The sequence below is a fragment of the Chiroxiphia lanceolata genome, chromosome 7 (genome assembly GCF_009829145.1).
Source record: "Chiroxiphia lanceolata isolate bChiLan1 chromosome 7, bChiLan1.pri, whole genome shotgun sequence".
NCBI lineage: Eukaryota > Metazoa > Chordata > Aves > Passeriformes > Pipridae > Chiroxiphia > Chiroxiphia lanceolata.
In genome coordinates, this window is record NC_045643.1 from 4,597,771 (window position 1) to 4,876,058 (window position 278,288).

The 278,288-nt window shown below is 48.2% G+C and overlaps 5 protein-coding genes and 1 long non-coding RNA gene across 25 annotated transcripts; 3 read left to right on the forward strand and 3 right to left on the reverse strand.

Annotated features, from left to right (window-relative positions):
* Positions 1–2,953: 2,953 nt before the first annotated feature.
* PCBP3 (poly(rC) binding protein 3) lies at positions 2,954–55,463 on the reverse strand. Of its 12 annotated transcripts, none has more exons than XM_032692813.1 (17): positions 55,356–55,463; positions 48,472–48,546; positions 47,272–47,385; positions 42,737–42,827; positions 30,995–31,140; positions 30,690–30,713; positions 29,860–29,892; positions 29,175–29,291; positions 28,300–28,431; positions 27,902–28,030; positions 25,483–25,557; positions 22,858–22,899; positions 18,474–18,549; positions 17,734–17,793; positions 14,482–14,534; positions 11,876–12,045; positions 2,954–3,357 (listed from the first exon to the last, which is right to left on the reverse strand). In XM_032692813.1, exons 5-17 carry the CDS (start codon positions 31,061–31,063, stop codon positions 3,312–3,314), a joined length of 1,026 nt encoding a protein of 341 aa, XP_032548704.1. In that variant the 5' UTR covers positions 31,064–31,140; positions 42,737–42,827; positions 47,272–47,385; positions 48,472–48,546; positions 55,356–55,463; the 3' UTR covers positions 2,954–3,311. The 12 variants fall into 12 exon arrangements, with proteins under 12 accessions (XP_032548704.1, XP_032548703.1, XP_032548701.1 ...); XM_032692812.1 differs by having other exon boundaries at positions 18,474–18,552; XM_032692815.1 differs by lacking the exon at positions 2,954–3,357 and adding an exon at positions 9,225–10,169.
* Positions 55,464–60,587: 5,124 nt separating this feature from the next.
* On the forward strand, positions 60,588–66,275 carry SLC19A1 (solute carrier family 19 member 1). Of its 3 annotated transcripts, none has more exons than XM_032692798.1 (6): positions 60,588–60,710; positions 63,127–63,428; positions 64,121–64,868; positions 65,103–65,295; positions 65,379–65,520; positions 65,620–66,275. In XM_032692798.1, the coding sequence occupies exons 2-6, from the start codon at positions 63,213–63,215 to the stop codon at positions 65,800–65,802; spliced, it is 1,482 nt and encodes a 493-aa protein (XP_032548689.1). In that variant the 5' UTR covers positions 60,588–60,710; positions 63,127–63,212; the 3' UTR covers positions 65,803–66,275. The 3 variants fall into 3 exon arrangements, with proteins under 3 accessions (XP_032548689.1, XP_032548688.1, XP_032548687.1); XM_032692797.1 differs by lacking the exon at positions 60,588–60,710 and adding an exon at positions 62,730–63,055; XM_032692796.1 differs by lacking the exon at positions 60,588–60,710 and having other exon boundaries at positions 62,730–63,428.
* On the reverse strand, positions 66,071–104,139 carry COL18A1 (collagen type XVIII alpha 1 chain). 4 transcript variants are annotated; one of them, XM_032692778.1, is made up of 43 exons: positions 104,107–104,139; positions 103,540–103,607; positions 79,550–80,094; positions 76,819–76,899; positions 76,673–76,732; positions 76,361–76,499; positions 76,158–76,261; positions 76,043–76,069; positions 75,785–75,955; positions 75,669–75,695; positions 75,517–75,579; positions 75,317–75,403; positions 75,140–75,193; positions 74,912–75,061; positions 74,718–74,780; positions 74,493–74,537; positions 73,470–73,610; positions 73,324–73,386; positions 73,194–73,220; positions 73,049–73,093; positions 72,874–72,936; positions 72,488–72,523; positions 72,327–72,416; positions 72,128–72,157; positions 71,991–72,017; positions 71,767–71,829; positions 71,541–71,615; positions 71,412–71,447; positions 71,236–71,289; positions 70,930–70,995; positions 70,638–70,709; positions 70,441–70,483; positions 70,245–70,307; positions 70,115–70,158; positions 69,897–70,019; positions 69,657–69,801; positions 69,322–69,395; positions 69,113–69,241; positions 68,897–68,932; positions 68,211–68,471; positions 67,930–68,127; positions 67,532–67,647; positions 66,071–67,448 (listed from the first exon to the last, which is right to left on the reverse strand). In XM_032692778.1, the coding sequence occupies exons 1-43, from the start codon at positions 104,115–104,117 to the stop codon at positions 67,235–67,237; spliced, it is 4,029 nt and encodes a 1,342-aa protein (XP_032548669.1). In that variant the 5' UTR covers positions 104,118–104,139; the 3' UTR covers positions 66,071–67,234. The 4 variants fall into 4 exon arrangements, with proteins under 4 accessions (XP_032548669.1, XP_032548668.1, XP_032548667.1 ...); XM_032692777.1 differs by lacking the exons at positions 103,540–103,607; positions 104,107–104,139 and adding an exon at positions 84,363–85,716; XM_032692776.1 differs by lacking the exons at positions 103,540–103,607; positions 104,107–104,139 and adding an exon at positions 83,673–85,703 and having other exon boundaries at positions 76,679–76,732.
* A 14,628-nt stretch (positions 104,140–118,767) lies between these two features.
* On the reverse strand, positions 118,768–125,530 carry LOC116789224. Its single transcript, XM_032692786.1, has 18 exons — positions 125,012–125,530; positions 124,707–124,771; positions 124,137–124,592; positions 123,738–123,876; positions 123,433–123,497; positions 123,193–123,339; positions 122,875–123,023; positions 122,468–122,615; positions 122,042–122,229; positions 121,816–121,953; positions 121,422–121,536; positions 121,114–121,251; positions 120,683–120,859; positions 120,405–120,560; positions 120,144–120,245; positions 119,666–119,768; positions 119,343–119,399; positions 118,768–119,054 (listed from the first exon to the last, which is right to left on the reverse strand). The coding sequence occupies exons 1-18, from the start codon at positions 125,139–125,141 to the stop codon at positions 118,849–118,851; spliced, it is 2,679 nt and encodes an 892-aa protein (XP_032548677.1). The 5' UTR covers positions 125,142–125,530; the 3' UTR covers positions 118,768–118,848.
* Positions 125,531–136,069: 10,539 nt separating this feature from the next.
* Positions 136,070–156,329, forward strand: LOC116789669. Its single transcript, XR_004358121.1, has 3 exons — positions 136,070–136,080; positions 137,154–137,161; positions 156,261–156,329. It is a non-coding gene; the product is annotated as an uncharacterized LOC116789669 (long non-coding RNA).
* Positions 156,330–207,665: 51,336 nt separating this feature from the next.
* On the forward strand, positions 207,666–268,537 carry NCKAP1 (NCK associated protein 1). Of its 4 annotated transcripts, none has more exons than XM_032693817.1 (32): positions 207,666–207,808; positions 218,855–218,872; positions 220,022–220,132; positions 229,354–229,440; positions 229,640–229,696; positions 230,724–230,866; positions 230,951–231,041; positions 235,008–235,145; positions 235,834–235,882; positions 236,363–236,519; positions 237,219–237,275; positions 237,801–237,897; positions 238,117–238,223; positions 239,284–239,416; positions 240,688–240,769; positions 241,214–241,272; positions 241,853–241,998; positions 242,520–242,652; positions 244,342–244,461; positions 244,729–244,868; positions 246,638–246,769; positions 249,046–249,264; positions 249,621–249,751; positions 250,165–250,262; positions 254,404–254,497; positions 255,050–255,132; positions 255,599–255,679; positions 259,305–259,398; positions 261,004–261,120; positions 264,439–264,548; positions 266,730–266,819; positions 267,370–268,537. In XM_032693817.1, the coding sequence occupies exons 1-32, from the start codon at positions 207,701–207,703 to the stop codon at positions 267,484–267,486; spliced, it is 3,399 nt and encodes a 1,132-aa protein (XP_032549708.1). In that variant the 5' UTR covers positions 207,666–207,700; the 3' UTR covers positions 267,487–268,537. The 4 variants fall into 4 exon arrangements, with proteins under 4 accessions (XP_032549708.1, XP_032549707.1, XP_032549710.1 ...); XM_032693816.1 differs by having other exon boundaries at positions 207,701–207,808; positions 229,348–229,440; XM_032693819.1 differs by lacking the exon at positions 218,855–218,872 and having other exon boundaries at positions 207,701–207,808.
* The last annotated feature ends 9,751 nt before the right edge of the window (positions 268,538–278,288 follow it).

The following is a 278,288-nucleotide window of genomic DNA, read 5'->3' on the forward strand; positions in this document are numbered from 1 at the left end:
CCCAGCCCTGGGGACACTGCTGTTGGGACAGGGGACAGAGCACCCTGCTCTCATGGAGCATATCCAGGAAAAATGGGTGGAAAAACATGCACTCAGCTCTCTGTCAGTTGAGCAGGGAAAATTTTCCGTTTCTCTGCAATAAAAGTTGTTGCTTGGGCAATTCCCAGGAAGCAGAGCATGCTTGCCAGGCTGGGCATATCTTCCTTGGGGAAGGGAGGCATCAGGCACTCGAGGAACAGCCGAGTGGCTGCCAGACAAAGCCCTGCCTCCAGCTGGGGGGACTGGAAGTGCTGCTCGTTGGTCCCACGCTGCCTCACGCTCCCAGAACCCAGCCTGCATCACCAAATTGCAAAGAGATGAGCTATGCAGGTCAAAAACCTGCTTTTCCTCTGCCATAGGTTACTGCCCTTGTCTCTGCATCCATATGGAAGTAGGCATGAAACCCCACAGCCTTAGGAAGCACAAAGAAGCATCTTCCTTGGGGGCTGCCCTCTGGATAAAGCGCCTCAACTGGCTTCATGGCATAGTGCAGCACAGAGCCAGCTCAACCCCTTTCCCCGTTTTTCTGTGGGCATGATCCACCCCCTCCTGGGAGCTTGCATGTGTCTGGCAAACTCCCAGAGGTACCCGTTAGCCCCTTCCCAGGCTGTTTCTGCTCACATTTTTTTCTGTATGCATGTTTATACTCGTTATGTTTACCACTCCAGCAGCCATTGCGGCTCTAGGAGCGGCTGTGCCCTTTCAGAGCAGTCCTGGGATGTAGCAAGGCATGCAGCTGGGCTCTCCACACCAGAGCCAGATCCAGCCTGCAGCCTGTTCCTAGAAAGCTAAAGCAAGCCAGCCACCCTTCCTGGCAAGGATGCCTCCCTAGCCCACTCCTCAGATCTTTCACAGACAGTGAGGACCAAATGTGAAGCATTCAGCCATGGAGAAGGAGGAATGGCTTTAAGCTGAAAGAGAGTAGGTTTAGATTGGATACTAGGAAGAAATTCTTCCTCGGGAGAGTGGTGAGGCACTAGCAAATACTGCCCAGAGAAGCTGTGACTGCTGCATCCCTTGAAGTGTTCAAGGACAGCCTGGATGGGGCTTGGAGCAACCTGCTCTAGTAGGAGGTGTCCCTGCCCGTGGCAGGGGTGTGGAACCAGATTAGCTTTAATGTCCCTCCAAACCCAAACCATTCTGTGATTCTGTGATTGCTGTCCTCAAGCTTATTTCCCCTCCTCCATGCAGCAGCTCCCAGCACAAACTGCAGCGAGGGGAATCCCAGAAGGCCATAAAGATAAGCATCTCCCTGTTGCTACTTTATTATTTTTTAGAGGGATGGCCAAAAGCAAACAGGCTGTTTCTCATCTCCAAACACTCACCCTCTCAGCAGGAAGCCATGGAGCTGCAGTCAGATGCCCTCCAGCAAAGGGCTGGTGGCGACAGACAGGGGTGTAAGGTGTCTGCACCATTAAATGCTTTCGGTGGGGCACAGATGCTTTGTCTTGAAGCTGATGAGCAGAGGATAAATTAGTGCAGGCAGGTAGTTAACATCCCCCTGCATCCCACGTCTCCAGCCTGGGCAGGGATTCCAGCCCTGTGTGGTGGTAGGTGGGGGGGGGCAACAACATTTGGGAGTGTTTGCACCCACAGCTTCACTGAGTCCTTTCCCTGGGACTGCTACTGTCTCTGGGAAAGCCTTCTAGCTCAGCAAAGGGGTGTGTGGCCAGGCAAGGTGCTTTGTGGGCAGCTTGCAGGGAGGTGGGAAAAGAGCCCTAAGCCACGTTTCCCAGAGCATCCGTCTTAGTGACACCCTGCTTTGGGAGGGTTTCCAATGGTGCCGCTGCTCTTGGAATGGGATGGGAACAGGAACATGGGCTTTTCTCCAAGCAAAAGCATGCTACCAGTTTCTGGGCAGGAGAAACCCAGAAAATCTGTTTTTTATCCAGAAGTGGGTGGTGTTGTGGCTTGTCAGGGACCTGGGCTGGGCACCCTAACAAAAGGAGTTTCAGGGATAGCACAAACAAGGGGAGGATGACTTCCAGCTTCCATAGAAATTTGGGGATGGTGTTCCCCGGGGAGCAGGTTGCGGACGGGTGAAAATAGGGGTAAAACCCAGAGGGCTGCCTACCTGCCTGCAGCCCTTTCATAGGGCCAAACAGGAGCAGGGATGATGTACATTTGGAAAAGATAGCTCCAAATGGAGAAAAATGTCAACATGGGCATTTTTGCCTTTGTTTCCCCATGGGACAGAGGTCCAGGCAGGCACCGCTGGCCTCTCCTGAGTGACTGGATGTGTGTTAAACCCAGGTCTGGACCAGCTGGAGATGGAGGCCCTCGCTGCATCAGGGCAACATGCAGAGCTGGGGCAGTGCTCTGGCTTCTCTTCTCGAGTGAGAAATGAAGCATCCCAGAGAAAAAAACCATACCCCAATGTGTCCAAAAATAGCACTGGGTCTGCTCCAAGGGCCAGGGCTGGTGCATGGCGGCCTGGTGGGGCCGGTTTGAGAGCTGCCATTGTGTGGGGCTAGATGGGCAGCCCAGACCCATCCCAAATGGTGGCGGCCCCTGACATGGGCTGCTCCCATCCAGGGGCCCAACAGTGACTCACGCTGGCTATAAACACGTCTCCCGATGGATAATGAATCCTGATCATCACCACCTTTTGGGAAAGCTCTGGATTCTCTTTGCAGTGCTCCCTCCCGTCCTGCTCCCCCTCCCCTCCTGGCAGCTTCACTCCCATGTGGGATCATTTCCGGATGCCGAGTGGAGCCAGGGCTCTGAGGCCCATTTTCCAAACCATGGTTTGCTTCATGGTCTGTGTGGGCTGAGTTTCTCCGTTAACCATTCTGGGGGGACCGAGGCTTTTGTGCTACTGGGGCACCGCCTAGCATCCCACCACCCTCTCCATGGATGCCCCACTGCCCAAACCACGGCTCCCCAGCCTCGCCCCACTCACCATGGAGGGCACTTCAAACAACAATAGCTTTATTGCAATGACACAAATAAGCCACGAGATACATTGCAAAGCGGCAGGGGTGCGAAGGGTGATAACGAAGCACAGAGAGGGGCGATGGGAAGCGCTGGCTCGCAGAAGTGGGTCCTGCTGCACACTGGCTGCAAGCTGCTGTCCGCCTGAGACCTGCTGCTCGAGCCCCCCAGTCCCATCGCTGCCCCAGCAGGGTCTGGGCAGCCATGGGCAGGGGGGTTCAGGTAGCTGGCCTGAAGGGTGCCACGGAGGAGTTGGAGAAGCTCACGGGAAGCTGGCAGCATCTTCAGAGGGGGCTCAAGCATCAGCCACTGGCACCACGTCAGCTGTGGTGCTCCGGTCAGGCGGTGAAGGTGTTCCTCCCGTGGGGATCAGGGTCTGCAGAGCTGGAGGGCGAGTAAGGGAGATGGTCAGGGCTCAGCCAAGGCTCCAACACTGGTGCCTCCCGGCCCCTTATGAACATGGAGCAACTCTTCAGCGTGACGCTGAAATCACCCACACCCCAAAAGTCAAGCTGGAGGAGCTGTGCCCACACTGAGCTCTGCTACACCACAATAAACCTCCCTTTTTTCCCATGGGCGCTTGCACCCAAACACATTCAACATGAGCTGGGCTGCCACATGAGCCCAGATGGTTGCCTGGTGTGCTGTGTGTTTGCCTTGTGGGCTGTCACTGGGTGCTGAGAGTGACTTTTTGGGAATTTCAGAGGAGCCTAAACATCCTGAGGCTGTTCCTCGGCTGAGGATAGCCCCTGCCTGCTTCTCTGTGCCCTACAAACCCATGACTGTGGGGATGGTGATCGAGAGAGCTGGTGCTACTGGCCTCCATCAGCAAGATTTGGGGTGATGAGCAAGGGCATCACAGGGCATCCAAGGATGATGGGCAGCTGAGGGAGGAACACTGGGAAAGGGCACACACCCCTGCACATCTGCCTGGTGCTGCACTGCACCATCCTGTGCCTCTGGAAATCACCATGTTTCAGCCCAAAATATGCAGATGGGAGATCTACTCATGGCAAGAAAATAAATTTTAGCTATGCAACTGAAAATTTGTTTTAAACATGGAGATGGTGATTTCCCTGGGTGTTAGGTATGCATCCCTAACTGAATTTTTATGGACAGTTCCTCTGCAGCTCTCCTGTAAGACATTCAGGAGCATGGCTGCGTGCTTAGCAGAATGCAGCAGCATCCCTTGGGAAAACCATATCACCAGCTGCAGCAGAGGCCTCAGGCTACATCATTGCTACATCCATGTCTTCCCACCAAAAAAAGCACCCCACACCACTAATTGAGTGCTTTTGGGTGAGCACATCATGTCTTGCTCCCCTTTGAACTGGGAAATCCTGTTGGATATCCGTTGTGGTTTGATCCCAAGCTATGCATGCAACCATGAATTCCAGAGTGACGCTGCTCTATCCCTCCATCCTGCTCTCCCCATGCTGCCAGCTGGCTGTGGTGGCCCATCATCACCATGCCCACACTTCCACAGCACATCTCACTCCTCCGCTGTGCCCCTGCTTCCATGGAGCATCCTGCACCACCAAGTCTCATCTGATGCATCAAAATCTGGAGAAGCTCCAGAGCCAAGCGTCACTCATCCCCTTTTAGATCCAGATGCAAATGCTCTTAGACACAGGCTTTCTCTAGGAATAAATAGTGACAGTGCCTACAGGGAACCAGGACACTGTGCTCCAAGCGTGCTTCAAATATTCAAGTCCTCATGCACATCACAGACTTCTCTTTTGGGATCAAAGCAGTTCCTTCTAGAAATAGCACACGTGTTTTGAATCAGCCACAGGCTGCGGTTCAGTGAGGCGCTCAGACGTGAAGCCTCTTCCTGCTGCTCCATCATGTTCTCCATCTTCCAGCTGGTTTTATTCCCCACGTGTGGAGCGGGCATGAGCGTCATTTCTGGGAAGAGACATCCCTGCGGTTAAACTGCCTAAACACGAGTGTGGGAATACAGAGCCAGTCTGGCTTTGCACTTGGCTGGATTTAGTCTGTGGGATGCTTTCTGAGTGATCTGGAGTCTCATCTTCCTCTTTGCAGGACAACTGCACTGAGGCAGAGTGGGAGGGGGATTGCACATCTGGAGTAGAAGGAGTTGCACATCTGGTACATTCAGTACTTCCTAAAAGTCACTGCCACGTTACTCTTTGGACAGGGGCCTGAGGCTCGCTGCCCAGTACAGCAGATTAAGATCTGCAGCTGCATTCTTTTTGAAGGGAAAGCAAAAATATCCCCGTCAGCAGAGTCCCAGCTCCTTGTGATATCCAACATGGGAGCAGGGGAATTGCACTGAGACCTTGACCTTTCTGCAAGTCATTCCGCCAGCTGCAGCCGCTCCTGCTGCCAGCCAAGACACAGAGCATCCCGCCTGCGAGTGCTGGCCTCCCCGGAAACCACAAGGGGTGGAAACCCTCAGGACCTCTCCAGCAAAACCTCTGCCAGACTGAATGGCCTTGGGCCAGCGTAAGGTGGTGGCTTGTGCCACCGACCTTGTCCCTTGGCACAGCCAGTATATCCCGAGAGTGTGGGGACACCCATGGCCAAGGAGATGCCTGTCATGTGTCCTTGCCCATATGGGCTGAGGCGGCTCAAGGAAGGTCCCAGCAAGCGGTGCCAGCCACACGCTTGGTGGATGTCACTGCTCGTCACCAGTGTGGGGGGAGGATACACACAAAACCCCACTCCCTTTCCAGCAGCGTGGGATGTCTTCTGCACGCAGATGGATCAGCAACTGGAAGCAGTGGACATCCCAGTGCTTCCCACATCCCGGCTGGAGCAGGAGGCGTGCAAAAGCTGGTCAATGGGGACACCTAGCGACCAGCCGGGGGGACACCAGAGCTGGGAACAGGGATACCTCCCAGGGGCTGGGGGCTGCAGCCAGGCAGGGCTAGGAGAGATGCCTTCCATCCCTGTGGCCAAGGAGAAAATGAGACTAAGCATTCATCCCTGCCACAGCACACAGTGATCCCCCAGGAACCCTACCTCTGGCGGCACGGGAGGGGGGAAATTACCCTTACTAATGGACCATAAGCTTGGAATTAGCATAATTAAAAGTGACTAGCATGGATACATAACAAACCCCTGAAAAGCAGCTCAAGGAGAGTTTGAAATTTAAAGAGTCTCCCTGGTGAAAGTCACTTTCCCTTAGGGGAAACAGTCTATTTTTTTCAACCTTATTATGTACTAGATTTGCAAATACAGTCTAGGGGAAAAAAAATAGCATGTAACAATACTCCAGACAATTTTGGGAGCACAACAAGGATATGTGGGGGCAGTGGAGACCTTCAGCTGAGGGCAAGGGGCTGAGCACAGACCTCAGCTGGCCCCTCTCTGATGGAGACCCCCGCACTCTGGGGGCATTGGACCAATACTTTCCAGTCAAAGTCACAATTTCCCACAAAATAACTCATTCCCAACGAGTTTGACTGAGCTGGTTGCTTCCAGAAATGTTGAATTATTCTGGCTGGATAAAATGCATTGTTTTGGGAGAGAAAAACAATGTATTAAAGTTAATTAACTGGGATGTTCACCTTGTATGGAATATTCAGTACAATATTAGAAAATTTTCCCAGTGGCACGGCTGTGTATGCATCACTGGAGCATTTTTAAGTTCATCCAAAATGGAAACCCAGGACCTATCGCAAATCAAAGCAAAACATTGAAGTTCCCTCCAAAGAAAGCAGCAAATCTCCTTTTGAGCCATCCTGAAGAAATCAAAGCCGAGCTTGATACTTTCCTTGTGATTTTGTCGTTATCCTCCTTATCATCAACATGATCCCAGGAGATATTGCAGTGGTTCCAACACCTCTTTGTCCAAACCATGATCAAGCCCAGATGATGATGGAAAAGCTGATTAAAGAGAAATTGCAAAGTCAAAGGGCATGCCAGCAGGAGGGATGCTTTGGATTGTCCTGTGCAGGGCCAGGATGATCCTTGTGGATCCTTTCCAACTCAGGATATTCCATGATTCTATGACTGTGCAGTTCTCCTGAGGTGACTGCTACTGCTTGGTCCGTCCTTTGTCCCCCGTGGCCATATCTACCATTCCCTGGAGCACTTCCCTGAACACAGGTCCTTGCTGCAGCACAAGCCTTGACACGACGTCTTGGATACTGGCCTGATACCAGAGCAATGCTTATATCCAACCTCTCTCCTTCACCATTGATTCCTGTGGTGGCTTTTCCACAGTCTTGCTGGGTGATGGATGCATGGCAGTGGGCTGGAATGGGGATGGCACCTGGAGGTGGATGTTATCCGTGGGTTTCCTGGCATGGGAATGGATGTAAAGGAATTGCTACTGACTGCTCCCCCTCTCCAGTAGCCTCTGAGCTCGGCTGCATCTGGCAGATCCAATCTGGCATTTGCTATTTTGGGCAGCGCTGTCTCAGTGGAGGTGGGGAATAGCACGGGGAGCACAGCGCACACAGAGCAAAGGAATTCAGGGCAGATGTGATCTGTAGAAACCGCCAATTCCCGGGCAAAGCCATTTCCACATTCATTGTCATCAGGATGCGGTTGCGCTCCCAGATGCACAAACCCCACAACCATGTTGGCTTGTGATGAATTTCTCGGCCTTGGTCAACATGCTGCTGCTGCTGCTGTTCCTCCATCACCTGGAAGGTCTCCTTGCGCTCTGGCTTGTCCTGCAGCCCCATGGAGGAGCTGCCAATGGCAGGTTGGGCTGGCTCTCTCCATGCACCGTCCCCCAAGGAGGAGGCATCACCCCACGCCACTGGCTGCCATGCAGGGTGGTGGCAGTGGGGATGTGCAGCTTTTGCCATGGCTCAGCCGCCAGGCCACCGGGGTGGCTCTGGCACGCTGCTGGGTGGTTATTTTCATGTTGGGTCTCACACATGGATATCTCATTCCTTCAGTGGGAAAAATATTTGGTCTAAAGGAGAGTGACGAACGGGAGAAGATGAGGAGTGCCAGTTGCCCACAACTGACTCACCACCTTGGCAGATGGTTCTGTGCTTGTGCTGGCCAGTCAGCAACTTGGGGGAGGAACCATTTGGTGCCTGACTCCCTCCATCTTCAGCATCAACACAAATACAAGGGGGAGATGATGTCAGCAGAGGCTACTGGCTCCACCTGAGCCCACAGCAGCACTGCCCAAACCATCTGCACTTCTTCAGATGGGGAATCAGGGGATGGTCTTTAGCATGTCTGCTGCTGGACCACCCAAAAGGCACAGCTGAACCCAAAGTGCCAAGAAGAGCAGAGCAAGGGGTTGGGGATGGGCAGTAAAGCATCTTATGGAGGATCTGGGAGCACCTGTAACCACAGAGGCTTGGAATGCTCCGGAGAGCTGAGCATGCATGGGTTTTAGGACACCTGGGCTGAACAAATGGCTGATGCTCAGCAGCAGGGGCTGGCAGCCACCTTCACCTTCCAGGGCTGTGCTCTCATCCCTGCTAGCTCCCTGCTGGAGCCCATAACCTCCTGCCCATCTTTGGCTCCACTGATGAGGTGGCATCACCCGCAGTCCCTGACGTAGCCCTGTGTGAGTGCTGAGCAGTCAGCACTGAAGACAGGAGGAGAAATGATCCAGCATCCCAGCAGGAGAAAGGTGGGAAGCTGCCAGCGGTTCCTGCCGGCACTGAGGGTGGAAGAGAGGGAAAGGCCATGAAGTCTTGGGGCTCACCTGGAAAAACAATATATTTCCCATGTGGTACAGTGCAAAAATGTGCAGTGCGGCTGCTTCAGCTGTCTGGGGACATGGTGTATCATGATCCCCTCATTTGCAGTCTGAGAAAAGGGACAGTCAGGAACTGACAGGCAGAAAACATATTTGTTTTCCTATTTGAGAGGTAGGAGAGAGAATTAAAGCCTGGAAGCAGAAGGCAGGACTGGGCATAGAGGGTCTTGGGGAAGGGTGTGGGGCACAGACATGGCAGATCCGTCCAGACAAGGGGGCAGTGAGAGATGTTGGTTGTTGTACCATAACTTTTAAATTAATCTTAAGGAAAACCAAAAGATTATGCAAGCCAAATACTCTCCCTTTAGAAAAAGACAGAAAGCATGGAATCACTCAGGAAGTGCATCACTCCTGGGGACCTTCTCTAAACAAAATAAAATAAAAAATTACGATAGTGATGGTAATAATAATAATAGTAATGAAGAACTATTGTATACAACCCCCACCTTCCCTCCAAGCAGCTAAAAAGGTGTGGGAGGATGCAGAGGGAAGGATGGGGCTGGAGTTGGTGGGGCGACCCAGGAGAAGAACAGTCGGAGCCCATTGGTACCAGAGCTGCACAGACATTTATTGAACACAAACAACAACAAACACAGCCAGCTCACAGAGCTTCCTGAGCTATTGTCCAAAGGTTTTGCCCATGGGGATTGCCAAAAGAGCACTTTCAAAGGCCCCTGGGGGTGTGAATCCCACACAGCTGAGTTCTTCCCACTTCCAGTTGCTCGTTAGTTAAAAAAAAAGGAGCATTTGTGTATATGTGTGTGTGTGTGTGTGTGTGTGATTCCCTTAATTTAATATGAAAAAGGGCTTGTCTGGACCATGCCATGTTCAAAGAGAGAAGCCTGGGGGTGAACCTGTGGTTCCCGTGCGCATTCTGCTTCCCAAATAACACAGGGTGAAAATTACACTCGTACCCTGAGGGCAGGGATGTGAGGTGGCAAAGGTGAGCCAGGACAAGCAAGAGGGAGCACCAAAGGAAGAAGGGTGAGAAAAGTAACTCATCTGAAGCACGCACAACTCTGGTTGGCATCACATATGTCCATAGGCTACAGAAAGTACCTCCAATGTCAACTCAAACGTGTAAGTAGCTATGCTAGACTGACAATAGAGACCCTGTCATCTCCAGAAGTCTCACCAGTGAGAAAAAAAACACCCCTCTCCCCCCTCCCTCATCCCCAAAAAGCAGATGAAGTATTAACACCGTACGCTGAAAACAAGGACCATAACCAAAGAGTTTGGGAGCAGCCTTGGGAGCACAGCAAGGAGCTTGTAAAGAACCGTTCCAGTGTGTGCATATGCGCATGTGTGTTTATATATATATATATTCGTTAGTAAAGAAAAGAGTATCTGTGGAGGCAAAGGGAAGATGGTAAATGTACAGGCAGTACAGGCTGGGTGGAGTGCCGGTGGCTGGAGAGGGTCAGGTGGTGCGGAGTGGAGGATGGTGGGTGGAAATTAGAGTGCGCCCATTCCAGTGACCTCAGACGTCAGCCTAGAATAGACAGGGGCAGAGAGAGGGGTGGGGGGGAGACAAAAAACAAGCGCTTAATCACCAGAGCAGAAAAGAAAACAAAGACCCTGTGGGGCAGTGCTCCTCCTCTTGCCTACGCCCTGCTTAGACGGGGTGGGCAGAGCATCTCTGGGTGGCTTGGGGTCCCCCATGGAGGGCACGGGGGGCTGGAGCATAGAGTCAGCATAATGGCTGGCTGCTACTCCTCACAGCTGCCAGGTAGCGCCCGTTACCATCACCGTGTTGTAGCAGAGATGTCACCCACCAGAGGCAGGAGACAACTCAGCACACGGCTTCTCTGCTAGAAGCATCTCTCCCACGGGGGACAGGCAGCTGTGCCATCTTCCCCTGCTGCTTCATTTTGCTCTGGTTTTGGAAACTGTGGGAGAGGCTGAGCCCCATCCTGCCCCCCATCAGGTCATCTCTGCACAGGTGGCAGCTCGGCCAGCCTTTCCCAGCAACGAAGAGCTGCTTGGTTTTCTTTTCTTTCTCTCACTTGTCTCAAGGAGGTGGAGGGGGGATTGGCAAGGAGCTGGGATTGGAAAGCCACTCAGCCATGCCCACGGGGGGTTGGCCCCATCCCTCACCTAAGGAGGTGGAGAGGTGCCACGGGCATGGGCAGCGGGACAGCAGGGCGGGATGGGATGATGGGGGTCTATTGCGGGTCGGGGCTGAGGTGGGTTGGGTGCAAGGAGGAGAAAGCACATATAGACCTCACCGGTACTCCCAGCCCACACCCCAACAAATGTCAGAGTCGCCGCCAACAGCCCCCCGTCCTCGGAGCCCTGCCAGCAGCCTCCTGCAGCTGCACACATCCAATGCGTTGGCACAGCATCAATCCTGCCCGTAGCGGAGGACACAGAGAGGTGGACAGGCTTGCTTGTGTGGCTGTGCCAGGTGGGTGCAAAGCCAGTAAAAGGTCCTGTATCCCTTTAAACTCTCTATCCATGAGTCCATACACACAGGCAAACAGGTCTGGAGACAGTTCACTGCCAGCACAGAGCTAGTCCCCAGTTTGTCTTTCCAGCTACACCTCCCCTGCATGCTCCCCTCTCAGTCCCTTGCCGGACCCCTGGTCCCCCTCGGCATGGGCTGCATCCCCCTAGCCTGCGGCAGTTTTGGGAACCCTTGGCCACTGTGAAGTCCTGCTGCCCAAGCTTTTCATGATGAAAAGGAAGCAATCAGGCCGTTCCCATGTCTTGCGCTTATTGGACTGATTACTTTCACTGGATGGAGGAAAGCCTTTGGGAGGTCTGGAAGAACGTGGAAGAGGCAGTAAGCGATGCTGGGATCCCAGCAAGCAGGTCTCAAGTGATGCCTCCCTGCCACTGGCTCAGCTCCATCCCTGTCCTCGTCCCCTGCCTCATCCACAGAGAAAGACAGCGGTGATTTTGCCCTACCCATGAGCAAAATCCAGGAGTAAGGGTGGCGGGCGGGCAGGTGACCGGCACAACCCTCCAGCGGTGAAGCAGCTCCCAGTCCCCAGCCAAAGTGCCAGCTGGAGGAAGATGTCCCGCTGGTGACGTCTGGTCTCCGCTCAGAGCTCTCAGCAAGACACCAACTGTCCCAGCTGGCCTTGGGAAGCCCCTCCTGGCCCATGGTGCCGGGAGCGAGGGCTGCTCCCACCAGGCTAGCAGGATGGGATTGGCCCGTGGCAGGAGGTGGCGGAGGTCTGCGGGGGGTCTCACCTGGCGTTGATGAGGTACTGCGCAAGGCTGATGTTTGCAGGGGTTCCTGTGATGGTAATTTGGCGCTCCGATGACCCTTCCGTGGCATTGGCGATTTTAATCTGCGCTCCTGACATCTGCCGAATTTCATTGATTTTGGTCCCTTGGCGTCCGATTATGCAGCCTATTAGCTAGGAAAAAAAGCACGGAGGGAACATCTGAGAAGCGGCAGCTCTGACCGTCACCAGCGGGACACGAGCGCAACTGCATGGCCCTGGGACGCGTGTGACCTTAGTGCTCATGAAAACAGGAGAGGGACAGCCCAGGGGTGAATCCCACATGCACACGAGCATGGTCCTCCCAGGACTCATCCAGCAGCCTGCCCTGATCTGCTCCTTGTGGGGGCAAAACCTCCAGTATCCACACACCGTGCCCAGCATCTCAGAGGGCTTCAAGGAGAGCTCATTTCAGTAATAATAATTTTTGTGGTCTAATAAATGGTCAGTGTTTTGCAAGTTACTTATCCTTTTGCCAGTTACAGCAAACCCAAAGGTGGTTTGGACATGTTACTAGAAGGAAACAAGCCCTCTGCCTTCTCTGGGGACAGCCCAACCTCAGCTGAGCCCCTCCCACATTCCTTCTGCCCCACTGGGATGCCCTCAGTGCCTCTGTTACCCCCTCTAGCTCTTTCAGTGCAATCCAATGGCTCACTGGCATGCTCAGGAGAGCACCATGTGGCTGTGGCACTCACAGAAGAGGTGACTGCTACTTAAAAACACATCTTTCACGCTCTTGTGAAAAAATCAGAGCCAACTGGAGGTTTGAATATCCGCAAATGTCCATCCCTTGAATTTCCTCAATGGACCTCGATGGCTTGAATTTCCTCAATGGTCTTTGTTTTCGCTCATTTGTGTACCACATGGTGGTTCCCTCAAACTTGATCTCTGAAGCTTGGTGACACATAGCAAGATATCCATATTGGCCAACACAGGCATGAGGTGTTTCTGCATCCCCTTTTGGACATCTGAGCTCTTTTCTAAGGTTGTGCCTGGGCATTTTATAAGTGGGATGTTCATCTTGGCAGCTGCTTGATTTCTGCCATGGCAGAAGTGGAGACGACTACTCCTCCAAATGCTCACTGCAGCCCAACTTAAACTGCAGCACAACTCCAAGCTATACCACTAAAACACACCAGGAGACCCTTAAAGAAAATCAAACCTGACCTCTGCTTCCTAAGAAGGTGGTAGTGTTTAAAAGCCTTCAAAACAACAGGAGGAAGAGGTAGGGAGGAATTTTTCAAGATGCAGGTGATGACATTTAATGCTGCCCAGGTCTGCTGAGAGCCGAGTCTCTGGCGAGTGAATGCTCTGAGTGCTCCTGGGTTCTGGGAGGTCCCCTGGCATCCTTTCCTCCCCTTTTGCAAGGGGTCTCTTGATATTTGTGAAGATTGCTGTGGTCCTCCATTCTCCACAGACATGGCTGTTGGAACCTCTGGAGCGCCTGCAGAGCTCCCTGCAGTCTCCTGGAGAGGGGTCCTTGCTGGACAGACAGATGCAGACTGGTGATTAATCTCCCACAGACTCCTCTGGAGATTCGCTCCATGGTGGTTGGCCCTGGGGTGAAGCATCTCCAAGGGTTTCAGCTGGCAGATGCTCAGAAGCTGTTGCACTGCCACGTCTCTTGGGCGGAAGGAGGTCCTGGCAGAGGTGCCAGGCAGCTGCAGCCGGGCTTGCTGCCTTTCCCTCATGCTGCTGGGTGTTGGTGAACAGCAGGAAGAGGTAGCAACAGCTGCCAGAGCCCATCCAGAGACTCCTGATGAGGACGGGCTGAAGGTGCTTGCTGGTGATGGAAATGGGGACAGAGGCTGGCTGTCATCCCCCTGCTTGCCCTTCTCCTGATTTGAGCGCAGATTGGTTCTTAATCCATAGAAACCGGTGGGCCAGTCCAGAAGCAAGTGAGACACATGAATCCAGGGGCTGGCTGTGTTGTGCTCTCCATCCCACCTCCTTCCACCGGAGCATCCCCAAGCACCCTGCCCAGCATGACTCCAGCCTTGTCCCAGCAAATATCCCAGTCCAACACCCACAACGCCTCCATCTGTTAAGACTCCAAAGCTGCCTGTCACCAGCACTAAGATGACACACACCGTCCTTCACACACTTGTGTGGCACTTTGTGGCATGAGAAATGTTATTTACTTACCTCCTCTTCACCACCACCCCCAGCCCACTCACTACCCTTGAGCTGAAACATCATCTCAGACGTGCCAGTGCCTGATAAGGCAATTAAGAGTTTAATCAGGGCTGGCATGGGAGCTCTCTCCCTTTCCCAGTGCTGTCAACTGGGCATGTTTCATGAGCACTGAGTTCACTTGGAAAGGGAAATAGAGCATTAAGGATTGTAACTAGGGAAACTACCGATGGGGTAAAGTCAAGTGGGCACTTTATGCTGCAGGTTGATCCCCAACGGACTGCACATGGATGAGGGAACATGGTGAAGGGGCACCTCTAAATATATTTAACAAAGCCATATGGCTGCAGCTTATATATATATACACACACATATACATATATGTGTCTACACACACGCACACACAGACATGCCAAGGAAGCACTTGGATCTACTTACATCATTGGGAATGGTGAGTTCATGAGTACTGGCCGGGGGACTGGCATCCAAACCTGGGTATATGCAAGGAGACATGGTTATTATAGCTTGCAGAGGCAGCACGATGGAGCTCCACTGCTTTCCCGCAACAGTCAACACTGCAAAGGCTGCGTCCTGCTCCGGGGTGGGAGGGGAAGGGGATCACACACTCTGGGACAAGGAGGGGGAAGATGGTTGCTACCTGACTCTGCTGGAGCTGGGCGTCACCTTCCCTGCATCCCTTGAGCTGCCCCATGAATGCCTCGCTTCCCACCCTTCATCCTCCCACTGGGAATGGCTTCAGAGGAGGGTGCAAGGTTCCAGCATCACCAAAGAGAGGTGGGAAAAACATCTTTCCACACAGCAGCAGAAAGCATGCTGGCTAGGACACCCACCAGCCCAGCAGGAATGCTGTCCATGCACCCTCCAGCCCTCTCTGGATGTAGCAGCACTGAGCTGCTTTGGTATGACAGCAGCTTGGTGTCCCAAAACTGGTTTCCCCAGGGGATCCGGCAGCACTAGCACAAGTCCTTTGCAAGTTAAAGCCCCACAGACTCACCCTAAATTTAAGCCAGACTGCTAAGACATGCAACCTAGCTGGACCTAGGACCAGCTGTCCCTCTTATTCCCAAGGGAAAGCAAGATAAACAGTATGGAGATTCAGATCCTGCTTCCCTACAAAATTACGCATCGAAGAGCAAAGGCAGAGGTGTGCTTCCTCCCAGCCTCTCCTGGATCAGGGAGAGCTCTCTCCTCCATGGTGGGAATGGCTGGAGCCAGCAGGATACCCTGTGTGTGCAGCTCCAGAGGTAAGAGGACACCATGCCATAGCGCTCCTAGGCCAGGTCAAAGCCTGCCTCTCCCATGATTTTCCATATTAAATCACCTCAGTGCCGAAGTAGGGATGTCCTATGCCAAATCTGCAAGAAAGCAGCTGTCTGGTGGCTGACGGGAATTCGCACTAACTGGAAAAAAAAAACCCTTATCCTCATGATATAGACCACTGATAAAGGATTTTTAGAGCACAGGAGACTGCCAGGTCTGTATCTGTGGAAAGGGGAGTAAGTAGGTGCAGAATAAAGAGAATAAGGAGATTGGAAATGCAGGGCTGCTGCAAAAGAAGACAGTAGCAGCTCCAAATTCCTCACATATTTCCATTGAGGGCCACAGCACTGAGGAAGAGGAGCTCCAGGTATCTTGGATGTGCTCGTGCATGATGTTAGGCTGTTAGGAAGTGAGGGTTGGGAGGCCCTGGCACAGGTTGTCCACAGAAGCTGTGCCTGCCCCATCCCTGGAAATGTTCAAGGCCAGGCTGGACTGGGCTTGGAGCAACCTGGGCTAGTGAGGGTTAGCAGGGGGTTGGAATGAGATGGGCTTTAAGGTTCCTTCCAACCCAAACAATTCCATGATTCTACGAGTCTGAGTCCTGCGCTCTCCTGAATGCAGCTTCCCAGATGCACTTCCCTTGCAGGAGGTCTCCTCACCACATTTTTCACTTGGGAGCACAGAGAGGGGAAGAGATGTTAGAACTGGGGATGTAAATCCTCCGCTAGGCAGCCCTCTGCTGTCCTTCACCCCTGCCAGGGGTACTAATGCCAAACCCTGCACAAAACAGATCCTGCCCAGGTCTTACACCACAGGCAATGCTCAACGCTGACTTTACAGCACACATTTCACCAGCCCTGGACTGTCTTGCACACTGAGCTTCCTCACAGTTCAGGCAAGGTGGACTGCACCTAACACAGACATGTCCCTCAGAGGAGGGTGTCCCAGCCTCTCAGTCATGCATTACAAGGCTCAGCTCAGTAGCAGCCTGGGTATGGCAGAAAATGTCTTCTGAAGGGAGCAGAGCACTGGGGATGGGCTCAGAGCAGCACTGAGGCATCCAGGGTTCTTTGGGAATATGAGCTAAGCTCCTCAGACTCACAGGTGGCATCTCCTGTCCCATGCTCAGATGCCATGGGTGCTGCTGAAAGCCCTTGGGACACAAGGTGCCACGGTATTGCACCATCCCTGCATCACAGGGCCATCAAGGAATGGCTTCCCCATTACCTGGAGACTGGTTTATTTTAGCACTCCAGATTCTCCCTCTCTGATATGCACAAGCAGTCCCTGAGGCTTTAATGAAGGTGTCAGGGCAGGATTAGTGCCTTGGGTGACTGCAAAGGGCAAAGAGGACATGCAGAAAACATGGCTGCGCAGGTCAGCGTCATGAAATCTCTACTTCTGCAGTCTTGTGGGGTCTATCTACTTGGGCTACGTTTGCTTTCATAGTTAGGTGACATCCCCAAACTTCTGAGGCATGCATGGGATGGCTGTGTGCCCCAGGCATGCCCAGGGAGGTCTGGCTCATACTGCCTGGGAACCTCCAGATCTCAGGATAACTCCTCTAAGCAATGGCAGGTAAGAAAAGACAAATCCATTCCACACATACGGATGAATGTGGGACATCTGCCGTCAAAATTTCTCCAAGGCTGCAGCCATGCTCTGGCTCCTCAGGGTCCTGTCCCACTAAAATTGCAACTCACCCTGAATGACTTGGAGATGGCTAAAGCTACATGTCATTGCTGTTCCCACCAGCATTTTTCTGCTGTTTCTGAGCAAAGTTTAGGCAAAATTAAATGAAGGAATAAGGGTGATGACTCTGATATCCTCCTGTTACGCAGATGGCATTGAGGGAGAACTTGTCGTGGATGAGGGGTAGTGGAGGGGCCGCACTGACCTCTGCTCTCTGATGACCAGTGACAGGACCTGAGGGAACGGCTGGAGCTGTGTCAGAGGAGGTTTAGGCTGGATATTGGGAAAAGGTTCTTCCCCCAGAGAGTGGTCAGGCACTGGAACAGGCTCCCCAGGGCCCCAAACCTGACAGAGCTCAAGAAGTGTTTAGACAACACTTTCAGGCACATAGTGGGATTCTTGGGGCTGTCCTGCGCAGGGCCAGGAGTTGGACTCGATGATCCTTGTGGGTCCCTCCAACTCCGGATGTTCTGTGATTCTATGGCAGTTATACACAAATATCACAAAACCAGGCAATAAAGTCCAGGCACTTTTCTTTTGACATGCTGTACAAAGAAGAACAGCGCTGCCTGACCTCTCCCTGCCCACCAAGAAAACCTGCTGTCTTCTCCACAAATACCATGATTCCTCTCAGAGCACAGCAATGGCATGGTCCTATAATGGAATATATATATTTCAACCAAAGCCTGCTTATTTCCCTCTAGCTTTGTGTTTTACCTGATGACTGGCCCATCAGATTTTGAGCTTCTTCGGAGGAATGTAAGGGCAGCTTTTCTCCTGAAGAGCAAAGAAGAAACAGGTTTAATGCTTTTGCCTTCAAGGAGATAAGCAATGTCACTTCATCTAGGAAGCTCAAAATATGATGAACATATTGTCAGAAAAGGCATTTCCAACTGGTACTTTAAGTATCTCCATCCCCTGTGCTCTATCTGCTTCCCAGGTCACTGTGAACATGCCAGCCTTGAGGACAAGGCTCTGAGCCACGCCGGGGCTGGCTGTGCTCCTGTCAATGTGGCCTCCTACAGCCATAACTCCTTCCTGTTGCGGGAGTGCGATCCTGCCTGGCTCGGCACCGCTCCCCACACACACCGAGGCAGCATCCCCAGCAGGCACCGAGCCACTCCCCCCGGGAAAGCAGGGATGTCCCACCGGGGTCTGGATCAGCGTGTGGCAGGGGATGCTGCCTCCTCCTCCATGAGGGGAAGGACCCTAATGGTGGTCATCACTTCTGCTGGGAAAGCCAGCAAAGCTGGGAGTGAGTCCAGGCATGCACGGCAAAGGGCTGAGAGCTCGCCCTTGAGGACCCCCAAAATATCCATCTCTAGTTCGCCTTTCCCCATGGACATTGCAACTTTTTACTTGCCCTGCTCATTTCCATTAAATAGCATGAGTTTAGAAAGAGAGAGAAACTCTACAGGTAAGAGAAGGATATCTTGAAAGGGCGTGTGGGTACGTACCAGGGAAAGCGGGGGTGGTCTGTCCAAGGGGAGTAAAGGGGGTTTGCTGCATAGCCAACTGGTGGAGCTTGGTCAACTGCTGAGGGGTAGGAGGGACATTAGAGCTAAGAAGGTTATTGTCATAGAGTACAAGAAGTCACACCGAAAAGCAAAAACAAAATTATAACGGAAGGGGGGAAAAAAAAAGGAAAACAAACAAAAATTAATGAAAAAAAAACCCAACCAAAAACAAACCAAAAATCAAAGCAGGAAGCCATGGTGAGACATGGCAAAAACATTAGCAGAAGGACTTGGCCTGGGTATAGTGCAATAAAGTCCAAATCTCTGGCAGAAGTGCTTGGTCAGGGTCTGAAGTACGATACCAGAAAGAAGCCCATTCTTAGTTTCAGCTCCTCTGCCTTGGCACAGGGCCAGCTGGTGGGCATCACAACCAGCACCCAGAGACCCTCTTTGTGTCATCAGAGGCGCACTGTCACTGCTTGTCCCCATAGCACATGTTCTTGTGCTGTGCCTCCGATGGTAAGTGCCTCTGGGAGATGGATAAACTGCGTTTCTAAATGTCAGCTCATTAGGAACACGGGGAATTATGGGCTTCAGCCACGACCAGTAGGTATTTCAGATCCTTGTATCCCTTGTGCTGGGTAGGTTTTGGTGCCTGGTCGGGAAGTGGTTGCATAGAGAGGTGTTTGTTTGGAATACATTTTGTGCTCGGTTTTACTGCTCCAAATAAAAAAAAACCCAACAAAAAAACCCAACAAACCAACCAAAAAAAGAATAAAAGAAAAAAAAAAACCAAACCAAACTGGGCTGAAGTCTGGCAGGGAGCAGGAGGGAGGCTCTTTATCACCTCCCACTTTTCACAGGTGCTAGGGGGTTGCCAGCATCGCATCATTCCCCCAACTCAAACCACTTGTTGTGCCTGTTATCGCTGGCAATGGAGAGGCAGGAGTTATAATTTCAAGGCTTTGGGGGGTCAACAAGGCTCAAACTCCTCCTTGCTCCTGCAGCATGGCTAGAGACAGAGGGTGGGGAGGTCTGGCTGGCAGCAGTGAGGGGGAAATGCTGGGAAGAGCTGACCCGAGAGACTGCACACACTGGGGGGAGGCTGGAGGGAGGCAGTGGGAAGGGGTGAAACACCTGCAAATGCTCAGAGAGGTACCCATGGGATCCCTGTTCTCTCTGCAGAGGCATGAAGACTTCCAACCTCCACCGGCTCAAGTGAGAGGTCTCACCACTCCACGAAAAGACGTGCCTGCACATCCCTCCCCGTGCTTCTTTTGGCTTTACTTGGCTTATTTTAGCCAAAAGTGTGATATGGTGGGTTCCTGCCAAAACACAGCTGTCTCCAGATAGGACTGAGCCCACCACTGCTCCTGCAGTGAGCGGGGACATCAGCATCCACTGCTTTTTAACTTTAGAACTATCCTGTTTCCTTTCTGCTGCGCCTTTTGCAATCGGATATGTCTGTCACGTATTGGCCTCATAAGCCACCAGCGTGCCTGCAGCAAATGTGGATAGTGCCTTCCCAAATCTTCGTTCGCGAAGCCTAGCCATGATCCTGTTTCCTAGAGGTGCACCCTGATTCTGGAATTCCTCATGACACCTGGTCCCTGGACACTGGCGGGACTCTGAATGAAACCTCTTTGCCCTTTGGGCTTCAACCATGCCCTGGTGCAGGGGTCCTGCTTTGCCCAATGGGGGAAACATCAAAATCCTTTCTAGTACTGATCTAGTAGACTTTTCAGACATAGTTTGGATAGTGGTATTTAGCCAGCTTCCATAATCAGAACAATAAATAAGCCTCTGAGAGGAGAACATGGCTGCACCCAGGTGTCACAGTGAAAGCTGCTATGTCCATCTCTTCCAGCTCATCTTCCATGATCAAGGGAGGGGATTCTTCTCCTCTATTCTGGTGAGACTGTACCTGGGGTGCTGGATCCAGCTCTGGGGTCCCCAGCACAGCAAGGACATGGATCTGTTGGAGTGAGTCCGCAGGAGGCCACGGATTTGCTCTGAGGGCTGGAGCCTCTCTGCTCTGGAGACAGGCTGGGAGAGCTGGGGGTGTTCAGCCTGGAGAAGAAAAGGCTTCAGGGAGAACTTAGAGCCTCTTCCAGTGCCTAAAGGGGCTCCAGGAGAGCTGGAGAGGGACTTGGGACAAGGGCCTGGAGTGACAGGACAAGGCAGAATGGCTTCCCACTGACAGAGGGCAGGGTTAGACAGGATATTATTTCAGAAGGAATTCTTCCCTGTGATGGTGGTGAGGCCCTGGCACAGGTTGCCCAGAGAAGCTGTGGCTGCCTCATCACTGTAAGTCTTCAAGGCCACGTTGGACAGGACCTGCAGCAATCTGGTCTAGTGAAAGGTGTCCCTGCCCATGGCAGGGGGTTGGAATGAGATGAGTTTTAAGGGCCCTTCCAACCCAAACCCTTCTGTGACTCTAGGATCCCACAACTTTTGGGAAGGCAGGCAGCTACACTTCACATCCCAAACTGCCTACAAGTACTCAGGCAATGCTGAAGCTCTTCATGAGCCAAAGCTGCCCCTGTCCTGAGGGTTTTTTTCCAGGGGAGAAAATCAAGGCAGGAACATGCATTTGGCATTCAAAATTCTTCCTGCTTTGCCAGGGGCACCCACTAAACACAGACACCTAGAATGTATTTAAAATGCCCTAAAATCCCATTCAAGACTGGATTCTGCACTGAGCATTGTTTAAAATGACCAATCACTGCAAGAGCACTATAAGAATAAGGAGGGAGTGCATGGCCCCTGTACCAACAATTCTTCCCAGGTCTCAGTAAATCTGCTGGGAGTGGGGCAGAGCTCAACCAGCAAATATATTAAATGTATTTTAATCCTGACAATCAGAGGAATATAGTAAGAAGGAAAAGACTAAGTTGTCAGCACTACTTGCAAAGAAAAACTGGGATAAAGACTATATTGAGCTACCCTAAATACACAGGTTATTTCTTGCTTCTGGAGCAAAAGCAAACAGTACATAACTAAGAATATTTCTTATCAACCATCACAGCAGGCTATTCAGAGTACACACATACTGGTGTCACATGGAAAGCCAAAGCCTGGATTCCACTAATTCCAGTGAAATCACTTATCCTAAGACGAAAACCCAACCTACAGCTCCTAAAGGTTCCCATGTGGAGAGGGCATTTGTGATATCAACCAGCCTTGCCACCTTCTCAGGTATGGAAAAAGCAATTCTGTGATTTAATACCCAATGCACCCATTGGAAAGAGGAACACCGAGCTACATCATACCCCTCCCATGGCTGGGATGGCTGGAGAAGGCTTTCCACCCATCACCACATCCTCAGCCCCACTGCAGACCCCTGCCTCACAGCAAGAAGAACCCCTGCAATGGAACTCGACAGGTATTTTATCCCCTCAAAAGCACATTTAGAAAGTTCCAGCATTTTCCAAGAGCTGTGACCACCCCAGAAGCCAAGCAGCAGCAAGGAGCTGCTGGCATCACAGTGCTTCACTGCTTTCCATATAGAAATCCTTTAAACAGACTAATTTTCTAATTCTGTTGGTGATTTTAGCCGCAGACAGTACAGCTGACGATCCCTACGTGTCCCCCCGCAAACATGTTGCATCCCCCTGACCTGCCACAGGACTGGGAGCCCAAGGGATCTGAGTATCACCAAACCCCAAGTCAGAGTGGTGCCTGCCCCTGCACCAAGGAGCCTGAGATAGAGGGGGGACTGTCCCCACAATGTCCCTGCCCTGGCTGACAGCCACCGAAACCCACTGAGACAGCCATCAAACCCAGAGTGACCACATCAGTCTGGGGTCCTGCTCCTGTGGGGAGGCACAGAGCCCTCAGCAAGGTGAGATGCAGCACCCTCTCCATCCCTCTGGGAGATGCAGAGGCTCCCAATTTCTGGGAGGCCCCCCACCCTTCCCCTCCCTGAAAGGCATGTCCCCCTGCCCTGGCCTCAAGCATGAACCTCCTGGAGCTCTGGCTTTCCCCACTCCACCAAGGTACTCAACAACTAAATACACCCTTGGCTTACCAACATTTTAACGACAAGGGGGAAATAGAGGGGAAATTATTATTTTTTCCTCTTTTTTTTTTTTTGCTTGTTTTGATCATTTTGAGGCACAAAATGCATAGAGTATGGTTTTTCTCAAAATGAAGGGATAACACTGAACAATGGAAACAATTTAGCATCAGGCCAAGTCCTCGGAAGTAATAAAGTTTAGTGCTAAGAGGTTAAAAGGCTACTCGAGGTATTACAGATACTACAAACGGCCAATTACTTTGAAAATACGTTATTAATATTATTGGCTAATATTAATATTATGTGAATTAACAGTAGCATGCAGGTGACAGAAAAGGGTATAAGAAAAATTAGGGTAAAACTCACATCCGGGTGTGGAATAGCGTATTGTCCCTGAATTGTATAGGCCTGCAAAGGAAAAAAAAGATGTTACTAGGGCTGGTAGGACATGGTAAGAGAACTCCATCCCTCTGTCAGGACCCCCTCTGCCACATTAGATTCCCCAGGGCAGCAAATCCTTGGGTCAGGGGGGAGATGTACACCTCTGATGCCACCCGGCACAATTCTGAGCTACCTGACTTCAAGGGCTTGGGCTCCCTTTGGCTTTTTCAAAAGGAAATAAGCAGCTCTTTAAAGGTGCCAGTATTGCATGGAGCAGGAATCTCAGGTTGTGACTGGTCTTTGCTGTACAAAAAATAAGGATTAGTGGCAGTGGGGTTGGAACTGGACGATCTTTAATGTCCCTTCCAACCCAAACCATTCTGTGATTCAATGATAACCAGAATTAACTGCGTGGCAGGTGCACAGTGACATCACCGCTGCCCTTCACACCTTAGTGTGATCCTAGAAAGCAAGCCAGTGACGTGAGCCTCTCCATATTTTCAGGTGCACAACACCCAGTGGATGCCTAACATCCACCCAGTATGTTCCAGTGCTCTGCTGGGGCATTGGAAAGGCATTGAGATGAGGGGTTAGGGCTAGGCCAACTGAACTGCGATGCCTTTCACCAGCCATAATTGATAAATCCATGCAGATATCTGCCAGGCAAGTGGCTTTGTGTGTTTTTCCCATCCTTTGTAGCAATCCTTTCTCCACTTTTTTTTCGGAAATAACCCAAAAATAAGCACGGATCTGGGTGAAGAGCCAGATACTAGAGAGCCCAATATTTAGGACTTAACCAGCTAGCAAAACATATCTCACTGGTTGACACATTATTCAGATAGTTCTCAAAGAAATGACAAAAGAGATGGACAACATTTTGAAAAGGGAGAGTAAAGACTGCCAAGAAAAAAAGAAAAAAAAACAACCCTTGGAACCTCCTGCAAATTTGCCACATTCTTTGCAAATAGCAAAGTGCCTTGTGTGAGGAAAACCCCCAAAATCATGAAGGAGGAAAACAGAAATGGCTGTCCCAGTGCCCACTGACATCTTGGCATGATGGGGATATGGCAGAGGCTTCACTGAAGAGTTGCCTGTCCTGGTGGTGCAATTTGGTCATTGTTTTTTGAATAGAAAAATTGAGTGAAAAAAGGTAATTAAGGGCAGGAAGATGTCTTGGACAGATGCAACTCAACTCTGATGTTGCCTATGGACGATGGGGCTGGTCCCTTTGGCAGCTGCCATGAGCTGCTGCATCCCTCAGCCTGCTGAGCTCCTGAAGGCTTATCCCACCCCAAGCACCTGTCACCACTGTCACTGGCTGTCCTCTGCCCACCCACCCCGTGCCACCCTTGGGCAGAGCCAAAGGGCTCCCAGCCTTGGGAAGAGCTCTCATTTCAGAGATGGTTGCTTCTTCCTGTGACATCACTTCTGTCCAAGACACCAACCATTCACCAGCAGGAAAAATGCTACCTCCATCTTACTCTCCCTTTTGAGAAGATAGTTCACCAAGCAGCTGGACTCAAAGCTCTTTTCCAGGATGGCTGCTCAGACTGAGTGACACACTCCTGATCCTGGCAATGACTAATTCAGCCTGAAATAGCCTGTGCTTTGGGCTTTGCTCCCATCCTTAGTTTGTCTTTCTATTTATTATGGTTGGGGAGAAATGAAGCAACTCGTTTGGAGCTCCTCTGGGTGGCATCAGCTGTGGTTTCATGGTGCTGGCTCTACCTGGCTGCTGGAGCTCTTGGGAAGGTACATCTCCTGCTAGATCTGAGGCACCACAGCATGGTGGCATCTACAGGCAGGTCCTCAGTCACCAGGTGAGATGACGAGACGAGGTGGAAAAAGCAATGGTTCAAGTTCCCTGTTTAGAAACAGCTGTCTGCTCAAAACTGCTCTTGTTTCTGCTGATTTTTGTTTGCAGAATAACCTCCAGCTCCCATGGCACATCCGTGCCACAGTTATCCTGCAAAGGCAAAATGTCCCCAAGGGTGGCTACAAATAGCATGTCGCGTCTGCAAGGCTGCAATGTCACCGAGGGCAATGCAATGCAAGCTCTCCTGTAGGGGGAAGCAGGACCTCATACGGGCTGAGCATCCTGAGGAATGGGGACATGACTCTTCCACAGAGGCTGCCTGGAGCAGAGGTTCAGCACAGCCCTGCAGGAGCTGGTATAAACCCTTCCTATCTTGGATCCATTACAGCTACACAAAGATATTTTTAATTGGGCTGAAGATGCCAGAAAACAGTCACGGCCTCTTGTTCAATGATGCTTTTCTAATTTTCTCCTTCTCAACCACTGAGAAATACGGAATTTGGGTCTAGTGAAGCAAATTCCAGGCTTTTCTTTGTGTGTGAGCACCCAGCAGAGCTAACACCCTGTCTCTCTGGACTGGCCCCTTCCTTCTTCTCAGCCTCCAGCATCTATTAGAGGAGGTAAGCCATCGGCTCTACCAAGAGCTTTCAGTCCAGCTACCATGGCACACAACGGATGGGATGACACCATGCAAGTCAGAAGGCAAGAAACCTGAGTGCACTAACGGGCAGCGGCTGGTGCTGCAGTAAAAGGCTGAGGTTGGCAGTGGAGGCTGCAAGCGGGTCGGCTCTTACCTGACCACCTGCAAAAATGACAGGGGTGGAGGCGGGCTTTGGGCGGTAGGGAATGGTGGCACCTTTTGGTGGGGACTAGGAAAAGGGATAAGGAGAGGGAGAGAGAACATTAGAACAGCTTTCCTGAAACGGCGGCAAAAAGAGCGTTAGAAAGCACCTAATGGAGCACGGCCCCCGGGGCCGCCGGCAGCAACACCCGCACCAGTAACACCGCGTTTCTGGACAGGAGGACACAAGGGAAAGCAGCATTTCATGGACAACGAGAACAACCTGGGGTACGGGAGATCCCCTGCCACGGCACGGGCTCCTAAATTGCTTCCTGGACCTCTGCTGCCTCCCTCACCTTTGCTCTGCTCTGCGCAAAGCCCGTCACCTGGTCTAGACTCCTGGAACCCTCCTCAAAGCCCTGAGGAGGCCCTCAAGCAGCAGAATGGAGAGGTTCAGCCCATCTGAGCGACCCAGCACACTGCTCAAGCTCTTTGACCGCCCTCATCTTCCTCACCAGAGGGTCAGGGTCACCTTCAGGAGCTGGTTTGGTCCACGGCCATCCCAGCTGGGATGTGGATGGGTGTGCAGTGGATGCTGCAAGGCACTGTCATTGTGGTCACATGAGAAGTGTCACTGCCATGGCAAGGGGTTGGAACTAGGAGGTCTTTAAGGTCCCTTCCAACCCAAACCATTCCATGATTCCATGATTCTCTGATCTTGCTTCTGGCTGCTGTGGCCTGTCTGGTCCCTGCATAGGTCGGAGCAGAGCTGTAGTGAGTCATCCCATGACGCGGTGCATGGGAGCTGCTCACCCAAGTTCTCTGTGTTGGTTTTCACTTGAACATAACTAACAGGCTGCAGAAAACAGGGGGGTTTTTGGGAATCAGGAGAGATTTCAGCTCCTCTGCTTCTACCCAAAACGAAATGACCCACTGACTGCTTATATAAGGAAAAGCAATATAAATTACATGATCTCATGGAAAATTCTGCTTTTTTTCTGTACATTCTTCTAGACATCTACTTGAAGGCAAACAGCATATCTAAATCCTCCTGCTAAGAACCTGCCTGTGGGAAAGCTATATGATCAAAGCACATCTCTATCATTCCAAGCCTCTTTGTTCTTCTATTGCGTTACAAATCTTGGAGAGGATGAGTCAGGATTATCTATGTAAGACTGAAAAGTGATAAGGAGCATCTCTCTGAACTGTTAAAGTCAGGGAATTCCCAGATTTCAGACTGCAAGAAGACTCCGTGGGTTTTTCCCCTTCTAATTGCTGAGCCATACAGAGGAGCAGCACCTCTTGCTTTGTGAGAAGAGCATCCAGGAAACACTTTATAACACACCTGCAAGCATCACCTCAGGCTCATCTCTGCTGCAGTCCATGACTCAGAGTGATCATGTGCCTAAACTTCCTCTAGCAGCAGTGTAGCTGCCTGAGCATCACAGCCAGCCATGATGGGTAATGTGGCTCCTGGCTATTCCTCCTGAGCTGTGCTGCTGCCAAGCTGAAGGTGCTTTAATTTGGATTTGTTTTGCCTCCACCAAGCCTTGCCATCCCCATCTGAAGCTTTTCCATTGGGAAACGTGCTCCTCTCTACCACAAAAGGGCTGTGCAGCCAGGCAGAGGGGCCTGACATTGGTCCCTGCTTTGTCTGTCTTTGGGAGGCACCAAGAGCAGAGGGTGTCAACATCCTGTGTCCCGAGGGCTTTCCTCCTGGAGCTTCTCTCATCTGAGATGGCAGGTGTGGACGTGGGACCTGTGGCTGTGGTAATCTCCAGCAATAAGCCAATGATATAGCAGCATCTTTCCCTGGCAGAGATCTCCAAGCTCTGCTTGTCAGCATTTATCCCTGAAAATGGCACCTTGGACATACATCCATGTGCCCTACAGTTCCTGCTCTCCACCAGCCTTCCTCACTATGTTCCCACTGTGCCTCACTGGAGCTCAGCTTTGTGTTCCCAGCTCCCCCAGCACAAGGGATGCACTGGCCTACTCCTCCTCCTCCTCCTCCTGACTATTGTCCTTGTGGGGCACTGTGACCCCTGTGCAGAGGAGAGACCAGGTGCTTGGAGGAGGGGCTGCAGCCCCCATCTCCTTCCCATGGCACCCTGGATGCTGCTGGGACACCAGGCTAGGCTGTCCCAGCCCACCTGGCACCCCTCTCTCCTCAAGCTACCCTCTGCTGCAGCACAAACCATCTTCTTTGGGGCACCCGACCAGGCAGGCTTCCAGTGTGAGACTCTAGAAACAACAGACAATGGTGGGAAAAAAACACTGGGTGGGTTTCCAGCGGAGGTACCAGGAAATGAGAGTGGTCCAACAACGCGTGGTGAAGGGGACGAGACACACTCCACAGCTCCCAGTGCTGTTGTGGTGCCAGCTGGGATTTTTTTCCTTATGTACTTTACCCCCTTTGTTACAGACTGTACCTCCAGCATCACCACACAGATCTGTTTGACACACTGGATAATTGCGTCAGGTGTCCCCGAGATTGTCACCGCTCGCTCCGTAGAGTTGGGCAGCATGTCCCCCGCCACTTGAACCTGAGCACCTGTTGACTGGAGACAGAAAGAGAGAAAGGAACACCTTCCCTTGCAGCCAGCTCCAGCTCTGACGCCACGTGCCTCCCGAGAGCTACACTGCCCTGCACATGGCATCCCATGGGATCCTGCTCCTACATCAGCAAGACTACCCTGGGAAGCAACGTGATGCACGATGCAGCATAAGGATCCCCTTTTCCAAGGCAGCTCCCCCTTGGTCGCGGATCAGCTCCGAGGAGCTGCAGTGACGTGCAATAACGAAGTGGCTTCGTTCAAGTCTGACTTACCTCTCTGATCTCCTTGATCTTGGAGCCTCCCTTGCCAATCAGCGAGCCACACTGACTCGCTGGCACGACCAGTCTCAGTGTCACTGGAGGTTTGCTAGTAGCGGTGCTGTTGCTCATGGAGTTGGTTATGTCCTTGGGAAGGAAGAGTGCAGCACATGAGCCCTTGGTACCCGACCAGACTCCAACCCAAGTGCCCTGGGCTAGAGAGGAGGGGTCATGTCCCCCAGACGTGGCTGGTCTCTGTCTGCAGCTGCATCACTGCACCTCCCTGCAGTTAATTAACTGTGGGACCTCCAGGACAGTTCACTGAATCACAGAATCATGGAATCATTAAGGTTGGAAAAACCCTCTAAGATCATCAAGTCCAACCATTAACCCAGCACTGCCAAGTCCACCAGTCATCCGTGCCCCCAGGTGCCACATCCACACACCTTTTGAACACTTTCAGGGATGGTGACTCCACCACTGCCCTGGGCAGCCTGTTCCGATGCCTGACCACCCTTCCAGTGAAGAATTTCCCAAATATCCAATCTAAACCTTGCCTGGTGCAACTTGAGGCCATTTCCTCTGGTCCCATCACTTCTTACATGGGAAAAGAGACCAACCCCTCCCTGGTTACACCCTCCTGTGAGGAAGTTGTAGAGAACAAGAAGGTCCCCCTGAGCCTCCTTTTCTGCAGGATGAGCCCTCCCCAGCTCCCCCAGCTGCTCCTCGTCAGACTTGTGCTCAGTTCTTGCCTAGTCAGAGATGTCTGGAAGGTTCTGTGCTGAAGCCAGGTCCCAGTTAAGCAAGTCCAACCAGGCACATATGGGCTGGAGGTCCCCAGGCCCATCTGCACTGCTGTCCCCAGCTGTGGGATGGCTCACATTTCTCACCTCCTCGAATTTGTAGGCGATCATGGCAAAAGCCTTGAATATGGCATCGGTGGGGCCAGTGATGGTCACAATCCGCTCAGGACAGTTTCCCTCCGAGATGTTGATCCTTGCCCCACTCTGGAGAGAGAAGAGCAGTCCTGGAATAGCCACAGCCAAGCACTCGAGTCGGGTCCTCTCTCAGCCTGATTGTCCTGGTTGTCACCTGTCCCAGCCTATGCCATCTAAGCTTCCAAACTCCCACCCATCTGCAATGATTCCAGCACTGTCTTATTCCAACCCTCAGAAAGAGTTTCCAATGTTTTACTGTAATGGAAACCCATGGGACTGAAGCAAGACCAGCTCATGGAGTCATTGCTTGTGAAAAGAAGAGTGCTGCTCACTGCCCTGATAACTTCCTAGGAGCTGCAGACACAAAGACTTTGGACAAACTCAAAGCATCTTAAGAGTGACTTAATTTCAATGTTTCATTAAGAGCAAATTCTTGGCTCTGGAAAATTCCCTTTTAATTGTGATAGAAGTTTATTTGAGTGTGGAGGGAGGAAGCTGGTCCAAAGAGCTCTAGGGACAGCTGGCTTGCTTGTCCTAACCCTGGGAATTACTGCACAAATTGCACAGGGCAATGTACAGCTCTGACCACTCTGCTCTTCCTTCCTCCTACACACCAGTCACAGAACAGGTCACTCACCTCCTCACGCATCTTCTTCACGGTCTCTCCTTTCTGGAATAAGAGTGAAAAACAGGCGATTACTGAAAATCCAAGACTTTCCACCTTCAAAACAACCCTTCCAAACATGCATCTCCCTAAAACACGGCAACACGTAGCCAAAAGCATGGGCAGCTCAGTGATGCCTGGCCCTGCATCCCCACATGATGGACAGCTGAAGAGATTAGTGTGTAAGTCATCAAAGATATATATAAGATATATATATATATACAGATTCACAACTGTGAATATTCCCAGAGTTGGACAGGCTGATGGAAAAATAAGGCACAAGCATATAGGGAAAATATGTTTATGCTGCAAATCTTTGCCACCATAAACCTGCCTTTTAAAACCATCCCAAAAAAACCCCTAATCCTATATAGCCAGGACTTTCCAAACCACCATGACAAGCACCAGAGAGCAGAGCACCTCGTGAAGCTTTTCTGCACAAGGTAAATGGAGTCCTGTGGCCTCCATTTAAATTATATTTTAAATGGGTCTATGTGACGTTTGTATTACCTGTTAATAAAGCTGTTTGATTAAAACATCAGAGCAACATGACTACAAACTCCCAGTCATCACCCCTGGGAAACAGCTGGGAACAGCGCTGGGGAAGTCTGGTGGTTGGTGGGGTTTTTAGGGGAATAGTCTTTGATCCCTGTGTGAGTGTCTCCTAAATTCTGGCTCAGAAATGCAGCAACCAGCTCATGCACCCCAGACTTTTCAGGACATCACAGGGAAGAGGTGACTGGCATCTACCACACCACAGGTACAGGCAACAGCATTAATGCTGCATTAAAAGACGTCCTTACCTTCCCAATAATGCTTCCGACTTCCTACACAAAAAAAGCACCAGAAACAAAGGAATTGACATTAGAAAATGTGATGACAGTCTGGCCCACCCTCATAATGAAGTAAAGACCTGGTGGACACCATCCCCAGCAGAAGAACGGGGTGGGGGGCAGGTATGAGAGGGACCAGGAGCACCATGCCACCCTCCCCATCAGCAGGAGGACAGCTATTCCCAGGGCTGGGACACTCTGCAGGGCTGGACTCGGGCACAGGCGGAGGTGGGAGAGGGATCTGTGAGGAAACCCCGTCTCTGGGAGCCCCTTACCTTGCCGTGCATCAGCAGTCGGATGGTGAGGGTGACGTTCAGGCCGCCTTCGGAGACCTTGGACTCCATTTCCTACCGGGGGATGGGAGATGTGCAATAGCTGGGAGGGCAGCCCTGGCACAGAGACAGCACCACGACCGTATCACCTGGGCACAGAGAGGGGAAAGGTTTGCTCTTAAAACAGGCAGGTTCCTCAGCTTGGGATGGACACTGCAGAAGCAGCAGAGCATGGGAGCAAAGACTCCGGTGTCCCAGGTGGCACGGCCAAAAAGCAACTGCGGATGAAGGACCAGAGCATTGGATGAGCAGCCTGGCCAAACACCAGTGGCTGAACTGGGACTTTAAAAGACACACAGCACCTACCTAGCAAACCAAAATTCACCATTTCCAGCATGAATGGCTGCTCAGAAAACCAAAAGCCAGTTTTTAAGTAGCCAGGAACTATCCATCTGACTCCAGGAGCACAGAACGGGGAGGAATGGAACTGGCATCCCGATTGCCACACATCCTGACCTGTGAGCTCCCCAGCTGAGCACTGTGTGGACCACGCCACTTCCAGCCATTCATATTACATGCATCTAATGAAACCATGTTCCTTTCTTTTTCTATTGTCTCCCTCTTTCCTCCTCTGCCCTCTAGGGGGGCCACCTATATTTTGAAGGCAAAGGGGAAAAAAAAATCACTGAATGGTAACAAATCCTTCATCTTTCATTCCTGATGGCTCTTTAGGAGTATCTCTGCACAAGGACGTGGCATATGAAATGTCCCTGCAGCCCAGTGCATGGGGAGAGTAGTCCCATCCCAGAGGGAGGTGCCAGCATCCTTCTATGTGCAACACTGAGAGATACAGAGCAATTCTCCCTCGTGGTATTTAATCTCTCTGTATCAGATGGGAGATTTTTCATCCTTCTGACAAGCATCTGGCATTCCCCTTTGCTCAGACAGGGACTTACATGACCAAAAAAATGGGAGATAAACCAGTTCTCAAGTATTGCTTTAATGCAAGTCGGGATGAATAAACAACAGCAATGCACGACCCATGGCTGGGAGACGGGTTTGATGTAAAACCTCTTTCTAGAGGTTATTATGAAACCTAAAATGGATAAAACCATGTGGTTTGCAGGGAGATGGCATTCCCTAAAGCTAAAGGACACCAGCTCACTGGGAATTAGGTTGCTTGTGACCTATGTGTAAACACAGGTCTTGAGGCTGCTGGATGTTACAAATGAAAAAAGAGATGAAATCCTCACAAGAAGGATAAGAAATGAAATGAGTTGAACACTGGAACAGGATCACTGAACAGATTGCCCAGGGAAGTTGTGCATTCCTCATCCCTGGAAGTGTTCAAGGCCAGGTTGGACAAAGCTTGGAGCAACCTGGGCTAGTGGAAGGTGCCCCTGCCCATGTGTTATAGTTTCTCAGCCCATTCCCATCACTCTGGTCTCCAATGGCATCACCTTCTGCCTCAGAAATATTCTCCTTCCCGCCCTTATCAGTACCTTTTGGCTTGACATAGAATGATAGAATGATGGAATGGTTTAGGTTGGAAGGAACCTTAAAGATCACCTCATTCCAGCCCCCTGCCATGGGCAGGGACACCTTCCATTATCCCAGGTTGCTCCAAGCCCCATCCAAGCTGGCCTTGGACACTTCCAGGGATGGGGCAGCCACAGCTTCTCTAGGCAACATGTGCCAGGGCCTCCCCACCCTCACAGGGAAGAATCCCTTCCTAAAATCTTATCTAATCCTCCCCTCTTTCAGTAAAAAGCCTTTCCCCCTTGTCCTTCCATAGGGAATGTGTCTGCCATCCCTGGCTCCACATCCCTCGCAGGAGGAACCCTGCATCAGGCTGTTATGTAAATGCTTCCAATTGATTGAAAAAGTAGGTCATGTGTTAGCCAAATGCTCCTGGCTTTAAGATTTATCAGCATTATTAAATTAAACACGCTTCATGCTCCAGTGAGCGGGAAAGCTACATTGGCCTTTTCTTAATCATACTAGTGAAAGGTAAGTGTTTCATAGGGGGATTCATGAGCTCAAAGGAAATAATGGGAACAATAGAGCTGAAGCATTTACTCTGGGAGCCTGCCTCCCTCCACAGACCTCATTCTTCATAGACAAAGGGCTGGGAAAAAAATTACCCCCCAAAACACCATTTTGAGCATTTCAGAGTGTTCTTTGCCTGGAGAGAGACCCATCTCGGACTCTTCCTCTTCACCATCATATTCCGCCTTGTTCACAGCAGCTTCGAAATGGCTCCTTTGTCCACCCACTTGAAAGCCCTAAGGACACCATTACATCCAGCCCAATGGATAGAGTAGATCCAGGGCCCAACTCCAACCCACTGAGAAGCAGGTGCAGCCCCGCAGAGGTCATAGATGTGGAATTAGGAAACAGAAGCATCAAGTTTGACCCCAAAAGGGAAGCTGCACACTGAACTAAGACAGGCTCTGCCAAGCATCACACCTGGGCAACCGCAGGCGAAGGACTGGAGCACCCTCCTTCCCTGCACAGAGAGCAGCCAACAGTCTTTGCACCTCAGCAAGGGGAGATCTGCCCCAAAACAACTGGACAATGCCCGTCCAAAAGGTGATCCCATCCCACAATAAATAAACCTTTTAATTGCACCTGCCTTTGTGAGAGCGCTTGGAGAAGATATCATCAGTTCTCAGAGCCAGTCTGGGCTCTTCCTCGGTTTTGAGGTTAAATATATTGAATTCTCGGAAATTTCCTTAATCTATCAGGAATTCCCTATGTCTGAAAAAGCAGCTCAGGCACCAAGGAAGAGGAAGGAAAATGGAAACCCAGAACAGAAGGTAGACTCCTTTTCCCCACATGTGAACATACACACTCCAATTTTTCTCCTTTCCCATTTTTTAGAGGCTGGAGCAATTGCCTAAGCTGGCACTCTTGTATTTATGGTTGCTGATACCTCACAAATACTGACACTTTCCTAAAATTTGAGCAAAAGCTTCTGACTAGGGGAAATCTGAATTCTGTGTATTAAATTAATTTAATAACACGATCATCTCTTAGACAGGAGATGGCACACGAAGCAGAATAGGAGGAGGGAAATGGAGCTCTGGGCTGGACTTTGTTCTCCAGCCTGGTTTCCACACAGGAGCTGGAAAAATGGATGCTGGAATCATACCCCTGATATCATATCAGGAATGCTATCCCCCTTAGCATGGGGCTCAGCTGAGCTCCAGCAGGGGCTGGGAGACATTGCTGGCTCCACGCCTGCTGAAGCCAGTCCTCAACTTTCTCCTCTTCCTCCTCCCGTGCACTGCTAGGGCTCCCTGGGTGCATGAGCCATGTGTGAGAGGATCTTTGCTTCATACAGGTATTCATTTGGGGGGAGTGCAATGTTTTGTTCAAGATGAGGAGAGAATGTTCAAGAGGACAACTCGGTCCAAAGATGTCCCACCAGCATAACCCACCCCCCTCCCTGAAAGGTTTGGATGGAAAGTTCACAGGCTCTGCCAAGCAAACTCAGAGGAGAAAGTCTCCATCACTCCCCCTCACCATCACACGGCCTCCAGAAAAATCACACTTTCTTCACAGGTGCATCATAGAACCACAGAATGGTTTAGTCTGGAAGGAACCTTAAAGATCACCTCATTCCACCCCCTGCCATGGGTAGGGACAACTTCCATTATCGCAGGTTGCTCCAAGCCCCATCCAACCTGGCCTTGAACACTTTCAGGGATGGAGCAGCCACAACTTCTCTTGGTCAATGTAGGCTGATAAACTCCAACACCTCGGAGCCTTGTTGACCAAGAGCCCTGGATGACCTAAAGAGCAGGGTGGCCACAGGACTGGTCAGTACAGGGATACTGTGCCACCTGCCCAGAGGACAACACCTGAGACCCTCCTCTGGAGCATCCCACTGCTCAATGGCAAAGCCACCCTGGAAAATATCTAACACACTTCCCAGGCTCTTTGTGTTCCAGGAGCATCACCAGCACAGGTGGAACAGACAACCACAGACCCCCAGCATGCTCCAGCACACCGTGATACGGCACAGCCCAGATTTCTGGTGGGGGTCACAGAATTTAGTGTTGGGAATTAACATCTTGGACAGAACGTCCACCACTCAAGACATTTTCCTCTGAAAGGGAGGAAATGTTTAGACACCTCTGACCCCTCGATATTGCCTTCACAAAACTCAGACCAGAGTTTTCTGACCCTTGGAAAATGAAAGCTGTATTAAATGCAGAGAAAAGCAAGAGAGACCAGGAAAGAAGATGTTTTTCTGACATTTTAGGCTTTTCAGCTTGTTTTCTCTAGGAGTGCTGCTGGTCCACCTGCGTAAGCAGGAGCTTTCTCCACACTCATCTCCTGCTGACTTGATCCTGCCATTAAGACTTAATCCGGTGGTTTTCAGCGCTGTGTTTTAGTGGCTGGGAAGCACAGAGAGGCAGCCAGCTCGGGATTATGACAACGACGCAGTCTGGCCAGGTCAGGATGGGGGTGGAAGGAGAAAAAAACAGGCAGAAGACCCAGTTCAAGCATTCCCTTAAACCAAACGGAAACACATCAGCTACCAGCAGCCTTTGGCTGCTGGAAGACAAAACTGTGAGAGGGCAGTAGAATCATCTACATGAGTGACACCAAATGCCGTTTTGGAATAAAGCCACAATTCCAGCTGCTGCCATTTTCTACAACTGTGGTCACTTTGGTTGACTTTTTCTTCTCTTTACTCTCCAGCTTCAGTGGAAATATTTTAGATATCTCTAACCAAAAAAGACAAAAAGACGCCCCATGTTTTCTTGGTACATCATCCAGCAGGATATTCCTGCCTCTCACCTGTCCATGATCTTTTCAAGAATCAAAGGAGACAAATGACCCTGCTCTGACCCTCAGAGCAGGCATCTCTGGAGGTTTCTTTCTCAGTCCTGCTCCCATTTCCCTGCTCTCCTCCAGCTGAGATCACAGAGTCACAGAATCCTTTAGGTTGGAAAAGACCTCTAAGGTCATCAAGTCTGACCATTCCCCCAGCACTGTCAATTCCACTGCAAAACCATGTCCCCAAGTGCCACATCTACACATTTTCTGAATACTTCCATGGATGGTGATTCCACCACTGCCCTGGGCAGCCTGTGCCAGCACTTGGCCACCCTTTCCATGGGGAAATTTTTCCTAATATCAAATCTAAACCTCATGTGGTACAACTTGAGGCCATTTCCTCTTGTTCTGAATGTCTCCACTAGTGATGCAGAGATCCAGGACTGTCACACTGAAGTGGGCTCAGCCACACCCCAGCCAAATGCCCTAAAAGCTGTGCTCCCTGCTCTCCCTCTAGGATATTCCCAGCTGCTTTTCTGGTTTTCTGCTTTATCTGGTGCACCCCACAAGCTGGTCTCAGGCTTTAGTCTCCACCAAGGCAAGGCCAGTCAGAGGAGAAAGACTTGTTTTGTCATGCTGGCAGTGCCATTATCACCATATTTGTGTGAAGGTCACAAAAAAAGCTGCAGCTTTTCCCTACAAATCTCCCCAGGATGATGGGGACAGGACAGTAGGATTGCAGCACCTACCTCTGTGCCCTGATACATCTGCGGGAGATAAAACTTTGAGGTTTATGTTAATTACCAGGTTTAGAGGAAATTTAGGTACACGGGAGATGTATCTGCAGAGATCAATAGGATGCAGAGTTCCCATTCCCTCACATGAGCTGCTGCAGTGTTGCAAGCAGAGGTTGGACACAGATCAGTGAGGAAAATGTGATGTAGTGGCAGCAGGCTATTAGATGCCCTTGTGAAAGCCAGAAAACCTTGTTTGGGCTAGTGTCAGGGCTTATTGATTGTGGGACCCTGAGCAAAACCTGCGCCTTGAACCTGTTAAACCATCGCCTCAACAAGGTTATTCCAACCCTGCTTGGAAGAATAACAGGTTGTCATTTAATTTGTTTAATTTAAGCTGATTTTGGAAGGCTGGGGTGAGCGGGGAGGGGGTGGGAACAACATACTTTAATTCAGCCACTTCCAAATCATCCTGTTAGTTACTTTTGGAACAATTTGCCAATGAAAATAGTATTTTCAGGGAACGTCAAACTGCGTAAGTGCATCAGAAATTTCCCCCTACGAGGTGATGAGAGCCAACGCTCTTTGCAGCTGGATCCATCACGACTCAGCAACCAAGAGCATCCTCAGATGCCTGTGAGCCTTTAGCAAGACCATGAATGCCAAGAAAATAACATTTCCAGGGATAAGGAGCATTACTCTTTCTCCTCTGGTCTGCCAGCAGATTAGTAGATGGATAAAAACAATCCATTACAGTTTTTTCCCAAAGTACTGCCTGTTCCTCCTTGCCCAAGTCATTATTTTGGAGAGGTTGGGAGCTAGGGCATCCATCAGAGCTGCTGATGGTCAAGCAAGGACCAAGCACTGGGTTGGTCTTTGCCCACCCCAGGTGTCCTAGTCAACTCAGGAAGGCAGAGCCATCAGCACTGCATTGCATCTCAGCCTGGATCTGCCGCGAGGCTCAGCTTTGCAGAGTGGGGCGGGTTCTGCTGCAGCATCCGAGCAATAGGAAAAATTCCCAAACCTGAAACGTCATCGCCTTGTACTGCAGAGACTAGGATGATGACTGCTTCAGTGCCACACTCCATGACTGCATCCCTGAACTGCATCCCATGACAATGGGAAGCCGCAGAGGGTGGCTGGACCAAGCCAGTGGAGAACGGAGAACCTGTGTGATGTGAAGGGAGCTGTGGTGCATGAAACCATTTGAAAATGGCTGGGAAATGCTCTAAACCCTCCCAAAACATTGACCAGGGACACTCCTGTTAAACTGCCAGGTGACAACCCATGTGGGGGAAGCTTTTGGAGAGCAGAGCAAGAAGCCGAAATGAGCTTAGCAAGGTGAAAAAAAATTAGATGGAGCTCTGCAAGGCAAAGTATTGAACACAGCTCTGTGCAGTTAAGTGCACAGACACAGGAAATGCTCCCCATCCACCTGAAAGTGGCTGGGAGTGACAGGTTGACTTGTAGGATCTGCGAAGGAAACCAGGAATGGCAAAGTGGGTCTTCATAGGAGATCCAGCCAGCAGAGAGCAACCCCAGATCCTTGGGGCCAGCAAACATGGTCCCACAGAAAAGAGGGAGGAATCAAGGCTCTGCAGGATGGAGGAATTGGCGGGAGACAGGGTCTTGAGTGAGGGGCTTAAGTCGCACTGAAGATTCAGGAAAGGAGCTTGCCCACAACCATGCCATCCTGCCAGTTATCCTTGTTTTAATCTTCTAAACGTCTATGTATTTGCAAATAAAGCTCACTTCTCTTGGACAACTGCACTTAGAACCTTGACACTGAGCCATGCCTATGGTCAGTCATGCTTCAGGGATGCACCAAATTTAGGGTTTTTCCCCCTCAGCCAAAGGCCAAGGAATGGGAACCAGGAGATACCACCTCACAGCAGGAGATGCCTCAATAGATGCCCCAGGGATGCTCTGCCAGGGTTGTGCATCAGCTCCAAAGGACCCATATCATGCCCAAAAGATGCCAGTACAGTTGGAAACATGCCCCAAGGAGTGAGACAATCAAATATCCGTCCCCTAAGTGTCAGCTTTTAGATGCCTTTTTTTTAGGAGAACCCAAAGGACTCCCCAGAAAAGATGCTCACAGCCACAGATCCATGCTGGATGTTCATAAAGAAGGAGAGACAACAGGGAGATGTGTGGACCTCCAGGGACAAGCGTCTTGTCCTCCAGCAGTCTGAAAATGAGAGACGCAGCACTGCAAAAAGCTCCAGGCACATTCCCAACATCCTTGTCACTTGGGGGATAGCTGAGAGGAGAGCCCCTCCAGGGTCCCAGGAAAGCAGAAAGCACCCACTTTCCAGCACATCCTCTGAAACAGATGAGGATGCAACCAGGAGCATCTCCCCACAGTGCACAACAGCAGGCATCCTGTGGCCCCCCTTGATCCACGACCCGCCTCATTCCCCTCCTCCTCCAGACCCTGTTGGCTGCCCTGGTTTTAATCCCACAGGCAGCATCATCCCAATAATTTCCCTCCATTTTCAATCTACTTCCCTCCATTTTCAATCTACTGAGCTGGGAGCAGTCCACAAATCCCTTCATCCTGAGAGCAAAGCAATCTACTGCTTCATCTCATCCCATCTCCATCTCTCTAATCCCTGGAAACAGGGATGAGACTTGGAGCACATGGCTGCCCCAGAGGGGTCTGTTCAGGAGTTGGTGGACAGAAAGATGGGGGTCTGGGGTTGCTCTCATGAGTGCCACCCAACTTCTCAAAGCACCTGGGGCACCCAGGCTGATCCAGGAATGGGGGAACAGGTCTTCCCATTCCCCACAGCTGCCATGCCAGGGCTATAAGGGACAGATTGGGTACAGCATCACTCTGCTGGTCCCCTCCATGTAAAACGCATGGCGACCAAGCAAAGGTGACAGGGGAGCCACAACCAACCCGGTCCCACAAATCCCAGTTGGATCCAGTGCTCTGCTTGTGCCATTCCTCCACAAGCCCAAACCCACGACTTTCATCCCAGCCATAGATGCCCTTTTGGAATGGGCGACTGATGGGAGATGTGGGAAGGGAGACCCTTGTCTCTCCCTGCCCTGAAGAAGCAATCTGGCATCCCAAGTGGATCAGTGAGGGTGCAGACTAACACCATCCTTCCTTTTTCAAGCATCCATTGGCACGGGGCTGGAGGAGGTGGGGGGTGATGCCACGCCGATGGCCACATCCTGCCTGACATTGTCCCCAGCCAAAAGCACCATGAGGAAGGAGGATGCAGGGGTGGTGTGTGACAAGGCTGTCTGGTGGCCGTGCCAGCGGAGGAGCCGCGCTGCACGGTCCCCATCCCGCACTCTGTGGTGGTGCCTCTCCCCAGGTTCGGCTTGTGAGGAGGATGGGGGCCCTTGGCATCCGGGGGTGGATCGCTGCTGTGCTGTGCTCAGACTCTGACAGCAGGCTCCAAAACTGTCACTCCAGATCTGTTTTCACTTCAGCTAAACCTCAACCCCGATTAAAATCAAGGAGAGCTGCCTTCTCCTCTCTCCTTCTTCCTATGGTAGGTCCTCTGTAACCTCGGGTCTCAATGCAGAGCCAAACCCTGGCGAGGGAATGGGTGAACTGGCTCTGCTGGGAATTGGGGCTACTCCAGAAAGGGTCACAGCTGTCCCTGTCCCCAGACCTGGCCCTGGCAGTGAGGGCACAGCCACTGCAATGTGAGGCCGTGGGTCTCTGCCAAAATCCACAGGGGATATGCCACCGATGCCACGACCTGCCTCTGCCATGGGTGGTATCCAGGCAGCTCTGACACTGCATCTGTTGGGTAGAGGGGGTCTGGTGCCAGCAGGGTGCACCCACTGCCGACTGCCAGCTCATTCAGCAAACCCCAAATTAAATAAAGAAATTAAACCAGATACATGTGTGTGTGCGTGATCGCAGCACCAGGATGGACGCATTCAGCAGGAAGCCGGAAAAAAGCTCAGTGCAGCCCTCACCAATTGTGGAAGCCTTTCAATTTGCTTTCCAACTCAGCTGGCCAAAAAGCAGCTGTAGAGAACTGGCAGACTCATGTCATGTGGGCTGTCACCTACCCTCATGCTGCAGGATCGGGGTGGGGGGGGGTGTGTGTTTAATGGCAGATGTGTCACCCTGCAGGTTTAGAAACCACCCTCTGCTTCTCCAAAGGCAGACACAGACTGGAGCCACGGCTACAAGTGCTCTGCTGCCAGTGGGATCAAGCTTATCCCAGTGTGCTGGGCATGTGTCCCCCATGCCACAGGGAGCCACACCACCGGCAAGGTTCCCTCTCTGCTTGCTCCATGGCAAACACCCATTTTCCAAGAGGGTGCCTGGGGAAAAAGAAATCATCCTCTGAGAAAAGCAATTCTGGGACCACCAAGGCAGGGAGGGAACCAGCATTGTTGGCTGGTACCCAGAGGAGAATCCCACAAGGTGGAGGGTGGGCATCTCCCTGTGCCTGCCCCTCCGTCCCCTCCACTGCCACCCCAAACGGCTGCTGGCTTGGTCCTCCACCGATCCCGACAACATTCCTCTTTCCTCATCCTACGCGCTAAATTCCTGCAGCTTCCTTTTGAGATTTTGAAGTAATCAAAATAATGTTGAAAGCATTTAAAGAGGGATTTTTCCTCCCAGTCTTTTTTCCCCCACTCCAAATGACCATTTTTTCTTCAGAAATAAACGTCCTCTTAATTCAGTAAGATTAAAAGAACATTTTTTTATGGTTATTTCCCAAGAAGAAAAATTTGCTGTTGTATCTGAGAACACCAAAAATATTTATATAAATGAATCTACAAAAGAGGGAAGGGAAGTCTGAGATTAAGAGCTTCGAAAATATTACCGAATTATTTTGGAATTTTGTATTAAGAGCAAAACCCCAGCCATTAGGAAAAAATGTCTTTTCTTTTTAATTCAGAGTTGGGTTTCTGTATCAAAATGTAGCCCAGCATCTGTCCTTGCATCTGTCAAAACAAAGGTCAATCATTTTATGGAAACTTAAACACAACGTCCTTGATCCACTGTTTCTCGTTTATTTTTAAGCAGGACGTGACTTCCAACTAAAAAAAATCAGCTTTTCTAAGACGGTTCACATTCAAAATACATTATTCCAGAAAACTCAGGTTATGAGAAAAATATATCCAAGACTATTTTCCCTTTATAAGAATGAGATGATACTTTGGGATTGATTTCAACAGCTTTTAAGTCCTCTATGACTTTTGCAACTAATATTTAATTTTTCTACTTATGAAGTAAAGATGTAACCAAAGAAAATGCAACAGAAATGTGATGATATCAGGAATTTAGGTTTCCTGAGGAAAATGGGTATCTGAGGGGTATCAGAAAACAAAGTGAGCATCACACTGAAGGATATTCCTCTCTACAAATCAAATTTCCCCGGCAAAAGGAAAAAAAAAAGAATGGAAATAGGATGGGATTAAGAAATAAAACTATTTTTAAAATTAAAAATTAATGGAAGTGGAATGGAATTAAAAATCAAAATATTTTTTAAAATACTGGAAATAGAATGGAATTAAAAAATAAAGATACTTTAAAAATAATGGAAATGAAAGCAGAAGGTAAAAATCAAATTAATCAGAATTGGGGGTTTTATTACATTCCCAGACTAAGACATGATTAACATCTCTGTTATGTCAGTATCTGTTTCTTGAAGGCAATTCCATTTGTGCCATTCCCACCCAAGCGCATACACAAATGACACTGTCCAAAGCCTGAGCTGTAAATCACAGAATTTAGGAATAGTTGGATATTCTGGTTAGGGCAGAGATGGACTCTTCCCTATACAGGGAGACAATCTTTGACGTTAGCTGCCAGACACAGGTAAAAGGGAATTTAATTAAAAATAAAGCACATACTATGAGAACAAAAATTTTGCAAAACAAATTCACAACAATATTTGTCAAAATTTGCAAACAATATTCAGCAAAGTAATTTTCCAATGATATTTTGCAAATATCTCTTAAGACAGACTTGGGGAGCAGTCGCTAACTTAAGGGAACCTCGTTACTCGTGCTCCGATGTCTCCCATAATCCCACCTGCCTCTGCCGCAGACTTAAATTTCCTCTACATGAGATTCACTTAAAACTGCTTTTAAGCATTCAAAGCTCTTCCGACCCGCACCAGAGCCCTAGACCCAACTCGTTCCATGGTTCTTCCCTGATTTCCACTGGTAGGAAAAGTTGCCCGCAGCGGGTGGTCTTCCACCAAGACAATCTTTTAAATCTCCTTACCTTCCCCAAAGAGCGGCTTTCGTGCAGATTTGGCGGGAGGAGGGTCCAGACAGATGGCCAGTCTTTTCACGTTTGGAAAGGATGAAAAATGCTACAGGGGGAAAAAAATCCCAGTGATTTTTTTTTTTTTTTTTTTTCACTCTGCTGTTCAGCGCAGAAGGGCTCCCAACCTCATTGGTCCTGGGAGATCCACCACGTGGCTCGGAATGAAGAGCATGTGACCTATTTTCTCCCAGATCCCTGGGTTTGCAGGAAAGGGGGATGCACCCACTCCTGATGTTTTTGTCATTTCATGGGCTTTGATTTATTTATTTATTTTTATTAGTTTTTTAAAGGCCACTGAGCAAATCTGGATGCCTCAAGGCGATGAGGGTGAACTCGCCAACGCTTCCAACATGAAGGAGGAAGGAGCTCGGCACAAGATGAGCACCAGTGCACTGCCTGTGTGCAGGGGGAAATTTGGACATGCTTTATAGGGTGCCTGCCCACCCACTCCAGAGACGGAGCCTCTGGGAGGGAGAGGAGGCTCTGCTAAACCCTCCATCTCAGAGGCAGCACCACAGTGGGAAGGACCAGGCTGAAGCCCTGCATGCACATCCCAGAGTTCAGCTGGCTCCCTAGAGAAAGGACCAAACGCAGTGGAGGAAGTGTGACACACGCCAGGTGGGCATCTCCCACTGCCCCATGGCCATGCCAGCCTCAAAGAGCGTTTCAATATGTACCCCCATAAACACTCCCCAAGACCAAAACACAGCACAATTCTGGGGATGTTCTGCCCCATAAAGGTCCCTGAGACCTTGCAGAGCAAGGAAGACCAAGCCACAGCTCCCAGCCCCTGATTTTGACTGGTGCTTCAGGTTTCTCCTTGTCCCAGTTCTGAGCCACCATATCACAGTTTTGGTCCACAGGCCAAGCATGTCCTTTACTCAGTGACCAGGGCAGGTACCAGCCCACTGGTGCCCAGACATTCAGTTTGGGGAAGGGAAAAGGAACTTTTGAGCCCCAGACATTCTTGTGTTTTTTTCCATCAAATTTCAAACCCATAGGTTCAAAGCAGTTAGAAGCTGCATTTTTCTGGCAACCCGAGTCTCCACCTGGCTGTGCCTACCCCTGGCTGTGCCACCGTGCCATGACAGTGATACACCTGTTTATCTCCTCTGCCAATGGAAAGCTCCAAGGGAATCTACCTCTGGCATCAGCCCTTGGATGTCAGTGATGTCACTTCTGCAGAGCAGCCACCCCAGGGCTCAAGCCCTTCTTATCCAGGCATAACACCTAAGGCTTGGGCTTTGGTGAAACAGCCATGGCCACCTCCATCCCTTCTTAGCGCTACCACCATCGCAGATGTTGGTTCTTCCTTGTAGATGTCCCCCCTCCACAGCTCTGCACAGGGATGGGAAGGCATCAGGAGCACAGCCCCTAATTCCAGGTTCTTCCCAAGGACGGACTGCCTCACCATGCTGTTCCCAAAACCGCAAGTAAACCAAAAAATGCCCCAAAAAGTGTGAAGAATGCAGAGTTTCACCCAAATCCTCTCTGGCTTGGAAGGTCGTGCTTCTCCAGCTACCAGCCAGACCATGGGACATTTAATTCCAACAAATATAGATTGAGGGAGAAACTTTCCATACTCAGATGCAAAGTACAGACCCAGTGCAAAGCATTCAGCTTGCTGCTTCCCTCTCCCATGTTTTCCAATCACCAAGGTGCAAAGGGAGAGAAGAAACCTTAGCAACCCAGTCTAGTGAAGGGTGTCCCTGCCCACGGCAGGGGATTGGAACCAGATGATCTTTAAGGCTCCTTGCAACCCAAAACATTACATGATTCTGTGATTCCATGAACCCCCTACACACCTTCCAGCCCCATCCTCCTTCCCCAGCGATGGATGCCCAGCTAAATCTGGCTCCCCAGTAATCTTCCCAATAATTATATAATAGAGAGGCAGGCGGATAAATCATTTCAGGCCGCTGTGCCGATAGAAAGCAAGCTGGATTAAAAGATCAGAACAAGCAATACTTAGATTAAAATGGTTTGTTATTTTCAGCTGCGGGAAAAAAAAATCTGTGGCTAAAGTACGGAAGATGTGAAGGGAAGGTGCATCATCTTCCTTTCCCCAAAACCCAAGCTTTTTACATATTAAGCAAGATGAATTTTAAGTTTCCGACCTAAAATGAAGTTTTGCTTCCTAACAGGTCAAAAAAATACAGTTTGGCAGTTTATATGGCATTTTAGCTAAAGATTAAGAGCAGTGCAGAGATGCTTCAAGTTTTATTTTGCCCACATTAAGACATCAGACCCCTTAAAACAGGAGAGTCAGTGCACAGCTTGGCAGATAACGTCACTACCAGCTAAAAACATGACTCCTGGCATTATGGGCAGCAACACATTTGCCTTGTTCTGTGCCTCCCCGCACCCCCAAGCTGATGGCAGGCAGATGCCAGGCTTACCGGCAGCAGAGAGGTGGTGGTGGCAGCTGGGAGAAGCCCTTCAGACAGCAGGGCAGCTCTCTGCAGGGACCTATATGTTGTCCCCCTGGCCTCCAGCAAGGTCGGTGGCCTGGGGTGCCACACTCTGACTGATGGCTTTGGAAAGGCGTGAAGGGGAGGCAGGAAAAACAGGGTGAGAGCGGGAGCTGGCGCTGGGGCTGAGCTCTCCGCAGGGCATGGCGCTCATCAGCCACGTCCCGGATCGATGAGTGAGCTCTGCTCGTTCACCTTCAAGTTCAGATTAAGCAGAAGGGTCAAACTGGGAAATGGTTTGCCACTGGAGAGCACAGCCCCATCACCACGCTGCAGCCTCGTGTCACAGCCTTTTCCCTTGCCAGAATAGGCAATTCCCACCCCAGCACCCCACAGCATCTCCAGCTTCCAGCATCAGCAGTGACTGCTCACTCCATCACATGGAGGGGAGATGGAGCAGCAGCAGTTTTCCCAGTGTGAAGTGGTCTCCAAAAACAGACTCATAGAATATACTTGAGTTGGAAGGGATCCACAGGGATCGAGTCCAGCTCCTGGCCTGGCACAGGACAACTCCAAGAATCCCATCATGTGTTCTCCCAGCTGTCCCTCCCACCTGGAGTTTTTCTATAAAATAGTCATGGTACCACACACACAGTCTCAGTCTTGAGTTCCGAGGATGAAATCCCAAGGGGCAAGAAGTCCAAGACACAGCACTGAGGGAGGCTTGGACAGAGCCAGGCACCAGGCTTCTCTCCCACCTGTGGATATGGGAGAGGGGCCCGGACACAGGTCTGGGAGAAGAGATGGGATGTTGGACAGGAATCATGAGAAGGTAGAAAAATTATGTCAGAGAACTTCCTGGAGGGAGGTGAGAGCTGCAGGATGTTGTGATGTTCACCCAAATGAACAATAACTTTAATAACTACTTATTGCAAAAAAGTGTCTTCACTAAAGCCAGAGAATAAAATGCATTTGCTGGACAGTTTGGAGACTTGGTCCCAGACTGGATGCTGAGCTGCCCCGGAAAAGACATGTCCCGGTTTTCCTGGGGTTGGTAGTGGGGGATCCCTACCCCAAGACTTGCTATGCCAGCAAGCAGGGAAGAGACAGGGACCTCCAGGGATGCACTCCCAAGTGCATCCTTCCTTCAGCTCATGGCTTTCAGGCCACCCTCCAGCCCAAAAATCCCTCTGCGGATGGATGCGTTTGTAAGAGGATGCCCATAGCAAGCCAGAGCTGCAGACAGAGACCTCATGACCGGACATAACCAGTATCCCCCACATCACCAGACCATGGATAAACCTCCTCACAGTTTTTTTGGCAAGTTCTACTCTTGCTGCACCTTACTGGGTCACCTGCAGCTCCTCTGAGAAACCTCCATCCCCTTTTCTAAAACACACCATCCTGTCGCAGGTGTAGGGTGTTGCTCTGGCCAGTCTCTCCCAGGGTTTTATGTGCAGAAAACAGGAATAAGTGACACTTTTAAAAGGAAAAAGGGAGAAAAGAGAGGTGGATTTCTCTGTTGCTACAACATTTCTGCTTTATGGAGCTGTCTTCTCCCCTGAAGACGCGTGTCCTCTTCTTCGCTAATGGAAAATGTTGCCCCACCATCCATTCGTGCCAGTCAATGCCTGGGACAACACGATGGCCCCAGGCCAACACGGATCTATTTTAGTCACAAAAGCAGACTGGCTGATGAAAATCACTCTGCCTATACATTTCCCAGCTTAGCTCTTTAGCTGGTTTTAATGGAATGACCAACATGGTGGAAAGCAGGCAGCAAGGGCAGAGACAGCAGGATGGGAGACCTGCAGAGACGCACGAGAGAGGCCCAGCATCCTCCCTGTTTTATAGCCTAAGAGTTGCAAAGACCCTTTCCACGATTTTCCAAGAGAAGCTGCGGCTCTCCCATCCCTGGAAGTGTTCAAGGCTAGGTTGGATGGGGCTTGGAGCAACCTGGTCTAGTGGAAGGTGTCCCTGCCCATGGCAGGGAAGTAGAACAAGACGGTCTTTAAGGTCCCTTCCAAACCGAACCATTTTGGGATGCTCTGATTTTGAAAGAGACTGAACTGACCTTACCTTATCCTGCAGGATGGCCTTGAGCTCCAGAGTGATTCCTGGGAGGGTCTGGCTGCACCAGAAAAGGGCATGCTGAGTGCTGGGGTGGGGAACCCAGCAGTCCACGGCCTGGGCCTGCAGACCAGGACATGGCGGAGGTTAGCACGGCACAGAGGAAGGACACCCAACAGCTGCTTAATGTGAATTTCAGAGAGAAGTAAAACATAGATTGGGTTTAGGAATGGGGGTAAAATGACCAGGAGCATCACCTCCAGGTTGTGTTTGAGGTAGGTAAGCCCCACCTAATATTTTTCTCTACATTCCAAACAGGTTTGGGCAGATCCTCAGAGTCCATCAAGTGAAATCACCCAAAGCACTGCTCTGTGGAGGAGGGGATGCCTGGGACTCCCCAGGTGAACACAGCCCAGTGGTCCACCCAGAAATCCAACCGTGATGAAAATCATCCAGCGTGTTTCAGTGACATGGGGTGCCGGGTTATTTTTATTGCTGTATCTGTGCTGCTGCTCCCAATAAGTTAACTGGGGCATGCACTACCCGTCAATACAATCAGTGGAGCAGCCTGAGCTGCTAATAAATCGAGTGCCAGAGGGCAGGAAAGTCTCTCCATTGCCTAAAATATTCCCTGGGCAGTAGGGTGGGTGAGCAGCAGACCCCACTCCTTGCTTGGACTTGGTGCTGCTCTTAATGTGCCAAGGCAGCTTCCTCTTCCTGGTGACTCAGCAACCTCTGTGCTCATCCCCAGTGACCTGGGCACTTCCCTGCTATGGGAAGAAGCCTGGCAGTGGGAAGGGAGCCCATGGGACCTCCCGAGGTCAGTCTTCAGTCCTGCTGATGCTCATAGCAGTGTCAGCACTAAGATCAGAGCAGGTTGCCCAGGGCTTTATCCCTTTGGGGGTTGAAAACCTCCAAGGATGGAGACTACCCTTTCAGAGACCAGCTGTCCTCAGAATTCCATGTTTTTTCCCTAAAACATCCTATAGGTCTCTTCATGTCCTCCAAGGTAGCGGCTGCATCCCCAGCTGGTGTCACATCCCAAGACGGACCCTGAGATTCTTCAGGGTTCACTCCTCTCCACTGAACCTACACAAGCCAAATAAATTTTGAATCCCCCTAACTGTCACAATTGTAACATCCTTCCCCATGGACTCTGGTCAAAAAAAAAAAAATTGGAAGGGATGGAAAACCCAAAGTGTGACTCACCGTTGGAGGAGCTGCAGGGACAGGCCAGGGATCCCGTGGGGCTGGGGGTCAGCAGTGGAGGTGGCAGGGAAGGATCTGGAAGACAGCACATCTCAACAGCCTGAGGTGCCCAGCCAGTCCCACCCTCCAGAATGAACAAAAGCATCCTGCCAGCACTGCTGCCGTGGCCGAGGGCAACATGAGGAACAGGGAAGCACAAAGGCAAATCAGCCGAGAACAGAGGAAACCTTGGTAATTGCTTTATTCCAATCAGTACAAATTGCTGGTCACTGATTTCAGGATTGAGAAAAAGAAGGAAGAATCCTGACCATTGTACTAGCTTCATCAATATTACCCATGCACAAGGGGGCTCAGACAAGGATCCAGGATGCTGGAAGGACAAGGCGTTGCAAGGAAACCCCAAGCCTTCTCCTCACTGCCAGTGTGGGCATAGAGCAACAACCCACAGCCCACAAATTCACAAGGGAAGAGACTGTATTTGTCTTCCAGGTCATAGGTTTGAGTTTATCCCAAGTCAAGGCTTAAGCAACCAGGGAATGCAGTATTAAGGAATTTGTCAGCAGTTTTCTTAATCAAATCTTGGTCCATCTCCCAGCAGCTCTGCTCCTTCTTATGTTACACTCCTTCCTCTCTTCCACCACAGGCTGCAGGGTGAGATCCCAGCCATAAGCCCATGGTCCTGAACCCACAGTCCTGAACCCACGTGGTGTTCCCTGTGATTAAGGTGCAGGTCACCTGCAAGTACACCTGTACCTGTGTCTCCCAGAGGACTGGTGCCATGCTGGGACAACCTCACTTCCAGCACAGGTAAGAGTGATCCTCAGGTAACCCACAAGCAGACTCCAAGCAGAAACCTCAGCACTGCAAAGCACATCTTGGCCATGGCTGCTTCAAGCATCCTCTGACATCTCCAGTGGGGCTGTTTCCAGAAGCTTCTGCTGGGCACAGCCACCCCGCAGACGTGGATATGGATCTGTGTCAACTGCCTGTGTCTCCACATCACACAACAGTGGCTCCTTGCTCATCAGTGACCAGTGCAAAACACTCAGGAATTGTCTTAAAAGGCATCATGAGATGGACAAGAAACATTTGGGCTGCTGGTGGACCAACATCCTCACCACCAACTCCCAAATCCTCTCTCCAGCATGGCCAAAGCCCCCACAGCTCGTATCTGCCCTGAGACTACAAGTGAAAGGGTAAATTATATTTTTTTTCCTGATTGTTCACTTCAGTGAAGCACGCATTGGTGCTGGGAGAGGCACCAGCAAGCTTATCCCACCAAAAGCTTTTCATCTCCTGATCCATGGTGGTGGAGAGCATGGCTCCATCCCTGCACGGCCAGTTTGCCTGCTAGCTTTCATGGACTATGTCCCATCAGGAAATTTGGTCAGCAATGTTCACGAGTCACTTGGGATGCTGAAAGAGTAATTTCTGAACAGCAGAACATCCAGATCCCAGCAAATCCCACCTGTTGCTCCCAGGTAAAAGCACCTGAGGATATAAGGAATTTAGTCTTGGATGGGAAAGGAGGAAACACAGAGACACGGACAAACCTTCTACAAAGAGGGTTTGACCACATGGCATCAACAGGATGCCAAGTTGAAGGAAGTGTGTGTGCTTCCTGCTCATTGCCCAGCCTCCAAGGTGAGCTGACAGGTACTTCCATGGGAGAGCAGGTCCCACGCCTGGTCCTACGGCACTGTGAAAAATCCCTGCTTTTGCTCAGGCACGGTAGGATGCCCTATTCTACCATCCCAAATACCAGCAGGTTTTCCCATATGCCCTTCTCCATACCACTCCCACTTCCCAAAAATACCAAAGCCTGTTCCAACACCCACCCTGCCTCTCCTTCAAACTCAAGACTTCAGCTTACCCTCACCAGTGAGTTCTGGGCTGTCTATGCCCATTGGAAACCTTCCTTGGGATGTCTGGGACCATTGGGCACCTGTGTGAGGTCCAAGCTCCACAGAAACCACAGAGAGCTAGGAGCTGTCCTCTGGCTTTGCTGTGACCCTTCAGGGAAAATTCTAGGTCTTTGAGAAGAAATGCTGTGCAGTGGTGAGGGATGGTTGGAATGGGATGGGGATGGGAATGGCTGGGATGAGATGAGATGAGATGAGATGAGATGAGATGAGATGAGATGAGATGAGATGAGATGAGATGAGATGAGATGAGATGAGATGAGATGAGATGGGACAGGGATGGGATTAGGTGAGATGGGAATGAGAATGGGATGGCAATGCTGGGATGGGATGAGATGTGATGGAATAGGGATGGGATGGGGACAGGGCTGGGACAGGATAGGATGGGATGGGATGAGATGGGGTGGGGATAGGATGGAATAGGATGGAATGAGAGAGAATGGGATGGAATGGGGATGGGGCTGGGACAAGATAGGATGGGATGGGGATGTTCTCCCACCATATCACCAAACCCTGAGCTATAGCACACCCTATAGATGGGAACATTAGTGAGATGGCTCCATCTGCATTGTCCCCCCCGCAGGCTGCCAGCCCCCTTCATGTTGGAGAGGACCCTGTTTCCATCCATTTGGGATGCAGCAGCCCTCGCATCGCCAGGATCTGCTTTGTTCTGCCGCTTGGGGTTTTCAGCACTGCTGCTCGTGGTGCAGGGGAGAAAACGATCCTCCCCTGACCTGTGTTCCCATCATCCACCTTCCCGGGTGTTTTACGCAGACAGAGGCAATGATTTTAATGTCCTAGTGAACAAGCTGTCGGGATGCATCAGCCTCAAAGGGCAGACCTGATTCAGAGCTGGTTTCTCCTCCCAGGCACTGCCTGGGCAAGGAAAACCAATTCCAGCTCTGCGCGCACGCGCACGCGCACACACACACACGTGCCACTGGTGCCTGTGATTTTCTGGTCTTTTAACTAAAAATCCTTGAAAACCCCACTGCTGAAGAGGGGGAGGCAGCGAGGCCGGGGCGGGGGGTCAGAGATGAGGTGCCGCTGGGCAGGCAGAGCGGGCGGCCCCGCAGGCAGAGCCGCAGTGACGTGATGGGACCTGAGCGCTCCGAAGCCGTCAAGAGCCTGGGCAGAGATGAGCTGAGAAAAGCCATGAGTGGAGCTGACATCTCCCCCCTGGGCGGGTACCTAATGAGCAGAGACATTGTCCATTTGGGGAGATGAGGTAAAGGTAAAGTTAAAAGATTTCCAAGCTGATACCTGGCAGCCTCCATTGGTATTCCGGGCAAAACAGCAAGGGAAGGAAAACAGAGATGGAGGGCTGAAACCAGTCACCCCCGGGTTCCACAGGGGTGGGTGAGCTGGATGGGGACGGTGTTGGCATTTCAGCATCTCATCTACGCTGCCCAAATCTCCCCTATTTGTGATTTTCTGCCAGGTTAGAAGAGAAACTGGTGCTTTCTGGGAGGTGGGAGGGGTCTGGCAGGGTCCCATGTGGCCCCATGCCTGATGAAAAGGCAGCAGCATGGCAGGGAGCACATTCCTGGGTCCAGCAGCATATCGGAGTTGCTCTTGGCTGGGATCTGGGCATGGGCTGCTGTGTCCCAGAGGTCTCCACATCCTGGGAGTCGGATGGCACTGAGCAATGCCCCAGCCCCCAGCATCACCCAGCAGCTCCCTCCCGCCACTTCCACAAACCTAGTTCAGTCAGTCCCTATAAATCCAGCCTCCCTAAGTCCACTTGTCACCAGCTCTTTCCTAACTCACCTCCAGCCTCTTTGCTACCCATCACCTTCAACTGGTGCCTGGTGACAAGACAGGAGCGATGGAGCAGGAGAAGGGAGAGCCCTGTATTGCCCCTATTGCCTCCCAGTTTTCCCTCCTGGGAAAACCTGGCTCTGAAAGTACTTGTGAGCCAGCAAACACCTCCATTTCCCCCAGATCCCCAGTAGTGTGGGAAAATCCACACTGAGACGCTCTCCTCCCCACCCACCTGCCTGCTTTCCCAAAGGCCAAATGGATTTAGAGGGAAATCATCTCTCTGGGACTCTCCTGGATGAAAGGGGAGATCCTGAAGCATCCTCAAGGCTTTCTACCAGCCTAAAAAGCAGCTTAAAAAACCTGCCATTGCTCCGCATGGTTTTCATCAGCTCCATCAACACTCTTGGGTTTAAACCCCATTCCAAGCAGGACCTTCAACCTGTTCCAGGGATTTTTGCTCCTTTCCAACAGATATAGCCAGAAATGCCCAAAACAGGGTGCAACCCTTTCCCTGGGATGCCTGGGAGAGGAAACAGCAGCTAGGCTCTGGCTGCTCCTCCCTGGCACGCGCTGACCCGCTGGGTTCGAGCAGATGGAGCAGCTGCAAATCCCCCCATAAGCCAGGGAAGGGACTAATCTCCTAGAGGACAAATTGGTTGGCGAGGGGGGGAAGCTTGACATTCAACCTTTTCCTCCCTCCTCAGGCAAAGGCAAACCCAGCAGGGGTCCTAGAGGGCTCCCAGCATCCCTGAGGGCAGAGGAGGCAGCGCTGGGGCTTTGGGTACTTGTTGGAGGCCTGGTTTGGGGACAAGCAGACACAAGCTAAGCCTTAGGTGCCCTATGCAGGGAGACACGGCAACTGGTGTATCCTTGAGGAAAACCACATCTGGTGAGCTCTTAAAACTTCCAAAGTGCTCCCCAGACACAAAAGGCTGACGCTTCTTCAGGACTGAGAGGTCCTTGGTGGGCACAGGAAGCTGGAGGAGTAGCCAGTTGCAGGAGACAAACCATGCACAGAGGGAATCCCTGGTACTTCCTCACTGTTGGAGAAGGATTAGGTCCATTGGAGTGGGTTAGTGCAGATCCTCAGGATGGGACCTGGAGAACCGAACATGCTCCCTCTAAAAGGATTAGGAGTGATGTAACGTGCTGATATCACAGCACTTGTGTCAGCGCCGAGCCCCACAGCAGATCCCACCAGGGACATCACCCACAGCCACGCTGACCCTGCATCCTTCAGAAGAGTGTTTCTGCCCAGAAGACCCCAAAACAGAGGTCAGCCCAAGGACACACAGCCTGGGCCTGCTCCTGCTCCTGGGGCCATCCACAAGCAGCCAACTCTCTCCACCTCATTTTCCTTCTGCACCAGAGGCCACGGAGAGTGAGGAGATCAGCAAATTTGGTGCCACCCCCTGTTCTTCTGGGTTGTGTTGTTTTATCCTTTCATCCTTTTTCCCTTGCTTAAGGGCTGGAAAACTCCTCCTGCATGCTCTCAAGGGATAAATGTCTCACCAGATATCATCAGCTCTACTCAGAAAACTCTGAGGTGGGAGACTGGATGAGGAGGGGCACGATAGCTCTCAGAAATGCTTGGAAGGAGAATGCTGCAACCCAGGGAAAGGATGGAGAACGTACAGGCTGGGATGTGTGGCATCTGGGTATGGACTGCACCCTGATTCTTGGATGGAGGAGCACAGATGGCCAGCAGCACCTGGTGAAACCCTGGATGAGGTGTAACACCCATCAGCATGGCACAGCATCACTCTGCCCCTTCCCTGGGGAACCACACCACCCTGGCACATGCAAGGGAATGTCCTGGGAGAGAGAGGGTGAGCCATCAGTGTGTCCCTGGGGACCACAGCCACTCAAGCTGTGCGGTCAAAAACAGGCAACTTCAAGTCCCTCACTCATCCATCCCCATGTCCTTGAGGGGGAATTTTGAGAAAATCCCAAAATTTTCTTTGGGGATCCCCAGAAAAACACATTTTCCAGGTGGGGAAACTGAGTCAAAGAGGAAACCCCCATGGAGAGGCTTGCCTGCCCCATGGAGACACACCATTACAGGGAGGGGCTTTGTTTCCCAGATATTCTGGGGTCCCAAAACCATTGCCTTCATGTTATCAATCCAGTAAAAGCCTTTAAATAGGGAATAATTTCCTTATTTCAAGGAAATACAGAGGCACAGTGAGTGAGTATCTCTGAAGGTCTCTGGTCCAGCTCCTGCCCCGAGCAGGGTCACTCCAGAGATGGATTAGGCTACCTAGCATGAAATAATTCCACCCTGAAACCTCAAAACTTCTTCCAAGCCCTCAGTTTTCTGCCTGCACAAAAGGGAGGAGATGTTCCCTGGATGCCCTCACCCACTGTCATCACCAAAAATCCTCATTTTTATCCTTTTAGGAGCACAACAGGTAGCAGGGACCTCATCATAGATCATCCAGCTTCCCAACATCACCTGGAGAAAAGGGGACTACCTCATGGTGGTGCCCACAGTGATTATGTCCCCATGCCCATGGTGGTGTCCCCATGTCCCCTGTGCCCACAGTGTCAATGTCCCCATGCCCATGATTGTGCCCCTGTGCCCATAGCAGTGTTCCCATGCCCTTTGTGCCCATGGTGGTGGTTTCCCCATGCCCACATTGATGGTATCCTCATGCCCTGTGCACCCTGTACCCATGGTGGTGATGTACCCCTGCCCAGGGTGGTAATAGCTCCACGCCATGGCTGTATCTTCATGCCCACAGCAGTATCCCTGTGCCTCACAGGCCATGGTAGCGACGTAGCCATGCCCACAGCAGTGTCCCCATGCCCACAGTGATGGTGTCCTCATGTCCCCATGTCTATGGAAATGCCCACGGTGACAATGTCCCCCTGTTCCCATGCCCACAGAGAAATCCCCATGCCCACAGTGATGATGTCCCCGCGGTCATGTGGTATCCCCATGCCCACAGCAGTGTCCCCATGCCTCCCCTGTACATGGTGGTGATGTCCCCATGCCTACATTGATGTTCCTGCACCATGGTGGTGGTGTCCCCGTGCCTGCTGAGGTCACACACCACCCCTTGGCAGCACGGAGCCGGTCTGGAATGGCCTTGCCACCAGCCTGTGTGACCTGTGCCAGGGAGGAACATGCCACCATCACACAGGAGTCCCCTGGACAGCCGTGGAACCGTGGTGGGGCCATTCCTGTCTTCTTACCCCCAGAGTCGGTTCCTTGCGCAGCACAACGTGGAGGCACATCTGGCGGTGTTGGGAAGGTGGAGGGAGGTGTTGGGAGGTGCAGCTGTGCAGGTGGCTCTTTCCTTGGGGAATAAAGGGATGAGAGTCAGGCTTTATGGGGCAAAAGCAGCCTCCAAACAACGTGTCCTGATGCCCCAACAGCAGGCCCTTATCCTGGGGACACCCATACATCTCCATGCTGGAGATGTCATCACCCCAGTTCCCTAAGATTCCCTAAGGACAAGCAGGTCCTAGATGAAGCTTTTCCCCACCCAGCTGACCAGAGCCCGCTGGGGCACTTGGATTTTCAGGAAATCATCACCTTGTGCTGGGAAAGTGGGGACAAGAGAGTTTGCTCCTTGGTAGCAGGGATTCATGAGTCATCCTCCAGCCACTGCCCTTGAAACAGAGCCAGAAAAGCTTTTACCCAAAGCAGCCAGCAATAGGATACCAGAGCTGGAGCTCCACGATTAACCCTTTCCTGGGAGAAGCTGGTTGGCTGCCCTCCCTTGCAGATCCTTTCTCCTCCTCTGGTCAGTGATGAGTTTCCCCACTGTGTGCACTCATCAGGTTGGTGGATGTGATGCCAACACTCCCCTGGCAAGGTCGGGGAGAGGGGCATGCCATGAGACCCCAGTGCTACTGCTGGACTAAATGGGATTGGAAACACATGCCCCCCACCTGGGGAATGGCATTTCTCTTCCACATGTCCCATCATAAAGCCTGCCCAGCAAACAGGACAATGTTTGGGGTTCACCAAAGGGAAAAAGCAACTAAAAAAAAAAAATATAAGGTGAAAAATTTAAAGCAGTTTGTTTCGCTGCTTTGGGGGGAAAGCTTTTGATTCCTGCACTCCTGAGTCCTTGCTTCATTTAGGAACCTGCCAACTATCCATAGTTCTGATGGGATCCCCACTGATCAGTGTGCCAAGTCTTGATAGGTTTTCCCCAAAATAGGGGGAACCAACCTGCTGGAAAATCTCATATTCCCTCCTTGACAGAAAACAGGTGTCTGTGGAGGACAGGTGGGAATTTCTGTGTTACAAGGAGCATTTCTCCCTTGTAGTCAGACAGGGAGGTGCCAGCACCCACCTTTCCTGCCAGCCTGATGAAAACGGACCTATTTCTACAACGTGGAAAGGTGGGAGCCTCAACCCATGGCTGCGCCCATGGGCACGAGCATCACTGAGCTGGGACAGGGTAGGAGGATGAAGGATGCTCCTTGCCCTGAGCTGGGAGTGAAGGTCCATCCAGGGACACCATGCATGCAGGGTTGGCTGCAGCAGCCCAACCTCCCTGTGCAGGGCCCCAAACAAGCCCAGGCTCTCCTGGGGCCATTGTAAGGAAAAGGGAAAGGTGCTGGGAGTTACACTGGTACCCACTAACCTGGGCTGGAGCCTCCTGCCACAGCCCCATGGATCCAGGGTTCTCCACAGAGAGCCAAGCATCATTTGACCCACCCCAGTAGCCTGGCAGCAGTTTTGGCACCTGCATGGACCTACCCTGAACGTTTAAATCAAGCTCAGACAGGGATTTCTGCCTCGCATCTTCCCACAGGCCACTGCGGAAATGCTCCTAGAAAGCACGGATTAGGTCACAGAGATTTTGGGTGCTTTCTTCACCTCCCATGGGGTTCTCCATCCCCACTCTGCTTCCTTACAGTCTGCACTGGGGGCTGCTATCCATCCCCTCCACCCGCAGGGATCCCTGTCCACCTCCCAGCCCACCCAAGACCCTGAGTGCAGTGCCTGGTGTATGTCCCACCAGGACAACTCACTCCCTTGCTACTGCATCCCTCAGGATGCAGAGATGCTCTCTCACAAGGATGAAGAGCATGAATCGTCTGCAGCTGGAGGCCTGGAAATCCTGGGACACCTGCCCCGTGCCACCTTCACCCCACACCCTGAGCACCATGGGAGCCCCTGGGGCATCACGGTCCCGAGCTGCCCCACCTGTCCTGGGTTCTCTGGGCACAAGGCTGGGGGGATGCCCTGCAGCACAAGGCTCTGCAGCATTCCCAGGGGGCCATGCAGCATCCACACAGGGTGGGACTCTGCAGCGCAGCCGATGCTGGAGGATGCTGCACAGGGCTGGGCTGCTGCAAGGGTGGGGCAGCAAGGTCTCACCCAGACCCTGGGAGGGCTCGCTGGGAGGAGATGGGCAATAAATGCTGCCCCAGGATCAAGATCTGAATAAACTGACCCCTCGAGCCTGCTCTGTGTGGAATAGGGATGATGAGAGATGATGGGTCCAGTAGGGAGGGGCAGCAACCCCAGTGCAGGGCATCGTGTGCTCCCTTGAGGCACATGCTGATGAACCAGCTCAGTGATCTAGTGGGTGGCATCCATGCCCATAGCAGGCGGGTTAGAATCAGATGGTCTCTAAGGTCCCTTCCAACCCAAACCATTTTGTGATTCCATGACTCTATGATGATTCTAATTTTGGAGGAAGGACACAAAGTCCTGGCTGGGGAACTGGGCTCCCAGGAGATGATTTGCCCAGCCACAGGGGAAGCTGGGAGGCCTGGGACCCCTTCCTCCCCCTGGCACTGGTGGTGCTCGGTGACCAGCATGCCTGGAGCCTGGGCTCATAAATGACCACAGCCTGACCTAGTGGGACCCTGTGGATGCTCACAACCCGAAAACCAGTAGCCAGGGGTCAGAAACACCCACTAGACTGACACTGATGGGACCTCACGAGATGTTCCCTCCCAAAAGCCATGCAGGCATCCCCATCGTCACCCTCCCCATGCATATTTCTCCTGCAGTAGCGAGTGGGGGTGTTTGGAAAGATGCTCCCCTTGGAGACCCCCACTTGTCCCGGGTGGAGACAGCACTTTGGGCTTGTTTCGGCAGAGCCAGGGAGCATCTCAAAGCTGGGAGCCAGGGACCGAAAACTCCAAGCAGCCTCGAAGAGCCGCCCAGCCGGGGCGGTGTCAGCGCACGGGGGGAACACCTGGGGACGGGGGGACACGGGGCCTGGGTCGGTGGTGCACGCCCTCCCGCTTCCCGAGTGATGCCGCACCGGAGCCGCCTTGTCCCGCTGCTCCCACTACCACACTCATCCGCTTCTCCGCGTGGGGGACCCTCCACCCCCGCTCCAGGTACCGGGGTGCCGGGGCAGCCCCTCTGGTATCGGCGGCTCCGTCCCGGGGAAGGAGAAGCCCTACCTGTGTCCGGACGGACCCACGGACGGCGGACAGACGGAGGGAGGCTGGGGCAGGGAGTAGGGTGAGCGGCAGGGGGCGGCGGCAGCCGGAGCCCGGCGGGTGCTCCCAGCCCGCCCCAGCCGTGCCAGCCCCCCCGGCTCTGCCCGGCCCCCCGACTTCCTGCCCCTTTCCCCGTCCCTTCCCTTCCCAGTCCTAGTCCCTGCCCAGTCCTCCCTTTGCCTGCTCCTGGTCCAACCCGTGCCCTATCCCGTGACTTTCCTTTCCATCCCTCGCCTCAGACATTCCCTTCCCTGCATCAACCCTTCCCTTCGCCAGCCCCTGCCCCAGTCTCTACTTCCTTCCCGCCTCAGCTCCGGCCGCAGCCCTTCTCTGATTCTGCCCTAGCCCAGCCTTTTCCTTCCCTGGCTCTACCCCAGCTACTCTCCTACCCCAGCTGTTGCCCCTGCCAGGTCCCAGCTCCTGCTCGTGCCGCATCCCACACCCCTGTCCCTATCCAAAGCCCTGCTCCCGTCCCTTACCCAGTCCCTGACCTCCCCCTGTCCCTGCCCTTCTCTGGCCCAGCCCTGCCCCTGCTCCAGCCCCTGCCCATATCACAGACCCTGCTCAAGCCCCAGCCCCTTCTCCAGCACCAACACCAGCGCCCTGTCCCAGCCCCTGCCACAAGCCGTTTGTGCCCCTAAACCTGCTCCTCCCAGCCCCTGCTCCTGCCTAGCCCTTCACTGCCCTCCCCCTGCTACAGCCCCTGCTCTTGCCCCTAAACGTGCTCTGCTCTGTCCCTACCCAGCCCCTGCCCTGGAATGGCTGTGTGGGGGTCCCAGGTGACACTGCTTAGGGTGACTGCCCCAGGGCGGTGACAGTAGCATTGCCCGGATGCACAGCATCACTCTGGACCCCCACCCTGAGGTGTTCTTGCGCCCAGATCCTGCTGCATATAAGTAAGGGACCTTACCCTGCCACCATCCTGGCGATCAGGGATAGAGACACAGATCCCACTTGCCCCGGAGAGGTACAGGGTGGGGACAGAGAGCTGTCGGACACGTGGTCTGGCCGTGGTCTGGCCACCCTCCCTGGGACCAGCTGGGGGGCTCAATGGGACTGGAAGCCTCTGGGCGGGAATGTCGCAGGCTGGGGTGCGGCTGCCTGGACCCCTCACAGCCTGGGCGGGGGGGGGGGGTGCGCACGTTACGGTCTCCGGACATCTGGGATCCTGCTGCCGCACTTCCAGGCAGGAACATATAAATATTTCAGCGGTATAGCCGAGCCCTGTCAGGTTGCATTTGCTTCTGGTAGGGTGAGTGCTGGAGAGGGGAGGAAAGGCGGGGAGAGAAGATGCCCTTGGACTATGCTCTCTGAAGATGCGTCATCTCCCGGGAGATGGGACACCAGTTCTGGGGCCCGATTCTCGAGGGGCGCCACCTCCACTTGGCTCCCCCTCTACGGATGAGGGGATTCTCTTCTCTTCGGGAGAATTGCAGGGCCGTAGTTCCTGATGGCCGGACTCACCCCATAAGCAAATGTTGGGGGCTGCTGCCAGGCTGGGCGGGGGGAGGGATGATGAGAAGACTGGAGAATTTTGCTTGGAGCACAGCAGGCAGCAGCGCGTTCAGGACTCTCTGGGATGTGGCACACCCCAGACTGCCCCCCGCCCCAAAAAAAGAAAAAAAAGAGGAGACAGAGATAAATCCAAGCAGCTCAGGGGAGTTAAATCAGTGGAGGGAGCCAAGGCGGGGTGGAGGGGGGGGGAAGGGGCGGCAGCGTCCTCCCGGGCCCCGCAGCCCAGAGGCCACAATAGATGGGTGGGGAGCTGACCCCGGCTGAGCGGAGCTGGAGAAGAGGGTGTCCTCCTCCGCCCCGTTACCTTCGGAAGCTGATTTGCCCCTATATCGGGCACGGAACGGCCGGCGGGGCTCGGACGCGGGGGTGGGCAAACTCCTCCTTCTCTGCCAACTCCTCCCCTTCCTCCCGCACGCTGCCCTCTGGAACTTGTAGTCCCTGCGCTGCCCCGCACATGCGGCATGACTACATTTCCCGAGGGCCCCCCACATCCTCCTCCTCCTTTCCCGGGCTCGCTGTGAGTCCGGCGAGGGCAGGAGCGGGGAGCCCCGGGATCCCCGCGCCGCGGCTGGGCGGGTTCGGCCCGCAACCCCCATGCCCGCCGCCCACCAGGTACGGGGGGTGCCGGGGGTGGGGGGTGCCCCCGGGGTACCCGCGGCTTCGGGAACGTGAATGCCTCCGGAATGCTGGGCATGTGGGGTGCCCCCAGGGTAGCGCTCTGTTTCAGGGAGAGCCGGTGCCGCGCACCTCTCACCCCCCCAACACCCTCCTCTACCACGTGCCCCCCAAACCACCCCGCAGCGCCCATCCCTCGGGTGCTGGGGCCGGGGGGGGGAGAGGCATATAGGTGCCCACACGGTTGGAGAGGGTGCGTTTTGGGGAGCTTCCCACCCTTTGCTTTAGGGAAGGTGCTCCAGGGACTCGCGCTCCCCAGTTCTGCTTGGCAGCTCCCCACAAAACACATCGTGCTTTGGCAGCTTCACTTCTGTGTCACCGACGCGCGGCTGGGGGGATAGCATCCCTCGGCCCACCCAGGGCTGTCCCCTCTGGACTGTGGTGGCCGTGGCTCCACAGGAAGCTGAGCCAGAGCTCGGCGACCCACGTCGCCCGTGGCCCACGTTGACAACGGCATAGCGTGACAGTGATCTGTGACAGTGATCCGTGCCAAGGTCACACCAGGATAACCCGGCAATAAGCAGGTTCACACAGTGATAGCGGCCCCTGCTCTGCTCGTCTCTCTCCCCTTCCTTCCCCTTCTCCCCCCTGCTCCCTCTCCCACTTCCACTCCCTCTTCTCTCCTCTCCCTGGCTTGCACCAGGGATGAAGGATGGAGCATTCCCTGGGACTCAAACCCACTCACTTTGAGCAGGGCAGTTCCATGGATATTCTCTAGAGGTGGAATTGAGTCCAGCCAGATGGATTCTGGACTGGAGTCCCTCCATGTGTGGGGACACACCTGCTGGGAGCTAGGAGCCAGTCCCCTTGGCACTGGAGCAGCTTCATGGGTCTGCATGCTGGGTTTAGTGCAGTTGGTTTCCTTTGGGCCAGCGATGAATGTGTGTATCCATCCTGGATGGACATGACAGGAAATGGGGTGCAGAGGGTAGCAAACATCCCATTGGGGTCCAGGCACATGTGGCAGGGGCCGACCCACAGCAAGTGGCTGCTGCAGGTAACATCCACAGCCCAGCTGGGGACAAGCAGGTGATGGGGCAGAGTCCAGGCATGAACTGGCAGTGACCTCGCATGGCATGGTACTGGGGTGGGTGCTTGAGGGGGGTTGAGCCCCTGATCGTTGCCCCTTGCCCTTCCTGCCGCAGCAGGGGAGCCAGTGCTCCAGCCAGTGCCTGAGCCAGTGCTGGCTCACTGGCTGGCAGTGAGTGAGCGCTGAATCCCTGCCCTGGTCCCCAGGGATCTATTTAAGAGGTGGGGGCTGTTTGCCCAGCTGCGAGCTCTGGGACATGTGTGTTTTGGTGATGCTCAGCCTCCAGCACTGATATCCCATGGGAATGCCTCTGGAGCGGTGAGTCCTCACTGGGGCACATGGGCACTTTGCCTCCTGCTGCTGCTTTTGGTGTCAGTCACAACCAGCTTTCCCCAGCTCATGTTCCCATTAGTCATGTTTGTTATGCAGTGGCATGGGGAGGCTCCAGAGGTGAGCTCCCCAGTCTCATCATGCAGGATCCACGGGGAACACAGACTTGGACCATGGACTTGTTTTTTAATGACCATTAGTTGTTCTGCAATTAGCAGGGTAATCAGGTTTTTAGACCTTGCTCCCGTGGCGTGGATTGGCACACATGGAATTTTATGACATGAAAAGTACTGTCAGTGATCTGTTGTGGGAGTGGGGAGCACCCAGTCCAGGCCTTCTCCAGTCACTTCCCTCATCCCGTGACTGCTAATCAGGTCTCCTGGCACTGCCAGATTTCCTGCAGCCAAACCTCAGGATTTGAGCATTTAATCCTTCTCTGGACCGTGAATCTCGTGGCATTTTGCATTCTCCCCAGGCTGGGCATCATGTACCGCCGGGAAGAGCCAAGGGGCAGCCGCTTGCCTGTGGCTCAGCTAAAGTCCTGCCAACTACCCAGCTACTGTATAACACAGCGGCCCCGTGCCTAGTGTACACATTAACTCGCTTCCAAAACTGGCACAGTCCCGGTGGTTGCTGCCATTCCCCTCCGGAGCATTCCCGAGACAGAGCATCTGCATGCCCCTGGGTCTGCAGCTCAGAGGGAAGCATTGCTTAAGGAAGCTCTAAAACCCCCCTGACTCTTAAAAGGGAGGAAAAGGAGGTGCTAGGATCTGAGGATGCCCCACTGTGGATCCAGGTGCTTCGTGCTTCCAGGCTCTGGATGCACATGATTTACAAATGCCATTGAAATGACCCCCCCTGCTTTTGCACAGCGAGACGCATGGCTGCTTTTCTTCTTCCCAGAACACCTCCTGCGGAGAAGGTAGTGGTATTTATTTGCCTTGCGATTCTGGAGGAATTTTGAGCCCCCGCCAAATGCTGCTTTTTCCCCAGAAACTGCAGTGCCGTGGTTTTCCATGCATTCAAGAGCGCCTGCAGACAGAGAGGGGCCGCCTGGTCCGGCAAAGCCCGTGTAGCTGATGGCTCCCAGGATAACGCTGCTGTCCTGCTGCAGAGCCATGCCCAAGAAGGATGATGGTGCCAAAAAGCCGGCATCAGAGACGGTGCCGGACCAGCGCTGGAAGCTACAAGTCTTCTACCTCTGCTTCTATGGCTTCATGACACAGATCCGGCCCGGGGAGAGCTTCATCACCCCTTATCTCCTGGGGCCTGACCAGAACTTCACCAAGGCAGAGGTGAGACATGGGCACTCTGTCCCCCACCCTGGGGTCCCCCTTTCCAGCCACTGTCACCACCCTGGGGCTGCCCAGAGCATCCCTCTGTGGTTCTGGGGTGCGTGGGGGGTGTCATATGCCAGGCACAGTGGTGTGTGGTGACTCGTGGTGCTTTCTGGGGGGAGAAGGTGGTGAGAAGTGGGTCCCTGTCTCACTTGGCTGTGAGGTCACCCTGTCTCCTAAGTCCCAGGCTCAACCTGCCATGGCATAAGACCTCGTGCCCAGGCTAGCAGCTGGTCGGGGTGAGGCTTGATCCCTGCCCACCTGGGCAGCCTGTTAGATGGCAGGGGGTTGCCAGGCTGGGAGAAGCCCCACCCCATCCCACTGGGGAGACCTTTCCATGCTGGCACTGTGCACCGCTGGGCTGCTGGCAATGATGGAGTTAGACAAGGAGGGGCCACATCCCTCGACCAAGGGATGCTGGCCTCAATCCCAGCCAGCTGCTGTGTCTGTGGGAACGCTGCGTCCTGGCGTGGGAGGGGGCTGAGGCTCAGCCAGACCCCCAGCCAAGCACGCTGCTGGTGACATTCGTCCCTGAGGAGGTGCTGCGATGGAGGTCAGCAGCTGGTGCCCACACAAACCACATTCCTCCAGCCTGGGGGGTAACCCCAGGGATGTATCCAGTGCTGAGCCCCTCCTTGCCCACATGGCAGGTGACCAATGTGATCACGCCGGTGCTGTCCTACTCATACATGGCTGTTCTGGTGCCCATCTTCCTGCTGACGGACTACCTGCGCTACAAGCCAGTGCTGGTGCTGCAGAGCCTGAGCCACATCTCCATCTGGCTGCTGCTGGTGTTGGGCACCTCTGTCCTGGCCATGCAGCTGATGGAGTTCTTCTACGGCATCACCATGGCTGCCCGCATCGCTTACTCCTCCTACATCTTCTCCCTTGTTGCCCCGTCCCGCTACCAGCGGATGGCCAGTTATTCCCGCTCCTCTGTCCTCATGGGTGTCTTCACCAGCTCGGTGTTGGGCCAGCTCTGTGTCACCTTGGGCGGCGTCTCCTTCCTCACGCTCAACTACGTCTCCTTGGGCTTTGTCAGCTTCAGCCTCATCCTCACCCTCTTCCTTGAGCGACCCCGGCGCAGCCTCTTCTTCAACCGGCCTGGGGGGGCTGGTGATGGGGCTGCATCCACGGAGCTGGACAGGATGGCTGAGGGGGATGGCAGGAGGGGGGCACGGGGCTGGAGGGACGCGGTGCTGTGCCGAATGCTGCGGGAGGTGGGAGCATTGGCCAGGCAGCCCCAGCTCCGGCTCTGGTCCTTGTGGTGGATCTTCAACTCAGCTGGGTACTACCTGATGCTGTACTACGCACACATCCTCTGGAATGAGATCTCTCCCACCACGGACAACCGCCGGGTGTACAACGGAGGGGTGGATGCTGCCTCCACGCTGCTGGGTAAGCTCGTGTGGGATGGGGACACTGGGGATGGGGGGGTGGACACCCTCATCCTGCTGCATCCCCTGGGAATAGCTGGGGACAGCAGAGATGTGGAGGGACACTGCGTCCCTTAGGAATGGTGGTCCTTATGGAATGTTTGGGAATGTAGGGGGTGGTCTGATCACTGGGCTGGGTCCCAGCCTAGGCCACGTGGCCCCTGAGGTGCTCACAGCATCCTTCATCCCTCCTCAGGGGCCGTTGCCTCCTTCGCTGCTGGCTACGTGAAGATCCGCTGGACACTGTGGTCAGAGCTGGTGATCGGAGTGGTGACGGCATTCCAGGCGGGGTTGCTCCTGCTCATGAACTCCAACAACAACATTTGGTTGTGCTATGTTGCCTACGTCCTCTTCCGTGGCTCCTACCAGTTCCTGGTTCCAATTGCCATGTGCGTGGAGCCCCTGGGGATCTGCTCCCACCCCGGCGGCTGGGTGCATTTCAGGGGTTCACTAGTGCTCCCATTTTTCCCAGCTTCCAGATTGCTACCTCCCTCTCCAAAGAGCTCTGTGCTCTGGTCTTCGGGGTCAACACCTTCTTTGGCACCGTGCTGAAGACCATTATCACCGTCATCGTGGCCGACGAGAGGGGCTTGGGCTTATCTGTGCATCCCCAGGTAGGGATAGGGGGGCATCTAAGATGGAGGAGGTCCCTGAATGGTGTGGGATGAGGGCAGGGCTTCAAATGTTGTTCTTTCCCCCCTCCTCTCCTCCAGTTCTACATGTATTTTGGTTACTTCACGCTGCTGGCTGTGGTCTACCTGCTGGCGGCCGTTGGTGTGGGCATCCGGCACAGCCGCTGCAGGCAGCCGGCGGAGCTGGCCTTGGCCAAGGAGCCATGCCAGCACCCCGTGGAGATTCCAGCACAGGAGAAAAGCCCAGAGGCAGGCACCGTGTGAGCCTGAGCGCTGGCACCATGACGCCATGGCTGGCTCCTGGCTCCGGAAGTGAGCATCGTCATCATCACCGTGTGCTTGGTCTCCTGTCCCGCTGCTGGTCCTCGGTGCTGGTCTGTTGAGGGTATAACCCTCGGGACATGTTTTCTGCTCCATGGAGACAGAGCTGTGCCCCTTCCCACCCCCAAACACAGAGCACCATGGGATACCACACAGGGATATGGATGGGGACCCCATCCCGCTACATCCCCATCATGGCACAGAGCCAGGCTACAAGAGGATGTTTCTTTATTCAGTGCCTTTAGAAAATGGTTTATAGGACACAACCAACAACAAAAAAATAATATAAAGATCCACAGGCTTTAAATTGCATTAATTACACAAAATACAGTAGACTGTAAGAAATAAAGACCGTGTGACTCGCACAGCTTTTATGGTAATAATTTCCATACAATAACAAAAAAAAGCTAGTTACAGATTTCTCTTTTTTCTTTCCTTTTTTTTTTGGTTTTTTTTAGCACCTTGGATTTGCCCACACCAATTCTAACCAGTTTTGCTGCACCTTCACCATTCAAGCCCAGCAAAGGTGGCATGGGGAGGGGGGATGGCAGTGCCTGCCCTTGATACCACACGTGCTCAACGCGCACACACACATAAACACACGCGAAGGGCACATCTGGCCACACATCAGGGCCACCCCTACAGCCCAGTACCTGTTCTGGGCTGACTGTGGCTGTACCTGGGCTGCAGGGGCACGGACAGAGGTCCCGAGGGTGTGTGGAGGGGATGGGGAAGACCAGACCCCCACCAGAGCTCTGCTGGCTGGGAGGTGGAGGTGATGATGATGATGGGATAGTCTTTACCTGGGGAGGAGAGAGACCATCTGAGGGAGCCCAAGCACTGCCACGGGACAGTCCCTTGGGTGGGATGCGGGGATTTTGGCTGGTGAAGACCGCATGGCCCCAGCAGCAGAGATTTGGGTCCAACGCCAAGCTCCTGGTGAGGACAGTGTGGGGCTGGGGTGCTGGTCAGGGAGCCCCCACAGGCTCTTGGGGAGGGCACCTGACATGGCAGCTCTGAAATCTCCCTGTCAAGCATCCTCCCAGCCAGCCATGCCAAAAAGAGCATCCAAGCAAGTGGGGGAACAAGCTGAAGTGGTTAAATATTAGGAGTTAGAAGAGGAGTGAGGGGACAAGGAGGAGGAGGAGGAAAGCAGCCAGCTCATGGCTGCTCTGCCCCGGGTGGCACCCAAGCCCCTGCCGATCCAGGGCAGGGGCCATGGCAATACTCTTTGGCTTCAGGTCTGTGGGAGAAGAAAACCCTGCGGGGCGAGAGCAGGCACATGGAGGGAGCTGAGGACCCCAGGGGTGCCGGGGTGCAGGATCCCGCCCCTCCCTGGGGAGATGGGGGTACCCAGGGGATGGGAGGGTGGGTGTCACTTTTTGGCGGCGGTCATGAAGCTGTTCTCGATGCAGAGGACGATGAAGGCGTGCTGGCAGCTGCTGGCCGCCTGCTCCAGCAGTTTTCCGGAGGTCAGTGAGGAAGCCTGGCCGGTGACGGTGCGCTCCTCCGTCCGCCATGTCTCGCAGTAGCTGTCGGGCAAGCGCCGGCCCTTGGCATCTGAGCCGTGCCACACACTCTTCTGTGGCCTGGAAGGATGAAAGGTGGGGGGCTGCTGCTGCACCCCCCATGCTTCAATCCCCATTTCCCCATCGCTCAATCCCGAACTCACCATCCCACATCCCGCAGGACATCCCGGCCGTCAAAGGAGAGGATACGGGCACCGGCTCGCAGCGGAGCCCCGCTGCCTGTGAAAAGGGCTTCCCAGTTATTGAAGAGCACTTCATCCTGGTGGGAAGAGTTGGAAAATGGGGGAGGGGGAGGGTTAGCCCTGCCTTCACCCCAGGAGCATCCCAGGAGCTACAAGCCCCAGCAGCCTCCAGGAAGAGGATGCTTCATGGATGAATGGGGGCTTCCTTGGCAGTGGTGGGTTGCTTCCTTGGCAGTGGTGGGTTAATGGTTGGACTAAATAATCTTAGAGGTCTTCTCCAACCATAATGATTCTATGATGCTATTCTGTGATCCCTTGGAGCTCATGGAGTGTCGGGAAGGGGATGGGGACACACCTACCCGGAGGTTGACGATGGGGACAGCGGCACGGTCAGCCCTGCGCACGATGCTGTAGAGATCCTGCAAGCGTGAGGAGAGGAAGGCGCGGAAGGTGCCGGCCAGCCCGACCTGCCGGGCTTGCTGGAAGCACTGGAAATCAGCGCCCCGGATGCCACGCATGCCGCCACTGAGGGGGGTGTTCAGGGCCACCAGATGAAGCTGTCAAGAGGGGACAACAGGGCTTGAGGGGCATGGCTTTGGCCACCATCATCACCTGCCCTTGGCCAGCAAATGGCACTCACAGCGGGCTGGAAGTCCTGGTGCACGTGGGCAGCCACAGGAGCCGGATCTGGCCGGCGGTGGATGTAGTAGCTGTTGAGGAGCTCGTGCTGGTGGTGGAGCAGGGGTTGCTCAGGCAGGCGGTGTTGGTTGGCCACCACCTCATCCCCACGCCAGGGTCGGGCAGTGGGGGGGGGGACATGGTTACGGAGGGGGTGCAGGGGCCTGTGGGGCTGGGTGCCGGTGTAGTGGAGGGTGGGCGGCTTGTCGTACACCTCGTTGTCCTGAGGAGGGGGAGACAGGCTGAGGGGTGGTGGTGGTGACCCAAGTGGGGATGGGGATGGAGATGGTTGGGGATAGAGATAGATGTGGTTGGGGATGAATGGAGACGGGGTGGAGATGGAGGTGGTTGGGGTGGATGGAGATGGTTAGGGATGCAGGTGGAGAATGGTGGGGATGCATGGAGACAGGGACAGACATGGAGAATGCTGGGGATGGATGGGGATGAAAGTGGACCTGGTTGGGGATGGGGACTGAGATGGTTGGGGACAGATGGAGAAGAGGATGAAGATGATTTCGGATGGAGATGGTTGAGGATGGGATGAGCATGTATGAGGATGGAGAATGGGGATGGGATGAGGATGTATGAGGATGAAGGATAGGGATGGAAATGGGGGATAAGGGTGGGCATGGGGAACACAGGACTCACCAGAGCTGAACTGGGGATCAGGTTGTGCTCCTCCAGCTGTAAGGGCATGACATATCAGATCCCAGGGGCCCCCTTCTTCTCTTCCTCACACACAGGTGGGGGGACCCCCGAGCATCACCAAGCACCACCAAACCCCCAGGGTGGTGCTGTCTGCACTCCCCAAGAGCCGGGTACTGCAACCCAGGATGGGGTTCCCCTCTGGCCCCCCCTACTCACCAGCACCCGTCGGAAGCCCCCGTGCAGGCGGACGTAGAGCTCTTGCCGGTCAGTCAGGAAGATGAGGCTGCCCTCGGGCAGCTCGTGTGCGGCGCTCAGCATCGCCTGGTATGTTGGCATGGCACGGAGCTGCGGGCACAGCACGGCGGGGGGCTCAGGGACCAGCTGTCTGGCCCACTGACAACACCCTGCTCAGAGCCCTAACTCACCCCCAAGGATATCCCGCTAATGCCTGGTGGTCCAGGGGGTCCTGGTGGTCCTGGTGGTCCAGGGATGCTGATAGCTGTGAGGGGAGAAGGGTGAGATGTAGAGGGATGCAGCACGGGGCGGGATGCAGAGGTGCAGGAAAGGGTGAATCAGATGCAGCAGGGAAGGATGCAGCGGGGTGCAGGGAGGGATGCTGGGGTACAGGGAGGGATGCAGGGGATGCAGGGAGAGATACAGGGATGCAGAGACAGATGCCAAGGTGCAGGAGGGATGCGGGGGGGTGAATGGAGGGATGTGGAGGTGGCACATGGAGGGATGCAACAGGGCAGGTACTCACCTTGCCTGTGGGGACCTGGGAAGGAGGGTGGACCAGGGGGGCCGGGAGGGCCAGGGGGGCCCTGCCGCCCCTCGTATCCAATACCAGGGGGACCCTGAGGTCCAGGAGGCCCCGGTGGCCCGACAATACTGTCCCCCTTGGGACCCTAGGTGGAATGAGAGAACATCCCTTGTAGCAAAGCCCCCAGGGATGCCGCCCCCTGCCATGCCCCCCTTGCTCCCTGCCCCGTGAGGTACTCACTGGCAGCCCAGGGTATCCCTGGGGCCCTGGAGGCCCTGGCAGCCCAGAAACACTGGGACTGTAGAGTGGGGTGCTGCCCGGCTCACCCTTCTCACCCTTGGGACCTGCATCTCCCTTGTCACCCTGTGGGATGGCACAACCTTAGGGTGAGTGGCCAGGGCACACTCCAGTACCCCAAATCGTGCTGGGTTCCAGCCACCAGTGTGCAAAGGCCTTACCCGCAGGTTGGTGCCAAAGTGAGTCGGGTCATAGGGAAAGCGCCCTGTGAAAAGAGGGAAAGGAGAGGAGAGCAGGGATGGGCACAAGCCACCCCTTGCCCGCCTCTATGTGTGGTGATCGATCACCTACCTGGGGATCCTGGGGGTCCGGCATCACCTTTCTCTCCCTTCTGTCCTGGGAACTGGTGGAAACCTGTGGGCAGCAGCAGGGATGCCATCTCAGAGCTGCAGCATCCCAGCTCGAAGGGACTGGGTTTGCCCCCAGTCCTGTCTTGCTGAGGTTCCCCAAACTGCCCAGATGGGGCTGGGAGAAGATACTCCCTTACCAGGAAACACTGGCAGTGCAGGAGGGCTGGAGTCACTAAAGGTCTGTGGAGATGCAAAGGAAGTGGCTGCAGAGACAGCAGCATCCCTGGGGACCCCCCTCAAAGCTGGTGACAGTCCAATGTGCTAGCCCCAGACAGGAGGCACTGGGGGACCCAGTCACCAGCACCTCCATCGTGCTGACCATGTTGTTACTCACATTGCCACTGTTGTAGGCTATGCTGCCAGGTGGCCCAGGGGGCCCAGGAGGTCCTGGGGGTCCTGGGGGACCCTGTAGAGGGCAAGAAGATATGTCAGGGTCCTGCAAAGTGGACAGTCCCCACCATGGGGGGGACACCAGGGCCATGCCCTGCTCCAGAGGGCCAACCAGCCCCTGAGAGAGGGAGACATGGGCCCTTCGCCTAAGAGATTGGGGTCCTCAGGGAGGAGACCCTTGTTGTGTTTCCCCCACTCTGCAGGGCCAGCAGCCGGAGGGCTGCAGCAGTGCTCACCCGCAAGCCCAGCACATCTGCGGGGTCACCCTTCTCACCCTTCAGCCCATTCATGCCAGGACGTCCCTGTGGATAAGCAGCACAGATGAGCCTCATCCCCGTCCCCCTGCCAACCCCTGATGTCACATCTGATGCTCCAGAGTCACCTATGACACCCTGGCATTGCCTCCGATGCTCCGGCATCACCCCATCCCTCAGGGACACAGCAGGGTTTGGGGTTCAGTGGATGAAAGACATGCAAACAGGGAGCGGGGATGGGGTGGAGGCGATGGCCGAGGAGACAAACAAACCGGGAGCAGGTCTTACGGGTCTGCCCGGAAAGCCGATCTCTCCCTTCATCCCTGCTTGTCCCTGGGGACCCTGGAAGGGAGGGAAGATGAGGATGAGGATGCTCAATATGGGAGCACCCACTGTCCCCCTTTGCCCAGGATCATCCTTGTCCCTCCCCATGGGATACAAGGAGGATGGTGACGGTGACTTACCGATGGTCCCATTGGTCCCTGCAGCCCCGGCTCCCCCTGCAGACAATGGAGAGCGAAAGGGCATCACCACCAGGACTACCTGGCAGCTGTCACATAAGGATGTGACCCCCATTCCCACCATGCCCCCACCTTTTCTCCTTTCACCTTTGTGGTGACCACAGTCCCATCAGGGCTGATGATGACACCGGGTTCCCCCTTCTCCCCCTGCAAGAGAGGAGAAGGTGAAAGGAGACATGGAGGGGCCAGGCTCCCTCCTGTGCCAGGGCTGGTGTCACCAGCAGGACCCGGTGGCCAGTTGGGATTGTGGCCAGAAGTGTGACCACCCCATGGGGCAGAGGTGGCCTGGAGCAGTTACCTTCAACCCTGGGGAGCCCTGAGGACCAGTTGACCCCTGGTCTCCTTTTGGTCCCACTGGACCCTGCAGGGAGGACACAGAGCCCATGTCATTTCCACTCCACCAAAGGCAGACCCCAAACCCCTCCTCCATCACCATCACCCTGCGGCAAAGCGTGGCAGGACCAGCAATCAGAGCTGTCACCGAGGCCACCCCTGTGGTCCCCAGACGTGTCACTGACTCACCGGGAAGCCGGCGTGGCCTGGTCTGCCCTGCAGAGAGAAACAGAGATGCCTCTAAGAGCAAACCCCCTCTTTCCAAAAAACAGGGTGCCCTCCTGGTATTGCTGAGGGGTGGGCATGGGTGTCAGGAGGGCACCTACCTCTGGACCAGGAAAAGCCACCAAAGACTTCTGCAGAAAGAGACAAAATGATGTTTTTCACCCTGATCTTTGCTCTGCAAGTGAGAGCTCCTAGAGAGGTCTCCCTCAGTCCCCCCACATGATGGCTGCTGGGAACACCCCTTCCTCCCCCGAGGTTTAACTTCCCCCAGCTGTGCTGAAGCCAGGTGCCACCACTTACATCTTCACTTGAGACGGCGATGACCTGTCCAGGGGGACCAGGTGGCCCTGGGGGGCCGGGCAGCCCCACACCATCTTGTCCTCGCTCTCCCTGGAAGACACAAGCCATCAGCCCTAGGGCCACCACCAGCCGATCCCCATCCCCAGCATGGTGGCACCTACCTTCTCACCAGGGCTACCTTGGTCACCTTTGGGTCCCTGGAAGGAGAAGCAGGCAGGGGTGAGCTTCCTGCTTGGCACCACACAGAACCAGACTCTGGCTCACAAGAGGAGACGCCCTCCCACCTCCAGCTCAGCCACCACTCTGGCCACCCCACTCTGCCTCTACGGTCCAGGCAGCGAGCCAGGCTGAGACAGTTTTGCATGGTGAGTGGGGTGGCAAGGTGATGAGGACAGGTCCTAAGGTGTAAGGGCACCCCTGGCACGCAGTGAGCCAGGTCCCAAAGCAGGGAGGGGGAATTTTGGCTGCTGGAGATGGAGCTGCTGCAATCAAGGGTGTCCTGCCAGCAGTGAGGGGGCTTTTGGAACTGGGAGGCTGATGCTCCTACCTGTGGTCCAGGGAAGCCCTCCAGGCCAGGACGTCCATCCACACCAGGCATGCCAGCATCTCCCTGCAATGAGGAGTGGGAAAGAGAAGGATGCAGTAGGGAGCATCCAGCCCCAGGCAGGGAAGCAAACCCAGGTACTGGCACACAGCCCATCCCAATCTCCCCACGCTCCTACCTTGGGGCCTGGCAAGCCGGGCTGTCCAGGGCTGCCGACCTCTCCCTGCAAGGAAAGAGGTGTCAGAGCAGCATTCCTACAGGCTGCCTGTAGGTATGCTGCAAGGATGGAGCCAGGGTGAGAAAATGTTGCAAGGCTTCCTCACCTTCACCCCTGGCAGTCCTGGCAGCCCCTGCAAGCAACAAGGAGACCATGAGCATTGCATGATGACAGGGGGCATGATGGCAGGGAATACCCCAGGATGCCCAGGTTGGAGAGGGCAAGAACACAGCTACCTGTGGCCCTTCAGGTCCAGGTGGTCCAGGGGTGAATGACAGCCCTGAGCCCTCCATGTCACCCTAAATGGGGGGAGAAGGGGTTGAGCCGCGTCTGTCCCCAGCTCCAGCTCATCCCCCCCGCCATCATCGCAGTGACCACTTACAAATCCAGCCTCGTAGCCTGGCCCTGGCAGTCCCGGGGGCCCGGGAGGCCCTGGCTGCCCTCGGGGTCCGATGGGCCCAGGAAGGCCAGCTAAACCCATTTCTCCCGGCGGTCCTGCTGGTCCCGTTTCTCCTTTGTTGCCCTGCAAAGGGGACAACAAGGGGACAGATGGAAGGGGACAACGGTCCCTGCCTGGAGCCTGCAAGTACATCCCTTCCCAAGTCTTCTTTGGGACAGGACACAGATGCTCTCCACGATGCTCTCCTGTCTTGGGGCTTTGTGAGAAGGGGCATTGCCCAGCTCAGATATCTTTCATCCCACCAGCTCCCCCTGTAATGTCCACAGTGGCCACCAGAGGCTTGTCTAAAGTCACAAATGTGAATAATTTTGCACATGTGGCTGGAGCCAATGCTGCAGCAGAGCTCGGTGCTGGGCAGGGATGCTTGCAGGCATCCCTGGGCTTCCTGATGGTTCTTGGAGTACCAGGATCGGTCCTTATACTCACTGCCACCCCATCTGCCCCCTGGGTGCTGGCAGAAAGTTAGAATTAAGGGTAAGAAACTTTAATTTTTGAGATTCTTGCTCCCAACTCAGGCTGCAGTGGATGGGCCATCCCAAGGGGCAGCCTGGCTCCCAGCAAGCCTTTACTTTCACCTTTGGGGAAGCGTGGTGGAGAGAAGCTGAAGCAGGCAGACAGGAGAGAGTGATGCACAGATGGGGTGTGGGCACCCAAAACCCTCCTGGCAAACTCTCTTCTGTGCCTTGAAACACGCTGCTCAGCTTCCCTGCCTGCCTCTAGCTGCAGCAGTGCCTGGAGCAAAGCCAAGGCAGGGTGGCAAGAGCCTGGTAAGCATCCTTTGGGGGGTCACCAGGTCTGTGCACCCTTGAGCTGTGGCACTGACCTGGGAGAAACGCAAATACCAGCATCCCCCTCCCCATTCCTGTGCAAGATGCCCCCCAAGCAGCATCCCTGCTTCCAGTATGCAATGGGACTCCCCCAGAAAACTCAGCCCAGGCACAGTACCTTGGGTCCCGGTACACCAGGGAGGCCAAGGTCACCCACGTCACCCTGGGGAGGAGGAGAAGGAAGGAGAAGAGGATGTGAAGAAGCTGTACAGCTCCAGGCAGGAGCACAATGGTGCTCTCTAGCTCAGGAACTGGGACCTGCCAGGGATGTGCCAGGAGCGTCAGCTGCCCTGTGGGAAAGCCATCACATGCTCCCAGGGCACGTGGGACAGGGGACACTCACCCGCTCTCCTTTGGGCCCTGGCTGCCCAGCCTCCCCATCTCTTCCTGGAGGACCCTGAGGACCCTGAAAGAACCCAGGAGCTTATTCTGGCACAGGGAAACCCCATGGGGCTGGCGGGCACTGAGCCCCCTACCGCTCAGGCTGGCCACAAGGTGGCCCTGGGATGGGTCCCCGTGCCCACTCCATACACCTACCGCTGGCCCCGGGGGTCCAGGGATCCCATCCCTGCCTGGCAGCCCCGGTGGTCCTGGCAGGTCTGTGCGGTTCATCCCGAATCGTCCTGGCTCCCCTGGTAAACCAGGCACGCCAGGTGGCCCTGGGGGACCGGGTGGCCCGCGCGGACCCTGGAAGAGAAAGGGGGGCCATGGCTGAGGGTGTCCCCCCACTCCCGGCCGGCAGGGCAGGCACTCACCCCCACTCACCCGCAGGCTCTCCAGGTCACCGCCGAAGCCAGAGCCCTCCATGTCAATGAAGGTCTGAAGGAGAAGCAGGAGGGTGATGTCAGGCACAGGGGGCTGCCCAGGGGCTGGCAGCAGTATCCCTCACCTCTGGGGCTTGATGGATCCCCCTCAGACCCCTGTGTCCCAAGGGGCACTCACCAGCTTGTCGTTCTTGGAGGAGGGTCCTGGTGGTCCTGGGGGGCCAGGTGGTCCAGGGGGTCCCCTTGGCCCCATGCCTGGGTCACCCTGGCACAGACAAGAGAGCACAGTTTGTGGGTGCAGCCAAGCTGACAGTGAGAGGAACAGGAGGCAGCAGTGTGTGTCGTGTGCTGCCTCCCAACCCTGGCACTGGCACTCACCTTCTCACCCTTCAGACCCGGCTCTCCCGGCATCCCGGGGAACCCCTGGGGCCCCATATCACCCTGTGAAGGGGAGCAGGGTGGGGTCAGCAGGTGGCAAGGCAAGGGGGTGGCTGTCCCCCATCACCCTACCACCCCCCTCCACCACTTACAGGTTTGCCGTCCTCGCCAGGATCTCCCTAGGAATGACAGAGAGAAGACAGGTCAGTGTGCAGGTGGGTAGGGTGGGGGAACAGGGGACACCCCAGGGATGGGGGACTCAACTCACAGGCTCGCCATCCCTGCCGGGGGCTCCATCTTTCCCTGGTGGCCCTGGGGGACCAGTGACCTGCTCCACCACTGAACCACTGGTGTGCCGAGAGAGAGTTCCGGGTGGGCCGGGGTCACCTGGTTCCCCTTTTTGGCCCTTAGAGCCAGGGTAGCCAAATCCAGCACTGCCCTGGGGAGGAGAGGCAGATGGGGATGGGTGGCACATCCCTGAGGTGGTAGCCTCAGGCTTTGACCCAGCTCACCCAGCAATGCTCACCTTGATGCCCAGGTCTCCCTTCTCCCCCTGAGGATCAGAAACAGAGCGGAGCAGGTGTCAAACATGGACATGTCACTGACACCCTCGAGCCCCCAGGAACCATGCTCTCACCCACCTTTTGGCCCTTGACACTGCTTGTCCCCATGATACCACCAGTCCCTGAGTCCCCTTTCAAGCCACGTTCGCCCTTCTCCCCCTTTTCACCTTTGGGGCCGGTGCCTGTCAGAAAGGAAAAGGGAGCCGTTTGTGCTTGGGGATGGCCACACCACGACCTCCCCACTTGTGTGCCCCTGGGAAGGGGAAAGCTGCTGGAATTACCTCCCGTGGAGACCCGCAGGGTCTCCTCTGCTCTGGTCCTCTCAGCTTGCTGCGGGGACCCCCCACTGCTCCTTGGCCCGCTGCCCCCTGCCATGGGGGGAGAGGTGACAGGGACAGCATCCACCAGCCCTGGGACAGCCTGTGCCAACAACAAGGGGACACCGTGGTGCCATTCACCTCCCAGTGCCTTCCCATAAGAAACAGGTGCCGGGACACCATGAAGCATCCCATGACCTTGACCACGGAGGGCCCTCATCCCACTGAAATTTTGAGGTGCCGCCCTGAGTGCAACACCTGTGGGCAACAACTCACCCCGACCTTCCCCGAGGGTTGGTGTCCACCTTCTGCCCCACTGCCGAAATCACCGGAGAGCTGTGTGGAGCAGGGATGAGAGGTGAGCTGGGGGCATGGTGGGGGGCACTCCCTGAGACTGCCCCACCCAGGCTGCCAGCGCTCACCTCCGTGTCATCCTCCTCTTCCTCGCACTGGCGCTCAGCCGCCCGCGGGTCCCCTAGCAGCTTCAAATCAGCAATGACCCCCTGGAAGGAAACCATGGATGGATGGGTGACACAGAGAGACACGTCATGAAGCCACTCTGCCATGATGTGACCTGTTGTGCCACTTGGCCACCGTGTCCTCAAGTGGGAGGAGAGGGAGGGATGAGATCCGCTGTCAACAGTGCGAGCAGCTGGATGAGGTCACCACCCAACTGGGGGCATTTGCTTGCAAGAGGAATTTATATAACTTTTATTATGTATAAAAATATATTTGTAATACATTATATTTATTATATATCTTTAACTTAATCTACTTATAATGTATTCACATTATAATGTCACAGCCAGCCTGGCTGAACTGCAACTGCCCCTGATCCTTGTTTTCTTAAGCCCATTATGTATCCTTGCCCGGACACAGCACGCTGTGCTTTCAAGCCAGCCCAAATATTATTTTAGGTGAATTGCCCAGAGAAGAGACACCAAGGAGGAATTATCTCCCCTTTCCAAGCTTGCTTCCCACCATGGTCCCTTGGTCCTCCCCACCAGGATCAGAGGGATGGGTGGCATCCCATCCTGGCAACATCCCCAGCAGCACTCCTGTGTCCCACCTCAGCAGCAAGGACCTAAGCTGGGTTCTGGGATGTGCTGGCTGACCCCACTTGCATTGGGAGCTGTGGGGTTTAGGCTGGTACACACACACCCTCCCCAGCTGAGACCAGGATGCTGCGGGGGTTTGTATCCTTAGGAAGGGATTTGTGGTGATTTCTTGGATGCACATAGTGCTTGCAAAATCCAAATAAACAGTAAGGAAGTGCAGATTATCCTAGGAAATAAAAAATGTGGGCTGCAGGCCTACCAGTGGTCCTTGCATGGGGCAGGGAGCCCTTGGAAGAAGAGAAACAAGGAGCACAGCCAAAAAGGTCCCTGTAAAAGCACTGCTGGGTGGCTAGCCGGGTCCTGGCCCCTCCCTCTTCTCAGCCCACCTCGTGCCAGCTCTGGCACGTGGCTTGTCAAGCCATGCTGGTGGTGCTGGGCAGGAGCTGCGAGGTTGAAACCTTGGGCTTGCCAGAGGCATTGGAAGTAATCCAGTTCCAAGCCCTGAACTGAGGCATTCCCATGAGGGATGGTTATAGGGGCCCTTTTCCAGATTGTTTGCTCCAATAAAGGGGGTAGCAGCACTGTAGATCTTACAGTGAATCCACAGAATCACAGAATCATTCAGGCTGGAAAAGCCCTGCAGGAGCAAGTCCAACCATTCCCCCAGCAACGCCAGGTCCCCCACTAAATCATGTCCCCAAGTGCCACATCCAGCTGCAAACAAACGCTCCTGCCAGACCCCATCTAGGACCCCATTACCCTCTGGGTAAGTGCTGTCCCATGGGCTTCTGCATCACCCGCAGGCTTTGCCCCCCAGGTTCCATGCCACTGACACAAAGGTGACTCTGGAAGGAGCAGAGATGCCAGGACACCCCTCCAGCTGCCTGCCAGCAGCTCATCCTGAGGCTTGACCCAGGGCCAGCTTTTAATCTGCTTGATGCCCTGTTAGTTCCAGATAACGTGAGTCAGGGCTGGACAGCGATGGAAACACCACAAGGCAGTCAGATGCTGCTCACTTCTCATCCAGCCAAAGCAGTCAGCCTCCTTCCTTCGATGGCCAGCTATTCTCCATGGGAAAACTGGGAGTGGGCGGTGGGATAAGGAGTTTGGCAAGCTTGGGAGCATCACCTGCTAAAAGGTCTGCTCTGCTCCAAGCTGTTGCTTTGCCTTCCATATGGTGCCAAACTGCCTCCAGCTGGGGAGAGGAGCTCCTCCAGGGCCATGACCTGGCCCTCCCAGTATGTTCAAGAGCAAAAAAATTGCTTTTCAAGGGCAAAAAGTGGCTCTTCAAGGGATCTGCCTGAATCCCAGTGCACACCAGTCTGTAGCCCTTCAATGATTAACCCGCTCCTGGGGGAGCTTTCCCTGACCAAAGCCATTCAACTGGGAATGTGGCAGCACAGACAAGAAGATGTTTAAGCTCAGAAACGTACTTTGCAAAACTTCAAGACTATTGCCCCCCTCAGCAGAGCCTCTGTTGCTGGGCAAATCCTGCTCAACCCAGGAGAAACCTGAACATTCCTCTCTTCAAGCACTGCAGGGGATTTCCATGTCAGTTGAGTATTTTCCCCACACTTTCCATAAACCTTATCTAGAACACGAGTCCTGCTCAAAGCATGGGCTGAGCTATCATATCCCTCCTCACTCTCCAAAGCCTTCCTGGAGATACCGCTCAGCATCAGCCAACAAAGATATACTCCAGCCCAAGCATTTTTTCCAGCTAAGAGAGATATTTTCCCAGCCAAGGCAGTTCCTCTACCAAAGGAGTTGGGTATTTTTAGCAATAGTGAGATCTGAAGAGGCTCTGTGAGTTTGCTGGGAAAAGGGATGGGCAACGGTGGCTGCTGTAGGGCAACCTCATGTCCTTCTGCCAGCCCACCTTGAGAGCTTTGCCTTGGTGAGCCCCAAGACAATAAAATTAGAGGCATCTCAAGACACCTTTTCCCCCATTTCAGGTGTTCCCTTCCCCAGGGACACACACCGAGTGTGGCCTCTGGTTGTCTTCCAGGCAAAAAGGTCAGTTCAACAGGCACAGCCGGTGTCATGTCTCTCGAGGCTTCTTGGAGATGCACCTTGGGGTGACCCAAGGCCTTACCTGGTATTTATCCAGGTCAGCCCCTCCAGCCTGAGCAACAAAGAGCCCAGAGCCATCTTCCAGCTCCATCTCGTCTGGGGAGCGCTCAAACCGGATCCGCTCATGCTCCTCGCAGTCCAAGTAGAGGATGACTTCATCCTCCTCCACGCTGATGGCAAAGCGCGTCCACTGGTTGAGCAAGATGGGCACGGTGAAGGTGGCTGCCGGATACGAGCTGGGTGAGCCCGGTTCTGTGTAATAGAAGATGATCTGCTGCTTGCCTGCCCGCAGCTCTGAGAGCTTGACGCCCACGTAGATGATGCTCTGCGAGGAGTCCGTGACAGCAAAGAGCACACCGGCCCGGGGGGTGGTGGGCTGGATGTGGAACAGGAGGGAGAAGTCCCGATAGAAAGGGCTTGGCAGGTGGTACCGGGCCACCTGGCCCGTGTTGGCATTGGGACCGAAGACATAGCCAGGGTTGTTGTCAGGGCCATAAATTTTGAGGATCTCCTCCGGTGGTGGGTCTCCGATGAGCTCCAGGAGGCTGACCTCGGAACTCAGGTTCTCTGCAGGAAGAAAGGAAGGGGATGGTCACAACCAGCCACGCAAGGATGGTCACTCAACAAGGTGCCTTGGGAGGACACCCCTGGCCACACCTCTCCCAAATGCAGTTCTTCAGTGGCTCCCTCCGCTCTCCCTCCCCAGGGACCGAGATTTTCCTTCAGGCTGTGGGCTGGCCAATGCAGCAACCTTGAGCTGCTCCCATCAGACCATTCAGATGTGACTCCCAAAACCCCACCCAATCCCTGCAGCTGGCCCTCCAACTGCAGTTGGGACACCATAGCATGGTTTGGGTTGGAAGGGACCTTAAAAATCATCTAATTCCAATTCCCCTGCCATAGGCAGGGACACCTTCCACTAGACCAGGTTGCTCAGAGTTCCCTGAGATGGGATAAAACCAAAGGGATCTTGTCCACGTTAGGGGAATGTTGCTGGAGCACCAGGATGCTGAACAACCATGGAGCCCTGAGGAAGTGTGTTGCACCCACTCTGGGGTCACAGTGACCCCTCACATCATCTCGGAACAGGATCCTAGGGTCACCCCCACTGGGAATAAATCAGAACCATCCCCTTGCAACACCCTGGGAATGCGGCTCAAGCCAGTGTGCCCCGTCAGCTTCCCAGATGCTCTCAATTGGCGGTCGCCTCCTTTCCCAACTCCTACTGAGAATTAGAGAATTAGGGAAGTTTTGCTGGAGACCATCTCTCCTCCCCGATGCAGCTGAACATCTGTCCCTCTGTCCGCCAGCTCCCGTTGTTTTGGCAGCAAGCACATCCTCATCGCCCACACACTGGGTGCTGGATTCCTCCTCTCCTATGTCAACTGCTCGGGGTCAGTGCCAGCTCCATGGGAGTGAACATGCCGGGTGCTTTTTAACCTCTCATTTCCTGGGAGTGAGGAAACCCAACCACCCTGGCTCTGAAACAGCTGAGGGATCTGCACTGGAAATGAAACAAATGCTCAGTGCTGATTTTTGGCCCAATCCTGAGCCAGGAGCAGGAGCTGAGGCAACTCAATGTCCCCAACTCCTTTCCTAGTTTTCATGTGAGCGATGGGGGAATTAGACGTGTATCCTGGAGTATCCTGGGCTGAACCTAGGAGGATCAGCCAGGAACCTCCACCCAGCTTTAGAACCAGGCATTGTCCTCCAGAGCTCTTAAAAAAAAAAACATTAAAAAAAAACCCTAAAAAAAATAGAAAGAAGGAATCAGTCCAGCCTTGCCCAGCCTGGAAGGAAAACACATCTCTTGGGATGGTGATGAAAACCTGGGTGCCCCTTCCAAAGTCTGAGGGACATGGAGCATTCCCAGTCTGCCCCTGCTGCCAAGCCCCAATGCCAGTGCCACCTCCGTGACAGGGACCTAGCAGTGGGGACATTAGAAATGCCATCAATTAAAGGTGGGGGCAAATTTTTACTCTGCCAGACCCCAGACCCACTGATCCTCTTCTGAACTCTGAAACTGTTCAGTATCCACCCTGCTCCCCCAAGACCCCAGTTCCTCCCAAGCCTGGCATCCCAAAACTGACCTGACTGGGAGAAAACCTCACTCCCGGTCTTCCACCAGTTCTAGCCCCCTCATCTGCCCTACACTGGGATCAGGCTTCCACACAGGGCATCCCCAGTCTGCTTGGAGGTGAACCTCTGGATCCTGAAGCTCGGTATCCTTTCACTCTCAGATGTGTACAGCCCTATACCAAAAATGATGGGGCGAGCAAGTAGGGCTCCCCCAGACTCAGACTGGCACCCACCCACAAGTCGCCCCCTGCTCAGGCCCCCCACAAGCTCGGTCTAATTGCAAATGCCAGGATGCAGGGATAGAGCTTATCTGGTGTTGGAGGAAGCCAAATTCCCAGCAGCTTTAGGGGAAAAGGAAACCAGAGCTTCCTCTCGGGGATCCACACGGGTGTAAGAGCCAGCGCTGCAATTCCTGCAGCCAGACAAGTCATTGTGTCCCCCCACCAGGGCTCAGGATGACGGGGGACACGCTGAAAGAGGCTTTTGTTAGCAGTGCAATTTTCAACCACGCTCCCCTTGGAGCTCTGGGAGCCTTCCTCCTCTCCAAACACGCCACTTGTCCCCGAGTCTGGAGTGGGAGCTGGGTGCCAGCACTTCCCAAAGCAAAAGGAGACACACCTTTTCCCTGAGTGGCAGCAGGCAGAGGCTGGATGGGGACTGGGGAGCAGAGGAGTAAGTGGAGACCCCTTCAAATGTCTGCTCCCCTCCAAAAGCCAAGTGTCCCTTCTCATCCACCAAACCTTTCAGGCCATGCCTCCTTTTTCCAAAAGAGATCCAGAGCCCAAATATTGCAGTCCATGATCCCTGTGACAAACCGGCAGCATCTGCCATTGAGCACGGAGAGATGGCAGAGGCTGCGGTTTGGTACTGGCAAAGGATGGTTGTGGGGGTGTCTCTTGCTGTAGTGATTCTGCCATTGGAAAAGTCCCCAGGATGCTCCAAGCCACCATCCCGCTCCACCATAACTTTCCTGGCTAGCTTGAGCCAAGGCTGCCAGCGTGGCCCTGCACATCCCATCTCAGCTGAGATGCAGGGGACCTCCTGCATCTCAAGTCATTCCATGGGGTGCACCACAGCCCCCACTCATTGCTGATGCTGCCCATCTGAGACGCCATGGTGCAGTCTTGGATGGGCATGCACCTCCCCTCTGAGCATCCCCATGGTCCCACTGCATCCCCCCAGTGAACAGAGACTCTTTGACACTGAGAGGACCATGTGTGGGACACTTGTCTGCCACTACCCCCTCCTCTCTCCCCTCTACCCTCCCAACGCCCCTCTGGCTCCTCGTTGGCATCTCCCGGCTATCACCCGAGGGCACAGGGCCGGCATGGGAACACAGCCTCTTTCAGAGAATTTGCAGGGGGGGCAGAGGGGGGGAAGCTCCTGCTTTCATCCCAATGTACATTTCTCCAGGCACCAGCCACCTCCCTCGCACCCCACCTCCCTCTTGTCCCTTCACCCCCTTGCCCCAGAGGCATGTCTGGGTCCCCCCATTTGACACACAGAAAGGTCACAACCACCAAATGACTAAGCCGGAGGTGAAGTAACCTCTCCTACTTTTCTGAGCAGGCGAGGATCAAACATTAGCCGTTAGGTGAATCATTAACCCCAAAGTAAAGGGCTGCTCCAGGAGGGGGGAGCGTGCCTGAACGGCCACAGGGTCACCTTGAAACCTCCTCACCACCATGGTGCTGCGGTTAGGTGGCCACAGGACCCAGGTCCTTCCCCTGCTCCCGCAGGGAGATGCCTGGTCTCCAAGTGTCCCAATCCCAGGATGGACACCCCAAAGCACTATGGCACTGGGAAACCAGCCCTGAATGCCAGCATGATGTTCTTGGGGAGCATCTCCTGTCCTGACCACCAGGACACTGTGTTTCACCGGGGGTAATGCTCAGCCTTGTGGAGGGAGTCAAAACCTGCTGGTTCTCCAAAAAAGCCGAGGCTGCATGGAAAGCGGTTTTGGACTCAGCAGCATCCCATGGGGACAAGGCAGCAGCATCCCTCAGCGCCTGGGGGCAGTTTTGGGAGGGGAGACACAACACAAGGATGTCACCCAGCCACGTTACCTGCAGAAGCATTAATAAAGACACAAGAATACCCTTCATCCTCCTCAGGGAGAGCATCGCAAGGCAGAGGCAGGCGCCCGCCAGCCAAGTGAATCCAACACAGGTCTCTGACGGCCTCGCAGAAGCCCTGGCACGGTGGGGGGGTTACGGGGACCGAAGCACTACACCCGGGGAGCAGTAGCAAGCAGAGGAACCACTCCAGGTAGCGATGGCACTGCGATTCAAGCAGCCCCTCCCACTCATGCAAAGCCGCCCGAATTTCCTCCTCGCTGCTGTGGCGGAGATAATTTGGCAATCGGACATGGCTGGTGCCCAATACGCTGCAGAAGGGCAGGTGGGTTGGGATGGGCAGGCAGTGGCTGGCCGCTGGCATCAGTCCAGGAAAGAAGGATGGGAGCCCCATGCCATTACTACTGTAGAGCCGCGTAGTGGCAGTTAGTAAATTGAACTCAAGAGGACTGGAGTTATCAGCAAGAGGAGGATTCACACCATTATCCACCCTCTGGTTAGGCAAGGGGGAGCTCTGGCTCCTGTTCATGCTGGTCAGGGCCAGCCCCTGGTGGCCAGTGCTGTGCCATAGGTTCGGTGATGCTTCACGGTGGTGAGGGGGAGGTTGTGCCATGGGGTCCTGGAATGGCACTGCCTGCTTATGGGTACTGTCACCTGGTGAGAAAGGAAAAGGGGCACTACCTGGCTGGGGACCTCCTGGTCTCTGCAAGGACATCCATGTCTCCGTTGCTGTGGGGGTCCCTCTCCCCAGGAGCTCCGAGTTCTCGATGGTCCCTGTTCTCAGGAGCTGTGGGTCGTCAGTGGTCACTCTCCCCAGGAGCTGTGGGTCCTCAGTGGTCACTGTCCTCAGGAGCTGTGGGTCCTCAGTGGTCACTGTCCTCAGGAGCTGTGGGTCCTCAGTGTTCCCCAGGACCTGTCGGTCATCAGTGGTCACTGTCCTCAGGAGCTGTGGGTCCTCGGTGTTCCTCATCCCCAAGAGCTCTAAGTCCTCAGTGGTCCCTATCCCCAGGAGCTGCAGATTCTCGGTGGTCCCTGTCCCCAGGAGCTGTGGGTCTTCAGTGGTCCTCATCCCCAGGAACTGTGAGTCCTTGGTGGTCCATGTCCCCAGAAGCTGTGGGTCCTTGGTATTCCTAATCCCCAGGACCTGTGGGTGCTCGGTGGTCCCTGCCCTCAAAAGCTGCAGATCCTTGTTGCTCCCTGCCCCGAGGACCTGCAGCTCCTCAGTGGCCCCTGTTCCCAGGAGTTGCGGGTCCTTTGTATTTCCCATCTCCAAGAGCTGTGGGGACTCAGTGGTACCTAACTCCAAAAGCTGCTGGTCCTTGGTGGTCCCCATCCTCAGGAATTGCAGGTCCTCAGTCGTCCCTGACCCCAGGAGCTGTGGGGACTTGGTGGTACCCAACCCCAGGAGCTGTGGGTCTTCAGTGGTCCCTGACCCCAGGAGCTGCATGTCCTCGGTCGTCCCTATTCCAGGCAGCTGTGGGTCCTCAGTGGAGCTGCCAACCACATCCTGCCCAGGGGCAGGTGAGGTGCTGTGAGGAGGAGAGATGCTGGGCCGGGCTGTGCTCTCCATTAGCCCTGTGACATTCCTGTCCCACTGCTCTGTGGTTTTGGCTGCAGTCCCCTCACCCGTAGGCGCTGCTGTACCAGGATCTGGCTCCTGCTGCTGTGGGGTGGTGACATTCCTCACCATCTCATCACCCCATGTCCCTGGGGACAGGCTGGGAGCAGGAGCTGCCGCTGAGGATAGTGGCTCTGAGGCTGGGATTCCCTTGCTGGGTGCTGCTGGGCTTCCAGTGATCTTCGTGCTGTCCCAAATCCAGTCCAGGAATTGCGTTTCGGAGGAAGAGAAGCAGCTAGCCAGGAGGAGCAGAAACCCCAAGGAAGGTTGGGCCATTGGAAAGGAAAAAGGAGATCTGTTGCCTCCAAGAGCAAAATAGAGGAAGGAAAGGAGGGAAGAGGCAGGAGTTTTGCCCCAGTCAGACTCCCGGAGCACTCACATCGCTCTCTCCTCCCAAGCTCCAGCACTCGACCTTTCAAACCGGAGCTGAGCAGCGGGAGGAGTGGCCACGCCGCCGGCCTCGCCAAACCCTCCTCTCCCCAGCGCCAACCTCCCACTCCCGGCACAGCCCCTCCGGGACTCCGCCGCCTAGCTGGGGACCCACCTGAGTCCCCCAAAACCTCTGGGAGCCAAGCCAGCCTTCAGACGCACCCTACTAGCTGTTCCAGCAGCTGCTGCCAGCTGTTTAACTCCTTCCTGCCCAGAAAATCCTAAATCCTCTCTCTCTGCTCGGGTGGCTCTGGTTAAATCGAGAGCTGTACCTGGTGGGGTCATGCATGGATGTGGCCCCCAAGGATGCCACCAGCTTCGGTGGGACACCCTGCTCCAAGGCTTGGGAAAAGGTTATAACTTCAGAGCAAAACAGAATGAGGAAGGAAACAAAAAGCCAGAAAACATTTCCAATATTTCCACTGGCCAGAAACACAACAAGTCCCAAAAGTCAAGTGTTTAAAGCCTCTTTCCCGTCTCAGTTACAGGGCCAGGACCCCCCAGGTGCCGTCGCAGGATGGCAAAGGGGGGCACTTGCAGCCCCCCCACAACAAGCATCACACACCAGACACGTCTCAAAGCCAGGTCTGAGCAATCACAAGTTTTCAAATCACAAGTTTTCTTGGAGCCCGGGACACAAATCCCTCCAGGCAGCACTGGGACTCTCCCACACCCCCAAAAATTTAATGGTTCTTCACCTTAGCTGAAAAAAATTCCCCCCAAATACACTCATCCAGCCTGTTTTCCCATATCAGCATTGTCCTGCTCTAGTGACAATGCCCCCTGTTCCTGGGGATCACTGAGCCCCTGGTCCCCTGCAGGGATGGAGCACACCCACGGCCCACACTGCCGTGGTGACACCAGGCAAGTCACCTTCAAGGCTCAAAAAGTGTCCCTGAGAAGGGATGTTGATGGGGAGGTGACAAATTTGGCTCCCCTTGGCCCCGTGACCAGGAAAGTCAGTCTGCCACAACATGGTCCTAGAGTGTAGAGCTCTCCTGATGCTCTCGTTTAAAAACATCCAGGAAAATCACCGAAACCAATGTTCAGATGTCCATTTTGCTTTACACAACATTTCCCACACTGCCTTTTAAGCAAAACGGGTGAGATTTCCCCTTAAAATGGGAGCTGGATGCTGTTGCCAACAGCCTGCCCCATGACTGATGCTGTTAGGGGTGCCTGTTGCGGAACAGCCCACCGCTAATCCACACAGAACACAGTTTTGTCTGTATGTCAGTTTCCACATGGTCCCCCCCCCCCCCCCGAAGCTCCTGTGCTCCCATCAACCTGAAGAGAGGAGCCAGGCATCTGCCAACCCTCCCTGGCGTGTTTGGATAGGACCCTGCTATGCCCAGCTCTGCCACCCTGGGGCCAGGGTGCGGTGGCACAGCATGGTGTGGGACCCTCCCTCACCCTTGTGTCCTTGGCACACCCGAGAGGGGTATGAATGGCTACTGCTCCTCTCCCACTTGGTGGGATGGAAAAGCTTAGTGTTCCCACAGGCTCTTCCCAAAACTGGGGGGGGGGGGAGGGGGGGAGGATAAGTAGGGTGACAGCCAGCAGCAGGGATGTGATCCAAGCCCCCCAGAGCTGCCTCCTGGAGCCAGTGGGGAGCATCACACGCCCTGATGAGCTGCCTCATCTCAGCTGGGAGGATTTTGGCAGCAGCACCATGCTGGGGTACCTCAAGCGTGTGCAGACATGATGGCCAGCCAGAAAAATTCCCATTTCTCCCTTTTATTGGGATTAGGCAGCTCATGATAGTGGAGTGGAACAGCAATCTCATGAGGTGCCCTCGTTAAGTCAATGATCTTCATTTCACTGCACACCTCCATGCTGGCAGGTCCCAGGGGAGGAGCCAGGGCTGGGGCATCCCAAAATAAGGTATTTCCAAAATGGGCACTTAAGAAGGTGGGCTGGTGCCACAGGTGGCACTAGAGCGTCTGGACCCAGCGCACCAGCTCCACCACTGAGCAAGCAGCCAGGCACTCGGAATGTGCCAGCTGGTGAAATATTTTGGAGAAGTATTTCCCCAAGGAGAAGTCATGGCAGCTGGTTTGCAGGGAAAAGAGCAGGGAAAAGCCCTTGTTTTAGCCTCCTCCAGGCTAAAGGCTCCTAAAAAGCACTTTGCATACTCCACAGGATGCTGCTGCCAGCACGTCATAACCTTGAACTTCTTTAAAAGCAACTTTGGATCCTCATTCTGGTCCCAGTTCCCTCCCAAATAAGCTGGCTGCATCTTCCCAAGGCTGTGCAGCATCTGGTGGTGCAGCAGTCCATCTGGAAAAGGAGGATTAGGCTGCCCTGAGGCACTGAGGGCTTGGTCCTATCCCAGGAGAATAGAGAGGGAGAAAAAGAGGGGGGAAAATGGGAAAAGAAAGGAAAATGGTGGGGGGAAAGCGTGGAGAGGGGAGGAAAAAAGAGATTGGGGAAGTGTGGAAAAAGAGAGTTGGAAGAAGAGAAGGGAAAAATTAGGTGGAGGAGAGAGTTGGGAGAAAGGAGAAAAGAGGAAAAAAAGAGATTGGAGAAGGAAAAAATGAGAGGGGGAAAGGAGAGAGAAAAGAGGGGAGAAAGGAGAAAATAGGAAAAACAACAGGAGGGGGAAGGGAGGGGAAGAGAGGGGAAAAGAGAGGGAGACAAGGAGAGAGAGGAGAAAAGGGGAAGGGGAAGAGAAATGAAAAAAGAGAGGGAAACAAAAAGATAAAGAGAGGAAAAAAGTAGGGAAAGAGAAAAATGAGAGGAGAAAAAAAAAGGAAAAAAGAGCCTGTCATGCAGATTTCAGACCTGCAGCATCCCATCCATGGTTAAAGAACACAGATGATATTCTCTAGGGGCCAAAGTGGGGCCAAGCGAGCAGGTTTCAAGCGACCCCGGCAGCTTGGGGTGGCTCCCTGCAGGATTTTGGGAGTGGACAGGGACCCTGCCCCAGCCCAGCTCAAAAATTCCCCCTCCACAGCCCGAGGACTCCCCAGCAAGAGCTGGGTGGGCAGAGATGGACAGATGGATAGACAGGCAGATGAACTAGTGGATGGACAGACAGACGGACAGCAGAGGGAGCCTCAGGCCGAGCAGTGCGCAGGAGCGTCCTCGGGACATCCCACTTTGCTGGACCCATCCCGGTGATGCCCCATCCCGGTGGCCATCTCGGCCACCAGCCCAGAGCTCACTGAGATCTGGGCAGAGAGTGCAGGTGAGGGGTTGTCACCTGCAGCCTCCTTCCTCCCGCTGCTCAAACCTCTGGGGAGGGCCTCACAAACCACGGGGGGACCCCAGGTTCAGATCCTGAGCCCCAAAAGATGAAGTGCAGCTGCAGAAAGAGTTTTAATGCCAAGAGATTGAGCCACAGAGGGAAAGACACGCCCCCAGGGAAGGAAACCTTGACACCAGCACAACCTTGACAGCAGTACAGCTAGAAGGAAGGAAGGAAAAACAGAAGGGGAAGGAAAGGGGAAGAAAAGAGGAAAGAAAGGGAAAGGAAGGGAAGAAAACTGACAGCAGCACAGCCAGGATGCTGAAGGTGGGAGCGCTCATGCACTGAGCAGAAAAATTCAGGGACTGTCAGCAGCAGATGGTATCTATAAATCCTAATGACATTTGGGATTTTAATCCATTCTCCATCTAAAAACCCAGACAGCAGTTAAAAGGCCCTCATCAAGACGCACGCTGAGGATGTTGCCACATCCCAAGCCACTGACCTCCCAGCCCTCGGAGAGAGGCAGCAGGACCCAGCCCATGGATGGGCGCTCAGCCAGGGAAACGGGAAGGCAGGGGATAAGGATGCACAGGACCAAGTAGGCAGGAGTGACAGCACCATCATAGTCCCAGAATTGACACAGGTACTGGTTTGCCAGGACTTGCCCTCGGGCCAGCATTTCCCCCCCACAGCCTCTAGCTGTGCAACACCAGGGAGCCCCCGGGACAGCAGCGTTCCTAAACATTTACTCACAGAGAGCCAGAAACATCCTCCCGGCAAATTCCTTGATAAGATAAACCATGAAAATGTCACAACTGCCTGGGGGAGCCATCAAATAACCCCAGGGGGGAAGCACGGTGGCCGTGCCCAGACCTTACCAGGTCCTCCTCCTGCTCCCAAACTGAGCAGAGCTAGATGAGGTACAGCCAGGAGATGCTGCTGTCCCCCTCTGCCCCATCAGCATGAACAGGACAAGGCAGCAGAGAACTGGAGCTGGGGTGCCTTTGACCCATGAGATGCCCTGGGGAGAATGGATGGTGGAGAGGGGCCATCAATGTCCGGGCACAGCAGAATCCAAGGGAGGTCTTTAAAGGTGCAAGGAGGTCTTTAAAACACAAGGTGAACTTGGGGTGACCTGTATCCACCAGTCCCACTGGTGTCCTGGTGTCCCTCCCATCCCCCCTCCACAGGGGTCAAGGTCTCTGCTTCCCATCCCTTGCCTCCCTCCAGGGGGCCAACCGACAGCCCGGAGATGGAGATAAGGTTCTAAGGTTTGGGAGGTGAGGGTAGGAATGCGACCCCCCCATCATCATCCTCCTCCACGTTAATAAATCACCTTGCAGACTAATTGCTCCTCGGAGGGGGGAAGACTCACCTCCTCACCCCCCACCAAGGTCCTAGCTCAGCCTGGGAGATACTCCTGAGAAGCCCCAAATTTCAATTGCATTCCTGGCATTCTTGCCTCAGCATGAAGCCGAAGGGGCTCCAGTAGTGACCACCCTTGGGGCAGGCATGGGAGTCTACACCAGTTAATGGAGGGGAGATCAGCTGCTGTCTCCATGAGGGACATGCAGGACATCTCCATCCCCAGGCCTCCTGGGAATACAGGGAGACCAGTGCACCCAGCATCCTGGCTCGCAGATAGATGCTGTACGGCAGGACGAGGGGAGATGAGGGATAGGACAGAGGATTTATGATCCAAGTCAATGTCATCCCTACCTGAAAATCAGAGAAGGACAAGGCACCCAGGTAGCATACATGTCCCTAGAGCTCAAACAAAGCCTTCCAAGCCAACGAGGCCCCTCAGCCTTGCTGATTCTCTTAATTGGATATTAAGCCTCCAATGTCACAGAGCAATAGACACTGTCAGCAAGTAATCCCACGCCAACTTTGAAGCCTGCACGACAAAAACTGGGAGTTGCCCATTCCCAGCTGTTTTCCAGGAGTTCAGAACTGAAGAAAATACCAACACAGTTTAAAAAAACGAATTCACCAAAGTACAGAAGAGCTACCAAATGACAGAGTACCTGAAGCTACAACAGAGCAGTACAGCATCCATCCCGTGGAACAGCATCCGTCCTGCATCTGCCACCAGCCAGGGGTGCTGGGTGCCAGCTGGTCCATGCTGCTGCAGGAGGCAACTGCCACAGCTTGTGGATGCTTCACAGAGCGTCAACTTGGATTTACAGCAAGGGAAACCACTCAGCAGGTCATTAACCTCACCCTCAGCACAGCGTGCAGCAAACAAAATCCAAGCTAACGTGGTTGCTGAGGGGCCAGGTGGTGAGAAAGGCTATTTTGTTAGAGAATGGACAGGAAAAGGGGGATCCGGGAGGGGGTTTTGGTTTTGGATTTCAGTTCGTCCAACCAGCCTGGGTCTTGTCAGTGCTGCCCTCCTGCAGTGCAGGCGACTTTGTTTAGCTTGGAGCCTCTGGAAGCCCCCGGCTGTGCTCGTAATAAGACTCCGTGTCCGCTCCATGGTCCTTCCACATCTTTGCACTCCTCAGACAATAGTTTGCCTGTGCTGCTGACTTTGGCAGCATTTCCAAAGTTCTGGCTCCTTCCAAAGTTTCCCCTGCACCAGGCAGACGAGTTTGGCCATCCTGCTTTGTCGTCACATCCTACTGCATCCCATGCCAGGGCTGTCTGTGGGGCACTGCGTTTCACACCAGACCTTTTGATCCCCCAAACTGCAGATTCAAGGGGGTGAGATGCCCAGCAGGCCCTTTAGGGGTGGATGCTGGGGTCATTAGTAGCCTGGATGAGGGGCCACTTAAACAGAGAAAGCCTCACCCAGCCCTTGAACTCCCCAGCATGTCCCAACATTAAAGGGAAAAATAAATCAGTTGAACACCTGGGAATTAAGATGAGTGATGACAACCTAATGTCAGCCAAGGCTGTAATCCCCCTCTCCCTACCATGTCTCCATGGATAGAGCAAGTATTTAAGCAGGAAAATTTAGATCTTTTGAGGAATTCCATGCACCACTGGAGATGGATACTAAACGGGTCAAACAGGTTGGTGATACTTTGCTGCTCCATGCAAGTGCTGGGGAAAGCCAACAGGACCTGGATGATGCCAGAAAACACATCATCCCTTTCCAACCAACAACCAGAGCCATCATTTGACCAAATTTTTCCCTTTTTTTACAAGTCACTTGGTCTTAAAGCAAAATACAACATCAGTAAATAGCTCTAATGCACTGGAGTTCACCATCTATAACACGACAGATGTCAAGAACAAGGAGGAGTGTAAATTGGGCTCCTGCTTGCATGAAGAAGGAGATTCCAGAACAGGTTTGCCCCCTCCTGAGAGAAGGGATGATGCCACAGCCAGGCACCATCCCAGGCATCAGCATCCCAAAGCAAAGCTGGCCAGCCCACAGGCACAATGCCACAGGCCAAGGACATGCATGCAACAGCACCACAGAGATGGATCCCCATAAGCTGTTTTCTGGGATGATAAGGGTTAAAAAAAAAAACCCAAACCACACAGAAAAGCCCAGCAGGAATGCCTGAAGGGGAGGATTAGAGAGAATAGGGCCATTTCTCAGCAAAGACTATGGCAACATAAATAGAAAAGTAACATTACGCTCAAGACAGGGGCCCTTTCCCTTTGCTCCTGCCCTACAATGCCACTATTGTTTTGCTGACAACTGGTAATTATCCCAAGCTGCACACACTGGTATTCCCACCCTTTAACCGGGAGGGATTTTGCTGCTGCCGACCCTCTGACACCAGCAAAAATTCACATACCAGAGGGTTCAAAGGGGGGGCGGGCTGGAAAGGCTGGGTGAGCCTCACCCGGCATCATTCACAGGATCCCAGAGTGGTTGGGGTAGGAAGAGACCTCTGGGGATCATCAAATACAACACCCCCCCACACTAAAGCAGGTTCACCTAGAGCAAGTTGCACAGGATCATGTCCAGGTGGGTTTTGAGTCTCTTCAGAGAGGGAGACCTTAGAGGCCCTTCCAGTGCCCAAAGCGGCTCCAAGAGAGCTGCAGAGGGACTTTGGACAAGGGCCTGCAGTGCTTGGACAAGGTGGAATGGCTTCCCACTGCCAGAGGGCAGGGTTAGACAGGATACTGGGAAGACGTTCTTCCCTGTGAGGGTGGTGAGGCCCTGGTACCGGTTGCTCAGAGAAGCTGTGGCTGCCCCATCCCTGGAAGTGTCCAAGGCCAGGTTGGACAGGGCTTGGAGCAACCTGGGCTAGTGGAAAGTGTCCCTGCCCATGGCAGAGGGTGGAACGAGACAGGCTTTAAGGTCCCTTCCAACCCAAATCATTCTGTGATTCAACGATCTTGTGTGATTTGGGATGGTTTTGTTCCTGATGACCACAACTAGAGTTCAAGATGCCCCAAAAAGCAGGGGGATCTTTCCCCGCATCCCCAGTGAGGTGACACCCATCACCATCCCAGATGAAAAAATATTCACCTCTCAAATATCCAAGTCCAAGCAGTGAATCCTTTCTGGAAAAAGAAAATAAAAAATCCTAGAGAGACAGGGTTTTCTTTCCTTCCTTAAAAGCTCTGGGGACCCTGAACCCCCAGGATGAAACCCTGCAGGCAGCTGCTGCCCTAATGCAAGAAGATGGGGAAGAGTCAAATCCATCATTTCTCATTTATGGGACGGAGAAGTCACAATCCCAACATTCCCTGCCTAACAGGAGGCCAGCCTGATGCCAACCCCAGCTCAGATAACGTGATAAAAAACCCTGGAAATGCCTCAAGATGGATTAAAACATTCCAATGGTCAAAATGTAAATGCTTTTTTGCTTTTGCAGGCTGGTGCATGACCCAGAAAGCCCAGAGAAATGGAAAAAAGTGCCATTTTTTTCCTGCCACAGGCTGCAGCAGCACAGCCAAGGTTAGAGCAAGGCAGAGGACACACAAAGCTGACAAAGGACCCGGCTATGAGCACCAGAAGTAGCTGCCCTGGGTTGGGTTTTTTTTTGTATTTTATTTTCTTCTGCATTTTAATTACATGATAGCAGAAGCTTCTTCCTAACAGGAAAGCTGGAAACCAGTTTTTCCTGCAGCGAAGCCAATTCCACAAATGCTAGCAGTGACCTGTGAAGATGAAAAAAAAAAAAGCCCCATAAATCAGCAGAGCAACATCTTCCCTTCCTCGCAGTGTCACCCACCTATTTCACTGGGCTGGGATGTTATTTATTGTTGTTTTAAGCACCCAAGAGAAAACCCCACTCAACCCATCCCAGCTGCAGGGAAAAAAAATCCCACATAGGCAGGAGCTACGCTACAGGCAAGCTTCAGCCTGTCTCTACAGCTCCCAGCTGGGATTTGAGGGAATGAAACCCCCCATTCTCCCAACCCCGGAGCCTCGCCAGCTCCTCACCTAATTAAAGCATGTGGCCGCTTGCAGGGTGGAAAGCTGGAGCACTGAGGCTCCAGCGCCTCCAGAGTGAACCCTACCACTGGACCAGCACCATGCCTTGAAGGATGCTGGAGCCTGGATGAGCTTCTGGGGTTGTATTGGGAACCAGCCGGTTCCAGCTCCTCTCCATCAGAGAGGCAAAGTTTAAACCCAGATTTTGTTCTTCAAACCACTTTTGGTTTCTTTGCACCTCACATTTGGGGATATCAGAGCTCAGCGGGATGGGGGGAATAACAAGGATGGGATGAAAGTTTGCACAAATCGTGGGAGAAACGCTGGCTGACCACTACGCAAGGAAAAGAGGGCAGGAGAAAGCCCGGAAAGGGGCCACTGGGAAAGCAGAGGAAAGGCTTAAAAAGATTAAAACAGGACAATGTTATCAGGCAGCTACCCCATGGCCCCATGCCATGGATGCAGGGGGCTCCGACTGCCGGCTCCAGATGCACGGCACCCACTGAGGAAACACCCATCAGATGTCTGGGTGCTGAACTCTGGCACCAGCTGTACCTCTGAACCCAGACATGGGCGGTGAAGCACCACCAGTAACACCTGGGAGCAAACTGGGGTCAATCAAGAGATTGAGCAGCAACTGTCAGACACAAAGATTAAATAGCAAAACAAAGGAAATGGGAAATATTTTTGCTCCCGACCAAAGCAGACAGGTTTTCACTGGTGTTCCTGCCACTGCAGTTCGCCCTGAGGCCAGAGGGATGCCAGGGGTTAATAGCTATTCCTGCACAGTGATTGTGCCAGCCAGAGTGGTGGGATGTCCTGGGAGACTTGAGCATTGGGATGCAGGGGATGTTCTGGGAGACCCATTTCCACCATGAGAGTCAGATTTACAGTGACATGGGCTGTCCCAAGGTCCTGGTGTGGTCGCGGTGAAGCTGGTGCATCCAGGTGGGCTGGGCCTGGCCGTGGAGCACCCCACCCCAGTGTGATCCCCACACCACACGTCCATCTTGGGGCAGAGATGCTTCACCACCAGCCCACCCATCCCTGGGATGGATGTAGACCAGGTAAAACATCCATCAGCCTGTTTTATCACCCGTATCCTAAATTTTCCTGCCGCTGGACTGACGTTAACCACTAGGAGTTGCTGGCACAGCCCGGGGCAGGCGCAGGGAGCAGGACCAGGAGCCCGGCCCACTTCACCCTGATGCCTGGCCATGCGGAGCAACACACATCCGGACCACCGGCCTGGGATGAAGCGGGGTCCAGCCAATGTCCGCTTTACACCACAGCTTTAATCCTGTTGCTAGGACACCCATGGGCGAAGAAACACAACACTTGTCGGATTAGCGTCTAGACAAGCTGACCTTTCCCTCCGCTGGTGAAGTGGAACCGTGCAAAAATCAGGCCCTCGTTGGCTAAAAGGAGGGGTTCTGTTTTCTGTTGTTGTTTTGGTGGTTTGTTTTTTTTTCCCAAGATGGGAGCCAAGGAGGGAGGGACATCACTGTCACTGAAAGAGTCATTTCACTACCTGCTGCCGGAGAGGGACGTGCAGGAGACCAACCTGGGGCTTGCAATCTGCTGCCAAGCCTGGGCTTTGCCCAGCAACTCGGCTGACAAAAGAGCCTTTCATGAGAGGGGGCGATGTCAACTCTGCAATTAGCAGGGGAAAAGAGAAAAGAGACGAAAGAAGATTATTACCTCCAGCAGTTGCCTCTGGGGGCCCCTCTCCAATGGTTCCCTTAACTCTTTCGGCTGAGCCCAGGGAGAAGGTGGGAAAGGAGCCACCAACATCAGCAGTGGCTGGATGGATCCCGGGTGGCACCTCAGCCTCGCAGGATGCCATGAGGAGGCCCATTCCCTTGGGTGTCCTGGGACCCAGAGGGAAGCAGGACCACCACCCTGTTGCATCCCAGCTGGGAGGGAACCATGATATCTCCATCCAGCCCAGCGCCGTGAGAGTCCCGGCAGGATCATACGCTGACCTCAGCAACCACATCCTCGCTCAAGCCATCGTGACAGAGAGCCCAGCCCAGCTCAGCCCAGCCCCCTGGGTCTCACACAGGATGGGGAATGCCAGGACTCCCCCACACCCTCCACCTTCCCGGCCTGACATCTCCACCTCCCCACCAAAAAGATGCAATCACTTGTTAAAATAAAAACCCACATGCTTTTATCAGATGGTGTCCTGGTTACCCTTCCAGGCATCTTCTCCCCCAAGGAAATTCAGGAAAACGTCACCTGAGTGAGAGCGGTTCACCCTGATGGTGCCACTATCCCCTATCCCAAGTCATCCCTGCAAAAAGCAATCTGGAGAGCAAATCCCTGACCTGGCCTCCAGCCTCCAGAGCCTTTGATAGGCAAGAGACCAGCCTGAGCACAGGGTGGAAACACATAGGGACAGCTCACCTGTCTGCCAGGAGATGCTCCGTGAGCACTGCTTTCCACACTTCCAGGTGAAGTGGCACTGAGGTACCTGTTCCTGAGGAGCCAGACAAGGCTTCCCCACATCCCAAAGATGCCCCTGAGGGCTGGAGCACTGTGCTTCTCTCCGTGCAGAGATTTAACAGCAAGCTCCAGGTACAGAGGTCCCCCAAGCAGCTGCAGAAGTAACAACTGGTTAATCAAATCCTGCATGAAGTCTGAGCTATCTGGTCCAGTGGAAGTGTCCTTCCCATGATAGGGGGTTGGAATGAGATGAGCTTTGATGTCCCTTCCAACTCAAACAATTTTATGAATCCACAGTAAAAGCCAAAAATCACATGCGTGTTGCTGCCACACGCCTCTCTCCATCCACAATGCCAGTGGCTTGGACTTTCTCCCACTCCCCGATATTCACGGGGATTTAACTGAAATCATTGCCGTTTTCTTCTCCACCACCTCCCACCCATCAGAGCGCCCCTGAGTCTCAGGTCTCAGCAGGACAGGGCACATCAAACCCTTCTGCTGTCTGGGGAGATGCCAGCACCAGCAGGAGGGTACCACAAGGAGTTCTAGAACTCCATGTCCCCCACAGGTCCTGGGTCTGGGCAAGCCCATTCCCTTGAAGGGACAGTAACTATTGCCACCCTATCCTGGGAATGGTTTTAGGAGTGGGGCAGAGGTCCAAGGGTGTTTCCCCAGGAGGGAGCAGGGAGATGACCACATGCTGGGGTTTGGCGAAGACCCTCGGGAGTGATGGCCCCCCCAGACCAGGCTGACCGAGAGTGTTCACCACCAAGTGAGTCCAGGATCTCTATCCACACCCAGCAGGAGCTGAGAGTTCCCCAGGATAGGGGTCCTGGCCCCTCTGGAAAGCATTTTGGGACCACAGGGGAAGGACTAAGCTGCAAAGGTGCCTTCCTACCATGCCACAAGGGAGCACCGCCAGCTTATCTGGGGTTATCAAAAAGGTGCTGTTTATCCAAAAGTCAACAATCTCCAACTCAATTAAGTTACAGACTAACAAAGTGGGTGGGAAAGAATAAATTTGTTTGATTATAGTGTTTTCCAGAGGGAAGGCAGGTGGCTAACTTAGGAATTATAAACTCAGAGATAGTTCAAGAGCCATTGGGCTGTCGGAGATTTATGCCAGTGGGAAGAGCATGGATGATGATGCTGGATTCCAGTGCCCTGGCTCCTATTCCCACCCCAGGCTGTTCAATAAGCCTCCCACAACCTGGGGACAAGGTCAGAGGAACAGTCAGATCTTCCAATCCCTGGGGAGGAGGAATTGAGTTTGGGAATAAAATAAAAGTACAATAAAATCCATTAATGACCAATTTCCATCTTAGAAAAGGCGATGCCAAAAAAAAGCAATAAAAATTCCAAAAAGCAACCTTTTTAAGTGGAAACTAGCAGAAATGGGACGTCCCGGACCAGATGTTGCTTGCTGAGAAAGCCCCCAGCGCAGGGAATGCTCCTGCCAAACAGCATTGCTGGCCAAAGCCAGGAGCACAGCAAGTCTCTGGAGCCTTGTCCTTGGAGCAGGCCCATCCAACAGCCCTGTGGGGTGCTGGTATCCTGCTCCTCTCCCAGCACTTCTTTAGGATGTTCCCACTTTTGAGTTGATGGGAACCACTCCTTCACCCCCAACGGGTTTATTAACCACACTCACACTTCAAGGACTCCAAATCCATATTAAGGCAATGCTGGAGCCCTCATTAGCTGTACACATTTCCAAACCATTTTCTAACCCCGTTCACCTCCTTGTGTTTCAATTATATATTTGGCAACAAGCTCTCCAGATTAATCAAGTTTGATACTAAAAGCCAAAAAGCCACACACATGCTGCTACCACATTCCTTTCTCCATCCACAAAGTTGGGGATTTGCTCCCACTCCCCAATATTTAAGCAGATTTAGTACCAGCTGAAATAACTGCAAGTTTCTTCTGCACCACCTTCCTCCCATGAGTGTCTCCCCTGAGCCCCAGCTCTCAGCAGGTCAGGGCAGATCCTCCCGAGGGTGGCAGTAGCAGTGCTTCTCCACACACATCAGTACCCAAGGGATGAGGAATGTGGCTGGAGGACAGGAAAGTCAGTGAGGGCATCCCACAGCTAGCAGAGAAGAGTCCAACCGATGGATGGGGTGAGGTGGAGCCCATCTGTTGCAGAAGATCACAGACTGGTTTGGGTTGAAAAGGGACCTTAAAACCCACCTTCATTCCACCCCCTGCCATGGTAGGGACACCTTCCACTAGCCCAGGTTGCTCTGAGTCCCATCCAACCTGGCTTTGGACACTTCCAGGGATGAGGCAGTCACAGCTTCTCTGGGCAACCTGTGCCAGTGTCACATCACATCACCCCCACAGAGAAGAATTTCTTCCTCATATATGCTGCCTCCAGGCTGCACACGCAGTCAGAGAAATGAGCAGGACACTCTTGGAAAGGATTCCTCTCCAATGCTTTCCAAGAGTGTCATCAGATACACCAGAAGATCATTAAAATGTTATATTAATCCCATACCTCTGGGCTGCTGATATACATCGATACTTAATCCCAGATGTCTCCCTCAGTGCTTTGAACTCTCCACTGAAACGCCAGAATTCTTTTCCTGGTAAACTATCACACTTTGGAAGAGACACAGCGCACTTGCTGGGATTGTTATTCCAGGGCTTAGAGCATCATCTCTAACAGTCACCATGGCCCAGAGTAGTGCAGGAGAGAAGCTGGTGTCTCTGTCACAGAATGGTTCAAGTTGGAAGGAACCTTAAACCTCATTGTGTTCCACTCCCCTGCCACGGTCAGGGACACCTTCCACTATCCCAGGTTGCTCCAAACCCCATCCAACCTGGCCTTGCACGCTTCTAGGGATGGGGCAGCCACAGCTTCTCTGGGCAACCTATGCCAGGGCCTCACCACACTCACAGGGAAGAATTCCTTCCTAATATCCCATCTAACCCTCCTCCCTTCAGTGTGAAGCTATTCTCCCTTGTCCTGTCACTCCAGGCCCATGTAAAATGTTCCTCTCCCTCCTTTTCATAAGAGGATGCAGCCTTGGCTCAGTCCTCATCCCCCGCTCCACATGCTCCTGCCTCCTTAAAAAGAAGCAGTGACATCCCCCCACTAGAGCAGAGCCTGTTTCCCAGCAGCACATTTATCTGGTCAGGGATTTTTTAAGCCACGCGATGACGTCCAAAGAAGGATTGCAAAATGTTTTCTCCAAGGGCTTGGATTTGCTATTTGACAGCACCCAAATTGTGTCGCCATAAACACTGGAAAAAGAGGTTAGTCCAGCTGCAGGCCAAAATAAATAGGGAGCAATGTCATCAAGAGTCTGCTATTCAGAGCCAAAAAACCCCACTTCTCCAGAATCTGGGATTGTATGGGCAGGATTTTCCACTGGCCACAGGGAAAAGCAGCTCAGCTCTCCATCCCTTTAGGGACATGCACCTGTGAGGAGGGAGGTCCCAGGCACTCACAGGCACACAGGGCCAGAAGACACGACATGGAAATCTAAAATCAAGTCAGAGCTCTGGGAGAATGGAGGTTGTGGATGGACCAAGTCCAGGTACAGAGCTGGAAAAATACTGGGAAAATTAGGATTAGGGCATAAAAAGGTTGCATGCACCAAGGCAAGCAAACTCCTGTCTGGGAAGGCAGCCACTCTGCAGGAATACTTAGTCTCTTTTTAAACCCAGTTTCCAGCCCAAAAGTGCCATCCAAGCAGGGCCACTTCATTTCTGTTGCCACCTCCTCAGGACAGGCAGGAGGGATGGGAGCCACCTGCCAGAAAATGATGGACTGGGAGCCCAGAGGAGCTGCAGGACCATGTCCACAGCCTTGGCTCCTTCCAGCTGCTGGAAGCCTGGGCCAGCTCCCCCTCTCCAGCAGCTCCCACAGCACAGAGCTTTGGCACAGATAAGGTTTTGCAAACATAAATCCTGCCAGCTGATAAGGAGATGAAGAGCCTGCAGAGCTTCTGGAGCACAGCATCCTCCTTGGAGCACGGCACCCTCCCCAGTTCCTCCAGCCCATTCCGGGAGCCTTGGCAACCAAACGATGCTGTCAGACCTGAGAGGTGCCAACCATTCCCAAACCAAACCTGTGATGCCAGGTGCTGCCTGTAGCCATTTTCCACACCCCTTCCCCTAGTCTTTCAAAGGGATTCCTAAAATAACCAGTTAAGAAAGCTCTGATCCACCTGTCAAAACACCCCAGGGACCAATGGCAGAGCCCTTGTGTCCCAGGTTGTAAATCGCTGAAGGCACATGTTTGTGAGGAATCCCAGCCATCAGGACCCAGGACCCACGACCCATTGGGGATGAAAATAAAATCAGAAATTAGTCTCTCCACTGACAGCAAGTGGCTTCGGCACCTGCTGTCTATAACAGAGGGAGGAGGCACTTTGAATTCCCAGGTGCTGCCTTGCTCCTTCAGCAGCAGCAGCAGAGCTGGATGTACTCGCTCATTCCAGCCCCAAACTGGTGCACAGAAAGCCGGTGCAAGAGAAGATCATAGAATCATTACTCTTGGAAAAGACCCACAAGATCACTGAATCCAACCATTAACCCAGCACAGCCAGTTGCACCACTAAACCACATCAACAAGAGCCACATCTACACATTTTCTGAACGCTTCCAGGAATTGTTATTCCATCACTTCCCTGGGTAGCCTGTTCCAATGCTTGGCTGCCTCCATCACCAGACGGGGGAGGCCTGGCCAGTTTTGTAAACTCCCACTGTTGGGGATCCCCCATCTCCAGGGCCCTGGCATTGGATTGCCCCGCTTGGGAATGGGGTTTCCCCCAGTGTCTGACCCAGCCTATGCACGAGGGACACCCACAGCAGACAGACTCTGTGATTTCTCCCACCTTCTCCAGACTGGACCCATGGCAGCATCCCTGCAGCATCCTTATGGTTACATGCCCTTCCTGAGGAATCCCAGAGATCCACTGATAAGAGGCAAGCCCAGCCTGGGGCAGCTAAGCCCCCAAATTTGAAAGGCAGGGAGATAAACAGAAAGCTTATCTCCACGCCAGGAAGGCCTTAGGGGCAAACATTCCCCAGGAGCCATCACAAAGGCAGGCTGGAAGAACAGGCCCTGCAGTCCTTGGACATTGAACCAAGGGAAGGGGAAAAAAAAAAAAGAAAAGAAAGGAAAAAAGCCACACCAACCCACTGAATTCCTCTAAAACTCGATCCACAGCCTGCCTTTGGAAGACAGCCAAGTCAGCTGGGTGAAACGGGCACCTCTCTGCCAGCGGTGACTGGCGCCGGCCACACTCCCCCTCACTCTCCCCGTGCTCAAATGCCATGTGAAACCTCCTGAGGTCCCCCAGCGTGGCTGCTCAAAGGTGGGGGGATGCACCTTCAGCTCAGCAAAGGGTCCTGACCAGCCCTGAGTGTCCAAGGGAGCAAGGATGCTGATGGAGAAGGGGTGGGAAGGGCAAGGATAACTCTGGGTAACCACTATTAAAAACCAGCTCCCGGCCCTCCAGCTCAGCTCAGCCGCACTGGACAGTCTCCAGGGACCTAAAATAGCCAATTCAGAATTTCACATGGGAACAATGTTCCCATCTCTGCAGATCTCCAAGGGAAGCTTTGTTCCCGTGGTTCCCGGGGAGGCAATCCATGCCACCAAAAGCAGCATCATAAATCTAGCCTGGGGCACTTGGAGAGCTTCCCCCAGTATTCCCGGACATGCTCTGGCAGTGCTGGGCATCCCCGTTGCCCCAGACGGCCTCTTTCCCTCCACAACATGACCCAGCTGCCCACGGAGCAGTGCCAGAGCTGTTCTTAGAAGACACAAACCCTTGATCCAGTAAATAATCCACTGACTTCATGGCCGACTTCCAGCTTGCCTCCACCTGGGGACACCACTAACCAACACACTGTGCCAGCCTGTGGTGACACAAAGGGACACAAGTGATGCCTCTTAAACCAACGGCACAAGCCAAAGACAACCAGACCATTACCCTGGAGAAAACCCACTCTCTCCTGCTTTTTGGATTGCTTGCAGCTCAGCTGCTTTGGCAAATGGGGTTCCTGGGATACAAGCGGGGCAGTTCCCTGTTTCAGCCATGGTTGCTCCCGTCTCCGGGCATTGGGCACTCATCCAGACACCGGCTGCGAGTGGAGGAGGGCTTTCATCCCGCCTGGCAGCCGGGAGGAAGCTTCCCTGGCAGGGAGGTAAAGTTCACCAGAAAAACAGGCAGTGGGACAACCGGCTCGTGTGCTTTGTGGGGAAAGAAGGGCTGGAAAGCTGAGTCAGCACTGAATTCCCCTCTCCCGGGGCACCAGCAGCTTGCGAGGTGGGATGTTTCATGGTTTCAGGGAGCCCCGAAGGGAGGGAGAGCCTGGAATGGTATAAGAGGTGTTGCATCCCCAGGGCACACACTCGCGGCTTCCGGCCACTCACAGCACTTTCAAGGACAGGCAGCCACAAGGAGGACTTGTGGAGAAACCGCTAACACATGGAGCACGGTCACTTTGGGGCAACGCCATCTCCTCTATCTCACAGCCAGCATGGACCAGATAAATCACTCTCATTCCAGGGAACTGCAGCCAGGGATTTCCCCCAGCATCCTTTGCCGCTGATGGGATGGGGCACACGGAATCCCCACGTTCAGCAACCACGAGGCCGTTGAAGGGGTGCGTGCGGGATCATTCCCAGCGTTGGGAACCAGGACTGAGTGCAGCATTTGGCCCGAGGGGAGACTCCACTCCCCATTCCTGCTGAGGAGCGCATCCCAGGGGATGGGGGCTTCAGGACAGCGAGGGGCCGTGGGACCCCGGGCATAGCGACAGGGACCCCCCTCCCCAGCATCCCGCAGCATCCCGCGCACGTTACCCGGCTCCTGGGAAGTGGCGGGGACCAGCAGGACAAAGAGCCCGAGCAGCAGCCGCGGCGGGGGGCACCTGCGGGGAGGGAAGGGGAAAGAGAGGTTATCCACGCTCCCGCCGACTCGCAGCACCACCCCGGGGTCCCCCCACGGTTACACCGGGGACCCCAAGGCCCGGAGGCTGCAGGGTCCTGCCCCCCTCCTCTCCTGGGGCACCGGGGTTCCCGCGCTGCCGGCGCCCCCCACCCCGGCGGCTCCAGGGTCCTGGTTCCCACCTTCCCAGGTGTCCCGACGGTACCGGCCCCTCTGGCGTCTCCTCACGGTTACACCGAGGACCCCCCGCCCCGGCGGCTCCAGGGTCCTGGTGCCCCCCCTCCACGGCACCTCCGGGGCTCCCGCACTACCTGCGCCTCGCCCCGCGGCTCCAGGATTCCAGTGTCTCCCAGACCCGGCGCGTCCAGGGTCCCAGTGTCCCCCTGCCCCCGTGCCTCCAGGGTCCTGGTGCCCCCCCTGCCTATCCCCGACGGCTGCGGGGTCCCGGTGCCCCTCGCGCAGTCCCTGGCCCCGCGGCTCACCCTGGGTGCATGGTGCCCGCTCGGTGCCGGCAGCGCGGCTCGGCTCTGCTCCTCTCGGCGCGCCGGGACTCGGCACGGCCTGGGGGGCGGGGAGGGAGGGGAGGGGCGGGAGGGGCGGCCCGCCCCGGGCGAGTGAGCCGAGGCCGGGGCTCAGCCCGCCCCCAGCCCCCGATCGCGAAGTTTGAACGGTCTCCGGTCTCCTGCAGCAGGGAGGGGGTCGGGGACACCCCCCGGGGATGGGTGTGCTGGAGGGGCACAGCTCGGCTCCCCGAGGAGCATCCCTCCCCAGGAGCATCCCTCCCTGAGGAGCATCCCGCCCCTCCCCAGGGCGCCGGGGAGCACCCTCACCCCCAAAGGGCACCAGCCGCCCGCAGGACCTGCCCTGGCACCTCCCGCTTCAGCAAGCCCCTGGGTTTCGGCTCGCAGGCCAGGTCTGGTCTTGAAAGAGGGAGTGAATCAGCGAGCTGAGCTCACTCCCTCGCCAAGCACCTATGCGAGCCCTTGGGGCACAGAGCAGGGCTGGGTGATCCCAGCATGGCATCCCGTGTCCTCCCTTCCCTGCTCTTCACTCCCCCCCGACTGTGAATGAGGGGCTTGGGAGCTACACGATCCTCTATCCTTCATCATGCGGTGAACCAAGCCCAGCCTGGCAGGTTGAGGAGTCTAGGGAGCCCTGGGCACTCTCCCGGGTCAGCCCTTGCTGGGGGCTGCAATGCCAGACCCAGGGTGGCAATGCACCTCACCTTACCTTTCTTGTGCTGGGAAAGGAGTTAAAGCTCGGGCTGCTGCCCACTTTAATTTCCTCCCCTTACCCCAGCTTTCATCTCCTTCCAGCCCCAGCCCCAGGATTATCCCAGCAGGATAATCCCCACAAAACCTGTTGCCACACCTTCCTTTGTCTTCCGCAGCATTTTAGTGCCCCGCGGCAGCAAAAACCTTCTGAAATCCAAGCCCTAGAAACTTCCAGGGGATCTAGAAGTGATTCACTAATGATGGTAGAGGCATGTTTAGTCTAAGCTAGGGTTTGGATCTAGCAGGATAAACCATGACATCCAGCTGCTCAGCTCTGCGCTCACGAGAGGTGCACGCTATCCGACTTTTGGCTATAAATCTTTTAACAGCGCTTTGCACCACAGCGCCAAAGGCGCCCTCTCGGCACGACCCCAGGCTGGGGACAATGAATAGACACCGAAGCTGCCTCTTTGGCTGCAGAATGATTTCACGTGGTTGAGACTGTTAAATTTATGCTTTCCCAGCTGGACGCTGAGTGATTTATCATCCCCTTTCTTCTCCCGCAGCTGGATTCCTTCCCTCCAGGTAGATGTTGGAGTACCTGAGCTGCACAAAAGGCAACACGTGGCAGCCGTTCTGCGCAGGGTTTTTGGAGGGGTGAATGTGCTGCAGGGCCTGGAGAGCATGGAGCAAGGGGGAGGAGGATCCTGGTGCAAGGATGGTACTTGGAAAAAAAATCTCCTTGAAAATGGAAAATGATCCTGCCTGATAGCAGAGGTCTTGTCTTTTAATGGGCTGGATAAATGCTCCACTGGGGTGGGAGAGCCTGTGGGCAGCTCTGGGAAGGCTGCTGTAGGCATTGCTTTAACTCCCTGCTTTAACAGGGAGATTCTGGTCCTTCCTAAAGTTATCAGCACTGCCAGGGCCAGGAGGTGCCAACCTGCTCAGGGCTACACTGACCGCCTGCCCAGACCTTCCCACACACCGAGTACAGCGATGTTATCGCTGGGTGCAGGTGAATGTGGAGCTGTATTACATCCCAAACTTCCTCCTTGCTGCACCTCTGGACTCTCCCCAGCCTGCCCGAGCTCTCCTGGCTCCTAGTGTGCTCGTTCACTGGGACAGGTTCAAGCATATCACCTTTTGCCACCTTCCTGTCTGCCCTGTGCCTGTGCACAGGTCTCAGCCCCGGTGCTGTCCCCACTGCTGTGGGCTGTGGAATCCCCAGCAGACCTCCATGCAAAGCCTGGATGACACCAGGGCAGTTTCCCATCATAAAATTTCCTCCTGCTGCGCTTTAAAGTCCGAGAGCCACGAACGACAGATAATGAGGCTCATCTTTTCCCAAGCAAACAAACACTGCCCGCTGTGAGGGGGGGACACATGCTGCCAGGGAGGCAGCTCTTTCGAAAGCCAACCAAATGGAAACCAGCAGTGCTCTGATGGTGGCTCAGCAGCTCACAGCCCAGAATTCCCAAGCCCCAGCCAAAAAGGCCCTCCTACCTCGCAGGCTTCCAGTAAACCTTTGGCATTTTTCATCTCTGCAGGGCTCCTCCAATGTCCTGCTGTCCCCCCACCCCTGTGCCTGGCTCCCACCTGCATCCCGTGGCCGGTGGTCCCAATGCTGCTGGGTGGCCCTGGGCAGGGACACCCTGGTGTGGGGACAGAGGGGCTGCCCCAGCTCCCAGCACAGCCCCTGCCAGTTCAGCGGCTGGGACAGCACGGCCACCAAAAAATGTCACCCTGGCAACCCTGTGGGACACTGGCCTGTTTTTCCCTCCTTTGGGAAGAGGGGAGGGTTCGGAAACTGTCTGCTGTGGTCCAAGTGCATCCCTGGCAGTGGCTCTGGGGCTGGCACTCATGGCCAGTGTCCATGTCCCTCTCCTGAAATGGCTTTGGCACAGTGACTGACTCTACACTGGGAAGGGCAGTGTGTCCCCAGGCTGCTGGGTGGCCCAAGGAGCTGTGACCCGTGTGCCATGGGAGCTGTGGGAGTGCCAGCGAGTACCATGAGCTGTCCCCATTGCCAAAAAACATGGCTTATGCATGGTTGCCTTGAGATGCTCCAGCGACCTGCTCAGCCCCGCTGCCAGCGTGCAGAGTGAGGAGGCTGGGGAGCAGTGGGAGACGTAGGAATTGGGTCAGGGGGGCAACGAAGGACAAGAAGGCAGAGGACAATATTTGGCAAGTGTCCCTACAGAGCAACAAAGGCTGAAGCACGCAGACAGAGCAGAAAACCACTGACAGGCAGGGCTGTCCCATCTGTGCCAGTCCCCAGGCGGAGGCCTGTGGCTGGTCCTGCCACTTCGATGTGCCATTTGTCCCTGTGAAAGCCACTTATTCCCAGCTGCAGCCACCGGGTGTGAGCAGTCGGGAACATTGGGACCAGCTGCTTTTGCATCTCCCTGCCACATCTGTTGCTCTGGCTCAGAAGTCTGTGTCTGCTGATGACCCAGTATTGCAGTGAAGGAGCTGGTCCCAGAGAGATGTCTGCTGGAAAGGGCAGCATTGTGCCCTTCCTTCAGCTGCAAGGATCTGGCAAGGGATGACATGAAAACCATCCCTCCTGTCCAGAGGTGAAGCATGCGCAGCCACTAAGGTGGGCGTTTGGGAAGGACCGAAGGAGCATAGGCAGGGAGTGGGAATAATTGGAATTACAGATATTTCCCTAGTGAGGAAAGCTGGCAAGCACAAGAGCTTGGCCGAGTGAGGAGCATGTTACCTGCCTGTGTAGGCGGGGGATGAGCTAAGCCAGGTTGGGGGGTTGGAGGCTGGGAACAGGACAGCACTGTGCCTGGCCCCGGCAGCCAGATCTGGTGGACACATTAGTGAGGGGCTGCAGAGAGCAGGAGGTGTTAGGGGGGCAGCTGAGGCCTGGCCAGCAGTAGAAATGCTCTGGGATCTGGAGCCTACCTACATCCCTCCTGTGGATGTGAGGAGGATGGGACAGCACTGAGGCTCAGCAGAGAAGTGAGCTGGGGCCAGGGAACCACCACACCATCACCACACCACCACCTCCTGTCTCAGCAGGGGCAGGACAGGCTGCCGGTGGCACAGTCCATGGCCCAGAACTCTGCACAGAGAGCTGGGTGGGCAGGGGACCCCAGCTCTGGCCACATCCCAGAGTTGCTGCCCCTCTCCTTGGGTCACAAGCTCTCATGTGGAGGAGTTGTGACATGACAGAGATGGCCTGGCCTGTTCCCAAGGTGGACATTGGCAATAAAACAGCTGACAGAGAAGGTCAAGAGGGAGCTTTGGCTGTGGAGCCAGCAGACACACAACCATGAATTCAGCAAAGGCAGAGCCAGGAGCTCACCCCTATGCACCGTAACCTCCTCCCTGGGGAAGGATGAGGGGGAGCAACGGAGAGAGCCCCCTTCCTTTCCCAGGGCTGAGGAGCTCCGTGCAGAGTCAACAGGGAGAGAGCCAACTCCAGCTCTGCCCGCACAGCCGGGCAGTGCCTGCTCTCTCCCACACAGTCTTCCCATCAGACCCGGGCACTGGGGATATCCCAGCAGTTCCCACTCCCTCCCGGCTTTCTAGGTGACTCATCCACTCCAGGGGAAAATCAATACTTCAGCGCACATCAGAGGAAGAACCGAGAGAAGCATTCCATGGGAAAGAGGACGCGGCGGATGCTTCTTGCATGCCTCATTCCCGCGGCTCACCCTTGGGTCTCTGCCTCTTGGCTGGCTGTGGGAAATGGCACTTGTTTCCCTTCCCTGCTTCAGAGTCACGCTCCGGCACCGTGAGTGGAAGAGAAGGAGGGCAGAGCTCTGCAGCCACCTGAAACCTCAGTGCATCCACATCCCAGCTGCGAGGTGCAGGTCAGGTCCCCCAAAGCTTCATAGCTATCCCTTGGAGCTGGGGTGGGGAACATCTGCAGCAATGGAGAGGATGGAGAGACCGTCTGGGAGGGGAGAGATCCCCCTCTGCCTCATCCCACTGCACACCCTACCCAAAACCCCCATCTCTCTGCAGGGCTGGGGCTTGCTGAGAACATCAGCTGTCCCCATCTCTGCCAAACCCAGGAAGGTTGGGAGAGCTCCCAAAACCTTCTGTGATGCCTGAGTTGCTCATGCAAGGGAGGAGTCCTCCTCCTCCCACACTAGAACACTCTGGCTTCCAGCTTCAGCCCCTCCTCATCCCTCCTACGGCTAGTGGGGGCTATCCAGAGCGTCCAGGTCCTGGCTGGGATGGGTTTTCCAGAATCTCCCTCCCCTCCATGGACTGTGCCCCTGCCACCTCCCTGTTTTCCTCAAAAAGTGCAGCTCAGTTCAATTCCAATCATCACTGATGGCCTGCCCTGCTGGGTGTGACCCAGGGCCGGCAGCCACAGAGCAAGGAAACTCATCTAGATTCCTGCTTCTCTTTGCCAGCCCTTGCAGAAGGACTACTTGAAAAGCAGTTCATTTTTAGCAAAAGAAAAAGAGCACGTTCCTCCTCCTTCCTGAACCGACAGACAGGTGTTTGCTCAAGGGAGAGCCTTGAGATCCAGCCAGGCAAGACAAGGGCTCCAGAAGGGAGTAATGGGGCCGAGCCCAGGCTATCATCTGGGAGACAACCCTGTCAGCATCTCTGTCACCTTGATGGGCTGTAAGTCATAGCTGTCTCTGGCTCAGGCACAAGGAATGGGATGTGGGTGAGAGGACACAGGTTGCAGCGCAGAGTGGTGTCTGGATGAGGGACCAGCAGTGCCCTGGTAATGCTGTGGCAGGTGTGGAGCATACCTGTGTGTTCCCTGTGTGGAGCTAACACAGAGAAAATAGCCTCAAAACTGGAGGTTCCTGCTGCTTCCTTGAAGATTGTCCCAGCAGCCTTAAGGTTGCCATCTCTTCTCTCCTGGGCTGAACTCAACATCTCCCCTGGAAAAGAACGGTTAACTTTGACTCATCTGGAAAAAAAGAAAAGCAAAAAAGGAAATCAATGTCCTTTGCTCCAGTAAAACTCAAAAAAAAAAGAGCTGTTTCCTCCCTGGGAAGAGGAAATTCCCAGCTCCCCACTGAGCACTGGTCTGCTCCAGCCTGCTCAGCAGCTGGATACCCCAAGGGTCTGCCCCGGTTCCCTGTGGCAGGATGTACAGGCTCCCTTCCAGGGAAGAGGAATGGTAATCAGGAAGGATTGCTTCCGTGACGATCCCCACACTTGAGGATTCTCGTACCCACCTATGGTAAGGACCTGCTGACAGTCAGTGTCCCTATCTCAGTGCTGGACACTTCCAAGCTGTCCGAAGCATTTAGCTTGTCTCTCCGGGATAACCCCACCAGGATTTCTATTCTAATTTAAGAGCTTTTCCCACCTTTCTGGGGAAAAAAAAATGAGTGGGGATGGGTGGGGGTAGGAATGCCCCCAGAGCAAAGAACTGTCACTGTGCCCATCCCATCCCTGTGCACCCTTCCCACTTCCCAGTCCCTGCAGTAGACTGGCTGAGCTGGTCACCACTGGTTTGAGCACATTTGGCAGGACAAGCCTCCAGCTTCCTCCTAGTCCTCTCACTTCCCTATTTATATCCAACGTGATGCGTTTTTTTCAGCTTTCCTGTTCGTTTGGGAGACCTTCTGCTCTTCAGCATCTACCTTATCCCTGTGCTCTCCCTTCTTTCCCACCAGCTATGGGAAAGCCCTATTGGCTCTTTGCTCCATGTTTTACCAGACTTTTAATAAAGCTTTTTTTTTTCTTTCTTTCTTTTTCTGGAATTGGGCCTGTTTTTTTCTTTTTTTGACCACTTCCTCATTTTTAAAGCAGATTCAGAAAAAGCATCTGGTGGTTCTCAGTCTCTTTCTGAGGGAATGGCACCATGCACTGCATTCATATATCTTATCCCTTGACACTTCAGTCTGCAAGTGGATAGTTGAAATGTCCCCTTATTACAGCATCCCCTAATATTCCTAATAGCTGGCATTGCTGTGGGAGCACATGTAGGTTTGCCCTTACTCTGTTGCCCTGGCAGAGAATCATAGAATTCCAGAATGGTTTGGGTTGGAAGGGACCTTTAAACACCATCTTGTTCCAACCCCCTGCCACGGGGAGGGACACCTTCCACCTGACCTAGCTACTCACAGCCCCATCCATCCCAACCTTGAGCGTTTCCAGGGATGGAGCATCCATCACCTCTCTGGGTAACTTATGGCAGTATTCTATCACCTCATCATGAAAAAATGCTTCCTTACATCTAATCTGAATCAATACTGTTTTAGTCACGCACTGGCTGCTCTCCTGGCACTGCAGGAGGTCGGATTTGCCTTCCATATTTATGGCAGTTGCACTGTTTGTTTTCCTGCTGGCATTTTCAGAAGTGAACATGACCTGTTTCCCACCTCAGTCCCAGAGCAGGTGCTCGCTCCCCCTGCCGCCTGCTTCTGTCCAAGCAGTCTGGACACAGCTTGCAGGTCACCCTCTGATGCTCACCTACCACATGGGGTGGAACCATCAGCTTCTCTGCTGTAGCTGGATCATTTCTCTGGAGATGTGTGAGCCAGTGAACATCAGGACATCCTCGTGGACTTGCTTATGGCACACAAAGTCACTGTCACCAGACACTGCTTCCTCCAAAGAGCCTGACCTGCTACCTAACCCCGGTGATGAGGGAACCGGCCATTTTCTCCCAGCATTTACAAGCTGCCTTTGGCTCGTCTTCACTTGCTCAGCGAACACCCCGGAACGGGGAACAGGTCAGCACTTTCTTCACAGCAAAGCTATGCGAGGAATTTCTCCTGAGGCAGTTGGACCCTTTCCAAAGAGGGAGAGCTGCCAACTTCCCACTCCCCCCTCAGCCCCCAGCAGCGAAACAAGGTGTGAACTTGGTCTCTGAAGGCTTTCTGTCCCTTCCACTTCTGACCCTGCTGTCTGCTGGAGGTGGGGACGAAGGGGCCCTCTCTGCTCCCCTCCCACACCTGGGTTGACTGTGCCCCAGGGAAAGGGCCAGTTCTGTTCCAGACAGAACCTTAGGTGTCACAGTTCTCCCCAGATGCAGCAGGTAGAAGACACAGGTGTGGGTTTGTAGTTCTGTGTGCTCCCCTTGTGGTGCCTGGTGGGGAGAGAGCTCCTCTCTGCTCCCAGCATGCAGAGGCTCCACGGGGCTGGGGGCTCCCCGGGCACTCGCTGAGATCACTACCTCCTAGGATTTATTTATTTTTTAATCTCAGATTGCTTCTCCAAACTTCCTGCTATTTACTAGCATGGCCACTGGCTGCAGAAAGAAGGCTGCTGATCTGGATTGTGCTGTGGGCTCACGACTTCTCTGCCTTCTACCCCTTCCCTACTCCCCTGCCTCCCCAGGGCCCCTGGAGAAGGTGCAACCCCTCACCCCTGCCTGGCCCCCAGCCCCTGAAATTGGCTTTTTGGCACATCGCCTTGGCAGCACAGCTGGACACTCATCTGCTGCATTTCTCTGTATTTCGTGGTAGGAAAGTTGGGGTTTTGTTCTGCCCATCTGCTGGGAAGGGGAAAGAGCATCTCCAGGGGATGAGACCCGTCTGTGCAATCACATTCCAAGTGCCAAGGACTCCTGAAAACCAAGCACCCAGGAGAGCAAATGAGCAGTCAACCTTGGTCACCCAGTGACCCTTTCCAAAGCTCAGTGACCCAGGTGCCCCTTAGATTTCACAAAGATACCAAGTTTTGGAGCTACTCTGGTCTCTGATGGAACCTCTCTACAAAAGTACGGTACTTGGCTCTTCCTCCTTCCCTGAACCAGCAGATCACCCCCCAAAACCACCCACAAACTCCTTTCTACACAGAAGAAACAGGTTACAGGGAGTTGGCCACAACTACACGTGGGGATGGGCAGCTCTCTGAGCCCCATTTGGAGGAGCAGCCCCAAAAAGAGCTGTACCCTTGAGGCCCTGGTTGCTCCACTCATGCTCAAACTTTGGGATGTCCCAAGTGTCAAACCTTAGGCTGCCCCAAGTGTCAGGGCCCTGAGGGCACTCAGGGGCCCTACTGGCTTCACCTCCACCCACCCATCCTTCAGTCCTGGGCCTTGTGCTCCCTCCACTTCAGTCCTGAGCACCTGGCCTGGGCTCTGAGAGGGTGTGTTTATTGATGCCTCTGTCTCCAGGTGGACCTTGCACCTGTATAATCTCAGGAGCTGCTTCCTATATGGACCTCATACTGACCTGGTAGAGAGCTTGCTCCCTGTCTCCCAGCAGATGCTGAGAGTAGAAACTCTGGCATTTCCAAGAGCAATTCTACTGGCACCCTGTCTATTTCTGGCAAAGACCCTGCCTGGCTGGCTGCACCCTCCCTTGGGAGGAGGTTGGCTGGGCACCCTGGCCTCCTCTTCATCAATATCTGCCATCTATGGCACTGCGGTGGGATACCTAGCTCCTGGGAATTGCCCTCAGTCATCCTTTGGTGGGATTGCCCTGCCCTCTGCTGATCTTCCAACGCATGAGCAGGACACAGATGGCTGGGAGAGTGTTTGTGGCCATCTCCAAGGAGGAGTTTCTCGGGGATCCTCACAGAGGCAACCACATTTGCACAAACTGGAGCCAGTACTGGATATAGAGGATGGCCTGCTTCTTTGAAAGCACACCTAGGCTGTAAAATAGGTGTTCTCCCCAGTGTAATACAGTGTGAGATTAATAGCATGCTGTCCATGTACTGAGAACAGGCTGCACCTGCAGTGTCGTCGGTGCTCACCTGGGGCCAGCACTGAGGTAAATTGAGAAGTGCCTATTCATAATTTAAAGGGAGTGAAAAAAATAATATTCATAACAAAGGTTACTGTGAACTTCAGTAAGACATAAAAGCTGGAGTCTGTTCCTGGAGAGATGATGGCCATGAACATGTGTCTATTGATGGAGAGATAATGTTCATCCAGAAGAATCTGAAATATGGGCATGCACTGTTTTGAGGATGGCCCCAACCAAGCTCTTCACCCAGATTCTCTGTGTGTTCATTTCTCAAGGCCCCATTTCTTCATAAAATCATAGAATATCCTGAGATGGAAGAGACCCACTGATTATCAAGTCCAACTCCTAGGCCTGCACAGGACACCCCAACAATCCCACCATGTCTCTGAGAGTGTCGTCCAAATGCTGCTTGAGCTCTGGCAGCCTTGGGGCTGTGACCACTTCCCAGTGGAACCAGTTCAAGTGTCCAGCATCCCCCTGGAGAGAGAACCTTTTCCTATTATCAAACCTAAACCTCCCCTGACTCAGCTCCAGCCATTCCCTCGGGGCCTGTCACTGATCACAGAGAACAGAGATCGATGCTGCCCCTCCACTGCCCCTCATGAGGAAGCTGCAGACCATGGTGAAGTCTGTTCTCAGTCTTGTCTTCTCCAGGTTGAACAAGCCAAGTGCCCTCAACCACTCCTCCTGTGGCTTCCCCTCTAGACACTTCACCGTCTTAGTAGCTTCTACTGAGCAATCTCTAATAGCTTTAGATCTCTGAGAGGTGATGGAATTTGGAGTGGAAGGGGGAAAAAAGCACCTGAAGAGATATGTGAGCCAGAGCCTGCTCCCACTCTTCATCCACTGGCATAATGAGAACCAGCATGTGGAAGAGGTGAGGACTTTCTAGGCTCTGGTGTCCCCGTGGGAGGGGGATGGGCTGCCTCCTGCCCTGGCACCTTGAAGGCTCCAGTCTCCTCCTGGCCTTGGTCCAGGGACAGGGGTCCTGTGCCCTGGGCTGTGGTGCCATCTCCTGGACTCTGTTGCTCTGCAGGCCTCTGGGGAAGTGCTGATTCGTGCACTCAGGTTCCTGAAGAGAAGGGATCTCAAGAACCTGCTGGAGGCGGACAAGCCGTAGTGGTTCTGCAACTGCTTGGTAAAGATGGCCATGAAGCCCCAGCCTCAGGCTGGACCAGTCCCTGATGCCCAGAGTGTGCCCCTGCCCACTGCTGCAGCCACCTGTGGGACAGCAGCCTGCGCCCCACCCGCTGCTGCCTTGCCTGGGTTGTGTGGGCTCCTCTGCAGGTTCCTCTGCCCCCAAGCCAGGGTGCCGCTGGAGACCCGGCCCAGCTGGGCTGTGGGGCAGGGCGGCTCCACAGCTGCCAGGGAGCAGCCAGCCCTCTGCTCCCTCCAAAGCTGGCCCCAGCGGCTGCTACCTGGGCCTCAGGGCTGTGTGGGCAGGGGAGGCCAGTGCTGGGCGCAGGCAGTGCCTGGCCAAGGGGCAGAGCCCCAGTCAACCGTCTCCTCTGTGCCCTGCTGCTCTCTCCAGCTGGAAAAGGACAAGAGAAGAGCGGCCAAGTATGTGCACCAAGCCCTTCCATACCTGGAGAGCCCACAGGAGCCCCTTCCAGCTGATCCTATTGGGCCCTGCTCCCTGCTGGCCATGGCAAGAGCTGGGTGGGAGGGTCTTGACAGGAGGGGCTCTTTGGGTTCCCTCAGGCGCTGGCTCTGACCTTGGTTCCTTTCTGTTCCAGCCCTTCTGTTCCCACTCCTGACAGCGCTGCTATCTCAAGCCTAGCAGTTCTAACTGTTAAATTCCTAAGAGCTGCAAAGAGACCTCAGTCTTCTGCATGTTCCAGCAAGCCCAAGCCTAGCTCCAGAATGTGGGGAGTAGGATGCCACCTCTGTGGGGCAGCTGCCAGAAGTCTGCGGAGAACTGATCCTGGGAACTCTGTCTGACAGGGCCACCTGAGCCTGCGGGAAAGACCTCTCCACTGCAAACACTTCCTTTCAGACCAGCATGAGAATACGAAATCTGTGTTATAGACAGAGACCCAGGAGGCTTTTTTTTGCCAGTTGTCCACAGGGCACCGGGGAAGAGGGGAAAAAGAGTTTTTGTTCTCAGCAACATTTGCCCAAATATGCAGTGGGGAAGGGAAAGTGGGCAGAACCCCAGAGCCCTTGGTGGTTCTGCTGGAGCCTCAACACTTCCAGCAGAGCAGATGGGAAGAGCCTGGAGCTGTGGGGATCCCTGAGAACCTCCACCTGGTTCAGAGGTGGCCACAAGCCCTGTGCCAGCCAGGAAGCAGCATCTGTGGCCTGCCTGTGTGTTGCTGTCTGGATTGCTTAGGGCTAGGAGATGCCTCCTGAGCTGCACCACTGCCGGGCAGGTTGTCGGGGCTGGGGGAGAGCCTGAAGGGACGGGGCACTGGGAGGCCCTGCCATGACAAGGGAGTGGGAAGCCCTGAGGGGAATGTGTGAGGGGGTGGGTGGCAGGAGGCTGCAAGGGGACAGGCTGGGCAGAGAAGGCCCTGAGGGGACAAGGTGTGGGAGGCCCTGAGCAATTGGGGGGCAGAGGCCATAAGCAGCCCCCAGGCAGCCCCCTGGTTCCCTGCCAGCTGGCTGCTCTGGCGCTTGCCCAGGGCGTCTCCCATCCCTGTGGCAGAAGTCCGACGGGGCATGAACCTCGTGGTTCATCTGCTGTCCATCTCCTCCATGCAGGCACCTTACAAACGTGCATGGCCTTCTAAACTCTAAATCCAGGATATCTGTTGAATAGATGGCCAGGGTCACAAGCTCATGCCTTGGTGCCAGAGGATCTGTATTGGGTCTGTCTTAGAATGTGTTAGGTCTGGCTTCATTTCCCCATAGCAGCCATCACAGTGCTATGCTTTGCATTAATAGCTAGAAAGGTGTTGAGAACACCCAAGTGGTTTGGCTACTGCTGAGCTGTGCTGGCACAGCATCAACACTGTCTCTCAACATTCCCCCCCTCTCCAATTGAGGGCAAGTTCCTTGGAGGGGACACAACCAGGCCAGCTGACCCGAGCTAACCAAAGGGCTATTCCAGACCATATGATGTCAGCTCAGATATAAAAGGTAAGGAAAGGTGGAGGAGAGAGGGGCATTTATTGTTTACAGTGTTTGCCTTCTGAACAACCAGTGCATGTACTGAAGCCCTGCTTCCCAGGAAGTGGCCGGACTTTGCTCGCTAATGGGAAGTAGAGAGAAAGTCTTGTTATTTTCCTCTTTGCTTGTGCATACACAAACTTTGGTTTTTGCTTTAGGAAACTGTCTTGTCTCTACAAGTCATTTTCCATTTTACTCTCCCATGTCTGGCTGGGAAAGAGAGGGATAGAGCGGCTTGATGGGCATCCGGCATCCAGTCAAAGTCAACCCACTACAAGGATCCTGCTTTGGTCTTGCTGGAGGCTATTCCTTACCAATGCATGGCCCTCTATTATTCCTGGATCAAGTGTTCTGGACTCCTGAGTGTGCCCTGTGAACATGTGTGCCCTGTGTCCATCTGAGAGCAGCAACTGGCAGAACACCTCTGCTTCTAGCACTTGGCTGCTCCTTCGGGGGGTGGCACCTTAATCGGAGACATAGAACATGTTTGGATCCCAGAGTTCTTTCTATCCTCTTCACTTCTGCAGCACACTGGATTTAAGCTGCTGGCCACAGCCAACTAGTTCCTTGCTGACCTGGAGCTTTATCAAGGCTTCTGTCTCTTGCAGGTGCCCTCGAGACACAGATGTAGAATGGTGGGGAGATACTTCAGCCTGCTCAGGCTGTTTAGGATGATGAAGAAGGAAGGCAGTGGGGCTGCCCCAGCACACTCCACGACATCTCAGTTCTGGCTTGTATGTCTGCATTACATGATTATTCACTTTTGTTCCCCGCATTCCTGTTACATATTCCTGACATTTCCAAACACTTACTAGCATGTATACAACATATCCTTATAGGGTCTCTGAGGGGCTTCACCGAGGGTCTCTGGTGGTCATCTCTGTATGGAGGCCCCAAAGTTCTGAGTGACCACCTTATGATAACTACTGGTTATACATCAACTGGGCATTGCCTGCTCAGCTCCTTCAGCTCCCTTCTTCATTGTTTCCTCACCTTAGTTGGCTGATTTCTATAGACAAGCTGCACCTGAAGTTGCCAAGTGTTGCTGTGAGGCTGGGCAGTCAATAGAAAGCTGTTGTGGCCACTTTTCCTGAAGCCTTTTCCAAACCACGTGAAGTTGTGCCCACAGTATCCCGCTTTTGGCATGCTGGCCGGTGTGGGAGCCTGGCTAAGGAGGCCCAGGCATTGTGGCTGCTGCTCCTCCTGTGCACAGCCTGCGGCTGTTGTCTGTGCCTTGGGCAGCAGTGACTGCGCGGCCTTGCCCAAGGTGCCCCGCGCCCTCCCCATGCTGGCAGCAGCTCTGTGGGCCCAGAGCTCTGGCTCAGTGGGCTCTGGGCCACAGCCCATGGGCTGGGCAGCCACAGGGACCCGGGCTGGCCCCCAGCCCTGCCTGTGCCCCTGCCCCTGGCTGGCAGCACCCAGTGGATGTGCCCTGCCAGGGCCCCCTTGCCCTCCTTGTCCCCAGCCAGGCCAGCCTGGCCCCCTCGGGGGTGTCCCCACCCTCCTGCCCAGGCCTCCAGACCTTTTGCCGCAGGGATGGGAGATGTCCTGGGCAAGCGTCAGAGCAGCCGGCTGGCGTGGAAACAGGGGGCAGCTTATGGCCTCTGCACCCCAGTTGCTCAGGGCTTCCCACACCCCGTCCCCTCAGGGTATCCTCTGCCCAGCCTGTCCTCCTGAAGCCTCCTGCCACCCACCCCCTCACACATTCCCCTCAGGGCTTCCCACTCCCTTGTCATGGCAGGGCCTCCGCAGCACCTCAGCCCTTCATGGCCTCCCAGTGCCCCGTCCCCTCAGGCTCTCCCCCAGCCCCAACAACCTGCCCGGCAGTGGTGCAGCCCTGAAGGAGCTCCACAGGAGCTGGCTCAGGAGGCACCTCCCAGCCCTCAGCAATCCCAACAGCAACACACAGGCAGGCCACAGATGCTGCTTCCTGGCTGGCACAGGGCCTGTGGCCACCTCTGAGGACCAGGTTCTCAGGGATCCCCACAGCTCCAGGCTCTTCCCATCTGCTCTGCTGGAAGTGTTGAGGCTCCAGCAGAAGCCCCCAAGGCTAAGGGCCTTTTGGGCACTTTCCCTTCCTCTCTGCACACCTGGCCAAGTATTGCTGAACACAAAGGCCCTTTTTTCCCTCTTCCCAGATGCCCTGTGGACACTGGGCACCAAAAAACCTCTGGAGCCTCTGTGTATGCTAAGAGGAATTTCATATTCTCAAGCCGGGGTAACAGGATGAGAAGGGTCTTTCCTGCGGGCTCAGGTGGTCCCATCAGACAGGGTTCCCAGGATCAGTTCTCTGCTGACCTCCGGCAGCTGCCCCACAGAGGAGCCTTCCTATTCCGCACATTCTGGAGCTGATTTTCAAGCTGCTGGAATGTAGAGAAGAAGGAGGTCTCTCTGCAGTGCGTAGCATTTTCAGGGTTTTGATTGCCAAGCTTTTGACAGCAGCACTGTCATGAGTCATGCGCTGAAGGGCTGGAACAGAAAAGAACAGAGCCAAGGTCAGAGCCAGCATCTGTGGGGGCCCGAGGAGCCCCTCTTGCCAGGGCCATCCCACCCAACTCTTGCCATGGCCAGGAGGAAGCAGGGCGCAACGGGATCAGCCGGAAGGCACTGGCCACCAAAACACCTCATGCCCCTGAAATCTCTCCCTGTTCTGCCCAAGCCATTCCTCATCCATGCAGGGAGCAGAGCCCTCCAGAGCCAGGGCAGGATTGCAGCTCCTCCACCAGCCTCTGCTGACACCGCACTGCCCTCACTCACCGTTCATGACAAGCTGCAACTCTTCCTTCTGTCCCCTCAGGTACCCCCCGGCAATCCCTGGGAACACAGATACTGTCAGGACCCCAACGGCACAGCTCCCCCCCAGTGGCGCTGCTGGCCCGACCACACGCCCTCCTGCCCTGGCAGGGCTAAGCCCAGGGCCTTCCTGCCTCAGGACGCCCCAGGCCTGTGCTGGCACAGGGTAGCAGCTACCAGGGCACTCGGGGCTCCCCAGCACATCCCTGGGCCGCATCCTGCTGCTGCTGCAGCAGCCGGGGCTGGGGCCGAGCTGCAGCGGGGTGGGGAGGGACCTTGTGGCTCACCAATGAACTTGATGGCTGCCTCTCGCACGGGCTCCTGTGGGCTCTCCAGGTATGGCAGGGCCTGGCACAGGTACTCGGTCATTCTTCTCTTGTCCTTTTCCAGCTGGAGAGAGCAGCAGGACACAGTGGGAAGGGTTGGCTGGGGCTCTACCCCTTGGCCGGGTGCTGCCTGCACCCAGCACTGGCCTTCCCTGACCACACAGCCCTGAGGCCTGGGCAGCAGCCGCTGGGACCGGCTTTGGAGGGAGTAGAGGGCTGGCTGCTCCCCAGCAGCCGCGGGGCCACCCTGCCCCACAGCCCAGCTGGGCTGAGGCTCCATGGTAGCCTGGCTCAGGGGCAGAGGAGCCTGCAGATGGAGCCCACACACCTCAGCGAAGGCAGCAGCAGTGGGCAGGAGCACAGTGCCAGCCCCACACTCTGGACATTGGGGACTGGGGGCTGCTCAAGCCTGGGGCAGGGATGTTGAGGCCATCCTTACCAGGCACTCGCCGAACCTCCACGGTCGCTTCTTCTTGACCAGCTGCTCTAGATCCCTTCTCTTCAGGAACCTGAGTGCATGAATCAGCACTTCCCCAGAGGCCTGCAGAGCAACAGGGAGCAGGACATGGCACTGCAGCCCAGGGCACAGGACCCGTGTCCCTGGACCAAGGCCAGGAGGAGACTGGAGCCTTCAAGGTGCCAGGGCAGGAGGCAGACCAGCCCCCTCCCATTGGGACATCAGAACCTAGAAAGTCCTCACCTCTGCCACACGCTGGTTCTCATCATGCCAGTAGAAGAAGAGTGGGAGCAGGCTCTGGATCACATGTGTCTTCAGGGGTTGTTTTCCCTCATCCACTCCCAACTCCATCACCTTTCGGAAGAGGTGAATGGAGAGCAGCTGCACGTGGATTTTGTCCTGACGGAAATTAAGAGGAAAAGACCTCAGCTCCAGGCCTGCTGGGGCACAAGCCTGCAAGTCCACAGGCCACAGTTTCCTGGCAGCACCCAGCACCTGTGTTCGGGGGCACAGAGCCTTACGTGGCCAAAGAGTGGCTGGAGCACCTCAGCCAGTTGCAGGGCAGTGGGGGTGGAGATTCGGATGTCTCTGTCCTGGATTTCATTGATGAATACAGAGAGGGCCATCCCGACCAGCTCTCCATCTGCATCTCCCAGTACGTCCAAGAGGCTTTGTGTCAGGCTCTGCATGGCGTCAGCCTGTGTGGAACACAATGCTGTGCTGTGAAGCCATGAAGGGCTGCACCACCAACCCCGCTCCGGTGGGGCAGCCCCACGTGCTGCTGCGGGGCCCAGAGGCCAAAGGCCTGTCCCAAGGGACTCGGGCAGCTGAGCAGGGAGGCAGCAGAGCTGGGAGCAGCTGCCACAGCTCTCGAAGCCCAGCCAAGTCCAAGCGACTGCACTCCCCAGCCCCAGGATTCCAGCACGGCTTCAGCCAACTGCCCCCTCCTCACCATCACAGGATCCTTGCTCAGCACCACGAGGCCTCTGAGTGCCAGGCGACATCTCTCTTTGCATTCGCTCCGTAGGTGCCTTGAAAAGAGCTGCAGGATGCTTTCACCATATTCAGTCACGTCCAGGTAGACCAGGACCTGAAAGACATGGAGCAGTGACAAGGTGCCCAGCCAGCAGGAGCTCAGACCCGCACAGGGCTGGGCCCAGGCAGCAGCACAGGGTGCAGCACCGTCCTGGGCAACTGCGGCTGCGAGAGGGCAGAGAGATGGAGGCAGGTCAGCAAGGCAGCGCTTGCCATCAGGCTCACCTCCACAAGGAATGCCATGGCAGGAAGCTCCCAGCATGGCTTCTCCCTGGTGAGCAGCCCCAGCAGGCAGAGGGCAACCGGGGAACACAAGGGGCTCGAGGCACGGCGCATCTCCCTGGCAGGGGGAAATAGGCAACATCAACCATGAGCTGGCTGGGCAAACCTCTCCTGGGACTCACTGACCCAGTCCTGGTCTTTCCCAGCACCCTGGCAGGGGACAAGGGCACTCTGGGAGATGGCTCCTCCTGTGCACCCGCCTCTCCCAGCCTTTGCCACTCTGCTCGGCCATCCCTCAGTGACAAGGCCCTCTGACCCTCAACCACAGGCACTGTGTGGGATGCCCCGTGCAGAGGGCAGAAATGACAGGGGTAGCGGGGACAAGGGGGTCTCTCACCTGGCCAGCAAACCCATTGCATAGTGGTGGGTGTCAGAGTTGAGGAGCGTGTCCCAGCCACGCTTCCGTTCCATTGCCATCACAATATTTTCAAACTGCAGACGGCAGAGCAGGGTCTTCATAGTCAGCACTGCAAACCTGTGTGCAGAGCAAAGCCCAGGTCATGCTGGGAGCCCTGACCCAGCCCTGAGGGCATGGGAGGGAGGGGAGGACTGGGATGGAGCACCTGTTGGGGTTCCTGGCAAGGCGGTGTTCCTCCCAGCATCTCCTCCAGAAGGTGTCAACCTCTTCTGGCATCTGCTCTGTGCTGATGAAGACTTGGAAGAGCAGATCCACAAGGAGACGGGGGGAATATTCCATCAGTGCCTCTGGGCACTGGATCATCTGGAGAATTTCCCAAACCACTCTGGTTGCCTACAAAAGACAAACCATCCGGCCACAGCGCTCAGTGCCCAGACATCCATGTGGCAGGGCCTGAGCGTGGGAGGCAGAGGCCAGGGGAGACTCAGGGGGAGCCCCTGGCCTGGTGCCCCTGAACCTACCCCTAGTCTAGGTTTCCAGCCTGGTGTATGAGGCAGGGAGATGCCGTGGTGGGGGAGGATAGAGGGCTATCAGAGAGGCAACCTGGGGTTGAGCAAAGGCAGAAACTCACAGCCAGGGCAAAGATGTCCTTTTTGTTGTCATCGGAGGTGGACACGCTGTGCTGTGGCCAGTCCTCCATCACACACAGCAGCGTTGGCAGCACCCTCACCACTGTTGTTTCAGACAAGGCTATGGTCCTCCACATGATTGCAGCAGCTCTGTGGGGCCAGATCTCTGTGTCAGGGGAGTCTGAGCCACTGTGCTGTGACCTGGGCAGCTGCAGGAGCCCAGGTGACAGAGCCATAGTGCCTTGAGGAGCAGGGAGGGAGCATGGCAGAAAGACTGGGGGCTGAGGTGCCAGGGCTGGGAAACACAAGGGCCAGAGCATCCTGGAACTCTCTGTCTGTCTGGCAGAGCATGTGGGACAGGTCTAAAGGCTGGTGAGCCCTGAGCCCTGAAGGCACATGGGCCCCATACCTGTCACACGATGGGGCACAGCGCAGGAGGGTCAATGCGACATCAGCAGGGTATGTATCAGTCAGCCTCAGTATGTCCATGAACAGTCTGTTCTCTGGGAACATGTTGGCTGTGAGTCTCTGATGCATGTTCTTCATGAAGGCCTGCACCTGGAGGTGGCACGGGGGGACAGTTGGAGAGCTGCCAGAGTGAGCAACTTGCCCAACTTCTCCCGAGAAGTGCTTCCCTTCCCACCACACTGTGCTGGCCTCAAAGGCTGAGGGGGCCCAGCAGACCCAGCTTTAGTGTCCACATGATCCTTTGCCTCAGGCTGCTTACTTTTGCAGAGACAACTCTCTCCCCAGAAGAGTCCAGACCAGGAGCATCAGCCAGGCTCTGATTGGGTGTGGTGTCAGTGTTTGCCATGAGCTCATTTGACCTGATGCTGACATCAGCCTTCGCCGTGCCTCTGAAGTCCCTAAACATCTGCGGGAGAAAGCAAGGCAGGGAAGAGAGGGATGTTCGATTGAGTGCTCCAATGGTGGTGCCCGCTGAGCAGGTGGGGATGGCTGATGGTACCTGGCCTATAAAGCGCCAGCAGCCACGGGTAGGGTCCTGCTCTTCTGTCCTATCTCGGCCTCGATCTGGCAAAGAACGAGCATGGTCAGAGCTGAGGGGCTGTGGGACAGGCCAAAGAACACAGGCCAACCCTGTGCTCCACAGACAGGGCCAACCCCGGGATGCCCAGTGCATGGAGCATGGCCACTGGTGGATCAGCCCTGGCCCCTCTTCCCCCCTCTCTTTCTCTGACCATGTCCACAGGGGATGGGAAGAGGCCCATCTGGCTGCAGCTACCAGCCCTGCGGCCCAGCTCTGCCACTCACCCTCCTGCAGGGGCTGGGACTGCTCCACCTCTTTAGGCTGCTGTGCTAGAGCAGCCCCAGGGCCCTCCTTCTTCCTCCTGAACAGCCTGCACAGGCTTAGGCTTCTCTCTGCCATCCCACAGTCGGTCCTTGAGGGCACCTGCAAGAGAGACACCTCAGGAAAGCTGTGGGTCACCAAGTGCTGTGGACTGGCCACATGGGCACCTGAAAAGCTCCTGGTCACCAAGTCCCATAGTCTGGACTGAAGGGAAAATGGGAGAGAGTGGGAGAACTGCCAGAGCAAGCAGCAAACTGCCAGGCTTCCCCCAGAAACGCTCCCCTTCCCACCACACTATGCTGGCCTCAAAGGCTGAGAGGGCCCAGGGGAGGTGGCTTGAGCCCTGGACACAGGCTGCTTACTTGCTTTGAACTGGAGTCACCATTCTCCTCAAAAAAATACCAATTGGGAGAATCAATCATTCTGTCACTGGGCGTGGGGTCAGTGTCTGTGATGCCTTCAGTTGTTGCAGTGCCGGCCTCCGCAGTGAGATCAGGCAATGCAGTTTCAGAGTTTGTCGGATCATCGGTCAACGTGATGTCAGAGACTGCCATGCGATCAATCGATGGGCTGTAAGTGTCTGTCGTATCATCAGTCAAAGAAGTGTCAGACTTCATTCTTTGATCAATCGGTGTGGTGTCAGAGTTTCTTGTGTGATCATTCAACGTGGGGTCAGACTTCGTTGTGCGATCAGTTGGTGCAGTGCCAACATAAGGCTTAGCCGTCAGCTTGGTCAGCCTTGTATCAGGCTGTGCCATGACCTCAGTTGGTGAGGTCCTGGTCTTTCTACGCTGAATGCCCATGAATTTCAGAAAGGCCTGCAGGAGAATGAATGGCAGGGAAGAAAACGACGTACCATAGAGAGCTCTGATAGCGGTTCCAAGCTGAGCAGTGACAGCAAGCCCAGCCCAGGTGGCGATGGCTGCAGGTACCTGATCAGCTCTGCGGAAGTGACCACAGGCGCGGTCCTGCTCCTGTGTCTGGTCCTGACCTGGATCTGGCAAAGAGTGAGCACAGTCAGAACTGAGGGGCTGCGGGACAGGCCAAAGAACACAGGCCAGCCCTGTGCTCCACAGGTAGGGCCAACCCTGGGATGCCCAGAGCATGGAGCATGGCCACTGGCAGATCAGCCTTGGGCCCTCTTCTCCCCTCCCTTTCCCTGACCATGTCCACAGGGGATGGCAAGAGGCCCATCTGGCTGCAGCCACCAGCCCTGTGGCCCAGCTTTGCCACTCACCCTCCTGCAGGGGATGCAACTGCTCCATCTCCTCAGGCTGCTGTGCAGGGGAAGTCTCAGGGCCTTCCTTCTTCTTCTTCTTCTTCTTCATCTGAAAGGGCCTGAGCAGGCTCAGACGTCTTCCTGCCATCCCGCAGTCTGGCCTGGGGGGCACCTGCAAGAGAGAGAAACCTCGGAAGATCTCCGGGTCACCAAGTCCAGCAGGCTGCCCTCGAGGCCACCTACCGCAGGGATTGGAGACTCCAGAAAATTTCCAGGTCACCAATCCCTGCGGTATGGCCTCGAGGGCACCTGAAAGAGAGAAAAACCTAAGAAACGCTATGGGTTATCAAGTCCTGCAGTCTGGCCTCGAAGACATCTGAAAGACAGAAAAGCCTAGCAAACGCTAGGGGTCAGCAAGTCCTGCAGTGCGGCCTCAAGGGCACCTGCCGCAGGGACTGGGGACACCTCGCAAAAGCTCCGTGTCACCAAGCCCCACGGTCTGGCCTCAAGGACGCTTGCAGCACAGCAGATCAGCAGGGAAAGAGTTGGCTGCACGGGGGCTCCGCACAGCACCGCTCTGTCCCGTCTGTCCCGTCGCACGCTCCAAGGAGCACTGAGGCGTGGCCACCTTACCACCAGTACTATGTCATCATGTGTCACAAAGGGCCCTGTGACACACTGCCACCTGCCATGGGGCCTCCCCAAGGTCAGAAGGGGTCCGTTCTCCAAACTATCTAAGACAGCTGGACATGAACTTTAGGCACAGCTCAAAAACTAAGCAAACCCTCCCCTGCTGTGCTTGCCCACGGCAGCAGAAGGAGCCCCCTTGGCTGCCAATGCAGATGCAGCGGGAAGGGCACAGGGCCTCTGCACAAACTGGCGTGGGCTCCTTGGGAGAAGTGCCAGCTGGTGGCCCTCCCAAACACAGGGCTGTGACACACAGAAGGAAAGTGGGGGAAAGGACACCATTGCTGCTCCCACCCCATTGCCCGGGACTGCACCAAAATCAGCAGCTCTGGCAAGTCCTCGCCCAAGGAGACCTACCACCGCCCCGAGTCCTGGCAGGGCTGGTGCCCATCTCCTGCCCCACAGAGCTGTGTCCCTGGGGGACTTCTCTGCCAGAGGGCAGCCAAAGCAAATGGGCACTGATGTCTGTGCTCTTGCAGGGAGCTGTTGGGAGTGGCAGCTGGAGCAATTGGTGGCCGTGCTCAGCAGTTGTCAGAAGGCAGAAGCAGTTTCTCCTGTAGGAATGACTTTTGCATGGAAGTGATGACCTGCAGCACCAAACCACCCTCAGTTGATGAGTTTCACAGGAAGATTAGATTGGTCAGAGACCCTGTCAAGTTTCCTTGTGTTATTTGGACTTTTTTTCTTGCATTCTGCAAAATAAAAGCTGCCCAGTCTGATGTTCAAAGCTCCAGTTGTTGTGTGTCCGGCTGCAACTCCCAGCTGATATCCAGGGCACTGGGGAGAAGTGAAGGGGATAGGGAGAACTCTGGGATCCAAACCTGTTCTGTGTCTCTGATTAAGGTGCCACCTCACTGAAGGAGCAGCCAAGACAAGTGCTGGCAGCAGACGTCTTCTGCCAGTTGCTGCTCTCGCATGGACATAGGGTACACGTGTTCCCATGGGTCCAGAACACTTGATGCAAGAGCAATGGGGGGCCATGTACTGGTAGGGAATGGGCTCCAGCAAGCCCAAAGCCTGATCCTCTAGCAGAAAAGCTGAGCTTGTGAACTGGGCCATTTTTGCAGCAGACACCACATTGCTGACTTCCCTCCATCCTGGAACTTGAGCCATATGAGGCCTTGCTTCAGCTTCTGCTGCTTTTTCCTTTGTTCCCAGTTCACAAACTCAGGTTTTGCTGCTAGAGGATCAGGATTTGGTCTTTCCATTCCATTCCATTTCCATTCCGTTCCATTCCATTTGGTCTTTCCCATGCATTGGTAGGGAATGGGCTCCAGCAAGCCCAAAGTAGGATCCTCTAGCAGCAAAGCCTGAGCTTGTGAACTGGGCCATCTTTGCAGCAGACACCAAGTACTCACATCCCTCCATCCTGGAACTTGAGCCATATGAGTCCCTGCTTTGCTTCAGCTTCCGCTGCTTTTTCCTTTGTTCCCAGTTCACAAGCACAGGTTTTGCTGCTAGAGGATCAGACTTTGGAGCCTGGTAAGGACAACCTCACAACCCCAGTCCCCGATGCCCAGAGTGTGGGGCTGTCACTGTGCCCCTGCCCACCACTGCAGCCATCTGTGGGGCAGCAGCCTGCGCCCCACATGCTGCTGCCTTCGCTGAGGTGCGCAGGCTCCTCTGCAGGCTCCTCTGCCCCCAAGCCAGGGTGTCGCTGGAGACCTGGCCCAGCTGGGCTGTGGGGCAGGGCGGCCCTGTGGCTGCTGGGGAGCAGCCAGCCCTCTACTCCCTCCAAAGCCAGCCCCAGCGGCTGCTGCCCGGGCCTCAGGGCTGTGTGGGCAGGGGAGGCCAGTGCTGGGCACAGGCAGTGCCTGGCCAAGGCGCAGAGCCCCAGTCAACCCTCTCCTCTGTGCCCTGCTGCTCTCTCCAGCTGGAAAAGGACAAGAGAAGAGTGACCGAGTACCTGTGCCAGGCCCTGCCATACCTGGAGAGCCCACAGGAACCCGTGCGCGAGGTGGCCCTCAGGTTCATTCGTGAGCCACAAGCTCCCTGCCCCACTGCAGCTCAGCCCCAGCCCTGGCTGCTGCAGTGGCAGCAGGATGCAGCCCAGGGATGTGCTGGGGAGCCCCGAGTGCCCTGGCGGCTGCCGCCCTGTGCCAGCCCAGCCCTGGGGTGTCCTGAGGTGGGAAGGCCCTGGGCTCAGCCCTGCCAGGGCAGGAGGGCGTGTGGCCGGGCTGGCAGTGCCGCTGGGGGGCAGCTGTGCCGCTGGGGCCCTGACAGGACCTGTGTTCCCAGGGACGGCCGGGAGGTACCTGAAGGGACAGTGGGTAGAGCTGCAGATCGTCATTGACGGTGAGTGAGGGCAGTGGGGCTGGTGAGGGGAGCACAGAGCCCGGGGCAGAGAGCTGTAATCCTGCCCTGGCTGTGGAGGGCTCTGCTCCCTGCACAGATAAGGAATGGCTTGGGTAGAGCAGGGAGAGATTTCAAGGGCATGGGGGGTATTAGTGGCCAGTACCTCCCGACTGACCCTGTTGGGCCCTGCTCCCTCCTGGTCATGGCAAGAGTTGGGTGGGATGGTCCTGGCAGGATTGGCTTATTGGGTCACCAGAGATTTAGTCTCCGACCTTGGCTCCATTCTTTTCTGTTCCAGTTATTGAAAGCATGACTCATGACAGCGTTGCCATCAGAAGCCTGGCAATTCAAACCCAGAAAATCCTAGGAGCTGTTCAGAGACCTCAGTCTTCTCCAGGTTCCAGCAACTTGGAGACCAGGTCCAGAATGTGCAAAATAGGAAGGTTCCTCTGTGAGGCAGCTGCCAGAGGTCAGCAGAGAACTGATCCTGGGAACCCTGTCTGATGGGACCACCTGAGCCCGCAGGAAAGACACCTGTCTGCAACAAGTTCCTGTTACCCCAGCTTGAGAATATGAAATTCCTCTTAGCATACACAGAGGTTCTGGAGGTTTTTTAGATGCCTGGTGTCCACAGGATATCTGGGAAGAGGGAAAAAAGGGCCCTTGTGCTCCACAACACTTGCCCAAATGTGCAGTGGAGAAGGGAAAGTGCCCAAAAGGCCCTTAGCCTTGGGGGCTTCTGCTGGAGCCTCAACACTTCCAGCAGAGCAGATGGGAAGAGCCTGGAGCTGTGGGGATCCCTGAGAAGGTCCTCGGAGATGGCCACAAGCCCTGTGCCAGCCAGGAAGCAGCATCTCTGTCCTGCCCGTGTGTTGCTGTTGGGATTGCTGAGGGCTGGGAGGTGCCTCCTGAGCCAGCTCCTGTGGAGCTCCTTCAGGGCTGCACCACTGCCGGGCAGGTTGTTGGGGCTGGGGGAGAGCCTGAGGGGACGGGGCACTGGGAGGCCATGAAGGACTGAGGTGCTGCGGAGGCCCTGCCAGGACAAGGGAGTGGGGCGCCCTGAGGGGAATGTGTGAGGGGGTAGGTGGCAGGAGGCTGATAGAGGATAGGCTGGGCAGAGGAGGCCCTGAGGGGACAGGTGTTGAGAGTATCTTAGATGATGCAGGACATAACATATTACTTCAGGCCTGCTTGCACAATCCAGCCTGCGTGCCGGATGGCAGGGACCTGTATTCTTGAGCAGCGGATGTGTGTCCTTGAGCAGCAGATATGAGAAAGCTGCATAGAGGTAAACAAGAAAAGAGGATGTTATCCAGAGTGTGAGAAACCACAAGATGGGAGGGCCTGGAAATATCAGAGTTGAGCCAATAAAGTTATAGCTATAGTGTGTGAAAATGGATATAACCAATAAAGAGTTAGAGTAGAGTGTGTGAACCCTGTAGGACCCTACATAATTTTTGTAATTTTGCAATAAAGTGGAGCATTGACTGTACCTCCATGAGGATGTGTCTTTGACTCCGGAGCTCCTTTTTGCATCTTCTCGTTTTAGACAGGGTGTGGGAAGCCCTGAGCAACTGGGGGCAGAGGCCATAAGCAGCTCCTAGGCAGCCCCCCGGTTCCCTGCCAGCCAGCTGCTCTGGCGCTTGCCCGGGGCATCTGCCATCCCTATGGCAGAAAGCCTGGAGGCCTGGGCAGGAGGGTGGGGACAATCCCCAACTGGGGATTGAGGCTGGCCTGGCTGGGTGTTGCGGACGACGGGACAAGAAGAACACACTAATCCAAAATGAATCATGACTTATCCCACTTTATTATGGTGTTAGCACAGCTTTATTGTGTTGTTAATTAGCCTCATACATATAGCAAGTGCTAGCTCATTATTGGCTCCTGATTACCTAAGTTATATTTGTGTAAATGCTGTTTCTTTCTCATTCTTATAGTTACTTGGTTGCTACTGGTTCTACTTTCCCATCTACTTTATTCTATTCTTTTGTCACTTATGCAGTTTCACAGATACAGTAACCTTCGAATAGTTTTCCCTTACCGTGGGACCAGAGCTATAGCATCTCTCTCATGTCCTCTTTCTATCAACCACGTTTCTGTAATACTTTCCACACTTCCCCCGTTTTCTTTTGACAGTGTTAAAAATACATCATTCATTGCTTTCGTTAGTATGTTCTGTATGCATTTAAAAACACAAGGAAAGACGCATAAAGCAGCCAATAGTATCAGTAAAAGTGAAATAGCTTGTTTAGCGACCTCAGCAAGCCATGGTCCCAAGCCTAACTTTGCTAACCATTCCCTAATAGGATCCTTTTGGATTTTGAAGTCATTCAAATGGCCTTGCATTTCTTTTAGTTTTTGGTAAATGGACTGAGAGTGATCAGAAAGATTCATACAGCACATACCTTCGAATTCTTCACACCCATGCCCTTGAGCCAGCAATAGAAAATCTATAGCTGCTCTGTTCTGTAAAACAGCATGTCTTATTTCATCAAAGTCGTGAACCAATTCTCCTAGAATTCTCGAGGTTCTATTCATTTGATTCCTTGCCCAACAAGCTGTTCTTTGGACAAGAACCAGGCTCTTTTTTGCTCCAATGGGGGCAAATATGGATGCAAAGAAGTTTGCCATAGGCAACCAAAATTCAATGGGTTGGTTTTCTACTGATTTACAGTATCTATCAAATTGAGTGCCTCGTTTGTTCCGAACATTTTTCCTTTTCAATTGTGTTATTTGTCTCATAGTGGGTGTAAACATTGTCAATTTTCCCAAGTAACATGGTCCACCAATGGGGTATCTAGGAATGCCAGACCACGCTCTATTCCCACAAATCAAGAAATAACCAGGTGGTAAACATTTTGACTTCGTCACACTGACTGACACTTTTTTGACATAGCCTTGGCACCAGGTTACATTATCGTATGGGGGATTCTGTACTGTTATGTTTGTGGTGGATATATTCCCAATCGTTTGTTGCCATTGTAGAAAAATCCTTTCCTTGTTCATATTGAGTTTAAAACAAGAGTCATTTCCATATACAGCCCCAAATAGCTGTAACTCACTAGGGCTGTCTGTCATGGTTCTGTTTAGATTAGCTACTAGCAAAAGGGATGTCATGCCTTTGGTGCCATTTGTGCATTCTTTTGTTACATTGCAAGTCAATTCCACCTTGGTTTTGTTATAATTAGAGCTAACCCATCCTGCAAAATCACTTGTATCAAGGTAAGGAATGCCAATCAGACATGTTTGAAAAGGATCTGACGCTGAGGCCAAACTTAGACAGAAGTCCATTTGGCCTGTTTGGTTGGCAAATGTTACCCAAATATTTTCTCTGGGCCCAACATGGATACTAGGATGTCCTTGTGCCACTAGAATTGTCCCCAAAATCCAAAACCATAAAGAAATCATCATTTTCTCCTGATACTGCGGTTGTATCTTTTAGCGCAGGAATCTAAATATCGCTCAGGATTGCCTCGAAAGGGTTCATTTGGCAATATGATTGTCAGGGGTGTAATTTTTTGGCAACGGGAAGCTATTATTTTAATACCCCTTATAACACTTATTCGTTTTATAATATGCTTTGTATCCCAACGTAAGTATGCTAAAACTTTTTGCTCCTCAGCTTCAAATAGCTGTAATGCAGTTGCAAGTGGTAACCCAGTGCTTTGTTGTAGATCGTATTGCCAAGTTTCTAGTAGAATAGTATATGCACAGAGCCTACACCAAATACCTGATAATTCGAATTGCTCAAGCCACCACTTATTTCCACAGGTTCGACACTCAATTGCAACCCAAGCTAAGCATCCTGATTTTTTACAAGCAAAGCAATGCCATATCCCAAAATCTTTCAGCGTAAAGCAATATAATGTATCCAGTAAGCAAATAAAAGCTTCATAACTAGCACATTGCTCTATCTGCAATCGTAAGTCTCTGGGCAGTCCTTTTATCTCACGCAAACGTGGTAATAGGAGAAGTTTGATCTTCGTTTCGACTCGTCTCCTTCCCGCTTCCGATACCGTCGGAGGTCGGAACATTCACCACGGCTCGTGTCCACTTGGCAGGTATCCAAAGAGGTCCCTGTGGTGAGGAGACACAGAGATAACCTCTACCCCAATATAACACTTTGGCTGGTTCTTGCCATATACCTGTACGTGGATCTTTAAATTTTACCCATACTTCTGGTGAGCTATCTACCTTCTGTTCTGGTGTGTAATGAGTTACTGCAGGGGGAACCTTCTGATCCCCGAAAATGCAAAGATGATTTAGTACAAATAACACTTTGCTTAGTCTCTCTTTAATATCTACAACTTGCCTGTGTTTTTCTAAGTATGTCTTTAAAGTATGATGAGCTCTTTCTATAATGGCTTGCCCAGTGGGTGAATGAGCAATGCCCGTACGATGAGTAATCTGCCATTTTTGCATAAACTGATGTACTCTGGTACCTGTATAAGCAGGTCCATTATCTGTTTTTATTTGTTGTGGTTTCCCCATCACTGCAAAACACTCACATAGATGTCTCTTAACATGTAGGGCTTTTTCCCCTGTCTGAGCTGTGGCCCATATGAAGTGACTGAATGTGTCAATGCATACATGTATGTACTTAAACCTTCCATATGGAGCATAATGTGTGACATCCATTTGCCAGATTTCATTACTTTTTAACCCTCTAGGATTTACTCCCATACCTAATCCCACACCACTATTATGGTTGCTACATGTTGCACAGGATCTAACAATGTTTTTGGCATCACTTAAAGTGATATCAAACATCTTCTTGAGTCCCCTAGCATTTTGATGATATTGTTCATGATTTTTCTGCGCTTTGATAAACTCTTCTTCATCCTCTGTAGCCATGGAAACTAACCTATCCGCCCTAGCATTTCCTTCACCTAGTCCAATGTCCCATTTATGACTCCTTATATGTATGATGGCATATTCATGATCTCTGTTGGTCACTGCTAACCACAATTGACAAAATAATTGAAATAACCTCTTATTCTGGACTTCCTTAATTAAGGCCCCCTCTATTCGGTTTACTACTCCGGCTACATAGAATGAATCAGTGACAATATTAAGGGGTCTATTCATGCTAGCTAATACTCTAACTACTGCTAGCAATTCTAAAGTTTGCAATGAATCCATAGGTTTTCCTGTTATGATTTCATGCTTCCATTCTCCTTTCTCCATCCAAGTTAAAGCAGCTGTGTGGGACTTTTTGCCAGCATCTGTATAAACTGTTCGTGCGTGTGGAATCGGTTGGTCCTGCTTTTTAGGTTTCAGCATCCATTGCCAGGAACCAATCCATGCTGTAGGAACATTATTCAATTTGCTGGTAATTATAGGACATGATAATCCCAATAATGCTTCTTGAAGATCCTCGTTAGTACGTAGATACCAATTAAGAACATTTTTGTGCATTGGCAATCGTATGCGTACAGGTTCTTGAGCATCAATCTGTAATACACGCTCTCTACCCTTTTTTATTAGGGCTGCCAACATTTCAATTTTTTGTAAAAGTGTTTTAGACTGTTGTATGCTAGTCAATAGCCATTCTATGACACCTATATCCTCCCCCGCTTCTGTTTGTGACTGTGTAATGGCTCCTAAGACATATCGTTTATCAGCCCAAAAAGTAAGTTCTAAAGGTAGGTCCCACTGTCATCTCCGGACACGGCCTTGAGTGACACAGTCTAAAATTTGTTGGAGTATAAGTTGTTGATGCTTTGTTACAGTAATCCTTGTTGCCGGGTCTGTTCCCTTTAATAGGGGTCGCAATTCAGCCAAAAGGTCAGCAGGGATTCCTACTACAGGACGTAGCCACCGTAAATCTCCAAGAAGTTTTTGTGCATCATTCACAGTCCTCAATTTTGATTGAAATATCAATTTCTGTGGAATAACAGCATGTCGAGAGATAGTCCATCCTAAATATCTCCATGGTGCTGTCGTTTGAATTTTTTCATCTGCTATCATTAATTTAAATTGTTCCAAATGTTTGTGAATTATTTGTATTTGCTGGGGTACAAAATCTTCAGGCTGACAGAATAAAATATCATCCATATAATGATAGATTATACAATCAGGTCATCTACGCCTCAGGGCTTGTAATGCAGTTTCCACATATAATTGGCATAGGGTTGGACTGTTTTTCATCCCTTGTGGTAATACTGTCCACTCAAACCTTTGATCAGGTTTTTCTCGATTGATGGCAGGTAATGTAAAAGCAAAACGTTTAGTATCACGAGGATGTAACTGAATTGTAAAGAAACAATCTTTTAAATCTATAATCAGTAAAGACCAGTTCATAGGGAGCATTGCAGGATTTGGCAGTCCAGGTTGTAAAGCTCCCATAGCCTCCATTTGTGAATTGACTGCTCGCAGATCATGCAATAATCGATATTTTCCAGACTGTTTCTTTATTACAAATATAGGTGTATTCCAGGGACTAGTAGAAAGTTTTAAATGTCCTTGATTAAATTGTTCTTGCACTAATTTATGAGCAGCTTCCAGGCTTTCCCGTTTTAGAGGCCACTGCTTAACCCATACCGGAGTATCAATAACCCAAGTAATAGGAATTGGGAAAGACCAAGCAATGGCTATTTCCCCAAAGGGTGATCACTGGAGAGTTTCATTCCGATTTGTGTTAGGACATCTCTTCCTATTAAACATTGTACTGTTGATGGAAGTTGTAAGACAGACAAAACAGCATTAGCTACACGACCCTCCACTTCTATACTTAAAGTAGGAGTCCGCATAGCAATTGAGGCACCTCCAATGCCAGTCACAGTTGTAGTAGAAGGTTGCAGAGGCCAATGTTTCGGCCAAAAATGAGGTGCTATTATGCTAGAATCCACTCCTGTATCCAGCAAAGCATTTAGTATTTTTGTTTGATCCTTCCAGATAATTGTAATTTTATGTTTTGGTCGTTCGTTTAAATCTAGTGTCAATAAGGTAAGTCCTTTTGTAGAACCAAATCCACGATCTCCACGTTGCATTAATTGTCGGTTATTGGTCAAAGGTTTTGTTAACTGAGGTAAGGATATCAATTGAGCAATGCATTGTCTTTTAGGAATTTTCAAAGGTGGAAAAATAGTGTATGCCATGACCATTATCTGTCCAGTATAATCAGCATCAATAAGTCCAGGCAATACAAATAAGCCAGCAAGACTAGCTGATGATCTTCCTATCAGCAGTGCACCAAACACTTGTTTATTTATTATCAAAGGCCCAAAAATTCCAGTGGGAATCTTTTGAGGTTGAGTGGATAGCAAGGTGACCTCTACTGCTGTTGCCAAATCCAATCCGAGGCTACCGGCTGTGGTAGGCTGTAATTCAGAGTTGTTGGCTGTGATAGATTGTAATCCAGGGTTGTTGGTTGCGGCGGGTTGCAGCTGCTTTCTTGTCTGTGAAAAGGATTGTTCGGTGAAAAACTGTTGGTCGGAGTTGTCTGTGCTGCAGCGACGACTTGTGTCCGCGCGTGGCCACTGCAATTCCTCACGCTCCGTCGTGAGTTTCCCGAGCGATTTCGGCAGGCAGAAGTATTGTGGGTGGAGCTCTGGCATTGCTGGCACCAAACTCCTGTTGCTCGGCAGTCTTTTCTAATGTGTCCAATGTTTCCACATCGATAACATTTCATTCAACTTTTTCCTCCTGAAGCACTCTGCACCGTTGCCTGAAGGGGCGCAAGAGCAGCTAAAACCTGAGCCTGAGAACTTACTGCTTGCTCCTTAATACCCTTAGCTAGATCATGAATAGCATTAACTAAAAATGCATTTTCTCCTGTAGGAATAGTTAACATTTTCTCTAACACTGCCTCTATAATCCAGTGAGGACCTTCATTAGTTATGACCTGCTTAACAGTACTGGAAGCATTCTGTAATATACACTGTTTCATCAAAGCCCCTTTCATATAATCTGGAACTCCTGCTTTTGTAATTGCTGCAGTTAATCTGTCAACAAATTCACCAAGCGATTCATTCCTCCCTTGCTTTAGGCTCATGTACATCGGCATTCCACCTGGCTCTTTCACCTTATCTAAAGCTCTTCTAACAAGCTCCATCACTTCTCTAACCTTATCTGGCCCAATGTGTATTTGTGCTTCAGTCCGAGTATATGGTCCCGTCCCCAGTAACTCATCTATTGTAATACCATGTAGGGGGATTCCTTGTGGTCGCTGTTCAGCTACGCTCTCATTAACAAGTGCTTGCCAATGTGCATTAAACAGTAATTGTTGATGTTCTGTAAGTATCAGGCGTGTTATAGAGCGAAGATCTGATGGTAGTAAAAGATGTGTGCTCCAAAAATAATCTAACATTTGTTTAGTCGGCTCCCCATGCAAGCCAAATTCACTAACAGTACTTCGTAGCTGTGCCAGGACTTTCCAATCTAAAGCAGTAACAGTAGCTATCACTGCCCCATTAGCATCTTGATTATATATAGCAGGAAAAGCCTGAGAGTTTACAGCCTACAATCCATGAGAATCACCCTGCTCCATACAGTGCCTAGCAAGCGCAGCCCACGTCTCTCTCCGCTCTTTCGCCATGGCCTCCGCCAGGTCACTATGTGCCCCAGGGACAGGCTCCTTGGTCAGCTTAGCAGGAGAAGGGGGTACCGGCCAGGGCTCGCATTGCTCTGCTGGCACTACAGATTGATCGGGTGACACGGCAGGCACTGCAGATACCTCTGCAGGGGGTGCTGTAATGGGTGCAGAGGGAAAAGGTGCAGCAGGGATTGAAACTGTTTGCACAGCTGGGGGTGAGGGTTTGTACGAAAACCAATCAGTAGTTTTATACTCCGTATTCTGATGTCTCACACTGTGTGCTTGTTCTGCTGCCCTGCGTTCTGCCTCATGTTGCAACAAGGTATTATAAACCACCCTCCAAAGCTTTCCTAGCTTTTTTGCAAATTTATCATCATCTAAAGCAGCCTCACATATTTTATCACCAAATTTACGCCATTCCTCTAAGGAATGTACAGTATGCGGATTAATAAAACAATCCTTAGCATATCCAAAAGTAAGCAACTCTCTGAGTTCCTTTTTAAGATCTATATCCTTAACACCCTTTTTCTGTAAAAATTCAGAGAACAAACTATATGCTGCTTCCCTATCCATACCTATATCAGCACGCTGTTGCAGCCTTTCAGGGTCCGGCAGCACGTACGGTAGAGCTTGTCTGTACAGCGCTCCAGGTGCGAAATCGCTCCTTATGCTGACTTTTTTCGACCAGCCTCGCTGCTAAAGGCTCCGACACCTTGCCATCCAACCGTGGATTCCCCCGTTTTCTTTAAGTCGAGGAGGTGGGGAGTTGGGGTCACCATTTGTTGTGGACGACGGGACAAGAAGAACACACTAATCCAAAATGAATCGTGACTTATCCCACTTTATTATGGTGTTAGCACAGCTTTATTGTGTTGTTAATTAGCCTCATACATATTGCAAGTGCTAGCTCATTATTGGCTCCTGATTACCTAAGTTATATTTGTGTAAATGCTGTTTCTTTCTCATTCTTATAGTTACTTGGTTGCTACTGGTTCCACTTTCCCATCTACTTTATTCTATTCTTTTGTCACTTATGCAGTTTCACAGATACAGTAACCTTCGAATAGTTTTCCCTTACCGTGGGACCAGAGCTATAGCATCTCTCTCATGCCCTCTTTCTATCAACCACGTTTCTGTAATACTTTCCACAGCTGGGGACAAGGAGGGCAAGGGGGCCCTGGCGGGACACATCCGCTGGGTGCTTCTGGCCAGGGGCAGGGGCACAGGCAGGGCTGGGGGCCAGCCTGGGCCCCTGCGGCTGCCCAGCCCATGGGGCTGTGGCCCAGAGCCCACTGAGCCAGAGCTCTGGGCCCAAAGAGCTGCTGCCACCACAGGGAGGGGGCGGGGCACCTCGAGCAGGGCTGCACAGTCGCTGCTGCCCAAGCCACAGACAACAGCAGCAGGCTGTGCACAGGAGCAGCAGCACCCACATATTCTGGAATTTTGGGAGTCGGGCTGGCAGTTGCAGTGTAGGACTGAAAAAAGCAAACAATAGCCCTTATCCCCAGCCAACAAAGCATGCAACCTTTGGCTCTCTGGTGCAGTTGCTGGACCAGCCAGGGCACTCCATGGGCAGCAAGAGCGTTCTGTCCTGGCACCTTTAGTCTGGGAGGAATCTTCGTCCATATGGAATTCTGGCAATCCAACAGCCTAACCCTAACTGAATCCCTAAAATTTTCCTAACCCTAACCCTAACCCAAAACCTAACCATAACTCAAACCCTATATCCTAATCCTAACCATAACTAACCCTAAGCCAAACCCTAACATTAAACCTTAACCCTAACTCTAACCCTAACATTAACCCTAAAACAAACTGTAACTCTAAACCTAACCCTATCCCTAAATCTAACCCTGACCCTAATCGTAACTAATGGTAAACCTCACCCTAAACTTACCCCTAATTGAAAACCCTGACCATAATGCTCATCCTAACCCAAGCGACTGCCATTCCAACCAGGAAAGAAAGCCAAGACCCTCCATCTCTCATGCACAGTTGGTGCGCCACCCTTGGCATTAGGTGGACAGCAACAACTTTCTGTCCTGGAACCTTTGGTCTGGGAGGAATATTTGCCAGTATGCAATTTTGGCAGTGGGACTGGCAAATAGAGCGTAGGGCAGAAAAAAACAAAACAAGCCCTTATTCCCAGAAAAATCTTCATCCTTATGCAATTTCAGGAGTGGGAATGACACTTAGAGCGCAGGACTGAAAAAAGAAAACAACAGCCCTTATTCCCAGAAAAAAAAGCATGGAAATTTTGGCTTTCAGGTGCACTTGAGAGGCCATCCTGGGCAACACATGCCCAGCAAGAGCTTTCTGTCTTGGCACATTTTGTCTGGGAGGAATATTCATCCGTAGGCAACTTAGGCAGTGGGACTTCCACTTCGAGAGCAGGAATGAAAAGAGCAAACAAGAGCCCTTCCCCCCAGCCAACAAAGCCTGCAACCTTTGGCTCTCTGATGCACTTGGTGGGCCAGCCTAGGCACTCCATGAGCAGCAAGCTTTCTGTCCAGGCACGTTTGGTCTGAGGGGAATCTTCGTCCGCCCACCAGTTTGGCATACAAACTGGCCAGTAAGAGTCCAGGGCTGAACTAAGCAAAGAAACAGACCTTATTCCCGGAAAAAAGAGCATGGAAATTTTGGATTTCATGTGCAGTTGTTGGGCAAGCCTGGGCAATCCATGGGCAGCAAGAGCTTTCTGCCCTGGAACCTTTGGTCTGGAAGGAATCTCCATCCATCCACCAGTTTGGCAGCCAAACTGGCCAGTTAGAGCGCAAGGCTGAAAAAAGCAAACAAGAGCCCTTCTCCCCAGCCAACAAAGCCTGCAACCTTTGGCTTTGAGGTGCACTTGGTGGGCCAGCCTGGACACTCGATGGGCAGCAAGAGCTTTCTGTCCTGGCATCTTTGCTCTGGGAGGAATCTTCATCTGTCTGCCAGTTTGGCAGGCACACTGGCAGTTGGAGCGCAGGGCTGAAAAGAGCAAACAAGAGCCCTTCTCCTCAGCCACGAAATCCTGCAACATTTAGTTCTCTGGTGCACTTGGCGGGCCAGCCTGGGTACTTCATAAGGAGCAAGACCTTTTTGTCCTTGCTGCTTCAGTCTTGGAGGAATCTTTGTCCGTCTGCCAGTTTGGCAGCCAAACTGGCCAGTAAGAGCGCAGGGTTGAAAAAAGCAAAAAAAAAGCCTTTCTTTCCAGCCAACGAACCCTGCAACCTTTGACTCTCTGGTGCACTTGGTGGGGCAGCCTGGGCACTCCATGGGCAGCAAGAGCTTTCTGTCCTTGCACTTTTGGTCTGGGAGGAATCTTTGTCAATCCGCAATGTTAAAAGGCAAGCTGGCAGTTGGAGCACATGCCTGAAAAGAGCAAACAAGAGCCCTTCTCCCCAGTCAAGAAAGCCTGCAACCTTTGGCTCTCTGGTGCACGTGGTGGGCCAGCCTAGGCACTCCATGGTCAGCAAGAGCTTTCTGTCCTGGCACCTTTGGTCTGGGAGGAATCTTCGTCCATCTTCCAGTTCGGAATGCAAACTGGTACTTGGAGTGCTGGACTGAACAAAGCAAAGCACAACCCTGATTCCTAGAAAAAAAAGCATGGAAATTTTTGCTCTCTGGTGCAGTTGGTGGGCCAGCCTGGGCACTCCATGGCCAGCAGGAGCTTTCTGTCTAGGCACCTTTGGTCTGGGAGGAATCTCCGTCCGTCCAGCAGTTTCGCAGGCAAACGGGCAGTAGGAGCGCAAGACGGAAAAAAAGCAAACAAGAGCCCTTCTCCTCAGCCAAAAAAGCCTGCAATCTTTGGCTCTGTGGTGCACGTGGTGGACCAGACTGGGCACTTCATGAGGAGCAATAGGTTTCTGTCCTTACTGCTTCAGTCTTGGAGAAATATTTGTTCGTCTGCCAGTTTGGCAGCCAAACTGGCCAGTTAGAGCACAAGGCTTAAAAAAGCAAACAAGAACCCTTCTCCCAAGCCAAGAAAGCCTACAACCGTTGGCTCTCTGGTGCACTTGGTGGGGCAACCTGGGCACTCCATGGGCAACAAGAGCTTTCTGTCCGGGCACCTTTGGTCTGGGAGGAATCTTCATCTGTCCGCAAGTTTGGCATGCAAACTGCCTGTTGGAGCACAGGGCTGAAAAAAGCAAACAAGAGCACTTATTCCCAGAAAAAAAAGCATGGAAATTTTGGCTTTCTGGTGCACTTGGTGGGCCAACCTGGGCACTCCATGGTCAGCAAGAGCTTTCTGTCCTGACACCTTTGGTCTGCAGGAATCTTCGTCCGTCCGCCATTTTAAAAGGTAAACTGGTGCTTGGTCGCATACCTGAAAAGAGCAAACAAGAACCCTTCTCTCCAGCCAAGAAAGTTTGCAACCTTTGACTATCTGGTGCACTTGGTGGGGCAGCCTGGGCACCCCATGGGCAGCAAGAGCTTTCTGTCCGGGCACCTTCAGTCTGGGAGGAATCTTCATCTGTCCACATGTTTGCCAGGCAAACGGGCAGTTGGAGCGCAGGAATGAAAAAAGCAAAAAAGAGCGCTTATTCCCAGACAAGAAAGCCTACAACCTTTGGCTCTCTGGTGCACTTGGTGGGTCAGCCTGGCTGCTCCATGAGCAGCAAGCCCTTTCTGTCCTGAAACCTTTGGTCTGGGAGGAATCTTCGTCCATCCTTCAGTTTGTCAGGCAAACAGGCAGTTGGAGCGCAGGGCTGAAAAGAGCAAACAAGAGCCCTTCTCCCCAGCCAACAAAGCCTGCAACCTTTGGCTTTGAGGTGCACTTGGTGGGTCAGCCTGGGCACTCCATGGCCAAGAAAGAGCTTTCTGTCCTGACACCTTTGGTCTGGGTGGAATCTTCATCCGTCCTCCAGTTTGGCAGGCAAACTGGCAGTTGGAGCACAGGGCTGAAAAGAACAAACAAGAACCCTTCTCCCCAACCAACAAAGCCTGCAACCTTTGGCTTTCCAGTGCACTTGGTGGGTCAGCCTGGGCAATCCATGGACAGCAAGAGCTTTCTGTCCTGAGACCTTCGGTCTGGGTGGAATCTTTGTCCGTCTTCCAGTTTGGCATGCAAACTGGCGCTTGGAGCGCAGGGCTGAACAAAGCAAAGAAACAGCCCTTATTCCCAGAAAAAAAAGCATGGAAATTTTGGCTTTCAGGTGCACTTGGTAGGCCAGCCTGGGCACTCCATGGGCAGAAAGAGCTTTCTGTCCTGGCACCTTTGCTCGGGGAGGAGTCTTGGTCTGGCCTACAGGTTGTCAGGTAAACTGGCCATTGGAGCGCAAGGCTGAACAAAGCAAAGAACAGCCATTATTCCCAGAAAAAAAAGCATGGAAATTTTGCCTTTGAGGTGCAGTTGGTGGGTCAGCCTGGGCACTCCATGAGTAGCAAGAGCTTTTTGTCCTTGCTACTATGGTCTCGGAGGACTCTTCGCCTCTCCGCCAGTATGACAGCAAACTGGGCAGCTGATGCACAGGAATGAAAAAAGCAAACAGGAGCCCTTTTCCCCAGCCAACAAAGCCTGCAACCTTTAGTTCTCTGGTGCACTTGGTGGGCCAGCCTGAGCAATCCATAGTCAGCAAGAGCTTTCTGTCCTGGCACCTTTGGTCTGGGAGGAATCTTTGTCCGTCCACCATTTTGTCAGGTAAACTGGCAGTTGGAGCGCAGGGCACAAAAAAAGCAAACAAGAACCGTTCTCCACATTCATGAAAGCCTGCAACCTTTGGCTCTGAGGTGCACTTGGTGGGCCAGCCTGGGAACTCCATGGGTAGCAAGAGCTTTCTTTCCTGGCACCTTTGGTCTGAGAGGAATCTCCATCCGTCCAACAGTTTGGCAGGCAAACTGGCAGTTGGAGCGCAGGGATGAAAAGAGCAAACAAGAACCCTTCTCCCCAACCAACAAAGCCTGCAACCTTTGACTCTCTGGTGCACTTGGTGGGCCAACCTGGGCAATCCATGGACAGCAGGAGCTTTCTGTCCTGAGACCTTCGGTCTGGGTGGAATCTTTGTCCGTCTTCCAGTTTGGCATGCAAACTGGCGCTTGGAGCGCAGGGCTGAACAAAGCAAAGAAAAAGCCCTTATTCCCAGAAAAAAAAGCATGGAAATTTTGGCTTTCAGGTACACTTGGTAGGCCAGCCTGGGCACTCCATGGGCAGCAAGAGCTTTCTATCCTGGCACCTTCAGTCTGATAGGAATCTTTGCCCGTCCGCCGTTTTGTCAGGCAAACTGGCAACTGGAGCGCAGGGTACAAAAAATACAAACAAGAGCCCTTCTCCCCAGCCAAGAAAGCCTACAACCGTTGGCTCTCTGGTGCACTTGGTGGGCCAGCCTGGGTACTCCATGGTCAGCAAGAGCTTTCTGTCCTGAAACCTTTGGTCTGGGAGGAATCTTTGTCCATCCGCCATTTTGTCAGGCAAAATGGCAGTTGGAGCGCAGGGCACAAAAAATGAAAACAGGACCCATTCTCCCCAGCCAAGAAAGCCTGCAACCTTTGGCTCTGAGGTGCACTTGGTGGGTCAGCCTGGGCACTCCAAGGGCAGCAAGAGCTTTCTGTCCGGGCGCCTTCAGTCTGGGAGGAATTTTCGTCCGTCCTCCAGTTTGGCAGGCAAACTGGCAGTTGGAGCACAGGGATGAAAAGAACAAACAAGAACCCTTTTCCCCAGCCAACAAAGCCTGCAGCCTTTGGCTCTCTGGTGCACTTGGTGGGCCAGCCTGGGCAATCCATGGACAGCAAGAGCTTTCTGTCCTGAAACCTTTGGTCTGGGAGGAATCTTCGTCCATCCTCCATTTTGTCAGGCAAACTGACAGTTGGAGCGCAGGGCTGAACAAAACAAAGAACAGTCATTATTCCCAGAAAAAAAAGCATGGAAATTGCTACTATGGTCTCGGAGGACTCTTCGTCTCTCCGCCAGTATGACAGCAAACCGGGCAGCTGATGCACAGGAATGAAAAAAGCAAACAAGAACCGTTCTCCCCAGCCATGAAAGCCTGCAACCTTTGGCTGCTCCATGGGCAGCAAGAGCTTTCTATCCTGGCTCCTTTGCTCTGGGAGGAATCTTCATCTGTCCAACAGTTTGCCAGGTAAAATGGCAGTTGGAGCGCAGGGCTGAAAAGAGCAAACAAGAGCCGTTGTCCCCAGTCAACAAAGCCTGCAACCTTTGACTCTCTGGTGCACTTGGTGGGTCAGCCTGGGCACTCCATGGTCTGGTAGAGCTTTCTGTCCCGAGACATTTGGTCTGGGTGGAATCTTTGTCCGTCTTCTAGTTTGGCATGCAAACTGGCGCTTGAAACGCAGGGCTGAACAAAGCAAAGAAACAGCCCTTATTCCCGGAAAAAAAAACATGGAAATTTTGGCTCTCTGGTGCACTTGGTAGGCCAACCTGGGCACTCCATGGGCAGAAAGAGCTTTCTATCCTGGCACCTTCAGTCTGATAGGAATCTTTGCCCGTCCGCCGTTTTGTCAGGCAAACTGGCAGTTGGAGTGCAGCGCTGAAAAAAGCAAACAAGAGTTCTTATTCCCAGAAAAAAAAGTATGGAAATTTTGGCTTTCCAGTGCACTTGGTGGGCCAGCCTGAGCACTCCATGGGCAGCAAGAGCTTTCGATCCTGACACCTTTGGTCTGGGAGGAATCTTTGTCCGTCCACCATTTTGTCAGGTAAACTGGCAGTTGGAGCGCAGGGCACAAAAAAAGCAAGCAAGAGCCATTCTCCCCAGCCAAGAAAGCCTGCGACCTTTGGCTCTGAGGTGCACTTGGTGTGCCAGCCTTGGTACTCCATGGGCAGCAAGAACTTTCTATCCTGGCACCTTCAGTCTGGGAGGAATCTTCGTCGATCTTCCATTTTGTCAGGCAAACTGGTCTGGCATCTTTGGTCTGGAAGGAATCTTTGTCCGTCCGACATTTTCAAAGGCAAACTGGCAGTTGGCACGCATGCCTTAAAAAAGCAACAAGAGCCTTTATTCCCAGGAAAATAAGCATGGAAATTTTGGCTTTCAGGTGCAGTTGGTGGGTCAGCCTGGGCACTCCATGAGCAGTAAGAGCTTTCTGTTCTTACACCTTTGGTCTGGCAGGAATCTCCATCCATCCACCAGTTTGGCAGCCAAACTGGCCAGTTAGAGCGCAAGGCTGAAAAAAGCAAACAAGAGCCCTTCTCCCCAGCCAAGAAAGCCTACAACCTTTGGTTCTCTGGTCCAGTTGGTGTGCCAGCCTGGGCACTCCATGGGCAGCAAGACCTTTCTTTCCTGGCACCTTTGGTCGGGGAGGAAACTTTGTCCGTCTGCCAGTTTGGCAGGTAAACTGGCAATTGGAGCGCAGGGTTGAAAAAAGCAAACAAATGCCCTTCTCCCCAGCCAAGAATGCTTGCAACCTTTGGCTTTGAGGTGCCCTTGGTGGGCCAGCCTGGGAACTCCATGGGTAGCAAGAGCTTCTGTCCTGGTACCTTTGATCTGGGAGGAATCTTCGTTTGTCCGCCAGTTTGGCAGGCAAACTGGCACTTGGACCGCAAGACTGAAAAAGCGAACAAGAGCCGTTCTCCTTAGCCAAGAAAGCCTGCAACCATTGTCTCTCTGGTGCAGTTTGTGGGCCAGCCTGGGCACTCCACGGGCAGCAAGAACTTTCTGTCCTGACACCTTTTTTCTGGGAGGAGTCTTCATCCTTATGCAATTTTGGGTGTCGGGGAATAAGCTGGGAGGTAGATCTGAAAAAAGCAAACAGTAGCCAATTCCCCAGTGAAGAAAGACTGGAAGCTTTTGCTGTCTGGTGTTCTTGGTTGGTCAGCCTGGGCACTCCATGGGCAGCAAGAGTTTACTGTACTGGCACCCTTGGTGTGATAGGTATCGTTGTTTGTATGCAATTTTGGGAGTCAGGTTGGCAGTTGGGTGTCAGGACAGAAAACAGGAAAGAACAGCCCTTATCCCCAGGAATGAAAGCCTGCAAGCTGTGCCTTTGTAGTGCAGTTGGTGGGTCAGGTTGAGCACTCCATGGGCAGCAAGAGCATTCTGTTCTGGTATATTTTTTCTGGGAGAAATCTTCGTCCGTTTGCAATTTTGGAAGTCCTCCTGGCAATTGGAAGGCAGGTCGGAAAACAGGGAACAACAACCTTTGTCACCAGGAAAAAAAGACAGGAAGCTTTTGCTTTGTGATGCGGTTGGTGTGTCTATCTGGGCACTCCATGGACAGCAAGAGCTTTCTGTGCTGACACCTTTAGTGTGGGAGGAATCTTTGTCCGTATGCAATTATGGGACTTGGTCTGGCAGTCGGGAGGCAGGGTTGAAAACAGGAAACAACAGCCCTTATCCCCAGGAAAGAAAGCCTGGAAGCTTTGGCTTTTCGGTACAGTTGGTGGATCAGCCTGGAGACTCCATTGGCAGGAAGAGTTTTCTGTGTTGGCACCTGTGTTCTGGGAGGAATCTTCGTCCGTATGCAATTTTGGGAGTCGGGCTGGCAGTTTGGAGGCAGATCTGAAAAAACAAACAACAGCCCTTATCACCAGGAAAGAAAGCCTGGAAGCTTTGGCTTTGTGGTGCAGTTGATGTGTCTATCTGGGCACTCCATGGACAGGAAGAACTTTCTGTGCTAGCACCTTTGGTGTGAGAGAAATCTTTGTTTGTATGAAATTTTGGGAGTCTGGCTGACAGTTGGGAGGCAGGTGTGAAAACAGGAAAGAAGAGGGTTCATCTGCAGGAAAGAAATCCTGGAAGCTGTGGCTTTGTGGTGCAGTTGTTGAGTCAGTCTGGGGACTCCATGGGCAGCAAGAGCTTTCTCTCCATGTACCTTTGTTCTGGGAGGAATCTTCGTCCATTTGCAATTTTGGGACTCGGGCTGGCAGTTGGGAGGCAGGTCTTGTGGGGTGAAGTCGTAGCCCCACAATTGAAGTTTGAGGGATTTGGAATATTACAAAGTGTTGGGCCATTCTCCATGAGAGCAGTGGAACTAATTAGATAGTTCCCTTGGACACAGCCTTGAGTTAAGAGTATAAGGTTAAAGGTGTTTGGCTGAGTGCAGGCGCTGCATTCCTGGGTGTTTTTGTAAGAATATGTTTACGTTACACGTGTGGGAAAATAGAAGTTAGAGAACTCAATAAAGCTGCCTTCTACACTGAACAGGCAGTCATCTTTCTGTCTTGTCATCCTAGTGTGTGTGTCGTGTGTCTTTCTTCCCCCACAGACCAAGGCCTCCGACAGGTACCCTACGACAAGGTCTGTAAACAGGAAACAACACCCCTTATCTCCAGGAAAGAAAGCCTGGAAACTTTGGCTTTGTGGTGCAGTTGCTTTGTCAGCCTGAAGACTCCATGGGTAGCAAGAGCTTTCTGTGCTGGCATCTTTGCTGAGGGAAGAATCTTTGTTTCTGTGCAATTTTGGGAGTCGGGCTGGCAGTTGAGAGGCAGGGCTGAAAACAGGAAACAACAACCATTATCCCCAGGAAAGAAAGCCTGGAAGCTTTGGTTTTGTGATGCAGTTGTTGAGCCAGCCTGGAGACTCCATGGGTAGCAAGAGCTTTCTCTCCATGTACCTTTGTTCTGGGAGGAATCTTTGTCCGTATGCAATTTTGGGAGTTTGGCTGGCAGTTTGGAGGCAGAGTTGAAAACAGGAAACAACAGCCTGTATCCCCAGAAAAGAAAGACTGGAAACTTTGGCTTTGTGGTCTAGTTTTTGTGTAAGCCTGCGGACTCCATGGGCAGCAAGAGCTTTCTGTGATGGCCTCTTTGCTCTGGGAGGAATCTTTGTTTGTATACAATTTTGGGAATTGGGTAGGCGGTTTGGAGGCAGGGCTGGAAACAGGAAACAACAGCCCTTATTTCCAGGAAAGAAAGCCTGGAAGCTTTGGCTTTGTGGTGCAGTTGGTTTGTCAGCATGAGGACTCCATGGGCAGCAAGAGCTTTCTGTGCTGGCAACTTTAGACTGGTAAGAATCTTTGTTTGTATGCAATTTTGGGAATTGGGTTGGCAGTTGGGAGGCATGGTTCAAAACAGGAAAGAACAGCCCTAATCCCCTGGAAAAAAAGCTTGCAAGATTTGGCTCTGTGGTGCAGTTGGTGGACCAACCTGGGGACTCCATGGGCAGCAAGAGCTTTCTGTTGTGGCAGCTTTGGTGTGGGAGGAATCTTTGTTTGTATGCAATTTTGGGAGACGGTCTGGTAGTTGGGAGGTAGGTCTGAAAACAGGAAGCAACAGCCCTTATCTCCAGGAAAGAAAGCCTGGAAGCTTTGGCTTTGTGGTGCAGTTTGTTTGTCAACCTGGAGAGTCCATTGGCAGCAAGAGCTTTCTCTGCTGGCACCTTTAGTCTGGGAGGAATCTTTGTTTGTATGCAATTTTGGGAGTAAGTCTGGCAGTTGGGAGGCAGGTCTGAAAACAGGAAATAACAGCCCTTTTCCCCAGGAAAGAAAGCCTGGAAGCTTTGGCTTTGTGGTGCAGTTGGTTTGTCAGCCTGGAGACTCCATTAGCAGCAAGAGCTGTGTCTCTGCTGTGTCTGACAACTGCCAGCACGACTCTCAAAACTGCATACAGACGAAGATTCTCCCACAGCAAAGGTGCCAGCATAGAAAGCTCTTCCTGCCCATGGATTCTCCAGACCAACACACCAACTGCACCGCAAAGCCAGGATTTCTTTCTTGGGATTAAGGTCTCTTCATTCCTGTTTTCAGCTCTGACTCCCAACTGCCAGCCTGACTCCCAAAATTGCATACAGGCGAAGATTTCTTCCAGACCAAAGGTGCCAGGACAGAAAGCTCTTGCTGCGCATGGAGTGCCCAGCCTGGCCCACCAACTGCACCACAAAGCCAAAGCTTCCAGGCTTTCTTTCCTGGGGTAATGGCTATTGTTTCCTGTTTTCAGCCCATCCTCCCAACTGCCAGCCTGACTCCCAAAATTGCATACGGACAAAGATTTCTTCCAGACCAAAGGTGCCAGGACAGAAAGCTCTTGCTGCTCATGGAGTGCCCAGACTGGTCCACCAAAAGCACCAAAAAGCAAAAGCTTCCAGTCTTTCTTTCCTGGGGATATGGGCTGTTGTTTCCTGTTTTCAGACCAGTCTCTCAACTGCCAGACCGACTCCCAAAATTGCATACAAAGATTCCTCCCAGAATAAAGGTGCCAGCACAGAAAGCTCTTGCTGCCCATAGAGTGCCCAGGCTGACCCACGGAGTGCACCATGAAGCCAAAGTTTCCAACCTTTCTTTCCTGGGGATAATGGCTGTTGTTTGCTTTTTTCAGACCTACCTCCCAACTGCCAACCCTACTCCCAAAATTGCATACGAACAAAGATTCCTCCCAGAACAAAGGTACATGGAGAGAAAGCTCTTGCTGCCCACGAAGTACCCAGGCTGACCCAAAAACTAAATCACAAAGAAAAGTTTCCAGGTTTTCTTTCCTGGTGATAAGGGCTGTTGTTTCCTGTTTTCAGCCCTGCCTCCCAACTACCAACATGACTCCCAAACTTGCATACAAACAAAGATTCCTCCCACACCAAGGGTGCCAGCACAAAAAGCTCTTGCTGCTCACGGAGTGCCCATCCTGGCCCCACAACTGAACCACAAAGCCAAAGCTTCCACGTTTTCTTTCCTGGTGATAAGGGCTGTTGTTTTCTGTTTTCAGCTGTGTCTGACACCTGCTAGCCCAACACTCAAAATTGCATACGAATGAAGATTCGTCCTGCAACAAAGTTGCCAGCACAGAAAGCTCTTGCTGCCCATGGAGTGCCTAGCCTGGCCCACCAAATGCACCACAAAGCCAAAGCTTCTAGTCTTTCTTTCTTGGGGAGAAGGGCTGTTGTTTGTTTTTTCAACCCTGTGCTGCAACTGTCAGCCCGACTCCAAAAATTGCATATGGAGGAAGATTCCTCCCAGAACAAAGATGCCAGCACAGAAAGCTTTTGTTACCCATGGAGCACCCAGGCTGGCCCACCAACTGCACCTCAAAGCAAAAGCTTCCAGGCTTTCTTTCCTGGGGACAAGGGCTGTTGTTTGCTTTTTTCAACCCTTCACTTTTTCTGCCTGCCTGAGTCCCAAAATTCCATACGAATGAAGATTCCTCTCAGATCAAAGATGCCAGCAAAGACACAGGGACATTGGTGACATCATTGAGGACAAGGGTGCCACCCCTGGGGACAAAAGTGCCATCACAAAGACATTGGTGATAACTATGAGAACACGGGTGCCACCGCTGGGGGCATCAGTGACATCACAGGGACATTGCTGACATCACTGGGGACACCGGTCAAGACAGAGTCATGCTGCAGTAAAAGAGATGGAACTTTATTTTGAGAGAGAAGGAGGGAAATAGAGGACTGTTGGGTGCTGGAAGAGCATTAGGAGAGTATTGGGAGATTTGGGAGTCCCAAATTGTGGGGGACTCACATTGATAGGTAAGTCTTCAGAAAAGCACCAGATCAAGCATCCGGATATTTTTGTCTTATCTGAGGTCTTCTTCCTACGTTTAACACACTGAGCGCTCCAGACACCCCTTTTTCTAACCTTCCCTTCCATGTCTCAAAAGCCTGCCCCTTATCAAGGGGCTTTTTGGCCAAAGGGATTCCCCACCAGTGTCTGGGACTATGTTCCCTCTTTCTCACAATTGGTCAACTTACCCTTGCAGTTCTCTGCCTGTATTTTGGATCACTTCTGTCATGCTGCTCACAGCAGCCCTGCCAGGGAGCATCAGCCTTTGGTTTTTCCAGAGCTGTCAGTGTAAGATCCAAGCACTCTGGAAGTTTAAGGGCTGTAGTGTGTCATCCCTCTGGCCCGCAGGCAGGGACAGGCAATTAGCACTTCTGTGGCACAGCTGCCCTCTGCAACAGTATTTCCATCCTACCAAGGGATCTCCTCGGGGTAGTGCCTGAAGGTTTAGGTCTTCTTGTAAGTCCTCTCTCAAGAACATATTGAGGAGAAAAAACACCAGTGAACCTCTCAAGAGTGGCACCGTGTTAGGTGAAAGAACTCAGCAGCATCTGTGCACTTCCAGGTTCCTGGGAGAGACATGAAGGACCACCAGGGCAGGGTGTGATCTATTGCCATGTGCACTGGAAACTCCAGGTCAACTCCCCATGGCATTCATCACAGACCTGTCAACCACTCTTGGTTGACACTCACAATAGAACCAGTACTTCTAGCACTGGCTTCTCACCCAGTCCACAGAGGTTCTTTAGCCTTCCCTGGAGAGACATGGAAGGACTAGACAGGGTGTCTCTCTTTGCATTGCACAGACAAGTCTTGAGCACACACCTGGTGTTGCTGTGGGGAGACGACCCTGAGCAAGTACAATTGCCATCAGCCTCCTGGGGAAGCCTTGAAGTTATGTGGGACAAAGAGTGTCGCGGTGTCACTTGGCATTTACGGTACTAAACCCTGGCAAAGCCCCTGGATGCAGCTCTGGGATGTGCTTCTGTGGACAGAGCTCCCCACGTCCATTCCTCAGGCCGTGGGGCATCTCAGATAGTGGCAGAGCAGGTGGCACTCCACAGGGCTGAGGTGCATCCAGGTTCCGGGCGTTGCAGCAGGAGCCCCAGGAGATACTGCCCCTGCTGCCATGAACTCTCTGTGTGTGTGTGCAAGGGAAGAACTCGTGTGTCTGAAAACCCTTGTGTGACCAAACAGTAAGCCCCCACCAGGGCACCACTGACTCTTGGCCAACTGGCCATCCACCAGGCCCCCAGAGGCCATTTTCCAGCACTGTTACCCAGCACGTCATTCCCAGTCTGTCCGTACATCCGGGGTTGCCCCATCCCAGGGACAGAATCCGGCAGAAGTTCACTTCTTCCAAATGTATAAAAATCTGCTGTGTTTCTTTTCTCAGCGGAATGCACGGGTGGGCGAAACCCCCAGTATCCCCTGGCCATAATAAAAGTCTGCTTTACATATTGTTTAAGGATTTTTTTGAATCAATTTCTGTGTTTAAAAATGCAAAGGGCCCTTTGGTCTTTTTTTTTTTCCTGATATCATTTACCCAAGACCTTTCTTTGAATTTCAGGGACAGTTCTGTGTGCAGGGATGGATAGGAAAAGACTCCTGGCATGGTAGATCTTCCAGGAAGATCTCTTTAACTTCCACCCTCTGATCTGATCCACCTCTGATTTCTAGTGTAAAGCCTGAGTGCTCTGCCAGCTTGGTCACAGTTCTGCTGTGTGTCACTCCTGCAATGGAGGCAGGGACAGGCCATGGGAACTGCTGGGACAGAACTGAGCTCCAAAAGGAAAAGGGATCTCCTCAGGGCAGTGCCTGAAGGCTCAAGTGTTCTTTCAAAGTTGCTGCCAAGAACAACCTCCAGGAAGTTTCCTGCTGCATAAAGCACCACTGAAGAGCTGAAGTTGGTGACTGTACAGGATGGGGGCACACAGCCCTGTCCCTTCCACAGCCAGGCCTCCATGAATACTCTTGAAGGACCAACAGTGACCAAAATAGTCTGGCCTGTGAACCCCAGACTCCCCGAACTCACCTGACACCACCATGGCCTCGTTGGGGCTGCACGTGAAAAACATCACAGCGGGGGAAGACCCTGGGGCCGGGATCGATCGTCCATCAAGCTCCCAGCCTGGCCCTGCCCTCTGCTCTGCTCTGGGCTGGATTTCTCCCCTGTAGGTGCAGCTGAGGTGGCTCCAGGGCGGGCAGGAGCTTTCGGGGCACGGGGTGGCCCCCGACGTGCTGCTGGAACCGCCCTGGGCAGGGACACCTCCGCCTGCCAGGGTGGGCATGTCAGCCTGGGGCACCTCCTCACCCGAGCCTGGGGGACGGGCCAGCAACTGGGAGAAGATTTGGGAAGGAATGGGGAGGCCGAGAAGGGGTTGGGGGTCGTGGAGGTAACTGGGAAGGGATTTGGGGGAGTTTGGGGGGTTGAGAGGGAGGTTGGGGAGATTGGGGCGACAGTGAGGGGTTTTGGGAAATTGTCAGGGGTCTGGGAAGGGACTGTGAGAGAGTTTGGGGGCGTCCTCGAGAGGAAGGGGGCAACTAGGAGAGGGTTTGAGGGGTTCTGGGAGGGCTGGAGGTAACTGGGAGGGGTTTGAGGGTATCTTGTGGGCTTTTGTGGGTCTGGGAGGCAGTCTGGGGGCCTCGGAGGGTTTGCGGGGAAGTTGGGAGTGTCCTGTGGGACTGGGATGGGATTTGAGGGCTCCTGGAGGGGCTTGGAGGGGTTTATGCCTTTATATTGTGAGCATTGTCTGGTATTGCTGGGGGTAATCAGTGAGCTGACTGTTTCATAGTCATCCAAATTTTAACATACAATAGGATTATTAGAATAAAAAGCAAAAGGGTAATATCAACAAAACAGTAACAGGGTGAAACTCTTGGTTGAAGACTCTGGTTGCTTCTTTTACTCCAGTAGTTAACTCTTTTTCGTCTGGGTTTTAATCCCAGCTTTGGCATTTTGCTGTAAACGTTGTGTCCCCATATCTATTGGAAATTATATTATATAAATTATATAAATTATAAATTATATTATGAGAACCAACTGGAATCCCAAGGTATCCCTATATTGACAGGATTTCACTAACTGGCTTTTAATTTGTCCTGGCTTATCGCCATAATGCTTCTGCTAATTAGCCACTTGAATCAGATTGAATTGAGTTGTTTTCAGGTTGGGTTCTCTTGTTGACACCAAGGTTTTTTAGTGGATTCAGTTTCAGGCACAAAGGACTTTGAGGGAGGTAAAGAATAATCTTCCCTTTGTTCATCATCACAGGGATCACTCACTCTATTTTCATTAATGTGAGGAAGAGGAGACTGTAGAAACATCAGTTGAACTTCAGAGTCTCCTGGTTTCTTTCTCTCCTCAGAGTTAGAATCAGGGTTCTCTGTGGTTTCCCATGTCTCAATGCCAGGGTAAGACACTAGTTTATGAAGTTGCCTGACCAAACCAGGAGCCTGGTTTTTTAGCAACAGTTTTCTCTCTGCACTCTGGTGCAGCAAGACTTCGAAGGTGGTCAACCTCAGTTTGAAGCAGCTCATTTTTAGCAACAAGTTGATCCGATTTTTCTCCTGTTTCCCTCTCAAAGGCTAACGATGACTTCAACACCACATTTTCTGATTTCAAAACAGTAGACTCAACATCAGAAATCCATTCAAAGCAGGTGAATTTTTAGCTTCTTGTGCACAAGACAAACAGGCTTATAACACTACACGAATTGTACCTTTACCATTTCCCTCCTTACACTTCTGCTTAGCCTGACATTGTTCCATGCATAGCACAATTTTCTCCTTAACTTTCTGAAACCTTAGAACCAAGTCTTTTCCAGCCTGGGAAGGCAGAGATTTGCATTTTTGCAGCAGATTATGCTTGACAACCCTGCTTCATTGCAGCAATTTAATGCCATCCGAAAGGAGGGAGTTTAGATTTTTGCCTGTCAGTGCCCCCCGGAAAGTCGAGACCCTTGTGTCCAACGAGTCCGTGGCATCTTGTAATGAGATCCTTCATGTAAAGATTCACAGGATCAGAGGGTGATTTGAGTGCCCTCGTTGGGGGGATCTCAGCCAACAACATGAAGACCCCTCAGCAGACCCTGCTGAAGTGTTTCCCACTGCTGGCAACTGAAAGAACTCACTCCAACATTTCAGGAAATAACACTATTAATACAAATTGTGACAGGTTAATAAGGTTTGTCATCGTTGGTGATAAGGTCTGGCTGCAAAAATATGTTTTAAAGCAATCTTCTGACATATATGAAGCAAGCACAAGCTCTGGTCCTAAAAGCAATAGTTAGCATGCCTTGCCAGTGCCCTTGGCCATCTCCAGCACAACTTGTCCTGTGCTGTCCCACAGTTGCTTCTGTTTCCCTGCAGGCTGCAGACACTCATCCGGCTTCCCCCCCCGGCTCTCACCCCTGCCGTTTGCAACCCTTCCCTGATCGCTGCCCACCCTCACACTCTGTTTCTTCAAATACACACATGGAGTGATCTCATCCTTCTTCTGGATGCTTCTCCTCCCACAGTAATGCCCTTGCAGGGACATTTCTTTCTCCTCGTTCCCTCTCTCTACCTTTCAAACTGCAGTGTGGGGCAGTGTCTCTGTCTCGGGCAGTTTCCTTCCTCCTAGGAAAGCTCCAGCAGGTGGGATACAACCTTTCCAGCAGCATGCCAAGCCCTCAGCCTTCCTGGGGCCTTTCCCCTGCCCTGACAGCAGCAGTTTCCGTGTGTTGTCCCCAGGCTGCTCCTTTCAGCTGCTGGCACAGACAGGGCCCAGCTGTGCCAGCTGCTGTCCCATCCTGCACTCAGCACAAGGGACAGGGTAGCCCAAAGAGAAGCCCCGTTGCTGGAGTGAGCCCAGGCCCTCAGGCAGAGGGGATCTCCCAGTCCCTGTGACAGCCTGTTGGTCACAGCCTTGTGCTGGGCTGTCAGAGACCCTGCTCTGCCCCTCTCTGAGATGCCCCACAACCTGAAGGACAGACACAGGGAGCTCTGTTCACAGAAGCACATCCCAGGGCTGCATTCAGGTGGTTTCCCAGGGGATGTGACTCTCAAAATGAAGTGACCTCAAGACACTGTCCTTCCTAACCTCTCTAGAAGTCGCTGATGGTGTTTGTGCTCACTCGGATTCCTTTCTCCACACACACACACACACACACACACACACACACGCACACAGTGTGGATGCTTAACTCTCTTCTTTACAGTGCAAATATGTTCATTTGATGTTCCTCCGTGGGGGACAAACAATCCTTATGAGGTGGAGAAATAGACCAGTGCTGGGAACAGTGATGCAAGGGACTGGTCTGTGATGAGTGCACTGGGGCCCCTTGAGCAGGGGGTCCAGAAAATCGGGTCACAGGCCAGAAGATTTTGGTCACTGTTGGTCCTTCAAGAGTATTCATGGAGGCCTGGCTGTGGAAGGGACAGGGCTGTGTGCCCCCATCCTGTACAGTCACCAACTTCAGCTCTTCAGTGGTGCTTTATGCAGCAGGAAACTTCCTGGAGGTTGTTCTTGGCAGCAACTTTGAAAGAACACTTGAGCCTTCAGGCACTGCCCTGAGGAGATCCCTTTTCCTTTTGGAGCTCAGTTCTGTCCCAGCAGTTCCCATGGCCTGTCTCTGCCTGCATTGCAGGAGTGACACACAGCAGAACTGTGACCAAGCAAGGCCCAGCACAGGGAGGGTGCGGCTGGAAGAGGCCAGGGTAGAACCTGCCAAGCACTCAGGACACTGTCACCCTGAGCCAGCTGTGCCACCTCCCAGAGAGGAATAGGGCCGGGCAGCTGCTCCCAGGCCTGTGCTCTGCTCAGGGAGCTGGGCCCGTGGCTGCAGAGCTGCCCCATGGCTCTGTTGCAGTTCTGATTGCACAGGAGGGGCTTCACCTGTTCCCTGAGGGTGGAGGCTTGGCTGGGTGGGAGAGGAGGGGAGGGGGCTTGTTCAGAGGGACGGGTATGCACTGGAGGGGGTCATATGGAGATCTCTAAACATTCGATGACACATGGTTTTTGTTTTGTCTCAGGCCCTAATCTTATGTCTTCTTCTGGGAGATTTTCCTCCTGGAGGTGTTTCCCTGTGCCATGACTTTTCCCTGTCAGCACTCCATCCGAATGTCTGTGTGCTCACTTTGGCCTGAGAGAAACCTACCTGTTTGCAGGGCACTGACTGGGCAACTTTTCTTTCTGCAGGTGGAAAAGGGCAGATAAAGAAAAAACAGATGGGTCCAGCAGAAGTGATTCTGCTTCTGTCAAAGGCAGAGCAGAGGCCGAAAGCACTTTAGGAAGTTGCTAGCAGAAGCGCTGTGCATTCCAAGTTACGGCTCAGGAGTCTCAGTGATTTGTCCAACATGGGAGCTCCTTTTCCATTTCTCAACCCCCAGATTCCTCAGAAGTAGGAAACTGAAAATACTGACTCAGAAAAGCTCCTTTCCTTCCTAATAATTGTGCTTTGTCCTTCCCATTTTACAGTGCTGTTATGGGTTATAAATCTGAGAGAGGAATTTTCCCTTCCCCTGCTTTCCCTGTAAGAGAAACAGAGTTCGAAGGGGGGAAGGGAGTCGATTAGCCTTACAAGGGAACTGGCCGATCAGTTAATGGGCCTTGAACTGCTGGGGGGTGGGGGAATGTTTGAGACAGAGACGAGGAGGACACGAGAGACCGCGGTGTGTTCGGACAAGGACAGGGACGGGGACTGTTTTTCGGGCATCTCCGGAGGAGGGTCTGGGAGCCAGCTCTCTTCCCTGGTTTTTCCGTCCTGGTGGGACCTGCCTGCCGATCCTGCGCTGCCAGTGTCGTGTGATTCCCGCCGGGGCCGACGTGTCTTTGTTGCTTCTTTTCATCGGAGAGGTCTGTGCTTGCTGGAGAAGGGCGGAGAACCTTGGAAGCACTGTCATCTGGGAACAGTGGGTCCTCTTGAGGGGGTGAACTTTTTTTCTCCTCTCGTCCCTTCCCTCCATTGAGGAGAAGGGGTCCCCCCCCGTTTCCCTCTCGGTTTCTCCTGCGGGCCAGGGCTGCTCCCTCCAGACCCCTCTGCCCACGTGGTGGCTGCCGGAGCCCACAGCGCCCCCTGTCGACCACAACCAGGTACTGCAGGTCCTGCACCTCCCAGCGATCCCACAGCGCCCCCTGCCGACCACGACCAGGTACTGCAGGTCCTGCACCTCCCAGCGATCCCACAGCGCCCCCTGCCGACCACGACCAGGTACTGCAGGTCCTGCACCTCCCAGCGATCCAACAACATCCCCGGCGGGCCACAATTAGGACTGTGCTAACGGACAGAGGAGTATCCATTTAGACTTGTTGTTGTTATTGTTGTTTCTTGTTACTGTTTTTGCTAACATACATATATCTTTTAATAAAGGGTGGTTATTTCTTCTGTTTTTCCACATTTTCCTCGAGTAAAGCCCCTTAATTTGACATTACAATTGCAGAGAGAGAGGAGTTTTGGTCTACCTCATAGCTCATCCTCTTTAGCAAACAGTCCAGTCTCACCGTGACTGCGACAAGTGCTCTTGGAAATGTACTGGTGTGATCTGGATCTGGGAGCAGCCCTGACCTCACACAGCACTCATCCAGTGGCAGGAAGACCCTGCCTGGCTCCTGCTGGGGTTCTCTCCACCCACCGACAGCTTCTCCCTGCAGAGGTGTGGGCAGGATGAGACCTGACCCCAGCAGGCAGCTAAGTCCCTACCCCGGCATGAAGAACCCCGGAGCACAGGGACCCTGCTTTGCAGGACAGCCCCAGGCACCCCTGGTTGCACTCCCACCTTCCCACCCTGCAGCCATCCCTGGGAGAAGGAGCCCACCTGCGCTGTCCCTCTGACGGTGCTGCAGGGAAGGCCTGCCCTGGAGAACATCCTCCTCCTGTGCAACAGAGAAACTGGGAGAGTCCTGACAGATGCACAAGGCTGTGGGATGTGGTAGCTTTAGGAGATTCCTCCAGGAACACAAGCAACATTGCCCTGCACCTGTAGACTCACTCTGCAGAGGAGTGTGAAGTTGTGTCCTCAAGGGAAGTCTCAGCTGAACACCTCCCATCTTTCCGCAGCCTTTAACCTCCCTCTGCCTTGCTTCTCTTCTCTCGTGGCTACAGGCAGTGCCGTCAGCCCTGCTGGGCTGTGCAGACGAGCTGCTCCTGGGCAGAGCTATCGCTCTGCAGTGCTGCCCGCTTGCCAGGAGCTCCATGTGTGCCAGGAACCCGGCCCAGCTGAGCAGCAGAGCAAAAGCCAAAGGCAGCCCTTTCTCTGCCCCTCTGGGTTCCCTGCAGGTGTCCCTGGGGCTCCAGGGGAACCTGCTGTGGAATGGGCTGAAGGAAACAATGATGTTCCCTCTTCTCACCTCTTCAGTGACACTTCTTTCCAGCAGCGACATTTCTCCTCTTAGAAAATTAACAGGGTATGATGATCACCTTTTCTAGTTTCATCATTACACAGGACACCAGGAGGATGACAGCAAAGGATCTAATAACTCCCTGGTGCAGTGGGGGTTTTCCTGGAGTCACACACGGAAATGTGTCAGGGCTCTGAGAGGTGTGCACACCTGAGCTGGACTGACTCACACCCACTGGGGTGTTCAGAGACACGAGTCCTTCCCTCGCACACACATAGGTCCTGCAGCAAGAAAGGGAGGAAATAGAAGACAGGGACAGTGACTGGGTGTCTGGACTGCTCAGGAGCTCATCAGCTCAGGTGGCAGCTCCTGCAGCTCCAGGGCCAGACCTGCTTCCCAGTGGCCCAGGCAGCTGCTGCCATGTGGGCACAAGCTCTGCTGCCCAGGAGGGTCCTGTAGAGCAGGGCTTTGCAGATGGCCATGTAGCAGTCGTAGGACATGATGGTGAGAAGAGGAACCTCCACTGTGATCAAGAAGAAAAGCAGAAAACACCTGTGCAGCTCATCCTGAGTAGGAGATGCCCCTGGTGTTCCAGAGGGAATTGGCCATGGATGTGGGGACAGTGGTGCAGATGTAGCCCAGGTGTGAGAGGCTACGGTGCTGAGGATGAGTCCATTGCCCAGGAGGGCAGCCAGGGAGATGCCCAAGAAGCAGAAGTGCAAGAGCTGCAGCCGTTGCATGCCAGGAGGAGGAACTGGGGGATGGAGCTGCTGATGGACATGAGTTTCCTCCGGGGATCAGTGTCCAAGGAGGAAAAGGCAGTGAAAACTTTGGGACAGATTTCCTAGATCAAAGTCCATGAATTCCTCTGAGCATCTGCCCTCATCCCAAGTATTTGCAGTCACACATATGTAGATTCTAGACTATAGAAGACAGGCTTAGCATGACTTTAAGATGATTTCTTCTGAATTTTCTGATTTATTTTTCTACTACCAGGTCTGACAACTGTGTCACGGTGAAACGGGGGGCATCACGGAACCAAAGGAACCCTGAGACATTTCAGAATCCCACGTGTGTTGGGGCTGTCTGAGCTGGAGTTCATTTTCTCACTGCAGCCATCACAGTGCTGTGCTTTGCATTGGGAGCTACAAAGGGGTTAACCACACCAGTGCTTTGGCAACTGCTGAGCAGGTCTGGCACAGCATCCACATTGTCAGCTTCCTCCCCTGAATTGGGGGCAAGATCATGGGAGGGGATACAGACAGGCCAGTTGAGCCAAATTGACCAAAGGGATATTCCAGAACATATGGCGTCAGCTCAGCTATGAAAGCTCAGGAAAGGAACAGGAAAGGGGAAATCCATTTTTTTACAATACTTGTCTTCTGAGCGGCCTCTCTGTGTGGTGAAGCCCTGCTTCCCGTGAAGTGGCCAGGCATCGCTGCTTTCGGGATGTAGAGAATAAATATTTTTATTTTCCTCTTCACTTACGCATGCACAAACTCGGGCTTTTGCTTTAGTAGAGTGCCTGATCTCAAGGTAGAAGTCATTTTCCATTTATTCTGTCTCTCCTGTCTGCCTGGGAAAGGTAGCAACAGAGCAGCTTGGTGGACAGCTGGCATCCAGACAAGGTCAACCTACTGCAACATTACAGGGTCTCATGGAACCAAAGGACTGCAGGGACACAAGGGAAACTCACGGAATCAAGTGGCCGCCGTGACACTGCCCTGCATCATGGAAGCAAAAGTTCCTTGGGAAACTACAGAAAATCGGGGAATTAAGAGACATCACTAGGACGTGCAGGACCTCATGGAATTAAACAAACCCTGGAATAACTTTGGAACTTCATGGAATCAAAGGGGTAAAAGAAAAGAATTAAACCCGATGACCAGAAACCATTGGATCGAACATACTTTAATATGCCAACTGGGGATTCATGGGAGTACTCTGCCATGAATGAATAAAAGAATCAGTATAAATTTCGGAATATAAATACAGTGATACTTGAAAGACCCCCTCCCCACAAGCAGTACATAATTATGTTATGATTTGGGGGTCAAATAGCATCTTGGACTTTATTTGTGGAGCAAGACTGCCGTCTAGGGTCCGTTTCTTCTGGGAGGGGCAGTCATGTTCGCAGAATGGTCTTCTCGCTTAGCAGGCCTGGTAGCATCTCTGATTGATCTCTCCGACCTCTAACACCGAAATTAAATATTACAGGACCAGTTAAGTGTCTTAGAACGTCCCATTTGCTTAAAAAATATTTAATTGACATCCTTTTTAACAGAACAATCTCTTATTAAACAAGTTTTCTGAGGCATTTAAGTTAATTTCTGGAAGATGGGCATACGATACACTCTCTATTAGTTTCCATGTGTCATCAACATTCTCTCTCCTAAAACTAATTGTAACCTTAAAAGAAAAGACAACTACCATGCCAAGAAAGCAAATCCATTTGTTGATTAGAATATCATTTTATCTTAGCTAAAACTACAGATTTACTAAGTCGTTTAGAAAGGAGATCCACTCTCATTTCAGTGCCACTGTGACAATATGGGGAATCATGTAACAATCATGTAAATTAAATAATGCAGATTCCCATGGAATCAAGGTGCCATTGTGACACTCTAGGGCCTCATGGAAGAGGGAGGCCCTGCAGAGAGACCTCAAATCAGAGGTTTGGGCAATCATCAACCAGAGGAAGTTCAACAAAGGGACGTGCCAGATTCTGTCCCTGGGATGGGGTAACCCCGGATGTACGGACAGACTGCGAATGACGTGCTGGGTAACAGTGCTGGAAAATGACCTCTGGGGGCCTGGTGGATGCCCAGTAGGCGAAGAGTCAGTGGTGCCCTGGTGGGGGCTTACTGTTTGGTCACACAAGGGTTTTCAGACACACGAGTTCTTCCCTTGCACACACACACAGACAGTTCATGGCAGCAGGGGCAGAATCTCCTGGGGCTAGTGCTGCAACGCCCAGAGCCTGGATGCACCTCAGCCCTTGTGGAGTGCCACCTGCTCTGCCACTATCTGAGCTCTGTCCACAGAAGCACATCCCAGAGCTGCATCCAGGGGCTTTGCCAGGGTTTAGTACCGTAAACGCAAAGTGACACCGCGACACTCTTTTTCCCACATAACTTCAAGGGTCCCCCAGGAGACTGATAGCAATTGTACTTGCTCAGGGTCATCTCCCCACAGCAACACCAGGTGTGTGCTCAAGACTTGTCTGTGCCATGCAAAGAGAGACACCCTGTCTAGTCCTTCCGCGTCTCTCCAGGGAAGGCTAAAGAACCTCTGTGGGCTGGGTGAGAAGCCAGTGCACATGGGAATAGATCACACTCTTCCCTGGTGGTCCTGCATGTGCTCCTACTGAGGTGACAGCCATGGGAAGAGCATGAACATTTTGACTGTGCCTCTGAGTGCCCTTCAACCGCCTGCAGATGTACTGGTCCCAGTACAGCCTGTTCAGGGGTGACAGGCTGTACCCTGGGCCTCTGAGCAAGAGGAGCAGGAGGAGAGAAACAACAGAGCTCTCCTCAGGGAGACTGCATCTCCATGAAGCCCAAAGCAGGTGGGAGATGCCGTGCCACATCCGAGTCTTCTCTTGGGAGGTGCTTCTCCCATGTACTCCCTCACCAGGCCCCCAGAGGCCATTTTCCAGCACTGTTACGCAGCACGTCATTCGCAGTCTGTCCGTACATCCGGGGTTACCCCATCCCAGGGACAGAATCTGGCACGTCCCTTTGTTGAACTTCCTCTGGTTGATGATTGCCCAAACCTCTGATTTGAGGTCTCTCTGCAGGGCCTCCCTCTTCCATGAGGCCCTAGAGTGTCACAACGGCACCTTGATTCCATGGGAATCTGCATTATTCAATTTACACGATTGTTACATGATTCCCCATATTGTCACACTCGTTTCAACGAGCGAGGATCTCCTTTCTAAACGACTTAGTAAATCAGAAGTTTTATCTTAAATCACAATGATGTCCTAATTCTTTTAAGAATACAATTAGTTTTAGGAGAGAGAATGTGGATGATACATGGAAACTAGTAGAAGAGAGTGTATCGTATGCCCATCTTCAAGAAATTAGCTTACGCGCCTCAGAAAACTTGTTTAATAAGAGACTGTTCTGTTAAGAAGGCAGTCAATCAATTATTGTTTAAACAAGTGGGAAGTTCCAGGACATATGACTTGGTTGGTCCTAGAACATTTAATTTAGGGGTTAGAGGTCGGAGAGATCAATCAGAGATGCTACCAGGCCTGCTAAGCGAGATGACCATTCTGCGAACATGACTGCCCCTCCCAGAAGAAACGGACCCTAGACGGCAGTCTTGCTCCACGAACAAAATCCAAGATGCTATTTGACCCCCAAATCATAACATACTTATGGACTGCTTGGGGGGAGGGGGCTTTCAAGTATCACTGTATTTATATTCCGAAATTTCTACTTATTCTTTGATTTATGCATGGCACAGTGACATGATATGAATGCCCAGCTGACATATTAAAGAAATGTGCGATCCAATGGTTTCTGGTCCTGGGGTTTAATTCTTTTCTTTTACCCCTTTGATTCCGTGAAGTTCCAAAGATATCCCAGGGCTTCTTTAATTGCATGAAGTCCCGCCTCTGAGTGCCCTTCAACCTACTGCAGATCTACCGGTTCCAGCACATCCTGTTCAGGGGTGACAGGCTGTTCCCTGATCCTCTGAGCAAGAGGAACAGGAGGAGGGACACAACAGAGCTCTCCTCAAGGAGACTGCATCTCCATGAAGTCCAGAGCAGGTGGGAGATGCCGTGCCACGTCCGAGCTTTCTCTGGGGAAGGCGCTTCTCCCATGCACTGCCTCACCGTAGCACTGGTGCCACAGCCCCTGACAAAATCCCCGGTTGTCTTGGTCGCCAGCAGAAGTGCTCCGGCTGCCAGCGGAGATGCTCCCCGGGACGGGCGAGGAGAGCCTGAGCCTGGGGTGGTGAGCCCGGAGGGATATTCTGCCTCTCGTGCCCCTCGACCATTCTCAAAAGCGCGTGCCCTGGAGGACAAGTCAGGAGTCTCCCCGTGCCAACAAAGGAGAGGCGAGAGGCGATGGCGCCTTGCTCAGTGCCGGGGCGGAGTTGGCGGAGGAGGGCAGTGGAGGGAAAGGACGGCAGAGGAGGGAAAGGAGGCTGAGAGGAGGCGGCCCGGCCGGAGAAGAGAGTCAGGGCTGTCGGGGATTTTCTTTGAAATGCACAACTCGGTTGATTTTTTCAAGAGTGGAGCAAAGTAGCGCCCACAAGGAAAAAGGGCGTTTCAATCCTACACAGAGCACAGGCGTGTGACAGAATATCTGGCTACCAAGTGACATACACAGCACAGCGCAGCGCAAGTCTGGGCATACTGCATTCACCTGCAGTATATGTCCTTAATTTCTCCTGAGCCATTATCTCCTGGATACACTGATCCTCTCCAGGCAGGCACTGCGATTCTCTGGTTGGTGAAGATCTTTCTCTTTGGATAGGAGGAGGGTTCTGCCCTTACCTTGAGTGTGGAAAAGACACAGTAGTGGTCCGAAAGATTTGGAGTTTCACTCCTCAAGGATCTGAACACTAGAGCTCGAAGGTGTGCTGAAGAAGCTGTGAAGGCAGACAGTGCGACGGAGCGAGGTGCAACCAAGCTAGACCAAGTGTTAGACGTGGTGAGAGAGGAGACGAAAGCAGTAAGAAAGGAGAGACTTGCAAGCCATGTGGTCCTGGGCTCAGGAAGGATGGTTACAGGACCATCCTTCAATACCCTCTCAGCAGAAATGTAGATTCCTCACCTTCCTGAAAATGCGTTATCGCTGCTCTGATACCTAAGAGGGCAGAAAAATGTCAGGAGCCCACAGGGATAGGGAGGGTAAGTTTGATGCTGCTCTTCCCCCTGGGAAGACTGTGAAAGCCTCAGAACCCTCCCCGTCCTTAGAAGTCTCTTTTAAACCTGGAGGAGGTGCAGCACTTCCACTGGAATGCTCTTACTCTTACCATTATCATCATTGTATCACTTTTCACCTCATCGTAAATGTTTTGTAGAGGAAACGCCATTTTAGACGTGACCAAATTGAACGATATGTTTCCTGTGGTGTGATGGGTGCCTGGGATCTCTCTGGAGTTGATGTAGATAAGGGGCTGTAGGGGGCAGCGAGAGGTCGGGCGGAAGATCGGCGGATGCGGCGCAGGGGGGAGTGGGGTTGGCGGCACTGCCGCGGTTCTGCTCGGGGCGCAGGGTTGGTGGTCGGGGACCGTGGGAGCCACGGCTGGGGTGGCCGTGCAAGTCCCTCGAGGCTGCCGTCCTGCCTGGCACGTTCTTCACAGAGCACTGCCTCCGAACTATCCTCCCGTCCCTCGGCTCCATAAAGCATTCCCTCGGAACACTCACGGCTCTTTTCTTTGTCGAGTCTTTCCTGTTTCATTGCTTTACTCTCTGTCCTTCAGAGAACTCATGCTGTCCGTCCTTTCCCTTTCCTACTTTTCTTTCTCTCTTGCTTTGCTTAGTCCCGCAGCTTTCCATTCTTCAGTGACTCCAACAATCCACCTCTCTTTCCCGCACTCATCTCTCCAGTAAATTCTAACGGAGACGTCCACTACTGCTCACCTTGACATTCTCTTCAATTTCTTCTCCGTATGGTCCTGACTGTTTCTGTTCCCTCTGTTCTGGGAAACAACATCCCGTGCAAAAAGCAATTCTGGCGGTTTTCTTCTTAATCTCCACACCAGTGCCTACAGGCAGAGCCAAGGTGCAGCAGGACCCATTGTTCCCTCGGAACACTCGCGGTTCTTTTTTTTTTACCGAGCCGTTCTTGTTCCCTTGCTTTACTCTCTGTCCTTCACAGAACTCATGCAGTCTCTGTGTAGGACGTGCTCTGTAGAATAGTGAAAGGCCCTTTTTTCATAGGGGCGCTGCCTTGTTCCCCTGTAGAAACAGTTAACCGAGTTGAGTATTTCTAAGAAAATCCCCTGAAAGCTCCAAAGACGACGGTTTCAATGAATCCGTGTCCGCCAGGGCGCAGGAATACAGCGCAGCTTCCCCAACACGGGGCCCGGAGAGCCAAGAGGAAGGTCCAACCACCATCTCCCGAAAACGACAGCCACCCCGCTAGTGCTCGCAGCTCTCTGGACACTGTAGCAGCGGGAACTGCCTGTAGAAATGGATAAAATCGCGGATTCGTTGGTTGGGGTGTGAGCACTGGGTGATTTCACTGGGTGCAGGTCGGATGCGGAGACCAGTCGAGAGTGGCGGCAGCGGGGCGGCTGTCGGGGATCTGCACCGCGGAGGCGGCGGGGCCGGGCTCGGTGGCAGGGGAGCGGGTGAGTATCGGGGAGATCAAGATTGACAGACCACGAGCTCTTTCACCGCCAACATCTCTTCCCCCACATCTCTCCTTTGTTGGCACGGGGAGACTCCTGACTTGTCCTCCAGGGCACGCGCTTTTGGGAATGGTCGAGGGGCACGAGAGGCAGAATATCCCTCCGGGCTCACCACCCCAGGCTCAGGCTCTCCTCGCCCGTCCCGGGGAGCATCTTCGCTGGCAGCCGGAGCACTTCTGCTGGCGACCAAGACAACCGGGGATTTTGTCAGGGGCTGTGGCACCAGTGCTACGGTGAGGCAGTGCATGGGAGAAACGCCTTCCCCAGAGAAAGCTCGGACGTGGCACGGCATCTCCCACCTGCTTTGGCCTTCATGGAGATGCCGTCTCCTTGAGGAGAGCTCTGTTGTGTCCCTCCTCCTGTTCCTCTTGCTCAGAGGATCAGGGAACAGCCTGTCACCCCTGAACTGGATGTGCTGGAACCAGTACATCTGCAGGCGGTTGAAGGGCACTCAGAGGCACAGTCAAAATGTTCATGCTCTTCCCATGGCTGTCACCTCAGTAGGAGCACATGCAGGACCACCAGGGAAGAGTGCGATCTATTCCCATGTGCACTGGCTTCTCACCCAGCCCACAGAGGTTCTTTAGCCTTCCAGGAGAGACACGGAAGGACTAGACAGGGTGTCTCTCTTTGCATGGCACAGACGAGTCTTGAGCACACACCTGGTGTTGCTGTGGGGAGATGACCCTGAGAAAGTACAATTGCTATCAGTCTCCTGGGGGACCCTTGAAGTTATGTGGGACAAAGAGTGTCGCGGTGTCACTTTGCGTTTACGGTACTAAGCCCTGGCAAAGCCCCTGGATGCAGCTCTGGGATGTGCTTCTGCGGACAGAGCTCCCCACGTCCATTCCTCAGGCCGTGTTGCATCTCAGATAGTGGCAGAGCAGGTGGCACTCCACAAGGGTTGAGGTGCATCCAGGTTCCGGGCGTTGCAGCAGGAGCCCAGGAGATACTGCCCCTGCTGCCATGAACTGTCTGTGTGTGTGTGCAAGGGAAGAACTCGTGTGTCTGAAAACCCTTGTGTGACCGAGCAGTGAGCCTCCGCCAGGGTACCACTGACTCTTCGCCTACTGGGCATCCACCAGGCCCCCAGAGGTCATTTTCCAGCACTGTTACGCAGCACGTCATTCGCAGTCTGTCCGTACATCCGGGGTTACCCCATCCCAGGGACAGAATCTGGCACGTCCCTTTGTTGAACTTCCTCTGGTTGATGATTGCCCAAACCTCTGATTTGAGGTCTCTCTGCAGGGCCTCCCTCTTCCATGAGGCCCTAGAGTGTCACAATGGCACCTTGATTCCATGGGAATCTGCATTATTCAATTTACACGATTGTTACATGATTCCCCATATTGTCACACTCGTTTCAACGAGCGAGGATCTCCTTTCTAAACGACTTAGTAAATCAGAAGTTTTATCTTAAATCACAATGATGTCCTAATTCTTTTAAGAATACAGTTAGTTTTAGGAGAGAGAATGTGGATGATACATGGAAACTAGTAGAAGAGAGTGTATCGTATGCCCATCTTCAAGAAATTAGCTTACGCGCCTCAGAAAACTTGTTTAATAAGAGACTGTTCTGTTAAGAAGGCAGTCAATCAATTATTGTTTAAACAAGTGGGAAGTTCCAGGACATATGACTTGGTTGGTCCTAGAACATTTAATTTAGGGGTTAGAGGTCGGAGAGATCAATCAGAGATGCTACCAGGCCTGCTAAGCGAGATGACCATTCTGCGAACATGACTGCCCCTCCCAGAAGAAACGGACCCTAGACGGCAGTCTTGCTCCACGAACAAAATCCAAGATGCTATTTGACCCCCAAATCGTAACATACTTATGGACTGCTTGGGGGGAGGGGGCTTTCAAGTATCACTGTATTTATATTCCGAAATTTCTACTTATTCTTTGATTTATGCATGGCACAGTGACATGATATGAATGCCCAGCTGACATATTAAAGAAATGTGCGATCCAATGGTTTCTGGTCCTGGGGTTTAATTCTTTTCTTTTACCCCTTTGATTCCGTGAAGTTCCAAAGATATCCCAGGGTTTCTTTGATTGCATGAAGTCCCGCCTCTGAGTGCCCTTCAACCTACTGCAGATCTACCGGTTCCAGTACATCCTGTTCAGGGATGTCAGGCTCCGTTGGCTCTATTGGCTCCTGGAGACTCCATTGGCAGGAAGAGGTTTTTGTGATATTAACTTCAGACTGGGAGGAATCTTTGTATGCAATTTTGGGAGTAGTGTTGGCATTTGGGAGTCAGGTTTGAAAACAGGAAACAACAACCCTTATCCTCAGGAAGGAAAGACTGGAAACTATGGCTCTGTGGTGCAGTTGGTTTGTCAGCCTGAATTCTCAATTGGCAGGAAGAGCTTTTTAGTGGTATCTTTAGCCTGGGAGGAATCTTTGTTTGTATGCAATTTTGGGAGCCATGTTGGTATTTGGGAGGGATATCTGAAAAAAGAAATCAACAGCTCTTTTCCCCAGGAAAGAAAGCCTTGAAACTATGGCTTTGTGGTGGAATAAGTGTGTCAGCCTGGAGACTCCATGGGCAGCGAGAACTTTCTGTGCTGGTAACTTTAGCCTGGGAGGAATCTTTTTCTGTATGCAATTTTGGGAGTCGGGTTGGTAGTTTGGAGGAAAGACTGAAAATAGCAATGAAGACTGCTTATGCGCGGGAAAGAAAACCTGGAAGCTATGGTTTTGGGGTGGATTTTGTGTGTCAGCCTGGAAACTCCATCGGCAGCAAGAGCTTTCTCTACTGGTAACTTCAGACTGGGAGGAATCTTTGTCTGTATGAAATTTTGGGAGTCGTGTTATCAGTTGAGAGGAAGGGCTGAAAACAGCAAAGAAGACCACTTATCGGCAGAAAAGAAAGCCTGGAAGCTTTGGTTTTGTGGTGGAATAAGTATGTCACCCTGCAGATTCCATGGGCAGGGAGAGCTTTTTGTGATGGTAACTTTAGCCTGGGACGAATCTTTGTCTGTATGCAATTTTTGGAGTTGTGTTGACAGTTGGGAGGCACAGTTCAAACCAGGGAAGAACAGTCCTAATCCCCATGAAAGAAAGCCTAGAAGCTTTGGCTTTGTGGTGCAAATATTTTGTCAGCCTGGAGAATCCATTGGTAGCAAGAGTTTTTTGTGCTGGTAACTTAAGTCTGGGAGGAATTTTTGTCTATATGCAATTTTGGGAGTCGTGTTGACATTTGGGAGGCAGGGCTGAAAAGAGGAAACAACAGCCCCTATCTGCAGGAAAGAAAGTTTGGAAGCTTTTGCTTTGTGGTGCAGGTGGTTTGTCAGTCTGGAGAGTGCATTGGCAGCAAGAGCTTTCTGTGCGGGCACCTTTGCTGTGGGAGGAATCTTTGTCTGTATGCAATTTTGGGAGTCTGGTTGGCAGTTGGGAGGCACGGTTCCAAACTGGAAACAACAGCCCTAATCTCCAAGAAAGATGCCTGGAAGCTTTGGCTTTGCAGTGGAATTAGTGTACCAACCTGGAGACTTTTTTGGTAGCAAGACCTTTCTGTACTGGTAATTTTAACCTGGGAGGAATCTTTTTTTTATGCAATTTTGGGAGTCGGGTTGGTAGTTGGGAGGTACGGTTCAAAACAGGAAACAACATCAACAACTGCACCACAAACCCAAAGCTTCCAGGCTTTCTTTCCTGGGAATTTTGCTGTTGTATGCTTTTTACAGATCAACCTCCCAACTTCCAGCTCGAGTCCCAAAATTGCATACAAACAAAGATTGCTCCCAAACCAAAGCTGCCAGACCAAAAAGTTCTCACTGACCAAGGATTGTCCAGCCTGGCCCACCAACGGCATCACAAAGTCAAAACTTCAGGTTTTTATAGCTGGGGATAAGGGCTGTTTTATTTTTCAGGAATCCCTCCCAACTGCGAGCCCAAATCCCAAAATTGCATACAGATTACGATTCCTCCGTGAACAACGATGCCAGCACAGAAAACTCTTCCTGCCAATGGAGTCTCCAGGTTGACAAACCAGCTGCATCAAAAAGCCAAAGCCTCTAGGTTTTCTTCCCTGGCGAAAAGGCCTGTTGTATCCTGTTTTCAGCCCTACCTCCCAACTGCCAATCCAACACTCAAAATTGCATATGGAGAAAGATTCCTCCCAGACCAAACATGCCAGCAAAAAAAGTTCTCACTGGCCATGGAGTGCCCAGCCTGGCCCACCAATTTCACCACAAAACCAAAGCTTCCAGGCTTTCTTTGCTGGTGATAGGAGCTGTTGTTTCCTGTTTTCAACCCTGCCTCCCAGCTGCCAGACCGACTCCCAAAATTGCACACAAACAAACATTTCTCCCACACCAAAGTTGCCAGCAGAGAAAACTCTTGCTACCCCTTGAGTAACCAGAATGAGAAAGCTGCTGCACCACAAAGCAAAGGATTCCAGGTTTTCTTTTAATGGGGAAAGGGCCTTTTTTTTTCTGTTTTCAGACCTGCCTCCAACTTGCAGCCCTACTTCAAAAATTGCATAGGGATGAAGATTCCTCCCACACCAAAGGGGTCAGCACAGAAAGCTCTTGTTGCCAATGGAGTCTCCGGGCTCACAAACCAGCTACACCACAAAGCCAAAGATTTCTTTCCTGGCGATAAGGGCTGTTGTTTCCTGTTTCCAACCCTGCCTCCCAACTGCCAGCCCTACTCCCAAAATTGCATACAGACGAACATTCCTCGCACACCAGATGTGCCAGCACAGAAACCTCTTGCTGCCAATGCAGTCTCCAGACTGCACCACAAAGCCATAGCTTCCAGGCTTTCTTTCCTGGCGATAAGGGCTGTTGTTTCCTGTTTTTAGCCTTACCTCTCAACTGCTAGCCCGACTTCCAAAATTGCATATTAACAAAGATTCCTCCCACAGCAAAGATACATGGAGAGACATCCTGGTCGGCCTCCTGGCCTCTGGTCAGACCATGGGTTTGGGTTGTGAGACTAGGAGGTACAGCTCAGAATTTTCTTTTATAGCGTACAGATCCTGTGTGTCTTCAGCAGTGGCTCATACCTACAGAGCAGCTGTTGTTTCTGCAGCAGCTTGTTAAAGAGTAGTTTGATGCTGATCACACTGTACCATCTCAGAACCCTTTAATCATCCCTGTCTTTGTGAAAAAGAAAAAAATCTGTGAAATGAAGACTGTTGCATTATCTCAGGCGGGTGGTGCGGTCATGGTTACCATGTCAGCATTGGTTTATTGACCCCTTCTATGCTTCCTACTGAATAACCCACTGTTATTATTAATTTGACAGGTTGTATTTTCACAATCCAGTTAGACCCCAGTTGTAGAAAAAAACCCCGCATTTTCAGTTCCATCTATTAATCGTGCAGAACCTTACGAGTGTTATACATAGAAAACCCTCTCCCAGGGAATTAAAATATTCCTATAATTTGTCAGTGGTTTATGATTCCAACATTTTCTCTAGTAATTTTCTGACTGTCTTTTGTTGTCATTATATAGGTAATATTTCCACTGACTGCTACCACTGAGGATCAGTTGGGTGTGTTGGAAGCTGAAACCAGAAAGAGTCTACAATCCTTTGGCCTAGTAGTTGCTCCTGGGAAGGTGCAGTGAGAGGAACCCTGGAAGTATTTAGGGTTTAAAATCACACGGAAAGCAGTTATTCCTCAGCCAGTTCAATTGGATATTAATATCAAGACTCTTACTGACATACAAAAGCTATTAGGGTCTTTGAATTGGATTAGGCCCTATCTGGAATTGGTAAACACCCAGCTGGCACCTCTATTTGACCTACTCAAACATTCTGATAATCCTCAGGAACCAAGGGAACTGACTAAAAGAGCAGTTCAAACCATCCAGCAAGTAGAGTAGGGTTTATACTCTAAATTTGTTTCATGAATTGAACATTGTTAAATTGTCTAATTTTGCTGATCACAGTGTTCCTTTTGGAGCATTGGTAGAGTGGTTTGACCATTGGTCTCGTCTAATGTACATGATAGAATGGCTATTTTTTTGCCTTATCGGGCTCAAAAAACTGTTCCTTGATTGTTGGAGCTCAAATCATCATTGAGGCTAGAAAAAGGTGTGTAAAGTGTTCTGGTAGAAATCCAGCGCGCATTGTTTACCTGTACAATCTCGTTACTTTGAATGGCGCCTTGGAAACAAATGTGAGTTGCAGGCTGCTTTAACTGGGTTCCACGGCCCAAGTTCTTATCATTTACCTTCATATTCCCTTCTTAAGTTTTTTTTTCGGGAAATTCCAATTGGACAGAAACACTACGCAGCGCAAAGCCCCTTGATGACCTTACTATCTTTGCGGACAACTCGAGGAAGACAAGTGAAGTTGCGATAGCATGGAAAGCAGAATGTGGATGTCAACATCAAATTGTTCATCAAGAGGGTTCTGTTCAAATTGTGGAACGTCGAGCTGTAACTCTTGCTTTTCAGTTGTTTCCTAATCGGTCTTTAAATGTTATTACTGATTCTGCATATGTTGTTAATTTATTACAGCAACTCTATCAGGCAATGTTTTATTGTCCATCTCCATGTCTTATTTTTCAAGTTTGTTTGAGCTCTGGAGAACTTTTTTGCAGAGGCCTGTTCCTTATTTTGTGCTACATGTTTGTAGTCATACTTCTTTGCCAGGTTTCTTCACAGAGGGTAGTTTTCTTTGCTTTTTAGAGGATCACTCATGTTACGGTTATTTCACATTCTTCTACAGCACACGTTATTGTGGAGAGAGTGTATGGTGCCCTGAAGCAATTGCTTCAAGAACAGAAAGGGGAATGAGGGGATAACCCGCAGTCTTTAGGCTGGACAAAGCTCTGCATGTCTCAAACCTTTTGATCTTCTCTGGCGATTGGCTTTATTTACCTTCTTTTAGAGTTTCAGGAAAAATATGCTGTGCTTGGCAAAAAACATCCTCCAAACTGATAATCTTGTGATCCTTGTGAGAACTGAGGACAGAGCACAGCATGCAGGTGCAGAACTTCTCTGGTCAATGGTCTGATCCACATGACTTGATAACTTGGGGAAAGGGATATGTTTGTCTCTACAGATAATAGTCCTCGCGGAATACCTGCACGGTATGTATGTCCTGCTGTTGGTCCTGGAAGTCGTCAGTGCAGTTCCTGACCTGTCAAAGTTCACTCCATGGCATAGTCAAAACGTCTGGGTGACTCTAATGAAGAAACTGAATCACACAACCTTTTGTGCATCACTGGCATATCCAGAGCAGCCATGTCACACCTGTCTTGTTAGTGTTCCTCTGGGTGACACAGAAGCATCTCTCCTGGTGCAGGATGTCATCCGACGGCATGACTTATTGAAACGGGACTGTCATACTGTGCGCAGGTGTCGTGATCGTGTTGATAGCTGGGATGATGTGTTGTCTGTTAACACTGCACTTCAAAAGTTAGGTATTTTAGAGTCACTGTTTGTAAAAGACTGTGTATTTTAATCATCGTGTAGGTTATGACATAGAACGAGCGTGTGGTGAGTCTATGGTACGGGATGTGTTGTTCCCTGAATCATCTTTCTATAAAAATAGTTCCTTCTGGTGTCAGTGAGAATCCGACTTGGAGTACTCCAGCAGTGAGTGCACCTTGTCGACTCCCTACCGGAGTGTTTCTTCTGTGTAGAGATACAATCTGGCCAGGAATCCCTGCACAGCCAATAGTGGGGCCTTGTACATCTAAAAAGTTGGTGGTTGTAGTTGTGTTGCTGATGCTGCCTTGTCTAGTGTCGTTCCTGCAAAGGGCCCTGCAGGATATGATACGAGCAGTCTTTATTGCACAACTACAGACTAGGGGGGAATTGTGGTGTGAAGTCACAGCCCCACAACTGAAGCTTGGGGGGTTTGGAGTGTTAAGGAGTTTTGGGCTGTTTTCCTTGGACCTGTGGAGCTAATTGGATAGTTCCCATGGACACAGCCTTGAGTTGTTAGGAGTACAAGGTTGAATCTGAGTGCAGGTACGGCATTCGTCGGTGTATGTTAGCAAAAACAGTAACAGAACACAAAAGAAACTAGACAGCAGTCCTAGAAGGAAAAGTCTGAATGAATACTTCTCTGTCCTTTAGTGCAGTCCTAATCGTGGCCTGCAGGGGGCACTGTTGGATTGCTGAAGGTGTAGGACCTGCAGTTCTCTGTCATTGCTAGCAGGGGGCGCTGTTCTCTGCGCTGTTCTCTGCGCTTGCAGTTCTCTGTCGTAGTCGGCAGGGGGCGCTATTGGGCTCCGACAGTCACCACACAGGGAGAGGGGTCCGGGGGGGCGGTCCCAGACCACAGGAGAAGCCGAGAAGGTACTCCCAGTGAGCACAGAGACTCTCCGATGAAAGCATAGCAGGTCCGGGCTGGAGACAAAAAGCTTCTCGCAGGCAAGTTGAAGCCAGCGGTAAGTAGGCTGAACAGGACGGGAAGCCAGATAAGCAGGCTTCCAGGTCTTGTCTCCAAATGCCTGCAAGCAGACCCCCTGTCTGCGTCTGAGAGCCAACTCCGCAGTCTGCTCAGTTCTCAGTCAGGGCCATCAGCTCCCCCCAGCCTCTCTGATGCCCCATTAGCCAGGAATTTGGCTAGATCTTTTGTAACGCTAATAGGTTCCCTTCTCCCTTTTCCACTTAAACTCTGTCCTACAGTGCGGGGGGCAGGGGAAAGACAAATTCTCCTGAATTTCTAACCTATAAGACTGGGGTAATGGATGTTGTTTCCTGTTTTCAGATCTGTCTCCCAACTGCCATCGAGACATCCCAAATTGCATACGGGCGAAGATTCCTCCCACACCAAATGTACATGGAGAGAACGCTCATGTTGCTCATTGAGTGCCCAGGCTGACCCACCAGGTATGCCAGAAAGCCAAAAGCTTCCAGGCTTTCTTTCCTGGGGATAAGCGCTCTTGCTTCCTGTTTTCAGATCTGCCTCCCAACTGTCAGCCTGACTCCCAAATTTGCATACGGATGAAGATTCCTCCCACACAAAAAGTGCCAGCAGAGAAAGCTCTTGCTGCTAATGGAGTGCCCAACCTGGCCCACCAAGTACAGCACAAAGTCAAAGCTTCCAGACTTTCTTTCCTGGGGATTAGGGCCCTTGTTTCCTGTTTCCTGCCCTGCCTCCCAAATGCCAGCCCTACTCCCAAAATTACATACGGACAAAGATTTCTCCCACACAAAGGTACGTGGAGAAAAAGCTTTTGCTGCCCATGGAGTACCCATGATGACACACAAACTGCACCACAAAGTTAAAGCTTCCAGGTTGTTTCCTCTTTTCAGTCTTGCCTCCCAACTGCCTATCTGACTCACAAAATTTCATATAAACAAAGGTTCCTCCCACACCAAAGGTGCCAGCACAGAAAGCTCTTGCTGCCCAGAGGGCCCAAAATGACACACCACATGCACCACAAAACAAAACCTTGCAGGCTTTCTTTCATAGGGATAAGGGTTGTTGATTCCTGTTTTCAGATCTCTCTCTAAAGTGCCAATCCGACTCCCAAAATTGCATACGGAAGAATATTCCTCCCACACCAAAGGGGCCAGCACAAAAAGATGCTGCTTCTCATGGACTCCCCAGGCCCACACACCTACTGCACCACAAAGACAAAGCTTCAATGCTTTCTTTCCTGGGGATAAGGACTCTTGTTTCCTGTTTTCACACCTGCCTCCCAACTGACATCTTGACTCCCAAAATTGCATACGGACGAATATTTCTCCCACACCAAAGGTACCAGTGCAAAAAGCTCTTACTACTCATGTGCTGCCCAGGTTAACACACCAACTGCACCACAAAGCCAAGGTTTTCAGGCTTTCTATCCTGTGGATATGGGCTGTTGTTTCCTGTTTTCATACCTGCCTTCAATTGCCAGATCGACTCCCCAAATTGCATACAAAGATTCCTCCCAAACCAAAGGTGCCAGCTTGCAGGCTTTCTTTCCTGGGGATAAGGGCTGTTGTTTCCAGTTCTGAAACATGCCTCCTAACTGCCAGCCGCACTCCCAAAATTGCATAAAAACAAAGATACCCGTCAGTTTAAAGTTGCCAGCATGGAAAGATCTTGCTGCTCATGGAGTGCCCAGGCTGCACCACGAAGTCAAGTCTTCCTTTCTTGGGGAGAAGGGCTGTTGTTTGTTTTTTTCAACCCTTCACTTTTTCTACCTACCTGAGTCCCAAAATTCCATACGGATGAAGATTCCTCTTAGATCAAAGATGCCAGCAAAGACACAGGGACAATGGTGACATCATTGAGGACAAGGGTACCACCCCGGGGACAAAAGTGCAATCAAAAAGATATTGGTGATATCTTTGAGAACACGGGTGCCACCCCTGGGGACATCAGTGACATCACAGGGACATTGCTGACATCACTGGGGACACCGGTCGAGACAGAGTCATGGTGCCATAAAAGAGGTGGAATTTTATTTTGAGAGAGAAGGAGGGAAATAGAGGACTACTGGGTTCTTGGAAGAGCATTAAGAGAGTATTGGGAGATTTGGGAGTCCCAAATTGTGGGGGACTCACATTGATAGGTAAGTCTTCAGAAAAGCACCAGATCAAGCATCCGGATATTTTTGTCTTATCTGAGGTCTTCTTCCTACGTTTAACACACTGAGCGTTCCAGACACCCCTTTTTCTAACCTTCCCTTCCATGTCTCAAAAGCCTACCCCTTATCAAGGGGCTTTTTGGCCAAAGGGATTCCCCACCAGTGTCTGGGACTATATTCCCTCTTTCTCACAATTGGTCAACTTACCCTTGCAGTTCTCTGCCTGTATTTTGGATCACTTCTGTCATGCTGCTCACAGCAACCCTGCCAGGGAGCACCAGCCTTTCGTTTTTCCAGAGCTGTCAGTGTAAGATTCGAGCGCTCTGTAAGTTTAAGTCTAAGGGCTGTAGTGTGTCATCCCTCTGGCCTGCAGGCAGGGACAGGCAATTTAGAACTTCTTTGGCACAGCTGCCCTCTACAACAGTATTTCCATCCTACCAAGGGATCTCCTCGGGGTAGTGCCTGAAGGTTTAGGTCTTCTTGTAAGTCCTCTCTCAAGAATATATTGAGGAGAAAAACCACCAGTGAACCTCTCAAGAGTGGCACTGAGTTAGGGGAAAGAACTCAGCAGCGTCTGTGCACTTCAAGGCACATGACATGAAGGACCACCAGGGCAGGGTGTGATCTATTGCCACGCGCACTGGAAACCCCAGATCTACTCCCGAGGGCATTCATCAGAGACCTGCCACCTACTCTTGGTTGGCACTCACAATAGAACCACTACTTCCAGCACTGGCTTCTCACCCAACCCACAGAGGTTCTGTAGCCTTCCTCGGAGAGACATGGAAGGACTAGACAGGGTGTCTCTCTTAGCATTGCACAGACAAGTCTTGAGCACACACCTGCTGTTGCTGTGGGGAGACGACCCTGAGCAAGTACAATTGCCATCAGCCTCCTGGGGAAGCCTTGAAGTTATGTGGGACAAAGAGTGTCGCGGTGTCACTTGGCATTTACGGTACTAAACCCTGGCAAAGCCCCTGGATGCAGCTCTGGGATGTGCTTCTGTGGACAGAGCTCCCCACGTCCATTCCTCAGGCCGTGGGGCATCTCAGATAGTGGCAGAGCAGGTGACACCCCACGAGGGTTGAAGTGCATCCAGGCTCTGGGCGTGGGAGCAGGAACCCCAGGAGATACTACCCCTGATGCCGTGAACTCTGTGTGTGGGTGCAAGGGAAGGAATCGTGTGTCTGAAAACCCTTGTGTGACCGAGCAGTGAGCCCCTGCCAGGGCACCACTGATTCTTGGCCAACTGACCATTTTCCAGCACTGTTATGCAGCATTCCCAGTCCGTCCTTACATCCAGGGTTGCCCCATCCCAGGGACAGAATCCGGCAGAAGTTCACTTCTTCCAGATGTATAAAAATCTGTTGTGTTTCTTTTCTCAGCGGAATGCTCGGGCGGGCGAAACCCCCTGTATCCCCCAGCCGTAATAAAAGTCCGCTTTACATATTGTTTAAGGATTTCTTTGAATCAATTTCTGTGTTTAAAAATGCAAAGGGCCCTTTGGTCTTTTTTTTTTTCCTGATATCATTTACCCAAGACCTTTCTTTGAATTTCAGGGACAGTTCTGTGTGCAGGGACAGATCGGAAAAGACTCCTGGCATGATAGATCTTCCAGGAAGCGCCATTACTTAGTCTTCCAGAGATGTTCTCTTTAACGTCCACTCTCTGATCTGATCCACCCCTGATTTCTGGTTTAAAACCTTAGTGCTCTGCCAGCTTGGTCACAGTTCTGCTGTGTGTCACTCCTGCAATGCAGGCAGAGACGGGCCGTGGGAACTGCTAGGACAAAACTGAACTCCGAAAGGAAAGGGGATCTCCTCAGGGCAGTGCCTGAAGGCTCAAGTGTTCTTTCAAAGTTGCTGCCAAGAACAACCTCCAGGAAGTTTCCTGTTGCATAAAGCACCACTGAAGAGCTGAAGTTGGTGACTGTACAGGATGGGGGCACACAACCCTGTCCCTTCCACAGCCAGACCTCCATGAATACTCTTGAAGGACCAACAGTGACCAAAATCTTCTGGCCTGTGACCCGATTTTCTGGACCCCCTGCTCAAGGGGCCCCAGTGCACTCATCACAGACCAGTCCCTTGCATCACTGTTCCCAGCACTGGTCTATTTCTCCACCTCATAAGGATTGTTTGTCCCCCACGGAGGAACATCAAATGAACATATTTGCACTGTAAAGAAGAGAGTTAAGCATTCACACTGTGTGTGTGTGTGGGGAAGTATGGAGAGAGGAATCCGAGTGAGCATATATGCCATCAGCAACTTCTAGAGAAGTCAGGAAGGACAGTGTCTTGAGGTCACTTCATTTTGAGAGTCACATCCCCTGGGAAACCACCTGAATGCAGCCCTGGGATGTGCTTCTGTGAACAGAGCTCCCTGTGTCTGTCCTTCAGGTTGTGGGGCATCTCAGAGAGGGGCAGAGCAGGGTCTCTGACAGCCCAGCACAAGGCTGTGACCAACAGACTGTCACAGGGACTGGGAGATCCCCTCTGCCTGAGGGCCTGGGCTCACTCCAGCAACGGGGCTTCTCTTTGGGCTACCCTGTCCCTTGTGCTGAGTGCAGGATGGGACAGCAGCTGGCACAGCTGGGCCCTGTCTGTGCCAGCAGCTGAAAGGAGCAGCCTGGGGACAGCACACGGAAACTGCTGCTGTCAGGGCAGGGGAAAGGCCCCAGGAAGGCTGAGGGCTTGGCATGCTGCTGGAAAGGTTGTATCCCACCTGCTGGAGCTTTCCTAGGAGGAAGGAAACTACGCGAGACAGAGACACTGCCCCACACTGCAGTTTGAAAGGTAGAGAGAGGGGACGAGGAGAAAGAAATGTCCCTGCAAGGGCATTACTGTGGGAGGAGAAGCATCCAGAAGAAGGATGAGATCACTCCATGTGTGTATTTGAAGAAACAGAGTGTGAGGGTGGGCAGCGATCAGGGAAGGGTTGCAAACGGCAGGGGTGAGAGCCGGGAGGGAAGCCGGATGAGTGTCTGCAGCCTGCAGGGAAACAGAAGCAACTGTGGGACAACACAGGACAATTTGTGCTGGAGATGGTCAAGGGCACTGGCAAGGCATGCTAACTATTGCTTTTAGGACCAGAGCTTGTGCTTGCTTCATATATGTCAGAAGATTGCTTTAAAACATATTTTTGCAGCCAGACCTTATCACCAACGATGACAAACCTTATTAACCTGTCACAATTTGTATTAATAGTGTTATTTCCTGAAATGTTGGAGTGAGTTCTTTCAGTTGCCAGCAGTGGGAAACACTTCAGCAGGGTCTGCTGAGGGGTCTTCATGTTGTTGGTTGAGATCCCCCCAACGAGGGCACTCAAATCATCCTCTGATCCTGTGAATCTTTACATGAAGGATCTCATTACAAGATGCCACGGACTCGTTGGACACAAGGGTCTCGACTTTCCGGGGGGCACTGACAGGCAAAAATCTAAACTCCCTCCTTTCGGATGGCATTAAATTGCTGCAACGAAGCAGGGTTGTCAAGCATAATCTGCTGCAAAAATGCAAACCTCTACCTTCCCAGGCTGGAAAAGACTTGGTTCTAAGGTTTCAGAAAGTTAAGGAGAAAATTGTGCTATGCATGGAACAATGTCAGGCTAAGCAGAAGTGTAAGGAGGGAAATGGTAAAGGTACAATTCGTGTAGTGTTATAAGCCTGTTTGTCTTGTGCACAAGAAGAAGCTAAAAATTCACCTGCTTTGAATGGATTTCTGATGTTGAGTCTACTGTTTTGAAATCAGAAAATGTGGTGTTGAAGTCATCGTTAGCCTTTGAGAGGGAAACAGGAGAAAAATCGGATCAACTTGTTGCTAAAAATGAGCTGCTTCAAACTGAGGTTGACCACCTTCGAAGTCTTGCTGCACCAGAGTGCAGAGAGAAAACTGTTGCTAAAAAACCAGGCTCCTGGTTTGGTCAGGCAACTTCATAAACTAGTGTCTTACCCTGACATTGAGACTTGGGAAACCAACTTTTTGCGGATGGAAAAAGGCAGATAAAGGAAAAACAGATGGGTCCAGCAGAAGTGATTCTGCTTCTGTCAATGGCACAGCAGAGGTTGAAAGCACTTCAGGAAGTTGCTCGCAGAAGCGCTGTGCATTCCAAGTTACGGCTCAGGGGTCTCAGTGATTTGTCCAACATGAGAGCTCCTTTTCCATTTCTCAACCCCCAGATTGCTCAGAAGTAGGAAACTTAAAATACTGACTCAGAAAAGCTCCTTTCCTTTCTAATAATTGTACTTTGTCCTTCCCATTTTACAGTACTCTCTGAAATGTGCTGGTGTGATCTGGATCTGGGAGCAGCCCTGACCTCACACAGCGTCTTTCCATTGGTGGAGCTAACGATACAATCCTAGATGGGAGTGAAGCCAGACAGCTGGGATCCCTGTCTCGAGATGTAGTCATTGATCAGGGGATTGGAAGGAGGCAGGAAACTCTCAGCCTCTGGCGCCGACTGTTTTCCAGTGTGAGGGAGAGATACCTTTGTAAGGAGGACCTCGACGTACAGCAAGGACAGTGGAACACGATGGAACAAGGTATCCGGTGCTTAAGAGAATTAGCTGTACTGGAGATAATCTTTTCAGAGGATGAAAGATTCCCTAAAAGTCCAGATGGTGTACAGTGCACATCCCAGATGTGGTTAAAGTTTGCACGACTCGGGCCAGAAATGTATTCCCGCTACTTAGCAACGCTGCAATGGAGGGAGGGAGAGGACAAGGTGGGTGCGTTGGTCAGTAAACTCAGGATTTATGAAGACACTGTCACCACCCCACTACGAGCCCACGTCTCATCTGTGGAAACCAAACTGGCCGAACATGTCCGAAGCCTGGAAGAGAAGATTGAAGAGGGACACCAGAAGCTAAGAGAAAAAATTAAGAAAGGGATCTTCCATATCGCGCCAGGACAAGCGAGTCTCTGCTATTAGGAGCCAGCGTCCCCCAGCTAAGGAGAGAAGGTACACTCCGCGTGGCAATCTATGGTTTTACCTCCATGAGCACAGAGAAGATATGAAGAAGTGGGATGGGAAACCCACCTCTTCCTTAGCAGCCCGGGTAAGTGAAATGAAAAGAGGGAGAAGTACCACAAGGAACTCTTCAAGGGTAAATGCTGCTGCAATCTCTTGTGGGCAAGACTCCAGACGGTACAGGAATGATGATACGTCTGATCCTCTTGAAGGGACCTCCAGGTCATATTCACAAGAAGAGCACAATGAGTACCATGACCAGGACTAGGGGTGCCCTGCCTCAAGCCACCTAGAGGAGAGGGACAATCGAGTCTATTGGACAGTGTGGATTCGGTGGCCTGGCACATCAGAGCCACAAAGATATAAGGTCTTAGTGGACACCAGTGCGCAATGTACTTTAATGCCATTAAGATACGTAGGGGTAGAATCCATCTCCACTTCTGGGGTAACAGTGGGATCCCAACAGCTGACTGTACTGGAAGTTGAAGTGAGCCTGACTGGGAAGGAATGGCACAGACACCCCATTGTGACTGGCCCAGAGGCCCCGTGCATCCTTGGCATAGATTACCTGAGTAATCAATACCCATTTGGGTATTTCAAAGACCCAAAAGGACTTTGTTGGGCTTTTGGCATAGCTACTGTGGAGACAGAGGAAATTAGACAGTTGAACACCTTGCCTGGTCTCTCAGAGGACCCCTCTGCTGTGGGACTGCTGAAGGTTGAAGAACAATTGGTACCGATAGCCACAGCAACAGTGCACCGTCAGCAATACCGCACCGACCGAGACTCTGTGACCCCTATACATAAGATGATCCGTGACCTGGAGACCCAGGGGGTGGTCAGCAAGACTCGCTCACCCTTTAATAGCCCTATATGGCCAGTACGTAAGTCCAGCGGAGAGTGGAGGCTGACAGTGGATTACCGTGGACTCAGTGAAGTCACACCACCCCCGAGTGCTGCTGTGCCGGACATGCTGGAGCTCCAGTATGAGCTGGAGTCCAAGGCAGCCAAGTGGTATGCCACCATTGACATTGCCAATGCCTTTTTCTCCATTCCTTTGGCAGCGGAGTGCAGGCCACAATTTGCTTTCACTTGGAGAGGTGTGCAGTACACCTGGTATTGACTGCCTCAGGGGTGAAAACGTAGTCCCAGCATTTGTCATGGAGTGATCCAGACTGCACTGGAAAAGGGCGAGGCTCCAGAACATCTACAGTACATTGACGACATCATTGTATAGGGGAAGACAGCGGGGGAAGTCTTCGAGAAAGGAGACAAGATAATCCAGATTCTCCTAAGAGCTGATTTTGCCATTAAAGGGAGTAAAGTCAAGGGACCTGCTCAGGAAATTCAGTTCCTAGGAGTGAAGTGGCAAGATGGACGTCACCTAATTCCAATGGAGTGATTAACAAAATAGCAACCATGTCCCCACCAACCAGCAAGAAGGAAACACAGGTTTTCCTAGGCGCTGTGGGCTTTTGGAGGACGCATATCCCTGAGTATAGTCAGATTGTAAGCCCTCTCTTGTATAGGATTGGCTAGCAGGACAAGGGCATATGGATATGGCTAAGGCTGTGGACGAGCTGTCAGAGTATAGAACACGGCCTGTCTAGGCCCGTGGGAAGATCTGAGACAGCAAGACCATGCCAAGACCATGGTGGTTTTGTGCCTGCTAGTTGGATGGTAAACAGGAACGGAGCAACAGCAACTAAGAGCCACCTGTGTAAACATGAGAGGGGAGTAAGGGGTAGAATCAACATCTGAGCCAGAACCAATGGTGAGCTCGGCTCTTGCAATACGCATGAGCTAATTGTGAGGCCTATATTAAGTTGCTAACACTTGTCAATAAACGAAGTTTGCTGATTCTCACATTGAGGGTCCCTCACTTTCCTCGTCGCGACAAATGGCGCCCGAACAGGGACGTCAGACAAGGATCCTGCTGAGTTTTGCACTGTTCCCGCGGTCCCCGAAGCTTGCATGGGGGCTAAATTATATCTGCGGTCCCAGGGATTAAGTTGAATCTGCGGTCTCTGAAACCTGAACAGAGCCTAAGTTAAATCTGCACTCCCCGAAGCCACGGTCCGACCCAGTACCCGGTTGGTCTTGCAGCAGCACAAGAGGCAAAAGAGGCCTGGACTCCGTGTCCCAGGCGACCTCACAGGAGAGTCCTGACCGACAACGCCGCCGACGTCTTCAAAGGGCTGCAACAGCATGTTGAATAGGAATGAAAGGCAAGCGTTGCTTTTATTACTTCAGTGCTTTTTAGAAAAGGGTATAGATTTGAAAAAAGAATTACCAAGATTGCTTACGGCGGGGGTTGCTAAAGGTTGTTTTGTGGACCCTCATATAGTTTTTTGATGCTTAAAAAAGAGAAAAATTAGACGAACTGGCTTTGCGACAGATGCTGCTTTCGTGTAAGGGCCAGGGATTTGAAGCAAACGCTGTAACTGACTTTACTATCTCTACCTGGAAAGAACTTAGTGATAAGCTGCCTCTAAGGGAGAAAAAGTTGCTGCATCCCTCCTTACAACTTGGCGATTGTTATCTGGAACAGTAAAAGACATTAAAGAACAGTTTGAGGACATTAGAATGCTACTAGATACCATCATAAGGAGAAATCGTACAAAAAGGGAGTCGAGTGGAGTTGAAGGGAACCGGAGCGGGACCAGAGATCACGGAGCGGAGCCGGGGACAGCTGAACGGCCCCGGCAAAATGAACGCGGTGCTAGTGTCTCGGCAGTGCATATCCAGGAGGATCGGAGACGACGGCTGCGGCGTGAAAGTACTGCTGATGGACCGGGGATGAACTTTACGAACACTATGACTGAGTTCCACCTTAAGACATTTCCAGCTTTTCATCTGAACTGTGCTACGGGACTGCGCCGCGCATTTGTGGTTGTGTTCACGGCGCTGGGTGCTTGCGCCGCCTTGCTGAGTGCCTACGGGGCGGTACCGGGCGGCCCGGCAGTGGTGGTGGTCGCGGCGCCGTGCACGGCCCCGATTTGGAGCGGTGCGCCCGCGCGCGTGCAAGCCGGCGGCCCCGGGCACGGCGGGGGGCGGGGGGGCTCTGTTTCCCCGGCACTGCTGACAGCCGTGGTCCCAAGAGGTGTAGGTTCCCCTCCCCTTCTTTGCAACGAATGTTTTTTCCCTGGTGCCGCTCCTCTTCCTAGAGCGGCGAGTTGATAACTGTAGCAAGCTTCGGAGGTGCAGTGGGGGGGAGGGGGAAACTGTTTCTCTTTTTTCCTCGTTACACCAATCACCCCCTCTCTGAAACGTGCCTGTTTGCAGCTGTTTTCTCCCTCTCCTATGTTTTTGTCTTTTCTTAAGCAGACCCTGTGATTAAGTTAAGTTCCTTCTGCTGATTTTCTCTGAGTGAGCCCGGCCCCTCCTCCTCCTCCTTCGTCCTTCGGCAATGAGGGGCGTGGGGGGGCAAAGGCGGTAAAACACGGAAAAAAGGGAAAAGGAAAAAAAACAACTTAAAATTAACAATACCCCAACTTATAAATCAAATAAATTGCACTGTTTTTACAGCAATAGGTGTTACGCATGCAGCATGTTCATAGCATTCTCAAACGTTTTCTCCAAAAACAGAAAGGGAGACTGACGAATAGTCCCTTGAATTAAGATTAGAAATAACGCAACATCCGTGCTTAGCTTTTTATATATTGTAAAAGGCTGTTAGGAATTTCCTATAGTTTGCCATTTTGCTTCTCTTACATGAAATTTGGCTGTTTCCTCCGGGAGCAGGGTGCAGGTAGACGGTTTACAGACGGAACGATGAGACAAAAGAGATAGAGTTCTGCCCCCTGCGGAAGTAGTTTTATTGCCTTTATGATAGAATATCATTGCTCTATAAGAAGGGTTAAAGATTTCCAAGATAATATCCTGTTCTTCCTTGCTGCATTTGTCTTTTACATGGAGAGTTATGCAGGATTTGCAGAATGCTGTCTGGTGACTATGCCATGAATTTCCTTTGAATTATGAAACTGATAAGAAGCCAATGACTACTTGAAAATGTGTGTGTGAATGACGGATGACTGAGGTGGCCACCTAAGAGTGTATGGACAATGATTATGTGAAAGAGAAAAGCTACATGAATGTGTAACTGTATAAACTTAAAAATACTTTCCGTCGGTGTCGAGATTTTAACAAGGTGTTAAGACTGAAGTTAAATAAGAGATTCTTACAAGAATTTGGTATTCTATTATAGCCTTGTATGAAATTTATGCAAGTTAAGTCTCAGGTGGAGTTTTTCCACTGCTGTTGTTCTTTAGCTGTGCGAGCTGCGCAGGAGACCACTAGTCTTAGAGCGAGTAAAAACCATAAACCAGCAAACATTAGTGCAGACTGCAAGGTTAGCAGAGCCCGGAGTAAGGTGCACCACTATGCATCCAGGTGCCCGGGAACCATTCTTACAATTCGTGCAGAAGCTGCAAGTCGCTGTAGAGAAATAGGTTTTGTGGCAGTTATAGAAGCTGCTAGTTACATAACTAGCTAGAGATAATGCAGACTTGTGCCAGGGTGGGGTCCTTAGACCATCAAATAATTGTATTTGCATCTCCTATGGCAGTAGTGAGGGTCGTTTTGAGCTTTTCTGTGTTTTCCAGGATTTAAATCAGGTGCTGTCGATGTTGCTGCCTTGCTTGTTCAGCTCGTTGCAGAGGGGCCCTTGCGGGCTGTCAAGGCCATCCTGCGTGCCTTCTCAAAAACATCTGCAGTGTTGTGGATAGTGTGTCTTCAGGCCTCCTGGTTGGAGGCCAGAGCAGACCAGTTACCTTGATCAGTGTGACCAGAGCTGAAGTGTTGTTTTAAAGAGTCCTTATATATTGTCTTCAAAACCCCTCCCATGCAACAGCTGGTAGCAATATTCATTGTAAAACGGCTAGTCTCTCCTCCTTAAAACATGCCCTACCCGTTATAGCTGTGTTCTCAGCAAGATAGCCTCACTACTTTTGACTACTACTTGTTTCATACCAGATGTATTGCTTGCATAATTTGACTAGTGAATGTTTAGGGTTGTAGAAGGCAACCTGTACTCTTTGTGATGCTCAAAGCTTGCTGTTAATTGTCCAAGCAAACAAACAAACTTCTGTAGTCATTCCAAGGGTTAGAGTTGTAATACTAGGAGGTACTGCTCGGAGTTTTCTTTTAGAACATACAGATCCTGTGTGACTTAAGCAATGGCTCCTACTTACAGAGCAGCTGTTGGCCCTGCAACAGCTTGTCAAAAAGCAGCTTGATGCTGATTACATTGAACCATCTCAGAATCCTTTGATTACCCCTGTCTTTGTGATAAAGAAAAAAAAATTGCATTTTCAGTTCCATCTATTATTCGTGCAGAACCTTATGAGTGTTATCCATAGAAAACCCTCTCCCATAGAATGAAAGGCTTTTCTATAATTTGTCAGTGGTTTATGTTTCCAACATTATTCCCTGTACTAATGCAATTTTCTGACTGTCCTTTGTTGTCATTATATAGATGATATTTCTGCTGGCTGTAGCCACTGAGGATCAGCTGGGTGTGTTGGACGCTGAAACCAAAAAGAGTCTACAATTCTTTGGCCTAGTAGTTGCTCCTGACACGGTGCAGTGAAAAATACCCTGGAAATATTTAGGGTTCACATGCACAGAAAGCAGTCATTCCTCAACCAGTTCAATTTGGTATTAATGTTAAAACTCTTACTGACATACAGTAGCTATTAAAGTCTTTGAATTGGATTTCATCGTACTTGCAATTGCCAAACACCCAGCTGGCACCTCTATTTGACCTGCTCAAACATTCTGACAATTTTCAGGAGCAAGAGTTGCAGGAGTGGGTGGTCTTACTCTGGCAAGAAGATCCCCTCCAATAACTATAACAGGTCAATCGTCCTTTTGTTTGTCTTTAGCATCTGCCTCAGATCCTTTTTGCACTTATTTATTTGTTATGCCTTTTAGTTCAGTGTATAGGTTAAACTTAGTGTTTACTGGTTGGGTTTCATCGTCGTGTGAGAGTGAAACAGTTATCTCTAATGCATCAGCCTGCCTTTTAAAGGCTCTCAACACCTCTTTGCCCTGGGATCCCCAAGAGTTAGATTTAATGGGATCACTGTCTGTACGTAACACAAGTGATAATGGGACTCAAACCTGTTTTATGTTGGGATTATTTCAGTCTGGGTTAAGTGTTTATCAAAGCCACGACTTGTCCAGCTGGACTAATGTCACTTCACATACCCCAGGATTTAATTACAAGAATACAGGAGACTATTGTGGTACTAATAATAGTGACAACCAAGGCCTTGGGGCATATGGGGCTGAAGTAAGGGCTTCCTTTCCGGGCATTTGGGTTAACAACACTGCACGCGCTTTTCCACCAGGTGTGATTCTTATTGTGGTGACACAGTAGCACCTAGTCCTATAGACTCGTGGTTTCAATCTATTTTTGGTTCTATGTCTGAATGGGTTTTAAGTTTTGTTAAAGAAGGCCTACGATGGTTATTGACAATTGTTGTAATTTTAGTAAGAGTTCGTGTTGCTTTTCTTGTATTGTTAAACGTGTGCTATGACAGAGAAAGTATTGTTGGTCTCAAATAAAAATGGGGGTATTGTAGAGGATTGGCTAGCAGGACAAGGGCATATGGATATGGCTAAGGCTATGGACGAGCTGTCAGAGTATAGAACACAGCCTGTCTAGGCCCGTGGGAAGATCTGAGACAGCAAGGCCATGCCAAGGCCATGGTGGTTTTGTACCTGCTAGTTGGATGGTAAACAGGAACGGAGCAACAACAACTAAGAGCCACCTGTGTAAACATGAGAGGGGAGTAAGGGGTAGAATCAACATCTGAGCCAGAACCAATGGTGAGCTCGGCTCTTGCAATATGCATGAGCTAATTGCGAGGCCTATATTAAGTTGCTAACACTTGTCAATAAACGAAGTTTGCTGATTCTCACATTGAGGGTCCCTCACTTTCCTCGTCACGACACTCTCTACCTTGTGACATGGAAGAAAAATGATTTCCAGTGGGGTCCACTTTTTTTGTGCCCCAGGGTGCTGGGTTGTACATTTGGGCTTTGTGGGTTAGGGCCGGTTGCTTGTCTGTGTGGTTGTACTTATTGTATTTTTTTATTAAATTTTTATTCTGACTTGTAATCTCTCTTTTGAGTTGGGTTGGTTTCCCCTGTTGGTTAACTTTTAAACCAGCACAATAGTGATTAGTTAGACACCCACTTCAGCCTTTTATTATTCAGGAGTTTTTAGGAAAGACCTTTAAGTAAACAGAAAAACCCCCTTACTATTTAAATATGCAGCCAGTGGGGGAAGCCGGAGATAACTGAGTACATAGCAGGTCCCACTATGGTGCCTTTATGGGACAACTTAGTTAAAAAAGGCAATGGCAAAGCAGTAAAGGAAAAGAAGGGAAACAGTCATTTTTCCAAAGGACACTCCTAACAGGACAATTGGCAGCAGGTCCTCTTAGCAGTGAGGATGATTCACCATAGAGCAAACTGTCAAGGGAATCAGGGGATACTCCATCCCTCGCTTCCCTCAAAGCCAGGAGGATGGCTTTGCTGGAAGACATTCAACAACACAAAAAAGCAGTTGAAATTCTTCAGTTCTGCTAAACACAGGAGATGATATGTTATAATAACCTATAGTGACTTTACATTCTGTTCAGTGCCACTCGTCTTTTCTACTGTGAACCAGAAGCTTGTGAAAGCAGGTCTGCCTGTCTATCTGTCACAACGACCTCAGCTCCAGCTCTTTTCCACTCATTCCAATTTCTTTTCCTCACCATGAGCTCTTGGTGCTGGAAGGGGAGGATGGCTTGTTCTCTGCTGAGTGTTGTACCATGCTTTGCTCCTCATTTTCAGACATCTCTCCTTCCAGCTTCTACTCAAGTCTCTTAATTCCTGCCCCAGATCAGCTTTCCCGTGCCTTGTGATCCTCTGTGTTTTTCTCCCATAGTCTTCTTTTCCTTTCATCTGCAACCACTGATGGATCCTGGTCCAGTCTCCAGGGTGTCGGAGTCAGGACCATGTCAGCTCAGCTGTGTACTGAGGCAGGACTGGGCTTGTGATCCAAGAAGGGGAAAACAGCTGCATCAAACAAGTTCTTGGTTTGGCCCCAAGCCCCTTGGTTTTTGCTGGAGGGCTTGGCTTTGAGTGGTGAAGGAAGGTTTCCAGGGCCACAGAGAAGGGGTTTACGGGCTCCGGAGTGTACGAGTCTGTACATGATAAAGGGATGCATCATCTGACTGAATTTAATGAAGGTTTTTTCTCCTCCATTACTTTCTTCCCCTCTAAGTGACCTTCAGCTGCAAAGCCTGCCTATCATGCCCCCCGCCAGCATCTTTGCCACCTCCCTTTTTGCCATTGCAGTGGTAGGGAAAGAATTGACTCTGCCAACAAGCTGCATCAATCTTTCCTTCCAAGAGAAAAACTGAAGGGACGTGAGCAGTTCCCACAAAATTGTACTGGTGGCACTTAAAAGTCTCCAAAATCCCTAAATGGAGAAATTCCCCCTTGTTTTTTAACCTTCTGCCTTTGTTGTCCTCCAAATTTTATTTCAAGCTTTATTAGAGAAATTACAGGTGAATACAACCATGAAAGAGTTTTTTTCTTTGTTCAGGTGTGTCTGATGGGTCCTTCCTCAGTGCTATTCTAATTTGTGTGCTTTCAAATGTGTGCAGACTCTCTTCCTGCTAAAATCCATGCTTTTGTGCAGAGGGAACCTTCCCTCCAGTCTCTGTCAGATGGGTAGGAACAGTATGAAGTGGGGAAGCCTCAAATGCTTCTGGAGAGACCGTGGTGGTGAGGGCACTGCCTGTACTGGCTCACCCTGACTTGTCCCCCTGCACTGTGTGGGATCATGGATCATCCAAGGAGCTCTTATCATTCCCAAAACATCTGCCTCTTCCCCCTGCTTCCCCCACACTGGCACGTGTCTATGAGGTAGGTAGGATGTATTCTGTGATAATTTGCTGTGCAATAGTTTTTTTGGAGAGGTATCTTGAGCACCTGAGCTTTGACTTTGCCCCTAGAGCTCATCATACAAATGTCATGAGATAACAGGTATAATACTGTGCAAATATTCTTTTTTTTTCTGTAAAGCAAACAGCTTAGGAGATGACACATATTCCTGCAAAGCAGCCTATCACCAGGGAAGTATATGGTGCTGCTGTTACCTGTTTAAAAAAAAAAAAATATTTGGAAAAAGACTGAACATATTCAGTGACTATTGGCCTTTGAAAGGTTTGGAGCTATTATATTTGTAGGTCTTATTTTTTTATACACAGGTCTGGTCTTGGACCAGCCCTTTTAAAGATAGCTCACCTAAGCTGGGTTTGGCAGCCAGAAATGCTTTCTTCCCAGCCTTTTAGGCAACTTCTTAGGAATTTGAAAACACAGAGATTGTGCTATCTGTGTGGAGGAAAACAGTGCACAGCAGGGATGAGATATGTAAAAAGAGCTACTCCCCACCAGCCCTTTGGAGAGGCTCATGAGCCCCCCATCTGCAAGATGCTGTCTGTGCTCTTTATGTTTTTTTGTGTGGAGGTTGCCAGGCTGCATTTTCCAGGAGAGCAGCAAAGCCAGCCTCCTTTTTGTCTTCCTTTTTTTTTTCTCCTTCCTGCTACTTGAAACAGGCTGTGAAATAACCCCATGGCTTGGACAAGTTGTTGGTTGCTCAGCATAGCTACATCTCGGGGGGGGTCGATGGTTGGGGGGAGAGTCTGAGCACAGCAAAGTGCTACAAGCTGGGTTTACATCTCAATCTGAGGTGTCCCAAGGCCTGATAGACTGAGGGAAAGCCTTTGCTGTGTTAAAGCACAATGACATTTTGGGCAAGTGTTGGAAAATATGGCTGGGATCAACTTGGAGAAGTTGCCTGGCCCAGTTCCCTGGGGCTGGTTTTGCTGTGATGGGTGGATGCCTGACCTCTTTGCAAGGAGTTGTTGGTAGAGATTTCTCAGTTTCTGTAGTGAATTTGTCCCAGCATTTTAGTGCTGTAAAGAAGTCTCCTTTTGCTGCAATTTCCCTCCATTACTTCTAAATCTCCCCCCAACTGACATGGAAAGCTGTTTCTTCATGAGAGGAATTTCAAGACGCCTCCACTGCCACTCTATTTCCTTCTCTCACCTTCCAGGTCCTGTTTTCCAGACCCTGTTCTTTCCCTATAAACCCTTGGTAACCAGTTCCCCAGTTAAGGCTTTGTCATATCCTTGTTTTTCTACCTTCTGAGTGCTGTGGAGGAAGGTCTGGCTTTGGGGAGCCCATCCTGTGCTCAAGAAACCATCCCTGCAGTTCTTTTAATCTCCCTCTGCTGCTGTTGTTTTGGACTTTGGCACTGCTGAGGGCTTCTTAGGCACTTGCTGTAATGAAAAATATCCAGGAAGCTTTTCCTTTTCTAAGGCTAGAATGGTTTCTGCAGTCCTTGAGATGTGACCCTATTTGTTAAAACCCAACAAATTTCAAGGGCAAATTCACACAGGTTTCCTCCCCTGAACCCTGTGCTCTGTCTACTCTCTCCACAGTTCATTACTTTGTAATCTCAACAATTGCTAAGGAAACCTTTCTAAACTTGTCAATTGGCAAAGCAACTGCTTTTCAATTTAGTTTTAAAATAGTTTTTGAAATCAGTCTCTGCCTGTGCTATTGATTTGAACTCTTGATTAAGTTGCTGCTTAACAAGCTCTTTGCTGCTTTAAAGCCTTTCTCCAAGGGTCAAAGAATGATATTTAAGGGAGGGAAGGAGTATTGTCCAGTAGTTCTTTTCTAAATGTAGTTTATTAAATTAAGTTTCTTTAAAAGTGGTTTTGACTTTTAAAGTGAAATTAAGGCACTTGAATTATATATATACACATATATATACATTCAATTTTTGTGTCTGGTTTTCACAGTTAATGTACTTTATACTTGGTTGTCATCAGATGGTTTCCTGAACTGAGGTCCCTTGAAGTGATCAAGCTTGCAGAACCTTAAGAGCCTTGTTCTATCTCTGAAAAATTGAGAGGTTTTTTGATGACAAGGTTATATGTTTTAGAAAATCTTTAGAACATTGTGCACCTTTCCAGGTCGGGGTGAAAAAGGTGCCAAACAGAAGACTCCAGGACAAAACATGATTCCTAATCACTTTCTGCAACAAAAATTATATTTTAAGTACACGGGGAAGGTTTTGTAACATTCAGCAGTTTGTAGCATTCCAGCCTCTCTGGAAGTGGACTGTGGTTCACAGCAGTTAATTTAAAACAATTTGATGTAGAAGTTAATTAATTCATCTTTTGTTAAAGCCTTATCAATAATTTTGATGAAATTGATTAGAAAGAAGCAATGGAGAGCTTTAGGTCTGTGGGTTAAACCAGCAGTTACATAGTATTTCATGGCTGGATTTCAAGCTGTACTGGCTTGCAACAGCTTCCCCCGTGGAAGACAAGAGCATTAGGTTATCCTGCAAGAATGCAGAGAGCCTTATGTGCCAAGAGATTGGCAAGGCCTGAGCAAAATTTCCTTGCAGTCGAGCCCCAGCAGCCTGCCTAGGCTGTGAAATGTGCTTTGTAACCAACTTCAGCCCTGCAAAAGTATGGGGCTTGCTGTGTAAACATTTAAAAGACTAAGGCACACCCATAAGACAGTTATAATTGAACTTAATACTACAACTGCACGTTGTTCCTTAACTGCTGAGGAGGAATCTTCAGTAAGTGTGAACACAAAAAGGCATCTGATTCTCAAGTAAAGGGTTCATTCTCTGCTGGGAATGTTGCTCCTTGTTATGACTACCTTAAACACCAGGGGTCCTTACTGAACATAAAATCGGTACTATTCTTGTCTCTCTGAAATCCAAACACTCTGTACATACTTATACACAGAATTAGTGTCTTATTATTAAATTCATGTGTCCATATCATAAGCATTAGATCTAGCCTGAATATATAGACACTATTGCTTGTGATGCAGGCACTTCCATGCTGCTGTTAAGTTGTTAGTAGTCTTTATTGCAGGATAGAAGATAATCGTGTAAAACTGGGATCTCAGTTCATGTATGAACACTTTCTCTCGCATGCTTTGCTGAGAGCATGAGAATTCTCTAAAGATGTGGCAGGAGCTGGATACTTTCTCTACTTCCTTGGCTGAATGTATTTATGGTATTGCTGGATCTTCAGGTTTTGAATAAGATACCCATCTATGCAAATGTAGTAGTTTTAAGTAATTTTTAAGTACATGGTTCTTTTGTTTTGTCTGTCCGGAAATTCAGCAGAACCTGATCTAGTAGGTATAAACTCAGAAATGTGCGTTGTAGTCGCTATTACAAAAAGCAGCTTGTACATATTCAGAAGACTCATATGACAGAACATCATCTCTCTGTTGTATCTATTCATTTTGGTCTAGGTACTACCTGTACTTGGGGACCCCTGGTGGTCTAGTGGTTAGGATGCAGCACTCTCACTGCTGCAGCCTGGGTTCGATTCCCGGTCAGAGAAACTCCCCTGGGCAGATGGAGTTTGTCAGCCCTGTAAGGCCATCCATCTAAGAGAAGGTCACTCTAAACAAACCTACATCCTCACTGCCACTGTCCAAGCTCACTCGGCCCCGGTAGATGAACCTTAGGATTAAAGGGTGGGTTCAGCTCAGTGTACACACTGTCTCACGTAAAATATCCACTGCGCAGGCTCAAAGGTAAACACCTTTCCGAAATCTTCGTTCACGAAACATGGCCATACACTACCTGTACTTATCAATGCAAAAGAGCTGCCTTCTATCAGAGCAATGGTAACCAGACACTCCAGAGAGCTGACTTTGAAAAACCAGCCTTGCATTCTGAAAAATGCACATTAAAGGGTTGAACTTCAAAATGCCCTGAAAATTGACAGTTGATTCTTCCACTGGTAAGTGGAAAAGTGGAGAATCAAACCTTAATTAGTACCCTCATTACATCACATTTCAAACTGCAATAACCAGATGACTTTGAGGAGTAAGAGAAATGAGGGAGAAAATCAAAATATTGTCAGCTATTATCCAGCTCTAATACAAGCCTCTGCTGCAGACAGCACATTCCTTAGTTGAAAATAATGGGGAAGTTGAAAATAACTGCGTGCACCGGTTGGTCACAGGATGACTGTAAATCATGAATGTAGTGTGGTGATGAGAAAGGCAAGCATGACTGTGGAATGCATGAGGAGGTATTTAAAACAGAGAAAGGGAAATAATAATAATAATAATGCTATTGTATAAAGTTCTGATAAGGCTTTCCGGAAGTGCGTTGTGCTATTTGGGGATGACTATATTCAGGAAAGATGATCTCATACTTGAAATAAGTGCAAGGAATAACTTAAAGCTTAAATTGCACTGCACATGTTAGATTCTCATCAAAGCACTCCGTGGTACTTGGAGCTCTTGGGACAGGTAGCTCCTGTCCATGCTGGCTTGGGAGGGAGTAGCCCCTGGCACAGCAACTATTTCACCACCATTTGTGCCAGCACACATATAAGCACTTGTAGCAATGACTTACCTGCCTCACACATTCCAGGATGGTGTGTCCCACGCAGTCTGGAGGTCCTTACCTGGTGGAGAGTCTCAGTTTCAGCTTTGCAAAGTTGTCAAGACATGATGATTACTCCTGCCGTTTTTTCTGTTTCTGAAGCAGTTTGGAGGCACGACCTCAGGATCATTCAGACCCTGAGCAAAGGGGCAAGATGGTACATGGGATGACATGTGGCACATATCTGTGCTCCATGCCATGTTTCCGTCAGGGATAACCACTCATTTGTTCTCATCTATTGCCTGTATCTGGTAGGCATGGAAAGAATATTCTGGGAGAAAACTAGAGCCTCAGAAACTTGACTTGTCCTCCTTTCCAGCCCAGTTGTGTGCTTTTGTCCCATATCCTGAATGAGGATACAGATATTAACTCCTTTGTCCTGGTATTCAGTAACATACCTGGAAAATCTATCTTAAGTGGAATCCTGACTGTGAAGTGAAATATATGACCTTAAAAAGCTAAGGAAGTGTAGACAAAATCTTGAAATGCCGTTTTATGAGGAAGAAAGAATTTGTAGCAAAGCCTTTTCTGGAACTAAATATAGTGAAATGTCCACAGTGATTCTCAGTTTTCTGTACTGAAATCACTACACTGCTGCGGTGAGCTGTAAAGGCCTAACTGTAAGTTTTCCAATTATTTTAGGTTTTGGGTTTTTTTCCTAAGATGGTAGGAAGAAGGGGTGAAGGCAGGAGCAAATTAAGTATATGGCATTCTAAATGTGTTGTTGTAGTTGGTCCAAACTGGAATATTATGAGAAGTAGGACCCTGCTGAAGGCTGTGTGAAGAAAGTTATCATAATAGAAAGTTCATAGGGCATCCCTGCACATAGTGCTGCCGTTACACGTCCTGTGACCTGGTTGTTAGTGAGACAAGCTTTGCTGCCAGGTGTTAGTTTGTTCTGCATTGCTGGCTTTGCCAGTTTGTAACACATTGTAAGCACTAGATCCTACTGACTAAACAAAGTGCAGTTACTTGTGTAGGGCAGTGGTGGTGAGAGTCGTCTTTATATTGTTCTGTGCTTTGTTTCTACATGATTGTGGTGCTCATTTGTTGCTGCAAAGAGTTTCTGATTCCAAGGGTAGGATATATCCTAAGCACACACCTACATATACTCTCTTCCTATACTCCTTTAACATACAAATGAAAGCATCCATGAAAGCTATGCTGCCTCGTTCTTGACCGGTTTTACCTGAAAACACATCAAGGAAGATACTTGGTGTAGTGTTTTCAGGTGAAAGCAGGGGATACATCTTGGTCAAGCCCAGAAACAGAGCCAGTTCTTCAAGTCTTTGAGTCTGCAACCTGGGAGACTGCCCTGATGAAAAGCCCAATCCATACTGCAAAAGAATGTGAACAGAGGCCCAGTGGCTGCACCTAATAATATTAATAAGTCTGTGAACCTGCAAATGCTACCTTTCATCCCTGGCCTGAACGGTAGGCTCCTTCTCTTTGGTTTATTTCAAGCGGGTTGGTTGGTTTCTATAAAGCTATCCTGAGCCAGTGGTGTTTCCACTGGCATATCTCCTCATACTGCTGCAGGGAAATTTCCCCAGAAGCAAAGCCTTGCCCATAACCAAAAGGCATGACCTTACAAACACTTATCAGGGCATTAGTCTCTGCTCTCATCACACTTTGTGAGCAATCCGTGCAAATGAACAGGCTGATCTAAAGGCGTATATTTTTATAGTGTGTCAGGGATTATGCTGAATTATGGGCACTGAGGAATAGGGTCCAATGCAAAGCTGAATTGTTTAATAGCCAAAGAGAGTGTTCCTGGAGACCTGTTGGTGTGAAGAAGATCTGGCAATATTCGTGCCTGCTTTACATAAGGAAGATCTGAATTCCACTCCCATTTGTGCTCAGGTTTCTCTTCTCTGGGAGGACTAAACTTGCTTCAGTGCATTCATGTATGAGTGAAGATAGATATAGATATATATGCACACAAACATATATAAATTGTTCATATGTTCATGAAGCTTGATGGAAAACCAGGTATGTCAGCTCAGTAGTAGCAACACAGGCAAAGTTAATCAGGGAAAGGAACAATATCAAGAGACCACAAGAACTGACCCATTTCAACAAAATGCACATGTATGAAGTACCTTCCATGCAGGTTAGCTGCTCTGCAGAGGAGTGATGGCTAACCATGCCCTTAGCACAGAGCATCAGTCACCGAGGCAATTGTTCTCAACCATTAGTGTGTTATTTAATTTTAAGAACAACTTCACTTCAGAAAAAACAACCTAAGAGAAGTTAACCTTGCAGTTAAGCCTGAAAAGAACATGTAAGGGTCAGGACCTTCAAAAAGAAGTGAGAAAATGTGAGCTCTTAAAGAGAAATTATGTTAACGTAAGTGAGTTTCTGTAACATTTTCAAGTCCTTTGAAACCTGAAACATGGTTTTCTTTCGCCATTTTAGGGGGCAGAGGTAAAGTAAAAGGTAAAATCACAATTTTTCAGTGGCTGACTGTTAGGACTAATCATGACTTGTTTTTTGTGAGAATACTTCCATTCTGTACCTCAGCTTCTAGCAGCCTAATTCTGCAAAAATACAATTAATCTGTCTCCCAACCTTCCTGTTTCTCTAAAGGTTTGTTTTAGTGGTTGTTCGAAGATAGAAGAGCTACTTCAGAACAAAAGTCCACAAAAGTTTCGCTTGCTGTAAAGGCCAAGACTACAGCCTGGAAAATTAAAAATGAAGAAAGTGAAAATCAAAGTTTATTTCAGAGTTCTTGTAGCATCATCTTATGTGTAGCTTCTGCTAATGTGTAGCTTTCCCAGGCATAATAAAATATTAATGTTACAATTTGTACCAGGAAGCATAGTAAGTTTTTCTAGTTTCACAGGGTTCAAGAAGGAGACCATAATAGCTTCTAGTCAGGATCATAAAACGAATGCAGTAGGAGAATTATTCTGTAGATTAGTGTAGTCAGACACGTAAGTAGTACCCATTCTTACTGTTTACCATGAGGAGATGCCTTCTATAAGCTGGGTTAAGGTGAAGTGGAACATGCAAAACACAGCATCTCACACTCTGAAAAAGACAAACCACAGGAGAATACTGTTCCTCTGCATGCTGTTCTCTTGCCTGGCATATAGATAATATTGCACTGGGCTTGATGCTTGTGTGTGGGAAGCAGTTCCCTGTAGGCAGAGAAGGAAAATTAAGCTATCTGAGCCCTATTTTATTCTATGTCTATGGTTTGATCCAGCCAGCCCAGAGCTTCCTAATAACTTCAGTCCCATTAACAAGAAGAGATCTAATTTTTCCTTTTCCTTTCAATATATTCAGACAGGAGCTGTTATTTCTTCCAATTCCTATATCCAAGGCACAGTTATAAGTGAGCCTTTGCTTGCAGTATCCAAGAAGTTTGTGTGGGTTCAGAAGGTGATGGTCGCATTCATAAAAGAGATCAACAGGTATAAAATGCAAGCCAGGTTCTCCAGCTCACAAAGTCCCTGAGCCACAACCTGCTGGAGTTTGCAAGTACACTCTTCAGGAGCAGTGGTATGTGTTTGTGCTCATGCTCTTCCTTAGTGCCCTGTTCTTTGGTCATGGGATAGAGACAGGGCACTGAACTGGGTGGGCTTTTGTTCTGCCCAAGATCTTATGTTTTTATTTTCCTTCTGGAAACAAAAAATAAAAATTAATAAGCCTACCATTATAAACTTTAAAAATTCCATAAAATCACCTCGTATTCCATTTCCATAAATCCATGACTCCAGAGGCTACACCTTACTAGTCAACACTGTTGATGGGGTAAAAGCCACCATAGTAACCAATTTGTAATGTTGTAATGTCAGCAATGGGGGGATTTATTCTTGCTTCAAGGACTGAGATAGATGCATCTATCAATATTTGGGGGATAGGTGATGGTATCTGAAAACCAGGGCTTAAAAACAAGAAGAAAGCTGTTAACTTAAGGGAAAGACACTTCTGGAACAAGAGGTGACATCCTGGAATGTACACATAAAGGCACACTCGGAAAAAAACTAATAATTTTTTGATATACTGTAGAATCAAAGAATGACCCAGGTTGACCTAAACTCTCTCTTAGTGTTTAATACTTTTCTTTTTGCCTTCAATAACCAGAAGACTGAAAGGTCAGGGTCTTTTTAACTATGTCTTCTCTTTGAGTAAAGAAAGTACAGAATCATTTTGCTTCAACTCAATAGTTGCTCCTTACTGTACCTTACTTAATTACTTTTAAAGTAGCCAAAAGCTTCCATTCTGGTAGCTTAGTAAAATAATTGATTTATTATTTGCTTGTTTTTATACAGATTTCATTCTTACTTGTAGACGGTAAACGAAGTTCAAGATGATGAAGCCATCTTTTCTGATTTGCTTTAGAAAAACATGTAAATCATTTAGACTCAAACTAATGGTAGAAAACTAGATTTGCATATCAATATGAATGCATTTGAGGTAAATCATTTAAGATTTTGTAATTAATTTACTATTTTGATAACATCTTAATTAGGAAGATTTCTTTGGGACTATCTTATGAAAACAAGTCATGACCATTGTTTCCTTTTCTTCCTTTTCCCTTCATATTTTTTAACCACACTTTCAAAATCACCAAAAGCTGACTGAGTAACAGTCCTTGAATGTGAAAGATTTCCATTCAGGTTTGATTGACAGGACAAACATCCTACCAAAAGGGCTTTTTAGTATTTGGAATACCAGTCAATGACTCTTTGTGAGCAGCACTGAGTGTTCTTGGCTTCACCTTAATTTTAAAACTTCACAATTTTTCATAAGATGGAATAGCTGTTTTCTGTCCAACTCTAAACAATGAGCTTCTTTAATTGAAGCAGATGAAATCTCTGATGCTTCTTTGCTAATGGCATTCCTTGTTACTGGAACATAATTCAGCAAGATGAACAAGAGACTATTTTTGACATGAACACTATGAAGGGAAAAGATTTTTCTGGATGTGTTTATTTTTTGTCAGTAACACATGCTAGATCATTAACAGTTTCATTATCAACATCAAAAAATATTGCAGGGTAAACAAAACCAAAGCACAACCTTGAAAAATATATTTATAGAGTTATGTCTAGAAGCCAAACTTTTTTCAATCATGTTAAAAGGTATTTAGGATATTAATAACCTTTAAAAAAAATAAAAATCAAAAACCTAGAAGCACTACAGCAACAAAAAGCCTGAAAATTTTATCACCAAAGAAATGCATGTGAAAAGCTCTAGATGCAGTAGAACTAATCTATCAGGAGATCCACAAGTGATAATTAGTACAGAGTCTTCTAACTAGTGATCGTACCACCTTTTAAACATCCTTCAAATTGTGTTTGTGTTATTTCACGTTCTACTTTATAACTATTAAAAGTATTCCTTAAATTTAAAAAAAAAATTTAAAATACACAAAAAATTAGTTGTTCAACTTATCTATACAAGCAAATTCTTTGATATCTAGTCCTCTACTTCAGCGAAGGAAGTCAGGGAATGTTTTCCTAGAGAGCAGATCACTAGAAAATTAGTACTTCAGAGGTACTCATGGTCTCCATATTAAAATTACTGGAGCTGGTTTTCCCATAAGCAAATTTTTCTGCATCGTATTTCAACAGCTAAAGTTAAGATGCAGAGTCAGCCCATCAATTTTTATAGAGTGATGAAAGTTTGAAGTGAAGACGGCACATAATTTTTATTGTAGCAATCTTACCAACCACTGAACTTTAGTTCTTACCTACAGCAATTCGAAGTGTGAGCGCTTCTCAGTGTTCACTGTCTTATCCTGTCCCTCCACCCTTCTCCGCACACAGGTTTCACACTGCACATTGGGAGAGACTTTTGTTGTATCACATTCCATTTCTGGTTTAAGCTGTATATTTCTGGGCTGTGTGAAACAGCTGGGGGTTTTTATAACCTCAAAGAATTCAGATTTCTTTGTAAATGGAACATCTGTACATTTCGTATGGAAACGTAGAAGATAACTGTAGCATTTTTTTCGACTTTTTTCCTTAGTTTGATCATAGCTGTGACAATTTGCATAGTGCTCACATCACCCTTCTCCACTAGCTCTCTTTTCGACACACATTTCATCCACAAAAATCGACCATTGCACTGTTCTGTCGTATGTAAACCCCTAACTTTGAAAGGGAACATTTTATCTGGATTTTTACTATGATCATTGTTCAAGAACCCGACTGACTGGTAAATGTGAGTCCTAGAAAGAGTAGGGGGAAATTTTTCATTCTTTGAGTGTGCCTTGAGTGAAATTTTCCTCCCTTAGGTGTAGTGTAAGTTTAAGGCAGAGGTTTTCTTTCCTAGCCTTTGGTGGCTGGATGGTAAAAGCTGTTGTATTTAAAGGGGTACATGCTCTTTCACTGGGTTCTCATGAAAGAAAGGGAGAAGAAAAAGGAGGAGACAAAGCAACTTCTAATAGGTTATTTTTGCACATTTATAACTGTAGCCACTGGTGCTACCCCATTTATCTAGGACAAAAGTGTAACAGAGGCTAAAGAAAGTAGGTCAGAGCATATGAGCTTGTATGTGCCTGCCAAAAAAGGCTCTGTAGGTAGATGAAGATATTGAAAAATGTGGGCCCAACAGAAGCCCCTCAGTTTTATTGTGTGCAGGACCACTGGGATGGGGCTCATTTGCCTAGCTGGCATCTTTATGCCAGCACCAATGCACAGCCATCTGACCACACCCCAATTTCAAAAAGACCAGAGGTTGTTCTTTGCAAACGGATTACTCGTGGTTTATTCTGGACAGTGGGCAGTTAGCATAGGCTAACTCATCCTGTGATAGATTTGAAGGTGATTAAGCATTCTATCTCTACTTACTGGCCTCACAGACATCTTGGAGATCACTGCTGCTTCTTTTTGACTCTTCAGCCTGTAAGGAAACTGCAAATAAAATGCCCTTTCTAATCTAGGTGGACTCCTAGTCCAGTGCCCTTTCTGATTTCAGTGTTTACCAGGTTTTTTAAAGCTGGTATTTTAACCCCTGCCTAGAAACCTAACTTAAGGTCTATACTTGTATTAGTTTGAGAACTTGATTTAGCTGGGTGACCCATTCTGACAACCCTCCTAAACTTTGTTTTGTAGCCAGTGAGAAAACTCTAATCCATTTGTTCAATGGTTTCTTCAGGAGTTAACTGTAATCCTAACCCTGAAACTAAGCAATTGGATCTAACTTACCCTCTTGATTCTTCCTCTAAAAATAAGCATTGCCTCAGGCTGGAACAAGCCAAATCTTAGCCCAACAGTGCTCTCTAAGCTCATTCTCTTTAGCCATGCGGATAACTCACATGGAAACAAATTCCTTCTTGCTTCCAGACTTCCATAGCCAGCAGGCTGGTGTTTGATTTGCCAGTTAAACATCACTGGTTAGTCATGGATCTGGGACACATCAAGAAAGCTGCTCTCAAAAGCTGATAAGAACCAGCTTCTCATGTGATTAAACCTCATTCCCATAATGTCAGGCTGGGAGTCCTGGAGCAGGCTTGTCATACTTGTCCCTCCAGTATGAGCAGGAGTGCTCATGTTTTCTCAAACTGGCAAGTGTCTGCACTTCATGAGACAATGGCTACCATGGGATTCATCATCTGTCTCAAACCGGCTTTGCATACCTCTTTCATGTCCTCCCTCTCCTACGTTCATGTTCTTTTATGTTCAAAGGCTTGGTATCTCTGAGGAGGTGCTGTATGTCATAAACAACCTCAGCTAGACATGCACAAAATTCAACAGAGAATTGACACACATATGAGCTTGCATGTTAGTGGGAAAACTGATTAAGATAATGCCCAGATACCTTCAATGAGAGGTAAAAGGAGAACATGGGAACTTGTACACATGTTGGCTTTATGATGGATTGAATAATGAAAAGGGTTTGAATTTTTGAAGAAAATAATAGATTGAAATGTAATGAATCTGTCAGCTTGGTTTAGTGAGAATGATAGGTCTTTTGAACCCGTTGCTCCTCTAAGCATAAGTTAAGATTAAAAGTCTGTCTGACAAAGGTAACTGTGTTTGTTCAATGCTATTTATTATGTTTTTAGGGTCTCTCAACAGCATTATAGCCTTTATGTAGTAAATTTTTCAGCTTGTATGTCTTTCCATACAAGTTCAACAATGTAATAAATACTTATGCATTATTAACAAATAAATACTGTGCCATGACCAAATAATTGGGATTATGAGAACCATTTAAAAATTCTGATCTGTTCAAATAGCAGTTTGTCTTCCTGGTTTGAACTATTTCTACCTGAAAAGTAAATATTGAACAAAATGAGTCTATACAAATTGCTTCTTTACTTGCATAGGACAAAGGGGCAGAGGTCGTGCAGTGCGCTGTATTAGATGGCTCACAGAGAGTGCAGCTGATGTCTGTCATTGCACTGAAAATCCTGGCCATGGAGTCTTGAATAGCTCCCAAGCCAGAAGTTAAACCAAGGAAGAACTGACAGGAAAGGAAAAAAATATATATATTTGTAAACACTTCTACAGAGATGTAAAGTATAAGTGTAGCTGACTTATGTGGCAACACAGCCTATTCTGCAGTAGTAAATTGCCCATTACAGGTTTTAAAATTGCAGTGCTAGAAAAGTCTACATCCCTGTTTACTGTTCAGCCTGCAGAAGAGAAGGTTGCATGGAGACCTCATAGCAGCCTTCCAGTTTCTGAAGGAAGCCAGAGAGGGACTTTTCATCAGGAACTGTAGTGATAGGACAAGAGGTTATGGATTCAAACTGAAAGAGGGGAAATTTAGGTTAAATATATGGAAAAAATTCTTTGAGGGTGGTGAGACACTGGAACAAGTAACAGGTTGTCCAGAAAAGTTGTGGATGCCCCATCCCTGGAAGTGTTCAAGGCCCAGCTGCATGGAGCCCTGAGCAACCTGGTCTAGTGGAAGGTGTTCCCCTGCATGGCAAGAGGGCTGGATTGAGATGATCTTTAAGATCCCTCCCAACCCAGGTCATTCTATGATACTGTGATTTTTATTACTTTCTGAAAGCCACATAGTGAATAGCACAATTAAACCTTGAACTAAACAGAAAATTGACTTTAAAAGGAGCAGAGCTGAGTTCGAGCTAAATCTGAAGTGCTATTTGAAACTTGCCCTAAACTCATACTTTTGGAATAAATATAGAAAGCTGTTTAAATGTTAAAAATTAATAAATCTTCAATCAAATACTAGTTGTGTGTTTTAAAAAGAACAGTTAGCCTTACTCTGCCCTTCTTTTAATTTTGCCACACCTGTAAGAGCTATGCTGTTACTGACAAAGCTTGTATTTCCACTTTATTGTTATGCTTGGTGCCAGACTGGAGAACGCAGATGGTACAGTGCAGAAATGTCTATAATCTAATATGCAATAAATCTTCCTGCTGGAAAATCTACATGTGTTCCTGAAGTTTCTACATAAAGTTGCAGCAAAAGTAGTATGACAGCATGGGTTTTACCTTGCTGCTATTAAAAGTGATGACAAAACCACTGAGTGCTTAAGTACACACATTCACCTTGACCAAGAATATTGTTAGAAATCTGTGTGTAGCCACACTGCAGTGATAATTCAGATAATCTGTTTAGTATTGGGTTTGTATTGCTGTGTGGCAGTAAAAATTCCTTGTGTCAGAAATTCTTATTTACTGATATTGATCCTTCTCCTATTCCAATATTCAGTATGTTTTCAAGAAATGCAGCAAACCTGGTACTATTAGCATTAAAAAAAATTATAGCAACCAGAGGTGCTCCTTATAATAGGATCTTGTGAACAGGTTGATGGATAGTGTGGGAGTTTAAAAACAGGATGCTACTACAAAGGGGAGAGTCAGTCATTTTTCCCTTCTGTGCCTCACTCAGCCTGTTTTCTGTGCAGTGTTAGAGAGCTTTTATGGTGAAATCTACATCAGTAGTTACAGAGAGCTTGAGAGTTCTCTGGTGAACTCCATAAGCACAAGCCTTACCAAACCAATCAGCTTTGACTCAGTGCAATCTGTAGTTTTTCTACTACCTTCAGAGAAAGAAAGATTAGGACGTTAGATCATAGATGTTTCATCATGATGCACAAAAACTTCCAACAAATTGCCACAATGTTAAATCATTCCACTTGCTTGGCTATATTACGTATTCTTTCACTGTTAGTGTTTGAAACGTCCAGAACATTCAATAGGACTGGAAAATAATTCAATATGGAATTAAAAATCAGCTGCTGTTTTGTTAGCTGTAGGTGAGGAACAAAATAATTGCTTTCAGCAATAGTATTTGTCCTTAAATGGCTTTAAGCTGAAGGAGGGTAAATTTAGATTAGATATTAGGAAGAAATTATTTACTGTGAGGGTAATGAGGCACTGGAACAGGTTGCCCAGAGAAGCTGCGGGTACCCCATCCCTGGCAGTGTCCAAGGCCAGATTGGATGGGGCTCTGAGCAGCCTGGTCTACTGGAGAGTGTCATTGCCCACAGCAGGGGGTTGGAACAAGATGATCTTTAAGGTCCCTTTCCAACCCAAACCATTCCATTATTCTATTTTGCAGTACAAGTACACGAGAAACATCTTTATTTCAATCAGAAATATTATAGTTTACATTTTAAAGATAATTTATAATAGGAAGAAGATGTTTTGTATAAAATACTATTGTAGATATTACTTATTAAATAATTTGAAATCACGTAGCATTTTATGCTTTATAAATGTAAACGCCAATTTGAATGTTTCTGATGTTTTCCACAGACTCCAGTAGTGAAAGGTCAGGTCTAACCTAATTAATCATTACAGTGTTGTTGCTAGGTATTCCTGACTCTTGGGCACAAAGCTGAGGCAGAAAATCATCTGATAAAGGCCAAAGAATGAGTCAATAGCAGACTTGAGATTAGAACTCTAAGTTCTTGCTTCCTGGTTTCATTCTGAATCATAAATTAACTTGTAAGTGCTAAAGCGAAGAGGGAGGTCAGTAACAATTTAATTTCATTTAGGCTTCTCACATTCATTTTTTCTGCTTTCTAAAATCTATTAATTAAAAATATCTGAAAGCTTGAAACAGTCTGATTCTGATTTCTAATGCAGACATGCAAACCGAAAATTAAATAGAAGTATTAATATGCAAAAAAAAGGCACAGATGGTGGTTCTATTATAAAAAAAATGAGATTAGAAGGTTAATTCTTAAGCCTGTCTCTCATTCCCTGGACTGGGGAGCCCTGCATCCCAGCTGGTTGTGCTTGCTGCTCAGTGCTGCAACCGCCTCACTAACAGGTTGCAGCAAGGGATGGCTCTCCTGGCAGCCTCTTATTGACATTCACGTCATGGAGAGCTCACCATTTCTTCAAAATATGTTTTGAATTTTAATTCCTGTGGTTTCCAGAGGAAAAAATAGCAGCAATGTGACTCATCTAATTGGCAAAATGGTATTTCTCTGAATTTGCCATACATTGCTCTAGAGCGACAGCCCAGGGGAATGGCGAGAGTCTCATGAGTGGCAGGCAGTTGCTGAACGTCATAGAATTATCAAGATTAGAAGACAACTTTAAAATGATTCAGTCCAACTGTTAACCCAGCACCACCACTGTAACCCTTAAACCACTAACCATATCACCCAGTGCCAGATCCAGACGTTCCTTAAACACTTCCAGGAATGATGACTCCACCACCTGCCTGGGCAACTTATTCCAGTGCCTGACCTCCCTAACAGTGAGAAATTTTTTCTAATATCTAATCTGAATCTCCCCTGTCTCAGCTTTAGGCCATTTCCTCTGGTCTTCTCGCTGTAGGCACAGCAGAAGAGACCAGCCCCCACCTCACCACAACCTCCTTTCAGGGAGCTGTAGAGAGTGATGAGGTCCCCCCAACCTTCTTCTTCTTGAGACTTCATAAACCCAGCTCTCTCAGCTGCCCCTTATAGGACATGGGCTCCAGACACTTCTCCAGCTCCATTGCCCTTCTCTGGACACACTCCAGCACCTCAGTGTCCTTTTTAAAGTGAGACACCCTAAACAGAACAAAGCACTCAAGGTGCGGCCTCACCAGTGCCAAGTACAGGGTCAGAATCACTTCCCTGGCCCTGCTGGCCACACTGTTCCTGATCCAGGCCAGGATGACAGTGGCCTTCTTGGCTGCCTGGGCACACTCCGGCTCATGTTCCATCGCTGTGACCAGCGCTCCCAGATCTTCTTCCGCTGGGCAGCTTTTCAGCTGCTCTGCCCAAGACCTGTAGCACTGCAGGGGGTTATTGAGGCCAAAGCGTAGGACTTACACACTGTTGAAGTAAAAAAATGGCGTTGATTAAGTGAAAAAGTGGAGTTCACTAAGTAAAAAATGGAGTTCATTAAGTAAAAAAATGGAGTTCATTAAGTAAAAAATGGGGCTTTTGTAGAATCACAGTAAGGTTTGGGTTGGAAGCAAACTTAAAGATCAACTTATTCCAACCCCCTGCCATGGGCAGGGACAACTTCCACTAGACCAAGTTGCTCAGAGCTCCATCCAACCTGGCCTTGAACACTCTTCCAGCACCTGAAGGGAACTTACAGAAAAGGTGGGGCAAGACTATTTACAAGAGCATGTTGTGACAGGACAAGGGGGAATGGGTTCAAATTGAAAGAATTTAGGTTTAGACTAGATACTAGAAAAAAATTCTTTCCTGCGAGGGTGGTGAGGCCCTGGCACAGGTTGCCCAGAGAAGCTGTGGCTGCCCCATCCCTGGAAGTGTTCAAGGCCAGGCTGGACGGGGCTCGGAGTAACCTGGGATAGTGAAAGGTGTCCCTCCTCATGGCAGGGGTGTGGAAGTACATGATCTTTAAGGTCCCTTCCAACACAAACCATGCTATGATACTATGATCCTGTGATTCAGTGGCCTCCTGGGATGGGACCCCCTCAGCTTTATTCGCTATAAACCTTGAAGAAGAACGCGCGTTCTCCGCAATTGTGTAGCACCCCCGGGGCCGGACCCGCGGCCCCCTCAAAGCCTCCGCACAGCAGGGGCCCAGCGACACCGCCGCCACCGCCCGCCCGCAGGGGGCGCGCGAGGCCGCCCCACGTGACCGTGCCCACGCCCCACGGAGGCTCCAGCGCCGGCCGGCCGGGCGGGAGGGGAAGGGAAGGGGAAGGAAGGGCGGGAGGGGACGGGAGGCAGCGCCGGGCCCAGGCCGGCGGCCGCGGGGCTGCGAGCGCCGGGGGGCGGCCGCGGAGCGCCACGATGTCGCGGGCCGTGCTGCAGCCGAGCCAGCAGAAGCTGGCGGAGAAGCTCACCATCCTGAACGACCGCGGCGTCGGCATGCTCACCCGGCTCTACAACATCAAGAAGGTGCGGGGAGCGGGGGAGACGGGGAGCCGCCCCGGCGCGATGCCCGCCGCCGCTCGGGCCGGCGCTGCGCAGGGCTCGGCCGCGCCGCGGCCTAGCGGCGGGGCCCGGGAGGCTGGGCGGGAGCCGCCGCCCGGCCGGGGAGGGGGGCCGGGGCTGCCGTGCGGCCGCCGCATCGCTCCCGGGAGGGGTGGAAGGAGGGATGGAGCGGGGGATGGAGGAGGCCGGGCCGGTGCTCGCGGTGGCCGCGGGAGCGGGGCCTGTTCCCGGCGAGGCCCCGGAGGCTCTCCCGCCCCGCTGCCGTGCATGACTCACGGGAGCCGCGAGTGGGCAGCGCCGCCCGGGCTTTTCCCACGCCGAAACCTGTCGCTACCGAAGGGAAAAAAAAAGGGGGTTGGGGTAAAATTAGTAAGTTTAATTTCGATAAGTTCGAGGCGCGTGGTTGCTTAGCAGCTCCCGGCGTGAGATGGAGCGGGTGTTTGGAGCGGCCGTGGGTGCTGGAGCTGCTCCCGGAGGGAGTGGATCGATGTTGGCCTCGGTGAGGTGGCTCGGCCGTGCAGGAAGCTGCAGGTCTCGGTGCTGAGACAAGGATGGGTTGGTCACGCTTCGGCGCTCGGTTAATTTCTCCTCTGGAAGTAATCGTTGTGCTTTCCTGTAGGGCCACCCCCTGTGCCAGGTGCTTCATGTATCCTTCCCAGCTTCATTTTCCTAACGTGTGATACATTATCTGAAAGTGTACGGCCGCTTAATCCCTTTCCAGTAATGAATGCTGGTTAGATTTTGTTGCTTTACCTTTTGTACAGATCTTTCTGGGAGGTTTTTTGTGTTTCAAAGAAAATGTTAGCTATTACCTTAAAGCAGCGAGCACATACATCTTTCCCGATTAAAATCTCAGCCCTGTTTCCATGATGGGTTCAACTGCAATGGCAGAGGGAGTTTGAGTGTTTTAGGTGCTTATTTGATTGCTCTGACTTATGGACCCAGGTTTCTGTCAGGAGTGACCCTGCCTGAGTGATCTGAGCTCAAGGATGTGTTTTGTCCAAGAGTTTTGTTGATGTGGGAGACCTGTACTCCAGAATTAGTAAGGGCTACCACGTGCATTGTTGATTTTAAGTAAGGTATTTTTCCAGCAAAAAAACCCAACCCAAGTGATTGAAGTATTCAGAAGTCATCCAAAGCCATGTCAGTGTTTGATGTGTGCTTGAATGTTTTCTGCAAATCTTCACTGACATAAATAAAGCATTCTGACTAAATTATTGCAAGTTCCTGACTCTCCAAAAGGTTCCTTTTAGTTTGCAGTTTTGTATGTTGGAAAATCATTTTCAGCTTAGTAATAGTAACAATATAGTTACACTTTTAACAATGGAAATTCCCTATTTGTGGGGAAAACCATCAAAATGGGAAGCCGTTTGTGTGTGCGCTTGTTAAACTTTGCGAGGAATATACCAGGTGAAAACCAGGCAAGGGGAATTTTGCCTGAGCACAGCCCTGCTTTGGGGGGCAGGAAACAGGACAGGAAAAATGAATACTCATCTTCATATACAGCTATTATATCAGCATATACAGCTTACAGTGCCTAAGCCATTGTGAGTCCAGGCTCTGTTTTCATTCCCAGGGACACTTACTCCTATTAAGTGGTCCAGTGCCTACAGACACATTTCTGCTTGGCATGTTAGGATGGCACAGTCCTGAGCATGTTGGCCCATATGGTGGTAGCTTCTGCTGTTACTCATGTCAGTGAAGTGATGCAGGTGGACAGGCTCTCCACAGGGGAGCAGCAGTGCTGGAGGTGACACCATTTTTTCCTGCAAGTTCCAAGAACTGAGTCCAAAATTGCGTAGGTCTTGCATACAGGGAGAGAGGAGGTGTGACCAAGTGTCTTGACTATTGTGTGACACGTATTTTTGCAAATCTAGAGGTGTCCCAGGCAGAACACTGTGTATTCATATAGTGATTTATGATTTAAATAGTTGTTTTCTTCAGCTTCAGTCAGTACTGCTTGACAGGGGGAACTGGTTAGCTCTGATGAGCCCAGAAGTTTCCAGACTGACTACTGTATTTTGTTGTGGGTCTCTCTTCAGCCCAGCTGGAGCATAGCTGGATGCTTGGAGCACTTTATTTTTCTTTATTTCTTTTTTTTTTTTTCCTTTCTGAAAGCAGTCAATTCCAAAACTGCTATCTGAGATTCTCTCATAGATTCCTCCATTGAGTATGATATTGAAACTCAAGTTACTAGAGATAACCACACAATATGTGGTTTTGCGGTTAAAGGAAATGGTTAAGACTTATTTTTAATAAAAGGAAGTGAGAGGTTGAAGTGAGAGGTTGAAGTATTTGTAGCTGCCTTACAGATTGCTGTAGATGCTGTCTAGAGAAGAGGGATTTTCAAGGATTAAGAATTTTGTTGACTCTTAGAAACAAAGCAGGAAAATTTTACTTCCCAGGGAATCACAGCAGTTGCTAGAAGCAGTTAGAAACTTACATACTTTATACTTCATCTTCCTATTCAAAATCCAGTTTTGATCTCATTGTGCTTATACTTGTTAATTGTCCATAGTTTCCTGTTTACTGACCTTCTGTGCTGCTGTCTTTTGAACAGTTAAAAGTCTGTTGCTTTTAAGACAGAGTATCTGAGTGTATGTGTTTTTTTTACCTCTGGGAGTGATATGGAAAATATGAAAAGTGGAGTTAGTAAAGTAATAGCAGATGATGAGACAAAACTCATGTTAGATCTGTACCAAGGTGGACTTTTTGTAGTTTGTTGTTGTTTTGAAGGATGACCCTTTGCTTGCTGCTTTCAGCTGTCCCTTTGGCACTGTGACCAATATTAATCCTGAACTTGGAATTCTTACTGTTGTGGTTTCTCTCCTGGTTTGTTCCTTCTGCTTTTTAAGAATTTCTCCTCAGTCAGCTAGGCTAGCAGTTGTATTATTGTTTACCCTGTAATTCTTTTGTCAGTACTTCACTACAGCTGCATCTCTATAAATCAAAGACAGCAGGGGTTTTTCATATCACTGTGTCTCAGGTGAAGCTTGGATTTCATGGTTACCTTTCAGAGCAGACCGTGGCTTGTGTTGGTGAGCTCTCTGTAGTGCTGCCAGTACTGTCAGCTCAGAGCATTGCTGGAGAGTGGTGGTGGTGGAGAAGTAATCTTATTTTTTCTGTCTTTTGTTTGTTTATGAAGCTCTTGGATACTGGGATGTATTTACAATGAAAGATTTCATCTTGAAATACCTGAAGTACAGATTTAGCCAGAGGAAACCTAAGGAGTGTGATTTTGAAGAATGTCTCAGCGGTGCTACTATCAAGAGACCTGCTAGGGATGAAAGTTAAAGTTTTGAATTATTTAGAGTATATGTTAATCAAACTTGATGAGTCTGTTATTTAGCATGAATTGCTTCACTACCAGTGTTCTGTTGTTTTTCGTAGTATAGGCTTTATATTTGTTTGCAAGATTTTTTTCTGAAAATGTCATTAAGAAAGTAAATTGACTTTCACAACTCTGATGATTACATAGTAACCCAAAAATGAGAATCTGAAATGATTTCTTAGATGTGAACTGCATAACCGAACTGAAATCATAGATAAGGAACTTAATAAATATTTGCAGAGGTTTTAGCTGACTTCATATTTACCATTCCAGACTAAAAATGTGGTCCCAGTCCTCTTATGTGAGCAACACATAGCTTGGTGTGAAGCCAGATTTAAAATAATTTAACAGGTGATTGCCAGTTAGTTCTTTAAAGATGTAATAGTGGGAATATTGGGGTTTTACCCATATTGAGGATATTACTACTTAAACTTAGAAGTTATAACAGCCAACTGATTGTTTGATTAATAGAACCAATCAATAAAATGTACTGTTTTGCTGAGGCACTAGAGTGGTTCTTCAGGAAAAAAATAGGAGAGATTTTAGGTGACTGGAAGAGCAGGGAGAAGTTTCCAATCTGCAGAGCTCTGAAGTTTGGAAGAGTGTAGGATTAGATTACTGTTTTCATGCTGAGCTCTGTGCTGGAGTACAGAGCTTTGAGCTGAGAGGAAAAGCTTACCAGTAATCTAGATTTGAATAGTAAGGTTGGTTGGAATGGAGAGGTGATGTCTTCAGGTCACTGGGAAGTGTCTTGGGGTGGAGCAGTGTTGCGTTCACAGCTATCAGCAGTTCTCCAAAGGTTAAGATGTTTGTGTCTGTGATCTTGGAGGGATGGCTCGGAATACTGTCCCACTGGTAAGCATAGGAGGAAGCCCAAAACAAACTCACAGTGCTGGCAATTGAAAAAAAAAAAATTCCTTTACTCAGGAAGCAAACGCAGTCTGGGGATACCATATCACATTATATTTTTTTCACATCAACAGTAGATGCCCATAATTATCTTGCCTTGTTTTTTGGCTTACCAGTACAAATTATCTGCCTCCATCACTGTTCATTTGTCTCGTCATGTGCTGACACAAAAACAAATCCCGTTTTAGTTGCAGGAGATTTTTAAGGTTATGTGCAGAGGAGATAGACCTGAAAAGTTGTAACAGTTCTCATTTTAGATTCAGAATAGACAAGACACTCCCATTGCCTTGCTTTCTTTTATTAAGACTTTATTTTATAAATTACATTCAGGAAAAGTTTTGGGGTAGTGAAACTTCTCTTAATTTTTTATCCTTTGCATTTTACCTGCCCCCTCTTTGATTAATGGAACCAAGTACTTAAACAGAGGACAGTGTGAGTTAATCACTGTACAAACAGTGTCAAACCCACAAATTTCTTTCATCAGTGAGGCACAGGTCACTCTAGGATGGGCAGCTTAGGAGATCCTTTACACGTTGACCTTAGCAAGGCTGCTGATATGACCTCATTTGATTGTTCTCACCAACAATCTAAGGAAGTACAAATCTGGGTGAAGTCCTAATGATGCAAACAGCTGGATAACCATGTTAGGGAACAGTTGTGAAGATTTCATTGTCAGACTGTGCATCAGCAGGGTCTCACTGAGGCGTCTTGCCTCTGGTTCCAGTCACTCTGGCATTAACAACCTAGATGGCTACAGTGTACTTAATAAATTTATGGGTAGGAAACTGGGAGAAGTTACAGAACCTGAACTGAAGTTCAGTTTGAGCTTAACAAATTGTAGGTATGGTCCAATAAATTTGGAGGTGGTTGAGCAAGTATGATTGTAAGCTATTACGTGCTTAGCAAAATTTAAAATGAAAAGTAATGAGATAGCAAGCCTGCAGAAAATAGCTGGGAAAGGTTAGGGACGTGCCAGGGCAAATTTGAGCCAACTAAGTTTTGCTGAAAAAATTCAGGGATGACATGAGGTTTTATAAACATGTGAGCAAGATAATTATGAAAAAAAATTAGCAATCTTTTTTTTCTACATGGCATACATTGAGATTCATCCAAAACATACCTGATTAAACACACTTTTCAAGACAGGTGTAGACAAAATGGAGAAAGTCCAGAGGAGAATAATGAAAGGGAGGGATGGTGCAGAAAATTTCACCCATTCAGAAAATGGGATTTATTTTTTTTTAAGTAAATTAATAAGTGATACAATTCTTTAAGTATTTAGGACTGCTTTAGAGAGAAGGGGAATAGTTTGTGCAATTCAGTATGACCAGAGATCAAGAAATGATGGATTAAATGAAATTAAATATTGGGAAAATGAAATTAAATATTGGGAAAATGAAATTAAATATTGGGAAAATGAAATTAAATATTGGGAAAATGAAATTAAATATTGGGAAAATGAAATTAAATATTGGGAAAATGAAATTAAATATTGGGAAAATGAAATTAAATATTGGGAAAATGAAATTAAATATTGGGAAAGACTGAGAATATTTTTGAATTTAGCCTGTTAGAGATCTGCAAGTAAATATTTGGCAGACATCTCCCGGGAGCAACACAGATACAGTTGATCCTGCTTTGGAATAGGAGAGAAAGTAGGCAATTTATCAAGGTCCTTTCTAGCCTTTCCTTCTGATTTCACATGAGTTTGCATTTTAATGGTTTGAATCTCTGAGTAGAGATATACAAGGACTTAAAGTATATACTTTGGGGTTGAACACACACCAAATAATGAGTAATAGCAGGGAAGATGTCTTGCTTAGCTCTAGGAAACACTGGACTGACTTTTAACACCTTTAATTGTAATTTTAAATTAATACGAAAGTACGTTATCTTTCAAACTTTTGAACCTTGATGAATGAGAAGTGCAATAGCTGTTAAATTTTCAATAATTTTGAGCCATATTTTGGGTATGTCCAAGGCCTTTAGAGACTGTCCAAAAATGATATTATTTCTCTGCTTCCAGATTGTGGTTGAAACTATGAGCATACTTTGTATCAAGGTCCAGGTTTATCTTTTGTACAAATATCATTCACAAACCTTATCTGGGATCAGCCTGTTTAATAGTGAATTTAGGCTTCCACAAAACCTAAAATACAGCCAAGCAGTTGTGGTAGGCTTGATCAGAGGTATTAAAGCAAATGTATTGTGAACCACTATTCAAAACAGCTCTATTGATTATTCATCTCTCTCTCCTTCTCAGTAGTTTTGCTTTTTCCAAACTAGACGTTGTCAGTTGATAATCTCAGCTTTAAATGCATGGCAAAAACAAAGAAAGTATGATAGGTAGTATGGAGTTAATGGTGAAAATGTCTCTTTGAACGATCCTTTGCCTTTTATTATTTAGTGTAATTTAGAGGATGTGTAGCTGCAAACCAGGCATGCAAACTTAGATACAATATAGGGTGAAGTCTTTAATGCCAGCAGCTCTTCCAAGGGAAGAACAGTTTTAATGTGCCTGCCTTTCAGGTGTGTCAGAAGAATGTGCTACAGTAAACTGTAAATGGGATGTACAGGAGATTTTCCCGTTTCCAATACAGGAAATCTTAAGAGTATTTCCATTTATTAATGCAGTTACTAACTCAGGGGATGGCATAGTTTTTACTATCATTGAAATTCCAATTCCTGGTTAAATTCACATAGTTTTTTAGTGCAGAATCGTTTGTAAATGAAATCTGAAGGTGAGGTGATTTGTTGATTATGATTATTTCCGTAAATGTTGTCACAGTCCAGTGAAACTGTGCTCAGTAGTGTTTTATCTCAAATATGCAGTGACAGTAAATCAAGATCTCTTGAAGTAAGAAACCCATGTTAAATTGCTGCAAAGTATGATTTATGATAATCTGCTGATGTGGGAGGTTTCGGGGACGAAAATAGAAAATTATTGATTCAAATGGCCCTGTTTCTCTTCTGTTGGGAGATAGACCTGCTAATAATACAGTAAAATATTTAGGCTTTTTTATCGTCCTACACCATATAACTCAGGTCACGATTCCCAATGTTCTTATCCAAGGGCAAGTGAGAGGTTTATGTTGAGGCTCAAGTGAAGTTTAAGGGTTCTAAAGGCAAGTTTGGGGCACTGACTACTAACCTGGATTGTACCTCAGCATAAACTTCCCTTTATTCATATCACTTCAGCTGGATATATGTAGTGTTGCCGTGGGATTTATGGTGCTGAAAAAATCTCCGGAGCAGTTAATTAGGGGTGAGATAAGAAAGGGTTTATTTTGCCAAGGCAGATGTTACAAGACGCACGCCCCTGTGCCTGAGAGGTTACATTTTATAATACCATCCATCCAATCCCAGATGTGTCCACCCTGTGGCCTTTACTCTGGACTGCCCCGGGTCCACCCCCTGAGAAATGGGTCTGGGGTGCATTTCGGGACCACCTACTTCATCACCTTCACCATCATCAGAGCACAAAGGGTACATAGTTACCTAATTTTTGACTTCATTTTGTTGTTCAGGCCCTGATATGCTGTTCTGCCAACAATCTAGGCCTTGCCTTGACAAAAGACTAAACATTTCTGCTAGATTCAGGGGTAGGACTGATATAGGGAACATAGAATGGGGTAAGAGGGTTAAGGAATGTGTAAACAAGGGTGCTAGAGGGAGAGGGATAAGGGACAAGGGAGGGAGGGTTGCTGCTTTTAGAATCTACTTATAAAACTTATAAGGCTTACCAATATTAGAAAAATAAAAAACCATTAGAGGCTTAAGGCATCAGTAGTATCCATATATCTGCTGCCCTCAACTAGGAGGTAAAATGTTAAACTTAGATTTTGCAGTGATAGCTGTTAACGGTATTTGGGCAAAAGATCTCTTTGCTGCATCATAAAGTCAGTGTATTCTAGGCCAAAGGCACTTGAATTGGATTCTGTTTTCCTCTTTAAAGGCTACTTAAATGTAGGCCTCAAGAAGGTTTTTGTTGCTGAATGTGTTCTTTATGGCTGCTTCTGAAAGTAAATATATGTAGTATTCTTAATTTTCAAAGTGAAATTAGTGTAGAAGAACCTAATAACGAGGAAGAGAGCCTGAATTTTTTTAATAGTAATATTAGTAATATGTACCTCGTTAGGACAGGTAGGAAAATGCTGTTTTAATTCAAAACATAGGGCATAATGAAGCATCTCTAAAGTGGGATGTAGTGCGATCTCTCGGAAGCTCGATGAATGTGCCAATGATGATAGCAAGTGAGTATTCTTAACGAAGCTATTATCTATAAAAATCATATTATTCTTGTTAGGGGTTGGATGCACAGAATCACTGTTCACTAAGTTGGGAGCTTATAGCAGGGTACCATTCTTAAGTGCTGTGGAAAGAAATGCTGTAGTGCTTGAGTCCATTGAAAAATTTTTTTTAATTACTTAGATTAGTCTTTAACCGTAACTTGGCATCATCCTTTTCAGCATAACTGCTTGACAGCTGTTTAGTAATATACAAAAGAAGTCAGAGTTGACTGCTGGGAGGTTCTTTCAGTATAATATTTCGGGGCTGAAGCAGCTGGAATCACATAGCTTCAGAGCTATATTCCAGGAATGCTGCATTAGTAAGAACATTTTTAATTTGTGAGTTTCTTTTTGATGCTCAAAAAATGTGGCTGTTCTCAGAAAAATGCAGCCATTCTGGGTTGGTTTGGTGGGAGCTTTGGGGGTTTTTTTTTGTATTTTGTTTTGTTGAGTTTTTTTTTTTAATAAGAAATGAAGGAAGGTTATTGTATCCTACTTAGGGGAAAAAGCGATATCTGAGGTTGATGGAGAAAAGGCTGCTGCTTTTGGCTAATGCTCAGAATTCTGTGTGAATGCCAGAGAGCTGTATATGGCCAAGTGATCTTTGTATGTTCTACCACAATGTTCCTGCCCATTACACTACTGACAAGGGATTTTGTATTGACTAATACAACTGCTGAAAGCAAAAACTGCATTCTGAGACTGCTGCCCCCAGTGACTTGGTTCTCTCTGCAGTGCAGGACTGTGGTTATGTGCCTTACCACACTTTGACACTTGTGCAAAAGTGCTAGGATTGGGGTTTGTACTTTCATTCTGTTCTACTTTCTAGAGTAAACGATAGTGAGTTGGAGCTTCATAGATCTGTTCACCATTTTAGGAGAGATTTAGCACGGACTGGTTTATGTGTGATGCTGAACGCAGGCAACAGTATGGACAAAAATGTCACTGATGCAACAACAGCTAGTAACCAGTTAATACCAGTTCTTAGAGAGGAGCTGAGCTGCTGTGGAACATGGAAGAGCGAAGAAAAAGGCATTGACCTCCTCATTTAGTGATATCTCCTATTCTCTTTCCGTTCAGTCCTCGTAGAGCTTGTACAGCTCTCCAGAAGCTGGAATTTTGATGTGTGTGAAGGATACATTTTAACATCTTGCAGGAATTTTCTTATCTATGAATCAATCTAGGGTCATTTATTAGTAGGAAGAATTACAGTTGCTTCAAGTGTGATGTCAGCTAACAAACAGTGGGAAGGAGTAAAGAAGGAACATGTTATATATGTTGAGAAGAATGCCAGTTAAAGTGAGGGTAACAGCTGAATTCCTGAAGCCACAGGAGGATGTGCGTGTTAGTGTTTTCAGAGGTCTGTTATATGTGAATGATCTGTGTGTAAGGGCCTGGGTAGAACATAAGTTTTAGTAAACATTTCAGAGAACTGATTTATAGGAAGAAAAACACCTGTTGCTAGGAAAAATAAGGAATGTATGTGGAAGGAGTTTTAATTCAGACTGAAAAATTTTTGAAGTCAACAGTGGCAGATTTGTTGTCTTCTGTGTAACAGCAACCATACTGGAATTTAACAGGGCACAAATACATGTCTGTTAAGTTGTTTCAGTAATCCCTCTTTTACTAGAGAAACTTACAGGATGTGTGGCAAGAACAACAATTTGAAATAATCTGACAAAGGTTCTGACAGATCCATGACATGGAGTTAATTAGAACTTCATAAATTTGAAGTGCAGTGTCTAATTTTTTTAATGCCTATTTACAGTATAGTTTTTACTTTTGAAATTGTGTAAAGACTTTAAAGTGTGCACAGAATAGATCTCTTGTGGCACGTGTTGTTTGCTGCTCTAAGGATATCAAAGCAACTGTTTAATATCTAACTGATGCTGTAAATGTTGCTGAATTTATTTTCCTTATAAATTCTTCTTGTATTATAGATGCTAAATTTTATTAAAATATAGTATCTTTGGGATTATTAGCAAATATGAGAGTTTTGATTTTAGAGTAGTACGTTAGTAAACCTCATGATGGTCATGTACTGCTGGTAGACATTTTAGAAACGTAAAATAATGACTCTTTTATTTTTTTTTCTTGGCTACCGTTTCTTTTTCAGGTATGTAAAACTTCACTGAGTTTCTCTCCTTTTTTCCCCTGTAGTTGCATGTGATGTCTGTTAACTCCTGTTTTCTCTCCCTACCTGAACTTAGTTTGGAAATACTATTAGTAGTTACATGTCTCGGTATATTTGCAGTGATTTGCGCAATAGTAGCATTCTGATAAGTACATGTAAAGTTGTTTGTGAGTGTTAGAATAACCACCATCCAATAGAAAGTGTGCTGCCTAGAGTAACAGATGGTCATAATGTTCTCTTGGATGTAGGTAATAATGTATTAGATCACTTAAATGTAATACTTTAGAATTTAAGAGTAATTTGTTTATATGTAATTTTTCTCTCTTTTTATTACACTGCTTTCCCAGCAAGGACAAGTTTGGAAGGTTTGCAAAGCTTTTCACCTTCCCTTTGCCCGCTTGCCCGCTTTCAGAATCGGTCTCATACTCCATGACTTCTGTCTCTACAGTCCACAACTTGGTCATAGAAATCAATTGGGGAGAGTTTTTTTTAAGCGAGCTGCCATTCGAGTTCACTCTGTTGCATAGGAACGCCTAGCATGTAATTTAGTTTTGCATGAGACACGAAACTCCTTTGCAAATCCCCGTGAGGAAAACAAAACTGAGGCAATATTTGAGACAAATGCGGTTTGAGCGCAAATTTTGTCATGTAAGTAATGCTGCTTTTAATCTGTTCCTCCAAACGAAGCGGTGTGGCATGGCTGGCTACTCAGAGTAGCAGAGAAGTAGTAGTGTGTCTGACAGCATGCACTGGAACCGGCAACAGTCGGTGCTTCCTCAGTCCTTTGTCCACAGAAGCTGCTCTGATCTGCCTACGTAAGTTATTTGAGAGACCTAACACTTAGCTGCGACTTCACAGCAAAATTTAATGAGACTTCTCGATTCCTGCTTTTAAAGCACAGCCTATGCTGCTCTAGGAGTAAAGAACACGAGCAAAACTTCAGTTCTTAACCTAAGGAAATAGGCTGCTTTAGGCAAGTACTGGTGGTTTGACTGTGGGGTGGAAAATTGTCTTGCACTTAACAGTTGGAAGAAAAATTCAATGCAGATTGGTGGGGGGATGTTAAGTTCTGTTGCACAAAGGATAGTTGAATCATTTAATGTGCCAAGCACTGTCCTCCACAGATGATGACATGACTGAATTTTCTAACAGTTTGTTAACTCCAGATGAATACAACACTACCTCAAACCAGGAATAGGATTAAAAGGAAACCATTTTTTTCTCCTTTTTTTAGGATTGAGTTTTTTCCCTCACTGCTGTTCTGCACTAACTGCTTTGATACTTCCATGCATCTTTTTCAGTAGAAGAGCATCTCTGTACTGTTTCCCATTGCATATTTCAGCTGTGACAGTCCCTGCACTTTACCTTTCATTTTATCACCTGCTCACTAAAAAAAAAAAAAAAATCAAACAGAAAAAGAATCTTTCTAGTTTGTCTTCAGATTTGCAACTATCACTTAGCTTTAAGTGAATGATTGTGTTTCTACTAAACTTTTTATTGTATTTTTTTTATAGGCATGTGGTGACCCCAAAGCCAAACCATCCTATCTTATTGACAAAAACCTGGAATCTGCTGTCAAATTCATAGTCAGGAAGTTTCCAGCAGTAGAAACACGCAACAACAATGTAAGTAACCAATGGCTGTATAAGTATTTTTCTCAATACCCTTTCACCACTCATTGCTCAAATCTGAGAGGTTTTATGTGTTCTTACGAAGCACCTGAGGCTGACAGTTGCAGTTGGAAAGTAGTTGTTGATTCAAATGCCTGAGAGAAAACTTGAGAAGGAACTGCCTCTAAGGAGAGAACATTACACTGTAACTCTGGGTGGGTTTTGTCAGAGTAGGACACTTTCTAGTTTTCTTTTTGCCTGCTCTCTTCTGTTTCATTTCAAAGAACCATCAATGAGAAGAAATCCCTGAAAAAACATCATGCCTTACTTTAATAGGAGAAAATCCTGGTGACCGGACTGATTGCAGAAGATAGAAGTTGCATAACTTTATTTATGATGTGTCCTGACCAGCAGATCAGCAAAAGACACCTGGTTGCAAAGTGGGAAAAAAATATTTGTATTTTACAGGTGCTCTTGCCTATGGGGTGAGTCCCTGTGGGGAAAAAAGAATGCCTTAATGAATAAGGAGAAACCTCATGAAGTACAAAGCCAGGGAAATAAAATTATTTCCTCTTGAGATAGTGAGTTCAGTTCCAGTAGTAAATTATATTTCACCTTTCTGAGCAAGCCAGTGTTGCTGAATTAGACTTTTTAGCCTTTTGGAGGTAATTAGCGTTATTGGATTACAGGCAGACATTTTGGCAGGTGATGTGCACTTGTTTACCTGTTTCAGTTTGAAAGACAAGGAAAAGGTTTTTTTGGTTTTTTTTTTGTTTTTTTACTTGCTTATATTTCTTTCTAAAGGTGAAAAGTGGAGGTAGGTGTTGGGTTTGCATGTTCCCTGCATGCAACTACGTGCATGTGTGCTTGGGAGGTTTAGGCTTGCTTTAAGCATTCAGGTTTCTGCAGAATGGTAGTGGTAAGAACAATGGGAATAATTAGTTTCTTTTACATTGCCATCTCAAAATTTTATGTAATCTCTCCAGTAATACCAATGGGGAAAAAAAAAACCAACAGAGAAAAACTTTCCCTTATGGAGGAAACAATTTCAGTAACCATGTGCTTTCTCACTTTAAAACTTGTACATGCTTTGTACACCTTAATATTGCTCATTTTTGTGTTGAATTTGATTGTGTGAGTAACAAATATTGAAATTCTTTATCAAGTTTATGTAAAAATAAAAAACCCTTTTAACCATGTTTGGTAAATGCTTCTGTATTCTCTAAATTTGAGTGGCAGATCTACTATTAAAAGTGAAAGTGATATATATAGAATTTGTTTAATGCAGTTGCATGTGTGCTCTAAATGTCTTGCAGTTGTTGACTGTGAATTTGGAGCTTAACTAATGATAGATATTTAAGGATTTGGTCCTGTATAGTTTGTGGAAAGAGATCAAAGCTAACTGGCTGTATTTTGACAGTCATAGTTTCTAAAATAGGACATGCTCATAATGTTTTGTCATTGCCTTGTGTTTATTTACCATGAGCCAGCCAGTTGACGAAAGCCTACCCTCCTTATGTACGAGCACAGTTTAAAGTAGGATTTTGCGCTCTAGCAATAGGCAGCTGGGGTTTCCTTCCTGTGGTCAGAGCTGATGGCAGTTTGCTCGTCTTAGTTATTTACAGATGTTTCCTGTAGAGTGTTGTATCTCCCAAAAAAGAAACCTTTACCCATTACAGATACCTCATGAAACAAAAGCGATGTCATGTGCAGAGAAAGTTCTAGTTTGAGGTAAAATCAATTTTTGTTTATAAACCTTAGCTTTGAAAAGGTGTAAGCATCAGGTTCCTGGTCAGGAAGATGTTCCTCTCCTTTCTGCCTTTGTTTCCCTCCTGCCACTGGCCAACAAGTACCTCACCATGTATCAGGAGGGCACACCAGGGAGTTCCTTCAGTAGGGAAATGGGTCATCAGAGGTTTAAAAGGGCAAGAAACTTATTGGAACAGGAACACATCAATTAAAGAAATATCACAAAGGATTCCTGCAGTGGAAATAGCTGAGAAATCATAAGCTGTGTTTCCTCCTTGCCATGAAAATTCCGGGGCAGCCTTTGAGGAAGGGGTTTTGGATTTTGTATGTTCAACAAACACTGCTTAGCACTGTGCACCTATGCTGTTAGTAGTACCTTTTGATATGTCAGTAGGTCATGTTGCCAAATAGGTTTGCATTCAGTTGGAGAATAGGTAGTGCCAGCTTTTTTTTTTCCACCCTATTTGTAGCTGTTGGTTTGTTTTCTGTCAGGTACCATCTTCTGCAGTGTTCTGTGTCTCAGAAATGAGCAACACACTGAAGAATATGAGCACTGTCTGCTGTAATCAGATGAGCTTGAGAAGCCTAAATTTTCATTCTGTTGAAACAAGAGATTCTGTTATATCTGCTATTGATAGCTTTTACTTCTTTATCCATGAAAAACACAGCTCCTGGTTTTGTTCCTTCTCCATTTTGACACTGAGTCAGACTAGAGCAATGTCTGACAGTCACTGATTTTCAGTATTGTTCCAAGAATGAAAGTTTGTGGACTGTTCAAACAGTGAAGTGCCTGATGAATCCTTGCTGACCAGGCTGGGAAATGGAGTAGCTCATCTTCCAGAGGGTCAATTATAGATAACTCTGCACCTCATCGGTTTATAACTCACTCACTGTTGCTGCATAGTATATGGAATATCTGCAAAGGAAGGATGTATGTAAGTAAAAACTTGAAGGATTGAGAAAGTAAGAAACAAACCTTTTGGAGTCCTCTTGGAAAACAAAAGTATCTTCTAATTTTGGGGAAACAGTACTGTTTATTTTAAATTGACTTAAGCTTTGTTTTGAATAAGCCTTCCAAGCTACATAAGCCTTCCAAAAAGCTTTTTAACACCATCATTCTTGGTCAGGTTGCTGATCTGATTGTGCTAATATTGACCCAGACTAGCATTTATTTTTATTGAATTTCCTGAACTAGCATCAGAAGAAAAGTTCCAAAGTAAGGGATGCAGAAGCAGCCTGATTTTTCTGAAGACTTTTTAGGTCTCACCCTCTTATAATATGTACAGGCAAGGCTCTTGCCACAGATAAATTGAAAGAGAACCTACTTGACTCAAAAAAAAAAAATGTCTTAGGACCTGAAAGTTACTCTATTCTCAGTCAGTGCTAATACTTAATGCCTTTTAAAACCAGAATAAAATACTTAATGCCTTTTAAAACCAGAATAAAATACTTAATGCCTTTTAAAACCAGAATAAAATATTTCACAATGGGGAGCTGGAGATGCAGGAAGAAAGGACATACATTTTTTATAGATTGTGGGTAGAGTCTGTTAAATCTGCTGCCTGCTCAGGTAAAGCTCTGTGCCTTTGTGTGATGAAGCTGTAGTCTCCTTTTTGCTTTCCCAAACACCACATATGGCAAGTAGTGAGAGTATCTGCCTTCTTTCTTGTGCATATGTTTTTCTTTTACTCAGATTGCTCTGCAGCAATTTTCTTGTAGAAAAACTTCTTAAGTTTTTAAATGTCTGTTGGAAAAGTTGAGGCTCCGTCATTGCTTAGCAGTCAGCAGACCAGTGAAGCATCTCTTGGAAGTTTCTAAGGGGATGGTTAGTGGGAGAAATGTCTGTTTTCCAGATACTGCTGATCATCATCATCTAGTAGCTCTGTTCTCAGTATTATTCATATCAATTCCATTCGTGTTTAGCATTGACTACACATTGAATTTCTTAGGAAATAGTGTTCTGAGGGTTTATTTACCTGGTTTAACTGCGCTAATTTTCTGCTGTATTGTGTCAGTGGGGACTGGAAATAAGATCCCATGGGAGCAGAGCACATGCTGTGTGAGCATTTCCAGCCTGCCTCAGTTAGGATCTTTAGTTTGGAATTATTTCACTCGATTATTTAATTTTTCTTCACAACTGTGTTGCCTTTTTGCCTTTTAGATCCCAGTGTATATGCTTGGTCTGCTGTGTCTCACAGTTTCACTTAATTGTGAGCTGTTTGCATAGCAAATTACCTGAATGTGGGAGAAGTGTTGTGGCACAGAGTGGCTGGACCTCCTTGGCTAAAGCTTATTAGAAATCATTTATGCATGCTTTTATTAAATGCTTTCTTCTATAACAAGAAATTGAAATACAGACTTTATAACCAGTCTTGATTTTTAATTTGTGATAGGTGCTTCCAGTAATTAGTCTTTTTCAAAACACTTAATACAAATAATCATTTGTTTTTTCCAAGTCTGTCTTTCAGCCCCTGCAAGGGGTACAGTGCCTCAAGGAAAATCTCATTTATTTGCTTGTTTCTACTGAAGCTCTTAATATCATAATTTGCACAGCACTAATGAAGATAATTTAGAAACTGTCTTCTGTGGAAACATAACTTTAGGATCTCAGCTGTACTGCCTTATGTATTGGTAATCCTTTTTCACTAGGAAACAGTCATTTATTTTTGAGGAAATTATATGGTCATTACAGATGTGGCAGCTGTTTCCTTAAATTATCCTCAGATTCAGTAAATTTTAATATTTTTCTCCAGCTTTCTGAGATGATAGATCTCTTCTAGGAGAGACTTGATTTTTCAAATAACTTCCAGTTTGCTTAAGCAACAAAACTCCAGCTCCCTGTACTCCACCATAAAAGTAACTGGCCTCCTGACCATGAAAAACCAAAACCCTTTTCAGGTAAGGGGGTACTCTGCACAGCTGCCTGTTCAGCTCTGCTCCTGCTCAGGGAGTTTCTAGTGCTGAAGGGACCACAAATGAGATGAATTTTCCACAACCTGCTGAGGCAGCAGTTTATTTTATGGGAGTACCCCTTGCATGAGTCAAGTCAGATGATGAGTAACCATTCTCTCTTCAGCTTTGTACAAACAGTGAAGATTTCTTATCCTTGAGAAAAGGATAAATTAATGATATCTTGCAGTTTCTTCTGAAATAAGCTATGTGCAACAAATAAAGCTTTATCTACGTTTTTCCTAAAAAATCATTCAGAATTGAAATTGCTCCTCTAGTGGCTTGCTCTGACACAACCACACCTGCTGTTCTGATTTCATGTGTCTGAAGTCTTCAGCTGTTACCTACATAAGACTGACTTAAAATGACTCATCCCATAATGTAATCAGGAGTATAGCATATAAAGCCTTTCAGCCGAACAGTCGTTTGCAAATGGCATTTTTTCTTAGTAGTTTCAAAAAGTAACATAAAATCCTGAAATCCCTTTAAAATGTTTCACTGAACAGAATTCTCATGATGTAACTTAGATTTTTTTGAAATTGTGAGCACTGTTAGCAGTGTTTACATCATGTTTATGTTCATGGCATGAATTTGAGACGGAGTAGCATCCACATACAGTTTAATTTTTTATCATTATTTGTAATAAGTCACTGTAGCACACTGCTGTAAGTGTCCATATGAATCGCTTGCCAAGGCAAATCAAACTACTCATGTGCTTGCTCTTGTTGTTTCATAGTGTCTGCAATACCTGCAGAGGAGTAAATGTGTGTAGTACTTAAGATCCTCATCCATTAAAACTCTCTTTTGATTTCATGATTGACAACTGAACAACTTGGCCATTAAAAAACAAAGAAACAACAAAACCCCCCCTTATTAATACCTAGACAGTATTTCAGCTAAGCAGTGTTAGTGAGATGGCATTCTAAAAATTGTATGGTTTGTAAATAAATTGTAAAAAGCTTGCTAAAATTGTAAATGAAGATGAGAGAGTGGGGAAACTATTCTTTGTGGCTGACAGGTAGATCAGTTTATAAAGAGGAGCCTCCCTGCTCCAGTTAGCCATCATTACTAATAATATGGTCAACCCCACAGGCCATAACATTTGTAGAGGGTCATGGGTGGCTATTTTATTTTTAAAACAGTTAACTTAATGCTAAGAACATAAAAACAGACCAAAAATAGATTTTGCAGCAGACAAACATAAGTTAGTAAACATGATAAATATTCTGTTGCATCTTTTTATATGCAGCACAGCACTTCAGAGACTGCTTTTAACTGGAAATAAGAAAACCAAGGACACATTTGTCAATCTGCAGTTAGTTTACAGAATTTAAAACTAATTTTCTTCATTTGATTAGATCCTTCTATCTTTCCCTGCTGTTCTGCTGTGGATTTTGTAGACATGGAACTTTGTTCAAATGAATTGAGTTTTTCAAATCTTTGTCTAATCACTCTACAGGTGGCAAGTGTAGTGACTGCAACAAATGACAGCAAGAATGCTGACAGTGGTAATTTACCCCTATCCTCAGAATTTTAAGTCAGAATTTATAATACTGCTTTTTGGGGCTTATATTCCAAGTAGTATTTGGGGCTTATATTCCATCACACTGATGCAAGAAGCAGAAAATTCCCCTAGTGTCTGTTCCCGGAGCATGAAATAAGTCATTTATTCACATGCTACTGCTACCAGTCAAACATGATAAAAAATGGCAGGAGTACAGTTATCCTCTGGTTTTTCACACTTAATACTTTCTGAACAACCTTTTCTAGCTGTCTTGTGTTTCTCCTGAGCCTTGATATTAAACTGGTATTTATTCACATGGTTAATATCCCAGTGGCTGCATCATTACTCTCTTGTCTCTGAGCCATCATTCCTGTAGGCTCTGAGTGAGGCTGTCTTACACTTTCTCATTTGTTTTTTGCTTCTTTTAATGTGCTTTCTCTGTGTACATAATCAACTGTGCAAAGATTTTGGGGATTTAATATGAATATCTTTGGGTAATATACTTCACAAAGTGTTAACTTCACTCTCTGGTATTTAAAATCCTGATTTGTAAATAATATTCTAATACGATTGGGCATGTGATATGTTATTAATAGACAAAAGAAATAATTTCAGATTAATTATTTCAGGGTTTTTTTAATCTTGCTATATTATGCTGAAATTCCTGCAGCTTTTCATAGGTCTTAAATCTAATTTACCTCATTAAACAAAAATACTGTTTGTACTTTAAATTCATAGAGAATAAGTAAACCACTTACATGTAACCAGTCAGCAAGGCATGGCTAGCTATAGTGAAAATAATCTTTTAATGCTAGTAATGTTTTTAAGAGTTATTTCTTCAGTTTATCCTATTTTAAAACTTTTGTTGGATACTGAAAACTGTTTGATAATAAATTGCAGGCAAAGTTAAAAAGCCTGAAACCTAATACAAAATGATACAGCACCAGCAATTTCTCAACAGCTGTTTAGGAAATTAGTAATGGAAAGTTTTGATGCAGTGGGTGTGGAAAGAGCTACACCCACATTCCTGAGTGATAAAAATGCAAATGACACTACGTGCTGTCAGCTGTTCTAAACATCACTCATCAGGCTGTGCTCTATGAATGGGACTCTTTGCCCCATACTGATCTGACAGTGGTCACAGCTGAGGTATTGTTTTACTTCGATGCTACTATTTTGAATAAAATCTTTTTGACCCTTTGAACACTCAGAATTGCAAGAATGGTCATCTTAACTCTGTAGGAAAGTAGTAGCATCGTTGAAGTGTAAATGTTTCTGGGAATACAGGTAACTAGTTAAGAATGCACAGCAGTGGTTCCATAATTCTTAGTGGAGTGTATAATTCCCTATACTCCATACAGCTCCACAGAATTTATGAAAATTTATTGGGGTTTTTTGCAGTTGTAGTTCCCGGAACCATCTCTCTTTTTGCTCTGTCTCCCCACTTCATGTGTTGTACCTCTGAAATTGTGGTGTCCTGCAAGAGTGGACACTCAGTTGCTATTTGTTATACCAAAAATCAATTAAGTGGAAATAACATATTTCCTAGTGCATGAGATTTATCAGGACAAGTTAGAAAATGAACATGTGTACTTGCAACTCTTTTGTTTAAGTCCCAGCTGATGGCTACATGAGAGAGACTTAAATAATATATAGGAGAGGCATTCAAAGTCCGATCCTTCGCAGTGGTGTAAAAGTAGGCAGGAGTATTTTATAATGGAGCCATTCCAATTTACTCTCTATATTCCTGTCTTTCTTGGCTGTAGTGGAAGCCTCATGGATCAAGGCTTCTAGAAATCATCACCACCTCTAAAAATTCGGAGGAGAGAAGCAATGATGATTTTATCACAGTAGTGGTCCAGCCAGTCTGCTCTATGCATTTAGAGGAATTTTAATGCTTTACATAAAACTGAGAACACAAGGCACAGCTTTATAAAGAGAGGGAGCTGAAGTAGCATACTCAGTTCTAATCTCTCAAATGAAAATAAACTAACAATTTATTAGCTCTTTCATATAATTGATTGCTCTTTTGGAGAAGAAAATCCTATTTAACTTGATCAGTCATTAATTTAAAATCTTGGAGCTTTTTGGAGGGCACTTTTTCCTGTTCAGTGTTACAACTGCTTTAACTCAATTCATGTATCGGGAAGGAGACTTAATTCATAGCTGGATATTGCAAGTTAAATAACTGGATTCTTCAGTGCTGTGAGACTGTAATACATAGATAAACAGAATAGCTGTTCAGTAGCAGCTAGAGTTTTTTGTGTTCTTAATTGTCCAAGTGTCTGGTTCCCCCCGAAAATTTTGAAAAATAAATGATATTTTGTTGTCTGTTTAAAATAATAATAAAAAAAATCCATGTGAACTATTTTATGCCTTTGTATTCACATTTACCTTTTCCATCTTATCCACCAGTTTCTAGTGCTAGTGTTTTGCTTCTTTTTTTTGTTTGTTTCTTTTCGTTGCTTTTGTTTGAATGTATTATTGTGTTTATATGGAACTGGTCCAAGAACCGTTACTGTATTTTATGTTTGTATCTACATTTTATTTTGCATGCTTAACGTGGCTTTGCCTGGATATTCTTTTTGGTAAGTTCAGAATTTAAAAGCACAATGTTTTTCTGTAGTAAAGTTTGTAACCTGCCGCCTTCTTTTCTCCTACCTCAAGTAACGTCTTTTTTTTTTTTTTTTTTTTTTTTTTGGCATACTGATTTGTGCTCATGTACTGTTCTGCTTTGGCTAATTACACATATGATAACACTGTTTCCCTAACTACCCATTTTCATCTCTAGCTGAGCTAAACAATATGACTCTGGTACTAATGTGTACTAATGTGACTTATATCTTCAAAGTATAGTTGGCAGCTGTTAAAATGATCTGTGCTGAGACACACAGAACCTCAGTCTTAGAAAACAATGTTGCAGCTTCTTTGCATAGCCCGGTGGTTACTCTGCGCTTCACAGGGATTACTTTGCAGCAGTTTTCTCAAGGTCTTCTAAGAACAGTGTGCCTGTTTGTTTCTCTTGTAGCAACAGCTTGCTCAGCTCCAGAAAGAAAAGTCAGAGATTCTGAAGAACCTGGCATTGTACTACTTCACCTTTGTTGATGTAATGGAATTTAAGGTAAGGTATTACAAATGTGTCAGCTGTCCCGTCACATCAGGGTTTTGTCACTCCATTTATGAAATAAAACTATGTAGTGAAATAGCTGGACTTGTAGCTCTGTTCTTCAAATAAAGGAAGAATCGAAATCCATCATTAGTCGTTGTAAAATGATTTAATTAGCTCTTTTTAGACTAAAGTTACTCCTTTGTTTTTCAAGGACCATGTCTGTGAGCTGCTGAACACAATTGATGTTTGCCAAGTCTTCTTTGATATTGTAAGTTTCTGGGTTTATGCTTTCAAAAATGTTTCTAATCAGAGTCCTGTGGGGAGAAGGATTTGCTTATGTTAGCCCAAGAAACATGACATATCTGGTTATAAATGCAAGAGAAATAAAAACGCTTATCTTCAGGATTTCTAATTTTTATAATAGCTTGGAATCAGAGACAGACTGTTTTCAATAGGCTTCTTATGAACAGTAGTAACAACGTTATCTATTAGACATACAAATCTTCCTGTAATTTTTGCTTTATTGCATCTACAGATTAATTCTTAGGTTCTACTGTTACTTGTATGCTTAAGCCTTATGAGACTCACAGGACAGGAATATTACTGGTGTCCACATAAGCTATGTGAGGAGGTCACTTCTGGGGTTGACTAAAGCAAGTACAAAAGCACCTAAAAGAGTTATATTTAAAAAAAAAAAACCACAACCCAATATGCAAAAAAAACAAAACAAAAAAAACCAAAACCAAAAAAAAATCCCCTTAACCTCAAAACTCCACAGCCCAACACTGTGGAACCCCAAAAGAAAACCTCAAATACCTTTTCCTCTTTGTTTCAACCTTCTTAATGTTCATAATGTCACCTTGCTAGTTTTAGTCATTATTCTAAATTTGGCTTAGTTTCATAATATAAAAAAGGAACAAGTATATATCCTATGGAATGATGTTACCTTTTCACATTACAGAGTCTTATTAAAATAGATTTCATAAGCAAGGCACTGCAAACTGCTTAGTAACATCCAAGAAAAATTTTCCTGTCTGTCAGGTAACCTGTGACTTTTAAGCCTGGAAAGATTTATTTGCTTGCTTACTTTCATGAGTGCAAACAGTTCTGGGAATTTGAGTGAATAAACCAAGATCATAAAAGTCATATGCAACCAGGACAAGAAATTTGTTCAAAAAGAGAGAGTCCATTGTATTTAAAAAATTCTGGAAATCGGCGGAAAGGCAAGGAAAATGTTTTATGCTTGTTTTGTAAAAATTTGTAGAATGATAATTTACAGGGTTTTTCTATTCTAGACTGTAAACTTTGATTTAACAAAGAACTACCTAGATTTGATTATAACCTACACGACTCTAATGATCCTGCTGTCCCGAATTGAGGAAAGGAAGGCTATCATTGGATTGTATAACTATGCCCATGAAATGACACATGGAGCAAGGTAAAAAAATCTGTTGTGTAAGAAATTTGTGTAATGATAACAGTAACAGCTGCACCTAAGTGAATTGTTTGTTGTTGCTTTTAGTGACAGAGAATATCCACGCCTTGGCCAGATGATTGTGGATTATGAAAATCCTTTAAAGAAAATGATGGAGGAATTTGTACCTCACAGTAAAGTATGTAACTACATTTTACAGGCACACACCCCATTAATTGGGAGAAACAGAGATTGAAAAGTCAATATGCAAGGGTTTGTTTTGTCAAAGGCTGTTGGGTATTAATTTTACATGAGATGTTAGTTATAATGAATGTCGGGAGCTGGGGATCGATAACATATTAAAAAGCAGAACCTATAGAAGTACAGTAATGGTGAGACCCACTAGTAAGGTGCCATTTTATTTACTAAGGAGTAGAAATTAATTAAAAATCAGTTGCAGATCATCTGAGAACAGCTACACCTGTGTTTTGTGTAGGTTTGTAGCTTGAAATTCAGGAGATCCCCATGTTTCTGTGAAGTTGGTTGTTTTGCTGTTTTGCCATTTGAGATGAATGCGATTTTCTATTTTGTATCAGAAGGGTTTTTGCTTTGGACTGTCCTTAAAGTGGGAATCCTGGAGATCACCACAGCCTCTTTAACAATAGCTCCTGTACTCAAAAGCTGACACTGCTTACCCTGCTCAGTTGCCTTCGCTGAGTTAAAGGAACCCAATTCCTTTACTCTTTTCTTTACAAATGTTTTTAAGCTGGCATTCTTACACAACTGCTGGTTGTGTTGCAGTTGTGTGATGTTTCATCTAGGCTGCATTTTCATGTAAGGATACCTTGGAAAAGTGACAAAAGCTCTGCCAATGTCAATGTATATCCTGTTTATCACTTCCCATTTGTCCACTGGACTTGCTATTCTGTCAGAGGAAGCTAGTTCTGTGTGAACATGACTGACCAATTGTTATTTATACAGGTGTTATTTACTATGTGCTTCCAAATTGATTGCATAGCAATTTATTTTTGAATCTTTGACAGGAGCTGAAGTTAAATACTAAGTTACTACCTGAACTTTTCAAGGTTTGGGGTTTTTTTTTTTTCCTCTGTTTTGGTGTCCAGGTACTGTTTGTGTTTTCTTCCTCTGACCCTCTTGAGACTTTTCTTGATTTCCTTAAACATTTTAGGATTGTCACTAGAAGTTCACAGAGTTTTAGGGAAAAAAGGAGGGTTTATCACCTTTAGAAGTAAGGGCAGGCAACTCAGTAAGTGTTTAAGGATGTTGTTAGGGCATGCAGAAAGAAAATTAGAGAGGTGAAAGCACAATTTGAACTTAATCTGGCCACTTCAGTAAAGGATAATAAAAAGTGTTTTTATAAATACATCAATAGCAAAAGGAAAGGCAAGGAAAGCCTCCATTCTTTATTGGACACAAGGGGGAATATAGTCACCGAAGATGAGGTAAAGGCTGAGGTACTTAACACCTTCTTTGCCTCAGTTTTCAACAAGACGACAGGTTGTCCTCAGGACAAGTGGCCTCTGGAGCTGGTAGACAGAGACAGGGAGCTGAATAGCCCCCTGTAATCCAGGAGGGAACAGTTAGTGACCTGCTGAGCCACTTGGATCCTCACAAGTCTATGGGACCAGATGGGATCCACCCAAGGGTGATGAGGGAGATGGTGGAAGAGCTCACCAAACCGCTCTCCATCATCTACCAACAGTCCTGGATCACTGGGGAGGTCCCAGATCCACTTCCAATCAGAAGTTGGCCAGTGTGACACCCATCCATAAGAAGGGCTGGAAGGAGGACCCAGGAAACTACAGGCCAGTCAGCCTGACCTCAGTGCCTGGCAAGGTTATGGAGCAGATCATCCTGAGTGCAATCATGCAGCACCTACAAGGTGGACAAGGGATCAGACCCAGAGAACACGGGTTTAGGAGGGGCAGGTCCTGCCTTACCAACCTGATCTCCTTTTATGATCAGGTGACCCACCTGGTGGATGAGGGGCAGGCTGTGGGTGTGGTCTGTCTGGACTTCAGCACTTCAGCAAAGCCTTTGACACCGTCTCCCACAGCAAACTCCTGGAAAAGCTGGCAACCCATGGCTTGCACAGGGGCACTCTGTGCTGGCTTAGGAACTGGCTGGAGGGCTGGGCCCAGAGGGTGGTGATGAATGGTGCTGCATCCAGTTGGTGTCTGATCACCAGTGGTGTCCCCAGGGATCGGTGTTGGGCCCAGTCCTGTTTTAACACCTCTGTTGATGATCTGGATGAGGGGATGGAGTGTACCATCAGCACATTTGCAGATGACACCAAGTTGAGGGGAGTGTCAGTCTGCTGGAGTCTAGGAGGGCTCTGCAGAGGGACCTGGACAGGATGAATAGATGGGCTGAATCCAGTGATATGATGTGTAACAAGGCCACATGCCAGATCCTGCACTTTGGCCACAACAACCCCCTGTAGCAGTACAGACTGGGGACAGAGTGGCTGGAGAGTGACCAGACAGAAGGGGACCAGTGGGTGCTGAACATAAGCCAGAGTGTGTCCAGGTGGCCAAGAAGGCCAATGGCATCCTGGCCTGGATCAGGAACAGTGTGGCCAGCAGGACCAGGGAAGTGATTCTTCCCCTGTACTCAGCACTGGTGAGGCCACACCTTGAGTGCTGTGTCCAGTTTTGGGCCCCTCAGTTCAGGAAGGATATTGAGGTGCTGGAGCAGGTCCAGAGAAGGGCAACAAGGCTGGTGAAGGGACTGGAGCACAAGTCCTATGAGGAGAGGCTGAGGGAGCTGGGGTTGTTCAGCCTGGAGAAGAGGAGGCTCAGGGGAGATCTCATCACTGTCTACAGCTCCCTGAAAGGAGGCTGTAGCCAGCTGGGGGTTGGCTGCTTCTCCCAGGCAACCAGCAGTAGGACAAGAGGGCACAGTCTTAAGCTGCACTGGAGGAGGTTTAGGTTAGACATTAGGAAGAAGTTCTTTACAGAGGGAGTGCTTGGGCCTTACAATGGGCTGCCCAGGGAGGTGGTGGAGGTACCATCCCTGGAGGTATTTAAGAAGTGCCACTGGATGTGGCACTCAGTCCCATGGTCTAGTTGACAAGGTGGTGTTGGGTGGAAGGTTGAACTTGATGATCTCAGAGGTATTTTCCAACCTAATTGATTCTGTGATTCTATGTCCCTAAGTGTTCTGGAGTGAAATAGTTTTGAATACTTCTAATTTGTCTAAATAATCTGCGATGTTATTTTTGTTACGCTTCCCTTCAAGTGATTCTTGTCTTGTTAAGAAGTCTTATTTAGCTAAGGATCTCATTGGAAAATAATCTTTTCTGGTGCACATTTTAGCAAAGATGCTTCACTTTTCGGTATTATCTCTTGTATTTAATAGCAAACCAATCCTTTCCCTTGAAATGTTTTGTAAAAGCTGCCTTTTGCTCTGATTTTTTGCTCTTGTGCTAGAGGTATAAATTGAGGTCAGGGATCCCTCCAGGCACTGTGCTATAGAAACACATTCTTGGGTAGCACTTGTGGAATTGCACACTTAGGTTGTCCCTCTATCATCTCACTGCTTCGCAGCAAACCTGACAGTTGTTTAGTCCTTTGCTTTAGCTTCCTCACATGACTTTGGTTTTTTTGCTTGAGTGACCTTCTCTGCTGTCACAACAGTCTCTGCTCAGCCCTGGCTCTCTTGAGGATTCATGCAAGCACCACTATTGTTACAAAAGTAATGGAAAAGACGTAGGATACACTTACCTGGATAAGCTTAATTTGTTATGAAGATGCTCCTGTAGACAGTATCTGCTCAAATAATTATAATTTGCTACCAAAGGGGGAAGGACATAGAAAATAATGTGGCAGAGAAGGGAATAACACAATAATTGGGATGCTTGAAGAAATAATGAATAATTCCAGTTGTAAGTGACAGGGTTGTTGTCCCCTATTGATTTGGTTTTTTTCCCCCATGTCCTGTAATTCTGAGCTCTGCATCCTTCCTTTAGCCTGGAATAGTCTTTTATATGTTAAACTACATACAATGGGTTTTAACCTCAAGTTTAGTTTCAGAACTAGCTCAGTGGAATGTTTTGATAATTGTGAGTTATAATGCTGAGAAAACACCCGTACTGATAAAATAGTACTAACCATTCAAACTAATCATTACCCTCCTTTTTTAGTCCCTTTCAGATGCTCTGATTTCACTCCAGATGGTCTATCCTCGACGAAATCTCTCAGCTGACCAGTGGAGAAATGCACAACTACTGAGCCTCATCAGTGCCCCCAGTACAATGCTTAATCCTGCACAGTCTGACACAGTATGACCTTTTAATTTGCATTATATGATACAGTTAAGCAATGTTTTCTGTAAAATAGTTTTCTGCTGGATTATCTCTTATGTGACTGTTGATCAGAGAAGTAAATAGGCTCACTGGGAGAACTGAATAATTCAGTACTAGGGAAAAGTTTCCTTGCATTAAGTAAAGCTTCTCTTACATTAGCTCGTGCCTTCATTTCCGGTATTTAAAAATCAGAAAATGAAGGGAAGCAATGCTAACTTCTGCAGTGTAGAGGGAGGGAATCCGGTGTACTGTCTCAGGTGTTTGTGAGCCAAGAGGCTGGAAATCACAACTGGTACTTCCTTTGAAATTTGTGTTTACACTTGCCACCTCAGTTGTGATGTGAATGGTTATTGTTCTGAAAAAAACCAAAGCATGAGCAGCTGTCAAGTACTGATTAGTATACATCAAATGCCTTTTTAAATATAGTGTTTGTTGAAATCAGACATTTGACAAAATTTGTTCGGGGTGTTGGAGGGTATGGAAGTTCATTTAATGTTCAAACCCTGTTTCTAAAGCATTGAAACAGTGCCCTGTTAGTGATCAGCAGCAGTCTGGTCATCAGCATTTAAGGCTTTGTATGTCCCTTTTTGCTAAAAACTACTTCTCATTAAATGTATTGTCTTTTATATAATTGGTGTGCTACAAATTATGGGTTTTTTAACAGATGCCATGCGAGTACCTCTCTCTGGATGCAATGGAGAAATGGATCATTTGTGAGTAAAATATTCTGAAACAACTCGTGGTTGTGTTAAAAAAATAACATTTAAAAGACTACTTACTTTTGTATACTGTGCAAAATCTGTTGTATTCAAATGAGATTCTGGAGAACTTGATTAAATCTGATTTGTATGTATCACTTTTACATTGCAGTGAAGTGAGAATTGAACATGTGCTGCTGGAATGGAGTCTGTCATTAGTTTATTCCACACTTTGACTGAAAGTGAGGGCTTTAGTATTTGTGATGAAAATAGCCAAGTACTGTCAACATGAAGTAGTTCATGTTACAAAAATGTTGCAAAAATATTACGAAAATACCTCCTAGAAGCATGAGGGGTATTTTTTTATGTGATCCATTAAAGAGTTTATTAATGATCTGTGTGAACTATTTAAGAGAAAATGCATAATCATCTCATTGTTCTCTTACTGTCTTTGTGCATCTGGTTTGTGACATACATCAATGTGAACTTCTGAAGTTGGATTTATTTTGTGCCATGGAATCCTAAATAGTGATGCTACAGCTTTGAACCTTTGGAAACTTGCACTTCAAAGCAGCTCTTGCTTGGCTCTGTTTCGAGATGAAGTATTCCATATTCACAAAGCTGCAGAAGACTTGTTTGTAAACATAAGAGGGTAAGTTTTAATTCAACTTTTATTCTTTCAGAACCTCTGTTAAAAATACCATATTTCTTGAAGAACTGTTTTAAAAATATTCTGCTTCACTAAAGTTCTGCTTATTATGCAAACATTTTTGCTTGATATCTTGACTATTTCTTTAAATGCATAACTTTTAAGGACCTGATTCCATAACCACCACACCTTTTCTTTGTCTCAGTTCTGAAAAAGTCTCGTGAATCAGTCTCTGAAATGACAACAGTTAAAAGTAATGATCTTGTGTAAAAAAAAAAAAAAAAAGGTGTCTCTGCCCACAGCAGAGAGGTTGGAACTAGATGGTCTTTAAGGTCTCTTCCAACCCAAACCATTCTATGATTCTGAAATTCTATAATCTTGACCTTGTGAAGGGAAATGATGTTACAAATGTAGAGCTTGCTTGAAAAATTGCATCTGGCTACCACTTTCTGCAGTATATGATGTAAAAACTCAGAAACAAAGTTGTGAGTTCTACCAGCAGCATTAGGAGCACTTCAGAAGAGTTTTTTTTTTGTTTGAGTGACCAGTTTCGGCATTTAGCTCTGATTAGGGAAATAAGTCTCATGAGCTTTTTGCTGTGTCCTGCTTGCTACAACATTGCAACTCCTCGAGTTGCACTCAGGTCTCGCTGAACTGTGCTGCTGATTCTTATTGCCCTGTTGGGTTGGTTTTCTCTTGCAGCTACAACAAGCGAATTAATGACATCAGAGAGTGCAAAGAAGCCGCTGTTTCACATGCGTAAGTGTCTTACAGAGTTTTCCTGACTGACTTCAGTGTTGGTTTTCTTAAAACAAAGTTATAAAGAATATATAAAAGGGATTCGTTGAATGCTGAATTACTTGTTCATTTTCTAATGAGATCCTCTTTTAAATCTGGATTTGCTTAATACCATTACCAAGTTAACTTCCCAAGTTTTAGATTAGTTTTCAAATTATCTGGATGGCAGCATTTAGTTTATTCTTTAGTTTCTTTTTGTCTGACTACTTAATGAGAATGCAAATTAAATAGAAATGTTGTAATGGTGTCAAATGCACATCACAGAGGAGGGGCAGAGAACTTGGGGGTCAAATTTATTGATACTTTGGGAATATACAGTGTTGGTGATGGGGATGCCAATTTAAGTTGAACCACATTCTTCAAAATTCTGAACTTGTAAAGTTGATATAATGTAATCTGCCTATGCTTGGGCTTAAATGTTGTAGAAAATCAGATGTTCTGTGGCTAGCACAGTGGATGATGTCTGGGATTGTTCTCTTGATGCAGCGGTTCAATGCACAGAGAGAGACGCAAGTTTTTACGTTCTGCACTCAAAGAGCTGGCCACTGTCTTGTCTGATCAGCCAGGCCTGCTGGGCCCCAAGGTAATGATGCCTCTTATGCTTTGCATTGGTACAGTCTCACAGTGTATTTCTCAGTGGTAGTACCACATTGAGTTTGTTTGGGGGGGGGGAAAAATCCCACACTTCACTCTAAGAAAACCTACTTAGTTTTCTAAATACTTTGGTTTTAGAGACTGGTTGCACAAGCTGTCCCAACTATTGTGTGTATCTATGAGCTTGTCAACAATTTTTCTTTTTCAGGCACTTTTTGTATTTATGGCATTATCCTTTGCTCGTGATGAAATTATTTGGCTCCTACGTCACGCAGATAATATGCCAAAGAAGAGCGCAGATGACTTCATAGATAAGTATGTGCATTTTCAGTGTTATACCCTAAATATTAGAATTTCACAGGCAAAATACATTTCAAGGCAAAGGAACCTCAGAAAAGGATGGCTATATAGAAGAGTTGAGACTGTGCAGAAAACTTTTACCTGGGAATATTAAGCTTCCCATCAGAATAGAAAACTAAAAGTACTGCCTTAGAAACTGGAGCACATCAGTAAAAATTAACTTATAAAATAAAAGTATTTTATGTAAGTCTTGTACCTTTTTATTTTGAATAAGCAAAAACAAAGTTTTATCATGTGTCTTTGGTGTTACTGATTTTGCGTTGATAAATCAGTGGAGGAGGTAAGAAAACTGTCGAAAAGCTTAATTTGTGGATTTGTAGAAGGTCTCTTGTAGTAAAACTGTCTTTCAAACAGTTTTTGAAATACAACTAAGCTTTCTTTATGTAATTTATGACTGCATGAATGTCACCATAAACAGATGATAAAAATGACAAAGGTGATTACATGATCTTACAAATGTGGACAGGCAGGAAACTTTGATTTGTTCTCAAGATTATTGAACACAAGGTTGAACTGAAGGACTGCAGGACTTTAAACATGTGACAATCACAAGGCCATTTCTAGCTTCACTGGATTTAGATCCTAAGGAATGATGAAGATTCCAGAGCCTCTCTGAAACAACCTGTGCAACTATTGACCAACCTCATTTCTTGAAAAAAAAAAAAAATACAGAAAAGCAGTTATTACAGTTGTATTTTTCAGGTGTAACCACTTTTTGAGAAAAACATTTTTTCAAATTGAGCATTACAAAAGGGCTTCTTAATCAAAAAAGAGTGATGAATAGTTATACAAACCTTTAAGGGTTACTGTGGTGGTATCCTGCAAACTTACCCCCTGTTGGGTGGATTTGACCTTGCAGAGAAAATGACCCTTGTAAGCTCCTTTTACGATGTGAACAAATATTTGCATACAGAAATTACCTATTGATAATTGTTTTAAAAGCAAGGTATAGGAGGAAATACCCTTGAGAAGCATTACACTGATAGAAATTGGGTTTTTTTGCCTTCTTGACTAGGCACATAGCCGAGCTAATATTCTACATGGAGGAGCTCCGAGCACACGTGCGGAAATACGGCCCAGTGATGCAGAGATACTACGTGCAGTATCTCTCTGGCTTTGATGCTGTGGTCTTAAATGAGCTTGTGCAGGTATAGCAGCACTGGGGTTCTGGGTTCTCAAATGCAAATTTTAAAAAGGGCTCTTTGTCCAAAGTGACTTCATGAAATGCCTCTTGGTTTGTGGGTTTTGATGAACATTACAGAATAAAGCAAGTTACTGTTTAATTCTAGGATATGGAGTTGTGCTTTTAGTTTCTGTATAGAATCATAGAATATCCTGAGTTGGAAGGGACCCACAAAGATCATCCAAGTCCAAGTCCTGGTCCTGCACAGGACCATCCCCAAGGGTAACACCATGTGCCTGAGAGCATCATCCAAATGCTTCTTGAACTCAGCCAGGCTTGGGGCTGAGACCTCTTCCCTGGGGAGCCTGTTCCAGTGCCCAACCACCCTCTGGGTGAAAAACCTTTTCCTAATGCACAATCTAAATGTCCCCTGACCCAGCTTCATAACTCTTATGAATGGTGTGAATTCATATGTATAGGTATTCATATAAGAATACTTTGTTATTATCAAGCACTGTTATGTTTAGAAACAGTGCAACAGGTACTGTCACTGAAGGGAGTTGTAGAAACTTTTTCACATTTAGCTCAACCAAGAAATTATAAACTTTCTGAACTGCTTTGGTTTCATTCCCTAGTGACCCCACTAGATGGAGCCCAAACTGAAACAAGAATAAAAAATGGGCTTGAATTTTAGTTGTCATTAATTCGTAACAGGTATCAAGCATGAGACTAGACAAGTGATTGAGTGGTAATTTGGGGTTTTTTCAACCTTTAGGTTAAAATGTCAGTCATTGCTGGAATTAAGAGAAACTTCTATATTGTATTATTTGATAGAAATATGATCCTATTAGTTGCTGAAAAGATTTATGTTGTATTTTGTAAAATTTGACAGCCTGATAGGCCATTTTTCAGGTGAAGTCAGTGTTAGTGGAAAAAAGTTTTGAGAGGGTTTCTTGGAAGCAAAGTGATGCTGAAATGGGCTCCATTGTATCCTGGCATGGCCAGGTTTTCTTTGCCTACAGGACAGAAAATACATAGCTGCATTTACTGACAGATTTTCCTATTTTGAGCAGCTGTTGGTTTGAAAGCAAACTTTCCTAGGTATTTGTCACCAACCAATGAATTAAAAAGTGAAAGCTTTTAATTTAGAAGCTTTAAATGGCACTATTTGAAATATTCTATCAATTCCATCGATTAAGTTAAAGTTTTTGTCACAGTATAGCTGATAAATGGGGCATAGGTGCTGACATTGTTTCATAAACCATATAATAATAATAGCAACAACATTTATTTTAGAATCTTTCAGTGTGCCCAGAGGATGAATCAATCATCATGTCCTCTTTTGTAAACACAATGACCTCACTAAGTGTGAAACAAGGTAAGTTTAAACTGAACTTGGAAAAATGATAACAGACTGGCAGATTCCATCAATTTTGGTTCATGCAATCAGTAGAAGCAGATAACTTGTATGAACTGCTTGTGTTCCCTTGTTTCTCTTTTGTTACTCTATCTGCTTCTTGTAGTGTATCCCTTTTCCAGGGCAGTTCCCTTCAGATAGGTAGTAATATATTTTAAAAATTCATGTATTCTAATATATTTTTTATATTTAATAATAGAAAAGTTATTACACATATTTCCACATAAATATTTTAATTTCTATTAGCATGATTGTCTGGATGAAAACTTTTGAGTAAAAGCATGAGGTTTATTACCCAAATAATTCTTTAGTCCTTTGGGGTTTTTTAGAAGATCTGATATAGTATATCTGAATTTGTAGTTGTTTTCCTAAAGGTTTTCTGTTCTGTATTTTTCCCTGATGCAGTTGAAGATGGAGAGGTATTTGACTTCAGAGGAATGAGATTAGATTGGTTTAGATTGCAGGTAAGACTTGGTAAATATACATACCACGTCACTAACTTAAAGCCTAAATGTAAAAAAATTACTGCTCTTCTGGATTGCTCTCAGACTGCAAGTGACAGGCTGTCTAAAAATAACCTACTCTTAAAAATCAAACAAATATTGAAATAGATAATTTGCTACATTTTGATATAACTTTGCTTTGCATAATTTTTGCAAATCATCCTTTGGGGTGTTTATAGCAGTTCAGAAATAGAAGGTGTTGAGGCTAAGCAGTTTGGTGGCTGTGTGGGGTGTGATTCAGTCTGCCCACGTTGTTAAGGGAGGGCTTACAAGTGCACATTTGTGTTTTGTCAATAGATTTGGTTTACAGTTTATCTGTGAATTGCTGTCACAGTCAAATGATATTTGGAGACTTCACTGAAAGTCAGTTTGCTGGTTTTTTTCAATCTCTAGTGGAAACATAAAAGTTTTAAGTCTGTGCACAGTCTTCCAGTACACAGGTGTCTTGTGCATAGCACAAACAGAAATGGGCAATAGCAATGGAATTTGAAAAAAAGCAGCTGCACATGTAACAGCAGATTTTTTTTGTGTGTCTTTCCAGGCCTACACCAGTGTTTCTAAAGCTTCGCTTGGTCTTGCGGACCACAGAGAACTAGGAAAAATGATGAACACAATCATTTTCCACACGAAAATGGTAGATTCTTTGGTGGAGATGTTGGTGGAAACCTCAGATCTTTCTATATTTTGGTATGCTACTAAACTGACCCTACAAGTTTTTTATTATTTCTTGATTGATTTGTCCTTGCAAGTGTAACTTTTAAATGGCAAAATTCATAGGAAGATAGGCCAGTGGGAGAATAAACTGGGATTTCTGGTTTCCAGCAAAAGTAGTTTGAAAAAGGTATTTCTGAACATCTATTAGAGAGAGTCTTCAAGCAGTAGCATAAGTCATCTAGGCTCATTTGCAGATTCTTCATTAATACATTTTGCAAAACGTGCAAGTTTTTGCAGTCCCTGTGTGGCAAACGTCAGAATAAAAATATGATAATGATGATAATAATAATAGGGATGTGCAAATAAAATGCATAAGAAGTGAATGCAGAAAACAAATGTTGAAAAAAATTATTAAAGCACGGGGCAGTTCTTGGTATAACTACAAATTGGCGCTAGTAGCATATTTGATTTCTGTGAAGTAAACTTAATTTGCAGCAAAATTATGTATGTATTGCATTTAAATGTCTGATTAATAACTGACTTTTTCTGACCAGTTTTTATAGTCGTGCTTTTGAGAAGATGTTTCAGCAGTGTTTGGAGCTTCCCTCTCAATCAAGATACTCAATTGCATTCCCACTGCTTTGTACTCACTTTATGAGCTGTACCCATGAACTGTGCCCTGAAGAGGTAATTTTTAAATACATTTCCTTGTTATTTTCACCTGTCATTCAAAGTAGAGTGAACTAGAGCTGACCACTGCAAGAAGGTGTTTGTTATGGCAAAATAAAATTTGAGGGAGGAGAGTGGTAAAAATGGAAGTAAAACAAATAGATACCTTGTTACGTGATTCTTCACCTACAGATCTCAAAATCCTTTTGTGAAGTTAGAAGGTATTATCATCTTTGCTTTGAAGAGAGATTAGCTAAGGTACAAATGTTAGATGACTTTGCTGGTGTCATTCAGGTTTAGATGCTAATAAATTCCATATGCCTGTTAAAACTTAGAAGCAACAGTTTTTCCTGTCAAATGGTTTATAATTTCATAGTTAGGAAAAGGAAATAGGAGGTGGAGGGGGGCTCTGTATGGCTTATTATAAATAGTGTTTCTTCAGTAAGAAAAAAAAATAATCCTAAATGATACACAATATAATGCAAGCATTTGCTTTGGTAAGAGCTGGGCGATGCAAGCCCTTGTTGGTTAGAGTTAAAAATAAAAAAATACAGTGTTGCTTGATCCTTTGTTTGAGTCTGAGGAAATTCTTTCTATTTCTGCTGTAACCAAGTAGATCCTTTTGTACATTTCCTGTATGTGCGTTGACTTTGGAATTACTCTGGGATTAACTTGGCCGTTTATATGTAGTGCTCATGAAAGTGTGTTTTCATTCTTAACAGTGCTCATCTGAAACAATGAGATTAATATGATTTATTGTAATACGCACAATATGGATTTTTCTTATTTAAACATTAAATTCTTTTCTGCTAAACTTCATTGCAGTAGTATGTCTGTATCGTCATTTCCCTTGTATGCTTTGCTTTAAACAGCTGCAAATGCTATTTATAGTAGACAGCCAGTAAAAGGTTTCCAGGAAAGCTTCCCTTCAGGACAAGAGATGTCTTTGAGAACAATTATAGTAACAGTAAAGCATCAGTAGCCAAAGTCCACTGGACACCAGTTACTGTTCATTCAGCTGCAACAAGCACATTTTGTCACAGCCAGCAGAACTCAGAATTCAATGTCTGAATTGTATGACTTAGCAACTATTATCATTTTGGAAAAATAACCTTGGCTGGGCTGTGTACAGTGTGTGCTAGCGTAGCTGTAAAGGAAACATCAGTGGTGAAAGGAAGATTTCAGCGAGACAGAGGCTGTGCTTGTGCAGATCCAGTGACAAAGGAACTGAATCCAGAAATTAATGCAGCAGGGCTTCATTATTGACTTTTTCAGTGGTCTGAAAGACACTGCTTTCTCTTATAGCTTGAGCTGCATGCTCTTTTGCCCATAGATTTAGTGCTGGCACAAATTAATGAAGAGGACATTCAGAGAGACCTTGGTAATTGGACACGTTAAAGTAGGTTTGCTCCAAAATTAAGCATGAAAACCTACTTGTTAAAAATCTTTTTTTACCTCCTTTTACAGAAAATATTTTTAATGATAGTATGTCATGTCGGTGACTTTGACAATGTCATGGTTCAAATTGCTTCCAAAGAGAAATAATATCCCAGTGTCAATATTATTGAGGGCTAATTAATTTATTATTCCTCATACCCTGGTTATATGACTCAGTGAACTGTTCTCTTGCGTACAGTGTGGTTTGTGTGTTAGTCGTGGGACTGATGGGAAACTGAAAATCCTGCTTCCATTTATCCCTTTTAACAGAGACATCATATTGGTGATCGTAGCCTTTCCTTGTGTAACATGTTCTTGGATGAAATGGCTAAGCAAGCTCGAAATCTTATCACAGACATTTGCACAGAACAATGTACATTGAGTGACCAGGTGAGTGTGGTTGTGTCTATTTTAATTCTCCTTTGAGATTTTTCTCAGTTCAACTTTCTGAATTTTTAGGGTTCTGCTTCCTGTTCACTTTTTTTCTCTGTGTTTTGGGGCAGTTTTCTTTTATGAAATTCAAGGTAGTTTGAAAAAGAATTTTTAATACTAGAATTGTGTAGTTCTTAGTCAAAGGAAGCATGTGTAACTTCTGTTATGAAGTCTGCTAAAAAATGGGATTTTAATTTGGAGGACCTATTTCTTTTTGTTTATTAGTTGCTGCCAAAGCATTGTGCCAAAACTATCAGTCAAGCAGTGAACAAGAAGTCAAAAAAACAGACTGGCAAGAAAGGAGAACCTGAAAGGGAGAAACCAGGAGTAGAAAGCATGAGGAAAAACAGATTGGTTGTGACAAAGTAAGCCACCTCTTCTCTTCCTTGCACCTTGAATCCCAAGTCAAAACATATGTGTTTTACATACTGAATGCTTTTTGCTTTATTTTTTCAAGTTTAATTGACTGTAAATATGGCAGCTTAGTAGTTTGTGAGCATATGATGCTTCTGTACCTTGTATAGTGGCTGAGTTCTGTTACACAGAGCAATAGGAATGTGTGTCTCTTGAATTTATCCCCTTGGCTGTTTTCTTTCCTGAACAGAAAGGATCCCTTTGCTGTTGTAGCTAGGCTTCCTCAATAGTCATATTAATTGCTGTGGGAATGTGAGTACAAGGAGTGGATGGCATCTTTGATTCTGCCCTGCTTAGCACTGTTAAGTGTAGGCTGGGCAGACAGTTGTTGCTACTCTTTGGCTCCTTTGGCTCCTCTGTTGGCTACCTTTGTCTCCTGAGTTGGAGTTGTGGCTCTAGTGACTGCAGAAAAATTGAGAATAGCAATAAATCAATAGCAAAAGCAAAAAAAAAAAAAAACCAAACACCTGAAAGAAGAGGAAAGGTTAATAAATACAGTTTGGAGTGTAAGAGATGAGAGGGTAGGAATGGGTATAAGGTAGGTGTTAGGAGAGCTCAGGGGACAGGATGGTAGTGTGATAGAGTGTGAAGAGGAAGGAAACTAAAAGAAGGAAACAAGAAATGTTTAGTGTTGCGGCTGGGAGTGCCTAAACACACACACACACACACTGATGAAGGGGAAGTAGTTTTGCTACAGTTGCAACAACCAAACATCAGAGAACTGTTGTTGCCTTAAGACTGGGAGCCAAAAAAAATCTCCAGGCAAATTTAACTTAGTAGAGATAAGACAGAGAGCAGTCCTTTAATGAAGGCCTTCATGGTGCAAGGAGTACACCATGCAAGGAGATACTGTGTCCAGGGGTTCCACAGTTTATGGTGTTATCCATCCAATCCCAGAACTGTCTGCTCCCCAGATCCTCCCCCTGCCACGCCTCTTCAGAATTTGATTTGGGGGTCCTAAGACCCCTTTTGACCTCCTCTTCCTCTTCTTCCCAACACATTACCGTCCTTTGGAGCTTCTCCAAGGTTCTGAGCTCGAAGGTTTCTTTGTCTGTGATGGCATCTTGTTGTTCGGGCCTGGGGTGCAAATGTTCTTAGAATGAAGGCCTACCTTGGAAGGAGTCTAAACAAACTCAAAGAATTTAGAAAATGTGATATGAAATAGGGTAATAGAGTTGTAGTTTACACTTACCCAACCCTAAAGTGTGACAGACTATATAATTATGCTAAAAATCTACATTTGCTACACAGCTACTTTAAAATCTACAAAAAGCTAAAAATCCTAAAAATTCAAAGACATCACTGTAAAGATTAGAGAAGTTGAGAGAAAAGAGCTTACTTGTAGCTTAAGATTCCCTCCCCCAATGTTTTTTTTGTTTTTAGTACTGGCTCATGGCAAATATTACTTGTATTGCTAAGCTCAGTTAGGGAATAAACACCAATCTGTTCTTTTGAGGGGGGGAAAAAAAAAGACGTGTATATATATTAAAAAAATCTCATATCGCTCTACGTGATGCAGATCAATATGCAGGATGTGTTCTTAGCCAAAATACTGGTTTTAAATATGCTAGACAAGTGCCTCAAAGCAGAAGACAATAATGAAGAGTTAGACCTGTACCTGCTTTTGAGACCTTGTCCGTTCAGCGTGTGCTTTCCATGATAACGTGTGCTTATGTTACATTAAATGTTTTCCTTAATTTCCTGTTGTCTGTTCTTAAAGCCTGGACAAACTGCACACTGCACTTTCTGAGCTCTGCTTCTCAATCAATTATGTACCGAACATGGTGGTTTGGGAACACACATTTACCCCGAGGGAATATTTAACGTCTCACCTGGAAATCCGCTTTACCAAGTAAGAAATATTGTAGAGTTACAAGCATTGATGCACAAGATAATCCCTTGCTGATTTATGTTGGAAATACTGTATACTTACTACATTAAACAAGAGTTTAAAAGTGGCTTAAGAAAATGATGAGTAAAATTCCAACTAAATGATTATTAAGTTACATGTACAGACATAGACAATTGTCATTTCCTGTCTTAAAATGTGTTAAAATGCAAATCATCTGTTTAAGAGCCAGATCCTGCATTCCTAGTCCTATGTATTTTGTGGGAGTTGGTGACATCTGTCTATAGGCATTTATAAAGACTTATCTTCCCACCATTCTTTTGCACAGTGCTGGATTGTTTCGAGTGTTTGAGTTCACTTCCACTGCCTTGCTGAAAGGAAACCTAAAAATCAGAACTCAAGACCTGACAAAGCCAACTGAAAAGATGTTTTGGTTACTTTTTTTAACAAAAAAATGTTGCCAGTTAGTATTCCTGCCTGTTCTTACTTTGATCTTAACATCATTTTTTACAGAAATAGGCAAATGGCAGCTGCTGGAGAGGACTTCATTTTAAACCACCCAGCTATCCTAGATGTATTTTATGCCAAAAATTACTAGTTATATATTTCAAGCAGTCAAGACATAGTACATAGTATTAGGGCACTGGAGCATTCCAGTCTTTCAAGTAAGACCAGGTAGCATAAAAGTGAAGATAACTTCATGAAAGTCAGCTCTTATCTTCAGGTTTGTGAACTTAAACCAGTGTTGATCACTTGTGCTTATTTTAATTTTTTGCTTGTGAACTGGGGCTGAAGTGACAGGCAGATGACTGTCAGAGGCTGCTTTCCTTTTAGTTGCCTCATGAAAGAAATAAGACTTGTCAGCCAAACAAATTAAATGTTCCATTTATAATTATTTGTCAGATCTTTAAGTGGCATTTCTTTCAAAGGCTTACAGTTTCCCTTTTAACATAGTGTTTTACTGTTTGGATTTGTTTACTCTTTTAACCTGCTCATGTGTGATTGGACTAGAGCGATGCCACTTGATCTTGTTATTATACCAATTTTGAATTGATTTTGAAATAAGAGACTGCCTCAGAAGCAAACTGTTGGAAGTACTTATTTACATATATCGAAATAGCAGCAAAAGCATTACTTTAAATAATCTGATGTTCTCCTCCAGAATAACTCCTGTTCACCTCTGATGAAGGAAGGAATCTACCGATTTTGTTGTCGTTCTTGCTGTTCTTGCCTTTGAAAAGCACATACCACTTAAAAGCTTAGCTCTGAAAGTCTGAGACCATTATAAGCTTAAAGTGAACACTACAACAAGTATCTGTTTACTAAGAAGACTTTGCTTTTAATGACCCCATGATACTGTTTGCTTGAGGGCCTGGTTTCAGGGACATACTGACTCAAGCCCATGCCCCCTGTAAAAAGCAATACACAGTCCTTCATGCAGTTCTGCTCTAGCTTGAAAGCTTTCCTAATGTATAGAACATCTATTACTAGAAGCCTAGTTTTATTTATAGTGCGAATTTGAACCAATTAAAGTATGTCTGGACTTTTTGGTTAAAGATAAAAATCACTGTGTTAGCTAAAGGGAGATTTGTTTTTCATTAATAGGATTCCTATTTATTTACTTAACAGATATATTTTTAATTCATACCTTACTATAGGTATGTGGGTTTTCTACAGATATTTCAAACTAAAACTGTGACAGCAGCTTTGGTCAAATAATTTTTGCCTTAGTTAATATGCTTTGAACACTTCAATACATGATTGCATTTCCCAGAAGTTTTACATTTTAAGAGACTTTTAACAGTAATCTGTTTACCAAAATAGTTGTTGTCTAAGTCTTGTGCAGTGGGGATTGCTCATATGTATATATTCAAGGGGGGAAAAAAGCTTTACTGAAAAAAGGCTCGGTGAGTATTCTTAGTGTCACGAAATTTTTGCTGGAACCACAGAAACAGTTGTCTTTGGCATCCAGAACTGTTTTTAAAAGTGCTAGTGTAGTATTTGCGTTGATTGGAGTTTTATACTTGCAGATTGGAGAAGTATTCAAGTAAAATGAAAATTTTCCATCCTCGGATGTGTTCCAGGCAGGGCTGGATGGAACTCTGAGTGACCTGGTCTAGTGAAAGGTGTCCCTGCCCGTGGCAGGGCAGTTGGAACTTGATGGTCTTTAAGATCCCTTCAAACCCAAACCATTCAGTGTATTCTATTGAAAGCTGCATCTTTGTTGAATTTTACTAATAAATGAATTCATTTGTTTCAAATTCTTTTGCTTCTGAAAGGTCAATTGTTGGAATGACTATGTATAACCAAGCAACACAAGAGATTGCAAAACCTTCAGAGCTGTTGACCAGTGTGAGAGCCTATATGACAGTCCTGCAGTCAATAGAAAATTATGTACAGATCGACATTACCCGAGTGTTTAACAACGTCCTGCTTCAGCAAACCCAGCATTTAGACAGTCATGGTGAGCCAACCATTACCAGTCTGTACACAAATTGGTAAGTCATTACATGAGTGCTCGTTACAAATTTTTTAGAGGTTTTTGTGGGGGTTTTTTTTGTTAATGAAAAATCTGGAATTGGAGAAGTGGAGTTATTTACATTTTCTTAAGTTTCCAACATCACAAGTTTATTTCTCTCAATACCTGTTAAAAGCAGTTTAAGGTTTGCCTGTTGTGAAATTCACTTTTTATAGGGACAAGATGTAGAGTAAGATACAGGCATCAGTTGAACTATAAAAATAAAACTTTGGTTTGTGGGCTTTGCTGTCCCTTGTCACACAGCTATGCTTTATCTGTATAAGGTATCCATGAATATGTGTCTTTTCATCTAAAACTTTTTCCCTTTTTGATAAGGTATTTGGAAACTTTGCTGCGGCAAGTCAGCAATGGTCACATAGCGTATTTCCCAGCCATGAAGGCATTTGTGAATTTGCCTACAGAAAATGAGTTGACATTCAATGCTGAGGAATATTCTGACATATCAGGTAAACTTTGATATTTCTCCTGAATGTTTGTGAGGGATAGCTACTGTATTGCTTCAGTAATTGGAATAACAGCAGCTCTTAGAGCAACTGTTATTGGAATAACAGTTAAGTCTTAAAGTTAACATTTGTTAGCTTTCAGTAGTATTTTAAGTACTTTTTATTCATGCTGCCTCTTGTTTTGCTTTTCCAATTTTTGGTCATATTGGAGTTGTTGCATGTAAGCTACACAGGTGAGTATTTGACGTATGGGTGACTACAGCTTCAGTTCCATTACCATACAAGTTCTTGTATCTAAAACTCTGCTTCAGGGGAAAGCATTTTTGCACTTCAAACACCATCGCTAGATACACCATGGGCTGCAAATGAAGTGAAGGAGGAATGTTTGAAGTAGAACATTTTCTTTTATTTCTCAGAAATGAGAGCCCTGTCTGAACTTCTGGGACCGTATGGCATGAAGTTCCTCAGTGAAAGCCTGATGTGGCACATCTCGTCACAGGTTGCTGAGCTTAAGGTAACCTTGGGGAAACTGCTGGGTGGAAGGGCAGGTGGTTTTCTTAGCTATGCTTCTGCATGCCATTTGTTTGAAATGACTGCATCAAACTGATAAAGCTGTGAATTTTACTCCTTTTTTTTTTTTGGTAGTTTGTTTGCACATGTAGTACCTGTGTATCCCACAGTGCAGACTACATTAGATTTCTGTGTTGGATACCCTAAGTTAGGAGTCAAGTCTCTTTGTATCATCAGCGAAAAGAACAATGATTTTTAAGATCTCCAGGTGCTTGTGAAGCCTTGCCCAAGACTCTTCAAACTTAGGATGAAAATCTCAAATTTATCTTGCTTATCTCTAAGGACTTACTTTCTTTACCATGTGTGTTAGCCTCTATTGTTTAGTCTACGTGGATGGGAGACTTGAGGTCATTTTTTCTTTGTTAGCTTTCCTCAGTTTTAGATGTATTTTTCCCTCTGCCTCAGCAGTAACCATTTATTATAAATGTCTGTGTTCTGATAAATAAACCTCATATCTACAGCAACACAGGCAAATAATAAAGTTGGTGCCATGAAAAAAAATTGGACGTACTGGCATATCAAGGAAGTTAATTAACGTATATTCAAAACAGCAGACAATGACAGGGGACCTACTTGCTGCCTATGTAATTAACTCTTCCTGGAAAGAGGTTTTAATGAATTTAATAATATGTACTACTTTTCCAGGATAGTCATACTATTAAAATGTCACTAATTGGCATAGATTGGCTTTTCATATGACTTTTTCTTTTAGTGTCGTTTCCAAATTTAATTCCACGTTGTTATTACATCTCTTAATTTTCAGTATATCTAACCACTAATTACAGTAAGGAGTTTTTTGTAACTATTCCTGCATGCTGTGTTTTTAAAAATGTGTATGAATACTTCAGAGATCTAAGGAACTTTCATTTTTTTTTCCTTCAATAACTTATTATTATTAACAGACCAGGCCTTTTAAAAGTCTGTGTTTTTGATACATCCCATGTTACAGTTTCAGAGGTCTTGTTCCCTCTGTAAACACCTGAATTGCAGTGCTGCTGAGTGGCTGGGATGTGTGATACCCCAAAAGGTTTGAAGCCTTTTATTCACTTAAGCTTAAGGAGAGGGGCTGCTCATGCTTTCCAAGGTGCCACGTTTCAAGTAAAGCACAGGGCAGATGTTTGTTGCTGCTCTAATTGTGCATTTACTGAGGAGTCGTCATACTTCCTCAAAATCAACACAATTTACACTGGAGCTCTGTATTTTTTTAAAAGGAACTTGAAATTCTGTCTGAAATCTCTTGTTTTCTGATGCTGCTGAGGGTAACCATAGCATAATGTAGATCCATGTGTTTGGAGGGAAAAAATGAAGTAATAAAATGCTCATCTCTTTGGCTGAGATGCAGTTGGCTTAGCAAGAGAGTACTGAGAAGCATCTGTGTTTGGGGGAAGAAAGCAAGAAGAGAATAGGATGGGGACTTCATTAAGAGTAGGGTTCAACATTCTTGCTTTGCTTCCCACAGTGGGACCAGGCGTTGGTTTTATATCTGAAGTTTAAGACTGGGGCAAGGAAGGGGAAAATTGCCTCATTGAAGTGACTGAACTACATGCCAGCCTGTTCCTTTTAAATCTTAACTAATATACTGGTTATTCTTTGTGAAGCTGAAAGCTTGACTCAATAATAATGTGCATGGGCTATTGCCCTCAATATTGCCTTCTGGTGAGTTTTGAGGGATTTAAATTAAAATGCCACAGATCTACCAAGTTCTGATGCATCTCTTGGTTTAAAATTGCCTATCTTGATGTCAGTGCAAACCAGTTTTGCTTTGGCTTTCAGCACAGAAGTACACCCTGTATGTCTTGTGTGTGTGCACATGTGCACACATTGATCATCATCAAATGGTTTGGGTTGGAAGGGACCTTGAAAATTCTTCTAGTTGGTTAGTTTGCTGCATTTTGGGTAGCTTCCTTCTTTCCTTGCTTCTGAGTGAAGGTGACAAGAAAAAAATTAGATCCACTGGGTGGATTATGGGTGGACTTGAGCTTATGGGAATAGCTTATAGGTCTACATATTTAATGAATGTTAATTTTTCCTGCTGCCTCCTCTGATAATTAAGACGGATTGGAATGCATCCACTTGAAAAAGAAAACTACTGATAATCACTTTGGAATACCACCCCCAACCCAGCATATCTTGGTTTCTCCTTCCATCTTTTTTACCTTGATATTGCTTAGTATTCAAAGAACTAATGGAAATCTTCAAACAAAAGGAAAAGCTTTCTTCAATTTTAAGAAGAACACAAAAGATCTAAATTTCCTTAGCCATTGGTTGCCCTCTGTCTAAAGAGAGATAATCGTATTTTCCATTTCTGAAATAAGGTACTATGCATTCAGATTGCAAAAATATTTTTGGTAAGAATAAACTACCCTATTCTTGCTTGAAGAGAGTTTAAAAATACTGCTTGGCACAACATAAGTTCCTCTATTAACAAGAATCCTTTTTGGATGTGACATTTTATAGGTGTGATTATGCAATCTCTATAATGTAAAACTAAATCTGATACGTGTTTAGAGAATGATTTCAGGAAAGTTATTACATTTACCCTAATGCTACAGGTTGCATGTATGAGAGCTGTTAAAAATCAGAAATAGGGACATATTTTCTTTTCATTTGGTCAAACTGACATGAAAACTACTGCATTTAACTGTTTCAGGCTAAGGTGTTGGAACTTGAATGAATATCTTTGTTTTTATTTTATATTATAATGGAAAAAAATTTCAAGTAAACTGCATCAAGATTGAACAGTCTAACTCTTACATTCTTGATTCTATTTTTCAATTTTACCAACATTAAATTTCAGCATAACTAGTGAAAGGAGTGTTACAATCTGCTAAAATATTGCAGAAAGAATTTTTGTTTTCGAATATTCCCTTGAGCAACATTAAAACTCATACAAGTTATCTGTTGATACCAAAACTGTTTTATTAATTGCTAAGAGATGCAAAGAGAAAGAGGAAAAAATAAGAAAAGATTAGAAAATGCTAAGATTACTTTTAGAAACAGAGAAAAAGATTACCACCAAAAAACTACCTTTTCGTCTGAGCTGATCTGTGAAGTGGGGAAGAGAGAGAAGCAATTTTTGCCTTTTTTTTTTTCCTCTGGTCTCTGCTGCTTTCGATGTGATGTTATCTCTTTAGCTGCAGGGGGGTCTTAGTTCTCTGGAATGTAGCCAGGATGTGGGCCTCTCTGCAGCTTATGCTGCTCACACTGGGCGTGGGGCCGCCCAGAGGTCTCGTTATGCACTTCTCAGCCCTCAGAAATATGGTCAGAGTGGAAAAACTCACACGGGTAGCACGGTGGGTCTCGGTCCACTCCGAGGCGGCAGAGGTCCAGTCTCGGACAGGCAGCTTCCAGGCGGCAGAAGGAAAGGTGAGGGCAAGGCAGAGGGCGAGGGCGAGTTAGCGGTTATAGCCAACTCTCTCTTCTATTCCTCTTTCCCTGCTCTTCCCAAACTTTTCCTCATCTTTTATAGTGTTGTGTGTGGTTTCTTGGCACATAGCCCTATTCAGATGTTCGCAGAGATATGATAACTATGAACAATACTAGGATCTTTTGGCAGGAAAACTCCAGTGGGAAAATCTTGGTGAGAACTTCTGGTGGAAAACTGACACAGAAGTTTTGGTAGGAAGTTTTTGACAGGCAGAAACAATGGCAAAACATAATTTTTGGCATTTGTATGTTATCTGTCTGTTACAAGGAGCACCCCAAAAGAATGGATTAGTTTGTGAATTTGCATTTTTATTGATACCTGTATACTTTTCTTATGAAAAGCTGAATGCCACTAGGAGCTATTGTCTGGTTTTACTGAGTTTCATTCCTTTGCTTTAAGAAGTAGTACACATTGCTCAGTATAAAAAATCACGTTCCAAGGGATATCTAATGCTCTGGGGTTTGATTCAGAGCTTGCTTTTGTGTAGAGTATTGCCTGAAGATAATATTGATATTTTATCCCATTGTGAACACAGGGGGGATATCTGTACCCCATGGGGTTAGTTGCCTTTCTACTGGGCCAAAATATCCTGAATCAGGCATTTACCCAGTTAACATGTTGAAATCTGTAGCTGACTTGAATCCTTGCTTCTTTATAGAAACTCGTGGTGGAGAATGTTGAAGTTCTAACACAGATGAGGACCAGCTTCGACAAGCCAGACCAGATGGCAGCGCTCTTTAAAAGATTATCCTGTGGGTCCTTCTAAACACACTGAGTTGCTTTTTATAGTTGTCTTTGTAAAGAAAATGAGAAAAATTAATTTCTCTGTGTTAAGCATACAGAAGCAGCAAAATGTACGTGAGATCGTGTAAACTGGTGGATCTTTTCAAACTTTTCTAGTCTTCTCACATACAGATAAAGTGAGATTTCAGTGTTAATTAGTGCATGGGCATTATAGCAGTGATGAGCTTTGAGCATCTCATAGCTATAGCAAAAAAAATATAAATTATTATAAAGAGACATTTTTGGCCTCAAGAAAGCACTGAACCAGTGTTGGCATCCAGCACTGACACCTGTGTGTACCAGGTTTCATTCCTGACGTGGTTAACGTGATAGTCTTCTACTGAAAATCCCACTGTGGATTCAGCTATAAAAGCCTGCTTTAGCACTGTTTATTTTGGCTCTTTTAAGGAATGCCATTATTTCAGTACCTTGTTGTTTTCTGTACTTTGTTAAATATTTTCTTTCTCTTATTTGAAGAATTGAGTTTCTAATCAGCACTTTGTTAACTGTTCTCCTTTCAGCTGTTGACAGTGTTTTGAAGAGAATGACAATTATTGGTGTTATCTTGTCTTTCCGATCATTGGCACAGGAAGCACTTAGAGATGTAAGGAAGAACAAAATATGTTCTTAATTGTTTTCATTGTATTTAATTTAATGGAATGACAGGAGGTTTGAAGCTTCACTGTTTAGGGATGCTACCTCTTAAAAATGTGGGTAAATTGGCAATACTCAGCCATAACTTTGAACTGCAAGTTGGGGTGGGGGAATCTACTTTTTGAGTACTGTTCAGAGAAATGTTACATTAAAACATACAGGGTTTAGCTTAGAACATTGCCTCTCAATGTTCTCTGTGTTTAGTACATTTTAAAAGCTTTTATTTCATTTTGTCTGAAACAGCTTGATTTTTGCATTTGTTAAGCTTTAATGTCTTAAATCCACAAACAAATTCAAATGCATTAAAAAAAATTGATTAAAAAGGAAATAAGTCCAGTAAAATAATGGTAGTGTCTAACTTATCATTAACATTGGAAAGTCATCTTTCTCATTTTGTGTGTGTTTGTGTCTCTTAGGTCTTATCCTACCACATTCCTTTCCTTGTAAGTTCTATTGAGGACTTCAAAGATCACATTCCAAGAGAAACTGATATGAAGGTAATGTTTGGCTGAAAGGGTGATGGAGTCATTTTGGAGCTTACTGAAAATATGCAAGGGGCAAGACTTTCATGCTTAGTGTCAAAAATCCAGGCACAAAAAATGCCCTTTTTTTGTCCAAGAGCTTAGTAGTTGTGGATCTGCAGCCTCATAATGTTCTGGGGAAAAAATTGCAACCAACTGAAAGGATAGGCACGAGTCTCTTTCTGCCGGTGATCACATATGAGAACTCTCATAGAAAGAATTAAGAGCAAAATTTATCAAGTGTTAAAACATGACTAAACAATAAAGGGAAGAATGCAGAGCTGCTTCATAATGTGAGCAGTGTAACTGGTAAAACTGAACTTCTATGTGGTTGGAGCTCTGTGCATGAAAAAGCTGCAAGTCTGATTTTGACCTTAAATTGAAAATTCTTGTGAAACCACAATCTGAAAAAGAAAAAAAAAGGCAGCTTAAATAAGGTACTTTGCTTCTGAATGATAGTATGGTCCCATCCAAACCCCCTTGTTGGCACATCACATGGCTTCTGGACATGTATGCACAGTAGCTGCAGCCTAGCTGGTTTTTAATCTCTTATTGCAGGTTGGAGTCTGTGAAGGATTCCTGCTTCTTAATGGTATTGCAGCAGTTTGATTTGCAGAAAATGTGTAGTGGGATATACATTGCACAACTCTCTAACTTTTATAGAAACAGCTTTTAGAAATCTGCTCTTGAGCAAAGTATTGTTTTTAATGGCCAGAAGATGTTGTTATTCCTCAACTTGAAGTTTATATTTTTCTGTTAACCTCGAGGAAAGAAACCAAGTTCTTTGTGAATGAAGATTCACTAAAAAAGAAACATCCTTCTCCTTTTAAAGGTTCAGAGTCTGTTATCACGGGCTTCATGATTCAAAAGACACTGTTTAGCAGTTAAATTCTGACTTATTTTCAGACCAAGTAACTGAAATTTCATGTGCTATTTCGTTGCACAATATAATCACATGCTAATAAATCAGCCATGAATGTTCGATGTCACAGAAAACATTGCAATTCATACCACAGTAGAGGAATTCTGTGGAAATGCTATGGAGAATTAACATGATGCAAGTTGCCTTTGCACTTCTTAATAAAAGCCTTCTTAAAGAAAAAGTTATTGATCACCAAAGCATCATGTTCCATTATTGGACTTGAGGAATCAGCATCCAGAGGAGATGAGAAGGGAAGTTCACTCCTTACTTTGCTTCATCTTCTCAGAAAGCATCTTACACCCTCTTGGTATCAAAAGAGTGGTGAAAAACAGGGTGGGAAAAAGGCTGCAACAGTAATTATCGAAGACAGTATTTTACCACTGATATTTTTAAGCTGATCATCATTGTAAACATTCCAGTGGATCTCCAGAGATGTTGCTGAACTCATTTGCATCAGCAGATACAAGAGAGCATAGTGCTGGCTGCTGATTTTCTGGAAGTCAGTGGAGTAATTTACAGTCACTGGAATGATTGGATGGGGGAAAAAAATCCATCACTGGATGGCAAAAAAGAAAGCTATGTACTGCTAAATAAAGCCCTGCTGGGCACTGCAGCCTGGCTCTTGCCATGGAGCACTACCTGGTTGCCTCTGCTTCATGTAATATTTGGCTGTTGGTTTTCTCTGCCTGCTGTAGCTCTGCTGTGATTCCTAAGTACATCTATTTTTTTGTGTTGGTGTGCATTTTTTCTAGTTAGAAGTCTCTGAAATAAATTCTGAGTGCTGTGGAACACTGCCACGCTGGGTGTTCGCACAGTGCCAACCGCAGATGTCGCATGTGGTGGTGCGGTGCGATGGCGCGTGTGGGCTTGTTGGAGAGTGCACAGCTTGCCTGGATAATGCTGGAGGACTCTGCCTGGGGAAGAAGCCAAACCAGTGTGATCTTGTCCACAGTGCTTGTTTGGAATACTGGGAACTCTCACATGTACTCCCCCAGAACTCTGGCAGAGCTTTGTCTTCCAAGCGGCTCTGTTGGAAGGGCCAGGCCTGTGCTGAGAGCCTGCTAACAATTAACTGCTAACAATTAAGCCCTGTGGACAATCAGCAGCTCTGAGCTTTCTCCTGGCCCTGTCACATACAGCAGTGCAAATATAGGCAACAAAGCCTTCTTTTGGGACAATAAGGCAAACTTTTCTTTTTTCCTTAAATGAAGGCATGTCAACAGACAGATCTTTACAAGGCACTGTACAGTGGATTGGGAGAATTTCCCTATTGGGCATATTTTAGGACATAATAACAGTAATTTCCTATGTACTGAATTTACCAAGCAAAACATAAATAGCTTTAAAGCTGTTCATGAAATGAATACTTGTTATGAAATGTTATTTTTATTTTTCTATCCCTGAAACTTATTATTTGGGATGACTGTCAAAATAAGGATTTCTTCTCCTTTTTCTTGAATATTTTTAATATTAAATTGTTGGGCTGTCTGTACAGGCTTTTAGAAACAGGCTGTTATTTGTTCCACAGTGCATGTAGTGACAGGACAAGGCAGAATGGCTTCAGACTGAGAGTAGATTTAGATTGGATTTTAAGAAAAAATTCTTTACTAGGAGGGTGGTAAGGCCCTGGCACAGGTTGCCCAGAGAAGCTGTGGATCCCCACCCCTGGCAGTGTTCAAGGCCAGATTGGATGGGGCTTGGAGCAACCTGGTCTAGTTGAAGGTGTCCCTGCCCACGGCAGGGGGTTGGAACAAGATGATCTTTAAGGTCTCTTCCAACTATTTTATGATTCTGTGATTCTTTTTAACCTGTTGGCTGTGAACCTTGTCCAGATGCCAGCCTGGAGCACACAAATAAGGATAAGTCTGCACAATGTTTGTTACGAGGAGCTGCTCAACTATACATGACAATTTATGGGCAAAGTGTAAAATTCTCAGATATTAATGGCAGTATGACACATTGCTAGTGCTTCCTGTAGTCCTGTTTATGTGGTGTAGACCTGTTTTTGCAGAGGTTCATCTGAACTATGGTTTCAGAAACTTTGTCAAAATAGTAAATGGAAAGAGAAGAAAACAACTGTGTTGAATGCTCGTCAGTGGTAATAAAAGATACATCCCGGGATAGGCTGGAAAATGGAATACGTTTCAAGATGTTCTTGGTTCCTCCCAATGTTAGGGGCACGTGGAGTCTCATTCTTGGTGCTTGAAATCTCTGAACACTGAATCTGTCTGAAATTTGAATGTTGTGAGATTTCTGCCTCTCTCTGTTTCACCAAGTTGTGACTTTTCGCTTTTGTTTAAAAATGCTTTATTTGCAGATGTGAGCTGATGCTTTAGATCTGGTAGAGAAAATATGTTAGTTTCTTTTGAACATTAAAGAAAGATGTAGAAAGAGCTAATTGGAAGTCAGGGTGTTTTCTTTGGAGGTAATGTAGGAAAGTATACAGGCTTTGTTTGTCTTGACACACAGAAATTACAATCTGGTGCACAAAGTACTGACCCAGCTGCTCAGTGTAGGTTAGAAACAAACAAAATCTAGAGTCTCTATCTTATTTTTGCCAAATCTCTGAAATTCCTTAGTGCCCTAAACTTTAATATGAACATTTTAAACATGACAGCAAAACTGTGCTTCATCATCTTTACACAAAAGCATTCAGTGTTGTCTTTGTTCTTGCCTCAGGTGGCAATGAATGTATATGAACTGTCATCAGCTGCTGGATTGCCCTGTGAGATTGATCCTGCCTTGGTTGTAGCACTGTCTTCCCAAAAATCAGGTAAGAAGTTCCAATTAAAAAAGGACAAATGTTAAAAAAAAAAGTGATGGAGCAGAAAAAGTAAATGTACCCAGGCATAGAAGTGTTTACAGTGCTAGGAGGAAACTTGTGTATCTTGAGGCCTTTGTGTTCCTTCAATGAACTTCATAAATGGCATAAGAGCATGAATTATTTGTGCCTGCTGCCTGCTGATCGTTAGCTTGAGAAGCTTTTCAAAGACACATGAATTGACTTGTTGGCCTAGAAAAGGATAAGGGACAGATGCTGAAGGAGTTTAATGGTGAAAACTCCTGTCATACAATGACAATAGGACTGTCTTGTGAACAGCTACAGATCAGTTCTGTGACACAGATCTGTAACAAACCTGTCACCTAAGGAAGTGTTAGGAGTTGAAATGTCAGCTGAATGTGCTGCGTGAATCTCACAACACTGTTACCAGTGTGTTATACAAGTGTTAACATGGAGCTTGCAAGGGAAAAACATGGGAAAATAAACATGTTAACGCTCTAACATGTATAGTGCTTCCTCTTATTTACTTTAAGGCACTGCTGTCCAAACTTTTCAGTTTTGTTTATTCTGGCATGTTCAAAGACATGAATTAAGACTCCTAAATGCTTTTTGACAGTCTTCAGCTTTTTTCCGTATCTTCCTTACTGAGCATTTAATTGCTTTTTTTCCTCTGTGTGTTATGGATATTTACTGTTATAATCAGATCATGACTATTTTACATGCTAAGTTGTTTTTTCTTGCTTTAATAGTAGTTATTTTAGGAGGAAAATACAGATAATTCTGAGGGGCATTTCAGTATTTGAACTTCAGTGTCAAGCACAATTTCTTTGTGCACCTCAAAAAACCCACAACCCAAGGTGTTGTTATATGTATGCAGAAAGTATATAATGTATATACAGAAGTATATCTTTGTAAGATACCTGGTATCAAAAAGGGCATTTTAAATGGTTTATTTTTATTGCGGTGAAATGTTTAAGCTGGGTGAACAAGAGAGGGAATGTCTGTATGTTCTTCATGACTGTTTATGATCTTGTATTTTGATGCTTAACTTTGCAGTTTGAAATATTTTGCTTTTAGTAATTCAGCTTGCATAGAGACAAGTTCTTGTGTCACCAATGGTTGACTTTATTTAAATTAATCTTACACTAATGTGTGACGATGCTGCTATTTTTGAAAGCACAAGGTTTTGTGGGATTTGAGGTGAGTTCACTGTCACTCTCTGTTCATTTACCAAAGGGAGAGTGCAAGAAAAGCCCTCCTCACCTCTGAGCAATAACTGGGTTTACATCAGCATGAAAAGATGACTATTCTGCTCAGCATGATAAAGTCTTAGTAACTAAATAGTTAAAAGTGAGGGGGTGGCACTGGCTTCCCTTTGTTCTCATAGATATCAGACTGGACATTTTGCAGCTCCACCCTGTGTCTTTTGGCAAGACTGACATCATATTCATCCTCTCGCAGTACAAACATTTTTTTGGTTTTGGGTACAAATTTCGGTTTGGTTGAACATTTTGCATTCTAATCTACCTGCAGTCAAAAGGAAATATTTCAAGATTACTTCTTTTAATGAAAGAACTTCGTTATTTTTGGTTTTAGAAAACATAAGTCCAGAAGAAGAATATAAAATTGCTTGCCTTCTCATGGTCTTCGTGGCTGTCTCCTTGCCGACTTTGGCGAGTAATGTGATGTCTCAGTACAGCCCTGCCATCGAAGGTAATGTGGAGTCTGTATTGAGAGTCATCTCAATATTTGCTGTGAATGCTCTCTTCACGATAGTCCTGGTAGTATCTTGAATACATTTGCTTTGAATATTTAATTACATTTTATAGTAACCAAAATTTAAAGATCAGTTAGCCCTAATCTAGGCAAGTTCTTCTGAAAGTAGTTTAAATAGCGTTTACTTAAACTCTTGTTTGACATAACTTTCTATAAAAAAGCAGTTTTGTGCTTGAAATTTTCAGAACAGTTTAGATACTGTAGGGGGCAATGTTGTCCTAACATGTGGAATTGCTGGAGCACAGATTCCGCATTAATTAGTGTGAGACTTATTATGTAATAATATAGTCTCTATTGAAACATCACACTTAGACTATAATGTTTACATTGGCTTTGGGCCAGTCTTAAAAGGTGTCTTTTCTATATTTAATATGCTGTTCGTATGACCAAGCATAAGGTTTTGGAAACAGAATCTGGAAGGTGTAAACTGTGAACAAATTTCCTACACAGTAGTTCAACTTTCTTATTTAAAAAAATAATCTTTGCCTCAAGGAAATTCTTTGCATACAATCCACAAAAAAAGTTCTCACGCTGACAAAATTAAGTTTAAAAAACACTGACAAACTGTTCCAACACATATAAAAATCACCTTTCAGATGTCCAAGCTATTTCCTTTGTGATGTGTAGCCTGACTCACACAAAAGACCATGTTTATTCTGCATCCATTTACTGGGTACAACATGTTTTCTCCAATTATTTTTTTCAAGTTGCATTATTTTTAATCTGCTCAAAATTGTAACTCACAAAGTGTAAACTGACTTCTGAAAGTTTAAAGTAGCAGGAAAATACCAAAAATTCTGAAAGTTTTCTGTATCACCTAGTGTGGTATGCAAATCACATTTTTTGAGAGACCCAAGATTGTTGTTTTAAATGGGGTTAATCAGCCTTCTGTTCAGTTTTGAGAGATTAGGGATCTGTTAACTCTAGTTTCATTTTAAAAAGACAGTGTAGCCTTTTCCAGTTGTGAAAAAATTGGATAAATCTGGTGAAATGAGCAGAACTTGAACACTGATTTGAAAAGTTACAAGTTTTCAAGTTAACAGCTTTTCCCTATGAGTGGGAAGAACAATCTGTAACCTGCAGAGTTGTTTCATGTTATCTGCACTCCCATAGTATTTCTACTGATCTTTGCATTCTTTTTCTTCAGGTTCTTAGCAGGCTGAAACAACAGATCATTCTTATATTCTGCTTGTTTTGTACCATGTAGCTTAAATATTCTAGTTTACATGGTCTCATTTACATTAAATAACTCTTAACGTGAAGTCAGGAGAAGCCTTGTGAGTTCTTAAAGTAAGTCTAGTTAATAAGATGGCATGAAAGAAAGTGTTGACTGGGGAGAAGTTCTATCTAGAACTCAAATAAGCCTGTATTAGGAGTTGGTACTGATTTTGTGAGACGTGGCATCTGTGTTGCATAATTCTTTACTGAGTGGGTTCTTTTATTGAGAGGAAAAGAGTCTGGCAAAAGGAATACATATAAAAAATGTTCACTCTACAAAAATAACTGAACAAACAGAATAGACCTTGTCATTCCTGCCTTCCTTGCATAATACTACTTTTTTTCTTGTGTTCTACTCTTATTGTAAAACATCTGGCTTGAAACAATATAAATGCTATTTCCAGAATGTGAACTTAATAAATGCTGCTTTTTATGAAGCAAATTCCTGGGACAAATCCTGAATTTATCCATCAACAAGTCACAGATTTGAAGGAGTTTCAGGTTTCTAATCTGGCAAGAGATATCTCCCAAATACAGACAGTGCTTGGACAGCTGTAGCATTGTCTGCATTCCCTCAGCCTTCTTCAAGATCAAGTCTGTTTCTTCCACTAGTTCCAGATAAAGGCTCAAACACTAACAGACTTTTACTTTTGTTCCCAGTAAGGAATCTGAACTGCTAATCAAATACCAGGCTAGAGGGCTAATTTGGCAACTAGAGGCTGGTGTAGAACACTAGTCTGCAAGAGCCATAGCCTTTTCTAAATACTTGAAACCTGTTGCAGGTTGGAAGACAACAGTTCCTCTTCTGAATTCCCTGGCTGATGCTTTTTCTACAGCCAGAGACATGAAGTCACTTAAAAAAAAGAAACCAAACTAGTCTCTTCAAAAACAAATACGAATTTAAATCAGAATTAAGCAGAACAGATGTTCTTGACTAATGTTCACATAAAAATAAGAGTAAGAGTATCAATTTTTGGGGCCTGCTGGCGGAGATCCACAGGGATCTTCACCGGGACCTACCAGTCAGCATATCCATATACCAACCTGAATGGGGGGCTGAAGAGTGGGATGAGAAAATTTTTGTATCATGTAAAGTTATTGAGGGTATTAGAGGAGTGAAAAGCTGCAGAGAGTTATTACAATACTGAGTAAATTGGGTAATGAAATGACAGATACAATTAATTTGAAGTAATTTCATAGTGATATGCATGGGGAAAAATGGATTTTTCTCATGTGGAGTGATGGGGTCCAGCTGACCTCGCTATTCAAGCATGAAAATTGGAGTTATGATAAATGACTGAATGAAAAAATTAGCTCAGTGCTCAACAATGGTCAAAAAGAATTGGTAAGAGTCAGCAGTGTTTGCATGCTTGAGTACTTGTTAACCCCTTCAAAGACCACTCCTTCTCATATGCTAGCATTTCCCCAAGATACTTGCCCAAATGTCTGTTAATTTTGTTGTAGATTTGACTTAATTTGCCTCTAGAAGAGACTCCAGGCTTACTGAGGAGCAGTTCATCTGCTCTCTTTGAAAACTGGTGTCATGTAATCACCTTCCAGGGCTCTGAAGCCTGGGTGAATTTTAGGCAAGATGTTATGTATGGCAATTAGTAATTCAACAGTTTTGCTCTTGAGTACCTTTAGACCTCTTGGGAGAATACTGTCTGGGCATGAGGACTTCATTTACGCAGAGGAGGGAAAGAAATGGTCAATCAGCTTGAAAAAGTCCTGCTTGCATCTGTCTTTTAGCCCAGTCAAGTGTTAATACTCTTTTGTAGGAAACCAGATAAACTTCCAATATATTCCTTTCCCTTTTTTCTGAAAGCCAGGAGGATCTTTGTCAGGTTGTTGTGACCATTTGGAAGGGAGATCAGTGCTTCTGGTGGCAAGTTCAGTGTGCAAGAGTGCTTTGCTCCCTCTGCGTAAGATGCAAAGTGTTCTTCTTCCGTTGTGACAAGTCTCTTTGGTGATGTTTTCCAAGGAATACTGTCATTTTCAAACAGGCTGCTAAGGTACTTTGCCTATGTTTTTGTTCAGGGCATTGCAACAACATTCACTGCTTGGCAAAAGCTATCAACCAGATTGCTGCAGCTTTATTTACCATCCACAAGGGAAGCATTGAAGACCGTCTTAAAGAATTTTTGGCTGTATGTATAACTTTATTTCTAATTGTTAAAATGTGCTGTTGATTTGGGATGCAATGCAGCTGATTTCATAGAAATCTGCTTTTGTTGCACAAGAGAGAAGCATGTTAATACAGGTCTATACACAGATTAAATTGAGCAGTAATTCTTTATAGTCAGCTATGTGTGATGTTGGAAAGCAACAGGAGCAAATCAGTACAGGTGTCATAATTTTTTTTTCAGTATAGTCTTTAGTATTTTAGCACATACCATCTCTCACATTGCATGGCCCATGACTGGAAAAAGAAATGTGCAGTGCATATGAAATCAAGATTCTGTCTAGCAGACTTTTCCCATGAAGTTAGGCACTTCAGTTACCTTCTTTGAAAAAGCAAAATAAACTCCAGAATGGCTCTTGTGCTGTCCCTTTTGATGTGCCTGCCCTTCTTAAACATGAACTGCCAGGTAGCAGCACGTAACAGAGCTAGTTGGGAAGAACAATTTTTTTATGCTTCAGTGTAGGTTGAAGATGAAAGCTGCTGAAATCCTTAGTGATACTTAGAAAAAAATCAAAAGCCCTCAGGTGATGGCGATGTGTTTTAAATACATTTTGGTGTGCTGCTTGAGCAGACATTGAATTTTTAAAGTGGCTCTTAATTAGCCAATACTTGAAGGAAACTAGAGGCTAAACCAGCAGCTTCACTTAAATTTTTAAAAATTGCGACTGATTTTGAATGGTTCTTGATTTTTTTTTGTTTGTTTGTTTGGCGCTGAAATGGGGAAACAATAACCCTTCCCTCCTTATTTTAGGTAACTTTCTGTAACCAGAAGTTCACAGAAACAATTTTTCTTTTTTTCTTTTTTTTTTTTTTTAATTAAAAGAATTTTTCACTTCTGGAAATTCACTGCATTTTGTAAAACAGGAAGAAACCTTATGGCCATTGACCTTGTCTAATGCAACTACTGACTATGAAAGATTAAAGAGAAATGGTTGTATCAAGTTGCATACATTTGACAAGTGAAGGAAACCAGTATAGTTTCGTGAGATAAAAACACTTTTGGTATGAGGTTTGCATTTTTTTACTGTTCGTGGACTGCTTTCAGACCGCTGCTTTTACTGCACAGACCATGACTTGATAGTTAGATATTTTGTTAATCTTTCTTTTCTAGCACCTTTTATGTATCACTTACTGTTAGTCTGAAAGAAATTCACATTTCTCTCGAGTTAAAAATGTAGTGCTGGAGATGATCTGCTTTCCTATCCAAGTTAATTAAATATGGAAGGAACTTAGGAGGCTGTTTGATGCTGATGAGTACGTACCAAGTATCTTTTGAAGTGTGTATACTGCCTTCACATTACAAATTGATTCATGACAGAATTTGTTCAAGAGGAATATTGATTTAGATTTTTAAACTTAGTGCTCTAATTTAAATCCATTTCTGGTAAACATGTGGTTTAGGCACATTGCCAGTTCGTGGTGTGAGGGCATAAATGATGATTGTACATCTGAAAGTGGGAAGGGTTTGTTTTTTTTTTCAAATTTCTGTAAGGCATGAAAACATGAAGTATCAAGGCATCTGTAAATCAAGTATTTTACTGGTTTCTGTGATCCTGAGGTTGTAAATACCTAAGTGCATGTTAGAAGTTTCTGGGATGTCTTCTAAAACTAGGAAAATAGGTTGCTCGTGGTTTGATGAAATATTATTAATTTACAGTTAGGATGACATTTCTTTAATGCTTAGGCAGTAAAATTTAGCTTTTCCTTCTGTATCAAAATGGGTACAATTTCAAGCAGTTAAAACTTCAATCACTTTTTATCTTACAAAAATGCAGTGAGTCAATATGTATATTGGAAATATGCAATTGGAAATACATATATTGGAAAGGACAGAGGAGTCAGACCTCGATCCCGTGGAAGTTCTGTCATTAATTTCAGTAGACTTTATAATTGTTAACCAATGATTACAATTAAAAATTCTCTGCAATAAATTAATTTGCCTTTTGTGTTGAAATAGCACATATCACTACTAGGAATAGACAAATATGGCTCACTGAGGCTAAAGCCCAGTGGTTCCTGTGCTCAGGATTACTCTCCTTGGTCATTATTAGTACAGCTTAGAGTCCCTTGTCTGTGTGTAACAAAATAGCAGAAGCCCATCAATGTATTGTTTTATTTATTGCTTTGAAATACTCGTTTTACGTAGCTTGCATCATCCAGTCTGCTGAAGATTGGTCAGGAGACGGACAAAACTACTACAAGAAACAGAGAATCTGTTTACCTACTACTAGACATGGTGAGCATTTGTGTGTTCTGTTTGTGCTACTAACTGAAGGAATAGGCTTCATGTTGCATCATTCAGCCAGGGGTTTTTGGGTGTCACCTTGGGCATTGCAGCTCCCAGACCAGTGGAAATCATTTTTAGTGTCCTTCTTCCTGGCATTTCAAGGTTCAGGATTTTTTTTCGTTCCTCCAAACACATATACACATTTTTGCCGTTGTCCTTTGTTGCCTAAAACATTGTATTGTGTTGTTCAGATCACTGTCACTGTTCACTTAGTACATACAACACTAAAATGAAATTTCACATTAAAGAACCAGCGTTCAGAGGTTTCCTTTCAGTATTCTGTATCTTTTGGAAGATGACTGCATATATAGGAAAGCTTTTAGAAGTGGTGAATTTATAGCAGTGTTTCTCCCCTACATTTTAAACTTTGTGCTATTTATTTCTGCCTTGAAACATGTAGGTGGTTACTGCAGGCCAGAAGTATCTACTTCAGAATAGATTATCAGCAGCAGGCAGTAAAAGGTGTTCTGCAAAACCTTGTGTTTCTGGTATTTTTCAGATTGTGCAGGAGTCTCCATTCCTGACAATGGATCTCTTGGAGTCTTGTTTCCCTTACGTCTTGCTGAGAAATGCATACCATGCTGTCTACAAACAAAGTGTCACATCCTCTGCCTAAGTATCTACTCACTGGAGATAGGACATAGCACGCGCGCATCTATGTGGCCTCAGTTTGATCTGTAAACTGTGGAGCTATTTTACTTTATGGCCTGATGAACAGTTTTTGTGAATTATAAACTTTTTCCATAAAGTTGTATTCCTGATCAGTGGTTTCTTAATATGGTTGTACTACGATATAAGCTTGGTTGATTTTAGGTTGCACATTCATGGAAAATCTTTTTTCTCATTTCTTCCTTTTTTTTTTTTTTAACTTCAGAGCATCAGTTATGTTTTAAAAATACTACTTCTGCTATATGTTTTTTGATATTGATCATGCAAAACAAAAATTGCTTGTTTATTTCCCAGAAGAAAAATGTATTTAGTGATTATTTTAGATAGTGTAGCTTTCATCTGTGTGTAAATTATTTCATATAGGGAGAGTTATAATCTTGTACCTATTGTTCTTATTGAAAACAAATATTGGATGTGCATTTCTGTGAAGTAATTACAGCATTTCTAGTTTTATTTTGAAACCTTCACCGATCTACGTACTATGACACTATCTAACATTAAAAATGTTTTAGGACTGCTTATCCTACAGACAGAGATCCTCTCCCGATACTCTTAAACAACAGCAAGTGGTGGTGTTTGTATAAAGCATAGTGGAAATTTTTTTTAAACTAACTTCTGTGGTGCCCTGTTGGCATTAACACTACCATTGTACCCTGCTGTATAATAAACATTCTTACACATTTATCACATGTTGATAACATGTTAGTCCTTAACCACTTTTTATATGTTTTAAATTTTTGAAATTCAAGTGTACCTTCCATAACATACAATAAACACTAGACTGTATTATCCGTAGGTGAATTATTTTTAATATAAATGTTATCCTAGTATTTTAAGCTTAAGATGTGCTGTTATGCAGTGATTTACATCTCACAGTTCATTAAATATCAATCCTTAGAGCTTTTATGTGAAGACTTCTTTTAATCCTTTACCTTTTGGCTTCTGCGATAGTGAATCTTGTAAAAAGTTGGAAGAAGGAATTAAAAACAATGTAAAAAGTGTCAGTTTAGTGCCATTATCCTTTAAATCTTACTTTTACACAATGAAGTGAGAGCACCATTTATACAGTCCTTAGTGATGCCGGTTGTACCCATAGGAATGTGTATTGTTAAAGTATAAAACTCGAAATAATCCTGGAACAGGCGAGTGTTGCTAACACCGTATCATCAGGCATGACTGAGACAGATGTATAATAGGCCTTTTTTTTTTATCAGTCGTGCAAATTGGCCTGCAGGATAGTGTGGGCTCATTTAGCCTGAAAGCTGACCAGATGGTTGTGCTCTGTAATCCCCAGCATATAAAAGCTGTGTGTTCCTCAACAGGCTCTGGACATTGTATAGAGCCCCTGTTCTTGGTGCAACTTCTGTGCATGCTGGTAACTTTTTCTATTATGAAAGAGCTGTTGTGTGCTCAGTTACAATAGCTTCCTCTGTCCAGAGGAAAAAAGTACTGGAATAAAATTGTCCTAAGGAAGTAAGACAGTACATCTATATTTTTCCTAATTATGCATTTTATGTTATAACCATGGAACTGTTTTTAAATTGATAATTTAGTAGCATAATGAATAAGTTTGTTCATAAAGAAATTAGGTTGAATGCAAGACTTAGGAGTTCTATTCTGTAGTATTTATAATCTAATACATTCAAATGTCCTGATTTCAATTAAGATTTTGATTGTAATGTAGCCTTTTGTGGAAAAACAATGCCTATTTTCAAGATGGACTCTTGAAAAATTCGAGTTTAAGAAATAATCTATTTTGTGTCTTTAATCTTTTTAAGTGCAGAGTGATTGTATGTGTCTGTTTACCTTGGATCCCTGTCGGCTTTCCACTGTTTGAGGTGTTACAGAACCAAGCCTAGAACACAGGTAATCACTGACTAATAGGTGATGAGGACAGTGTCTCTGCAAGAAGCTGCTTCTGACACAACTGGATTAGATTTAGTCATGAGCCTTTCAAACTCAGTAGTTTCTGTGGGACCCTTTACATATATGTGGTGTCTGGCATACAGATCTCTGAGGTGATGCCTTTTCAACTGCCCTTCCTTCAGGAAGCTGGGCAAGCTCAGAACCAAATGGAAGAACAGGAGAGTTGGGGGAGAATCATGGACTCATCCGTGTTTGAGTTGGGGTGGGAGGGTGTCCTTACTTGGTTCCTGCTGCATTTCTGTTGTTTCTGGTTTCAGCTGAGGTATTGCAGCGCTATTTAGGGTTCAGCCTGCTTGTGGAAGGCAGAGCACATCAAGCACAGTCCTCAAGGCAAGCTGTGTTCATGCACTGCACAAACTGCCATAAGCCCGGTAAGCTAAGTTTGTTGGGGAAGAAGGTAGAGTAGGAATTCTCCCTCTGGAGCTTGCAACACCATGTCCACAGCTTAGTAAGTTCAGCTGTTGCCATTGTATGTCAAGTCATCTCAGGTGGCCTTTTGTGCATTTCCAGATGTGTTTGTAATTCCTGGAGCCTGGAGCACAGACAGCTGAGCTGAGCTATTCCCATATGGAGTCAGTTTGGATCAAATGTCTAATCTGTGGGGGAGGGCTCTCTGCCCTGTTAGAGTGTGGAAGAAGAATGTCCTGTTGCTGCCCAGAAAACTATTTTTATAATTAAAAAAGATGTCTGTCAAGACAAAAGATTACCATTGAAAAAAAGGGCTCTTTTTAAACCTTTTTTTGCTGTAGCAATTTGTTTTCTATATAGGAAAAGGAATTGGTAACCAAACTTGATGCTTGGACTATACTAGTTTTGATGCACTGGAGAATGGCATTCTTTCTCCCCAGAAAATTTTGAAACAAGGCTGGTGATTTGAGGACAGATATGAGCCTTCTCCAGCAGGTCATCGTGGGCTTGTATGACTTCAGAGCTTATTCATTCCAGATTCAAGAATTCTGGACCATAAGTAAATATGCCTTGTGTCCAAACTGCATTTTTGCCAAAAGTTTCCCTGGTCCTGGGATTCAGCATTGTGATTCATACTGAAGAGTGAACCTTCTATTATTTACCAGTAACTTATAAATTCTGTAAGTTTGGGTATGTCTGAACTAATGCTGTAACATTTTATTGGTGAATTGTTCCCTCGAGCTGAATCAAACTCAAAGCTCGGTTGTTAGGTGTAGCAAATTAACCTGTTGAATCAGTAAAAGGTTTTTTTTAGACACAAGCTTCAAATTTTTCTCACATTCTAATTCAGGTGTCTTTTAATGCTGTAATGCATTTTGGATACTATAGATACTATAGAAGTAATTTAATGCAGTCGTATTCTCTACTAAACTAGGCTGATAAATTAAGGACTGAAAGAATACAGGAAAATTCCTTCCATTTCAATCCTTGTGACTATTCCAAGGCCTGAGGCTAACCCTGAAACGTGGACATGGCTGGCAGTGCTAAGCAAGGTAATTTAAATGGCAGCTACACACATTTGATTGGGTTTCATGGATGAGAACCACTGCTTTCAGTGTTGTCAAATAACCATTTTCAAAAATTATAGAGTTCTTCCTATATCTTTCTTTAAGTAGAATTTTTAAATCATCTTTATGGTGAAGGTAAATCTTCCCCTGAAATGGCAGAAGTTTTTTTGCTTGAATTGACCAGTCCTTGTACACTTTTTGCTATTTGTCATGTTACAAAGTCTGTAAATATTTGTACCAACTCATAACAAAATCAAAATGTCCCCCTGACCTGTATCCAAAAACGTATTCATTTGCTATTAGTCATGCTTTTTCTAGCACTGCTGGGTCAAAACGACCTGTTCACTGGATATAGTGTCAGTGTGTCTTACGTAATTCAGGAAGAGAAACTGTGAGGATTAAAATCAGAATGAAAAGCGTATGTTGAGCCTCACGTGAAGTGACGGTGTTTGAATAGTTTCTTGTGTAGGCTTCCAGGCTATTGCCTTGCTCATGATCATAGTAATCTTACAAAATGCCTTCTCACAAAAACAAAGGTAAATAATAAAAAAAATAGACTGGCACCTGTGAGTCCAGGTGTGAGCTGCAAAGCTGTTACAGCTGAGTGTTTTAAACACTAATGGTCATAAATCCAGTTCATTGTCCACTAACCACATACTGTCATGTCTTGTCAGGACTCACTTCAGGTTGCAATGGGAATATGGAAAAGGCTTTATTTCAGGTTACCTGCAAACTCTTCTTGTGCTCCCTGCCCTTGCCTTTGAGTCTGGCTAAATTTGAGGGAACCTCGGTGGGCAGCCAGTGCAGAAAACAGAAGTCTTGTGTTTGGCAAGAGCAGGATTATTTCCTAATAGAAAGTCAATTGTCTTTTTAACAACAGCAAGGACACGAACTCAGCAACAATGAAACCATTCCTTGCATAGTCACATGAAAGAAAGAGAAGTAAAACAACGAATGCACTGTAAATTAAGATTATACTAATTATGGTGATACAGAAGAGGACTGAAGAGAAAAGGGAGGTAAGAGAGGAAAGTGCTTGTGACAGAGTGCTCAGAGAATATTGGAAGGACATTGCTCAGTGACTCTGATTCCATTTTGTGACTCTGAAGTCATTTGATACTTTGTGGGTTAAATCTGTATTATCTCTCAGAGACTTCAGAATTGCATTTAAAAATTTCACCTGAAGTGTCTTCTTTATTCCACACTCCATGTGAAGCAAACTTACCCGGCTTTGGGATCATTTGTAAATAAAGGATCCTTGCAAGTGTAAAACTTCGAGGTGTCTTACTATGAGCATGTTTGCCAAGACCGAGTCAGCAGAACTGGATAGGACCAACTCTCTCGTGCCTGTTATGAAACACTAGAGGTACTGGTGTGTGATGTTTAGATTTAGTACCATGTATGTCTAAAGTGGAAGATGTCAGGAATGATGCTGAGTGATCAGTTAAGTGAAAATGTTCATCTCAGCAGTTTTTTATTTTGGATAACAAATCAGAGGGCTGAGCCTGTGGTACTTCCTTTAGAGGTAACTTTATTAAGGGAATAATTGCACTGCTATTTCCGTACCAATTTTTGATTGAGTGGTAAGAAAATATTTTAACTTTTATCAAGTAAAAGCTCAGAGGAAACCAGCAAAAAGACAGTTAAAATGTATCTGAATTTTATCGTATAATACTAATTGTTCGCTGGCTAATCCATGGTGGGGCAGGCACTGGTTGAAAGTGGTCACAGCCCTTTGCTAAGGAGTGTGTGGAATCAGAGTTCATTTGTTTTAAATGTCTCTTCAGCTGGTGGCAGTGGATTTTGTTGGCGGAGCTGACGCTTAGCACATTTGCCATAGGTATCAGATGCCTCTCAAGGAGGATCTTGGAGCATTTTAAACCAACATCAGAGCTTCTCAAAATCCCAGTTGCTGGCAGAAGATCCAAGTGGTAAAGAAGAGAAGTTGTGTATCGGTGTCGTAATTTTGCAGGTAGGAGGTGGGGACAGAGAACTGCGAGTAAGGGCATAGCCTCTGGTGTAACACTGAGGTCCCTGGACTCCAGCTGCTAGGTGTACATGCTGTTAAGGACTCAGTGACCCCAGAGTGCAGGGGAGAGTGAAATTAAAGGCAGTGATAACCACTGAGGGCCATTTTAAAACCTTGAGTCAAGCGGGATGGGGCTGTGAGAACATGAGTAGTTTGCAAAAGCATTGGAGCTGGGATGCAATGCAGGCAATGCCTTCTCCCTAAGGAAAGCTCCCAGTAAAAAATCCCATGGTACTGGAAAATAACTTTTTCTAAACTTGTATTCTAATGATTCCAGCGTGGTGACTGACAGCCCTGCGAACAGAGGACAGGTTCATTGAGTATTTCATTAATCCTTGGTGAGCAGGGAAAATTCACAAGCCTTTCTAAGTCAGAAAACCTTGATCAGGTTTATTCCTGCCCAGTTAAACTGGCAAATATTTGTATGTATGCTTGTGAGCTACATTGCTAAAAAAGGATATGTGTTTCCAATTTTAGTAAGCAAGCCTTTAGCGTCAGGGAGGGGAAAAAAGCAGCGTTGTTGTAGGAACAGTCTATAAATGTGGGGGAAAAAAACCCAAACAACATGCCCTAGCCTGAGAAAAGCTTGTTGGGAGGTTAGTTTTATGTGAAAGCAATACAAGGGGAGGGACAGCGAAATGGCCACACTTAAAACCTATAAATATTTCCTGGGAAAATGCCACTAGCTTTTTCCTGTTTCACTTGAGCTATAGAAGGTTGTTGAGTAGAGGTAAAGCAACTTTAAGCATTTAGTTCTCAACCCCCTCACCCTATTTTTTAACTTTTTTTTTTTTTTTTTATTTCTTAGTTAAAAGTAAATACTTAATATCATGAGAATACAACTGGAGAGAGATAAGCATGTTAATGTCCTGGGCATAAATTTTATTCTGCCACAACTGAAGTGTGTGTGGGATGAAGAACTATGATCTGAAAGTCCTCAAGTTCCCAAAATATTCCCCAAATCATGTTTTAGGGGGGAGGGAAGAGCCTTAGTATGGCCTGGTGCATACTTTGAAGGTCCTGTAAATCACTGGACATACTGAATGCTGTGGACTGCTGCAAAGGGCTGAAAGAAGAACAAGATCTACTTTAGGCTGTGGGTTATTAATGTCTAATGGCTTCACACTTAACTAATTTGTGGATTTATACTTATAGACCACCAGCTCTTCCTTAATTTTTGAGTATCTTTCTATACCTATTTCTCCCCTTATTGATATCTCTCATGGAAGTAAAAATAAAGTGGCAAAGCATGGAACACCCTCACAAAGTCACAGCAGCAGCTGCAGCCTCAGCAACTCTGCCCCATTTTAAATCTTTTCAATAAATCAGAAATGAGATGAGGAGCTGAGTTGTGAAGTTTAAAAATAAGCACCCAGGAGCTACCCCTGTGGAAAGTGGCCGTGTGTGCTCCCTCTGTCCAAGTCTGAGGGAGCGAAGGGCGAGCGAGGCGTTCCCGTGAGGCAGCTAGGAACCTTCCCCTGGGAGAGTTAAAAACTTCTGTGTGTCTGGGTGGGCTCCTTAACGTGAAATTGTTCTTACAGTTTCATAGTTTTCAACTTTTTAGAGCATCTGCTGCTTGCGTGACTCTGCAGGTGTGTCAGCAGAAGCTGTCAGGAAAGGCAGTGTTTCTTCTCCTACATTTGGTGTGAGGTTTCCATACAGAGCCCTTTGTGATCCCACCGGTAACGGCTAAAAACACGATAAAAATACACAGAAACTGGTTTGGCTTCTACTTATAGGTAATACTTTATCCTGGGGCGCATCAAACCAAATGAGCTCCCCCTGAAACAAGCGGTGAGTCTGAGTTTCAACACCTGGCGATATTAGGCTGGGACTGCAAAACTCAGCTGTTTGTGCAAGGCTTATTTTTAGGCACGAGTGGGATTCGGTGCTTAATGCTGCTGGACGCTGCTAATAAGAGGCAGGCTCTGGCCATGCAACCAGAGAGGTTGTAAATCTGAAATAGTAAATTTATGGTTTAACAGAATTAAATTCTGAGTGATTATGGCCTTTAAACCATACCTCTCAAATTATTTCTGCAGTGATCAGACTAGAAATGCTGCGTAATGTATAGGGCATTATAGAATTTTGCAGGGTTGTTTGTTTTTTGGTTTTTTTTTTTTAAACACTCCATCTGGAGGTAATTGTAGCTTGGAGAGGGCTCAGTGGATGCTGGGCCGGGGTGGGAGGGAAGGATGTATTTTCTGTTACATGCATGGGCATCATAATAGGGTACAACAGTTTGTCACGTTGGAATAATGAACTGAACGCATTGAAATGGAATATCTAAAATATCTATACATAATGCTACCACAGAGGCTATCTCAGGTGTCATAAACTCGTGAACAAGAGTTTAAACAAAAAAAAGGAAAAAACTGTCTGCTGGGAAGCAAAGCAGCTGAGCATCCTCCCCGGTGTCGCCTCCCATGCAGCAGCAGGTCCCCCCACCTAAGCAAGAGCAAGAACTGCCTTCAGGACACTAATTACATCTCAGTCAGTACAGTTAAGTGACTGTAATCATTCTTTGTCTTTGCCCCAGGGGAATTGGTGTATAAACACAGACCTATGAGGAACAGGGGAATTAAGTGAAAATGGAGCTACTTCGCTCTGAAACACGGGCAAATGCTTTCCCAGTCCTACGTCCATGACCCTGGGTACTGCCCAACTAACTGTGCCTTTACTGCCTCCAAATTTAAGATGTGCTGTCCCAAAGGAAAAGAAGTTCTATCCATTGCTGTACTTGATGCTTGCTAAACCACGGAGTCAGGAGAGCTGTGGGCATTGTAATTCCAGCTAAACAAGGAAGAGCAACGCTTCTCCTCCACTGGAATCTCTCGGCTCAGGTTTGCACAATATATTGCACTGAAAGTGAGCTGGGAGGATTCAGGGAGGGTGGCAAAGACACGCCAGGAAGTTCAGCGTTGTGTCTTCTACTCTAGGTGCCCTCAGAATGGCCGAGTGCTCCAAGAAGCACATACCACTTTCAATAAATATGCGGGAACACTGATCCACATTGCAATGTCCAGATGGAAAATCAGCATTGCAGGTAGCAAACTTCAGTATTGAGGAGCTGTAAACCCTGGCATGGCCACAAAAATCTGGGAAAAATCCCAAGCAGCAAACAAAATCAGCCTGCAAAATGAGACTGCTATGGGAGACGTATGTGTTTCTGTGTGCACAGACTGAAAGCCTGTAATATGCAATATTGAACAGAATTGGCGTAATTTTGTCTTTGAAATGCATGTTAGTTAGGTTTCTTGATATTTAAAGATAAAGCAGCATATTTTCCTAGCCATACTATTAATTTTACCCATAAGATGGATGCAAAACACTGGGCAAATATGTTTTTCTTTTTTTGCTTGGACTTCAAGAAGACAGGTAATGTGAGGAACTATTAATATGAAAAAAATTATTCTAGGAGGCATACAGACCCCGAGGGCAGGGGACAGTTAATAATGAGCTGTCTAATAAAAACAGCCCCAAAAATTGCAGTCTGAAAGACTGTATTAAAAGAACCTTTTCTTCTTCCTTGCTACTTCCATGGAGAAGTTTGAAAGATTATTAAAATAAAGAATAGTCTCCTGTGTTTTTTGTACCTGAGGGAGCTGAAACAAGACCCTGGCTGGAACAGGAAATGTACAATAAATCCCATTTTTATGACTCTGTAATACAGTCAGTGATTTTATGTTTTTAGTAACAGCCATGTAAGAAGTATTTTAGGGTTTTGTTTTCGGTGAGTTGCTTGGTTGTTTTCAGTTTGTGGTTTTGTGTTTGTTTTTCTAAGGCAGTGTATACGAGCAAATTAAGTCATATGTAATCCTGAGATTGCTAAAGAAAGGTTCAGGAAAACAAAAACCTGTTCTAAAGAAGTATTTTTATCTCAGCTATTTTTATTCTTAGGAACAGCCTGAGTAGATATGGTCACACTTGCACCTTTTTTCAGTTGGAATGGGCAGGAGCAGACCATAAACAACAGTCCCTGGTTTATAAACAACAGCCCACTGGGCCCTTGGGCAACCTGAACTGGGAAGACAATGGGAAGTCCCCCAAGCATGGGGTGAACTTGCACCTTCTCTGAACACTGTTGCAGGTCAGTGATCTCAAGGGTCTGGCAGAACATGCAAACTGAAAGGAGAAAGGTGATTTTTATTATAATGTCACCTAAAGCTTACAGCCTAACATAGGCTGTTCCCTACTGTGCCAGTGGGGTTTATGGTATCTAAAATACAAATGTTCCTGCACACATGGGCCCTGCATCTTCGGCAGAGTTGCTACACAAGGAAAAATGACACGTGTTCTGCATTTTTTCCAGATCTTTGCTCCGATTTTTCTTTTCTGAATTTCATGGAATCATAGAACAGCTTGGGTTGAAAGGACCCTTAAAGATCATCTCCTTCCAGCCTACTGTCATGGACAGGGACACCTTCCACTAGACCAGGTTGCTCGGATCTGCTCAGTCCATCGAATCTGGCCTTGAACATTTCCAGGGGTGGGACAACCACAGCTTCTCTGGGCAACCTGTGCCAGAGTCTCACCACCGTCACAGGGGAGAATTTCTTCTCCATGTCTAGTCTAAACCTACTCTCTGTCAGTTTGAAGCCATTCCCTCCTGAAAATACATACTCTTGTTTGTTTTAGACACAGATTGATTTCTCAGCAGCTCATAGACTACGAAGTTAAACGCTTCCACACTATCTACTTAGTATCTTTCCTCCTAGAAACGTAAATACAGATCTGTTGATCTGCTGAATTCTGCCCCAGGCTGGAGTAGATGCTGCATGGTTTGAGCTGGGCTTTCATCCTCCCTCTGCCTCCTCTGACACATCCTGCTCACAGAGGTAAGCTGCTGAGATGGGTATAGCAGGGTGTTTCATGTCCCTAGAGGGAGACTATTGCACTTGAGGATAGAACTGATGCTAATGAATGCACTCAGGAGTGCCTGGGCTGCAGCGTGTTCATCTTTGCCAAACCCTTTGTGTTTCTTACTGTTGCAAAGAAGGCTTCAAATTTCAGTTTTATTTTTTTAATAAGGTCATATTTTTATTTAGTAACATAGTTGCTCCAGCTTAAATTTGAAATACATATATTTCTATATTTTAAGTCATGAAGTTTTGCTAGTGTGCAGTTCTACCAGAGGAGCTGGAAATCAGAGCATCTCAGCCAGCTCTTGCTTCTTAAATCTGTTGCTGTTTATCTGACTCCCATAAGAGAAAAACAAGGAGAGAAGAGGGAAAAACAGACATTGTGTAAAGGAAAAAACAGCAAAGCAATAAATTAATGCCAGGCATCTGGAAGCAGTTCCTTACTCGGTTTCCTTCT

What these genes read in the sequence shown, in the direction of transcription:
- PCBP3 (XM_032692810.1), bottom strand. Translation starts at nt 31,063, where the DNA reads ATGGAGTCCAAGGTCTCCGAAGGCGGCCTGAACGTCACCCTCACCATC. An exon ending in TGAAGAAGATGCGTGAGGAG is followed by an intron (nt 29,292 to 29,859) that starts GTGAGTGACCTG and finishes TTCTCTCTCCAG; the next exon opens with AGTGGGGCAAGGATCAACAT. An exon ending in AACTCACCATTCCCAATGAT is followed by an intron (nt 12,046 to 14,481) that starts GTAAGTAGATCC and finishes TTTTTTTCCTAG; the next exon opens with CTAATAGGCTGCATAATCGG.
- SLC19A1 (XM_032692798.1), top strand. Translation starts at nt 63,213, where the DNA reads ATGGCTCCCAGGATAACGCTGCTGTCCTGCTGCAGAGCCATGCCCAAG. An exon ending in AGAACTTCACCAAGGCAGAG is followed by an intron (nt 63,429 to 64,120) that starts GTGAGACATGGG and finishes CCCACATGGCAG; the next exon opens with GTGACCAATGTGATCACGCC. An exon ending in GCTTATCTGTGCATCCCCAG is followed by an intron (nt 65,521 to 65,619) that starts GTAGGGATAGGG and finishes CCTCTCCTCCAG; the next exon opens with TTCTACATGTATTTTGGTTA.
- COL18A1 (XM_032692775.1), bottom strand. Translation starts at nt 85,575, where the DNA reads ATGGCCCAACCTTCCTTGGGGTTTCTGCTCCTCCTGGCTAGCTGCTTC. An exon ending in AGGGAGACCTGGGCATCAAG is followed by an intron (nt 75,956 to 76,042) that starts GTGAGCATTGCT and finishes TCTCCTCCCCAG; the next exon opens with GGCAGTGCTGGATTTGGCTA. An exon ending in TCGCCGTCTCAAGTGAAGAT is followed by an intron (nt 72,158 to 72,326) that starts GTAAGTGGTGGC and finishes CTCTTTCTGCAG; the next exon opens with AAGTCTTTGGTGGCTTTTCC.
- LOC116789224 (XM_032692786.1), bottom strand. Translation starts at nt 125,141, where the DNA reads ATGGCAGGAAGACGTCTGAGCCTGCTCAGGCCCTTTCAGATGAAGAAG. An exon ending in AGAGAGTTGTCTCTGCAAAA is followed by an intron (nt 123,024 to 123,192) that starts GTAAGCAGCCTG and finishes TGCCACCTCCAG; the next exon opens with GTGCAGGCCTTCATGAAGAA. An exon ending in GGAGGTTCGGCGAGTGCCTG is followed by an intron (nt 119,769 to 120,143) that starts GTAAGGATGGCC and finishes TGCTCTCTCCAG; the next exon opens with CTGGAAAAGGACAAGAGAAG.
- NCKAP1 (XM_032693816.1), top strand. Translation starts at nt 207,701, where the DNA reads ATGTCGCGGGCCGTGCTGCAGCCGAGCCAGCAGAAGCTGGCGGAGAAG. An exon ending in TAGATTGGTTTAGATTGCAG is followed by an intron (nt 241,273 to 241,852) that starts GTAAGACTTGGT and finishes GTGTCTTTCCAG; the next exon opens with GCCTACACCAGTGTTTCTAA. An exon ending in GGAATATTCTGACATATCAG is followed by an intron (nt 249,752 to 250,164) that starts GTAAACTTTGAT and finishes TTTATTTCTCAG; the next exon opens with AAATGAGAGCCCTGTCTGAA.